This window comes from Polypterus senegalus, chromosome 11 (assembly GCF_016835505.1).
Source record: "Polypterus senegalus isolate Bchr_013 chromosome 11, ASM1683550v1, whole genome shotgun sequence".
NCBI lineage: Eukaryota > Metazoa > Chordata > Cladistia > Polypteriformes > Polypteridae > Polypterus > Polypterus senegalus.
The window spans coordinates 129,858,629-130,146,986 of NC_053164.1; the positions used below are offsets into that span (position 1 = coordinate 129,858,629).

A 288,358-nucleotide genomic window follows, 5' to 3' on the forward strand; every position below is an offset into this window, starting at 1 on the left:
TTTGTTGATTAGAAAAGTAATGCTTTACTTACATTGGAAATGTTAACAAATCCAAGTAAAACATCAATGGGGAGGATACATAGAAAATAATGTCTAATTTGACCTTAATACTGTAAAAATGTATTATATTGTGTTGTCATTACAGCCAATATCAAACCAATAAATACAAATTTCAAGAAAATTATGCACAATGCCTTAAAAATCAATTTCTATTGAGAACACAGCAGTGTCATTTCCCATGGAATAAATGAGCAAATGAATAAGATCTCAAAGACACTAAGCATTTCATTTATATCTTCATCTTGAAGTACTCACCAGCATCATGGCCTCTACAGTGGCTGTGCTCAGTTTGACTTATAATGGTCTTTTCCTACTGACTATTGTACCCAGAAGTTGATTTTTTTTTTTTAAATCTTTGTTTATTGTCATTTTGTTTCCCATACTCATTTGCAATATGTTGAAACTTACATTCTTTTGTTTGTTACAAAGGTTAGGACTGCTACTTCAGAGTTTCGATTTTAAATCCCAACCTAGTCTCTGTGTGCATCTAGCTTACACATTCTTCACCATATATGTGTCTTTATTTCTGCTGCTAAGATGGTCTTATTCCAACATCTCCAAGATGAGTGTTTTAAACTAATTGGTGGCCCTAAATTGTCCCTATACGAGTGTGCCCTGTCCAGAGTTGGTTTTTGGGTTTTACCCAATATTTCTGAAGTAAGCTCTTTCTCCTGACAAGTATCAGGTGGATTAAGAGGGTTAAGAAAATAGGACCAATTTTAGTTATTTTTTTTTAATTATCAGGCTTACACACTAAAATTAGACTTGCTGGATCCTGATTCTAGTGCCCTGAGCCGTGATCCACATCCTGCTTACACAGGAATCAAAACATTATGCACATCTGAATTTGTTCCTTGGAGAGCTGTATTCAGGGCAGGTCATGGAACGGTCCATACAGATGATGCTGCAGTTTTGAACCACTGAGCTGGCTACTTTGTGCAGCTGTTTAAAGCTGATCCTCTGGCTAGGCCATTGGACATCTCAGGGTCTAGGGTCCTTGAGGCTGATGCTCCAATCACTTGTGAACCACCCAATCTCACTGAGATTGCCCATGTGGTGAATCAGCTGAGGATAGGGAAGGTTGCAGGGATTTGTGGTATCCGGGGCGAACTTCTCCAGGCTGGTGGTAAGGCACCCCTCCTGGCATTGAATGCAATCTGTTCTTCCATTTGGGAGAAAGGCGTCATCCCAATTGACCAGAAAATGGGACTTGCAATCCCTATATGGAAAGTCATGGGTGATCGCCTGGATTGTAACAACTACAGCGGGATGGCACTGCTCTCAGTGCCTGGTAAGGTCCTTGCTAGGATTATCCTTAATAGGATCCATGATCACATGCTCACCTACCAACGACTGGAGCAGTCTGGTTTTACACCTAAGAAGTCTACCATCGACTACATCCTGGCATTGATGGTTCTGATCAAGCACAAACATGAGGGTTTCATTGCAGCCTTTGTTGATTTTAATAAAGCGTTCAACTTAGTTGATTGAGACTTTGCAGTATCCCCAGTAAGCTCCTGGATATCATGGCCGGCCTGTACACTGGTACTGTGTGTGCTGTGTAGTGCTGTGAGTGGAGGCAGAACCTCTGCATTCTTCCCAGTTAATTCAGGGATTCGTCAAGAGTATATTCTTGCTCCTACTCTGTTTAATGCTTGCATGGATTGGATGTTGGGCAGGGTAATTGGGTCCAGCGGCTGTGAGACATCTGTTGGGGAAAAAAGATTCACTGATTTTGACTTTGCCGACAATACTGTGATATTTACAGTGTCAATGTAGGCTCTGATCAGGGGACTGAGCAAGGAGTCTGAGTGGCTGGGCTTGCGAGTGTCCTGGATAAAAACCAAGATCCAGATCTTCAATGACCACTTGGGCACAGCCATTAGCAGTGAATCTGTATGTGGAGAGAATGTCGACCACTTTGAGAGGTTTACTTACCTCAGCAGCAACATCCACGTCTCTGACTCTTCCTATAAAGTGAGTAGATATATTGGGAGAGCATGGGGGGTCATGAGGTTGCTGGAAAGGGTGTCTCTCCCAATATCTTTGCAAGAGAACGAAAATCCAAGTCTTTAGAGTCACGGTGCTTCCTGTCTTGTTATACAGTTGCAAGACATTGAAGCTATACAGTGACCTGAGACGAAGACTGGACTCCTTTGGTACTGTGTCTCTTTGGAGAATCCTTGGGTACCGCTGGTTTGACTTTGTGTCGAATGATCATTTGCTCACAGAATCCCAAATGAGGCACATTACCTGCATTGTGAGGGAGCATCAGTTATGGAACTATGGCCATGTGGTGCGATTCCCCAAGGGTGATCCAGCTCACAGGATCCTCATTCCTGAGGACCAAAGCAGCTGGACCAGGTCAAGGGGATGTCCACATAACACCTGGCTGTGGCAGATAGACAGTTATTTCCTGTGTCTGCCTAAGGGGTTTGCCAACTGGATTCCCCAGGTGTTTTATCATGTGCTGTACCAGTGCATGCTCCCCAACCTGACCTGACCTGACCTATGTGGCAATGCATGAAATGTGTTTCACATTATTTTGGGTTTGGCAGTGTAATGTCTTACTGCGTGGTGTTGTATTTTTTATTTAATTTTATTCTACGATTTACTCCTGATATACTGTATTTACAAATGTGCACAGTAATCTGAAATGGAAAATAGGACTTACAAGATATAGAAATAAAGGAATCTGAACTGTATGTCTTTTTTAACATGCACACGTACCGGTCCCGGTACATAACTACAATTGGACGACGTCACAGCCATGTCACAGCCATGTGTGCATGCCCTCTGTCATGCACCTCGACATACTAAACATCAAATGAAACCTCAGAGTCTCGTCTTTCCGATGATATAAACCATTTTGACACACAACAACCACAGCACTGACACTAAATCCTTTTTTACAGAGAAGTAAATACTTTTAAGAGTTGACTTTTCCTACCTTTGAAGGCTCTCTGCAAGTCAAACATCAATATTTCCGAGTAATATTGATCTCATTCTGTCCGTAAGGCTCCAGGGAATATAATTCAGTAAAACAATTAGGTCCAAAACACACGATAGATCCTCAAAGGGACAAAAACTCCAGAAAACGGTTCTTAACTTGAGACTAGCTCCGACATTTTTTTTCAATTCTATTGGTCATATCAGACGTAATTTGTTTCTGTCAGCAATAACCATGCTAAAGCATGTTACACGGAAGTGTTAGCTTCTGATTGACACCTAAGTTGGCCAATTACGAGGGGTCTGGGGGGTGACTGGAGCCTCGTATAGCCAACGAGTGTCACAGACAGCTGAACGATGACGCACAACTCCAAACCCTGGTAGAATCTACCAGTTTGATTGGACGCTGTGAATGACACTCCAAACTTACAGCCAATGAGCAGCTGAGCACGCCGATATGTAACTTGCCATGCTAACTTGTAAACAAAACCGATCGGAGCTGCGTGAAGCTGGCATTTGTGCCAGTCTGCAGACTTGGTGCGTGGTTGTTTATTGTGATTTCACCAAGTTTTTTCGCATTTTAAATATGGATAAACGTACAGATAAACGTAAATACACTCTCGATGAAGTAGTAGAGGCATGTATGCAGTGTGACAGTGATGAATCGGACCAGGAGAAGTCTGAGGCAGAGAGCGACATGTGACACGCCCTTGTGCTTTCTGCCTGCTAGGGATTGCTACAATCAGTGGCACATGGAAAAACGCTGAGCTGTGTTGTAACAGTTTGTAAAAAATGTATATAGTTTGTGTGCATTTTATTAAAAAAAAAAATAAAAATAAAATATATATATTTTTTGGCCCATAAGACTTGTTTTGACTATTTTTATATTGAAATGTGTATTTTTTATTGTTTTTATTATGGAATATGAATTTCCATAACTAATAGAGTGACACTGTGTGTAGATATAGATTCCTTTAGGTGTAAGCTTTCAGTAGAGCCCTTATTGATATATGTGGGTTGAAGCATTCAAAAGTTATTACACTTTTTCCATACGTTCCAAAATGTGGATAATGGTCCCTCTAAAAAGCACCTGGACATGACCACATAAAAACTGGTGTAAAAATGTCATTTTTATAGTTATTCTTTTCAAATTTGAAATGTGAGTAGTCAACAAGTTATTCTGTTGGTACATAGTGTGTTTCTGTCCCCACCTACCTACTGCAGCTATAGAGGCCTTTATTTTCACAAAAAAACTTAGGCAAGAACAAAAAAATTCATTTTTTCTGTGAGTTCTAATGTGCAGAACTTTTGATCAGTCACACCTACAGTGATTCTGACTACTAAGGGTGAAACTAGAGAATGTTACCTTTACAAAGAGACCAAACATGTGTTTATACTCCAAAAAGTTCAATAACAGCAATGATTCTAATTTGGAGAGGTCAAATTACAAGCGATTTAGCAAAAATGACCCTGCTTGATAAGGGGTTAATGTATTAAGTAAATTTGGACCAGAGATTTTAAAAAAAACACAACACAGTGGTATTGGAGAAGCTGGTTAAGTAAGTTTCACATAACTGAATAGGTCATTTGTGAATGATTTCTGAATTAAAACATATTGTTAGGCTGCGTTCTGTGAAGATTGTCAACATAACAGCTAATGAACAGCAGAATCATGAAAATACTGAAAGAGAGAAAAAATTCCTTCTTAAATACTTTGCAGCTACTAGTTGAAGGAGATTCAGCATAATTTGCTTGCTTGTATCAGATACAAAGAAAATGTTATTGAAAATGGAAATACATATAAATTGATCATGTTTATTCATACTGGCAAATGTAAGTAAAGAAATAGACCTAGGTCTGCTTAAAACACACAAGAAGACATTTATCTTAGAGGAGTTATGACAATTTCACCTTCAAGCAGTAATAAATCAGTTCTTGTCTTTTCGGGATAAATGGTACTGTTAGTGAATGAAATGTACTTACAAACAGCAGAAGTGCAGTACACTGTGCAAGAATTATTCCAATAATTATATGAAGAACAACCCTTAGAAGAAATAGATGAGGTAATGGGCTTGGTAAAAACACTGTAAAGCCATATGCTTATGCGTGCAATACACCTCAAGAGTATCTGACTAAGTAACAATGTTTAGATTGTTCCTTACACCTTGGAACCACACTATGTCATACTACTCTCTTTGTGAAAAGAAAGTCCATGTAGTAAAATACAAAAAGCAGGATAATTAGTGGAATGGACACACAACCAAAGAATAGCACTTGTTTCTTATGACAATAAACAGGCATTAGGACAGAGCTTTGGTCTGTGTAGTATCAGTACTTCCTATGGTAACCTCTAATGCAGAATTAACTTTAAGAGTAAGACTTTGAATTGTTACACCACACAATAGTTAAAGAGATGGAGCAAAAAAGAAAGAGATGAAAGTGAAATTAGGGGGGAAAACAGATAAGATGACTGATATAGCTTTATAGAGTACTAATCTCCCATGGTACACTCTTAAAAATAAAGATGCCAGAGTGGTTTTACAGAGCGATGCCACAGGGGAAACATTTTTGGTTCCCAAAAGCCCCATCCACATAAAGGTTCCATAAAGAACCTTTATTTATTTAGATCTGTAGCATACTTTGTACAGTAAATAACCATGAATTGATGGAAACAGATTTATAAAATACCAATGGCTCTTGATTTTAAAAGGACTCTTGCTATATTCGTAACACAGGCTACATCCAGGTTTTCCTGATCCATTAGTGTCCTGCCAGGTATCCTACCAAACATTAAAGAGTTTTTTGTTACACAAAGAACCATCATATCCAAAGAACCCTTTCTAGAATGAAATGGCGTTTAGTCAATCAATAGTCTACGATGGATCACACAACCAAGTATGGAACCATAAAATGCCTTTAAACAACCATTAATTGTGTAAAAAGTGTATTAGTAATTGTATAAAAGTGTACTCTTGCCTGTAGTAATACAGTTAGTGTGCTTTTTTGTTTTGGGTATTCTGACTTCATTTATCAATTCTGTTTTATTTGGGTGAATACAAAACCTGTCATTCTTGTAGCCCAGCATCTGTTTATCCTGATTTCAAGACAGTGCTGTAAGATATTACAATGTTTATTAAATAGATAGATAGATAGATAGATAGATAGATAGATAGATAGATAGATAGATAGATAGATAGATAGATAGATAGATAGATAGATAGATAGATAGATAGATAGATAGATAGATACTTTATTAATCCCAAGGGGAAATTCACATAATCCAGCAGCAGTATACTGATACAAAGAAACAAAATTAAATTAAATAGTAATAAAAATGAAAAAAAAAAATACTGTAATCTGTATATACATACAGTCCTATAAAATGTAATCTAATATGTTGTAACCATTTAAAAGTTTATAACTATCCTTCCTTCTTTAACTGTCCTTCACAAAACTAAAGTGTTGATTGTTCAGGTTCACAAATGCCTATCATATTTGTTCAAGACTGAAACTCATTTGGAATTTACAATAACAGCCTGGGAGGCCCAGTGTTACTTAAGTAGACAAACAGGTCCTTGTTAAACAGGTTAGACTACACGTGATGCCAGGGATGATAGAGCTCACTTACAAGACATCATTCAACATAAAATCTACTGGCTTGGTGTTTTTAAATAAATAATTAAACACAACATATGTTTAATTATTTTATTAAATAATACCAGCTTATTTGAAGTTTATTTTAAAGTCATTTATATAGTAAGAATAAAATGTTTCTTTTTGCTAGAAACTAAAATGTTAATGTAAAATATGATGAAAACTATATTACATTAATGTACAGTACTAAATTACATTAAACTCTCTAAAGTTGTACACCAGTAATTAATTTAGTGTTTGCCTTATATATCAAATTTAAATATCCATTTCTGAATTTATTCATAAATAAATCAATTTTCTCAATCTGGTTATTCCAAATAGGTTAATAGCCAAAATGAACACAAGAAGCATCAGGTACAGCAAGATACCAAACCCTTAAGTTGTGGAGTCATTATATCACAAGCCACACTGACTCACAAAAGGCAAATTCAGAGCCACCAACTGACCTAAAACACATTTATTTGTGACTTGGAAAACAGGAGTACCTGAAGAAAAAATGTAAGCAAAATCCGAGCAAACTTGGAAAATCCATTGTGAGAGATGGCCGGCAGCTTATCCCGGTCAATACATCCAGGCCGCTAGATGGAGTCCTCCCTGCAACATGGAGGTGCCCCAGATTCCCGCAGGGCATCATGGGAGATGGAGTGCGATTTCACAGCCCTGCTGGGTGCCGTGGGTGCCATCGGAGGACGCTGCAGGGAGACACAGGGATTTTTATTTTCCCTATACTCCCAAGTCACGGGGACAGAGGAACAAAAGTAGTTCCGGGCTGAAGAAAAATATGAATCTTCAACCAACCCGGAAATGATAGTGAATCACGTTGACTGAAGGACAGGAGCACTTCCAGGTCAAAGACTATATAAAGGATTGTAGGAAACCCAGCAAGCTGAGCTGGAGTTGGAAGGAAGTGTAACGGAGCTGCTGGGTGGAGAGGAGGATTATTGTATTGATTATTGTTGATTATTATTGTGTATTGTGGAGGTGGAGGTGCTTTGTGCACAGTATAGAAGAAATTAAAATTATTTCTGATACCTTTACCTGGTGTCTGGACATGTTGACTGTGGGTTTGGAGGAGCGACAGCGCCCCCTACCGTTACACCATATATACAGTAATTTGGGCAAGACTAAACACAGTTCTTGGATATGAAAAGTAGAAGAACTAAACATTATACCACAGTTCCAAGCACTGACCATATTTACAAATATATAGGGTAATCACAAGGGGCACAAGAGAGCCCTAAACCCAAGACACAGCAATACAGTACACATTGTATGAATAAAACAAATAATATTTATTCTTCCAAAGCACCTTCCAATGATCACTTCATCAACAATCAGCCACAGTACACAATGATTACTCCAAATTACACAATTCTTCCTTCTTTTGTCCTCCACTGAGTGTTGCCCGCTGCCTCATGACTCTGACGCAAATGAAGTGAGGCAGCAAAATCCTTTTAAGTTGGATGCGGGAATGCTTCTGGTGTCAGGTTATGCCTACTAGGAAGCACTTCTGAGCCATAGAAAAAGTAAGGAGGTCCTCACCCGACAGCACCATCTATCGAACCCCAGGTAACCTGTCAGGACTACATTTCCAGACTCCATATCTCAAGCACCCCTGTGGGCATCCCAACATTTTTCCCATGTGAGGACCACTGCCGACTGGCATAGGAGGGATGGAACTGCTCATGATTCCCGGCTATTGCTGGTCTATCCATTATTTGATACCAGTCGGATGTAAACTTATTTTCTTGTCCCACCATCCAATCCATTTCTCCTTCTGCTCTGGCCTTCTATCTGGGTATGAAACCATCCTCCTTCCCATCATGCCCATCCTCCGTTTACTTTACTTATAATAAAACACAAAAAGCTCATAAAAAATCACAAAACCATAATATAATTTGTGAAGCTAGGCCCAGTTAGGACAAGGCTTATAGAGTATCTCTGGTTAAAAAAGGCAGGAGATAGACAGAATATTTCCTGGGCGGTGCACTGGTAATGGCAACTTATATGAATGTCCTAGTATTATTGAGGCAATGTTGCTTAGGGGCACCAGGTCCCTTAATAATACAGCAGAAGGAGGCCCAGATGTGATTATTACATGGTCATAATATAATGGAAGGACATTTGGGACCTGAATTATGACAGAAGTTCTCCAGGGTGGTAGATGGCAGCAGGAAGTCTAATTTGGTCATGAATTGCTTGTTGATACATGCTGCAGGAACACTTAGGGCAAAGGATGGTAGACCCAAGAGTTCTAGAGGCTATTCCTGACTCCAGATATGGTCCATCAGGTAAACCTGAAACTGGTTCCCAGAAAGGGCTTAAAAGCATCTTGTGGTCAGTACTATGGTGAGTTTGAGTTGGAAGTGTAGTGAATGGCAAGGGCTTGACTGACAGGAGGATGAATGATCAGTGTGATTTGAGAAAGATGTGTGGGAAGTAACAAAGAACTCGTGGTTCTTTAAGGTAAGTGAATGAGCCCTCACATGGAACTGAAATGGTCCTATTCTTACATTTAGGTAGGTACAAAGTGGTTACTAGGATTTCATAATTTCTAATATTGGGCACTGGTTTGACACATGTACTGTAATTACCTACCCTTGCATGTTTAATTTGTTAACAAAATACCCTTCCTTATTTCCCACTGTTTCCATGGTATTCCTTATGTGTTCATGGACATGGTTCACAAGTCCCCTACGGGTAAAAAATATTATATTATATTATATTATATTATTTATAAATGTCTACGTGTGGAAGTGTGTGTGTCTGTCCAGTCTGGAAGTGAGAGATGGAGTCGGGGTAAGGGCTCTGCCTTCGAGGAAACAGAAAACTCACTTAACCACTAATAACACAAGTGGGGCCAGCACGTCAGCAAAATTAAATCTCAGAAGAAAGACAAAGTCGCTTAGCTGCTAACATCGGTAAAATGGCCTCCCTTTAACTTTTTCCTAATGCACAAGTGATGTGAGTACGTCAGCAAAACGAAACCTACTAGGAGAGAGATGCCCAGAGTAGTTCCTTTCAAATACCTGATATCTCTACATTTAAACTTACACAGCTATTATTATATAATATTATATTATCCATCCATCCATTATCCAACCCGCTATATCCCAACTACAGGGTCATGGGGGTCTGCTGGAGCCAATCCCAGCCAACACAGGGCACAAGGCAGGAACCAATCCCAGGCAGGGTGCCAGCCCACCGCAGGGCACGCACATACACACCCACACACCAAGCACACACTAGGGACAATTTAGAATTGCCAAGGCACCTAACCTGCATGTCTTTGGTTCATGGGATGAAACCGAATTGCCCAGAGGAAACCCATGCAGACACAGGTAGAACATGCAAACTCCACACAGGGAGGACCTGGGACGCGAACCTGGGTCTACTAACTGCGAGACAGCAGTGCTACCCACTGCACCACCGTGCTTTCCATATTATATTATATTATATTATATTATATTATATTATATTATATTATATTATATTATATTATATTATAATCAGGGCAGCAAAGAAGCACAGTGACCATTATAGCATGGGGAGAATAGACATCACAGTATAAGAATTAAAAGACACTATAGGTCCAAATCAGAAGCTATAAACAGATCATTTGTACAGGTTTTTTTCAATGTACCCCAAAGTACAGTAAACCAGTTCTCTTTGCCCAAGGTATGCCTTTTATCTCCTTATTGTAACTTTAACCAGCTCTTGCCTATGGCTAATTTATATAGACCTTTGGGGATCGTGTATTTAGTCTTTAATACAATTCCACATTGGAATTACTTGTTTAAACAACTTGAAACCTGCACTATGATAAAAATAACCTTATTACTGACACAGACATAGCAATACCTAACCTTCTGTAGTACAACAGCTGTTGCTGCTCTGAAAAAGTTTGCACAGAACAGAGCACTTAAATGTGCCTTTACAGTAGTTTTGCATTCCACGCATGGCGCATTACCTCAATGTATTGTATATTCTCAGAGGTATGAGCTCTTATCTGATCATCTGAATTGTGGGGGTACTGCTATTAACAATGTAAGGTGTGGCACATTTTCAGGTAGGCTAGCGCAGTTCTAATTCCACAGGCCCACACGCATTATATCTTTATAAGTACAGTATGGTTCCCAGGGTCCCAAAACAATTGGAGGGAACAGAAACTAATAAATACTTAAAATATGGACTTTGTGAACGCTGGCCCCGGCACAGACAGACGGACAACATATTTTGCACCCACACACTGTTTATTTACACTATTTACAGTTTTTATGCTCACGTGCACCCCCAGTGCCTTCTCGCACCGATTTCCCCAATGTCCAGGCCCACAGTCTCTTGTGCCTTCCTGGTCGCCTCCTGTCCTCTCTTAAGCTTCGCCAACACTGCCTCCCGACGTCCACCACCAACTGGAGGGAGGCGGCCCCTTTTATGGGAACCCGGAAGGGTTTCAGCTGCTTCCCGGCACTTAGCGGTGGCCACACCCCTATGTGGCGGAAGTGCCGGCTGCGCACTCGGAAGCCGTCCGTGTCTCCCGGTCGTCTTCCCCGGCACTTCCTGGTGTGGCGGAAGTGCGGGCTCCCGGGATAAACAGGCACTGGGGCGCCGCCTGGCGGTGGCCACGGGTCCCTACAGGGCTGGGCTTCAAAGCACCCTACCCGAGGCCCCCTGCATAACCAGGACGGACGCCCCCACTCGGTCTGGAGGAGGCACTCGCCCTCCTCTGGTCCTCCAAAGCATCCCGGCCGGGCTCCAGCCCCAACCGAGGACCGTACGGGATAACCCGGCATCGGGGCGCCGCCTGGCGGTGACCACGGGCCCCTACAGGGCTGGGCTTCCAAGCCCTCCACCCGTGGTCCCCAACAAATCCAGGACGGACGCCCCCTCGCGGTCTGGAGGAGGCACAAGCTAGCGAGGACACGTGGGTCTGAACGGCACAACCCGATAGGGCAGCACGTCCCCGGTGAGGGTCCTACTATGTCCCCAGGGTCCAACACGGCACCCTGGGACATCCGTCTTCGCACCCTCCGCGCAAACGCGTGCCCCATGGTCTCGCGCCGCTCTCGCCCCCGCTGTTCCCCGCAGTTGGGACACTATTGGCCTCCCGGCATGGAGCTCTCCCGCGGAGCGGCTTTTCAGGAGGGCAGGTCCCTGACGACGTCGTCCACAGCGCTCGTCGGGGCTTCGGGCCTGTGGAAAAAGGGAAAAGAGGGCCAGAAGCACTGCCAGGACACTCAACCCGAGCGCCCTGCCGGTCTCCGTACCCGCAGTGCTCCTGCCCCCTTCCGACAGCCTCTGACTTGCCTGCTGAAGACCTCTGTCGCAGGTTCCATGCCCGTCCGCTCGTTGTCCACGGCACCGTTCTCGCAGGCAGCTCGCCCAGGGGATCTCATCTGCCCGCACAGAGGACGGCCCTTCTCCGGACGTGCGCACCCAGCGCCGCGTCCTCTCCTATTGGAGGAACCGGCACTCACCCTTCGGTTCCTCCTTCTTCTCTTGGGCGCCCGACGGTCTGGGTCTGAGCACAGCAAAAGCTCAAATCCAGCCCCGTCTGCGTCCAGGCAGAGCGACAGGAGACAGCTGCGGGCTTGAAGCGCAGGGCGCTAGATCCCAGGGCACTCAGCAGCCCCGATCCTACCAGCTCCTGCGTGTTCGATCTCCCAGCCTCGCTAGCCTTCTGCACCACCACGTCCGCTGTTGCGAAGTTGCCTACTTGGAGCCGGTCGTCCCGTAAACGGTCACGGCCATGTTCGGCGAACCCCCCCACTTGCTTTACGGGAACGGCAACACTCACCACTCCCGCTGTGTTCTGCCGGCCTCCGGTTCCAGCGCCACGCCGATCCTCCGTCTCACGCGGCGTCTCTCCCGACGCGACCGCCTTCCCCATCAGCTGCTCACACTGAGCGGCGAGAACACACAGCAAATCTGCAAGCGGCGACCCGGCGGGCCGAGGGGATTCCCCCGACTCACGCCGAGCCGCTGGTGGAAACAGAGAGACAGACTTCAGTGGGCTTACCTGTCTATCAGCTCCACTCGACGCCTGCCTCCTGTGAGCCATCCCCTCTGGCCCAATCCCGGCCGGGGACCACAGTGCCCCACCGCTAGCGAGGACATAGTAGGACCCTCACCGGGGACGTGCTGCCCTTTCGGGTTGTGCTGTTCGGACCCACGTGTCCTCGCTAGCGGTGGGGCACTGTGGTCCCCGGCCAGGCTCCACGCCCAGGAGGACGTGAGGAGGGCTTGTGCCTCCTCCAGACCGCGAGGGGGCGTCCGTCCTGGTTTGTTGGGGACCACGGGTGGAGGGCTTGGAAGCCCAGCCCTGTAGGGGCCCGTGGTCACCGCCAGGCGGCGCCCCGATGCCGGTTTATCCCGTACGGTCCTCGGCTGGGGCTGGAGCCCGGCCGGGACGCTTTGGAGGACCAGAGGAGGGCGAGTGCCTCCTCCAGACCGAGTGGGGGCGTCCGTCCTGGTTATGCAGGGGGCCTCGGGTAGGGGGCTTTGAAGCCCAGCCCTGTAGGGACCCGTGGCCACCGCCAGGCGGCGCCCCAGTGCCTGTTTATCCCTGGTTTGGCGGAAGTGCCGGGGGGAAGACGACCGGGGAGACACGGACGGCTTCCGAGTGCACAGCCGGCACTTCCGCCACATAGGGGTGTGGCCACCGCTAAGTGCCGGGAAGCAGCTGGAACCCGTCCGGGTTCCCATAAAAGGGGCCGCCTCCCTCCAGTCGGTGGTGGACGTCGGGAGGCAGTGTTGGCGAAGCTTGAGAGAGGACAGGAGGCACAAGAGATTGTGGGCCTGGACATTGGGGAAATCGGTGCAAGAAGGCACTGGGGGTGCACGTGAGCATAAAAACTGTAAATAGTGTAAATAAACAGTGTATGGGTGCAAAATATGTTGTCCGTCTGTCTGTGCCGGGGCCAGCGTTTACAACTTGTACATTGTTCACATTGTGTAAACTTTCAATGGAAGAATTCTTCAAATTTCCATTTTGTATGTAAATACTTTTTCATGAAGGAAGTTGTTTAGCTGCTTTTTTATGGTAACTGTCATGTATTAAAATTACTCTACGTAACCAGAAACCCATAGAGACGGAAAGTACATACATATGTGTTTGTTCATTTACTTATTTTTTATATTCAGTGCTCCATTTGTTTGCAATGAACAGTTGTTTTGAAGATCAGATGCAGTATCTTTTCTGTTTACCTATTATATGTTACCTTTTTCATCTGACCTCTCCTTCATTGTGCAAATAAAGAAGATGGGCTGTCTCCATCAGATAAGAGCTTACTTTTAGTCTGGCTGCCCTAGATAGGTGAAATTGCAGGGTATGTTAGCCCTACACTAAAGTCATTGCTGCACTGTAGGTGATGGTGGAATTATAGTGTATAAGGATTACAGTTAAAGGATAAGCATTGTAACGGATGGCCAGGGCCCATGCCTGGCCAGGACGCCCCTACACCACATCTGTCAGGGGGACAAGGGTGGGAAGCCCAGTATCTCCCCCTGGATGCTAGATGGCAGCCTCCCTGGGTTGCAGCGGTGCCTCGGACTCCCCCAGGGCTTCATGGGGGTTGGAGTTCTGTGCAGCTCTGTGGGTTTCTGCAGGCGCCTCCAGAGGGTGCTGCAACAGTAGCGACTGGCCCCTTTTTGGTACTGGTTTCGCCTTACCTGGAAGTGCAGCCAGATGTCGGGAATCAAGCACCTGGAGCACTTCTGGGTACCCAATAAAAGAGAGCCAGCAACCACCACTTGGCGGCCAGAGTCGAGAGGTGGAGGACAAATCTTGCTTGGTGTACTTGTGGACTGTGTTTGGGACTGTGTTATGCCTGTTGGGTTCACGGGGAAGACGTGCCCCACAGGTGAAGAAAAATAAACAGTTTATTTGTTTTACCCATGCCTCCCATGTGAGTCCGTGGCAGGTCAGGTGCTATATAGCGCCTTTCTTACACTAGCGTAGTTGGCAGGATTCCGGTCCGTCCATTTGGGCCGGGACTTGCATAAAAATTTGTGTAAGGACCCGGCCCAGCAGCGCGAGACACGTGTACAACACAGCCGCTCAGGAAGCGTGACCCGAGACAGCACACCAAAGGGCGCACATGTGGCAGGGAGGCTGCGGGATGACCACCAAGGAGCTCCTAAGGATGCCGCGCTAGAGGGGGAAGAAAAAAGCCAGGCGGACGCAGAAATCAGCTGCCACACACCGCCTCACTAACCAGCACCACGGGTTGCAGCAGGAGGTAGGTGACAGGCCCTGAAGTGAAGGTTTTTGTGAGTTCACGTCTGTCTACCTCCTAGACGATGAGGGGTGAAGCACCTATTGTTGGCCTGAGGACGTGTGTCCGAGGCCTGACGGCGTAGTGAGTTCGGGAGAGAGCAAGGCTGACCTGTGTCTTCCCTTCGACTCGGTCCATCGGCTGAAGGAGGAGAGCCCGGACAAGCTTCCATAACGCGGTGTTCCCGCTAGAGGAGCAGGAGTTCCTCCCTGAAGCAGGTAAGGGGGTGGAGGGGGTGTGTCGTTCATCCATCAATGAGGGCATCGAGACGAGAACGACGAACCTCGACCCCGATCCAGAGGGATCCCCGAAGAGGCCTGTGAGTGTCGTGCAGGGCCTCGATGGCTGCACGGGAGGTGGAGGCTCTACTTCTACCCTTGCAGTCACTTGTTCAAATTATTCAGGTCCTGTAGGAGACAAAGGAAGCACTGGAAAAGAAGCTTGGTGCGCTGTTAGGAGCCATCACGGAGTGGCTAAAGCACGAGTTCATCCAGCCTGCAGGACGCAATGGTACAGGTGAGTGACGCCTGTGTCATTGATGAAAGGGGAGGACGGACTGCAGCAGCTTCAGTGATCAGTTCTGCTTGCCAAGCAGCCCCGCCTCCTACAAGAGACACAGTCGCGATGATTGACAGCGCTACAGAGGAGCGTGCAGGGGGGCAGCTGATCAACTGCAACTGCCAGAGTCAGACTCGCAGATGTCTAAAGGGGTGCAGATGGCAAGGGGTCTTTCTTCTTCCCATAAGGGGACCCAGACTGTCGGTGCACCCCAGAGCAAGAGGAGATCCCGGAGAAAGAAACGGGATTCACTTAACAGTGTGCAGCGCGAGCCCATCTGTGTAAAGGCGGTGGAGGGCTGTGCTGCGAAGGGGCGGAAAGTCAGGTGCTCTTAGGGGAGTGGATGAGGGAGTAGGACTTCCCATCCTGCTTCTGATCCCGCAGGGGTCGTTTCGAAGGGGAACAGTGTTGCTATAACTGCGGCCACGTCTGGCAGTGTTGTCCAGAGAGGATGTCCGATTGGCATGAGCATTGGGGAAACACCCCCACACCTGTCGCTTGTTTCTCCACAGGGCAGAGCCGCAGACAGGAAGACATCAACTCCCCAACATGGAGAAGACCAGCCCTTGCGGGACGTGCAATTAGGCATTTGCCTAGGGCACAGATCATAACTGGGAGGAAACTGAGCAGTCAGTTGGCACACTAATAAGCTTGGTCTAGGGTGCAAAATAATCTAGCACCAGCACTGCCTTCTGTGAGCTTCAATCAAACTCATAAAAACTGAAAATAGATGGATGAATGATGTATAGTTAGGCAATTTGTTTTTCTTTTACAGTTCTCAAAAAAATGCAAAAATAAATAAGCAAAACATTTGCTTTACCTTTTGGAACTTTTGACATCATCTTTATGTCTGTTATATCCAACAATTCACTTCACTTTCTTTCATTACAGGGCCTATTCTGGTATCAGTAGCCACAAGACAGAAATCACACACACCCATAATCGCTAACAACACTCCAATTTATTTATTATTGCTTTTATTGATTTTATTTCAAGAAAAAAAAATTCCATAAGATCAAGTCTAACTTATACAACAAACAAAATAACATCACATACAATCAAGTCAAATTTAACAGCACCCCAATTTAGAGTCACATATCTACCCAATAAATGTATCTATGGAATGTACAAGAGAATTGCTTACAATATTCATCAATCAACCCGTATAGTGAACCCAAAAGAATCCACTTCTATATGTAGAACAAGTCCGGCATTTAAAACAAATGTTCCTGCCCTTATAGAGTTATAACTTTTATTATAAACAAATAACTAGATACAATACAACTTGTCAAGGCTTGTATGAATATAAATGAACGTCATAACATGCATGAAAACCTCACAAACCAAAAAACACTAGTGAAATAATGAATACAAAAAAATCTATAAACAAGCAGTGCGACAATAACACAAAGCAAGCCAATCTAACAATATTTTGTGAAAAGAGTAAAGAAAAAACATGACAAGCCCCCTTGTATTATAAAACCAAACAGTTACGGCATGGATTTCACTTCCTTACTGCAAACACCCAATTCAATGTTACTCTCCTCGCACAACTGCCTTGAGACTGCTTCTGGGCCAATTTATACAGCTGGGTGACTTAATCTCTTAAAGAGACACTCACCCTGTTTAGGCCATCCTTCTTTACTAATCCTACATTCTTGCCCCCTTTAATTGATCATTGTCCCAATGATTCTATCACTTCTATAAAACGCCCCGTCTAAACAATGTGTAGAGGTACTTGACAAAGGCGAATTGCAATTCTCCTATCCTTCCTAACCAGGAATGACACTATTCTTCCCATCTCATCCCCCAATTACATATAGATTTTTGCAGATGATGGGGATTGGAATGCTTTCCTGCTGTTTCCTGGACTGACCTCCTCAAATTGGGCAGCAACTGCTCCACTCTGTCGGGTGCCACAGTAACATCTACCTGCCTTTCCAAAGGAGCTTCCACTTCTTCCTTAGATATTGTACTATTCTCCTGTGGTTGAGATGGTGTTCCACATACTTCAAATTCTCTATACTTTTCACTGGAAGTAGACGTTGCCAATGATACTTCCAGTGCTTTTGGGCCCAGATTCTTTTCTGAACACGACTGCGGCAGAGTTGCAATTCAGAACGGTGCACATTACGAGGTGGCTTGGAACCATCCACTGGCACAATCGTATACACTGACTTATTCTCAAAACATCCCAACACTCTATATGACATCTCTTCCCAGATATCTTGTATCTTCTGCCTGCCTCTGAGATTCTGTCTCCGTATATATACCAACTGTCCATCTACAAGACAACTGTCCTTTGAAGGGGAATCATAATACCATCTCCTCCAAACTACTTGGATCTCTAGGTTCAGATTCGCGGTCTCATATGCTAGCTTTACAGTTTCCTGATGTTGCCAAATCCATTCTCCCATGACCACTTCTGTACCCGAGTCTAACTTGCTCCCCAGTAATCAATCTACTGGCAGCCTAGGTGACCTCCCAAACATGAGAAAAAATGGAGAATATCCTGTGGAATGATTTTTAGTCATGTTATAAGCAAAAACCACCTCAGATAAATATGCGGACCAAATTTTTTTTTTTCACAACTGGTAAAGTTCGCGACAAATTGTGTAAAGTTCTATTAAACCTTTCACATTGTCCATTCCCCTGTGGGTGATATGAGGTGGTCCTGCTCTTCTTCATACCATACAAGGCACACAATGAAGAAACTACTTGTGCTTCAAAACAGCGTCCCTGATTAGAATGAATTCTTTCTGGGATAGCATACCTAAAGATCCATTCCTTTATTAAAGCACTGGCCACACTTATTGCACTCTTATCTCTTGTTGGCACTGAAATAGTGAACTTTGAAAACACATCTGTAATAATCAAGACATTTTCAGTTCCATCTTGTGATAGTTCAAGCACAGTAAAATCCATGGTGACAACTTCCAAGGGCTTACATGCTCTCAAACTACCCACTGCAGTTTTAACCTTGGGTTGCACATCATTTGCTATTAAACATCGCTTACATGTTTTACACCATGCTTTAACATCTTGACACATATTTGGCCAAAAACATTGTTCTTGTACCAACTGAAAGGTTCTCTCAATTCCTAAATGACCATGGTTGGTATGCAAGTACGTCTTCCTGCAAACTCCTGGGCAACAATATCTGCTTTTTTAATCTTCCCCCCTCATTGACCACTCTGTACAGGACGCCATCTTATTCTTCTATAGTTTCCCATTGCCTTATCAAATTAAGTGTCCATCTTGACTCCTTACCCCGTTCACAGAGACTGGGTGGCTTACCTCTTTTCCAAAAATACAGAAATCTTTCAATAATTTCATCCGACTCTAGTAACGCACTTAAGTGCTCCTGTGAAAATTCTGGAAAGGACGACACACTCTGCACCAAAGCATAGTCCACATCTTTAAATTCCTCTTGTGTAATGCATCCTTTAACACTTGAAAATGTTTGAACAGAAGTGGCTTGTACCTCAGGACATGTTATGAACCCTCCTACCTCTTGAACAGTAGTATACTGTTGAGACAATGCATCTGCACTACCGTTCTTCTTTCCTGCTCTGTAAATAATATCAAAATCAACAGGGCCAACTGAAAAGCCCATCTTTGCTCCACTGCTCCCAACTTAGCTGTCTGCAAATAACTCAGAGGATTGTTATCTGTAAAGATTGTACAGGGTGGTCTAATTATGCAGATCCAGATCGACTGGTTGACTTTGATTTATGCGGGGACAATTCCAGTTCGGCGCGAAGACAATTTTTCACGTCGTCAGTTCGCACACTTTGACGGTCCGGGATTTTTCGGGTGTTTTCTATGTAATAAACTTAATAAGTTATAGTAATGAAAATTGCATAATTAGATCTGGACCACCGTATAAATTTCCTTCCCAACAAATAATCTCGAAACTTCTCAGTTACTGCCCATTTCAGGGCAAGAAATTCCAGCTTCATAGCACTATAATTTAGAATGTTCTTCTCTGTTGGCCGCAATCCTCTACTTGCATATCCAATTGGTCTTTTCTGACCTTCGTGGCCCTGTGACAAAACTGCTCCCAACCCATGTTGACTGGCATCTATCTCTAAAACAAATGTTTCATTGAAATTTGCATATGCCAACAATGGGGAAGAGATTAACTTTGCTTTTAATTCCTCAAAGGCAGCTTTGCGGTCCTCATCCCACAAATGCAGCAAAGGGACATGTGGAGATGACCTAACCTTTTCCTTTTCTTACCAGCCCCTTGTGCAGCAAGGCAATGAAGAGGGGCTGCAATCTATGCAAACCTATTTAGAAATCTCCTATAATAACTTGCAAACCATAAAAACGATCTAAATTCTGCAGCATTAGTTGGGCATCTCCAGCTAGCGACAGCTTGTATTTTCTCAGGGTCAGTTTTTACCCCATCTTTAGATAATAACATGCCCCAAATACTTTACTTCATTCTTAAAAAGAGAGCATTTACTAGGGTTTACTTTTAAGCCAGATTCTTTAAGGCACCCAAATACATGGTCCAGTCTCTGTATATGTTTCTCAGCTGTGGCAGAAAAGACAACCACATCATCCAAGTACAGCAATAATGTTTGAAATCGCTCAAACCCCAAGATTCTCTCCATCAATGGTTGGAACGTACCCGGGGCATTGCAAAAAGCATTCGATTAAACTCAAACAAGCCAAAAGGTGTACACAATGCAGTTTTAGGTCTGTCCTTTTCGGTAACTGCTACCTGGTTATATCCACTTGCATGGTCTATGGTAGAAAACCAATGAGCACCATTTAAGGCATCCAAAGATTCTTCAATCTGGGGGAGTGGAAAGGCATCCTTTCTTGTCTTTACTTTCAGCTGTCTGTAATCCACACACATTCTGAGGGAACCATCCTTCTTTCGAACTGCCACAGTTGGGGATGAATGGGGCTGCAGCTTTCTCTAACCACCTTCCATTCTAATAACTATCGAATATGGGTCTTAACCTCTTCATATTGGCTAGGTGAAAGTCTACAATATCGTTGACGAACAGGAACTTCATCAATAATGGGAATCTCATGCTGAATTACCTCAGTATATCCCAAATCATGGTCACCAGTGGAAAACACAGATGCATGCTTTTCCAACATCCCTTTAACCTTTTCCACCTGACCCTTATCAAGCCCTGGAAAAGAGGCATTTATCACCATATCTTTAGTGCTTATCTCATCTTCCACCCATACTTGACTCACACTAACCACAGTTTTTCCCTCTTCTTCCTCCCTCCAAAAGGCTACCTCTGTTTCACAAGGGACCACTTCAGCTCAGCCTTGCTAACCGCATTTAAGGTGACAATCACACATCCACTTTGCCCAAATTTAAAATTGTAACATACAACATACCATCTTTAACACTGGTATATGTGCAACAAATCATAATATCTGGAGGGAAGCACCCTTCTACACTTAACGGTTCCACAAGGACTGAATATTCCAGCTCCTTTGCACTTTGTAGGTCAGATACCTGCACCATGTGCACCATACCAGCTTGGATTCATTGTGGCTCAGAACCCCTCACGTTTACAAACAGACCATCAGGATGCCAGTAAAGCCACCTGTATACTTCCATTGCCTTTACCCACCTAGTGCCATATTGCTGTATACATGCTGATTGAACCCCTTGTTGACGAAAACAATCATGACAACCACAGATAATATTCATTCCAACTAAACCAGGAACTACCCTCTGTCTTTCCACAGAAGATGGATCACCAGCATCTTTCCCCACCAAAATTCCTCTTTTTTGTAACTTCTGACCCATGGCCACTATATCCAGTTCTAAATAGCCCACATACGGAATATCCAGCCCATTGGCTGCCTTAAGTCAAAGCCACCCACAATCAGTGAACAATTCCACACCCCTGGATTCAAAATTCTCTTTAAAGAAACTTTCCGTAATTGTTGTTACCATAGATCCCATATCCAGGAGACATCGTACAGGTACCCCTCCCATTACTATAGTCACTATAGGACTCTGTCCAACAAACTGGCTCTAAAATTTAGTTCGACCCTTATTCACTTGGGCTGAGCCTGGCTGACCACCTCCTATTGATTGGCTCTAAACAACAGGAGGGTTTAGTTTTCTGATACCTCAGCACCTGTCACCATATCCTGATTGTTCACCTCTTGTACTATAGCTGGCATGTTCTTCCTGCAGTTATGGGCATAATGCCCACTTTGCTCACATTTAAAACAAATAGGTAACCCATTTACATCATACGCAGGCTGAAGCCACCTCCTAGCTTTTTAAGGCTGTCCTATTCTCTGTTGCAATTTTGTCATCTGCGTTATAGCTATTTTCAACTGCTCTTGCTGAGCTTTCACCATTTCAACTACTTCACTTAAAACTGTTTTTTTTTTACTCCTACAGAATGGCAATCTAAATACTCCATTCAAGTACAAGACAAATTATCCCCATGAGAGCCCTTCTCTCTTCTTCTGCCCAATGAATAGCCTCTGGTTTCAAGAAAATTTCTGGTTTCTGACATACCAATCATTTAAGCTCCCGGCATAGGGCATTATCATATACATATTTGGTAAATTGATCCCTTAGCACAGCATCTTTATCAACCACACCCCCCAGTTTACATTAGATTATGGCCTCTAACAATGACATTAATACATAAGAATATTCTTTTAATCCCCCTCCATTTGTCTACAATCAAAAAAACATTTCTGTAACTTTGCAAAGGAATGTGATCCCCCAAAAACATTTTGTAATAGTTAAAAAATTTTCCGTGGGTTGTTACGCTCAGCAATAGTGCGATATTTTATCTCCTCCCGTACCAGTCCTTATAAATATTCGTAAACAAAATCTGCTTGTTCTAACAGGGTCATCCAACAAACGTTCATAATATTTTCAATTTCATCCCTCCATTCGTACAGTAATAAAGCACTGGGACCAGATTGTCCAGAAAATGTCCCACATTTCTTCTCTTTACGAACATAAACCACTTTCTCTTTACCAGGTTCCCTGAAACCACCCTGAGTCAAACCCGACAGTCTCTCATTTTCTTGCAGCAAAGCATCCTTTGTAATTTTTTCTTTTGCCAGTCTTTCCATTTACACCTATAGTTGTTGCTTTAGGTCTTCCATTACAAAAACACCGTGTCTGCTGAAATCTTCAAGCGCTCCCCAGACGACTCTTTAGTACTCGTCACGTTTTTACTTTCTCTCTAACTACCAATCCTGACTTGCACAAAAATTAAAAAGTCACCTGTATTCTTCAACAAGGCTACCGGCTACGCCAAATTTCTGTAGCACAAGTCCGGCATTTAAAACAAATGCTCCTGCCCTTATAGAGTCATAATTATTATTACAAACAAGTACTGTAACTAGATACAAAACAACTTGTCAAGGCTTGTATGAATACAAATGAACTTCATAGCATGCATGAAAACCCCACAAACCAAAAAACACTAGTGAAATAATGAATAAAAAAAAATCTATAAACAAACAGTGTGACATTAACACAAAACAAGTCAATCTAACAATATATTGTGAAAAGAGTAAAGAAAAAAATGTGACAAGCCCCCTTGTATCATAAAACCAAACAGTTAAGGCACAGATTTCACTTCCTCACTGCGAACACCCAGTTCAACATTACTCTCCTTGCACACCTGCCTTGAGACTGTTTCTGGGCCAATTTATACAGGTGGGTGACTTAATCTCTTAAAGAGACACTCACAATATTTAGGCCATCCATCTATACTAATCCTACATATAGTTGCAGAAAGCCTGAGTCTACTCCAGCACTACAGAGCACAAAACAGATACGAACCCTAAATATGGAACCACATAGCGGACACTAACTCATATACACATACTTATTAATACTGGGCCAGATTACATTCAATTACAGACAATGAGAAACAGAACCAACTATAGCAGAAAAACTTGTTTGTGTACTAAGCTTTTAGTTATATTGTATTTTAAATAACTGTTGTAAGCAGGATCTGTTCATTTTAGTATGCAGGGCTTCAAGGTCACTGCAGACTTGTAGTGAAGTATCAAATATCTCTACATAACCTAATACAGGATGAACTAATGTCCCATATAAGGACCTATTTGCAGTAGGTTAACATGTTATTAGCTATTGTATATGCTAAATATTCTCTTGTATATTATACTCTATAATGCCTGTGTCTAACAAAGGATTTTTAACATAACCTGATTCATAATACAGGAGTAACCTGCTTGTATTGAAGTGCTCCAAAGGTATATTTGTTAAACAAATGTCTTGTACTTATATAGTGGATCCTCGGGTCACGAACGTCTCGGACCACGTACAAATCGGGTTACGACAAAAAAGTTCGGCAAACTTTTGCAACTGTTTTCACGACCACACACTCGGGTAACAAACAAGCCAGTTTAGCTTCCGGTTCGTACGCACTGATGATTTCTGCACGTGTTCAGTCTCTCCCTGTGCATTCCCTGTGCAGTGAGCGAGAGAGCGAGAGAGCGAGCGAGAGAGAGAGTGTGAGAGAAAGAGAGAGCGCAAGCAAGCGAGAGAGTGAGAAAGAGAGTGAGAGCGAGCAAGCGAGAGAGAGAGGCTGCGTAAGTCCGATACGGCAGTTAAAGAATGCACCAGGCTTGTTTTTAAAGAGACTGATTTAAGCGTTGTATTTAATGAAGACTTTTTTCTATTGGATTTTAACCTCCACTTCACTTCTGTTTACAGGTTCGTAGTGTGCATTGTTGCAATGTAACTTTTCTTGGTTGTTTATTAAATTACAGATTTTTCAGATGTTTATGTTTTTCTCTGTGCTTAAAACTCATTAAAAAAAAGTGTTTACAGCGAGTGGTTCGTAAGGCTATAGCATGAATTCTTGCAAGTTACTTTTCTCTGTTCAAGGTTTTCTCAGTGTTATTCAATGTTTTTACATTTAGTTTACTATTACTCTGTGCATTCTATGGTATAATTAACTATTTTTGTGCTTAAAAATCTTTAAAAAAATACATTTACATATATTTACATACAGTTATATATATATATATATATATATATATAAAAATCTTGCAACACGATGTGACCTTTGGAAGAGAGATCTTTGGAACAGAGATGGTCAAGTCACATCATATTTACAACCTTCGGAAGCAAGTCCCGAGATACACATGCGGAGCAGGTTACAGATAATGGAAGTAGGAAAATTCTTAAGTCTCAAAAAAATGACAATAAAGATCGCATTAGCGTAAACAAATGGAAAACATTACTCGATGAAATACGAAGCGAGATTGCATAGTGTTTGAGGATATCTGGGGGACAAGAAGGTGCTGTACAGGCATTTAAACAATCGCAGTGCAGCACGAAATGCAGATCACACGGGACGGCAGGAGCAGAAAGCCATGCATCTGATCGAGCAAAAAGGACATTAAATTAACAACTGTTATTTGTTTCCCATTTTATCACCATTTGAGAGTTGTTTCGGAGGAGCGACCACGTCTCCTTGGAGTGTGTTCCACCCTCACTCCCTCCCCACCGACCCCACCTCACAATGGCGCGGGGAGGCAGGGAAGGATAGTTGAGCGAAGTGCAGATCACGCAGCACGGCAGAGGAAGCAAGCCACGCTTTCATGTCCCGCGAGATGGACAAGTCACGTCATACTTACAACCTTTAGAAGCAAGTCCCATGATATACTTGCAGAGCAGGTTACAGTTAATGGAAGTAAGACAATTTGAAAGTCTCAAACAAATGAGTGCAAAGATCACATTAGCGCAAACATATGGATAACATTACTCAATGAAATAATGGAACAGTGACACGAGATCGCATAGTGTTTGAGGATGTCTGAGGGATGAGACGGTGCTGTACAGGCTTTTAAATGATTGTACTGCCACATGAAATGTAGATCACGTGGCACAGCAGGAGCAGCAAGCCATACAGCTGAGTAAGCAAATTGTTATTTCTTTCCCATTGTATCACCATTAAACAGGTGTATCAGAGGAGCGACCATGTCTCCTTGGAGTGTGTTTAGACCCCCCCCCCACTTCACATTAGCATGTTGCGCTGGGGGGGGTAGGATGGGGAAAGGTTAGGTGAGCAGAGTGCAGATCATACGGCACGGCAGAGGCAGCAATCAGCAGCAGATTGAGCAAACTGGAGGTTTAAACAACACTGTATTTGATTCCCATTGTATCACCATTTAAGAGGAGTTTCGGAGGGGCGGCCGCATCTCCTCTTTGTGGTGTGTTCGGCCTTTCTTTTCACAATGGCCCGTAGGGCTGGCTTTTGTCAAGCAAAGCGAGCAGGGGGCTATTATAAAAAAAAAACTTGTAACGAGACATGATCTTTTGAAGGGAGATAGATTAGAAGAGAGACAGAGAGTCACAGAGACACTTCAGAGAGACACTTTTACGTCCCACAACACTGTCAAGGCATGTCATATTGGCATCCTTTGGAAGCAATTCACTCCGTACTTACAAACATTTTCAAACAAGAACACAGTCATCTAACTGCTCAGTTACATTATTAATGCGTATCTAAAAGTTAAAGGTAATCATTTCTTCTTTATTAAATCTAATCAAGCAAACCTTAGAACAGAACATATGTAAGGTCTTATTGATCATGTTCAAAATTCAAATATCAATAGTTCAGACAAATTCAAAATAGGTAAAGCAGTAATATTACCATCAGCATATGAAGGTAGTCCAAGAGCATTGCAACAGCTATATCATGATGCAATGGCAATATCACAAACTATTGGTTGGCCAGACGTATTCATTAAAATGACGTACAATCCATAAGTGCCAGAAATCCGCAGATTCTTGAGAAAAATGCCACCGGTTACATCGGCTCTAGATATTCCCACTTTCGTAAGTAGATTATTTTATCAGAAGGTCATATTTTTATTGAATGAACTCGAAACGGTGTTCGGTCAAATCAGAACATACATTTACTTGATCAGATTTCAAAAACGGGGTTTGCCTCACATGCATTTATCGGTTACTTTGCAAAATAGATTATTAACTGCTGATGATGTAGATCGCTTTGTCTGTGCTGAAATTCCAAAAAGAGAAACCTATCCTGAATTATTAAGTGATTAAACACATGTCTCACGGACCTCATTTAAAAGATTCAGTATGTTGGGACTCAAAAGAAAAAAAGTGTTTAAAGAAATTTCCAAAAGCGTTAGTTCAAACAACAGATATGACTAAGGCTGGCTTTCCTGATTATCGCCGAAGAGATAATCGTCACAAACAACACACTTATCACGGAAAGAAAGATGGTAAAATTGGGATGCTCAATAATTCAATGATTGTACCATATAACCATACTGTATATATATATTTGCTCAAACGATTCGATTGTCATATTAATGTCAAGAATTGTGCATACGTTATGAGTATTACGTACATCAACAATTACATTCCAAAAGGGCATGATAGAGCACGCGTAACTTTATCGAAAGAACAGTCTCAGGACAAAGTTCAAGCATATTTAGATACTTGGTACGTCAGTACAATGGAAAGCGGGTAGCATTTAATAGAATCGCCAATGCACAGTCAAAGTCATTCTGTTGAATTATAACCGATTCATTTACCAGGTCAGAATATGATTCAATTTAAAGAGGGCAAAGAAGCAGAAGCTTTAAAGGTAGCGAAAAACAGAAATACAAAATTATTAGCTTATTTTGAACTTAATAAAAGAGACATAAACGCAAAAGCATATACTTATGTGCAAATTCCTCAACATTACACATAGCAGAAACAAAAAAGAGTATGGCATCCATCCATCCATTATCCAACCCACTATATCCTAACTACAGGGTCACGGGGATCTGCTGGAGCCAATCCCAGCCAACACAGGGCGCAAGTCAGAAAATAAACCCTGGATGTGCTATAGATGCACTCTGACGATCTTCCGACGGCACTTCCTGGTGTGGTGGAAGTGCCACGTGAGCACCCAGAAGCATTCCCAGGTGTGGCAGAAGTGCTGACGTCCAGGACTCTACGATTCTCTGGGCACCCCCTTGGGGTGATCATGGGCCCCAATAGGGTTGAGCTTCCATGCTCAGTTCCCGTGGCCCCCATACCAACCAGGGCGGCCCGGGGGAGGCATAGTCCCTCTCCCGGTCCTTCCAGGTGTCCCGGTTGGGCACTACCCCCAGCCATCCGCCACAACTTCCAGAAAAAATTACTGAATCAGAGGTAAAGAAAGAGATAAAAGCAGATAATTCCAAATATTGTTTTGACTGAAGTTTTAAAGTAAAAGTGAACATAATGCATATGTACAGTAACAATTCCCATGAAAAAAACAATCTCTTTAAATTGTATTTCTGGAAAAACAAAGTTGGGTGTTGGCGAGCAAAGTGAGTATATACTGTATACTAACCATGGTACCAGGTAATAGAAAAAATAGCAAAAAATATTTGATATCTCTTGTTCTATGCATACCTCCAAAGCCTTTCCTCTGCAATTGCATGTGTGTGAAAGTCTCTTCACTGGTGGTCACTCTCAAGCATGTTCCTGTAACACCTTTTTTTCATACTTGGTCTGAGGTGTCTATTTCACCAGCTGTCTGGTTTTATACTTGCTGTCTTCAAAGGTGATGCTCTCGGCATGCCACGAAAGGCCTTTACTCCTCCATTGTGCATCTCATTCTCGCACTTCCTGTTTCGCATCACTAAATTCAAACAGAGCAATAACACCAGGGACTGGACACACAGAGCATAAATGTTTTATTATATAGTAGATAGATGTGAGAAACAAGCAGATTTGTCACAAATAATACCCAGTCTGTTAGTCAAATTTAAGACATCATGAGGTGGAAGGCAGCAGTATTAACTTTTCTCCCACTATTCCACCCTCCCTTTCATTTCTTCAGGAAAATAACTATAAATAATTAATACTGGCCAGCAAACACTTTGTCATAGAGCAACTTGTGGGTGTTTTTAAGACACTATTTCATGCTTAACTCAGAATTTTTGTTTCATCAATAGTTTTTGAGCTGTGTCCTTTTTCAGGCTGTACATTTAGCATCTGACCCCTTATTAGGATGTACAGAATTTTTAAAGTTAAATTCAGGATGAAAATATTTTATTGATATTTGTAAACATTCTGTAATGTTCCAGAAGGGTCTAAGATAAGTCTGTTGTGCCAGAGTTGCAGGCTGAAACACATTTGGACATGTTGTGGCAGAAGCCTGCGCTTCAGATTAGATGACAAAATGTAAACATTTCTGTGTTTACAAATTTAAAACTGAAATAGAAAAGCAAGTATGCTTGCTGACTACTACTTAGAAGAGATTTGTGAGGCCATGTACAGCAGAAAATTGTACACTTCTGCCTTTTGACTGTGGGTGGATCTACCACTTGGATGTTTTGCGAGTGTCTTACAAAGGTGACCCCCTTCCTGCTTGATGAAGCATTTGGGTGTCCATGTAACTTAATCACCAAGGGTGTCCTCTCACCACTCTTGATAAAATTCAGATGTCAATGTACCAAAATCACCATGGGAGAACCGCTTGCTGAAACGATTGGGTGACTGTGTGCCAAAATCAAGGGACAATGCTCCTCAGCCACTCTTCAATGCTCAAGTCTCCACTGTAACACAGTCTCCATGCACATTAAAAAGAAGGGTTTCCATTTGGTGCATTGCTAAAAGTATGATTGATTCTCTGCTAAGGAATTCTATTCATTAAGTCCTTTGGGGTCTGAATCCAGCCTTGATAAGACACTTACAACATTTACATATAATGTAGATATACAGTATATATTTATTGCAAATTTTAATCATGTGTCACTTGAAATCCTTGTGTACAGAGAAAGTCTGATTAGCCATTTGTATTCAGAATGAAAAATATTGTACAATTCACCTGTATTGATTCATTTAACAATAAAATAAAAAGAATATTTCTGCAGTGGGCTCGTGCCCTGCCCGGGGTTTGTTTCCTGCCTTGTGCCCTGTGTTGGCTGAGATTGGCTCCAGCAGACCCCCATGACCCTGTAGTTAGGATATAGCGGGTTGGATAAAAAATATTTTGTTACTCAGTGTAATTTCTGCTTATATATTCTGTTTCAGGATTTTATGTTTTCTGTAACTTACCAATGCAATTTAAAAATTATTCAGGCCCAATAATTACCACCCTTAAATGTCACCCTAAATAGTAGCTCAATTTCAATATCTTACTGAAAAATTTAAATACAAAGTATTAAAAACTAAATGGATTGAGCCAGTTAGAATCTCTTAAAGTAAGTATAAACTAGGTAATTTTTTTAACATATTATACATCTGGAGTTTGGGTACCCTGCCACATTTAACAAGTCATTGGTACTTACAGCTGATGAGAATCAGGCATCCGCTATGCAATTTTATCTGTTCAAAAGGAGTTGGAAGCCTTTTAACCAATCAAGCACAACTACTGTTTGTAACAAGACCATTGGGTTAGACGTTATGGTACCTGTGCAATTTGACAATGCTGTAATATTTTTCTATACGTCTATATTTTAACTTTAGGAAACATAGCTACATTTTGTCTATCTGAATTTGCTTGATTGCCCTATGACTAGTGAATTAGGTTTCATAAAGCAGTCTGTTGAGAGCACAAACATGCAGTGTTATCAGAAATTTGTAGCTGCTGAGTAAAGTCCTGCAGTATTTCTTCTTGGAAAACTAGATCATGATATTTCTCCAACGAAATATATAGTGAAAGTGTTATTACCATAACTGAAGTAGCCTGCCCTCCTTCCTGTGCATCCACATTTTTTTAGCCATGTTTGGAAAAGCATAAACATGGAGTTCCTTTCTGATTGGCCAATGGGAACTGATAAACAGAGTCAGCTCATAAAACCACTCACTGCTGACTAACTCAAGCAGACATGTCAGAAAAATACCATAAGCTTGAAAGCTACTCAAACTATGTTGGAACATATCTCATACCTTGTAACTAGTGACTTACAGAGCTTGCACGTTTTTTCAAATTCTCCTTTCTTCATTGTTTTTCTTTCTGTATTTTCACATCTTACCAAAGCTCTTTCTAAATACCATTTTTCAATTTCCACTCTCTTTCTCTTCTAGTTACCTACTGTCACTTCACCAACACCCAAGTCACTAGCCACTTTTTTATTGTTTCGCCCTTATCCAAACACTTAATCACATTCCATTTCACCTCAAAGGGCACAACAACACGCTTCCGCTTCTCACTCATGTTAACTTTTACTTTGTGGCTTAATAACATTAAAAGCTGAATCGTATAAAAAAGAAATCGCATGAAAAAATACAACGTACTTTGCATAGAACTGTAGCTTAATTAACACACTACAGCTGACGACTGAGGCTAAAGTCACACTGAAGGTGATTTCCGGCGATTAACGGCATTGAGCGTGTGAGCGAGGAAAATACACACTTTGTATGAAATGACCTGACCGCACAAAGAATTATAGGCAGTTATGGATTAATCCGATTGTTAAAAAAGTAATCAGCTTGTGACAATGTATGGATAAAATAGTGCTGTGATTCCCCGTGAATATGAAGATCAAATCCAGTGCCGAATTCTGATATTCATTTGCTTGAGTTGAACTGGTTTGGTACAGTCACAACATAAGTATCTGTATCTCGGATAATACGGAACCTCGGTAAATCGGACTCAGATAATCAAGACTGTACTGTATTTGAAAAATCACATAGTAATAAAATTAGGGTTGCATCATGGTTAACCAGTGTCACCAATGACACTGATGTGGCAAGACTGTTGGGGGCTAATTCATAGAAAATCACTTCTCACGAATGGGACTTTTCCAGGTTGGTGGCACTCACAGAGGAAAAAAATAGCAAGTGGGCTGGAAAGCCAGCAAAAGTGGTTGAAGGAAGAAAAAAAAGAAGGACAAGAGAAATACTTAGCGGGTTAAAAAACCCCTGGATGCCAAATACTTTTTTGTTGCACTTTTTAAGGAAATGTCACAATTCACCAAGAAAAAGTAAAATTTTAATGGAACGCACATTTTTTTTCATGCAAAGAACATCACAATTACTGCAACATTGATCGTTGTACACACTGCCAATGAACTGTAAAACCTATAAAAAAACTACTGCAACAATCTATTATTACATGTATAAGGTGCAACTGACGCCATTAATAAAATTTAGTAAATCACCAAGCCAACGAAGCACGCAGAGTTCATCACTGATGCTTGCAGGCTAGTCTAGTGCAGTGGCTGAATCCCATGGACAGTGATATTGACTCGCTAGGAAGAGGTAGTGGTTATGAGCTGGCTTCTCAATGAATGTATGGCACTGACTGATCAGCTTCGGTGTGCTGCTAGCAAATTGCACTTGGAACCGACTATAGCTGGTTGCGGTGTTCAACGAATGTACGTCACCGAATATACTCGGCTCTGGCGTGCAGGTAAATTGCATTGGGAACTAACTATAGCCAGTTGCAGCGGTTTGAGGGTTAATTATACACTAAAGGCAACACCTCATTTGCATAAGCTAATCAAAGAAATCCATGATAGGCTGGTTCTTTTTTAAAAGAGTTATATGATTGGTCGACTGTAAGAGTCATTTAAAGTGATCTGTAAGTGGCCAGCACTGGCATTGATTTCACTATTTGACTGCCTAGATAGCTACCGTTTCCTTACTTAATGGAGAGTGGGGATGTCTTTATTTAGAATCACTCATGGAAGTTCTGCAATGCCAGGATTAGGCCTTGGCCCAGTGGAGTGAACTTCAACGTAGTAGTACCAGCATTCCCAAACATCTGCTTAATCCTCGCTGTGATATACATACAAAAAAGAAAAGAAAAACAGAAAGAGAATGATTAAGCACAGTCAGGGCACAACAATGAAGAATCCTGTCTTACAGTTCTCACAGTATGATTTGAAAAAAAAACAGACAGCAGAAGGATATGGTTGCTTTCTCACTATCCTGAGGAATTTAAGAACGAGTCTGACTCACTAACGGGAGCATCCAGAGAACCACTGGATCATATAATGAAACCCTTGCATCATCTCAGATATTCACCTTGCTGTCTCATTTGTTCTGGGTGGCCACCCCACAAATAGCACACGTCCCTTGGTGAAGTTCAATCTCGACGATTTCCTAGGCTTAGATTGCTGAGCTCCTAGCCGTCGACTATAACACCTGAAGGGATACTACTTTATCATTATCCAGTTCCTGTATTATAGTGGTTGTAGGAGAGAAAGCAAACCCGATGTTAATGCTATGTATGCCTGCTACATAGTTCCCCACCCCCAGGTTTCCCCAAAGGGGGACCGAAATATGGTTTAATGCTAGTTACATTAACCGTATCTGTTTTGGAGTCCGGGATGTCCCCTTCTGTACTAGGTAATTATTTGGTCCAAGCTGCTTTAAAATAATCGCTGGCCCTAACCATTTCGGCGCAAGCTTAGATGTAAATTTACGAGCCGCATCTAATAGATGATAAATTCTAACCCAGACCAAGTCACCTGCAACGTAGTGCACCTTCCAAAGACAGGCATTATAATACCTGGCCTGTCTTAAGGTTGAACTCATCAGCCTAGCCTGTACTTTCTTCCGTAATTGCTCTAGGGTTACAAGCGTATGATATTGGGGCATATCTGGCAAAGGAGAGGATTCTGGCAATCTGACGTCCTAGGGCAACAGGGGCAAGGATTTCACCCAAAGCCTCGTGCACTGCTGTGTTGATGGCACACCGTAGTTCTGGAAGTCATTTTTCCCGATCTTGATGCTAATCACGGACATAGGATGCCAATATTGTTTTTAGGGTCCGGTTCACCCTTTCTTTTAAATTGCTTTGGGGATGGTATGCTATATCTGGGAGTTTTCTCGCTCTGGTGAGTTAGGAGATGCCAGGTCAAAAAAAAAAAAATTATGTGAATTCAATAGCATTCATAAGCAATACTTATGAACACACACATACACAAAACCAGAATATGTGGATGTTCAGCAAGCAGAAAATCAGCTGCAAGCTTGTTGAGGACTTCTAATTGAAGGGTTAGGACTAAGTGGTAGGTTTGACCATCTTCATAATAAATTTTGTGTATCAATTTTAAGTAAAAGGTTATTTCTGCCAGTTATGTCATACCCTTTTTATGTATTGGTGAATATGGATTATAATAATACTTCCGTTTTAATCAGCACTTCTAAAGGTGATGAAATCAAATTCTTCCAAAGCCAAGCATTCTAACCTTGAAGTATTGTAAAATTTCACTTTGTGTTAAAACTTAATCAGTGATTCATGTCTTAATACTAATATGAACATTAGAAATACCAATGGGTATTAATTTACACTTCATTGAGAAGGCATCAGGTTTATCTGTTACACTGCACTCTCTGAAAAGAAACTTAATTTCCTAATAAATCTTATAAAGTTCTACCCGAAGTTTGAAAACTTCATAATCTAGAGTACAGATATAATATTTTCAAATACAGTAACACCTGTATTTCACAATTTGAGAGTTGCATGGTAGAGATATTAATTACTTACTTACAGGCGGACACGTTTATAATACCCAACACACGTTTATCATACATGGTACAGTGCAACACAAACCCCTAAAAATCCAGGCCAACTCAAATCAATGCCTTCTTTTACTTCAGGCTGCCTCCTTGCCTCTACTTCCGAGCCCCGTCTTTCTCCACTCCCGACTCAAGCCAACGAACGAGGGAGGCGGCCCCTTTTATAATCACCAGGATGTGCTCCAGGTGCCCCACAGCAATCTTCCACCGGCACTCCCCAGTGTGGCGGAAGTGCTGGCTGCGCACCCAGAAGCACTCCAGGTGTTCCTGCTCCTCTTCCCCCCAGCACTTCCGGGTGTGGCGGAAGTGCTGAGGTCCAGGGCTCCCAAGGCATTGGGGCATCCCCGGCGGTGACCATGGGCCCCTACAGAATTGAGCTTCAAAGCCCTGCACCCATGGCCCCCAAAGCGACCGGTCACCCCCTTGTGGTCTGGAGGAGGCGCAAGCCCTCCTTCCGGTTCTCCTGGGCATCCCGGCTGGGTAGCAGCCCCAGCCACTCGCCACATTGGTTTGCTGTTTGCTTACATTGTCAAATAATTGCAGATTAGAACATACGAAGCTGGATAGCTGTTAAGCCTTGCTGGAATTCTACTTGTTTGAAAAAGCATCTAATCATAATCAGACATCAGATCTTTATATTTTCACAGCTGTAATCTGTACCTGTCCTTGGGGAAATAATTTTAATCTACCCTTCCCTTTCCATATCATAATTAAATGATATAATGCTGTGTACTGCTGAAGCAAAATAATAATAATAATAATAATAATAATAATAATAATAATAATAATAATAAAGAGAAAAAGTTAAATAAATAAAAATGTTTTTTTTTCTTGACCTCAACCATTCCTGTTCTTAAATTCACAATTGCATGTAAGGAATGTTGCTGTGCAAGTCTTCACTGCCGTAACTTGAGGTTTATGAGCACGGAAGGTTCTTCTTCATGAAAAGCTTTTCAAATAGTTGCTTTACAATTATATTTTACATTAACCCATTTTATTTTTTATTTCAGTATTTATTTTCCAATACTTTACATGAAACAATAATTTTGCACAGTGTAAAATTGTGCAGTGAGGACCTTAAGTCTCTTTGCATGTTTGATGGAACTTCAAAACAGAAAGTAACAACTTCTTTACTCATAGCTATAACTCTCACTTTTATATCCCTTTTTAAATAACAAATGCTTCTTTATATTTCAATTATCAACCTATTGAGAAGTCAAGCAAATTGACACTTTGTATTGGCAAACTAAAAAGATTACAATAATGGGTAACACCGTACAACACCTTAGTACTACAATTATCAACCAGCAATTCTTTTTGACAGTGCAGTGGTTGACAGATCGGCTTTTCCTCAATGGCACATGCACACCCCCTAATGGCACATTCTAGGAAGTGAAAAAAAATTTTTTTTTTTTATCAAATATGTTAGATGGCTTTTGAAAGTGGTCAATACACCCCTTTCTGTGATGAAACTGTTTGACTTATGTTTTCATAATACAAAATATTTACAAATTCATTATAAATATTTCAACATTCTGGAATCTTTAATTATTGGAAGAGGTTTTACTGTGAATATCCCTTCCAGCACATGTCTTTATATGGAATATATGTCCTAATAAAATGAAAGAAACCTATTTATTTTTTGGTGCCATTCTTGTCTGGCCCTGATGAAAGGGTTAGAGTCCGCCTGATCGACAATGACATCGGGTGAATATTCATTGACAGAAGTTACAACCAAGGCTACTATGACTACAATGACCCTCTGGGCATTTTTTTATTGAACATCATGAAATCAGGGACTCTTTACCTGGCCAGCTTATATTTGGAAAAATGTTTAGAATTTTGGAAGCCCCTGTGCTCAAGTTATATTATTGTTAGAATCCTTTGTGTTCAAGTGAAATAATGTTGGAAGTCTTTGTACTCAAGTACAGTATATAAAAAAATGGAGGTTTGGCAATTGTGACCTTGTAGTGCTCAATGTAAACATTCATTCTTTGATTAATGACATGGCTGTTTTTTTAATTTGAAGGGTATAACCAATGTTCTCTACTCTGAAACTTTTAAATAATAAAATGTATATGCTTTTTAAAATAGCTTGGATAATTGTAACTAAAATTAGAATAAATTTAGAAATGTAAATTTAAAGATATTATTCAAATATGTAAGTATACTTTTGCTTTATTTTGTTATAATGTTAAGATAATTATTATGCACATACTACATTTTTTCCCCAAGGTTGGCACAGTGGTAGTGCTGCTGCCTCAAAGTGAGTATTCCAGGGTACATGTCCTGGGTCCTCAATGTGTGGAGTTTACATGTTCTCCTCATGTTTGTGTGGGTTTCCTCCCACTGCCCAAAGACATGCAGGTTAGGTGGATTGGCAATACAAATTTGGCCCGAGTGTGTATTTGATGTATTTGGCTTATAAATGGTATGGTATGGTATTTATTACACTTCAAATGATGTAAATCCATTAATACAAAGTCAGTCAGTCATTTTCTAACCTGCTTTGTCCTGAACAGGATCGTAGGGGTTTGCCGGAGCCTATCCTAGCTAGCAAGGGGTGCAAGACAGGGAACAAACCCTGGACATGGCGCCAGTTCATCACAGGGCACGCACACTCACACACCAAGCACACACTAGAGCCATTTTAGAATCACCAATTCACATAAACTGACTGTCTTTGGACTAGGGGAGGAAACCCCAGAACCTGGAGGAAACCCACACAGACATGGGGAGAAAATGCAAACTCCACACAGGTATAAAGTCAGGCATAAACAGGAAATGCAAACTGCATGGGATTGAGCTTTTGAATTGAAGATCCACTTCTCTCCCTTTTTCATTTTTTCAAGAGTCCTATTAAAAACTCAACACTTTAAAACAAATTATGAGAGTTATAATGGGATCTGTAGCCGTGTTTACCAAAAATTACCAAAGTTCAGCAGCTCTAGTTTGCAAAATGTGATTCAGCAATAGCTTAACATGTTGAAATGATCCCACAGACAAAATATCTTTGTTTACAAACTTCAAAATTCAAAGCAAAGATATAGCAAAGAAAAGAAAAGTTGTTTAAGAAAAGTTCTGTTTAAAAGGTTAAAATTCTTGTATCATTTCGTTAAGTTTGCTTATACAGTTGAACTATTTCTAAATGGTCAGAAAACTGCATGCGTATCCTATTTCTTGCTGTAAATGAGTCTTATAGTAACTGCAAGTGCCGGGATCTATTCTAAAAAACAACTCAATTCACAAATAAAATCAATTAACACACTGTATCTTAGTTAGAGCAAGAAAGTTCTATCTCATATTAACTTACAGGGGGTAAAAAGTTATACCATTGTCTAGGATTATGAAAGAAAATTATATTCTATTCAAATTAAGCAAACACTAGTACAGTAAGACGGGGGTCTAAGAATCCAAAATTTAGTCCCCCAGCACCCAGGTCACCAATTCGGACCCAGAACAGGTTCTCAGCTCTCCGCAGCGCGCCTGTGGAAACTGAGAATAATAAAGTGCTCATAATTGGCAATTCCATAGTGCGGAATGTTAGAATTCCAAACTATGTTAAACCAGCAGTTAATGTTAAGTGCCTTGCAGGGGCCAAGATTTCTGGCATAAAGGCCGCATTGGACCGTGTTGCCGACGATGAAGTATCTACCTTATTGCTGCATGTCGGCACTAATGATATTTATTTACAGCAATCTGAGGTATTAAAGCGGAACTTCATCTCTCTATGCACCAAAGCTAAAACAAAATGTCGGAATTTAATTGTATCTGGTCCCTTACCAAGATTGTATAGAGGGGATGTGATTTATAGCAGATTGCATTCCTTTCACTGCTGGCTAGAAACCTGGTGTGCAAATAAAAGCATAGCATTTGTGAACAATTGGGATGATTTTTGGGAAAGGCCTGGATTTTTCAGAAGAGATGGTCTTCATCCTAACTGGAGGGGATCTTATGTATTATCCCAAAATATGGCAGCAAAACTGCCTGGTTGACTGATTAGAGCACCATCCAGGCCGCAGTCATGTGATCTTAAATCACAGGCTGTTCTTTATCCCACCTGTTATTTTCCTGAAGCTGTTACCCATAATCCCTGTTGTGGGGCATCCAGTAAATTTAGTCTTGAAACAAACCATAAATTAATTGATAACCAAAAAATAAGGTGTATAATTAGACCAAGGGATAAAACCAGACACTCCACCAGGGGCATCTGTAATAGAAATTTAATTCAAATTAAAACAAAAATATATCAGCAGTTCAGAAAGAACCATGCAGTTTTAAATGCTGTTTATTGAACATTCGCTCTCTTGGCACTAAAGCTGTTTTGGTAAATGATATAATATTAAGTACAAAATCTGATCTGTGTCTTCTTACTGAAACCTGGCTTAGTAAATGTGACACTGTTCCCTAGCTGAGGCGTCACCAGATGGATACTCGTTCCTTCATAAGTCTAGAGATTCTGGTCGAGGAGGAGGCCTTGGAATAATTCATTGTAACAAAATGCAAATCACTCCTAAAAATTTAGGCAACTTTACATCCTTTGAGGCATTCATTTTAAATATTAAAACAGATTCCAACACAATTATAGTGCTAGTCTACAGACCACCAGGGCCATATTCATTGTTCATGACTGAATTTAGCAACCTTCTGTCTGATTTGGCAATAAATTATGATCACGTAGTTCTGATGGGGGATTTTAATGTACACATTGATGTGGAAACTGACACTTTTAGCAAATGTTTTACTTATTTGTTAAATTCAGTAGGATTTTGTCAGATTGTCAAAGGTCCAACTCATAATCATAACCATACATTAGATTTAATTATAACTTACAAAGTTGAAATTCAAAATTTAAATATTACTCCATTAAATGTAGTTATTTCCGATCACTTCTTAATTACGTTTGATTTAGTTCTGCCCATGCCAGCGCTCGAGATTAAAACAAAGACAGTGCGACATCTAGATTGTAATTCTGCTTCAAAATTTATAGATACCTTGAGTAAGTCGAGTGTAATTGTGGAAAACCATTTAGATCAGTTAACATCAAATGTAAACGTGGAAAACAATTTAGATCAGCTAACATCACATTATAATGTGACCTTGAGAGATGCTCTGGACACAGTGGCTCCCCTAAAACAAAAGTGATCAAAGCACATAGAAACTCTCCCTGGTTTAATGAAAACACTCGAGCTCTTAAATTAGAGTGTCGAAAACTGGAGCGCAGATGGAGAACAACAAAGCTACATGTCTTTCAAATTGCATGGACAGAGAGTGTTAATAAATATAAAAAGGCCCTCTTTAAAGCTCGCTCAGAATACTATTCTACATTAATAGATAGCAATAATAAAAATCCTAGGGTACTTTTTAGAGCAGTGGCTAAATTAACAAATGGGAATTCAGATCAACAGTGCAAAATACCAACAGATATTAGCAGTACAGACTTTATGAACTTCTTCAATGAGAAAATTAAAAATATAAGATCCCAGATCTCAGCATCACAGTACAAACCAAATACTATCTTAGCAGACCCTGCTCACATTGCATTCAGCACTTTAATAATTTTAATCCTGTAACTGAGCAGGAAGTCTTAACTTTAATTTAAAATGAAGCCCACTACTTGTTCCCTAGATCCAGTGCCAACAAAACTAGTAAAAGTGCAATGGATGTTCTTGTAGCACCATTCTAAACATTATCAATAGTTCATTATTGCATGGCACAGTACCTGATGCACTAAAAGTGTCAGTCATTAAACCTTTACTTAAAAAGTCAGACCTAGACCCACACATACTAAATAACTATAGGCCTATTTCAAATTTACCGTTTCTCTCTAAAATACTAGAAAAGTAGTCGCCAGTCAGCTTCAGTCACACCTTATGCATTACAATTTATTTGAGAAATTCCAGTCTGGCTTTCGCACTGGTCATAGTACAGAAACGGCACTAACACGGGTTGTAAATGACATTCTGATATCCTCTGATGAAGGAAATTCCACTGTAATTATGTTGTTGGACTTAAGTGCAGCGTTTGACACCATTGACCATTCTATTTTACTGCACAGGCTAGAAAGCGATGTTGGGCTTACAGGCCCGTGCTCGCTTGGTTCAGTTCTTATTTATCAAATCGATTCCAGTATGTACAGAAATGTGCTGACAGTACTCCATCATTATACACAGAAGTTGAATATGGTGTCCGCAGGGCTCAGTACTGGGACCTTTACTGTTTTCACTTTACATGCTTCCACTGGGATCTCTCATTAGGAAACATAATGTTAATTTTCACTCGTATGCAGATGACACCCAGTTATACCTTTCATTTAAATCAAATGAAGTTTCTCCGATGTTGTCTTTAATTAGTTGTGTTAGTGAATTAAAGGAATGGATGAATGAGAACTACTTGTCTTTAAATACAGATAAAACAGAGATGTTAATTGTTGGAGGGAATGACGCTGATCACAGCAATATTTTGTCGTCATTTAACTCAGTTGGAATCCCAATTAATTTTACTGAATCAGCCCGCAATCTAGGAGTTATCTTTGACTCTAGCATGTCATTTAAAGCATATTACAAAGTCGTCCAAAACATGTTTTTCCATCTTAAAAATATTAGGAAATTAAGGCGCTTTCTAAATAAACAGGATTGTGAGAAATTAATTCATGCATTTATCTCTAGTAGGATTGACTACTGCAATGCGGTGTTCACTGGCTGTTCAAACTGTTCTCTATACAGCCTCCAGTTAATCCAAAATGCGCTGCAAGAATTATTACAAGAACAAGAAAATATGAACACATAACCCCAGTTCTTAAATCTTTACACTGGCTCCCAGTTAAATTTAGGGCAGATTTCAAAATCCTCCTTTTAACATATAAAGCATTAAATGGCCAAGGTCCGCTTACTTGTCTGAACTTATCATGACTTACAAACCTGAGCACATTAAGATCTCAAGATGCCGGTCTGCTTAGGATTCCAAGGATTAATAAAATAACAGTGGGAGGTCGAGCTTTTAGTTACAGGGCCCCTAAACTGTGGAATGGTCTTCCTGCTTCCATAAGAGATGCCCCCTCGGTCTCAGCCTTTAAATCCCGGCTGAAGACTCACTACTTCAGTTTAGCATATCCTGACTAGAGCTGCTGATTAACTGTACATACTGCATCTCTGTTGTTAGTCATTAGCACTATAACATAAGTAACATGATAATTATATTTGAATACTAACCCTCACCTATTCTGTTTCTTTTCTCGGTACCCAAATGTGGCCATTGGTGCCACGGCCCACCTGCCAAGTTGTTTGCCTGCCTATGGTAAAGTCATCCCTGATGGAGGATCACAGGAATCATGGGAAAGAGAGGTCCTTTCATCGGAGCAATGTTTCAGCCGTGGCATGGCCAAATGGAGATGCAGCTAGATGGATGAGGTCTCCAGGACTCTAAAAATATCGAAACCTAATTATGTCATATCATCTACTGTTAAACCGTAATTCTAAAATTTTTATTATGCTGTCTTAAGGAATTGTTCTGTTGTGTATATTGTATTGTATTGACCCCCTACTTTTGACACCTACTGCACGCCCAACCTACCTGGAAAGGGGTCTCTCTTTGAACTGCCTTTCCCGAGGTTTCTTCCATTTTCCTACAAGGTTTTATTGGGAGTTTTTCCTTGTCTTCTCAGAGAGTCAAGGCTGGGGGGCTGTCAAAAGGCAGGGCCTGTTAAAGCCCATTGCGGCACTTCCTGTGTGATTTTGGGCTATACAAAAATAAACTGTATTTTAAACTGTAGTATGAGCTTAAATTAGAGCATTAACTTTCTAAGATTGGCTCTTACAGGATCATTTAAAAGTAATATCATTTACAATCTTCAAAAGAAACTTAAAACACAACACTATACATTCTGTGTTCTGTGAAACCAATTTACGTAATAATACAAAGTAAAATGACAACTGGTACACGCTTCAATAACAAGCATGTTGCATGTAGAAGTGTAGGACTCATGGAACTCTTTATTTAGAAAGGAGTTTATCTACTTGTTGAACACATTTATACATAATATCCATTACAATGTTCATAATATGCATTTAAATTCTCATTAATGTAGCAGTTTTGAACATTTAAAACTACTTCTTCACAATTGCACAATTGTGTCATTAAATATTTATCCCAAACACCATTGCAGCTCCATGACAGATGTGTAGCCAGATCTTCAGTAGTAGAAATATTACGTAACTAGCAAAATACCCTTGCTTCGCAGCGGAGAAGTAGTGTGTTAAAGAAGTTATGAAAAAGAAAAGGAAACATTTTAAAAATAACATAACCTGGATGTCAATATAATTGTTTTGTCACTGTTATGAGTGTTGCTGTCATCAAGGATTTGATTATCATTATTTCTTTCAATCAGGTTCGTATTTGGAGGACATGTTGTTTTGAAGTTACATTCCGTGTTTGTCAACTGTTGTAAAGATAACAGTTTTCATTCATCGAAGTGTTCACTACGCAAATCGCTACTCGTGAATGTAAGATGTTTAACAGGCATTCCCGGTATTAACTTGTGCTAAACGTACCATGGTGTGACGTAAGGGGAGCTGATTCTAAAAAGGCAAGGAGGTGCGTATTTTGAACGAAAAGGGTGAAGACAGCGAAGGAGTGGAAAAGTGAGAAGGAAAACTGTTTAAATAAAGAGCTAGGAAGGTGAATGGAAAGAAGCAGCCAGCGGTAAAGCAAGGAAGACTTTGTAATAACGATGGTTGGGTGCACGTAAAAGGTGTAACAATAAGATTGTTAAGCCTTATGATAATGTTCCCGCACAGAGGATTTAGAGAGATGCACTGGGAGAAGTATAATCTGAACCTCTCTACAGTTTCGTTTATTTTCGGGTTGTAATGTTCATCAAATTTACGTATCATCTGGTGACAGTGACTATGGCGGACCATGCATTTCACACCTAGGCCTTCAGTAGTGCTCCGTCTGAATGAACCCGCCCCTCAAAAACTAATTTATGGTTATAAAAACCATCTTAATATGCAGAAATACAGTATAAAGAGCTGCTGCATTGCAGATAGATATAACTCCTGTAGCCACAATAAATGCCTTTATTGAATAGACAAACCAGGGGTGAACAAGTTCCTTTCTACTGCAGCTACGGCCGCAGCACAGACTAGAGAATCTTATTTCTCACCACCTCAGAGTCCTTCAGGTGTCTTTTAGCAAACTCCAAGATAGAACTTTTTGGCCTTAATTCTAAGTGGTATGTGTGGAGACAACCAGGCACTGCTCATCACTTGTCCAATACAGTCCCCACAGTGAAGCATGGCGGTGGCAGCATCATGCTGTGGGGGTGTTTTCAGCTGCAGGGACAGGACAACTGGGGACAGAGGGGACTGGGCGGTCTCGTGGTCTGGAATCCCTACAGATTTTATTTTTTTTTCTCCAGCTTTTGGAGTTTTTCTTTCGTTTTTTCTGTCCACCCTGGCCATCGGACCTTACTTATTCTATGATAATTAATGTTGACTTATGTTTATTTTTTATTGTGTCTTCTATTTATCGATTCATTTTGTAAAGCACTTTAAGCTACATTTTTTTGTATGAAAATGTGCTATATAAATAAATGTTGATTGATTGACTGAACTGGTTGCAATCGAGGGAAAGATGAATGCGGCCAAGTACAGGGATATCCTGAACAAAAGCCTCCAGAGTGCTAAGGACCTCAGACTGGGCCAAAGGTTTACCTTCCAACAAGACAATGACCCTAAGCACACAGCTAAAATAACGAAGGAGTGGCTTCACAACAACTCTGTGACTGTTCTTGAATGGCCCAGCCAGAGCCCTGACTTAAACCCAATTGAGCATCTCTGGAGAGACCTAAAAATGGCTGTCCACCAACGTTTACCATCCAACCTGACAGAACTGGAGAGGATCTGCAAGGAGGAATGGCAGAGGATCCCCAAATCCAGGTATGAAAAACTTGTTGCATCTTTCCCAAGAAGACTCATGGCTGTATTAGCTCAAAAGGGTGCTTCTACTAAATACTGAGCAAAGGGTCTGAATACTTAGGACCATGTGATATTTCAGTTTTTCTTTTTTAATAAATCTGCCACAATTTCAAAAATTCTTTTTTTTGTCTGTCAATATGGGGTGCGGTGTGTACATTAATGAGGGAAAAAATTAATTTAAATGATTTTAGCAAATGGCTGCAATATAACAAAGAGTGAAAAATTGAAGGGGGTCTGAATACTTTCCATACCCACTGTATGTTAAGCACAGTCCTTCACCCGCAAATATTTACCTTATATGGGTAGGCACTCAATTACGTGGGAGGTGTGATGATGCGAGACACAACTCCGCATCACACGGCGACTGAACTGCAGGCTATGGCCGTATATAGTATATGGACGAAAGTAGGTTTAAGTTATGACCGTTACATGTAGAATTTCGAAAGGAAACCTGCCTAACTTTTTTATGTAACCTGTAAGGAATGAGCCTGCCACATTTCAGCCTTCCACCTACACGGGAAGTTGGAGAGTTAGTGATGAGTGAGTGAGTGAGTGAATCAGTCAGTCAGTCAGTCAGTGAGGGCTTTGCCTTTTATTAGTATAGATTGTGCTTTCTTTTCATAATTGCCTCAAAAGACTATAAGAAACTTTTAGTGCATGATTACCGTATATACTCATGGATAAGTTCCCCTGCAGATAAGTCGAGACTTGATTTTACAGTATCATTTCTGGTATTTTATAATGTTGGTGGCATAAGTCGAATGTGGGAAAACTCACACTATTGGCCCAAGAGATTATGATATGTTAATGGCCACCTGAGAGAGTAATCACAGAGCACACTGACATTTTTTCTATGTGGGTGCGGCAATGCGCTGTATCAGCGTGTGCTCCTAACCTCTCTCTCTCTCTCTCTATTGTGCCTATGTGACTACATGGTAATACCTGAACTATTCCAAAGCAATATTTGCACTGATTTGTGTTTTTTGTATCTCACACCCTCATACACCTTCGTAAAAGCATTCCTTATCTACAATGGAGCATTTGATCAGAAGAAAATATGGAGCTGGTTTTAAATTAAACATCATTGAAGTAATGAAAGCATTGGTAACTGTGCTGCTGCAACAAAATTTGATGCGTCTGAGAAACTAATGCGAGATTTGAGGAGGCAAGAAGATGTAAAAAAAATGAAATTAATAATTGTCTAATTTTTGAACGGGTGTATAAGTCGGGGTCTAAATTTATGATCGATTTTTTGGGTTTCAAGACCCGACTTATACGTAAGTATGTATAGTAATTTTTTAACAATTGACTTAAAAAATCAAATTGAAACATTTTCAAGGAGTTTCTGCTTCAACTACTTGACTTAAAAGTATCTTCCAGATTTTCCCTCCAAAGTGTGAAAAGAACACATCTCACATTCCATTCTGTCTTGAACATACTTCTTTAATTTTGCACTAGTATATGATTCACTATAACGAAAGGCCCTTTTTATGTATACCATGCCAAAATTTTACTTTGAAATTCATTGGGAAATTTACTGCAATAAATGAAATATTAACTTACAGTGAGGGTCTAGTGATTGTCTTCATTTGCTGCTCCCATTATCATTTTATAATGACTGAGACAAACTCTTGGGAAAGGGTGAGGGTGAAACAAGAAACTTCTAAAGATTCTAATCAAGAGCTTCCCTTTTTAGCCATGATAGTTTATTGCTTCATATTTGTGCCATAACATCTGAATCTATCAGATATATCTTTTCAGATGACACAAAAGTTTTAACTATACAGCTGATTAGTAGGAATCAATTACCTGAAATACTTTATCCAACATTATATATAACTCAATGCTGTGAATCTATATCTGCTGATGCTTCAGTCTGGACATTTCATCAGTAATGTTCCTGAGATCATCCAGTGTTTCGGGTCTTTCAACATCATACATTCTCCTCCAGGTGACCCCACTGGAGTTGGTCAGACCCCAGCATGTGTCCAGGAGGCTAGCTACTCTGACACCATGTCTCTCCTCTTCTGAGCCACAGCCATTATGAGACTTTCTCTGCCGCTTCGATGGTGCTCTGGATGGCTTTCTTCTTCCCCTCTCTTTGATGCCCAAACTGCTAAAGGCTCTAACCAAAGAATGGGACGCAAATCCCCTGCACCCGACCTCCACTGGGAGAAACCTAGCTCTCCATCCCGACTACTGACAGATTCTGACCAGACCCACGCACTTAGAGAACTTTCTTTCGAAGGCATCATCCAAACAATCTTCCCATGGAACTGTTAATTCCGGAAGCACAACTTTCTTGTTGGATTATTGTATATCACGTCTTTATTCATAAAAGCACATTTTTTCCAGTATTGCAGATTTATGCTAGTTTTTATTTAGTTATTTCTCCAGCTACAACTAAAAACTACAGTACCCTACCTCACTTTCAAGCTCATTTCTAGGTCTATAAGTCTTCATACAGTACATAATATGCATAACGCTCACCTGCAAAATACTTCAACCAACACAGTTGCAAGTTAGACTTAAAAAGGAGACCACATTTTACAATTTTAAAACTTAGATTCTTCAACAGCAGGAGTAAAATTAGCTACTTGGCTACTTTTCAATTCTGCAAATGACGTCAACTTGACTCATTTAAATCAAACGGTGAGTTTAACTCTGTACTCCACGTTCTCCACAGCAGGAGCCTCCTGTAACATAAAGAGAATGCCACATCAGTAGTCAACATAGTGGAGAATCTGTTAATCTATTGCTGGCACAGATTTTACTGAACTTGCCACAGACAATACTGCTTTCACATTTAAAGGGTTGTTTATTAATAAAGTAGTCTCAGGCCTACACTGTGCAGAATGATCTCTGATTTTTGTTTTGTCCTGGACTGCATTTATATAGGCTCAGGTTTCCACTGGTTGCTCATTCTTTTCAAGAATATGTTAATTTGCTTGTGTAAAAAAGCTATATATATTCTATATTGATATTTTATAGAATATTTACACTTTATGCTTGAAGGTTTACATGCTTTCCAAAAATACACTGGATGCGGTCCACATAATCCCTCCTTTATATTGCAGTTTTTCTTGTTCTGATGAAAAATCCAGTCACCCATTTAAAAGGGTGGGGAACATATTTGGTTTTCTTTAGAATGATTTCTCTCCTGTGCATTTCTAGTTGGCTTCCCCCCCCCCCATCCATGATAGATGCTACTGTGTCATGTAAAGAATTTTTTTTAATAATTCTGTCTTTTAATGCTTATAAGTAAATAAAAAAATTGTATACCTTACAATTTGTAATAAATATCTAAACAACCATATTTCGTTTAAAAGTTCAAAATTATTCTCTGCTCTTTGCAGCAAAAAATAAAGCAATTCCCTAAGAAGACATGGTATTTTAAAAAGCTTTCCCTTAAAAAATAAGCATGCACATATTTCTGTACAAAGGAAAAGTATTTTACAGAGAACTTAAACACCAAAAATTGTAGAGGTCTATTCATTTTTCACATCTAAAATGTCTCACTTAAATGTTTTCTAATGCTGTATCTGTTCTAGTGTCTATATAAACAGAGGGAACTCCAGGTTCTGCATTACATCTTGCCTGAAGAAGGGGCCCGAGTTGCCTTGAAAGCTTGCATATTGTAATCTTTTTAGTTAGTCAATAAAAGGGGTAATTTTGCTTGACTTCGCACTAACATCAAACACTGCAAATAATTGCATTATTTAAAGCCAAATAGCTGTAATGTGTTTTTTTTTCATTGTGTTTGTTTTGTTTAAATTTCTGAGCAAATCCTGAAATTCTATAACCAGACCCACTGTGGTGTCATCTAAAAGAAGAACAGATTTAAAAAAAAAAAATCTGTGTGGGTCTCTTAAAGCATTCACTTTTTCCATGCTCTATGAATAAACTTGAAAATACCAACCAAGACCTAAAAGAAGGTTTCAAATAAGCACAAGTCCTAAAATAACTTTTAATATAAAGAAATGTCTTTCTCACATTAAGGGGGATTGCCAGGGTCCTAAGGACATCCTACTTGCTGAAGAACTGATGATGAAATGATTTAAATTCCTCAGATATGGGCACACGGCTCCACACTGGAGGTAGAAATAAAGGCCATTATTATACTATGATTTTCACATTGCAAATCTGCAAACAGAAGGATCTGGTTTCTGGAATGTGGTGGAATCATCAATTCAGATCATTTTAGGGTATGTGTTCTAATTGTTCTTTGAGACAGATAGAATTAAAAAGAAACACTCTATGTCATCTCAAAATAGTTACTTCCAAGAAAGAGCCTTACCTTCCTGAATATAAATAAAAGTGTCCAAGAAAACTGTGCTGGAAGACAAACAAAATGTAATGGAGTTCGGAGTGGCAGAAATTAACTTTTACAGAAAATCCTGGACTTTCATTAAATCTCTTATTACCAAAATCATTGAGGCTATTAATAAAGGAAAACTGTCTGTCTGAATGAAAAGAATTAAAGGAAAACTGAGACCTCGGTTTTCTGGGGAGGAAATTAACATATTAAGCAATTTGAGCTTGGAGGAGAAAACTGGGAAATACAAACATAATGAACAAGTTGGCATAAATTACATATGACATTTTCCGAGCCAATATTCACCCAAAACAATCTCCCAGGATGTCTTCACCAAACTACAGCAGAGAATCTGAGCTCCAAGAAATTTATAATAGTTGGATCAAATTCCTGCCAATCCTCTTGGACTTTAAGATGTCGACTGTTCTCAATACCATGATGCAGTCAGTAGAACCATTTTTACAAGGCTGATGGATAGACACTGGCCACTGTCAACATACCAGCTTCTGACTGCAAACCATGGTTGGGAAAATCTCCAACCCATTTTTGGCTGTGCTATTACCAATCTAATGCCTGCTTTACACTACATAGCACCCTGCTATTCTGCTGCATGCCAGTTGTCATGGCAGAATTATCTGCTGCCAACTCCCAGACAGATGTATTAGCCAGATCCACTTCTGCATGCTCCTCTACACTCTACACCCGTCTACTCTGCTCCCAGAGATGGCTATTTATGCCATGCATGAACCAGTGGAAGCTCTGTGTGCTTTGAAAATCTCAGAGTATGGTGATCAGGCAGGGATGAACCTTAATCTAACTCATAGGGTTATGGGTAAAACATTTTGAAAGGCTCTGAATCTGAGTAAAAGTTTAATGGCAGCTCTTCTGGATGTAACTGGTGATCAGAACCTAAAAATAACTCCCAAGGCTGCTCAATAGATCACTCCAGCAGAGAAAGTATAGCTACTGTACCTGTTTGAGCCCAACTGTTTATCTATCTGGATGGTTTCAAAAAGTAATGGACATTTTTCAAAGCTGTGAGCCTGGTTATAAAAATTCTGCACTGCTTCAGTATTTTTCTGCCTTGCTTGTAGAAAATGCTATTAATGAACTAAAAAATAAACGCACTTGATGAAGTCATTGTGCGAGCATTTTATGAAATTGTTGATAAAAATTATAACATAACACAAAAAATTTGGAGAGGCCTTTTCAAAATATAATTTTTTCAACCTGATCTGTTCGATGTACATTTGGGATTTTATGGAGAATATAATATGGAAAAATCAGATGTGTCTGAACCTAATGATTCTAAAATAAATGTCTTTACTATTTAACCTTTTTATTTTTTTTAAATGTTCAATAAAACACCTGTGTTATTTTTAATTATGATTTTTTGAATTATGAAAGTTGTTTAGAAATTATTGATAAATTACTTTTGTTGTTTTTTGTTTGTAGTTTTTCTTTTGCCTTTGAAGATGGTGAGTTATGTGCAAAAAATTTATTATAATCCTGCGACTCCTGGGCGTTTTGGGGAAAATACTCTTTGAATAAGAGCTTGAGGATTAGGTCAAAAAGTTAAAGCTTATCAGGTGACAGATGTGTTATCTGGTCAGTATTCTTAAATTCATAAGCCAGGTAGAATACCTTTAAAGAGAAACAAGGTTTGTGGATTTTCAAAGCAAATGATTTAGTAGACATGAAAATGTGTATGTTTATAACAAAGGCTATAAATATTTTCAGGCATGTATGGATGTTCTTTTGAGGTATGCATGGGTACAGGGTCTAAAAAAACTGGCAAGAGAATACTAAGACAGTGTTAGGTGGTGCCAGAATTCCTAAAAAAAAAACTTCACATTGATAAAGGGTAAAACATCCTTTGTCCTGCGGTGGGTTGGCACCCTGCCCAGGATTGGTTTCTGCCTTGTGCCCTGTGTTGGCTGGGATTGGCTCCAGCAGACCCCCGTGACCCTATTCGGATTCAGCGGGTTAGACAATGGATGGATGGATGGACATCCTTTGTTGCTGTTGTTAAATCCCATTATTTTGGGAATTTGTTTTCCAAAAATCTATGAAAGTGGGTAAAAGGTCTGGTAAAATGTGTAGAAACTCAGTTTTTAGCCTTTAGATCATCAGCATTAGAGCACCCAGCAATGTTTTCATAATTCTGTTCTGTTTGTGTCAGTAGTCTAGATGATGGTGGTCCTAAATCCTAGCAAATAAGACTAAATTCCCTTTGAAAAACCAACAACAACAAAACTAACAATTTTACACTTGTGTGCACAACTCTACTTACAGTGCAGCGCAAAAGAGAAGTTCAAAAAGGCATTGGTCAATTGTCAGATTCCAAAGGTGGACTGAAGTCTTAAGAGTAATGAATGCTCTAGATCGGAGGAGGCTCCTGAAAAAAACAAAGATATTTTAAATGGTTAAAAGTAGTACTTACTAGATTCCTCAGAATGATACTCCTGATGGGAGTCACTAAATTTGTTTTTAGGTTAAAAATGCCAAATTGGTGCTAACAATCAGTTCCTCTGACTGTGTACTAGTCAGCTACAAAGAAGAAAGCAGTTCATCTTACAATTACTCTACTTGTAAAAATAATACAATAAAGGCAAATTATACATGCATGTAAGGAAATAACATGCATGTATAATAGCAATAACTCACTTTTTGTGGAGTCAATGGGCGAGAACCTGCAACCCTTAGGCAAATGGCTTCATGGAAGCATGCCATAGACTACCGCTGACTTGCAAAGATTATGCAAATGAAGTCTATGAGGGAAAATTGCTGGAAATATCACGTATTGTGTCAAGGCCTTAATGGAAGCTGAGCTTTGTAGCAATCCGACTTTGGTTAGTTAAAGATTATATTGCATACTTGTATTGGTTATAAGTGGCCTTCAATAGAAGTGTCTGCCAAATTAATGTCAATGTAACTTGCATTTCAAGATGTGAACCAAATATGTGGTTAAAACTCTAACCTCAAAGTAGAAAAACAACAAAGGAATCACTTCACTTTAAATTCACCTTGATTTTTTTTAGCATTTTCTTAATATAGAAGACATAAACATGTGTCTACTTACTTATAGGCATAACTATGTAACAACCATAAAGTCATGGATTGCAAAAACATCTCTTTGCTAACAAATCTTGTTTAACTTCAGAATTTCAAGCTTTCTCTGCTCCATCTAGTGGTTTCACAAACTAGTACAGTAGCATTTCAGACAGTAGAAATAGTATCACAGCATAAAGTCACAATGGATGAAGCCAACTTGCTGATAAGCTTTGCTGATGTGGCTCAGTTATCTTCTATAGTGCTGACATCTAGTGGACAGCCATAGCCATTTTGCTGATAATGACAGTGCTCAAGATAGTGACAATAAATTGGATAACGTGGACCTTGTAGACTCTAGCATTGATCCAGATAGGGATCCTGAAGGCATTTCACAAGACTTTCAACTTTTCATGAAAGTCAGGACAGCACTATATGGACATTCTGCCTAGCTCTAGAGTAGAGTGGCTTAACCCCTTTATCTGAACGTAATTATGTAAGGATTTCATCTTTATGGAGATGTGGGACACCCTCATAAGGGATGGCTGATTACTCTTATTCCAAAGTCAACAGCTTATACTTGGATTCTTTACAACAGGTGAAATCTAAGTTCAGCAAATGTTGCTGTATTTATTTTGCATGTACAGTATAATTACATTTACTTATTCGGCTGATGGCTTCATCCAAGGTGACTTATGATACAATCAGTTACATTTCTTCTGATTTTTCAATTGGAGCACAGGCAGATGAAGTGACTTGCTCATGTTCACAGTGTCAGTAGCAGGATCTGAACCCACAACCTCAGGGTTTGAAGTCCAAAGCTTTAACCTCTACATCACACTACCTGTGTATGTATTGTGACATCATACCACATACATAATAGTTGCTTCAAAATTAATTTAGATATCTAAGTAAATTGGTAAGGTTTTGGGGGCTAGAAAGAATTAAATATTACATGATTAGAGTACATAGGACTACAAGAAATATAATTAAAAGTGGGATTGGACCACAGAAAAACACATCCTTCAAGAAGTGTGTCACAATCCACAGAAAGTATGCACTATCATTACAGAATGTTTAGTATTGCACAACATATGTAAATCATGTAGCATTCCCTTTTCACCCAACAATACTAAGAAAAAAACTGACATTAATAATGATGATGCTGACGATGATGAGAACAACATGTAAAATGAGGGCTGGAAGTCTGCAGGTTTTGCAAGCACTTTGCCAACCTTTACTTTACATTAGCATGAAAATCAACACCATTATCCCCACTTAAGCATTTCATAATCAGATTACATTTTGCATTTTTGAACATTGGCCTTCTTTATTAACAGCAACAAATAAAAAAATATGTGACATTTTATTTCTTAAATTTCTTTATTTTCAATGTGTATTATTTCTCTAGCAGTTTCAGTACTTTCAGCTCCATTTTGATTTTCTCCCTCTTTTCTTATTCCAAAGTCACTGTATCAAGATGGGCATCGGAATTAGTGAAGGGCAGACTAGGCCTCTCTCCTGGGCCTGAACTCGCAACTGTATTGTCTTCAAACAATACAGGATTCCTGTTGGGGAAAATATGATTATTGCTGTAGATTTGAACATTACTACTTATAAAGAGCCAGTTGTAGAAGGTTAATGTTAAATTAACATAAGTGACATCTTAAATTAAATAGAATATCAGTTTCACTCAGATACATAGAAAATGGTATAATCTTTTACCACCTGTGAGGTATCTGGTGTAAGAATATTCTTAGCTGTACCTGTAAAAATAGAGTGTTAAGTAAGTTAGGAAATAGTCACTGCTAAAAGTATGGATTGTTAGATCATCTTACAAGTAGAACATTGGCATAGAGTTTTCTGAGTTTTTACAAATGTTTTATAAACTGTAACATGTACTATATGCACATGGGGAACACCTTAAAAGCTTAGGCAGTGGTAAATTCCACCGAGACAAGAGATGGGAATGTATGATAACAATTTCTATTCTCCTCCCTATGCAGAAAGAACACTGACACTGTTTCCTCACCGACGTTGCATCCTGGTTCTGTCCACCTGGACCCAGCTCTTTTTTCCCCCAGAATGCCAGAAACTGGTAGGAGCATAACTTGAAATTCATTATTTGTTTGGCCTACATATTATGTGATTCAGGTGCCTAAAACTGCATTATCAGGATGCCAGACGTGGACAAAATGCCTCCGGAAAGATCTGTGACAGCTGGATAAAAGAGGCAGAATCAATAACTATGGGTGATTTGTAAGAGAACAGCCCTGAAGATTGACTGCAATGACTAACGAGTCTGACTAAAAGCTACAAGACTAGACAGAGCTACCAGTCCAAGAAGTTGGATGTGACTATAAAAAAATTTGCATCCTGGCCATCACCTGGCCTCCACATTAAAGTTTTAATAAACAGTCTTGAAAGGTCCACTAACAATTGCTTGTGATTTCCCTACCATATGGTCACTATGATACAATTACATTAGTATTTTAAGACACTCAAGGGCAGGTTACAAGGTAAAACTATAAAATACATTAATGGATACGGTAATGATATTGTCAATCCTATCATGAATTCTTTTTAAACTGTCCACACTCCCCTTGGCCTTAATTGTAGGTTCAATGAAATAGGTCATTTAGTAAATCTTTTAGGTATATCTTTAGTAAAAAGAAGTGACTTAAACCAACATTTAATACTGAATGGACCTTCACACTCCAAGGCATTGAAATATCACACCATGTCTCTCCAATGAAACACACTCCGAGTTGACTTCTAATCCAATTAATGGTCCAGGGTGCTGAGTCTATCCTAGCAGTACTGGCAACAAGACAGCAAACTGGACAGGGTAAAACTCATGTACACACCAACACAAGACAATTTATTTTTGACAAATAAACAATTTCAAGACTGTCCTCTACACCTTCATAAATATGCATGGACGTTTATTGCTGTTTTGAAAAGTTACGATGACAGGTTATGGAGAGGGACATAAAATGATTGCCAAAATAAGCATAGAACATACCAAATCACTGTTTCAAAAGGAAATGGGATGATGCACAAATCCTGGGCATCTTTATTACACTCCAAACCTTTAAACCAAAGTTGTATGTATATTTATATATGGGTAATGTTTATTTTACTTTAATTTTATATTTGCCATTTTCAGTAAGAAGATGGGAGCACTATTATTTCAAAATTTTACTACTTTAAAATGTGTTACATACAAACAATTAATGATTTTAAACTGAATAGGAGACAAAAAGAAGGTAGTGGAAAGAATGTTTTGCATTTATGGTGCCACCTTGGGTGAAAGCCCAAAGTAGGGCTCTGCAGCTTCCCCTGGAGGCATCCCCGGAACCCAACAGGGCTGAGCTGATGAATACCAATTCCCATACAGTCCTGTGGGAATCCATGGTGCCACTGCAACCCATGGTGGCTGTCAAATGGCAGTTCAGGGGAGATAGCGCCCTTAAAAATTCACCTCCACTGTAATTCTTTTAAGGATGGGTCCTGGTCAGGTAAAGATGTTGGCTGCCCCTCAAAACAGCTAAATATCAGTTGCATGCAAGCAAATATTTTCCATTGCCATGATAACAGTTTTACTGATGTAGTTGTCAAAATCAGAATGCATAGTACACATAATACATGTACTTGTACTGCTACAATAATGACCATAACTGGCTGCTGCACACAGCCACATTTTGCTGATGAAATGTGCACCCTGAAAACAGTTCAAAAAGAGAACATGACTGATCAAGGCTGTCATCTATTTTTTGAAGCAGAAGCATCACAATTTAAATCTAAACCCTGGCCTCACTTTGGACTGGACAAAGTAAATGGAGAACCTGAGATTAAAAATGTATTCTGTAAAGCAAAAAGAGTTGCCTAGACATGTGATACAAGGACTTTACAAGGCACAAAGTTGTTTTTTTTTTATTATTGATTTTATTTGAAGCAAATAACATTCCATACAATCAACTCAAACTCAACAAATCAAAATTCAACCCCCACCCAAGAGAAAGAGAGGAAAACCAACAACCAGAGCTAATCTTTAAAAGCAGCAAGGAAGGAAGAGTATCCCTCTCCCTGATATAGATGCCTATTCTAAAAGGTTATTGATTAGATCCTGAAATATTTTTGTTTTGAACACATCCTGTAAGTGAGAATTAGATTTTTTCCAATTTCAAATAGTATTGGATAGCAGTTACCCACTAAGTTAAAAGAGGTGGGCAGGAATTTTTCCAGTTGACCAAGATAGTTTAATATGTGAATAGTGAGGTAAAGGCAATTATAGTTTGTTTGTCCTTCTCCTCTTTAAGCACAACTCGGAGTACACCAAACACGACTATTAATGGGTTAGGAGGGATTGTGACACCAAGGCCGTCTGACAGGTATTCAAAGATTTTTGACGAAAATTATGTTCATTTGGTACACACACAAAACATGTGGCTCAGTGAGGTTGGAGTTAAATTGCAACGTTCACAGCTTGAATCTTGCCCTGGATACATTTTGGAAAATTTTAAATGAGATAAAAATGCTTCATAAAAAGTTTTAAGTTGCATATTTGAATGCTTTGTGCATATGGTCTAAAAGTATATTCTATTCATGGCTGCCTTCCATTCCTTTTTTGGAATATTAAGTGAAAGGTCTTTTCTCTACCGTACCCTGGGATCTTTCAAAGGAAGGGACTTTAAAATGTTTTTATATATTATAGAGATGCTATCTGAGTCTTCAAGATTTATCAGTATTTTTTCTGGATTAGACATAGGTGAGAGTTTAGGAACATTAGTCAGGTTCCATGTAACAAAGATTCTAATTTTAAAGTAGTGGAAAAGTTGTGTTTAATGAGAAGTTAAATTTGAAGTGTAATTGTTCATAGGATGCAAAGACATTACTGTATCTATATACAATTCTCCAAGTGTTTTAATCCTGGGCATTTTCCAAACATTAAATAAATACTGTGCAGGTTTGAGAAAAAGGTGTCTATCATGTAGAGGTCCATCCATCCATTATCCAACCCGCTATATCCTAACTACTGGATCACGGGGGTCTGCCGGAGCCAATCCCAGCCAACACAGGGTGCAAGGCAGGAAACACACCCTGGGCAGGGCGCGCACACACACACCAAGCACTCACTAGGGACAATTTAGTAACACCAATACACCTAACTTGCAGGTCTTTGGACTGTGAGAGGAAATCGGAGCACCCGGAGGAAACCCACACAGACACGGGGAGAACATGCAAACTCCAAACAGGGAGGAGTCATGTAGAGGTGCAACAGATAAAAGCTCCTCTCTCAAAGTTCTTCCTACATTGGTTCCATATTTTGAGTGACTGAAGGTCAATTGGATTATTAGTGTATTGACGAAAATTTGTATTTACTGATGCACAAAGCATGGAATATAAGGAAGTACTGGAAGATTTTAATTCTGTTGCAGGCCATGCTTGTGTATATTCATCGATTTGTGTCGCTGTCCATTTCTTTTGGTTTGTATATTTGCTACCCAGGAATAAAACTGAAAGTTAGGTAGTGCCATGCCACCTTCTGCTTTAGGTCATTGTAGAGTTGTCCTTTGGATGCGTGGATGTTTTTCAAATTCCAAATAAATTATGTTGTGATTGAATCTAATTTCTTAAAAAGAATGGGGGATGTTTTAAAATTGAAAAAGAAGCCTGGGAAGGTTATTCATCTTAACACTGTTAATTCTCTGTGGATCCAAACAATATTCAGTTTTACAATCTATAGTTCAGATGTGTCAGTTCATATAATTACGATTTGGATTCTTACTAGGACTAGTTGTTAAAAATCCCTAATTTTTCAGCACAACAGTTGAAAGGAGAGGTCGTCTTGAGTGGAGTGAAATTTGCCACAGATTGCGTGGTGAAACCAATGCGACAAATCTTCAGTTGTGTGCCGCGACTTCATTGGGTGTTTCGGCCGCTTATCACAAGACACCCTCCGCCGGGGTTGGCACACCCCTGGTTGGTCAGACCCCGGTGTGTGTAGCATGGTGACACCACTCGATCAATTGGCAGCCCATGTTAAGTCCCTACGTTTCAGCCACAGCCAGTGACTGCTCCGTTCCGCTACACTGGCAAGCTCTTTGCCTTCCGTTGAGCCTGCCCTATGATCCCTACTTCCTTCAATAGCCTCGTGGTGGAACTGGCTACAAACCCTCTGCATCCCACCTCCACTGGCCACACTTTGACGTTCCAGCCCCGCCCCTCTGCTTCAGCTGCTAAACTGGCATATCGCAGCCTCTTCCGTTCGAATGCCTCATCAATAGCATCCTCCCATGGGACTGTCATCTCAACGATGAAGACACGCCAACAGGACTTGGACCAGAGCACAAGATCTGGACGCAGGTTAGTTGTCACAATTTCGGGTGGGAAGGTGAGCCTCTGGTTGAGGTCCACTCGCAACTTCCAGTCCCGGGCTGGGTTCAATGGACCATTATCTGGGAGTAAAGGCTTGGTCCGCTGTTTCTCCCCTTCCCGCATGAAGATTGTTCTCTGTGGGATGATACTTTGTGCTTCTAGAGGCATGGCGTTAATTGTTACTCTCTTGTTCTCAATTTCGGCAGACAAGCATCTCAGCACTTGGTTGTGGCGCCAGGTGTATCTTCCTTGAGTTAAGCTGGTCTTGCAACCCACCAGTATGTGTTTGAGGGTTGCTGGGATAGCGCACAGGGGACATGCTGGATCTTTTCCATGCCAAAGATGTAGGTTGGTTGGGGAGGGCAAGACGTCGTATGAGGCTCTGATGAGGAAACTTAGTCTATTAGCCTCCATGCTCCACATCTCGCTCCAAGTAATTTTCCTCTTCTCCACACCATCCCACTTCATCCAGCGACCTTGTTGGGCTTGGAAAGTCGCCTTGGCACACCTGGCTGCTTCCTCCTGGTGGCGGACCTCCTCCACCACCATTTGCCGCCGCTCCATTGGAGTAGCCTTTTGCCATGTGGGTGTTACTGCTTCGAATCCAAAGCCCCCTCTACCAAGTTGGACATGCCCCACTACATCCCGGTGTCTGAGGGCAGCCTTTGCCTCCGCAACTACTGCCGATGGCTTCCATTTCCTCCCTGTTGCTAGGCTTGGAGCAGCACCTCTGACAACTGAGTCCCGGGATTCTGTGAGAGTCATTTCCAGCCTTGATTTCGCGCATTTGTACTCCTCCACCAGGCTTGAGACTGGCAGAGAGAGGGCTCCGTTACCATACAGGCCAATGCTGGTGAGGCACCTCGGCAGTCCAAGCCACTTCCTCACTTGTGCGTTCACTAGTCTCTCCAGCCAGTTGGCCTCGGATAATGTGACCTCATAGATAGAAATTGGCCACATGAGACGGGGCAGTAGCCCAAACTGAAAGCACCGCAGCTTCAGCTTCCCTGGAAGGGCAGTGTTATTGATCTTATTTAGGCCGTTGATTGTATCCTGCCTGAGTTGTTCCACCTGCTTCGAGTCTTTGAGCTCTGCACTATACCACCAGCCAAGGGTTTTGATAGGCTTCTCCAGAACTGTTGGTATTGGTTCGTTGTTAACCTGGAACCTTTCATTGGTAAGAAGGCCTTTGACTATGGAGATACTGCGGGATTTGCTGGGTTTAAATTCCATTCGTGCCCACTTGATGTTTTCCTAAAGTTTATTCAACAGATATTTGGTGCATGCATTTGTTATTGTTATTCTCAAACATTTTTATTTTAGTTATGCCCAAATACGATTTTGTTACAAGTTTTGCAAAACGTTGGAAACATTTTATTTCAGTAAATTAAACTTATTTCATAAAGTGCATTACCACCTAACCTACATGTAGAGAAATGTCTACATGGAAAAATACAACCAAATCATGAAACATATTTAATATATAATGCTGCTAATCTAATAAATATATCTAAGAAACAGCAGTTTTATATCTTGTAAAAGTAATCATTGTATTATGTATTTAACCTTATAAAAATGGATTAAGGCAGTTCAAAAAAACACATTTTAGTTGCACTCAGGTAATGCAAAAAAAAAAGTGGAGAGCAATTCCATATCATTCCAAAGGAAAGAACAATGGTTTGATGTTAATTGTTAATCATCTTTCTTAGAGATTTGTTCCCGAAAGCTCCGTAACACCGATTACTTTGTTTTCTCGTATCTAAGATTGTTCGGAAGAAAAAAAAATAAAAAAACTAAGATGAGCCCCCATCGCAGTTACAAGAATTCAGTGTTTGTGATGAATGTTACTTACAGCATTTAGTTAAAACACTAAATGTAATCAAAGGCAATTTCATAAATGATGATGAGCATTTACAAGTCTGGGTGCAAAAATTGGATGACTCAGTTTGTTTAGACAATTAGGCTTTTTTTAAACAGGGTTCAGTTTCTCCGAATCCCACTGCAATCAGTGCACTACCAAAATCAGCAGCTCCAAATCTGCCGCAGAGCTAGTGAGTAAAAGAGAGACGATGGTCTAAGAAGTCCTGACTGTTCCCGTGTTGCCTCTAATGAGAGAAGTTTTTTTCTTTAAAGCTATTACTTGAGATCAACCATGTGCATAATTTCAGCTGCGCACAGTGTTTGAAGGTATTTGAACCTGGAGGACATTAGCGGCTGCATTTGCTGTAGTCAATGCTTGCAGACAATTTTGAAAGTTACAGTAATACTTTCAAGAGCCTTTATCATTTCTATTATGTGCAGCTTTTTTGTTTTTAATGTGTCAGTGTGCAATTTGTATTTGTTATGATCTCATAAACCATATACGTATTAGCTTTTCATTTAATTTATTTAGATGTTTACAATGTACTTTATTCTATTGTTGTATTTCTATTTCCTATAGAAATTTGTTTATTGCCGTTTTTATTTCATGTTTTAAGGACTTGTGTTTTATTAAATCCTCCCTGTTGACTGTATTTATTTATACGATGAACTAACATAATAGTTTTAACCATGTTCACACTCGGGGGAGGGTGAGTTGGAGGACAGCTTTTGCCTGGGACCCCCAAAGCCCCATCCAGATTATCTGTGCTGACCCTCTCCGTTTATGCACTGCCGGTAGTGAACATGACTGGCAAGGCTGCTGTGTCTGCGCTCGTAGATTACTATTGCTCCATGCACTCTGCAAACCTAACGTCCATCCATCCATCCATCCTCTTCCGCTTATCCGAGGTCAGTTCGCGGGGCCAGCAGCTTGAGCAGAGATGTCCAGACTTCCCTCTCCCCCGCCACTTCATCTAGCTATCCCAGGGGAATCCCGAGTCATTCCCAGGTCAGCCAGGAGACATAGTCCCTCCAGCGTGTCCTGGGTCTTCCCCGGGACCTCCTCCCGGTTGAACGTGCCCGGAACACCTCGCCAGGGAGGCGTCCAGGAGGCATCCTAATCAGATGTCCAAGCCACCTCATCTGACTCCTCTCGATCCGGAGGAGCAGCAACTCTACTCTGAGCCCCTCCCAGATGACTGAGCATCACACTATCTATAGGGGAAAGACCAGACACCCTACAGTGAAAACTCATTTCAGCCGCTTGTATTCGCGTTATTTCGGTCACTAACAATAGCTCATGACCATAGGTGAGGGTAGGAACGTAGATCGACTGGTAAATTGAGAGTTTTGCCTTACGGCTCAGCTCCTGTTTCACCATGACAAACAGATGCAGAGCCCGCATCACTGAGGACGCTGCACCGATCCGCCTGCCGATCTCACGCTCTATTCTTCCCTCACTCGTGAAGACCCTGAGATACTTGAACTCCTCCACTTGGGGCAGGATCTCTTTCCCAACCCTGAGAGGGCATGCCACCCTTTTCCGGCTGAGGGCCATGGTCTCGGATTTGGAGGTGCCGATTCCCATCCCAGCCGCGAACCGCTTCAGAGAGATCTGAAGATCACGGCCTGAAGAAGCAAACAGGACAACATCATCTGCAAAAAGCAGTGACCCAATCCTGACTCCACCAAACCGGACCCCCTCAACACCCTGGCTGCGCCTAGAAATTCTGTCCATAAAAGTTATAAACAGAATCGGTGACAAAGGGCAGCCCTAGCGGAGTCCAACTCTCACTGAAAACAGGTTTGACTTACTGCCGGCAATGCGGACCAAGCTCCGACACCGGTTCTACAGGGACCGAACAGCCCTTATCAGGGGTTCCAGTATCCCATACTACCGGAGCACCCCCCACAGGAGTCCCTGAGGGACACGGTCGAACGCCCTTTACAAGTCCACAAAACATGTAGACTGGTTGGGCAAACTCCCATGCACCCTCCAGGACCCTGCTAAGGGTGTAGAGCTGGTCCACTGTTCCGCGACCAGGACGAAAACCACACTGTTCCTCCTGAATCTGAGGTTCGACTATGTGACCATATAGCCCATGGGAAGGGGATCCCATGTTGTCTCTTCGGGCTGTGCCCGGCTGAGTCCCATGGGTGCAGGCCCAGCCACCAGGCGCTCACCATCGAGCCCCACCTCCAGGCCTGTCTCCAGAAGGGGACCCCAGTGACCTGCGTCCGGGCGAGGGAAAAAGGTCGTCCAAGGTTTTTGTTCTTCATAGGAGGTTTGGTTGAACTGCTCTTTGTCTCATCCCTCACTTAGGACCAGTTTGCCTTGGCTGACCCTAGCGGGGGCATAAAGCCCCGGACAACAGCTCCTAGGATCATTGGGACACGCAAACCCCTCCACCACGATAAGGTTGCGGTTCGAGGAGACGTTGTGTAGTCAAATCCCGCTACTGACATTATGTGACCATGAACAAGACACATCACCTGCCTGTACTCCAATTGGAAAAAAAAAACACAAAATATAACCAATTGTGTGTCAAATACAAGTCGCCTTGGAATTAACATAATACAATGCCATGTATGACACCAAAATTAAAGGTGCAGAAGATATAATAACGCTCATCCCCATTCACTGTCCCAACCATACATGTCAGCATTAAATGTCCAGGTGATATGCAATCGCCTATCAGGGACGTTTTAAAGACCCTGGGGCCAAGCAGCCAAAAAATACACAGGATGATTATCGGATCTAATCGTGAAGTGTGTCAGATATGGTGTGTTTGTTGGTGGTTGGTTACAGGAAGACAGAGCGAATCCTTTTCGCGAATACCTGGTAACGTCAGTGCTGAATCACCAGACTGTGGCTGACTTATAACGCCACACCCCAAAGCACACGCAGTGTTGCAGAAAAGCGCACTGGGAAGATAACAATTGTGGTGTCTGTGCAAGTCCTCGGGGGAGCTTCCCTGTGTTTTGGAAAAGAATAGTTTCATTTTTTTGCCACCTCTTTTATAAATTGTTTAAATTCTTCTGTTGTGAAGTGTTGCTTTTTCACTGCTCGTTATTGTTCTTTTTTGCAAGAAAATCACCCCCATGTTTTGAGCCCTTTTGATTTTCCACAAGGGGCGGCACGGTGGTGCAGTTGTAGCACTGCTGCCTCACAGTAAGGAGACCTGGGTTTGCTTCCCGACTCCTCCTTGCAAGAAGATTGCATGTCTGGGATTTGTTCCTGCATTGCACCCTGTGTTGCCTGGGATTGGCTCCAGCGGACCCCCGTGACCCTGTGTTAAGATATAGCGGGTTAGAAAATGACTGACTGACTAATTTTCCACTAAGGTTAAATTAATTATACTTGTTAGTTGAAATTTTAATTTCTTTATTTTCAGCTTTGCTGTTTGTTAATTGAATATTCAATTACTTTTTTCTAATTTTCACATTATGTGACAACATAATACACATTTAACCAATGAACTAGGTAGAATCAACAGTCCTGTTATATTACAGTCTGCTTTTCTTACATAGACAATGGTGAGAAGCACAGTAAAGAAATACTTAAATACTTTAAATGCCGAATAACGACAGGTTTCGGGGAAACACTCGTAAAACTCATTCGTTATCATTTCCAGGACAAACGCACCCAAAGATTTGTACAGGGTGTCACTACCCTATCTGCAGTGCCTGCCTTGCCAGTCACAAGACAACCCGAGCCGCACGCGCATGCATGCACAGAGCTATTACGATCCTGCCCGATCTGCGTTTATTTTACTTTGCAACACGAGTCCCCATCCAATTTGTCTCAAACACGCGCCCTCTGCTTAATAAAAATTGATTTCACGATGCTGCCCGATTTGTACTGCACATGTCTAATGTTTTATGACACACATCACTCGTCAGTTGAATTATTATTTTTTTTATTACTAAATGAAACACAATACAATACAAAACTCTCGTAGAGAATATAAATTCAACATTCAAAAAAGTATAAATATTCACTGTGCAGGGGGGCTATATAAATTTTACAGTATACAAAATAGTGCAAGATAACAAATAGGGAGCACAGGCCAATAGACACAGGAGGCATAAATCAAAACAGTAATAAATGAGATATGTTATCGTAAATCCTTAGAAATTTGCTGGATTTCAGTTTAAGTGATAGGAAGTATTGTTTAAAATCATTAATGAACCATGTAAAAGTCGGTTTGCTATTTCTCCACTTACTACAGTGTATATGGTATTTACCTAAGAGAACGACAATGTTAATCATATCAGAGACAGATGGGTATAAGTTATCCATGTAGAACATAATATGAGAGAAGTCAAAGTGTGGGATATCATTAACCTTGGATGATAACCAGCTGTGTATTTCTAACCAAAACTTGTCCGAAACAGGACATGAAAAGAACAAGTGTTGTAATGTTTCACAAGTTGAATTACAAAAAGAACACAGGTCCACCTCAAATTTAAATATTCTTTTTAAAAATTCTGCCACCGGGTATATATTACTAATTATTTTGAAATTTGTTTCTTTAATTTTTGAGGAAACAGGCCACTTAAATTTAGAAAAAGCCTTTTCAAGAATTGACTGATCCCCGTTAAAAACTTGCAAATGCTTTCCCGAGTTAAAATCATGAAAAATAATGGATTTAAAATTTGCTCTAATAACCTTAACTATCATTTAGATTACAATTGCCAATTCTTAAGTTTCGCAATGCTGGTTTGACTTCTGAATATAACATGATGTTGTACATTAACTGCCTTAATGCCAATGGGATTGCTTGACAAACCTGCCTGTATTCTTTTTGAGTACAACCTAATTTAAATTTCTTCAAAAAGGACATATAATCTAAAAGATTGCCTTCTGAGTCCAACAAATCAGTTACAAACAAGATATCACTCTCAAACCAGTTTCTATTAAATAATGACTTTCTATTAACTGTTATCACTCTGTAGTTCCATAGGGTAGACATGTGGGGAGAAAAGTAGTGTGTGAATATCATTTTTCAGAAAGAAAGGATCCGTTTGTGGAAACTAGATAATTTAACAGGAATTTTACTAATCTCAAAGTCGCATTTTAATAGAATCTCAATTCCTGCTATTTTTTTAAAAAACAGATCTGGGTATATGAAACCACATGGAATCAGATTGTGATAAACAAGCTTTGAGCCAATCTTAAAATGTTCCAACCATTGATTCAAAGTCTAAGGCTTTAACACCACACTTATCCTAATCTTTTACTAACTGTGATTTTTAATATAGTGGGTTTTATTTTTCCATAGAAATTGAAAAATTACTGAGTTCACTTTCTTTATGTTTTGGGGAGAGACATACAGAGAATAAGATGGGTAAATTAATTTGGATAGACCTTCAGCTTTGGAAAGGATGACTCTACCAAATATAGCAATATCTCTGGTCAGCCAATGACTAAGAGATCTCTTCATATCGACAATACGATTACAGATGTTGGTGTCTTCCCTTCTGATCATGTTTTTAGATACCACTATTCCTAAATATTTCACTTGTGGTTCTACTCTTATTGAAGCAATATTAGAATCAGAACATGTGTGGATAGGTAATAATTCGCATTTTTAATATTCAGACATAGTCCTGAAGCCTGGGAGAATAAAGAAATAATATCGAGAGTTTTAATTACCATGGATTTGTTTTTTAAAAACAGCTGTATCGTTCACAAATTGACTGATTCTATATTCTTTGTCAAAAATGGTTATGCTTCATAGATCGGGGTCATTTTGGATGATTAGCACTAGTAATTGAGTGGTCAGTATGAACAGCTTAGGGGAAATTGGGCATACCTGTTGAATACCTCATTTCACCTCAAACCTAGGGGTCATTCCGGGACTAAAGGAAAGCGAGCTAAAGATATTAGTGTAAAACAAAACATTTCAAGCAAAAAAGAATGTTCAACAGTTTTAAAAGCTTTATAAAAGTCTAGAAATAACACCAGGCTTTCTGTTTTAATTAGCTCTCGATAATCAATCATATCAAGAATCAGTCTAATATGATTATGTTTATTTCTTCCTTTTATAAAAGCCGACTAACATTCATCCACTATATGTGTTAATCACTACAAACGGTTTGTATAAACATGAGCCAATAATTTGAAATCATTGCACAGAAGGGTTATGGGTCTCCAATTATCCCATAGAAGTTTGTCTTTGTTCAGTTTTGGGATTAGAGTGATGAGACCTTGTTTCATTGTGGGGGAGGGATTAGTTGTTGAGATACATTCTAAATAGCCATTGTAAAGCATTACTCTAATATCATTCCAGAAAAAGGAGTAAAATTCTACCATTAACCCATCAATTCCTGGTGATTTGCCCATGGGCATTTGTCTAATTGCTTTGTCCAGCTCATCAATTCTGAGGTCACCCTCTGTAAAACCCTTCAAATCTTCCTCCAGTGTTTTAATAAAACCTTTAATTTTCCCAAGAAATGCAGTACCATTATCCGCAGAATAATTTAACATAAAGGTTGCTGTAAAACTGTAAGATTTCCTCATTTATTTGGTCTTGATCATCAGTTGTAACCCGCTTGATAATCAGTTTTTGAATTTTTTTTAGCTTGTCACTGGTTTTCCAAATTAAAAGAAGAAAGAGTTTTTTTTCCCCCTCTTCAATCCATTGGGCTCTTAAGCGAATAAAATCACTGTTTGCTTTCTCAAAAAACAGTTTGTCTAATTGAGATTGAAAATTGTTTAGTTGTATTTGTTCATCCAATGATAAATCTTGTTTGCATCATAACTTATTAATGCCCTCAATAATGTTTTGTTGCTCATATTTTTTCTGTTTAGTAGAGGATTTGCTTATTTGAATTGCCACCTATTTAACTTTGATTTTGAACCATTCCCATTTGCTTAAACTTGACATTTCCAGATGGCAAATTTCCTCAATTAATTAATTGTTTCACTTCAGTACAAAAGTTTTCATTATTTAGAAGATTGGTATTAAACTTCCAAATAAGATTACGAGGTCCCTCTTTAGTTAATGAAATGGACAAAGAAATCACATAGTGATCAGTTAGAGGAGATGCTGAGATTTCACACTTTGAAATATCATTGCTCAAATTGTTTGAAATTAACCAGCAATCTATCCTTGAACATTGACCATTGTTTGAGGAATTAAACCAAGTGTATTGAGTTGTAGTGGGATTTTTCAGTCTCCAATAGTTGCACAGGCTGACTCTGGTGACCACGTTAAGAATATGATCATTAAAAATGTGACATGATGCGCTATATGGAAAACGTAAAGTCTCCTGCCATTATAATCTTGTCGACTGAATAACGCAACTTCCATTGCTCCAATCTTTCACATAGGAAAGTAAGAAGTTTTTTGTTCTGTGCTCTATTATTGTATCCATACACACATAACACATTATAGTTTGAACCATGAATTTCTGACACCACCATTAGCCAATGTCCATCAGAATCACTTTTATAGTCTATGTCATTACCCGGAAACCTATTAAATAAAATTATCACTCCAGCTAAATGAGATGTCCCATGACTAAAGAAAACAGAGTCTCCCCACAGTATTTTCCAGAACTTAGTGTCTGCCTCCACTGAATGGGTCTCTTGCAAGAAAACACAGTTAGCCTTTTGCTCCTTGCAGAAAAGAAAAATTACCTTGCGTTTCAGTGTTTTTTAGCCCCCTAGCATTCAACAAGATAAAAAGATAACATAAAAACCTCTGTAAACTTTTTGAATAAACAGTAAAATTTAGACACCCAGGAACGAGCAGCTGTGTCCTTCGTATAAACAAGTAGTGCAATAACCCTTAACAATCAGAGAACATGAAATATTAAAGCCGATTTAACATCAGCCTACCTGTGAAGTGAAACTGTGAAACATAATATTCAGTTCAGGGTTCACTCTTTGGTTGTCAATCAGAGTGTAGCCTTCCTTCAAAAACACTCTCTTCACCTTACTGCTGGCTTCCTGGACCATCGGCCACAGTTTGGCTTGATCCTCCTGGTCTTCTTTGGAGAAGTCTTCCTTAAAGCAGATGTTCGAGAGATGCGAGAGTCTGCAAAGAGATGATTTCTTTCAGACGTCATCCCGGATCGTTCTCATGCTGAACTGGATGATTATGGCTCTCGGGGTCATGGAGGATGCAGCGTTTCCCTTTCTTCCTAATCGATGCAGTGTCGACAGTTTCTTGAAGTCTATCCACAGACATAGGCACAACTCTGGCGAGTATCCCAATGACTGTCTCTCTCGTGTTTTCGTCATCTTTCTCGGGAAGACCAGTTAGCCTCAGATTCCACCTCCTTTTGTAACGAGCTTGTTCCTCACTAGAGCTGAGCAGAAATCCGTTTTCTTTCTTAAGCTCAACAATTTTCTCCTGGAGCATGGCTATCCCTTCTTTGTTTTTTCTTATTTCTGCTCTGTTCACATCAATACTCTTTTCAAACTTTCACAGCAGCGACGTCTGTTCGTCCACCTTCTGCATTAAGATGTTGACTGCATGCAGGATAGCTGAGACGGTATTCTCATCCTCCATTTTCTGGGCTCATGTCCCTTTTATTTTCTTCGGGTTTCGGACCTTTTGTTGGTGTATGAGCCCAGTTAATTTTGTGTTCTTTGGATGTAGTTTCATCGATTTTCAGGTCTTCAGTATCATCGTCATCACACGCCTCTCTGAGCACCGACAAGTTGAAATCATGATCCATCTTATTCGCAGTGTAGTTATCAAAAAAGACAAAGTAATTATGGTGAATTTGCTAAATACAATAGTTGGTTATTTGGATAGCGGTTAACTTTGGTCCACAAATACTGGGTTATTGTGAAAAAAAGTTCATAAATCCAGGACTAAAACTGAAAAAGTTCCGGAGCCTACAAAAAGGTTGCTACTCCGCCATCTTTGACCCTCCCTGGGGTTTTAATTGTACTTGCAAGTAATTTTTGTGTTGCCGTTTATCTCCGTCTGTAAGTGAACTTCTTACTGGAAAAGATGGCAACTTTTGAATTTTATAATGTCTTGGAAGAAAATTTGTCACCTGAAAAATTTAACTTCAATTGAATGAAGAGGGAGTGAAATGAAATGCAACTCGTGTCTGTGAACTTTATAATGGATAAGTATAGCTTTTTGTAAGTACATAATATTGATGAAAAATGCAAAAAGGGTTTTCATTTTAAGTTGCAACGCGACCTTCGTAATCTCGTGGTTTAAATATGACAGTTACAACATTTTCTGTATTTGGGTTAATGGATGTATTTTATTTATTTCTTAACACCCTATTAGCATTTGGTGGTGTGTTTCTTTTAACATTTGTTCACATTTTTAAATAGTGAACGGCATGCTAACAATTAATCAAAACAACGTAATCGAGGTGTCGAATTAGAAATAGAATTAAAGTAAAGTGTGCCCTCCAAAGCCATCGATATTTTTTTATTATGTTGATATCAGATTACATCAATGCAATAAATTTTTCCATAATAAAGTTAAATATAATGATGAAGGCTAAATTACATACAGGAGTAGCAACAACTAAGTTATTACAAGATAGCGGGATGCAGATAATAGCATTACAAATTGTTAATGAAGCAGATCAGAATTTTACACGTTTTAATTGCTTTAGTGCGTTTTCCATTTTTAAAGCTATTTCTAGCATATTAATGTCCATACAGAAAGATGTAATAGAGGGTCTAACATTATGAACTTTATACACTTATGAATAGGAAATTTACGATGCAAAGAAACTGCATTTACTGCATCTTCTGACATTTAGTCTTCAACAGAAAAAGCACAATAATTAAACAGTGAGATAATAATAATATTATTACAATAAGATGCTGCAGATGTTCTACCAGATGGTTGTGGCAAGTGCCCTTTTCTACGCGGTGGTGTGCTGGGGAAGCAGCATAAAGAAGAAGGATGTCTCACACCTGTTTTTATATATGTATTTCTATATGCCTGGACAAACTTGTTAAGAAGGCAGGCTCTATTGTAGGAATGAAACTGGACAGTTTGACATCTGTGGCAGAGCGACGCGCACTAAGCAAACTCCTGTCAATCATGAAGAATCCACTGCATCCACTAAACAGTGTCATCTCCAGGCAGAGGAGTAGCTTTAGTGACAGACTTTTGTCACTGTCTTGCTCCACTGACAGACTGAGGAGATACTTTCTCCCCCAAACTTGGAGTAAATGCTAACATTATTCAAAGTTATTGTCTGTTTTTACATGCATTTTTATTACTCTTTAATTAAATATTGTTTTTTGTATCAGTATACTGCTGCTGGATTATGTGAATTTCCCCTTAGGATTAATAAAGTATCTATCTATCTATCTATCTAGATATTGGTTTGTCATTCAAGATAGTACCAGAAGTAAATCTTTATAAAAATTTTAGAATGGGAGCAGAAATAAAAGGATTTGTCTTCATTTGTACAAAAAATACATTTTGGGGATATATTAATGTCAAAATTATGAATTAATTTGTTAATTGGGCACTATTTATTCGTAATTTTTAAATGGATTTCTTTAACTTTATTTAGTAGAAAAAATTCTATGGCACAAAACAGGCAATTTTGAAAATTTATATCCAAAGCCATCAGAGAGAAGTGTGGTATGCGTCTGATGTGGCATAATGGCAGGCTGGGCACTTGCTGTTGTCATGTGTCATAAGCTAATAGAAATACAAACACATACCTTTAACTGAATATAATGGAGAAGGCTTGCTCCTTAAAAATAACATTTCTTATTGCTACAGTTAGAAAAGCAATGCCCTTTTATTGTATTTTTTTTTTTCTTGACCCTACAGGATGCCCGGTGGTAACCAGCCTTCCATGCGGCTGAACAGATGTCAGTGTACCCGAATACTCAGACATAATTGGATGTGGTTTTCTCCTGCTTTTAAGATTCCCAATTCGGGATGATGTGCAGTTCATGTTAGATTTGCTATTTCTACAGGTAAGACTACTGAGGCTTTCAGTTTCAGAAGTGATTTGTGCACAATTCCTGCAAAGCCTGCAAAGTGAAGTAGAAGTGCCCGGTCATGTTATGGGGTAGCAGTTAAAGAAGAAGGATGGAGAGATGTGTGTCATGTTGAAGTAGTGGCTGGCCCTCCTGCCCGGCACTTCTAGAATACTCCAAACCTCTGCTCTAATCTGCTGTGCCTTTGCCAAGTGATCACGAAGTATTGGCCTATTTTTTTTTTTTCTTCTGAAAACCATCTCAGTCTCGTTACACTAGCTGCCTGTCTCACATAGAATTGATTTCAAGGTTCTATTAAATATATAGAAGGCTCTGAATATTTTAGACCCTGCCTGTATTTTGGAGTGTCTGCTCCCAACATTTGTTTTCTCAAACGTTGCTTTGCTTTTAATTCCAAGATCAACCATAAAAACCGGCAGCTTTCTGTACTCATGCAACAAAATCTGGAATACTTTGCCAATAGAGAAGTGCCAGGCTACAAATGCCAAGCATTTCAAAAAACTTCAACAAGCCCACTTTTCTAATTTTGCTTTTTCTTAATTACTTGCATTGATTGTAACCGATTAGAAATGGTACTGTGTACAGTTTGTAAGCTCTGCACTGGGCACTAACTTCTGCTGTTTTTCTCGTTTTCTTTTTCCAGTTAATTGCAGTGGTGCCCCCTGCATCTCCACTGTCTGTTACATCAACTCAAACTGCCTATGATGCCAGAGAGCAACAAAATTCACAAGATGTCCTGAAATGGAATTGGACTGAGACAGCCACAATTATGTATGCTGGGATGTGCAGAGGGGGCTGTGCTGGCTTTGGCTTGGGAACCCCAGAGGTTTATTATCTCCAACATCCTTGAAAGCTGCAAGTTTGTCTTTGTCCCTAGCCATTTGACCATGCAGTGCATTTATTACAAAGGAGAAGGACCCCTCCATTTGCTTCTTATTTACTTTTATAATGCCTTCAATTTTTTTGTAGAGAGCAATTTGAGCTACACTAGTAAGCAAAGGTGATATAGAAATGTTATTACTGAACAAATGTTAAGGGACAGATCAGGAAAAATATCAGTTTAAATAGAACACATTTTTCATGGAATATTGCTGGACTCTTGAGCAGTATCTTGTTCATAAAGCTAAAATAGCATTTTTCCTTTTTTTGACAAATGCAATGATTCACTTTTACTGTGTTCAAAACCTTGGCTAACATTTTTTTTAAATGCTAAGGAAAGAATCTGTAAATATATTTGTGTTTCCTTTCGGTAATAGGTTTTAACACCTCCCCATTGTTGGCCATTTTCATTGTACAGTAATCCCTCGCTATATCACGCTTCGACTTTCGTGGCTTCACTCTATCGTGGATTTTATATGTAAGCATAACTAAATATATAACACGGATTTTTCGCTGCTTCGCGGGTTCTGCGGACAATGTGTCTTTTTACTTCCTGTACATGCTTCCTCAGTTGGTTTGCCCAGTTGATTTCATACAAGGGACGCTATTGGCGGATGGCTGAGAAGCTAACCAATCAGAGCACGCAGTTAAGTTCCTGTGTGCTGAATGCAGTGTTAACCAGGAAGTCTCGTCTCGCTCATTCAGCATCAATGTGTCTCGCTGTGTAAAGAGTTAACTTTTGTGCTCTTTTGTGTTTATCTTTGTGCATAGTCAAGCCCTTCATTATGGCTCCAAAACAATCTGCTCCTGCTTCAGGGGCTGTGCCCAAGCGCCAACAGAAGATGTTAACGATTGCCGAAAAGGAAAACGTTTTGGATTTATTGAAGGAAGGGAAAGCTACACCTCTGTAGGACGCCATTACAGCATCAATGAGGCTACGATTCTTTTTATTTAAAAAGTAGGAAAGGAATATAAAGATCTACAGCCGCAAAGTCCTTTTAACCAGGGTGCAAAATGAGTTGTAAGTGGATGTAATAAGGCAGTAGTCTGGATGGAATTTGCTTTAGGGATTTGGATTGAAGACTGCCAGAAGAAGAACAACGGCAGTGCTACACAATCACCTGAAGAGGCTCCTTTAGAAGGGCTGTAACACTCTCCTTTGTTGTGCAGTAAAATTAAACTCATTGTTATCAGACAAGTCATTGTGTCATTGTTGGTGAATAACCATAATTAAATTTTCTACTTACAATACTTAGTACATGTACGCACATTTACTGTCACCGTACACACATTTACTGTATACTATTTTTCTTGCATTGTACATATTGTGGAGGATGGCCGGCCGTTTATCCCAGCCAATACCCCCAAGCCGCCAGGTAGAGCCCTCCTTGCAGCATGGAGGTCCCCAGAAGACCAGCAGGGCATCATGGACAATGGAGTTTTTATGCACAGCCCTGCTGGATGCCATTGGGGCCACTAGGGGATGCTGCAGGGTGGAGCAATGGATATTTTCCCTACGCCCCGGAAGCACATGTGGACAAGAGGAATGACATGCTTCTAGGGTGAAGAAAAGAACTTGTACCTGACCCGGAAGTGATTGAGAGTCACATGGACTGGGGATTGGGAACACTTCCGGGTCAGGAGATATAAAAGGACTGTGGGAGCTCCCAGACGGCGAGCTGAGCTGGGTGGAAGGGTGGCAACGCGTCTGGGAGCTGGAGGATTGGTTTATTGTTTATTATTAGTGATTTGTATTGTGTATTGTGGAGGAGAGGGTGTTTTTGTACACTGTGGCTGAAGAATAAAGTCAATTTGAGGACTTTTACCTGGTGTTTGGAGTCGTGGACAGGGGTTCAAGGGAGCGAGAGCGCCCCCTATCTACCACAGTATTTATTGCTGGTGGCCTGTTTATCGTAATGGCTGTAACATATGTGATATCGGAGACACTCGATATCTTTAAAATAATATTTAGGTTTTACTGTATATAAACATTGTGTTTACATACATAATTTCAATGAATCTTACCTAAAATCTAAGAGAATACAAAGGGATTATGCTGTATAACTGTGCAGGGAATATTTATAAACAGTGTGGGAGAGTTTATAAAGGGCTTAAAATATATAAAAATAACCATACAAACATATGGTTTCTACTTCGCGGTGTTTCACCTATCGCGGGGGGGTCTGGAACGCAACCCCCGCGATCGAGGAGGGATTACTGTATTTGTGTTCTAGTTAAATGCATTTACCTTTTATACATCTTTATGATTACTGATTTTTCTACTCATATACTGTATACAGTATGTGTGTGTGTATATTTTTTTTCTTTTGAGAAACATTGTTTACAGATCTTTTACTTTTGTTATTTTTAAACATACCATTTACAGTATTTATTCAATAAAAATGTATGAAAAAGTGTATTGTATTTTCTTTTCTTAAAGTTATAAAAATGAACTGTCTCTGTATCAATATGGGTTAATAAAACCATTCACATGAGATGAGTCTGCACACAAACAATGGTTTGTTATGTTGACTAAACTTGTAAGAAAGAATATCACGGCACTCTGTCCACATGGTGTTCATCATAAACTGAACTATTTCATGTTGTTAAATTCTGTTCAGTTACTGGAGAATATTTTATTTTACAGCTGTTAAATTCAGTTCAACTTTATTGTCTTAATAGGTAAGTTTGGTTTCGGGTTACAGAGACACCTTGAAACAACATTAAAAACACATCACTAAGAACAAACATATTACAAATATGAATTATAGCAGTAAGCAACTTACTGTAAAAAGGGAAATTGCAACAATATATCAAAACGGAAAGTGGACTTTAATTTATTACGTGAGTGGAAAAATAAAAACACTACATACTTATTATATAATATGTACACACACAGTACCTGCCAAATAATACAAAGAATACACGTGTTTCGCCCTAATTGGGGCTCATCAGGTGTGCACACCTATGCTTCCCCTTAATGCGATCAAACCTTGGATATCAACATTACGCCAAGAAAGCTGCTTCATTTATTTTGCAGGATGAATAATCTCATTATGGTCAACCAAAGCGAAACTAAAATGAATATACCGTAATGTCAAGTTGTGAATCGGCATGCACAGTTCAGATCGGCCGTGTCGTAAAGTGGATTTTTTTGTTTTTTTCATTAAGCGCATGCGGTGTGTGTCAGCATAGACATATTACAGGTAGACGCCCCATTCACTATGTTGCCCAATCGACACAATACGTCAGCGCGTCCGCCCTACTGCAAGTGGCAAAAGTGCCATTTAAACTAATACAGGTTGACGTGGAAACCGGGTTTTCTGATGAAAAGACAATAACGTTTAAAACAGTATTGTTTACATACAACAGATTTTGTCGAGTTATTTACATGCAAGTATTTATATCCATTTATACACTAATAATGGCAATTATTAAATAATGATAATAATTATTATTGTTTTTATTATTATTATTAAATAATTCCTCCCATGTAAGTAACATTTCTCGGACTGCTTTCTTCCATCTCCAAAACATTTCTAAACTTCGTCCTGCTCTTACGCAACACAGTACTGAAGTATTGGTTAATGCCTGAGTCACCTGACGTATAGGATTACTGTAATGCTATTCTATCTGGCAACCCCCAAAAATGTATCAATCGCTTAAAACATATTCAAAATTCTGCTGCCAGGATAATAACCTGCTGTTCTAAATCCACTGAACATATTACACCTATTCTCTCTCAACATCACTGGCTCCCCGTTAACTACATAATACAATACCATCCATCCATTTTCTAACCCGCTGAATCCAAATACAGGGTCACGGGGGTCTGCTGGAGCCAATCCCACTGAACATTTAAAGCTCTCCACAACCTCACTGATCTCCTCCAGACTTGTACTCCTCTCGCTCACTCAGATCCTCATCTGCAGCTGCAGCTCTACTTTCTGTACCACACAGACTCAGTGCTATGGGAGCTCGAGCGTCTCTCATAGTGCTCCTCAACTCGGGAACTCTCTCCCCTCTCATATACGTTAGCTCGATTCAATAACACATTTTAAAACTGCCCTCAAAACTTCTCTTTTCAAACTAGCATACCAATTGTGAATTTTGCACTGTTACTGCCAGTTATCTTTGCTTGTTTGCTAATTGTTTTTTGATTTATCATCCTCTTGTTTTAATTTTACTAATGTTGTTTAATTTTATTGTAAGGTGACCTTGAGTGCTAAGATTATAAAACGAGACTGTCTAATGGCCATAACCGAAACAATTATTCAGCCCTACCTTTAAAATTGAATCCCCCGGGATCAAATTTAGAGCATACAGCGGTTTGTACAATCCAAAGCAGCACATGCGTGAGAAGGCATCTTTATCCATTACTTCACGCCACAGTAGTGCCACTCGCAATGTGGCGGCGACGTGGACGTACGATGCTGCCGGTCATGCGGCGTCTAGTAATTCTATGTCTATGCTGTGGCTGGCCCGATCAGCGCGCGCGTGCGTATTGAAAGCCTTCATGTCGTAAAGTGTTCAAGCATGCGTCAAACAGATTGGGCAGCACCAATTGTCAGTACTTTCGTTTTGTTTCAGTCAGTTCCCCTTGTCAGCAAGAGATACACCAAAGCTAGGCGTTGCATTAACTGATCAAAATGGGAAGAAAGAGTCAGCGGGCTGCAGCCCTGCAGCTCTCGGTCCCTGCCAATGGCGCTGCGATGTGGGACGTGGTGATCGTTGGAGCGGGTCTGTCGGGTCTCACTGCTGCTTGGGAGCTGCTGAAATCAAGCCCACAACTGCAAGTGCTGGTGCTGGAAGGCAAAGGTTAGCGATAAACCAAATGTTGAGGGTGGATCGGTCTATAAGTAGCTATGTTCTGCATAATAAATGACGTAAAGTAACAATTTAGAAGTAAATGTATGTGGTTTGAAATCTTAACAATTTCTTATATACTGTGCACGTGAAAAAATGCCTCTAAGCATATTATTCACAGTATTACATTTTTTTTTACTGTTAATTAAATGTAACATATACTATTCACAAACCTACTTCTGGATTTCTGGCGTAGAGCCCCTGTCAAGTCAGAAAACAGTGCTGAGCAGTCAATTGGAGGGCCTTAAATGTGTTTTCAATAAATCATTGCATTTTGGAGTTAATACTATATATTCAGGTTAAAACCAGGTATGTTTAAAACAAAATGATTATTTCTAAGCATTCATAGAAATAGCCATTCCTAAACAGTTAACAAAATATCTCAGTTTCTCAAACATATACACTACTGGTAAAAAGTTTAGAACATCTTCGCCTTTCCTGTTTTTCTTCAAATGTAATGAGTTGAAATGCAATGAAAGACCTAAATGTGGAAAAGGTAAGCATTATACTGCCAGAAGTTTAAATTTAAAAGTTTAGCGTTAGAAAAAAATTGAATAAAGGGAAGTTTCGGAATATTACATATAGGTTACAACCCTACAGATGTTCTGCAGCAATTAAAGTAAATTAAGCCTTGCAAGCTGAAGCAAACAAACAATTTGTACAAGTTTCCCAACTTCTGCCAATTACATAAAAGCAAGCAGAGCTGGAACAGCCTCTATTGCTACACTCAGGAAAGTTGCAAATTCCAGTGATAATGACATTAAAACATCATCTAACAAATTAAATGCAACAGAACATTATTACCCTTAGACATGTAGGCCTTTCATTTAGAGAAATTGCAAAAAAATATCAAAGTGTCAGTGAGTACAGTATCCTACACAATTAAAAGGCGATTGGAAACTGGAAGAAACTCTGATAAGAAAAGATCTGGCAGACCCAAATCAGAAGACAAGCTGTTGTGCTGTGAAGCTCCTGTCATGCAGGCTGATGACCCTCTGTCTTCTGATTGGATTGTGAGTCAATAAGCATGAGGGTTACATGATCTTATGCTGTAGGAGGGACATTCCAGGAAGGGAGCAGAAAAGGGACTGGAATGGAATTAATTCATAAGTGGCATTAGTCTGACTTTCATATAATAATAGTAATAAATGTATTTAAAATAAGCGTTTTCATATGTACATTTTGTTTTGTAGTCTCAGAAAACCAATATTTACACCTGCCATTAATAGACAATACATTAAACCTCTATCAACACAAACTAAAAAAATGGAGAAATACAATGTTTAAAAACTCTAATAACCTTACTAGGATAAACCTGTGTGTAAAATACAAGAAAACAGACATACTTGAGTCCTTTTTATCTTCTGTTTGCATTTCATATGCTCTAAAGCAGTGTTTCCCAACCTCGGTCCTGGGGGAACACTGTGGCTGCAGGTTTTTGTTCCAGCTTCTGTTTTTAATTGAACTCCTAAGCTAATTAAGTGAGGTGTTAATTCCCAAGTCTTGTGTTTTGGGAATAATATGGAAATTACAAAACTAAGTTTGGTACAAAAAAAAGTATATATATATATATATATTTGTTAAAATGTACCAAGCAGTTATATGTGAATAATGTATTTTTTACTTTTTAACAGTATTTTCATATTGATTTTAATTCTACTTTTTTAGGTGTTCTAATTGTTTAATTAATCCATTATTTACTAATTAGTGGGTCTGACGCTAAAGTAGTTGCAGCCTTTGATTCTTCAGTGTTGTTTTTCCTGGGCGTTAGCTCTGCTCATTTTTAATTGTCATTAATAAGATACAATGAAAGGGAAAAACTAAACAGAGAAAGGGAAAAATATAATGAAATCAACAAAAGAGAGTGAAGCATTTTAAATCTATAGCCAAAGCAGAAATATATCAAAATGTCTTATAAATGTAAAAATCATGATGCTGTGCTTTTCTGAATGTAGAATAAAAGAAAAATAATGCCACCTAATTAAATGAGATCAGTGTTATCAGGTGTTGTGACTGATTATGAATCTGGTTGGAACAAAAACCTGCAGCCACAGTGTGCCTCCAGGACCGAGGTTGGGAAACACTGCTCTAAAGAATATTAACAAGCTCAAGATGTCTGTGTTGACATCAAACAGAATTAACAAAATGTGCTGCTGAGACTGGTTCATTTATTGCTGAAAGTATGAACATCTGAATGTAAAAATTCAAACCATCTCTCCAGGTAGAACATTTGAATTGTTACTGAGGTGAAATATTGCCATGAGCCATTTTCCAACCAAAAACGATTCCAGACACGCAGTAAATATTTTCAAAATATTTGATAAAAGGAGAGCAAAAAAGTGAGGTGGCTTGTGAAGTTGTCCACCTAAAAAATGCTACCGCTGAGCCCTTCTTAGTTCCAATATCTCTTGTTTTCCATTCCTTTAGCCGTTATACTTCCATCCTACCTCTCCTGCAGATTCAATTTCTTTCTGGTTTGAGATGAATGTAAACATAAATAATGTGGTAACTTCATCCATTTTCTGCTTTTAGACAATTAAGCTCTGCCTCTCCTCCTAGCAATCTACATTTTACTGCAGCCCTAAAAAGGCAATGTCAACATTATCTCTCCTTTGACCTGTTCCTCAAAATGAGCAACACTGTACCATCTTTTCCAATCCTGGACGACATGCTGCTGTTTAGTGGACAGCATGTCTTCCGGTTTTCTTTTTCTAAAGAATTCAAATTTGTATTTAGTTACTTGGCTAGGAGCACTACATTGGAATACTTTTCTAAATTTTTGTTGCCTTTTACCAGGTCACTGAGGTGTCATTTCTTGGGCATCAATCCTTTGTACATGTTCTGCTAATGGTCCATGTTTTCCCACATTAGGATGCTAAAATGTTCTGTCACTTTAAATGCAGGCATCTTTCTCTTGAGAAGGTCCTCTGCTAGCTTTATGCCTACCTTGCCCTATCCTAAGTAGCAGTGTAATTCTGTTTAATGTGCAATTGTAGTAAATTTACAGTAAATACTTTTTATGTCCTTCCAAACCTTGCTAGGGGTTAAGCAGGAATAACATTTTCATTGATAGCATCAAAGATAATCAAGGCAGTATGAAAGCTCAGGATGAAATGATTCTAATTTGTTGATAAAATAACACTGCATTACTACATACTATGATTTGAATGAATTATTTTTAAAACTTGGCATTAACTCTGTTTCATTAAAGTAGTCTGCTGTGGATATGCTCATGTCTGCTAAAATGGCAGAGCACAACGGTGCTTTTGAGAAGCTTCCAAGCTTTTATTTGAAGGAACAGGGAAAGGCAACATTAGAATGTATTCATTTCACTTTAACAATAGTAAAGTGTTCTATTAACAGTACAAATGATAACAAGAACAACAGTTTTAAATGATCATAATCATTATTTTTATAATTTATGGTAATTTTGGCTACTTTATTTTGTAGTTCGTGCTAATATTTCATAGACTAGCTGAACAAACAGTGCATAACCCAGGCATTTACTCCTGTAATTGGGAATTAGTGTTAAAAATACAGCTCTACCTCTTTCCTAGTATACATAAAATTAATTGTACCTTAAAAACTTTTTTGGAAACTTTTCAGGCATTCATTCATCCTTGTATTTTGTAGCATAGTTATTCATTTCAGGGTAGCAAGTAACTGGTATTGCTAAGCACAAAGGGGGACCTAACCCTGGTCGGGGCAAAAGTCCATCTCAGAAGACGCATGCAGAGACTTACACTTGTTTCTATCATAGCTAACAATTCTCTATAATCACTTTATATTGCATTTTGTTGCTACCCTTTAATTTGCTAATAACTCTCAATATAATTATTGTGGAAGTCAGCTTGTGAGAACTGAAGTGTACTTCCAAAAAAAAAAATATAATAAAGTAATGCCAGAAATAACCTAATTAAATTTTAGTGCCAGTAGAGCCTTTTAATGCCATTTCTCTCAAACATGATCAGTTTTAAATATTTAATACCAACTCTCACATGCCCCCACAAAGACAACGAGAATAATTTTCATTTTAGAACAGTAAGACAGTAGACAGAGGGAGTCCACGGCTATGATGAAATTTCCATACTTGGTGGATCATCTGTTTAGTCTAATGTATTTTGTTTAAGTCAGAGTATAAGACTGTTCGAAATTTTAGATCTTGAAGTTGGCTGCATGTAAACACATCATCTGAATTTCCATTTGAAGTTTGCTTTGTATGATGAAATGTGTGCAAGAATTGCCACATCATAAATATGGATTAGGCAATATCTTATATTGTACCAAAGATCAAAGTTTATTTTTTTTTACTGCAAAATGTGGTAGTAGAGTCTGTAAAAAAGGCAATTTACTGTGCAATATATAATATGCATGTCTGTCTAAAAAGGTTTGTTTTTATTCACTGATTAAATATGAGAAGAATCCTTTTCTTTGTTGTCAGTTAAAACCTTTGTGTATTAGGTATTTCACGCTAGATGTAATATTCATTTTGGTATAAGAAGTCCTGCACAGACTATTCTCTGTGTATTTTGCTTTATATACCATACTTACCACTGATTAATGCCAACTAAGCAGAAATCCCTTGGCTGAGCGCTCACAATATGGTATGTGACCACAAGGGGGAGATGCAGCTCCCCAAACCCCAGACACACCCTCACCAACACAAGTCCCAGTTTGAATAAAAGGTTTATTAACACAGGTACCTTGGAAAAAGGCAAATATGACATAGCTTTGTCCTCTTTCACCCAACTCCAACTTTGCCACTTGAAATTGAACGGCTTCTTTTAACTATATTAAGGAGTACTTCCAGTTCTAGGGCATAGCCTGTTGGAAGCGATTCCGGATTGAACAGCAGTCCCTAAAGGTAGGGATTGTGAATTCCAGTAGTTCCTCCTGTTGTCCTCCACTGAACCCAACAGGGCTTCCCTATGGTATTACAGGTCCCAGAATGCCCTGCAGTTGTCCGTGGGGGAATCCAACATAGGAATGGTGCCATTTAGCATACTGGGTGAGAAAATATTCAGGAGTATATTCAGACCTTCCACTGTACTGTCCTCCTAGCTGAATAAGGATTCTTGTTCAATCCTGGCCGGGATGCCAGTCCATGTATGCCGTCCACTACAGTTAGCAAAGCAGTAGACACATTAGGACCGAGAGGTTATTCTCAATTGCATACCTGCTAAACAATCCTATATTCACCTATCCTTAAACTACAAAGGCTTTAACATACGATTGGCGCTTAGTATTAAGACTTGTAAAGATTGTTATATTAACCATATGTTTACATTCTTTGAATAACTCTGTCTCAAATAATATTGTTCATCCACGCACCACTTTTACTAAATGCAAGTTAGATACATCACTGACAGAAACCTAGTTGATTATCTAAACCTTCCGTAAAATGCAATATTTGCCATGGATAATATGTTATTAAGCAGCAATTAAGATCCAGGGTAATATCCCCAAACATTACCAGTTTTATCAATGTAGTGCACCACCATCCTGTCCCGGGATTGTTCTTGTCTCTTCCCAGTGCTTGGTGGGATAGGCTTCAGCTTCCCTACACCCCTACTATGGAAGAGCCAGTTTAGAAAGGAATGGACGAATACTGTTTCTTCTCATGGAGGTGATGTCAAATTTGATTTGAATAAGATATAGAATTGTATGTCTGACAGGCTTGTAATTCACTTATGATAATATTATTTATAAAGCCAGTAATCAAAAGAAATAATGAAAAGCAGCACACATGATTTAGATTATTTTGCCGTATCATTTGCTGTTTTCTCATACAAGTACCCTTTCTTGAAATTTCACACTACTAAATAATGATAATTAAACGCTTTGTAATTATAAAATTAATTGTACATTATCCATGAATATTTATAACATACCAGAAAGCAACCATGCTCGTAGTAATTTAATCTGGAAAGGTTAGTTATAATAGGTTCAAAGGCACCACTAATTATACATTCATTTTCCCTGCTCCACTTGTTTCTTGGTAAGCCTAACACAGACCAGACTTACTGAATCTATCATGTACAACATTCTCATCTTCAGGAATTCTATCAAGTTTTTGTGACAGATTGTTTCCTATGCAAAATGTAGTATATTTTAGCACATTTTTCTGTTTCCTCACCATAATAGTCCCCAATCAAGAACAATGGTGAAGTGGTTATATCATCTATAGCCAATGCTTTCAGTTTTCCAACCATTACAGTTCTGTACACTCATCCTGAAATGGTCAGGATGGCATGATTATATGGTAGTTAGTGCTTCTGCCTCAGGGATCCAGCCTCCTAGGTTCATATGCCATGCCTAATCACAGTCTACATATGTTGAATTTATGTACTGTCATTTCATTTGTGTGGGTTATTTTTCAAGTATTCAATTGTCTCCTACTCACATCTGAAAGACACTGGTGATTCTAAATTGACCCCATATTAGAGTGGGAAAGAGAGGGCCCTGTAATCCACTGGCATCTTCTAGAGGGCTGGTTTCTGTCTTGTGCCCTTGGAGATTGAAGTATATTAAGCTGATCTGAGTATGTTATAATCCCAACAAATGTGGCACAGAATTGCAGTAGTAGTATTGTTGCCTTGTAAATAGGGGACACGCCGATTAGGTGAACTGGTGTTGCTAAATTGTCCCTAGTTTATGTGTGTTTGACCTTTTGATGGACTGGCACCCTGTCTAGTTGTTCCTGCCTTATACCAAATGAGCAATGAGCTCCATTTGTCCAGCGACCCAACCTTGGATAACTGGTTTAAGAAAATGGATGGGTAAATGATCCTAGCACTGCTGATCTTATGAACATACAAAATGTCATGTAATGTAATATCAATTTTAAAACAATACACACCTAAATGCTTTAGGTATATTGTAGATATCAGTGTCCACTTAAATCGAGTGAGGCTGATCTTGAATGTTGGCAGTATCTACATTTGTTTCTCAGCCTGGCCATTGTCTGAGTAGAGTTTATGTGTTCTCTTCATGCTTATGTGGAAATTCTTCAGGTCCCTCAAAGATCTTTATAATAGGTTAATTAGAGACACTGTACTGGCCTGATATAAATGAATGTGGACATTGGAGGGATATTCCTAGATTGTCTGACAACGTAGCATTTGTTCCAGCTTTCTGCCCAGTTCTGTCAGAAAATATGCTGGCACGCAGCGACTTTATAATGAAAGGCAGGTTTAGAAAATTAATGGAGGGATGGATGATTTTGAATTCTCATCTTCTTGGTAGGATATAGTACAGAAATTCACAATTGTATGTTCAGAAATGATCTAATGAAACTTAAGTCAAATGATCATGAGACATATGAATTAAATGTTCCTGTTTGGAATAGAAAATCTTGTACTGAACAATTTACTTAATAGAAAGTAAATATTAGAGAGCAGGAAATTTTGGGTGTCTGTCAACCTGCAATAGCTTCCTCTATGCAGGACTAATGAAAATTTATGGCATATGAAGTGATTTGTTAGTGTAGTGTGGAGAAAATGTAAAAGATAAAGCAAAAAGCAATTAATTAATTTTCTGAACATTCAGGTTATTAAAGGAAAAAAAAATTAAAAAGACGTGAAATAAAGTTGGAACTAGAAAAATATTAATCTCAGAATTGTGAGATCATTAAGTGAAAATAATGTGTTTCATCTCTGATAATTGTACTTTTTTTTTCTTAAATTAAGTTTACATATTACATATTAACTTTTTGGAGTTATTCATTATGTAGTGCACCCCATATCACTTGGCTTCATTAAAAGCATTATTTATTGTGTTTTACTCCATAATAGCATTTTGTATGAAAAGAAACTTTCCCACTTCCTCATTTTCCATGGTTTTTATTGTAAAATTGCTTTTTTTTATTTCAGGTCGAGTGGGTGGACGAACACAAACCGTAATGTTACCCTGTACCAATGGGATGGATATGTGGGATCTTGGTGGACAGTGGGTGGGAAGGTAAAACAAACACCATTTTTGCTTTCATTGTATAGACATGGTAAATAAACATTTTGCTAATACTTAAATTCTCGTGGGCAGCATGGCGGTGCAATGGTTAGACTTCTGCCTCACAACAAGGGAACTAGGAATTAAGTCCCATGCACTCCCGGTGAGGAGTTTGCAGATTCTTGCTGTGTCTGTATGAGTTCCTTTCCTTTCAAAATGTGCAATTTAGGTGGATTGGTGATCATAAATTAGCCACTGATATATACAGTATGTGTGTGTGTGTGTTAACCCGACAATGTGCTGGTGCCCTGTCCTGCCTTGCTCACAGTGCTTGCTGGGATCACTTCCAGCTTCCCCATAACCCTGCTATGGATAAGCAGGTTTGGAAGATGGGTGAATGAATTTTCTTTTACAAAAGAGTATGATAATGTTTATCTTATCACAAAGCATGATTACAATTAACTTTAAGCACATGGTATATAGCAAGTTTTTAAGATATGAAATCTTAGTAATGTAGATCCTTGGGCCTCATTTACACATGTGCATTTGCAGAGACACTTTTTAATGCAAGTGCACTTCCATGTGCATTTTTCTGCATTTACAATATGAATTTTCATGAGCTTCTTGCTTATGCATCTGCCTGTCATTTTGTTTTTAAATAAAGTTCTCTAGTGAAAAACAGTACACTACTAGAATATTTTCCTTTTAATTGCAAAGAGCCTGTACATTAAAACTGAAAACACATGCCAAACATACATTTCTTTTGCATTGAATATTTATGCCAAAATCATAAATACCTTTTGATGGTTCAATGGGTGAGAACTTTCTGTAGATAGCACTTTGTTTTTCTCCATGGTGACAGGAGTGTGCAATTGGTCAGCCCCAACTGTACAAAACTGGAACAGTTTATTTACATCCCCTTCAACCTTTCTGGGCTGAGCGGGTCACTTGGCATATATTTGGCTATGCTTAAGGGGTATGTCTTGAGTGACACAACCCTAATCAGTTCCTGGAAAGAAACCAGGACAGGCTCTAAGGCATCCAGTATTTCCAGTCGCCCTTTTGGTCGCTTTCCTTGTGCTTGAAGCACATGTGTGTACAGTCATATGGAGTATTCCTGTGTGCCATCTGTGCCCAAAGAAAATCGTAAAAACAGGTTTGTTAAACAAAATAAACCCATGTCAGGAATAAACAGTGAGATTACACAAAGCAACAACATATTAATAGAAAAGAAACTTCCTTAAGCTTCCTTAAGTCCTTTGGATATACTCTTCCAGGTTGGGTGGCTTATCTACTAGTCCACTACCTAAATACCCAAGAAGTCTCTCTCTGAATTAATCTCAGAAATATTATATTAAAATTTTCTCTCTGAAGCCCTGGCTGTGACATTGCCTTGTTAGGCTAGGCATTTGCTAACCTCAACTCCTGGCTATAAGCTCAAAGTCACTCTAGCCAAGACATACCTTTTCAACTACTCTACAGTATAGACAAACTTTTATGACAATACTTAAAAGTGCTTTGAGGGTCATAAAACTCACCCAGAACCTCCTGTGGCATTACTGTGTCTACATGTCAAACAACTGCAGCTAGAACCTTGTCCTTGGTTTTAAGCAAAAGCTTATGACATAATATACGCTGACAAAGGAAAAAATTAGGGTTGTGGCAACCTTCACAAAGTTATATGGGTTTGAATATTGCTTATTTCAAACTGCTGAGAGTTAAGTATGGCATACAGAATGCACGTGCGACAAAGAAATGGCCATTTCTCACAGAGGACGTACTCCACGATACAGAATGTAAAACCGACAATGACAGAGAAATGTATACTGACAAACAAGGTGCTCTTTAAATACTCACAATTTCCACCCATATTCAAATATTGCCTTTACATCCTTACATTAATGCTTGGTTAAAGAGCTACTATGTACCAAGATTAAATTGAGAGTATGCTCAGTGTGGAGTGAGATTTTTTCATACTGAAAGAAAAACTATGTGTGGCCAAAATGGAAATGTTCATTTTGCTCTATTTGAACCACCTTTATTTGAGGTCTGGAGTATATATATATATATATATATATATATATATATATATATATATATATATATATATATATATATATATATATATATATATATATATATATATATATAGTAATCCCTCGCTATATCGCACTTCGACCTTCGCTGCTTCACTCTATCGCGGATTTTATTTTTAAGCATATCTAAATATATAACGCAGATTTTTCGATGCTTCGCGGGTTCTGAGGACAGTGGGTCTTTTTACTTCCTGTACATGCTTCCTCAGTTGGTTTGCCCAGTTGATTTCATACAAGGGACGCTATTGGCGGATGGCTGAGAAGCTAACCAATCAGAGCACGCAGTTAAGTTCCTGTGTGCTGAATGGCTCAGCGACGCAGCGCTGAATTCGATTCCATGGCGTTAACCAGGAAGTCTCGTCTCGCTCATTCAGCATCAACGTGTTTCGCTGTGCAAAGAGTTTACTTTTGTGCTCTTTTGTGTTTATCTTTGTGCATAGTCAAGCCCTTCATTATGACTCCAAAACAATCTGCTCCTGCTACTGCTTCAGGGGCCATGCCCAAGCGCCAACGGAAGATGTTAATGATTGCGAAAAGGTAAACATTTTGAATATGTTGAAGGAAGGGATAAGCTACACCGCTGTAGGACGCCATTACGGCATCAATGACGCTACGATTCTTTTTATTTAAAAAGAAGGAAAGGAATATAAGATCTACGGCAGCAGTGTCCTTTTAACCAGGGTGCAAAATGAGTTGTAAGTGGAAGTAATAAGGCAGTAGTCTGGCTGGAATTTAGGGATTTGGATTGAAGACTGCTGGAAGAAGAACAATGGCGGTGCTACACAGTCGCCTGAAGAGGCTCCTTTAGGAGAACTGTAACGCTCTCCTTTGTTGTGAAGTAAAACTAAACTCATCGTTATCGGACAAGTCATCGTGTCATTGTTGGTGAGTAACCATAATTAATTTTCTACTTAGAGTACTTAGTACATGTACGTATGTTTAGTGTCACTGTACAAACATTTACTGTATAAAATTTTTCTTGCATTGTACGTATTTATTGCTGGTGGCCTGTCTATCGTAATGGCTGTAACATATGTGACATCGGAGACACTCGATATCTTTAAAATAATATTTAGGTTTTACTGCATATAAACAGTGTGTTTACATGCATAATTTCAATGAATCTTACCTAATATCTAATAGAATACAAAGGGTTTATGCTGTATAACTGTGCAATAAATGTTTATAAGAGTGTGGGAGAGTTTATAAGGGCCTAAAATATATAAAATAAAACCATACAAACATATAGTTTTTACTTCGTGGATTTTCACCTATCGCAGAGGGGTCTGAAAAGCAACCCACGCGATCAAGGAGGGATTACTAATATACTAATAAAAGGCAAAGCCCTCACTCACTCTCTCACTCTCTCACTGACTCACTCATCACTTATTCTCCAACTTTCCATGTAGGTAGACGGCTGAAATTCGGCAGGCTCATTCCTTACAGCTTACTTACAAAAGTTGGGTATGTTTAATTTCGAAATTCCACGCGTAATGGTCAAAATTGGAACGTATTTTCGTCCATATACACTGTAATAGTAATGCAGCTCGATAGCCGTGGGAAGCGGATTTTCGTATTAAAATATATAACCAATCACATTTCAGCCATCATTTGTTGCCAGGCAGAGAGGCTTTCACAATCTGTTGTGGAGGCACTCTAACTCAGAATAAATATCGATTAACCTGTTGCTTCAACCAATCAGATTTTGAGTTGGTGTCAGTAGGGCCATTTAGCAGGCGTACGGCAACGTCACCATATTCAGACACATTGATTGAATAGAAGCCGATATGAGGAACTCTACGACGGCATTGAACGCACCACAACCGCTCCGAGCGAAAGATCATCGCATGCACTACGGCCAACTCCATGGCAGGATTCTGGACAATAGTATTTGCCAGACACAGACTACATTTCAAGACTATGAAAACCTGATGTTTGTCACGCTCCTCGAGCCCCAAAAGTTTTGGGAATACAAGAAAAATTTTATGCATGCAGCTTTCTCCACTGTAACACAAGAGCCACGGAGCGTTTTTGATCTGTCTCGGCTAATAACTCACCTTTATATGTATTACAAATTTAATGCGTGTCCCCTTCAATATACTCCCCATTTGCACTAATACATTGCTGCAGTCTTTTTTTCCACTGGTCAAAGGCATGGAGCAAATCAATTTATGTCAGCTGTTTTAACACTTCCGCTGTTTTCTTCTTTACAGCATCAACTGACTCAAAACGTGTCCCTTTAAGCACTGATTTAACTTTTTGTAAAAGATTAAAGTCACCACATTGCCCTGGTGAAAAATGAAACCATTTTCCCACAGTTGTGGCTATTGTTTTCTGACTTTTTTTCTCAGCTTTATCAAAACTTCCTTATAATAATACTGGTTAACTGTTGTACCTTCTGGAGCCCATTCTTCCAAAATTACACTCTTGATATCGAAAAACACAATGAGCATGGCTTTGAATTTTGACTTGCTTTGACAAGCCTTTTTTATTCTTGGTCCAGGGCGTTCATCATCTTTGACATTCTCACGTCCTTCGCTGAATCATTTGTGACACTCAAACACACGCACATGAGATATATACATACATATATATATATATATATATATATACTAGCAAAATACCCGTGCTTCGCAGAGGAGAAGTATTGTGTTAAAGAAGTAATGAAAAAGAAAAGGAAACATTTAAATAATAACGTAACATGATTGACAATGTAATTGTCATGAGTGTTGCTGGCATATATATATATATTGTGAACGGCACCCGGGCACAGACAGGCAGACATGTTGTTTCTCAAACCACCACACGTTTATTTACAATATTTACAATTAATTATGGTCACAAAGACCCAGTCCAATGGTCACACAGACCCTAATCACGTGCACAAACCCCAAATCCAAAGTCCTGGCCACAATGCCTTTCTTCGGGCCGCCTCCACAGCTCCTCTTGCCTCGTCCTGCTTCCACCCGACTCCAGCCTCGAATGAAGGGAGACGGCCCCTTTTATAGAGGACCCGGATGAGCCCCAGGTGTTCCCGGCAATCCTCTTCTGGCCACGCCCAAGTGTGGCGGAAGTGCCGGCTGTCCTCCCGGCTGCTCTCCGGGCGCCGTCATAAATCTTTCCCCCAGCACTTCCTGGTGTGGCAGGAGTGCTGGGGAAACAAGTCCCAAGGCATTGGGCGCTCCTGGCGGTGACCACGGGCCCCTACAGGGAAGGGCTTCCATGCCCTTGACCCGTGGCCCCAAAGCAACCCGAAGGCGAACCCCACGTGATCAGGCAGGGCTCTGACCCTTTTCCGTCCCTCCTGGCGTCCCGGCCGGGTCATGGCCCCTGGCATCCCTGACAGTGCCCCACAGCCAGCGAAGACCTCTCGTGGGTAAGAGCGACCCGTCCCGAGGGCAGCAGAGCCCAAACGGGTCCCACTCGAGGATAGCCGGGTCCGGCCCGCACTCCTAGCAGGGACAGGGGCGGAGACACAATCTGAGCACCAACCCATGGTGCATCCCTGTGCCTCGCACAGGTTGTGCTCCCCCCTTTTACCGGCACCCCGGGGCCTCCTCGATCGGGACCCCCTCCGAGACCTCCACGCCCCTTTGTTCCGAGCCACTCGTTCCCCCGTAGGCTCCTCCAGCTGTGAGCGCACCTGCGCACCAGCAGAGAGATCATTCCGCAGACGGCCCGACATCAGAGGGCTGTTCCACCACAAGAAGGTGCCTTCAGCTCGCCGGGGTCCGTCCCTACAAAGAGAATACAGGGGCAGAACCGCTGCCAAAGCACCCAGCTCGTGCCATGCACGGGCAGCGTTCTCCCTCCAAACACCCGGCACTTGCCTGATCGGCATCCTCTCCGCGGCCTCCATGTCTCTCGATGATGGAGCCGCCGGCACCGCCTCTCTCTCCGCCCGGCCTCAGGGATTCCCTCTGCCGCTCCAGAGGGTGGCCAGCCGTACGCGTGCACCCAGCAACGCGTCTCACCGTGTTGGAGGCGGCACCCAGCCGCTTAATCCTCCCTTTACTCTTGGGCGCCTTGGACGGTGTGCGACCCCGTATTAACCAACGCGAGCCCCTGTCCCGTCTCGTCCCTTCATATCGGAGGAATCGGCACCCAGCCCTTTATTCCTCCGTTCACTCTGGGACGCCATGACGGTTTGAGACTCCTTATGGAATAAAAGGCGCCTCTGTCCCGTCTGCGTCCCTATAGTGCGGCGCAAGACCGCAGCCACTCGGGCGGGGCTAGGACCCGGGCACTTAGCAGCCCGTGTCCATTCAGCGTCCTCTCGGACTCCCCTCGCCAGCGCATACAGCCAGCGGCGCCTCCTCCTGTCGGAGGGCTGCTTACTCGAACTGATCGTTAACATCACAGCCTTTTCAACAGACCCTCCTGCATGCTGTACGGAGTCGGCTGTACTCACCGTCTCCGCTGTACCTCTCCGGCTGGAGATTCCAGCGTCAGCGCCCGTCCGTTGTTGATTGAACGTTCTCAGCGCCCGCGGCGCTTTCCTCTCCAGTTCCAGCACCTCAGCCCGGAGGGCACATAGCATCTGTAACACACGCTGCTCGGTGGGCCGAAGAGACACCCCCAGCTCCGCCAGAGCAGCCGGCAAAGACAGGAAGTTAACCGGCGCGAGCCTACCTGTCTGTCAGCCTCCGGCGCCGGCCACTTCCTGTGGGCCTTTTCCTCCGGCCCAATCGGGTCTCCCTCCTGCCCGTGATGGACATTCCTTGGTCCCGCCTCTCTGCAGTCATCGGCGGGCACACAAGACACACCGTCCAATCGCGTGCCTGTCAGGGGGAGGGACTTCTGGTCCGCGGCCATCTTGGCTCTCCTTCTGCGGCGGCGACGTGCTTGCCGGCAGCCTTGTTGTTGCCGGCACCTTTTGAGCTGCAGCGTCTCCTCCTCCGCAGCCCTCGCGGCTGCCGCTGTGCTGCCGGAGCCCGCAGACCAGCATCGCCTGCCACTGGCGTGGATCCGGAAGTCCCTGTCTGCAATAAAGAAAACACGCCCGGCCCCCATGGGCCGGCTGCCGCTAGGCAGGGAACTCACCTCCCCGGACTCGTCAAACCGAGGACACCTCCTCGGCGTGGCCTTTCTTGACGCCATGCCGTCCCAGGCGCCTCCAGCAACGGCGCGCTCGTTGGAGACCGCTGCACTCGTCCCGTGCACGCCGCCTGCCCGCATCAGGGAATAACGGCCTTCCTGCGGACCCCTGGCGGTCCGTGGGGTTCCTTTACCCCGCGGGGCTGTGTGCACGCAGCACCCGCGGCACGTGGGTGGGGTCTCCTGCTGCGCCGGGTCGTCCACAACAAATTTTTTTATTACAGGTCTCCGCCTTGAAACAGGCGGAGCATCCTGCCGGCTACGCCAGATGTGAACGGCACCCGGGCACAGACAGGCGGACATGTTGTTTCTCAAACCACCACACGTTTATTTACAATATTTACAATTAATTATGGTCACAAAGACCCAGTCCAATGGTCACACAGACCCTAATCACGTGCACAAACCCCAAATCCAAAGTCCTGGCCACAATGCCTTTCTTCGGGCCGCCTCCACAGCTCCTCTTGCCTCGTCCTGCTTCCACCCGACTCCAGCCTCGAATGAAGGGAGACGGCCCCTTTTATAGAGGACCCGGATGAGCCCCAGGTGTTCCCGGCAATCCTCTTCTGGCCACGCCCAAGTGTGGCGGAAGTGCCGGCTGTCCTCCCGGCTGCTCTCCGGGCGCCGTCATAAATCTTCCCCCCAGCACTTCCTGGTGTGGCAGGAGTGCTGGGGAAACAAGTCCCAAGGCATTGGGCCTCCTGGCGGTGACCACGGGCCCCTACAGGGAAGGGCTTCCATGCCCTTGACCCGTGTCCCCCAAAGCAACCCGGAAGGCGAACCCCACGTGATCCAGGCAGGGCTCTGACCCTTTTCCGGTCCCTCCTGGCGTCCCGGCCGGGTCATGGCCCCTGGCATCCCTGACAATATATATATATACAGTGGTGTGAAAAACTATTTGTCCCCTTCCTGATTTCTTATTCTTTTGCATGTTTGTCACACAAAATGTTTCTGATCATCAAACACATTTAACCATTAGTCAAATATAACACAAGTAAACAGAAAATGCAGTTTTTAAATGATGGTTTTTATTATTTAGGGAGAAAAAAAATCCAAACCTACATGGCCCTGTGTGAAAAAGTAATTGCCCCCTGAACCTAATAACTGGTTGGGCCACCCTTAGCAGCAATAACTGCAATCAAGCGTTTGCGATAACTTGCAATGAGTCTTTTACAGCAATCTGGAGGAATTTTGGCCCACACATCTTTGCAGAATTGTTGTAATTCAGCTTTATTTGAAGGTTATCTAGCATGAACCGCCTTTTTAATGTCTTGCCATAGCATCTCAATTGGATTCAGGTCAGAACTTTGACTAGGCCACTCCAAAGTCTTCATTTTGTTTTTCTTCAGCCATTCAGAGGTGGATTTGCTGGTGTGTTTTGGGTCATTGTCCTGTTGCAGCACCCAAGATCGCTTCAGCTTGAGTTGACGAATAGATGGCCGGACATTCTTCTTCAGGATTTTTTGGTAGACAGTAGAATTCATGGTTCCATCTATCACAGCAAGCCTTCCAGGTCCTGAAGCAGCAAAACAACCCCAGACCATCACACTACCACCACCACCATATTTTACTGTTGGTATGATGTTCTTTTTCTGAAATGCTGTGTTCCTTTTACGCTAGATGTAACGGGACATTTGCCTTCCAAAAAATTCAACTTTTGTCTCATCAGTCCACAAGGTATTTTCCAAAAAGTCTTGGCAATCATTGAGATGTTTCTTAGCAAAATTGAGACGAGCCCTAATGTTCTTTTTGCTTAACAGTGGTTTGCGTCTTGGAAATCTGCCATGCAGGCCGTTTTTGCCCAGTCTGTTTCTTATGGTGGAGTCGTGAACACTGACCTTAATTCAGGCAAGTGAGGCCTGCAGTTCTTTAGACGTCCTGGGGTCTTTTGTGCCCTCTCGGATGAGTCGTCTCTGCGCTTTTGGGGTAATTTTGGTCGGCCGGCCACTCCTGGGAAGGTTCACCACTGTTCCATGTTTTTGCCATTTGTGGATAATGGCTCTCACTGTGGTTCGCTGGAGTCCCAAAGCTTTAGAAATGGCTTTATAACCTTTACCAGACTGATAGATCTCAATTACTTCTGTTCTCATTTGTTCCTGAATTTCTTTGGATCTTGGCATGATGTCTAGCTTTTGAGGTGCTTTTGGTCTACTTCTCTGTGTCAGGCAGCTCCTATTTAAGTGATTTCTTGTTTGAAACAGGTGTGGCAGTAATCAGGCCTGGGGGTGGCTACGGAAATTGAACTCAGGTGTGATACCCACAGTTAGGTTATTTTTAACAAGGGGCAATTACTTTTTCACACAGGGCCATGTAGGTTTGGATTTTTTCCTCCCTAAATAATAAAACCATCATTTAAAACTGCATTTTGTGTTTACTTGTGTTATATTTGACTAATGGTTAAATGTGTTTGATGATCAGAAACATTTTGTGTGACAAACATGCAAAAGAATAAGTAATCAGGAAGGGACAAATAGTTTTTCACACCACTGTGTATATATATATATATATATATATATATATATATATATACACACATATAAACATATACTGTATATAGATACATATATACACACATATATATATATATATATATATATATATATATATATATATATATATATATATATATATATATGCTCCAGCCCCGGCCGGGACGCCCAGGAGGACCAGAGGAGGGCTTCTGCCTCCTCCAGACCGCGAGGGGGTGTCCGTCCTGGTTGTGTTGGGGGCCTCGGGTACAGGGCTTAGAAGCCCAACCCTGTAGGGACCGAGGTCACCGCCAGGCGGCGCCCCGATGCCGGTTTATCCCGTGTGGTTCCGGGCGGGGATGGAGCCCGCCGGGCGCCAGGAAGACCAGAGGAGGGCTTGTGCCTCCTCCAGATCGCAAGGGCGACGCCCTGGTTGTATAGGGGCCACGGGTAGAGGGCTTGGAAGCCCAATCCTGTAGGGGCCCGTGGCCACCGCCAGGCGCCGCCCTGGAGCCTGAGGAACCCTGGAGCCCAGCACTTCCGCCACACCAGGAAGTGCTGGGGGGAAGACTTATTGTGGCGCCCGGAGAGTTGCCGGGAGGACAGCCGGCACTTCCGCCACTCAGGGGCGGGGCCAAGGAAGGAATGCCGGAAACACCTGGTGCTCATCCGGGAGCAGGATATAAGGGGCCGCCTCCCTTCAGTCGAGAGCGGAAGTCAGGTGGAAGAGGACGGAGCTAGCGGGAGGACTGGAGGTGGCCAGAAAAGAGAGAGAGAGGCATTGTAAGGCCTGAAGAGAGGTGGAGGCATTGTAAGGCCTGGAGTTGGAGAATCGGTGCAAGAGGCACTGGGGAGTTGAGCGCGGGACCTGTAAATATTGTAAAATAAACGAGTGTGTGGTGAAGCCAACGATGTCTGTCTGCCTGTGTCCGGGTTCAAGTTTACAATATATATATATCTATACTAATAAAAGGCAAAGCCCTCACTCACTCACTCACTCACTGACTGACTGACTGACTGACTCACTCACTCACTGACTCATCACTAATTCTCCAACTTCCCGTGTAGGTAGAAGGCTGAAATTTGGCAGGCTTATTCCTTACAGCTTACTTACAAAAGTTGGGCAGGTTTCATTTCGAAATTCTATGCATAAGGGTCATAACTGGAAGCTATTTTTCCCCATATAATGTAATGGAGTCTTGAGTTGGAGATGGCCGTGGGGGAGTTTCGTGTGACATCATCACGCCTCCTACGTAAGTACGTAGAGAACAAGGAAGAACTCCAAACAGCGATGAGCACAAAACGCCATTTCACAATTGAGAAGGCAGAAAAACATTATGAAGCAAATGATGCATACAAGCATATTCATAAGTACAGCTACTGCGGAAACAAAGCATGGCGTGAACCGTAAGTTTATATTAAATTAAGTTCATAGACAGGCTGCCACTAGCGTTTGTAATTTAGTGCCTGCCCATATAAGGCCGTCCATCAGCGGCAATCCAATACAAACACTGCCGGTAAATGTTCACGGGTGAAGGACTGTGCTTATGCAGAGGAAGATGAGATGGTCAGGGTGGTGTTTGGCACAAACTCATTGAAACTGCGAGAGAAACTTTTAAGTGCCGGGTCTTAGCTGACATTACGAGATGGCACCAGTACAGCTGGGAACCTTCGATGCAAGAACACCAAGCGGCTCCGTGAACTGGCGCAATGCGCAGACAAAAGCAACAGTTCCAAAGAGTGCTGAACAAAACCGAATTACACAATTGAGAAGGCAGCAAAAAATATGAAGCGTCTTATACATACAATCATATTCATAAGTGCAGCTACTGCGAAACAAAGCACACGGTGGAAAAAGTGAATGTCCTGCTAAAGGAAGACAGTGTAAAAAAAACCCTGCATGCAGTTTGTCACATCACAGATAAAAAGGAAGGCGAGCTGTTTATTGATGCAGTAAGGAACTAATCGATGAATGAAACCTCTTATCTTTACAGCGATTGACAAACACGGAATGTAACTTGAACACATCCTACAAATACGAGCCTGATTGAAAGAAATAATGATAATCAAATCCTTGATGACAGCAACATTCAATAACACTCACAAAACAATTACTGTATATTGACAATCATGTTACGTTATTTTTAAAATGTTCCCTTTTCTTTTCATAACTTCTACTTCTCCACTGCGTACACGGGTATATATATAAATGTATATATATACCCGATCTACAATACATACTTTAGCATAGACAAGCCACACGCTGTGGCTAATTGTAGAGTCTTAAGCCTCTAACGCCAACATTGAGGTTGATTCCCGAGAGGGTGTACTGACTATGTCGCTACCGATTCATTTTACCTTAGCATCTCCTTGGTTTGGGGCGTATGAAAAATATTAGGTTAGCAGAATCATGTTACGTTATTTTTAAAATTTTCCCTTTCTTAGCACAAGCACAGCTGAGAAGCTTCGATGCATGTACTCCATAACGTTAAAAATAGCGCATTTAATCACACTTTCAATTCCAAGCAAGCGGGAACTTTTGTCAATGCATGATTTCCTGGTACATCCATTACACTGATGCACACATCACAGCTACAAAAATGTTAGAGTCGGAATAAAGCGCGTTCCTACGACTGATCATTTCGACTACCCGCGAAGCCTTGATAAAAGCATGGTTTTGTGCACACTGAAAAGCAAGCAAAATTAGATGCATTACAGAAAGCGGACTTTGTGGCTCTTACTGGGGATCATTGGACTTCCGTGACCGTTAGTAATTCTAAATACATCTAATTACAAAATGTTCAATGATCACACTGTTTTAGCCTAATGTACAAAATAATTTTGGCTAATGTTACTCAGAGTTTAAAGAGTAAGCTGGTCAAATTACCTTTTATGTTTCTGACTTATTTTTTAAGAAGAAAAACTGCACTTTATGTTGAAATTTTGGTTATTATTATTTAAAGACAATACTATTCTGAAAATGTACTTAAAGTACTTAAACTACCACTTTATTTTTAAGTCTGCCCAATTTTAACCAGGGATGATATTTTTGTTTCTGTTTTGAATTCAAATGCAGTTTAAAAGCTTTTTTTCAGAAATTAAAACAGCTTCAGTTTACAATATTCATGTCCATGTCTATTATTTGATTCTGTAAGCCCACTAAAACCGTTTTAAATTAAAAAAAAACATTTGCGATTTGGGGCAAATTTACGTGTCGATTACATACGATTAATCAAGATTAATTCTTACACAGCCTCTAATTAATTGGATTAATTTTTTAATCGAGTCCCACCTAATATATATATATGTAGATATATATATGTAGATTTGTATATATATGTGTATATATAGTATATATGTAGATATGTATATGTTGTATATACAGTATGTATATATGTGTGTGTATATATACAGTATATATATATATGCATATATATGTTTATATGTATATATATGTTTATATATGTGTCTGTGTGTGTATATATATATATATGCCAGCAACACTCATGACAATGACAAAACAATTACATTGTCAATCATGTTACGTTATTATTAAAATGTTTCCTTTTCTTTTTACTTCTCGCTGCCAATCTTGGGTATTTTGCTATATATATATATATATATATATATATATATATATATATATATATATATATATATATATATATATAAATAGATAGATATGACAACAACACTCATATCAATGACAAAACAATTACATTAACAATCATCTTACGTTATTTTTAAAATGTTTGCTTTTCTTTTTCATAACTTCTTTAACACACTACTTCTCCGCTGCAAAGCGCAGGTATTCTGCTAGTATATATATATATATATGAGGGGTGGGACTCGATTAAAAAAATTAATCTAATTAATTAGAGGCTGTGTAATAAATTAATCTTCATTAATGGAATGTAAGCACACATGAAAATTTGCCCCAAATTGCGAATGTTGCTTTTTAATTTAAAAGGGTTTTAGTGGGCGACAGAATCAAATAATAGACATGGACAGCAATATTGTAAACTCAAGCTGTTTTAATTTCTGAAAAAAAAATGCATTTAAACTGCATTTCATTTCAAAACAGAAACAAAAATATGATCTCTGGCTAAAATTGGGCAGACTTAAAAAAAGGGGTATTTTAAGTACTTTAAAGTACATTTTCAGAATGGTATTGTCTTTAAATAATAATAACAAAAATTTCAACATTAAAGTGCAGTTTTTCTTCTTAAAAAAATAAGGCAGAAACATAAAAGGTAATTTGACCAGCCTCACCTTTAAACTGTGAGTAACCTTAGCCAAAATTATTTTGTACATTAGGCTAAAACAGTGTGATCATTGAACATTTTATAATTAGATGTAATTAGAATTACTAACGGTCACGTAAGTCCAATGATCCCCAGTAAGAGCCACAGTCCACTTTCTGTAATGCATCTAATTTTGCTTGCTTTTCAATGTCATAAAGCTGTTGAATTTTACTTGAAATACGCTAACTGTAGCACATTTTCTAACCCCTTATCTTCCACCATTGTTAGTGGTCTATAGTCCAAAGCAATGTATTTTGCAAGAGAATTTGTAAGTTTGACCTATGTTGACTTACTAATTTTGGTCCTGAAGCCAGTTATTTCATGAGGTTTGGGCTGCTGACACCTTTTGTTGGTACTCGAACCCGTACTGTTAGTGCTAACAGCATACACAGATTCTGTGCTCGCTGTAACATGTTTTGCATTTAGATGGAACCATAAGGTTGAAGTGCCTCGGTGGTATGCAAACTCATTTTTGCACAGTTTGCACCAAACCACGTTTTTATCAAGGCTTTCGTCGGGTAGTCTTTTGAAATGAAATTTGCCTCTGATCGGTGCTAGCAACGCGCTTTCTTCCGACTCTTACATTGTTGTAGCTCTGATGTGTGCATTAATGTAATTGATGTACTAGGAAATCATGCATTGACCAAAGTTACCCTTTGCTTGGAATTCAAAGTGTGATTAAATGCGTTTTTTTTTTTAACACATTATGAAGTACATGCATCGAAACCTCTCAGCTGTGCTTGTGCTAAGAAAAGGAAACATTTTAAAAATAACATAACATGATTATCAATGTAATAGTCTTGTGACCGTTATGAGTGTTGCTGTCATCAAGGATTTGATTGTGTTCAAGTTTATTCCGTGTTTGTCAACCGTTGTAATGATAACAGGTTTCATTCATCGAAGTGTTCACCACCCAAATCGGAACTCGTGAATGTAAGATGTTCAGCAGGTATTTAGCGGTAGCGTGTGTATGAACTTAATTTAATCTTTTCCAGTCCTGCAAAGTCAGTTGACGCGAGCCGCTTAGAGTACATGCATCGAAGCTTCTCAGCTGTGCTCATGCGATCTCGTGATGTCCACGACTTTATTTAATGTTAGCTAAGACCCGGCTGTAGTTTCTTGCTACAGCAATTTTACCTCCGCAACAAAGTGATTCAAAGTCTCGTTTATACTGCGTGTCTTCTCATTAAACCTGTATCTCGCGAATACCATACTCATCGTAGGCATGACAAATGGCAGCGGGAGTGTGTCTATAAACTTAATTTAAACTTACGGTTCACACTGTGCTTTGTTTCCGCAGTTGTGTAATTCCGTTTTTGTTCAGCACTCTTTGGAACTGTTGCTTTTTGTCTGTGCACTGTGTCAGTTCACGTGAGCCGCTCGGTGTACATGCATCGAAGGTTCCCAGCTGTGCTAGTGCCATCTCGTCACGATGTCCACGGCTGTATTTAATGTTAGCTAAGACCCGGCACTTAAAAGTTTCTCTCGCAGTTTCACTGAGTTTGTGCCAAACACCACCCTGACCATCTCATCTTCATCTACATAAGCACAGTCCTTCACCCCTGAATATTTAGCGGCAGTGTTTCTATTGGATTGCCACTGATGGACGGCCTTATATGGGCAGGCACTAAATTACATGGGAGGCGTAACTCCGCCTCCCACGGCCATCGAGCAGACATCTATTATAATATATGGATGAAAAAATAGGTTCCAGTTATGACCATTACGCATAGAATTTCGAAATGAAACCTGCCCAACTTTTGTAAGTAAGCTGTAAGGAATGAGCCTGCCAAATTTCAGCCTTCTATCTACACGGGAGGTTGGAGAATTAGTGATGAGTGAGTGAGTGAGTCAGTGAGTATGGCGGAAGTGCTGGGCTCCAGGGATATTCAGGCACCGGGGCGCCGCCTGGCGGTGGCCATGGGTCCCTACAGGGCTGGGCCTCCAAGCCCTTTACCTGTGGCCACCAACATAACCAGGGCGGACGCCCCCTCGCAGTCTGGAGGAGGTACAAGTCCTCCTCTGGTCCTCCTGGGCATCCCGATTCCACAATATATATATATATTGTCACCAGAACGAGACATGGACAGATAAAGAGTTGGGGCAGCCACCCGTATAATATAGTATCCTGGCTGCAAAAGGTCGTTTTCTCAAAATAATCAGCACTGAAGTGCAGCGAAGCGAAGACATGTTGGTCCGAGCGGCACTTCCCGAAACGGCAGCACGTCCCCGGAGAGGGTCCTACTATGTCCCCAGGGTCCAACACGGCACCCTGGGACATCTTATTTCGGCACCCCCTCCGACGCCAATGTGCCCCTCTGGTCTGCGCCGCTCTCGCCTCCACCTTCCCCACCAGCTGGGGCACCATCGGCTTCCCGGCGGGGAGTCCTCCCGCGGAGCTGGCCGTTCCAGGAGGGCGGGTTCCAAACGGCGTCGGTCCCAGCTCGTCGGGCTTCGGTCCTGTGGACAGACAAAAGGGAGTTTCAGAAGCACTGCCGGGACACTCGCACTGAGCGTCCTACCGGTTTCTGTACCGGCAGCGCTCTCCCCCACTACCAACAGCCCGCGACTTGCCTCTTTGGCTCCTCCGCTGCAGGTTCCATGCCCGTCCTCTCGATGTTCGCGGAACCGATCTCGCAGGCGGCTCGTCCAGCCGTCCAGGGGTTTCCCTCTGCCTCCGTAGAGGACAGCCCTTCACCGGACGCGTGTACCCAGCGCCGCGTCCCCTTCTATCGGAGGAACTGGCATTCATCCCTCGGTTCCTCCCTTTTCTCTTGGACGCCCTGACGGTCTGGGTCTGAGCATGGTGACAGCTCAAATCCAGCCCCGTCTGCATCACTGCAGAGTGACGGGAGACTACCGCGGGCTTGGAGCGCAGGGCGCTAGGACCCAGGGCACTGAACAGCCCCTGTCCTGCCAGCCCCTGCGTACTCGTTCTCCTCGCTCCGCCGGCTGTCTGCACCGCCACGTCCGCTGTTGGGGAATCGCCTACTTGATGCTGGTCCTCCTTAGCAAAGTCACGGCCGTTTTCGTCGAATCCCCCCTCATGCTTTACGGGGACGGCAAGACCTACCTTCCCCGCGGTACTCTGACGGCCAAAGGCTCCAGCGTCGCGCTGATCCTCCGTGTCACACGGCGTCTTCCCTGACGCGACCGCCTTCCCCTTCAGCTGCTCCAGCTGGACGACGAGAGCACTCAGCATCTGTAACAGAGGCAACTCTGCGGATCGAAGGGACTCCTCTGACTCGCGCAGAGCCGCCGGCGAAAACAGGGAGACAGGCGTCGGTGGGCTTACCTGTCGATCAGCCACATCCGTCGTCTGCCTCCTGTGGGCCACTCCCTCTGGCATAATCGGGTCTCTTCTCGGCACGAGACTGGCATTCCTTGGTCCCGCCTCTGTACCGTCATTGGCGGGCACACAAGACACACCGGCCAATCCCGTGCCTGTCAGTGGGCGAGACATCCGGCCCGCGGCCATTTTCTCTCCCCCTCTCTGCATGCAGTGGCGTGCCTCCTGGCAGCCTCGCAGCTGCTGCGCAGTTTCGAGCTACAGCAGCTCAGATTTCGCAGCCTCCACTGCTGCCGCCGTCGCGCTGCCGACAGCCCGTGGACCGGCGTGCTCTTGCCACCGACGCGGATCCAGGTCGTCCCTCCCTGTAAAAAGCAAGGTATGTCTGCCCCCGAAGGGCCGATTACTGCAGGGCAGGGCACTCACCTCCCGGTTCCTGTCACTCCGAGGCCTCTGCCTCGGTGTGGCCTTCTTTGTCGCCACGCTGGCCTGCACTCGGGCAACGCCCGTTCTTCTTCCTCCGCACCCGGGGATGGCCATTCTGCGGTCCGGCGGCGGTCTTTGGGGTAAACCGCTCCCGTGGGGTTGTGCATGGGCTGCTCCCGTGGCGAGTGTGTGGGGTCCGCTGCTGCGCCGGGCCGTCCACAGAAATATTTGTTTTTGATGCAGGTCCCCACCTCGACCCAGGTGGAGCATCCTGCCGGCTACGCCACTGTGGACTCGGACCCGGACACACACAGACGGACATCGTCAGTTCCACCAACACACGTTTATTATACAATATTTACAGGTTACTGTCCGTGCACACAAACCCCAGTGCCTCTTGCACCGTTCCCCCAATGTCCAGGCCTCACAATCTTTGTGCCTCTCTCTTGGCCACCTCCCATCCTCTCTCTAGCTCCGTCCTCTTCCACCCGACTTCTGCTATCGACTGAAGGGAGGCGGCCCCTTAAATAGGAACCCGGATGGGCTCCAGCTGCTTCCCCGGTGTGGCCAAAGTGCCGGCTGCGCACCCGGAAGATGTCCGGGTGTCCCCTGTCGTCTTCCCCAGCACTTCCTGGTGTGGCGGAAGTGCTGGGCTCCAGGGATATTCAGACACCGGGGCACCGCCTGCTGTGGCCCCCAACATAACCAGGGCGTACGCCCCCTCGCTGTCTGGAGGAGGTACAAGCCCTCCTCTGGTCCTCCTGGGCGTCCCGATGCCACAATATATATATATATATTGTCACAAGAATGAGACATGGACAGATAAAGAGTTGGGGCAGCCACCCGTATAATATAGTATCCTGGCTGCAAAAGGTCGTTTTCTCAAAATAATCAGCACTGAAGTGCATTCAACCGAGTCCAGTACAAGACTGAGGAAACAAAGGAAAAGGGGCAGGTTTTAAAGGGGGAGACAGGAAGTGAGGTCATATGGATCTGGCACGTGGTCTTCCACCATTGGTTCAGTAGTCGGAGGTGACATCAGAGGGACTGGAGCTGGTGTGGCCGACTTCCATTGGCTCAGTCCCGGAAGTGATGTCAGGAGATCCAGGTGAAATCCCCCGGGGATGGTCTACAGGCAAGGGAGAAAAGAGTCAGTGCACTCTGCCACACCCGGCATGCCTCGAACTGCCTTCACTCAAGCCCTTTAGCTGCCTCCCATGCGCGTGTGTGACAAGGCCCCCCCCTTAGCCCAGACCCGGCGGGTCGGGCGACCTAACCGAGAGGTCGTGAACCCGAGAAAGAGCATCAGCGTTGGCGTGGAGAGCACCCCGACGATGAACGGCGAAAACTTGTACGGCTGCAGGTCAAGAAACCACCGGGTGACCCGCGGATTCGACTCCTTGTGGAGGGCCATCCACTGTAGAGGTGCATGGTCCGTGACAAGGGTGAATTCCCGGCCCAACAGGTAGTACCTCAGCTGAGTAATCGCCCATTTAATCGCCAGAGCCTCCCTCTCCACCGCAGCATACCTGGTCTCCGGTCCAACAGTTTCCGGCTCAGGAACATGATGGGGTGCTCCACACCATCGACGCTTTGGCTCAGCACGCCCCAGGCCTGTGTCCGGCGTCCGTCTGGAGGATGAAAGGCAAAGAAAAGTTAGGTGCCATCAAAATAGGTGTGGACGTAAGGGCCTGCTTTAAGTCACCAAATGCAGCGCCTGTTTTTTCAGTCCATGCCACAATGTTCGGGGCCCTCTTCTTTGTTAAATCAGTCAAGGGCGCCGCTCTCTCCGAAAACCGGGGTACAAACCGGCGGTAGTACCCGCTAACCGAAAGGCTTGGACCTGCCGCTTGGTTCATGGACGGGCCATTTCAGAATGGCATCAATTTTGGAGCACTGTGGCCTTACGGTACCCGACCCACCAGGTAGCCTAAATATTTGGCCTCGCTTAATCCAAGAAGCATTTCTTGGGATTAATCCGAGCCCGCCTCACCAAGTGTCCGTAATACCGCTTGGACATGCTGTAGGTGTTCCTTCCATGTGCTGGAATAGATGACCACGTCATCCAGGTAGGCAGCACTGTATGAGTTATGAGGCCGAAGCACTTTGTCCACCAGACGCTGAAAGGTTGCTGGAGCCCCGTGTAACCCTGATACTGCCAGTGTCCGCTAGGGGTACTAAACGCGGTTTTTACCTTCGCGGAGTCCGTTAAAGGAACCTGCCAGTACCCTTTCGTCATGTCAAGTGTGGTCAGGTATTGAGCCTGTCCAAGCCTCTCGAGGAGGTCGCCCACGCGTGGCATTGGATAGGCATCAAATTGGGAGACTTGATTAAGCCGACGGAAGTCATTGCAGAACCTCCAACTTCCGTCAGGCTTACCGACGAGCACAATGGGGCTGGACCAGGGACTATAACTTTCCTCAATCACACCTAGCTCCAGCATGCGCTTGATCTCAAGCTCCACTTCAGCCTTTTTTGCCTCGGGAAGACGATACGGCGTTCTCGGACAACAACCCGGGCTCTGTCACGATGTTGTGCTCAATCAGAGAGGTCCTTCCGGGTTCTCACTGACTACCTCCCGAGCGGTCCGGATAACTGTTTCCAGCTCCTGCCGCTGTCTGGGACTTAAGTCCGTGCGGGTTAAGGTCGTGTGTGTGGCGAAGAGTGGCGGGCTGGCGGAGGAGGGATCGGGGTCCCTGTCCTTCCACGGTTTCAGCAGGTTCACATGATAAACCCGCTCCTTTGGCCGACGATTGTGTTGACTCACCAAATAGTCGACCAGTCCCTTCCTCTCCTTAACTTCGTAGGGGCCCTGCCAGTGGGCAAGCAATTTAGAGTGGGAGGTAGGCACTAGGACCATGACCCGATCTCCGGCGGAACTCCCAAGAGACGTGCGGTTGTAGTACCGGGCCTGTGCTGCTTGAGCCTCCTCCATGTGACTTTTAAGGACAGGCCGAATCTTTCCAAATCTATCTTGTAACTGCGCGATATACTCCAGTATGTTTGTGGAGGGAAGAGCCTCTTCTTCCCAGCCTTCTTTCAAAATATCTAATATGCCCCGAGGTTGTCGCCCGTACAGTACTTCAAAAGGGGAGAACCTCGTGGTGGCTTGTGGGACTTCCGATAGGCAAAAGGGGCGAGGGGAGGAGCTGATCCCAGTTCCTTCCATCCTCGCTGACCACCTTACGCAGCATTTGCTTGAGAGTTTGATTAAACCTCTCTACTAATCCGTCGGTTTGAGGATGATACACTGAGGTCTTTAAATGCTTTATTTTCAGTAATCTGGCAGTCTCCTTGAACGTCTCCGAGGTGAAGGGGGTCCCCTGGTCTGTCAAGACTTCTTTGGGGATCCCCACGCGCGAATACCCTAGTAATTCCCGTACGATGGCTTTAGAGGTAGCTGAGCGCAACGGAACAGCTTTGGGGTATCGTGTAGTGTAATCCACGAGGACTAAAATGTACTTGTGTCCTCGGGCTGAGGGCTCTAGGGGTCGGTGGTGTTATGGGTCCACAGCTCGTTGAGAGAAGGCCATTCATTTTAAATAGATAATCACCGCACCCGAGGCGGCTTCGTGAGGGGGGTGTTGTTGTAGCGAGCCGCGGGGCAGTCGTCGATGTGGGCGTTTCTCACCGTGTGCACAGGTGAGGAACTGCCCACATTTGTGATTGCTCCTGTGGCTAATGCTACAGCTGTGATGGCCCCTCACGTTTTAAAAAGAAGCGCGAGTCGGTGTGGAGGGGGAAAAAAAGAAACATTCGGTGAGAAAAGAAAGGAAAAGAGAGGACGGAGGTTACAGGGAGCGAGTGTGGAAGCAGGCGGTGCCGGAGAGAGACAGACACGCGGTGCGTGCATGTGGTGAGCTGCGCGATCGGCTCGTGGGCAGCTGCTGAGGAAGCTGGGTGTTAGGCCGACACCCAGGCGTTTGAGTTGAGGTTGCTCCCGCTGAGTGACCAGGTAGCGGGAGTGCCTAGAGGAAAGCGACGAGCCGCAGAAGGCCGTGGAAAGGCAGCGGAAGTCGGGAGGCTTGGTGGTGGAGTCCCCAATGTGTGCGTCCTGGCTATTGGGGTAATCAAGTCTCGGGGACTGGGATGAGTGCCAGACCGAAGCCAGGGATCGGGAGGTCTCCAGTCTCGAATGTGTGATGTAGGATTGCAGCTGCAGAGAGTGTCTTGCCTGCTGCTAAGCCCAAACGGGATAAGCAGGTGAGACGCTAACAGAAAAGAAGCACCAAGCTTATTTGTTGTTGTTTTTAAAGACAGCTTCCTGATCGTTTTAAACCTCGTTTTTAAGAAGACTTTTTCCAATGGTTTTAACCTCCACGTTTTTTTCATTTTATGGATTATTTATGGAAACTGCACTATTTATGGAACACTGTTTTTGTTGACTGTTTTTAAATAAAAGCACTGTTTTCACTTTTAACCATCCCCTTGTTCAGATGCTTAATTATTGCCTCCACTGACTAGCTCACTCGGTAACATTATCGACGGTGTTGGGTTCAAGGGTTCCCAAACATCAATGGTAGCGTGGAGCCAGAACCCACATCGTCACAGGGTCCCACCAGGTCGACCCCGATTCTGTGGAAGGGAACGTCAATCAGTGGAATAGGAACAAGAGGAGCACGGTCCCTCCTAGGAATTTGTCGCAGTTGACACTCCGGGCAGGAAGCGCAAAAGCGACGAACCTCCTCATTAATTCCTGGCCAGTAGAAACGGAGCTTGATCCGCTCCAGAGTTTTTTCGGTGCCCAGGTGGCCACCTAGGAGGTGGGCGTGTGCTAGCTCGCAGACCTGCCGCCGGAAGGTACGCGGCACTAGCAGCAATCTCGTCTCCTGCCCGTCATGCATTGCTACACGGTAAAGGAGGTCATTATCTAGCACAAAATAGGGGCCCTGTGGCATCGACTGACTAGTGCGCTGGCCATTGACAAGGACCACTGCATTTTTTACAAACTTCAGGGAGTCGTCATTCCATTGCTCCCTTCTAAAAGAAGCCGGCGTTTCTTTAAATTGGAACCGCAACACGGAGAGAGGGTCAGCGCCGACCTCAATGGGCGTGGTTTCCTCCTGCTCCGCGCATTGGTGGATGGCGTGTTAGCCCGCGGCGGCCCGGGATTTGCCACGTCAGTCAGGGCGACCGCTTCGTCTCTCTCTGCCGGCTGATTACACGGCGTGGAGGCAGCTTGAGACGGGTTATCTCCGTCCATAACGAGGCCCAAATTAACCCGGGAGTGGTATGTGTCTCACCGCTTTTGATTTTAGACCAGTCCCGCCCTAGTATCACCGGGTGTGGAGGATCAGGTAGGACCGCTACGGTGAGTTTACGAACTGACCCTCCGTAACTGATGACACAAGCGGCGGACCTGTACCAGTGGATGTCTCCGTGGACACAGGTTATACCGGTCTTAAATTTTAGCCACTGTTGCGGTTGCACAAAGCGGCGGGCAACAATGGAAATGTTGCTGCCGGAGTCGAACAAACCTGTGGTCTTGTGTCCGCTGGACGATCACCACGCCAGTATGTGGGACCGCCAACGGATTAGCCAGAGCACACCAACCCCTCCTCGCCCTCCACCTGCATTCCTCCTTGCCCCCAAGCGGTTTGCGCGCCCGCGGCACCGCGGACGCCAATACGAGCTCCGGATTGTACAGGGAGGGGCTAGGTCTTGGAACGTACCCCGGCTGAGTTTGACATGAGGACGGTTCTGCTCCCCCAGAGTGTGAGGCCGCCCTCTGCGTCTCCATAAGCTCTATGAGCTCAGACATGTTCTTAAACTGCTTGCCCCAAACCGCTGGGTGAAGCCACGGGAAGCGCTTCCAGGAGCAGATAGCAAGCTACCTGCTCTATTATTTGGTAGGGCGTGTTTTCAAATGGCCGTAGCCAATGCCCTACCATTGCCCATAAGGACCAGGCTTGTTTGTTGGTCGGCCGCTCAGGGTCCAACCTCCATTTTTTTATTTTATTCACCTGCCAGTCTGGGGCACCCCTTGGTGGTAAATGGGGCTTTGGTTTCGCAAGGAGGCAGGCACTCTCCCCAAGAGAGCATACTGAGTCCCTTTTGCCTCCCCCCTCCAGGGCAGCCCAACTCTGTGAGCCCCACCCGCACACTCCCTGGCCTCTCCAGATGGCCTAGTTATGAGTGCCGGGAGCGGAGCCCGCACCGGGTCACGCCGAACCACGGGGCACCCTCCCTGCCTGAAGACTCGGCCCCGCACGCCTCCCACCTGGGTATATTGCAGGTCCTGTCCCCTTCTCTTCTGGGACTTCTCCATCCTGCCGACTACGCCACTGTCACAAGAACGAGACATGGACAGATAAAGAGTTGGGGCAGCCACCCATATAATATAGTATCCTGGCTGCAAAAGGTCGTTTTCTCAAAATAATCAGCACTGAAGTGCATTCAACCGAGTCCAGTACAAGACTGAGGAAACAAAGGAAAAGGGGCAGGTTTTAAAGGGGGAGACAGGAAGTGAGGTCATATGGATCTGGCACGTGGTCTTCCACCATTGGTTCAGAGTCGAGGTGACATCAGAGGGACTGGAGCTGGTGTGGCCGACTTCCATTGGCTCAGTCCCGAAGTGATGTCAGGAGAGCCAGGTGAAATCCCCAGGGATGGTCTACAGGCAAGGGAGAAAAGAGTCAGTGCACTCTGCCACACCCCGCATGCCTCCTGAACTGCCTTCACTCAAGCCGTTTAGCTGCCTCCCATGCGCACGTGTGTGACAATATATATATATATATATATGTGTGTATATATGTATATATATGTATATATATCTGTGTTTATATGTATATATGTATAAGTATGTATATATGTAAGTATATACATCTATATATGTATATATAAATGTGTATATATATATATATATATGTACTGTATATGTATATGTGTGTATATTAGAACATTAGAACACTCTAGACGAGAACAGGCCATTCAGCCCAACAAAGCTTGCCAGTCCTATCCACTTGTTTCCTCCAAGAAAACATCAAGTCGAGTTTTGAAAGTCCCTAACGTCTTACTGTCTACCACCCTACTTGGTAGCTTATTCCAAGTGTTTATCGTTCTTTGTGTAAAGAAAAACTTCCTAATGTTTGTGTGAAATTTACCCTTAACAAGTTTCCAAGTGTGTCGTCGTGTTCTTGATAAACTCATTTTAAAATACAAGTCTCGATCCACTGTACTAATTCCCTTCATAATTTTAAACACTTCAATCATGTCACCTCTTAATCTTCTTTTGCTTAAACTGTAAAGGCTAAGCTCTTTTAATCTTTCCTCATAATTCAACCCCTGTAGCCCTGGAATCAGCCTAGTCGCTCTTCTCTGGACCTTTTCTAGTGCTGCTATGTCCTTTTTGTAGCCAGGAGACCAAAACTGCACACAGTACTCAAGATGAGGCCTCACCAGTGCATTATAAAGGTTGAGCATAACCTCCTTGGACTTTTACTCCACAGATCGTGCTATATAACTTAACATTCTGTTAGTCTTCTTAATGGCTTCTGAACATTGTCGGGAATTTGATAGCTTAGAGTCCACTTTGACCCCTAAATCCTTCTCATAAGGTGTACTCTTGATTTTCCGACCTCCCATTGCGTATTCAAACCTAATATTTTTACTTCCTATGTGTAATACTTTACATTTACTGACATTAAATTTCATCTGCCACAAATCTGCCCTAGCCTGTATGCTATCCAAGTCCTTCTGTAATGATATAACGGATTCCAAATTATCTTCTAATCCACCTATCTTGGTATCATCTGCAAACTTAACCAGCTTGTTACTTATATTCCTATCTAAATCATTTATATATATATTAAAAATAGCAGTGGCCCTAGCACTGTTTTACCGTTCATTTAATCATGGCTAGTCGCGAAAAAATTAGAAAATGGAAGGAGGATTACACTGAGTATGGCTTTACCAAAACAATTATTGATGGCTTAATAAAGTATCCATTATTCATAAACCTTCAATTGGTGATCTGTTTTTCTGCGTTAACCTCATATTCTTTCATACTTCTTCTCAAACCAAGGGGGTGCGAAATCGGGATCGTCTGTCACAGGGGGTGCGAGTGTAAAATGAATCGGGAAGCGCTAATATATATGTATGTGTGTGTGTATATATAATATATGTGTGTAAATATATATATAAATAGTTTTACTGTCAAATAATGCAAAGGGTACGCGGCACGTGTTTCGCCCTAATTTTCTGGGCTCATTAGGCGTACACACTCACTACACCCACTCTCGGGAATCGAACCTCGGATGTCAGCACTAGAGGCGAAGCCTCTTGTGTTGCACCACGGCGTGTGCTTCGTTTATTTGACAGTATGTAGATGTGATATATATATATATAAAGGTAACTCCTGTAGCCACAATAAATGCCTTTATTGAACAGACGAACCAGGGGTGAGCAAGTTCCTTTCTACTGCAGCCACAGCCGCGACACTCATAAAAAACATCAATAATAACTCATAAACTTGCAATATTATTTAGGAAAATCGCAACATTTTACTTACCAAAAATTTGGATTATTTGTAAACAAAATCCATCCTCCTCTCTTTCCTCAAAAACAGTTCAATTACTCCGTGGTACAGATTATCCGTGCGCTTCAGTTCCATCAAAAAGTCCCTTTCTATCGCCATCAAAGCTAATGCTGAAATTCAAACGTGCCCTGTTGTATTTCTGGCATAAGTTTTAATTCGTTTTAGGGCTGAAAATGTCCACTTGACAGAAGCAGTGAACACGGGAACGGTCACCGCCAAATATACCAATGTGAACAGCTGCCCCATGCTCTCATTCAGATTTTTCTGATGAAGGAAGTCAAGGAGATCAGTGGGAGATTTTTCCGCAAAATCATCGATGGCATACATTACAGTCAATTCTGTTTTTAGCCGAGACAGATCAAAAACTGCTCCGTGGCTCTTGTGTTAAACTGGAGAAGGCTGCATGCGTGAAATTTTTCTTGTATTCCCGAAACTTCTGGGGCTCAAGGAGCGTGATAAACATCACGTTTTCGTGGTCTTGAAATCTGTTCTGTGTCTGGCAAATAATATTGTCCAGAATCCTCCCATGGAGTTGGCCATAGTGCGCGCGAGGATCTTGCGCTTGGAGCGCTTGCGGTGCGTTCAGTGGCCTCGTAGAGTTCCTCATATCGGCTTCTATCCAATCAATGGGTCTGAATACGGTGACGTTGCCGTATGCCTGCTAGAGGGCCCTACTGACACCAATTCAAAATCTGATTGGTTGAAGCAACAGGTTAATCGACATTTATTCTGTGTTAGAGTGCCTGCACAACGGATTGTGAAGGCCTCTCTGCCTGGCAAGAAATGATGGCTGAAATGTTATTGGTTAAATGCTTTAATACGAAAATACATGCCTGGAAGCAGCACAACCATCGGAAAAAGCTATGAAAGGAAGCGGACAGACTATTTGGAATTATTTAATAAGTATTCATGAACAAAATATAATTAACATCAGTTTGTGATTAAGATATTTTTACTTATGAATGTGCTAAGCACAATCCTTGACCCACGAATATTTACCTTATATGAGCAGGCACTCAATTACATGGAAGGCGTGATGATGGAAGACGCAACTCTGCCTCCCACGGCCATTGAGCTGCAGTCTTTTACAGTATGTGGACGAAAATAAGTTCCAGTTATGACCATTACACGTAGAATTTCGAAATGAAACCTGCCCAACTTTTGTAAGTAAGCTGTAAGGAATGAGCCTGCCAAATTTCAGCCTTCTACCTACACGGGAAGCTGGAGAATTAGTGAAGAGTGAGTGAGTGAGTGAGTCAGTCAGTCAGTCAGTCAGTCAGGGCCTTGCCTTTTATTAGTATAAATGTGTGTACAGTGATCCCTCCTCGATCGCGGGGGTTGCGTTCCAGAACAGGTGAAAATCCGCGAAGTAAAAACCATACGTTCATATGGTCATTTTTATATATTTTAAGCCCTTATAAACTCCCCCACACTCTTATAAACATTTCCCACACAGTTATACAGCATAAATCCTTTGTGTTCTCTTAGATATTAGGTAAGATTCATTGAAATTATGTATATAAACACACTGTTTATATACAGTAAAACCTAAATATTATTTTAAAAATATAGAGCGTCTCCGATTTCACATATGTTACACCCAATACGATAGACAGGCCACCAGAAATAAATACGTACAATGCAAGAAAAATTGTATACAGTGACACTAAACGTACGTACATTAAAATTAATTATGGTTACTCACCAACAATGACACGACAACTTGTCCGATAACGATGAGTTTAATTTTACTGCACAACAAAGGAGAGCGTTACAGCTCCTTTAAAGGAGCATCTTAAGGCGACTGTGTAACACCACCATTGTTCTTCTTCCAGCAGTCTTCAATCCAAATACCTAAGGCAGATTTCATCCGGACTACTGCCTTATTACGTCCACTTACAACTCGTTTTGCACCCTGGTTAAAGGACATTGTGGCCATAGATCTTATATTCTTTTCCTCCTTTTTAAATAAAAAGAATTGTGGACTCATTGATGCCGTAATGGTGTCCTACAGCGGGGTAGCTGTTTCCTTCCTTCAGTATATCCAAAACGTTTACCTTTTCGGCAATCATTAGCATCTTCTGTTGGCGCTTGGGCATGGCCCCTAAAGCAGTAGCAGGAGCAGATAGTTTTCGAGCCATAACAAAGGACTTGACTACAGTAATCCCTCCTCGATCGCGGGGGCTGCGTTCCAGAACCCCCCGCGATAGACGAAAATCCGCGAAGTAGAAACCATATGTTTGTGTAGTTATTTTTATATATATTCTAAGCCCTTATAAACTCTCCCACACTGTTAACATTATTAGAGCCCTCTAGACATGAAATAACACCCTTTAGTCAAAAGTTTAAACTGTTCCCTATGACAAGACAGAGACGACAGTTCTTTCTCACAATTAAAAGAATGCAAATAGATCTTCTCTTCAGGAGCAGAGAATTTCAGAGGGAGAGAGAGAGCTCGCAAAGAAAAGCAAACAATCAAAAAATCAATACTTGTGCTTTTAAGTTTGCCGCGGCATTTTTATAGGAGCGTTAGTATCTTCTAAGCAAACAGCCTCTGTGCAAACAGCCCTCTGCTCACATCTCCTCCGCCAGGCAGAGAACGTCAGAGAGAGAGAGCGAGATTAAAGCAACAATCAAAAAATCAATACATGTGCTTTTGTGCTTTTAAATATGCCGAGCACCACAATAAAGCAGCATTTTTTTAGAGAAGCGTCAGTATCTTTTAAGCAAACAGCACCTCTGCTCACAGCCCCTCCGTCAGAGAGAGAATGTCAGAGAGGGTGAGATAGAGGCAGAGACAAGCAAACAAGCTCCGCGCGGGATGCATATCTTATAGCATTGAGGAGTTTTAGTTAATATGTAATACATGCTCTGATTGGGTAGCTTCTAAGCCATCCGCCAATAGCCCCTTTGTATGAAATCAACAGGGCAAACAAACTGAGGAAGCGTGTAGCATAAATTAAAAGACCCACTGTCTGCAGAAATCCGCGAACCAGCGAAAAATCTGTGATATATATTTAGATGTGCTTACATTTAAAATCCGCGATAGAGTGAAACCGCGAAAGTCAAAGCGCGATATAGCGAGGGATTACTGTATACACAAAGATAAACACAAACGAGCACAAAAGTTAACTCTTTACACAGCAAAACACATTGATGCTGAATGAGCGAGATGAGACGTCCTGGTTAACGCAGCGGAATCGAATTCGGTGATCCGTCTATGAGCCAATCAGCACACAGGAACTTAAGTGCGTGCTCTGATTGGGTAGCTTCGCAGCCATCCGCCAATAGCGTCCCTTGCATGAAATCAACAGGGCAAACCAACTGAGGAAACATGTACCAGAAGTAAAAAGACCAATTGTCCACAGAAGCCCGCGAAGCAGCGAAAAATCTGCGTTATATATTTAGATATGCTTACATATAAAATCCGCGATAGAGTAAAGCCGTGAAAGTCAAAGCGCGATATACTGAGGGATTACTGTATCTATATGTGTATATGTATTCAACCAATACTACAATTTCATGACAATTTAAAAAAAAAAATTGTGAAATACCAAACAAAATAATAACTTGATATATTTTATATTGTTATATGTTACAGTCATATCAAGGTCATTTTATACTGTTGTTCTATACAGTACATACTTTTTGAAATTTAAATAATGTTTTCTAATTGGTATTTGCAAGTATTTCTGGAATTTCTAAAACATTTTTAGGAAACCTCAGATTTAACAATTCAGATAACAAAGCCGGCTCTTATCATTATGTCATGTATCAAATGCAGAGCTAAGAGTATATTATTTATTATAATAGGAGAATCGGTGCTTACTGCTTCCCTCAGCTTCCAGAGTAACTCTAATGAAGTCAAATATAAAAGGTGCCTGTAATCACAAAATTAATAAAGGTGAAAAAACAGAATGAAAACAACAAGTACAGAAAAAATTATATGGTCACACTTTGTCTATTTACATAGTTCTTGAACTTCTGCCTGTTTTGAGCAACATGCACGAAAAAAGGTGTCTAGAAGACAACTAAGGGAAAGAAAATAATGAGGGAATGAAAGCAGCAAGGGAGAAGGCAGTAATGAAAATGAACAACCAGGCGGGGATTGAATTCATGATAGAATCCAACTGAAATGACTGTCAAAGCCAGAAATGCCAAAATAGAATCAGAAAGCCGTAAGTATGCTGCCAAGGTCTTAATACTGGCTTGTTTTAATTATCACTAACTATTTGTTAGCAAAGCTGTCTATGTTTATTGTGCATTTGAAAGATTGGATTCCAGAAATATGCTATAGGCAGGGAGTGATAACACAGTTCATCGCATAACCTTTGCATCACATGAATGGTAATAGAAATATTAATATTTTTATTAATAACATGATAAACAATATAGTCATTGCCATGCAAAAACCGTCACAAAATTATGGCAACAAACAGAACAATGTTAAAAAAATAGAAACAACCACAAAAGCAAATATATATGGTCCTCCTGCAAAACAGACTGAATGCCAGGAAGCCAATGGCCAGAATCATGACACTGCCTCTCCATCACCATTCAGTTCAGGACAAGGAACTACTATGTCAACTGTTTATGCATTGTCCAACTCTAAAGCCATTTTGCCCTCTCTATATCTGTATTTTGTTAATTTTAAACCTATTCTGTTCAACTGCTGAATATGTGTGTTTTGCTTATAGTATTGTGAGTGGAATTATGAAAACATAACATTTTGCTTTCTATTGTTTATTCAGCCAGTGCCAGTTTTTACATTTATACATACAGCTTTTCTTTTTTCTTCTAGGACACAACATTTTGTTCTTGATCTAATTAAAGATCTGGGTCTTGAAATATACCCTCAGTACACAAGTGGATGGAAGTTAAGTCACTTGGGAGGTCCAGACAACAACATCCGATCATATTATTTCAATATTCCATCGATATCTGTGCTAGCCCTTATTGATTTACAGCTGTTTATTTGGAAGGTACCTCAATTAATCTTTCATTTAATACTTTATATAGCTTTTTACAAATAAAATGTATTGGAATGTGAAGTGATGCTGCAACAAAGTGTGTTTGGGGCTATTGTTTGTTTTTTGCTTCTAATTTTATTTTTGCTTTAGCTTTGGTTGCATTACACTGATGACATTATGACTCTATACTGCTGATATATATTGCCAGAAGAACAGGAATCAGTGGCATAAACATGCACCGTCAAGTATGTGTTTCCTGTGTCGTCACAGATTCTACCTAGCACTTGCAAGAAGGAAAAAACTTTTGTTTAGTTTTCGTAAAATAGAGATTGGCACCGTAGGTGCCAGGTTTCACCAAAAAAGTGTATGGCTTTTGATTTGGTTCCTGACTAGCTATAGCTTTATACTTCTTGAGATGGGTGTTGGCAGGTAGTTTGTTTTTGTATCCCCTCAGTGTTGCAGTAACTGTCTGAAGTGACACCTATCCAGCCTCACATAGAGCCATCCTTATTTTTTTTTCAATACACATGGTTGAGTAGATTCCTAGTAGGCTTTATACAAACCCCTCCCAGTTGCTGATTGAGTGTATTTGTTTCATTTTTGTGGAACTGCTAAACACAACCAGTCAGAAAGCTTTCCTGATCTTGTTCTATCTTGATCTACTGAAACATGAAGGTAAGAAGGGAAGCATTTTTTTTTTACCCTGAACTGGACAATTGCATTAGACCCCATTGTTTGCTGAGCATTGTTTATAATATATTCTTATTTTCAATCATTCAGGAAAATGTGGTTTATTTCCAGATTAGTAATGGCAAGGAGATATTGGGTGATATGAACGGCAGTGCTAAACATTGAGATGGTTTTTATCTTTCTCCATTGTGGCTGGGTGTAGGAATGACAGGAGTCAAAAATAAAGTTGGGACGACTACTGGGGCGTCTCATTTAATTTAACTAAAAGCTTCAACAAAAAGCAACTCCTCTTGGCATCTAGACTGCATGCCCTCAGGCTTTTAACTGAACAAAAGGTTCTGCTTTAGTCACAGGTTCAGGGTCAGTTTGTCAGGATCTCCATTCAGCAGGTCGTTCTAATCACAAAAGACACCTCCTTTCGGACAGTTAGTATTCTAATAACTGGGGAACCAGAAGGAACAGAGCTAAGTCGTTTTACAATTTCATGGTGTTGTGGGGAGGGAAGGAGAAGGGAATGTTAGCGACAGTTCCCTCTCTTATCCTGGCAGGTTATCACTCGTTCAAGCAATTAAGAAATTAATATTTAATATTAATATTTCTAAAACATTTACATTTGTAACTCCAACAATAATTCCATAGGTATTATTTTCCAGGTCTTCACTGAGATTTTTTGAGAGGCTCATAATGATCTACACAGGGGGATCTCACTTTTAATACATAAGGTGCTATCTGCCACTCAGGCAATACAATTTTAAATTCACTTACACTAATTACCTTGTTTAATTTCAGCTCATCATATAGTATTGTATCATCTGCTTTGGCCCTTGTGTTATAAATGTACCCCCCAAACTAAATCACTTTTCATTGGATTGTTTTTCCAGATTGAGAGACTAAGAAAAAAAGTGGCTGTCAGAAAAGTTAAATATTGTCCTCAAGCTGCAGAATTTGACAGCATAACTGTGAAAGATTTTATGGGAAGACATCTTTGGACTCAGGGTAAGATGATTATCTATCTATCTATCTATCTATCTATCTATCTATCTATCTATCTATCTATCTATCTATCTATCTATCTATCTATCTATCTATCTATCTATCTATCTTCATTTTAATGACAAATTTTCCCCAAATTGTTTATATTTTATAATTTGCCATTTTGTAGTGATAAAATATAACATAAAACACAAAAAGAAATTAAATATTGCAGTTATCTGGGGGAAGATGTGTGATTATTAATTGACACATAATTATCTAAGAAGTCAACAACCTTTGAAATTGTCAGTCGCGTTCCTCCAAAAAATGTCCTGTAAGGTCTTAGACTTTTGATCGACCTGTCACCGAAAGTGCCCTTGCTTGGAGGTGCTTGTACAGCATGGTAATTTATTGTGATCTGCGTGACTGATTGCTCTGATTTTTTCACAGTTTTTGCATAATATTTTTATTTTGCAATCCTCCAAACAGTATTGAATTTCATTTTATATTTTTTAAGTTATTAACATTTTTATTTTCTAATGAGGTTACAATTGTCCCCAACATGAATGTTTTGAAAACTGTTTTATAATGTTTTTATCCATTTAATAACAAACAGGAGTGCATAAGTCTGTTGTGATTTGTCACATACTGTATATTCCCTAAAAACATTTTTATTCACAGGTTTTGTGTTTTATGAGAAATAAATTCGGGATCTTTGTAACTTGAAAATATGTTATTAACTAGCACTTTCAGTAAGTTTCTGCAGAGGATAGTGCTTCAGAAGACAGCTTTCTGGCTGCCATTGACTGTTGGAGCACCCCCTAGATGGAAGTCACTCAGTACATTAGAAATTACTGTTAATATACACTTTTATCCTAAAATTTTTATGCTTTTTCATATTGAAAACATAATATATTTTGATTTATATTTATGTACAGTTTGTATGTGTTTAATTTTAAAAGCATATGTATGTTTAGTAGTGATTGGAATCTTATGGCTCTTATGGCTCGACTCACTTAAAAGAGCCAGCTCTTTCGGCACCCAAGTGGCTCTTCAGATTTTTTTGGTGCTTAAATTAATGTATTACTAAAAATAACAGAAAAATATAAGTGAGATGAATTAATAACGTACAAAACATACATTGTATCAAATGTTTATTATTTATATGGCTTATAACATGGTACAGAATAATAAATTTTAAGGTACAAAATCAGAACCATCTCAAATTGAGAAAAATATCCAATATTTTGAATTATTTACAGTGAAACAACATAAGCTTAGAGAATCACAAAACAAAATATAAATAATGTTTAAAACAAAAAAGTAGCATCCAGGAAACAGTTTTAGCTAGTCTTTAAAGAAGGTACACTGTACCTCTCTGCACTGATCTCCACAGTGATCTGCTCAAATGGTTCCAGAACCGTGCATGCCTCCTGCAGCACCTCCCATTCCTCTTGGCTCAGAGGATCAACAGGTGCACTCATATACTTTTGGGATAATTTTGTGGGAGAGAGTTTTCCTGCTTGGAATTACATAAAGTGGATTGAGAGCATGAGTAAATGCTCTGAATCCTTTGTCGTCCACGATTGAAAATGGTTGGAAATCACTTGCAATCATTTTAGCCAATTCCTCATCAAGTGTGTTCTGTTTAACTGGAGTCATAGCTTTTTGAAAAAACTGTCTCATAGAGCTGTGGGTTGTAGGTCTAGGTGGTTGTTGTGCTGTACTGGATGACAGTGTAGACATTGACAAACTGGCACTTTCAACAGTTGCAGTAGACAAACTGTCAATTTCATTAGTAGCAGGTTCACTTGCTTGTCATTTTTCTTCCCACTGCACTGATGGATGTACAGTTCTCATGTGACGGTACAGGTTTTTTGTAGAGCCTGTTTGATATGAGATTTTAACCTTGCACGCTCTACACTCTGCCTTTGTATTATTAATGTAATTGAAATGTATCCAAATTTTACTCCGTTTCCTGCGGTCACTCATTTTGTCGCGCGTGTCTCCTTCCCTCGTGTTTCTGTCTCTGAGCGTGTGTGTACTGTGTTTGTCTGTAGCACCACCCCTCCCCCTCCTGCTCAGTGCAGACAAGCATCCTGTAGTTGGCCCATCCCGTGCAGCTTGAAAAAAAGCGGCTCCGACTCCGGCTTACAGGCAGGAGCCGTCTTCGATCGTTCACTTCAAAGAGCCGACTCCGATCATCACTTTAAAGAGGTGAAAGAAGTGAAATGAAGTTTATTGGATTTACAGAAATTGTGCAATAATTGTTCAAACAAAATCAGGCAGGTGCATAAATTTGGGCACCACAAAAAAGAAATGAAATCAATATTTAGTAGATCCGCCTTTTGCAGAAATTACAGCATCTAAACGCTTCCTGTAGGTTCCAATGAGTATTTTGGACCATTCCTCTTTACAAAACATCTCTAGTTCATTCAGGTTTGATGGCTTCCGAGCATGGACAGCTCTCTCTAACTCACACCACAGATTTTAAATTATATTCAGGTCTGGGGACTGAGATGGCCATTCCAGAGCGTTGTACTTGTTCCTCTGCATGAATGCCTTAGTGGATTTTGAGCAGTGTTTCGGGTCGTTGTCTTGTTAAAAGATCCAGCCCCGGCGCAGCTTCCGCTTTGTCACTGATTCCTGGACATTGGTCTCCAGAATCTGCTGATACTGAGTGGAATCCATACGTCCCTCAACTTTGACAAGATTCCCAGTCCCTGCACTGGCCACACAGCCCCACAGCATGATGGAACCACCACCGTATTTTACTGTAGGTAGCAGGTGTTTTTCTTGGAATGCTGTGTTCTTTATCCTCCATGCATAACGCCCCTTGTTATGCCCAAATAACTCAAATTTTAGTTTCATCAGTCCACAGCACCTTATTCCAAAATGAAGCTGGCTTGTCCAAATGTGCTTGAGCATACCTCAAGCGGCTCTGTTTGTGCTGTGGGCGGAGAAAAGGCTTCCTCTGCATCACTCTCGCATACAGCACCTCCTTGTGTAAAGTGCGCCAAATGGTTGAACGATGCACAGTGACTCCATCTGCTGCAAGATGATGTTGTAGGTCTTTGGTGCTGGTCTGTGGGTTGACTCTGACTGTTCTCACCATTCGTCGCTTCTGTCTATCCGAAATCTTTCTTGGTCTGCCACTTCGCGCCTTAACTTGAACTGAGCCTGTGGTCTTCCATTTCCTCAATATGTTCCTAACTGTGGAAACAGACAGCTTAAATCTCTAGGACAGCTGTCTGTATCCTTCCCCTAAACCATGATGGTGAACAATCTTTGTCTTCAGGTCATTTGAGAGTTGTTTTGTGACCCCCATGTTACTACTCTTCAGAGAAAATTAAAGGAGGAGGGAAACTTACAATTGACCCCCTTAAATACTCTTTCTCATTATAGGATTCACCTGTGTATGTAGGTCAGGGGTCACTGAGCTTACCAAGCCAATTTGAGTTCCAATAATTAGTTCTAAAAGTTTTGGAATCAATAAAATGACAACGGTGCCCAAATTTATGCACCTGCCTGATTTTGTTTAAACAATTATTGCACACTTTCTGTAAATCCAATAAACTTCATTTCACTTCTCAAATATCACTGTGTGTGTCTCCTATATGATATATTTAACTGACATTTTTTATCGTAACAACCAATGATTTATACAGGAAAATAGTGACTATTAACAAGGTTGCCCAAACTTTTGCATTCCACTGTATATGATATAATACATATACTGTATATTATATAAAGTTACATTTCTCTATAGAGACAAAACACATTAATTTAAAATGAGTAATAATATTACAAAGAGCAGTTACCCACAGGGCATAACATTCATATTTTTATACTTATTAGTGACACTTGGCAATATCTTTGATAGTGTCTTATTAAACAAGGTGCCTTAAAATGTTTGTTCCGGAAATGAACCCCGAGACCATCAGAACGTTTAGAAAATCAAGGAAACAACTTTTGAGAACATGACGAGATTCATCCAAAACTTTTATAAGGTAGGTTTATTCAAATCATGTTGTGTAAATAATATTAAAACTTTTTAAAACATTTAGTTTCTGTCCAGTACTAATGTAACTAATGACAGTAATTTGTTTGAATTTTTTAATATATTAATGTAAAATACAGTAACTGGTAAAATGCCTTTAGAGTAAACTGAAAATAGATTTGTAGGAAGATTTTTAGTTGTATATTTTTCCACTTTCAGAAGTTAAATAATGCTATATTTGTGTGTTGTATAAATAGTGATTTTTTTTAAGAAAAGCATGGTTCCTAACAAGTACTGTAGTCATATTAGGAATCTTATAGTGGCAGTAAATATAACTAAATACAGTAGATCATTCTAATTTAAAGGCCTTGTTAGACTAGAAAACAGCTGCAGCATGGTCTTCCATTAAGTGTGTCTGACACCCTGTTGCAGAGCTTTAACACTAGAATTACCAGAGCCTACGAAAAACCTTGTTGACCTGTCCCACCTTAAATCGCTTCTCGCCTGTCCGTCAGTGTCTTTTGTCCTTTAAATGTGTTGATAAGCAGCAAGCAGTCTGCTATCACATCCCCCACCGGCGCACAGTTTTCTCAGTTCAAGTCTGTTTACCTGTGTGTCAGTTGCTTGGAGTTGTATAGAGTGAGAAGTCAAGCAAAATGACACCTTTTATAAATACTATATCGTTATTTGGAAAACATACATTTCATGTGTGTTCCGTGTCTACAACGATCTATGTCAGGGGTGCCCACACTTTTTCGGCTTGCGAGCTATTTTTAAAATGACCAGGTCAAAATGATCTACCTACATTAAAAATCATATACTGTATATACTAGCAAAATACCCACGCTTCGCAGCGGCGAAGTACTGCATTAAAATTTTTATTAAGAAGAAAATTAAACCTTTTTAAACTGAGAAAAATATGCCAATAATTATTTGTTAAGGATCTCTTTGTATACCACATTGTCAGTTCGGCCCTCCGGTTGTAATATGACCAAGCTGTGCGCTGAACTTACTCTTGAGCATGCAACTTACAGTTGGCCATGTGAACAGTAATCTTGTCTCAAATCTGACAGCTTGGATTGCTGCTGTCATAATCGGTTTGAGTTTCATGGTTTGTTTCAATTACGACAGTATTTGCAGGATTTGTTGTGTTGAAGTGATATTCGGCATCTGTCAAGCGTTGTAAGCACAAAACCGTTTCATCGATAAAATCACATCCAGCTTTTGAGAGTTTAAACATTCATAAACATCAAAGTGTCCACTACTGAAATCGTCACCTGTGAATCTAAGACGTTTAAGAGGCATTGGCGGTTGTCGAAAGGTGTAAAATATTTGGCCATTTTGGTACACTTGAAAGCGACAACCAAACAATTCAGTGGCAGCCATCAACTCACATGCAGAACCATAGGTGAAGGGCTTAAGCATTTCACTCTTATAGTGCTCCTGTGTAGAATAATTATCTCCTGTACCGTCATCAGTCCACACCTTGAACCTGACCCAGTCATCCAATACATAAGACACAATGTTCCTCCAGATATCAAGAGTGAGCGTGATATGGCCGTGCAATATGTAACAAAGAGAATGGAAAAGGTAGGTGCCATCTCCGGGCATGGAAACCACTCGGTAAGTGACAGTTCTTTGATCGATAGTGATCACCTCGATAGACATGGTAAGGGGGGTTGGAATGATAAAGGAAATGGGTACCTGAGAAATGTAAAGTAAGTAAAATACCTATACAATAACTATAATTGTAATAAACAAATAATAAAACAGCGGAGAAGCCGTGGATTAAACAAAAAGGCTGTAGTTATCAGTAGGGAGACGTGAATCCTGCGGTGAAGCAAGGAAGGGAATGTAGAGATCGAAGCGACGGACAGTCTTATATAGGCAGTCAGCCAACAACGTGGGAGGCGTTGGGATGGGGGACCCAACGCCACCTCACACGGTGACCGAGCTGCAGGCTATGGACGTATATATGTACGTAAGTAGGATTCAGTTAGCATTGGGAACCCGTGTACCAAATTTCTTGAAGATGGGCCCATAAGTAACAAAGACTGTTGAAAAGTTCAATATGGCAGCTGACAGTGGCATCATACCACCGAAATAAGTATGTACATTGGTTTCAGTTAGTGCAGGGAAGCCGCCTACCAAATTTCAAGAAGATGAGGCCATAAATAAGAAAGTTCAACATGGCGGACATTGTTGACCGTTATGACCATTACGCTTAGAATTTCGAAATGAAACCTGCTTAACTTTTGTAAGTAAGCTGTAAAGAATGAGCCTGCCAAATTTCAGCCTTCTACCAACACGGAAAGTTGGAGAATTAGTGATGTTGGAAAGTTCAATATGGCGGCTGACAGTGGTGTCATATCACCGAAATAAGTACGTACATTGGTTTCGGTAAGCTCAGGGAAGCCATCTACCAAATTTCGTGAAGATGGGGTCAGCCTTCTACCTACACGGGAAGTTGGAAAATTGGTTGGAAAGTTCAATATGGTGGCCGACAGTGGTGTCATACCATCGAAATAAGTAAGTACATCGGTTTCGTTACGCAGGGAAGCCGCCTACCAAATTTCGTGAAGATGGGGCCATAAATAAGAAAGTTCAACATGGTGGACGTTGTCGACCGTTATCGACCGTTATGATCGTTACGTGTAGAATTTTGAAATGAAACCTGCTTAACTTAAGCTGTAAGGAATAAGCCTGCCAAATTTCAGCTTTCTACCTACATGGGAAGTTGGAGAATTAGTGATGAGTGAGTGAGTGAGTGAGTCAGTCAGTCAGTGAGGGCTTTGCCTTTTATTAGTATAGATATATACTGAGTATCAGAGGTGGGTAGTAATGAGTTACATTTACTCTGTTACATTTACTTGAGTAACTTTTTAAAAACATTGTACTTCTAAGAGTAGTTTTACTGCACCATACTTTTTACTTTTACTTGAGTACATTTGTGAGGAAGAAATTCTACTCTTATTCTGCTACATTGGGCAACACTCGAATCGTTACTTTTTTTACATTAGATAAAGTCTGACAGACAATTTCCAATCTGCTTTGTAGCGTATGCTGTCAAGTTGCGCACATGCCTTCCATTGCGTCTCAACTGCGATTTTAGTTCCCTCTCTTTTCTCTTTCTCAGATCACTTTTCAGAAAGAAGTCAGTTTCGTAGTTTTTATGAACAGTTTGAAAGTGCCTTTCCACATTTTCCTTCTTTGGAATAGCAATGATAGATTGACAGATCAGACAAACGCACTTTGATTGGGACATTGTGAGAGAAAAAAAATCCTCTTCCAATTCCACATCCAGTCCATAAACAACATTTTTTTTTTAAAAATCCCTTCTTTAGTCAATATAAATTGGAAGGCTAACTAGATCACTTAGATAGCCGGAGTTTTGCAGTAGCTCGCAGGTTTGATCGTGCGTGTGGGATGACCAGTGTGTTAGAAGAAAAGAGATCTCAGACTGGCCACCCTGTATGTCAATCAAGTGGCAAATGCAATTGGGAGGATATATGATAGAGTAACGTTTGAAAAAAAAATTTTTTGAATGCAACGCGATCTACGTGCACTCCCTTTCCGATCTACTGGTCAATCGACATTGGTCACCCCTGATCTATGTAAACACATTGTTAGAAAAGAAACGTTTTTCATGTTTTAGTAATAATTGACAAAATGTAGACATGAAGCTTATAACGTATGAAGCCTGAAGAGCACACTTGTTCTGTTATATTTGTACCTTTTGTGAAAGTGTTTCTTTGATATTTGGACTTCAGGCTTCACACATTATAAACTTCATGAAATGCATGTGTTCCAAATAACGATATACAGTAGTATTTATAAAAGGTGTCATTTTGCTTGACTTCTCACTCTATACAACTCCAAGCATCTGACATGCAAGTAAACAGACTTGAGCTGAGAAAACTGTGCACCGGTGGGGGATGTGATAGCAGACTGCTTGCTGCTTATCAACACATTTAAAGGACAAAAGACGCTGATGGAGAGGTGAGAAGCGATTTAAGGTGGGACGGGTCAACAAGTTTTTTCATAGGCTTTGGTAATTCTAGTGTTAAAGCTCTGCAACAGGGTGTCAGACACACTGTAGAGCAGAAGTGCAGGTCACAGAGATAGAACGTTATCATTCCAATTACCCTTATAGTCAGGGACAGTTGTAAGTCCACTGATGAATTATTAAACTCTATTTATTTCATTTATTGTTTAAAGACTGTAGTTTAGTGCCTAGTATATCTACTATATCTACTAGACATTTACTGCTTTTGATTCAGCACTTTAACTTTAAAAAAGTATTCCATCCTTTCATGTATAGGGTGGTCCAGATCTAATTATGCAATTTTCATTACACTATAACTTATTACGTTTATTACATAGAAAATAACCTGAACAGTCCCGGACCATAGAGAAGTGTGCGAACTGACGACATGAAGAATCATCTTTGCGCTGAACTGGAATCGTCCCCGCATAAATCAAAGTCATCCAGATGACCTGGATCTGCATAATTAGATCTGGACCACCCTGTACTTCCCAAAATATTTGTTTTTTTTTAATGTACAGTGCATCCGGAAAGTATTCACAGCGCATCACTTTTTCCACATTTTATGTTACAGTCTTATTCCAAAATGGTTTAAATTCATTTTTCTCAGAATTCTACAAACAACACCCCATAATGACAACGTGAAAAAAGTTTACTTGAGGTTTTTGCAAATTTATTAAAAATAAAAAAACTGAGAAATCACAGACTTTGCTCAATACTTTGTCGATGCACCCTTGGCAGCAATTACAGCCTCAAGTATTTTTGAATATGATGCCACAAGCTTGGCACACCTATCCTTGGCCAATTTCACCCATTCCTCTTTGCAGCACATATCAAGCTCCATCAGGTTGGATTAGAAGCGTTGGTGCACAGCCATTTTAAGATCTCTCCAGAGATGTTCAATCTGATTCAAGTCTGGGCTCTGGCTGGGCCACTCAAGGACATTCACAGAGTTGTCCTGAAGCCACTCCTTTGATATCTTGGCTGTGTGCTTAGGCTAGTTGTCCTGCTGAAAGATGAACCGTCGTCCCAGTCTGAGGTCAAGAGCACTCTGGAGCAGGTTTTCATCCAGGATGTCTCTGTACATTGCTGCAGTCATCTTTCCCTTTATCCTGACTAGTCTCCCAGTTCCTGCCGCTGAAAAACATCACCTCCATGCTTCACTGTAGGGATGGTATTGGCCTGGTGATGAGCGGTGCCTGGTTTCCTCCAAACGTGACGACTGGCATTCACACCAAAGAGTTCAATCTTTGTCTCATCAGTTTAGACAATTTTGTTTCTCATCGCCTGAGAGTCCTTCAGGTGCCTTTTGGCAAACTCCAGGTGGGCTGCCATGTGCCTTTTACTAAGGAGTGACTTCCGTCTGGCCACTCTACCATACAGGCCTGATTGGTGGATGGCTGCAGAGATGGTTGTCCTTCTGGAAGGTTCTCCTCTCTCCACAGAGGACCTCTGGAGCTCTGACAAAGTGACCATTGGGTTCTTGGTCACCTCCCTTATTAAAGCCCTTCTCCCCTGATTGCTCAGTTTAGATGGCCAGCCAGCTCTAGGAAGAGTCCTGGTGGTTTCGAACTTCTTCCACTTACGGATGATAGAGGCCACTGTGCTCATTGGGACCTTCAAAACAGGATACATTTTTATGTAACTTTCTCCAGATTTGTGCCTCGAGACAATCCTGTCTTGGAGGTCTACAGACAATTCCATTGACTTCATGCTTGGTTTGTGCTCTGACATGAACTGTCAACTGTGGGACCTTATTTAGACAGGTGTGTGCCTTTCCAAATCATGTCCAATCAACTGAATTTACCACAGGTGGACTCCAATTAAGCTGCAGAAACATCTCAAGGATGATCAGGGGAAACAGGATGCACCTGAGCTCAATTTGGAGCTTCATGGCAAAGGCTGTGAATACTTATGTACATGTGCTTTCTCAATTTTTTTATTTTTAATACATTTGCAAAAATCTCAAGTAAACTTTTTTCACGTTGCCATTATGGGGTGTTGTGTGTAGAATTCTGAGGAAAAAAATGAATTGAATCCATTTTGGAATAAGGCTGTAACATAACAAAATGTGGAAAAAGTGATGAGCTGTGAATACTTTCCGGGTGCACTGTATACTGTAGATTCACGTGTAACTGTATATGTGAGAAATATTTTACATTTTTTAAAAAACATGTATTAAAATACTGTTTGTATATTTAAAAAGCTTTATTTTGTTCTATGAAAAAGGTTGTAAGTGAAAAAGGAAAATTGTGTTTTTTTTATTACAGGCAAAATCATGTCATCTAATACTTCTCAGGTTGGTGAAAATATTATTATTCGTTTCAAGGATTGAATATTATAATACATTTATTTAATCAAGCTGTGTTGCAAAGTGTTTAGTTTCATTAACTTTGAATAACATTAACCATTTTTAATGTAGTACTATTTTGCATTTTTTTTAAGAAATACATGAAATGTTCTAAAAACTGTTTTCTTCCATAAAGGTAAACCATAGAAGATGAATCTATAGATTTTGATGACAGTGATGAACTATTTCAACCTGAAGAATATGAAGAATTAGATTCAAGCACAGAACCTGAGATTCCATGTGAGCTGAATGGAGAAAGAAGGAAAATAATCAATGAGAAAGATGTTTGAGATTTTTTTTTTTTATGAGAAAGAAAGTACTGTGGTTACCACTAAAAACTTTGCTGAGGGGAGCAATGTCATAATAGAAAGTGCTCGGGAGTGCTCAAGTAAGAAGAAATGTGAGAGACTGATGAAGAAATGTCCAGAGTTGTATTGTAAGACAAAGGTAGTTCATTTGCCTCGCCACCTCAGAGTAGTCGATATTGGACAATGAAATAGCACAATCAGCAGTACAGGCTTTTAAGTTAAGAATGCCCTATGCTTCATCTAAATCCCCTAACATGAAAGCAAAAGATTATCGGTATTTCCGACCATGTCTCGTTGCAGGGTGCTTTTCTGTTGTTAAACGTTTACCTCTTCATTTAATAAATGTTGATAAATATGCCAAAGATTCAGAGCAGTACAAAATCCTGCTTCATACTGCTAGCAGGAAAAGCAAGCAAAATAAAAAGAACATAATGGTTAAGCCAGATTTAAGCAGCAATACCACATTAGACATGAATGATGAAAATGCTGAACATAATATAGTGGACTCTGTAGAACTTATCAATCAGGATGAAACTGAAGAGCGTTTAATGGAGGAAAATGAAGAAAGTGGTGGCATGAAAAATGTAAAATCAGCAAAACAAAATATTTTTTGGGTTAAGAGTATTTTAGTAAAAAAAATTCTTACCAGGAACAATTAAGTCTTACCTATCAAGATTAAAACATTGGTACCATTATTTGCTTTCTGAAGAATGTACCAGCCTCTCAGAAGATGAAAAGCAAAAAATTAATTATTTGAAAGATTGTGTAGCAGGCTGGATCTGTTCTTATAGAAAGGAAAGTGCAAAACATGGCCTAGACAAAATGGATCAGGATCTTCTATACATTATTATACCAGAAAAAATGGAAGATTTTGAAAAAACGTGAGCCAGCCACAACAGCTATTAAACGTCTCGCTTGTATAGCAAGTAACAATAAAACACCTATTGCACAGACAGATTATATTTTAATACGACACTTTCTTTTAACAGAAATAGTAATTGGCAATGCTACTCGATCTGGGGTGCTTGCCAATATGACAGTGGATCAGCTCTCAAGTGCTCGCTGTATAGATAATTATTATGTCATTTCAGCAGCCAAACATAAAACAGCATCTACCCAGGGGCCAAAAAAAATATTCTTAGTCCTTCTTTGTTTAGTTGGCTATCAATTTTTTCTAAAAATGTTTGTCCACATGTTATTAGGGAAAATAATAATGACAGCAGTTATTTATTAGCAAATTATTTATTTCTAAGTTGGACAGGTGAATGTTTACAGAGTGGACAAATATCACAAGCTGTTCGCTCAGTTTGGAAGAAAGTTGTGCTTGATGAGCAGATAACTTGCAAATTGTTCAGGAAAACTGCAGTGTCACACTCCATCAGACACACCCTGATTTGAATGTAAACTTGGCAGACTTAATGTGTCAGAAGGTAGAAACAGCAAATAGGCGCTACAGGCTGGTGCAGAGAGAACAAACAGCTATCTAATGTAATGATAGGGCAAAAGGCCGCAAAGGATCTTGGAGAACCCGAATCTGCTGCTCTTTCTGTTTCACAAGAGAGTTAAAAACTACAGAATCAGCAACAAAATTTACTTGGAATGAAGAGCTTCTAAAATACATTGACAGTCTATTTGAACGTGATCTTACCGGTAATTTAAAGAATATAACTTGAGATGTGGTAAAGGAATAAAATTGAAAGTATTCCCAAATTAAAAAGTATATAACAGGTTAAGGACAGAGTTGTGCTTTTCAGGTGACTGTGACAAGGAAAGTTGAAATGCACAGGAGAATTCAAGTCTTCCCTTTGAAACAGAAAGTGTAAATGATAAAGTTAACAGACTCTTAGAGAGCCAAATGACTGCTTCTGATGTGACACCATTATTGGTAAAAGCAATACAGTGAAGTAGATTTTTAGCTCCTCTGAAACTAACTTTATAAAAGACAGATGCAAAAGCATAATTACTTCGGGGCCTATTTCTCAACAGCGGGTCCAAAAAGCATTGCAGTACTGCCATAAAGGTTTAGAAATCTTAAGAAAATTTTAATGTAAATTAAAATTTTAACTAGGATAAAGTATGAGTGCCGTAAACATGGAACTAAATAGTGATTTTAAAAAATAAATGTAGTTTTTTTTTTAAAACAATTTTAACTTAAATACTTTTCAAAAATGCTAATTAGTTTTATTATAAATGTCAAAGTATAAAAAATTAAAGCCCACATTTTCCAGTGAAAATAAAGTTGTTTTCAGTTAGTCACTGAATGTTATTAATATGGGATTAAGAGATAGATTTTCGTTTGTTGTAATTTGTACTTGTACTATGGTACTGTGAAGTTGTAATTGGCATAAAATAAAGGTGTTGTGTATGTGTTCCATTTTTCAAGGTACAGTATGTAATAATAAGTAAACCTTTATTACTGTTAAGGTGATCCAGAGCACTACAGTTACACTAAATTTTAATTAATGTTATAGTATATTTAAATTTAACTTAATTTATATATTATGGTCTGTCAAGATGTTGTAAATGGTAAAATCTCATTCATTAAAAAGCCACAGCTGTATTTTTCTGAAGGTATTGAAATTTGAAATTGTTCATTTAATAAATATTTTTCTTCTATAAATGTGTTCATTGTTCATTTCTCTTGTATTGAAATATTGCCTGCCGTTTGGTTCTGTTACTGTTTTCTTTTTATGTATATTGTCTTTGTAACATCTTAGAACAAATTTAAAAACAATTATTTAGGGCTCTATGATATCAGTTTATAATATTTAAAAAAGTGAAAGAATTTAAAACATATACTTCTTAGTAACCTGTTGTGCATTGGTATTATGAAAAGTGTTTTAAGTAGATGGATGGCAGACATATCCTTATGTGTGTATAGTACTGTAGCACCAGTGGAAAATGTTTTGTTTACATATTTTTAGTTATTTTCAACAGTTTTACTCCATTATGTATACACTTGAAAACTTACCACATGTAAAAAGTAATTGTTCAAAAAAGTAATATTATTTATCAAACTTTAATAACAAAATTGTTGTAACCTTACTTAACAGTCTTGACTGTGCTGCTCTGCCTCTCTTTATAAAGGGTTGGGTGATGATGGGTGTTTAACAGAACAAATATTTTAACACATTTCCTAATGGCACCAACAACATCCACTCATGGATTTTTTTTTTATTTTGCATAAAAAGTGTTTTTTGAGAATTTTACCTTAATGTTTGACTTCTTTAGGACTATTAGAATAAATGTTTTCATACCTTGTTCAGTCCCACTATTGAATGTTATTTACAGTAATCTCTAGATTATTTAGTACTAGCTGTGTAAGCTCGTGCTGTAAAAAGCCTGGGGTCCTAGAAACTATTGAAATCATCAGAAAAAAAGTTCAAATGTAGAGATGTCGGGTAATTGAAAGGAACATCTCTGGACATCTCTCTCCTAGGAGGATTTGTTTTGCCAACGTGCTCGCATCGCTTGTGCATTAGCGACGGGGAAAAAAAGTTAAAGGGATACCGTTTTGCCAATGTTACTGGCTAAGTGACTTTGTCTTTCTTCTGAGGTTTCGTTTTGCTGACGTGCTGACCCCACTTGTGTTTTTAGCTGCTAATTAAGTTTTCTGTTTCCTCGGAGGTGGAGACCTTACCCCAACTCCACCTTTAACTTCTAGGCCTGACAGGCACACACACACTTCCACACATAGATGTTTATATATAAGATTAATGTCTTCTTTGTTACTAACACATCTACAACATTCTTACTAAAAAAGAATGCTTATGTTCTTGATTTTTAAGTTCTCAAGTTGGCTGTTTTTATCTTCTTACAGTTCACATAAGAAACTATCCATTGTGTAACCACCTGAAAATAAAATACTTTAAAAATAATTTTGAGGTACTATTTGCATCAGCAGTCAGGCTTGTAGTTCTACTTTTTATTGACTCTTCTAACTTAAAATTGTAATTTCTTCAGTTTTTCTTCCTCAACACTGTGTCTAAAGCCTTTACCACTACACCACAGTGCAGTAATAGAAACCTGGTTAATTAATAAAGATGGGGATGAGCATAACCCAGTTGAGTACACATCTTTTAGGAACAATAGACATAATATAAAAAAAGAGTTGCTGTTTATTTCTCACAGAATTTAAATGCATGTCTTCTTCAGTTCGATGATGAGCCACATCATAATGCAGACATATGGATTCTTCTGGAAAGCATTCAAGAAAGAGGTTTTATTTTAGGAGTGTGCTATAGACTTTCAATGCATGTATGTCCTGTTCTCATCAAAAATATTTTTAATGATCTTTTGACTTATCTGTTTTTTTGATGTAGTTAAATACTGTATAGTTAATATTGTAATTCATATTTATTCTGAAGGTTCTTCACATTTTTAATATTATTGTCTAATGCATTAATTAATATTACTAACCAGATTAATCTTGAACATATTACAGCCCCAATGAAGCTAGATATGTACCATTTAATATTCCATTGCTGCCCATGATGCAGACCAAAACTTTGTTAGTCATGTATGTTTAAGTGCAATAATTATAATATTCAACACATTTCTTACACTACCTTCAAATTAGAAACTTTATTAAACAAAACCTACCTAATTTCCCTCAACTCCCACCTACCACTATACAAGAATAAATTTTGATTTTGAGGACAGCATTTCTCTAACATATAAAAACATTTTAAAGCCCCTCCCTTCCAAAGATCCCAGAGTACATTGGGAAAAAGATCTCTCACACAACATCTCGGAAAAGGAGTGGAAGGTAGCAATGCACAGAATTCATTCGAACTCCATATGCACAAAGCATACAATTATTCAACTTAAAATTATATGTCAAGCACATCTGTCTCATTTAAAATTGTCCACAATGTTTCCAGGGCAAGAGTCAATCTGTGAATGTTGCAATCAAGCTCTACACTCATGGAGCTATACGTTTTGGGCCTGCACCAAATTAACATCATTTTGGAGTGACCCAACGCCGCCTCACACGGTGACCGAGCTGCAGGCTATGGACGTATATATGTATGTAAGAAGGATTCAGTTAGTGTTGGGAACCCGCGTACCAAATTTCTTGAAGATGGGCTCATAAGTAACAAAGACCATTGAAAAGTTCAATATGGCGGCCGACAGTGGCATCATACCACCGAAATAAGTATATACATTGGTTTCGGTTAGCACAGGGAAGCCGCCTACCAAATTTCGTTAGGATGGGGTCAGCCTTCTACCTACACGGGAAGCTGGAGAATTAGTGACGTTGGAAAGTTCAATATGGCGACCAAAAGTGCCGTCATACCATCGAAATAAGTATGTACATCGGTTTCAGTTAGCGCAGGGAAGCCGCCTACCAAATTTTGTGAAGATGGGGCCGGAGTGATGAAATGGAGTGTTATTTGATTTAAAAACAAAAATCAGTAAAATTAAAATATAAAATAAATATTACCTTTTTATGTTAAAAAATGCCCTTTTTTGGCATGTTACAAAAGTTCCCTACAAGTTACACATGTGCCCTGTGGCGAGTTACAAAAATTCCCTAAGGTTACAAAAGTTCCCTCCTATGGTTACAAATGCCCTTTTTTAAGTTACAAAAAGGCCCTAACATCTTTCTATCTATCATGCTTGCACTCAAGACTACTGGGATATACATCAGATCCCTGTAAGTCTAAACTTGATAATCTGGTAAGCAAAATGCATGGATACCTGAGTTGAAACAGGTACTCATGCTACATTACTGAGTTTCAGATGTAGAATTGTATGTGCTAATATTATTTACAGAAAATAGACTGATGGAAAAGGATAGAATGTCTGTGTGTGGGTGTGTGTGCATGCGCATATCGATGGACATTTTAGCTGGCATTGAAAAGGCAAACAATGTCCTATACATTTGACTCCTCATTGAGTCCGTCTCCTGAAAATTTATGGCCGTTTTCAGTCCAGCTAATGGACCAGCTTTGCTACTAGGTACTGTAGCTCACAGTGCTTACTGAAATAATGTGACAAGAAACATGACCTTTAAAAATGATATTCAAAACAATGAAGAATTTGTCTGTTATTGTGTAAATGTTTGCATGAGAGTCATAAAATGGGAGAACAACAATTGTCATTCAGCATTAAATGGGCAATGGGCTCATTAAATGGTAGGAATATGTCTGATTTTATAAACATCTTGTAGATCTTATGGCTATTTAGAGTCAAGATGGACAAATCCAGATTTGTAAGGCATTAGAAAGTGAATGTTTACAGTTTAAGACATTGTGAAACTGGTGTTACACCTGACCCTTCAGCAACCATATTTGTTTACAATGTAGCTTCATTAAAATGTACACTACCAAAGAAGAATCCTTGGATTGTTCTAGACAAAAAAGGTAAATGTGCCATTGTTGGAATGGACATAATCACATTTACAGTTTAGCATTTGCTTTAGTGCTTCTCGGTTCTCGTGACAGACCAGTATGTATGCTGGCTTTCGCAGAAAAATAGTTTCTGTTCACTGAGTAATGTATGAACTGAAATTTTACATTTATTGTAATTTAGTTAATATGTGTGCATTGTACAGTCATCTGTGATGTTGTTGTCTGTCCTGCCTTCTACAGAATAAGTAAGGGGTAGTTTAAGTAAAAGTGTTCACTTAATTTGTGCAGAATTGTAGGAGAATATAGAGGACAAACAAATTCATTTATTAAAATTGGTCTATTAAATATTCATCTGAAAAGACTGCAGCATTGTGTAACCTGATTACGCACCAGATTTGAGATAATACTTCATTTTTCAATTTCTACAGCAAACTTTTGTTAGCAGGCTAAGCAATATTCAGATGATAAAATCACCACTTTTCCTTCAATGCTTTTGGATCGTAGGTGTCTAACAGTATATAGGAATATAATTAAAGACATATTTTAAAGCTCTGTTCAATGTAGATTTTTCTTATATAAATTCAAATAGTTTTTCAATAAAACAAGTTCAGCTACAATGAAAGCCAACTGGTACAGTGGGTCTCCAGTACTAAAATTAAGAAGCTTTGATTTTTTTACTCTGTAAAACTAATTTAACTCACTGGCACTTCTATGTGCTTTGCCCTATTGCATGGTTGGCAGAGTGGGTCTTCTCACAAAGCACGGAAAGGTTATGATCCTGATTCTCCCTGCCTACAGTCTGATATTGTCTTTGTTTTACAGTTAAGTAATTTGAAGTACTATTCACTCTTTTTCCTTCCTTGGTGCAGAATATCATTTTAAAAGTTAAGATTATGATTTTTCCCTATTGCTTGATTGATAATGGTCTTTTTTTTCACAGAGGCAAAAGAGTGTGTAGACTTGGCTTGCAGGGCTGTCTTTGGGATGGAGAGCAATGTCATGTCTTTTCTTTACTTTTTAATGTATTCTTCTGCCTCTGGTGGTTTCATGCCTCTTGTGGAAGCAACCTATGGATCTGCACAAGAATTCAGAATAAAGGTATGGGTCATATACATACATACGGGTCAATGTAATAGAATCAGAGAATGAGTTAAGATGATTTAAAGATTAGGAAATGTTAGATATTGGTGAGTATTCTATTTGCAGTGAATTTAATACAGTTCAGAATTCAGTACTGTTATTTTATTGCACGCACTACATTCCACTTTTCCAAAGTGAAACATAATTATTTCTATTCTTCTTCTTCTTTCGGCTGCTCCCGTTAGGCGTTGCCACAGCGGATCCTCCAAAATTGTTGTCCGCATATTGATTTGGCAAAATTTTACACTGGATGCCCTTCCTGACGTAACCCTCCCCATTTATCCGGGCTTGGGATCGGCATGAAGAAACACACTGGTTTGAGCATCCCCTGTGGCTAATTATCTCTATTAAAATATTACATGTTAAAAATGTTATCTCTGTAAAGATAAAGCATTGATATTTTCTGAGACAACTAACATTTTCAGGATCAAACAATAAATCTAGTTTACTGTATAGCCATCTTAACTAATCTGTGTTTACAAAACCATATAGATAACATTTTATATTTACACTCCATATGCTTGGCTCATGTCCAAATGTCTTTTAATGGCAGTTTCATTTCAGAGCCACAATTCAGCTAGCTCTCTAACACTTTATATATTAGCCCTGGATTTTACTTGCACCGTGTCCCAGTTAAATTTGTGGCTGGTTGAGCTTGTATGTTTGTATATCAGAAATCATGACGCCTTCCTTCTGACAGCTTTGTGATGTTCTTGTATGTGTGTTGAGAGTGTTTTAGATGTTTGTCCCACATATGCAGCTGGGCGTGCACTGCATGGAATACTGTATACTGGGTTTCGTGTCTCTAATGCTGATTTCTTGCTCTTTTGGCATTAAAAAGAACAGTCCGCTGGGTGTATGCAGGTTTATGTACTATTTTTATGCCTGATCTGGACAGGATATGTTTCTGATACACTACTGTGATATGGAAGAGTGTGCCAAGCAGAATGTTAGATCAGACAGTGAGTCGATTGTTTGCTGAGATCTGTGGCATTGTTTGATAAACGTCTTGGGGGCCATTTGATGCGAACAGATGGAAAAGATAACGTCCGTCATTCTTTTTTGTATTCTTTGTATTACAGTGGGTGTAAATCCTTCTGAGCAGAGTCTAAACACAACTCCATTTATGCGATGAGGGATGATTTCTAGAAAGGTGTAATATTTTGTCCGCATAACATTCTTTGCGATAAACACTCAGAATTAAGGGCTGTGTCATTCCCTCTTTCAATGGAGATGTCTAGGAAATTAATGCATTGGTTCATTTCTTTTTTCCACTGTAAACTGAATTGCAAAGATTACTGAGTTGATGTGGCTATGGAATTCATTCATCTGGTTCCTTTTTAATATGGCGAATGTGTCGTCAATGTAGCAAATCCAAGGTTTAGGTGTGAACTGGGTTGGAGACGCACGCTGTATAACTAGTTCATCTAAGAGACCTGATAATGGACCTTCCTTTGGCACACCTTCTTTCTGTCGGTAGCATTGTCCATTAAAATAGCTGTGGGTTTTCTGGCAAGGTGATATTAAATGCATTATGTCATTTATGGTCAGCTTCGTTCATGTTGTTATTGTGGGGTTGTTGTTTAGTTTTGTCAGTAAAGTCTCTGTGGCTAGATAAATTGGAATCATAGTATTCAGCGACATGACATCTAGCAAGACCATGATTTCATCATAGATACATTCATCAGGCACTGCAATGTCATTCAGCGCTATTAACAGAACAATACGAATCCTATGTTAAATGTTTGAGCATATGAAAAAGATACGCCATTAACAGACATTTGGATGTGAATCCAGCATATTCAGGCTTATAAAGAAGAACATCTAAATAATAAAAAAGACCTCATGACCAACACCCTCCAAAAGCCCACCTTATTGATCCAGCCCCATACCCTTCAGCAGCTATATTTTGCCTTTGATTCCTGTATGTCTAATCATTTTCCTCTGTTGGAATAAAGGAATAAAAAAATGGTTTTTGATATGTGTAACTCCTCAGTGTTAGTGTGTGCAGCATCGTTCTTAATAACACTCAGTTTTGTCTTCATTCTCTCCTTCATTATTACCTCAAAGGGGGTCCAGAGTGTGTCCCATAACTGAGCCTGCCATTTTAATTCATTTGTTAGCACAGTGATGTTGGTAATTGAAGTGATGTTACTGGCCCAGCACACCGCAGCAAAAAATTGCACTGGTCATCACAGAATTGTAGAAGATGTGAAGAATGTCACTACCCACTTTAAAGAAACACAATCTTCTCAGAAAAAACAGCCTGCTCTGCCCTTTCTTATGTAGTTCCTCTGTGTTCCAAGACCAGTCCAACCTGTCATTAATTTGGACCTTCATGTAACTGTTGGAGCACACCATCTGTACATCCACTCCTTGAATAGTGATCAGACATTGAAGCTCTTCATTGCAGTGAACGTTAATAACCAGTTCCTTGGATTTGGTGTTGTTAAGCTTCAGACAATTCTCTTTGTACCAAGAAACAAATTTATCCACCTGACTTCTATACTCTGTCTCATCTCCTTTATCAATACACCTCATAAGTGCAGAATCGTCTGAGAATTCCTCTTGTTATATGTATAGTCTGAGGTGTACATAGTGAAAAGAAAACAAGACAAGACTGTTCCTTGTGTAGCTCCAGTGTTGTTCACATCCCTATCAGAAACACACTCTTTGAGTCTCACAAACTGCAGTCTGCCATACAGATAGTCCATTATCGAGGACATCATAGGCTCATTCACCTGCATATTTTTGAGTATACCCCTTAACTGGGATGGTTGGATGGTATTGAAGGTGCTGGAGAAATGGAAACATATAACATTAAGTAAATACTGTTTATATCACTTCTTTGCATTACATCATAATCATTGCAAACTGTCAAACATTCTACTTTTAAGTGAATACTGCATATATGATTACCTTTATTCTACATATTGTTACTTATACTTTATAAATATAATATATGCTGCTCTTGTCAGTATCCATCTTATTGTAATCTTGTGTAATTGTAATGCTTATGTCTATTTCTTTGTCTATGTGTATATCTATTTTTACCTACAGTATACTTGCCTGTAAGGCAAAGATGTAAACTAAATTTCACTATACAGAAGTATAATGACAATAATGCACTCTCCCTCTCTCTACTATATTGATGTTGGCATTCACTCACTGTAAAAGTGCATAACAAGTTGTGATGACAATCTTAAAACTAACATAACTTACAATAGACTGTAATGTCAAAATGTCAGGCTTTCATAATATTTGTTAATATCAAGATGGTGTACTCTCTTTTTGTGAATTTCAGCCACATTATAAACCTTCTGCTTAACTTATTTTTGACAAAATAGTTTCCCAAAATCCCAAATGGGGCAATGCATGTCAAATATTGTACATCCTGAATAATAACTAAAAAAGTGCAGATTCCCCAAGGAAAACACCAGTGTTATTAAGATTCTTTTTAATATACTCACACAATATTTTAAGCAGTACAGAAGACTGTTTAATTTCATTTACTTTTTCGTTTATATAGCAATAAATTAGGAAGAATAGTGAGCTGTATACATCAGTTAAAGCAACATTTACATGAAGAAGAATGTCTCACTGTTTTGCAGGGTGGTGCACAGCAACTATCTGAACGACTTGCTGATTCAATTGGAAGAGAGAATATCCTGTTAAATTCAGCAGTAACTGCAATTCATCAGGTTGGTGACCATTTTTTGAAAATTGAAGATCATTCATCATCAAGACTGACAAATGTGGGCAATTATAAGATATAACAACTTTAGTTTAGGTATCTTCTAATGCAATTATACTCAGCCTTATGGTGCAGCTGGAAAACAAAATTTCAAAAAATGAAAATGAAAGTAGCTATTTTGAAAAATTAGGGTTTAGGGTGACACAAATAAATGGGTTGCATAAGGAATCCATATAAATGAATTTATACTGTAAATTAATTCCAAATGTTCAGATGATTAACATTACTTTATAGCAATTTTTTGCTTTTTAAATGACAGTGGACATTTATTATAAAAAGTATAGTGTATATGTTCTGTAAAATCGACAGACTATATTGTATGAGTGATTCTTGACAAACAAAATTTTAGAGTCATTTTCTAAGAGGGGCAAAGCAGAGCAAAAAGAAACAGAAAGCATCTCAGTCTGTATGTACAGAGAAACATATAATCATTGCATATACATTTATAATACTGTATATTCTTTTATCTTGTTTAACTTTTTATTAGGATTTAAACAAAGTTGAAGTGAGGACCAAAAGTAAATATTTTTTGTGCAAGAAAGTTATTGTATCCTGCCCACCTCATCTGGCAGGTGAGACCATGTTTTATTTAATTAAAATTCTAGTGCTTAAACCATGTCTTATTATTTAAATCCTTTTTTTAAAGTTGTCTTAGTATCATAATGTTTACCTAAAGAAAAAATAACATAAGTCAGTCTGAACTGAATACTTACCTTATACAGTATACTAGTTTAAATGTAATATTATTTACAGAAATAACAAAATGTATGTTTGTGTTTGTTTAGTTATACTTACCACTATTGCTCTAAACCCAAAATATAGTCCTTTTTATGGGAATATTTAGATAATAGTGTGAGTAGCCCTTCATATTACTCATTCATTTAACAGACAGAGTTGGCTCCCACTAAGATTAATGGAGTAGTCTCTCAGGCCAGACTCCGATATCCTTCAATGAAGTATGAAACTGCAATTACAATGTTCTACCAGAAGGAAAGATTGCCACCTTCTTCCTAACCTTCAACTGAGTGTGAATCCCTGCTTATACTATCTATCTATCTATCTATCTAGAGGAGACAAAACAGCGTCAAAGGGTTGGGGCACCACTATAACTGTGCAAATTCCAGTCATAAGGGTTCTAGGAAGGAAGGGCCAGAGAAGGAGAAAGAGAGAAGACATTAGAACACAATACCAACCCCTGGTTTGGCAGGTAATTGCTATCACCAGAACCCTTAAGCTGTCACTCCTACACATGCGTATGACTCTGTCTATCTATCCACTAATTATCCATTCATCTGTTTTTACAATCATACCTCCATTAAAAACCTTTCTTACTCAGTTGCGTGAATTTGACTATGTTGACATCTATTTCACCTGGAAAGCAATTGCTAAACCTTCTTCTTTGAACGTCACTGAACTTTGCTCATTTCACTGCATTAGAATGTCCCACTCGTTAGAATATTCTTAATGACAAAAATCAACAAATAAAAACACACCTGTTATCTAATTTCATTTTTTCTATAATGTGACCAAATTTTATTCAAACCTATGAAGTGCATTTCTGAGATTTTTGGGGTATTTATATATTAAATATCCATCCATCCAACCATCCATTATCCAACCCGCTATATCAGAACTACAGGGTCACGGGGGGATCACAGCCAACACAGGGCACAAGGCAGGAAACAAACCCCAGGCCTGGCGCCGGCCCACTGCAGTATATTAAATATATATATATATATATATATATATATATTTATTTTACCCTCTAAATATTGATATATCAAACTGTCCTGTCTTAGAGAATGCCTACTGCCCTAGATGTACCTTCCTGTCAAATTTCAGCCTTTTGGCTAAACATGAAGTAGTGTTTCTGCTGATGAGTAAGTGAGTCAGTCAGTCAGTCAGCTTTGCATTATATATGTATAGATATGAGGTTTTAGTAATGTATAAGACACACATGGAAGGATTAGCTAGTGGTAGCTTTTAGCCTGTTGTATGGCAGATAAAGAGCATGTGATTGTGAATCAGGTAATCTACCTTATCAGTGTTGCTTCAAAAGAAACTCCAGGGGTCTCATGTGTGATGTCTTGCATAGAAATCATACTAAAACATGGTGTACAAACAAAACTAAAAATGTGCATACACACAAAAAAATTCAGATGTATAAAACTGTGCATAAAAAAAGTTCTAAGCATTTTCCCTTTATAAATCCCAATCAACATGAATTTTAACATACATGCATGAGCCTAAACCCCACAGTGACTCATCCCAGAATGTCACCTATTTGAATATGCAAATCAATATAAATAGCCCCTTCTGTTCAGTGTTTTTTAAATGACAATGGCAAAAACACATTAAAAAAATAGAATTTCAGTGACTGTGAAATGGAAGTTCATCCTTGGTTTTGTGTAGGCGAGGAAAAACTTAATATTTGGTGGCTTAAGCAATGGTAAAAGCTTGTTTCCTGAAGAGGCATTAGCTCTCTTGGAAATGTGTTCTTTTGAAATTGCGGCATATTAAGTAACTAAATAATATAGTAATATACCAGAAAAGGCGATATCCCTCCCATCGTGATTACGGCGGTACAAGAATTACATGAGAAAAAATATACTTTAACTTACATTTACTGACGGTTAACTCGGTTACAGACAGGAGGCATATGGACAGACTTTATCCAGGTGGGAATCTGGATCAACACAGGCTGCCATTTCTCGTCCCCACTCTGGGAAGTTTTTCCGAACTTTTGCCGACACGTGCCCCAAAGGGTCTGGCTGTTGTCCAAGCCTTTTATACTGTTCTTCTTCAACTTGCTGGTCCCTCTGTATCCAAACAAGGGCAGGAAAGGGCTGAACTCCTCGTCAGAGAAATATCATAGTGCTTACATGCCAGTTCTCATTCTCCCAACAAGGAAATAAGACTTTGTACTGACAGAGGACAGAAATACTCTTCTGTGTTTAAGCTGACTATACAATCCTCCAGTTGTCTTTGGCTATCTAATCCAATGCTTGGTTAGCAATTCTATTTGCTGAGCCCCTGTGTGCCAAATTTAACATGCACATGTGAATAAATCCATACCAGTGAGCATAGAGACAGTGACATTAATATTAAAGAAAAATGTAGTATAACAAAGCTAAAAAGAGAAATTGATGGAGTGGCACACCATGGCAAAGGCACTCAAAAATTCAAATTCAGAAAGTCACACAGTGCCAGAAATAAAAAAGAATTGGTCAGCTATCAAAGTGTGGAGGCGGTGGCAGAATTCCGAAACCCACACCGTTTGAGCAGTGAGCTGCAGCAATTTTTGGTAAGACCAATTATATATTTTCCACAGCATTAATGAGATGCATTTTAGCATCACAGATCATTTTCACATTAACAGATTGGAAATGCTTTCTATATACATAAGTAAATTCATTCTCGGAAGACACCTTTATAGCAATATGCATGTAGTCAATCGCTCCCATTACATTTGAAAAACTGAATGTTGATGCGAACTGCACTTTAATGTTAGTCTGTTCAACCACAGTGCAAGGGAATCTTGTATATCTGGATGATAAGTGGATAATATCATCCCATACAGCCAGTACATGTTGAAAAGCTCCTGTGTCTAAAAACTCGAGGGCAGACAGAACTTGCAAAAGAACAGGTACAGCGCAATTCCTCAAAGTCTGCCTTTGTAAAGTCAGCCCCAGTTCAGCACACAGCTCCAAGAGGATAGCTCTTGGAAATTGGAATCTAAATTGACTTAGAAGCCAGTTATCATGGGACAAGAAATCAGCATGATCTCTAAATACATGCTCTCTTCTAATTCTTCAGTTTACAATGTCTTCTAACAACGGTAAAGCAGCAATGACAGTTGGAATAGTTTGACCATTCCATGCACCATTATATTGTTACAGATTTATTACAATTAAGTGCATTAAATTTGTAAACGATAATCAATTCAATTTGGTATATTTGATAAAGCCTGCTTTTACAAAACTGAGCAGAAATGTACATGCGCATGGTCTAAGATTTCCATGAAAATCTGTGTAGCATTACTCTAAGTTTAGTTTTATATATCTCGATGTGAGTGTTGATGTACACAGCAATCTTGTGCGTACAAGTCCAGGTGTTAAAAAAAAAAACAGCTCTTAGGAATAAAGACAAAAGTGCTTTTAATTATCAAATTTATGTAGTGTTACAATCTTTGAAGTGTCTTTTATTTTTATGCCTTTGTTTTTATGTATAGTTTTCATCTTCAGTTAGTGTTACTGGTATTCAGCGATGCACATCACAAGAAGATCTCCCCAACTCTTACAGATTTTAATAAAGAAATATATGTGTTAAAGGAAATACATGACTTAGAGTAAATTTAAACCCTGAAATTAGGACTCCAAAATACTATTCACAATAAGTTGTTAGCATACACAAGAATCTTACCTGCTTGTACTTTTTTTAATATTGTTTGCTTTGTAAAAAATGTAAGCTTTCATTTCATTTTCTATCTTATTCTGAATGAAGGCCTCAATAGCAATAGGTGGAGCTAGACTTACCAAGCCCCTTTACCCCCATCACTGGACTCCAACTTTTCCCCAGGCAATCTCAGACATGTTATCCATCTAGCATGTTTTCAGTGTGGCCCACGTCAGAGGGCTTTGCCATAATCCTTAACTTTAAGCACAAACCTCCAAAATACACTGCTCTGGGCCCAGATATGCAGATTTTGTTACCTAGTGTACTTGTACTGTACATTATTGATATCCTAAGCCTGTGATGTTGAGTTAGACCTGCAACCTTGCGCAGGATCTCCTTCTTCTTGCAGTCTCATTTGTGTGTTCACTACCAGTAGCTTATAACTATAGATGAGAAGAGGATGCAGACTGATCAATTAATTGGTATCCTTTCCAAAGAGCTAACTTTGACTTCACTACCAGCTTGTAAAACTTACACCACTGCACTTATGTGATCTATCCCACATCATTTACTCTCACGCAAGACTTAGAGGCACTTGTTGCTATTGAGAAAAGACCCATGTTTATTTTTTTCTTCTTGAGACAAATGTAATTGCATGTCCAGCCATAGTTTTTCTAAGCTGTTTGGCCAGATCACAGTTGTGGGAATCCAGTACCTCTTCAGATAGTCCTGGACATAAGGTATTAAGAAACCTTGGAAGGAGTTCCACTCATGAAGACTGCCACACGTACTGACTCCAGGATTTTTTAGAGCCTTCCAATAATGTGTCTTTCTTTACGATAAAGAATGTGTAATATGTAATTTCTTCACTGGGGTAAATGAAGACCTCTGCTCTACCAGAGTTCAATAACGATAGTGTACAATGCAGTAAATATGTTAAAGGAAATAAGTGGTTTAGAGTAAATAAAAAAGAAAAGAAAACATGTACTTAAGAGTCACTGTTCATGTAACAAAGAGGTTTTGAACAGTTTACATTTTTTACGTTTTAGTTGTGTTCCAAATATAATGGCCTATGAGATTCCTTAATATATGGTTTACTACACCATACTGCACAGTTTTAACAACAGTAGTAATATTGCTCTAAACAATAATTCTTAGTTGCATGTCCTACCAACATGCAACACATTACCACTCTCCAGCACTATGATAAACATAAATATGTTGGTGGTAATGGCAATATATAAGGCAAGTATCATTTATCATTATTGTGGTGTCAAATTTGTATTTGTTTGGTCTGCTTTTCAGCAAAGATCCAGTATGAACCTAGTCTGGGAACTGAAAGACATTACCTGATGAGTAAGACACTAGTGGGTCACATGATCAAGTTTATTGTCACATACGAAACCGTAAGCACTATACTTTTTTGGGTAAGGGGCTTGTTGTGTACTTGTGAACAGAGTGTCTTTAGAGGTCATTATAAAGCATGTTTTTATATCATAGCAGAGGTTGCTGTTACAAAGTATACACTTAATAATAATTTTCACCCAGATGTGTAACATTGATCATGTCTTGGTAGTATAGCCAATCAATAAATAGGGAGAGGAAATTCATAAACTGGTGAAAAGATTGTTTTCTATGCAAATATGTTTTTTTACATATACCTAATTAATGAAATTAAAGTTGTGGTTAATTAATTAATTAATAAAAAAATTTTAGATTGGTTTCAGGATCCATGTTGGCATAGTTTTTACTTCTACTGCCTCAACAGATCCAGTATCTTTTAAAAGTTACTGCCTTCATTATATAAGATTACTAGCCGTCCCCAGCAGCTTTGCCTGTGTAGCAGTGAAACAGGACAGGACGCGATGAGAGAAGTCCCAAAATCAAATGTTCAAGGAGTATTCAAACAGATTCTAGAAAAAAGCCCAATCTAATTCCTTTAAGTAGTTCTCTCGTTCACTAGCTAAGTGGATGTAAGACATGCCCCGTGGCTGGCGCATGAGTGAGGAGGGCCCCTCAATCCCCTCCCCTCAGCTCACTTGTGTCTCTCTCAGATTCGTGCAAATAAATCAGTACTGCAAGCAAACTATGATACTTAGCGTGATGAGAGAGGATGCAAAATCAACCAGAATGTTCAAGCAAATTATAATAAAAAAACCCAATCTAAATCCGTCAAGTAGTTCTCTCGTGACATACATACAGAAAGACACGTTGGATTTTGTATATATTGAGATTTAAGCTCCAAGTCAAACCACAAGCATAACTCGCAAGGTGATGTTTTGTCCCCATGATGGTACTTGGTGTCTGTGACCACAGCAATACACACACTTGAGAGCTGTGTTGCTCTCAGGTTAGCTCCAGTCCTTCCTATATCTTAAGATTTAAACATTTAGAGCCCAGAATCAATATGCATATCTGCTGATACTATAGTGTCAGTTTCCTCCCACCATCACTGATAATTAAGGTTTTCCTGCTTACAGGATAAAGCTAATTTTAGCTATTTTGTAATTCTGTGCACTAGGATTATTTTTATATGAAGAAAGCAACCAGAACAAGTTAAAATTAAAGACTGCTTATTATATCAAGCCTGATGTGCTTTTTCTTTAAAACAATTTCACACTTGATGCATCAAACTGAAAGTTATGTTTTTATAGTTCACTTTAACCAGGCATTTTGGAGCGATTCTGCAAGAACCTTCTTACATCTTACATCTGGGGGGCACAGACACGCATAGTAATTTCAATAAATGATGGGTCCTTGTTTATAAATACTAATTTTGTATTCAATGCTTTTCTGTCCAGGCATTCTGGCGAGATATGGGTCTCTCTGGAGAAATTGTGAATCGATCTACTATAGAGTATCCTATTTGTGTCACATATGATGCAACCAGTTCAGAAGGTAACCCAGCTATTGTGGGATTTATTTCTGGAGAGCAAGCAGTCATCTGGAGTCAAGCAACGGTTAGTGTAATATGTAATGCAAGATGCATTTCTATTAGGTTTAAAGAAAAGCTTTTGTTAGCACAGTACTAAAAACCTAAGGAGTGCCACTGAAAATTCACTTGAAACTATGACACTTTTCCTAGAAAACAACTCTACTTTAAGCACTAAAAATTCATGCTATGCTAAAATGAGGCATGATTTACTGCACACACCCACAACAAAACATATTGGCATTGTTGCCATTTTGTGATATCTACCAGCTTTATAAAAGTAGTGTACTGAAAGCATTCCTGTGAAATTCAGTCTCTGAAAATTCTGTTTTTATGCATCTTTAGAAAATGAAGTAGAGCTCTTCTTTTTGCAGTTGGCAGTCTGCCATTGTCGACTACTGTTAATACGTAGATGCATACCTTAATGTTTTAATTATAAGAGGTAACATGTTGACAGCAGAAATGCTGTAAATTCTGTCTTTAAGTTTTTTTTGTTCTCCATGTTTTTTAATTTTGGTTAAATTTGATTTTGCTTCTGAAATAGAATAATGCATGCTGATGAAAATAGGTTTTAATATACTCTGCTGAAAGCAGAGCCAAACATATGGCCAGGTTCACATTTTATTCTACATTTTAAGATTTTTTTTTTTTTAACTAGGACTAAAACCTCTGTAGTGTATCATATTTGTGGCATTCATATATTTTACCCATCTTACTAAACTGACAGAAGAACAGGTTATCTGTCAGTACTATCCTTGATGATCTTTTTACACAGGAAGTAAACAAGTTTCAAGATTTTTCTTTAGCTGTTTCCTTTGAAATGAAGCCAACAATCTGTGTGCCATTTTACAGGGTAATTTTTGTCACATGTATAGAGTACACTTACACATAGTTTTGGAATTACACAACTGTAGATTAAGTACATCATAAACTGTGGTTGCTTTAGTATCTGCATAACATACTGTAAATATTGGTTATCTCTATTTTTGGTTCAACATGTTAACATGTGTTTACTCTGATTTATATGTTTTTTAAGCCCACTAAACTGTCCTGACCAATTTAAAAAAACTATATGTGTATATAACATTTACATATATAAAAGTATGGACTGTATAGGATAACAGTATAACTGACCTTTGTGTGACTGTCCCATATAACAATATAATGTATATGAAGTAAATATTTTGTTTTGTATTTTTCAATTCGTTTTCTTGAATTGAATTGTTGAATTGACATGAAATTATAGTATTGGTTAAAAACATATACATATAAAATGCAAAATTGACTCACCCATTAACAAAAACACTATTTCCCATTTAGTTGAAAAGCGAAATTTGACAGGAACAACAACAACATTTATTTATATAGCACATTTTCCTACAAATAATGTAGCTCAAAGTGCTTTACAAGATGAAGAAATAAAAATTTATAAAAATTAAATTAATAAAAACAAAAATAAGATTAGGCAACACTAAATAACAAAGAATAAAGTAAGTTCCGATGACTGAGAGGACAGAAAAAACAAAAAATAAAACTCCAGAGGGATGAAGGAAAAAAAAAAACAAAACCTGCAGGGGTTCCAAGGCAATGAGACCATCCAACCCCCACTGGATGATACATGTAAGCCAGTAGGTATCTGCTAGGAAAGGACATTTCAATATATCCATTTTATGGGTAAAAATCCTCTCTATAATAGGGTAAAAATGTTCAAAAATGCTTTCACTGATTTGATTGAAATTTAGTGATGTTATAGAAAAAACAAAATTAGTCAAAATGTTTTTTTTTATTTGCCGATATTAATTAATATTACATTATTTGCTGTGTGTGTTGCTGACGGGGGCTTTATGCAAATGAAGAACACAGCACAAGTGATTGACAGCAGCACTAGTCAATAGAGTGGATGACTGAAGAAGAACCAGTGTACTTGACAGGAAAAAATTAGACTTAATTGTATTTATTATGTACAGTGAGTTATGAAATTGAAAAGAAAAGGTTTGGTGATGCTTAATGTTTAGCAAACGCTATAAAGCTTGAGTGCCAGAGCCAGACAGCTTTGCTAGAAACAAAAAGGCAGGGAGAGATAAGTAGAATCAGAGGTGGCATCCTCCAAGGCAAGGGGGACAGATGACATTAGTTTAAACTTAACAGGTTCCCAATGAGCTACTCCATAGTAATACACATTCACATCTACGAACTTTGAAAGGGGACTGCCCCCACTCCATACTCCAAAGCCATTTACATTTGCATGCACGTCTGTTTACTTTGAATGGGAATACCCCAAAACCCCCATTACCCTGCATCCGCCTGCACCAAAAATTACATATATATATATGCATCTACGAACCTTCAATTTGTGAAAAGCCTCGTAAACATATTACCAACAGTTATTTTCTTTCACTTCAAATACTAGAGAAAACAGCTCCAAAAGTAAAACAATTTAATTTATTAAACTGAATATCTAAATGTACAGCTTGTATACATCATTTGTGTTTGTAAGAAGTAAACTGGTGACCTTGTTTGCTGAGTATTTTCCTGAAAATTCACTGTGTTGCTATATTAGAAGTTTGATATTACAGCACTGCAGCAGCCATGCACAGAACTTTGACACATAGCTGCTATAAGACCTTTTCCAATCTGATTCAAGCATGTGTGACATCATAAACCCGATCAGTACTCTAGCCAGATTTCTATCCTGGTATTCATTCCATCTACATCTTTTCTGTTTTAAAGCATGGTTAGCATTGCTGCCTCAAAGTTCAGATCACATTTTCGGACATAATTATCAGTCCAGCATAGTTGCCAAGAACACTCAAAAGACCATTGTACCATTATAATCCACTCAAAACATGTTCAGTGCCTCCTTCCCCATTTACTTTAGTGCATTTGGGGAAATTTGTTCCCAAACATTTTCACGATTTTGCTGAAATTAACTCTGTTCATTCAACACTACAGTGTATATACACAGTGGTGTGAAAAACTATTTGCCCCCTTCCTGATTTCTTATTCTTTTGCATGTTTGTCACACAAAATGTTTCTGATCATCAAACACATTTAACCATTAGTCAAATATAACACAAATAAACACAAAATACAGTTTTTAAATGATGGTTTTAATTATTTAGGGAGAAAAAAAATCCAAACCTACATGGCCCTGTGTGAAAAAGTAATTGCCCCCTGAACCTAATAACTGGTTGGGCCACCCTTAGCAGCAATAACTGCAATCAAGCGTTTGCGATAACTTGCAATGAGTCTTTTACAGTGCTCTGGAGGAATTTTGGCCCACTCATCTTTGCAGAATTGTTGTAATTCAGCTTTATTTAAGGGTTTTCTAGCATGAACCGCTTTTTTAAGGTCATGCCATAGCATCTCAATTGGATTCAGGTCAGGACTTTGACTAGGCCACTCCAAAGTCTTCATTTTGTTTTTCTTCAGCCATTCAGATGTGGATTTGCTGGTGTGTTTTGGGTCATTGTCCTGTTGCAGCACCCAAGATCGCTTCAGCTTGAGTTGACGAACAGATGGCCGGATATTCTCCTTCAGGATTTTTGGTAGACAGTAGAATTCATGGTTCCATCTATCACAGCAAGCCTTCCAGGTCCTGAAGCAGCAAAACAACCCCAGACCATCACACTACCACCACCATGTTTTACTGTTGGTATGATGTTCTTTTCTGAAATGCTGTGTTCTTTTCGCCAGATGTAACAGGACATTTGCCTTCCAAAAAGTTCAACTTTTGTCTCATCTGTCCACAAGGTATTTTCCCAAAAGTCTTGGCAATCATTGAGATGTTTCTTAGCAAAATTGAGACGAGCCCTAATGTTCTTTTGCTTAACAGTGGTTTGCGTCTTGGAAATCTGCCATGCAGGCCGTTTTGCCCAGTCTCTTTCTTATGGTGGAGTCGTGAACACTGACCTTAATTGAGGCAAGTGAGGCCTGCAGTTCTTTAGACGTTGTCCTGGGGTCTTTGTGACCTCTCGGATGAGTTGTCTCTGCGCTCTTGGGGTAATTTTGGTCGGCCGGCCACTCCTGGGAAGGTTCACCACTGTTCCATTTTTGCCATTTGTGGATAATGGCTTTTCACTGTGGTTCGCTGGAGTCCCAAAGCTTTAGAAATGGCTTTATAACCTTTACCAGACTGATAGATCTCAATTACTTTTGTTCTCATTTGTTCCTGAATTTATTTGGATCTTGGCATGATGTCTAGCTTTTGAGGTGCTTTTGGTCTACTTCTCTGTGTCAGGCAGCTCCTATTTAAGTGATTTCTTGATTGAAACAGGTGTGGCAGTAATCAGGCCTGGGGTGGCTATGGAAATTGAACTCAAGTGTGATACACCACAGTTAGGTTATTTTTAACAAGGGGCAATTACTTTTTCACACAGGGCCATGTAGGTTTGGATTTTTGTTCTCCTAAATAATAAAACCATCATTTAAAACTGCATGTTGTGTTTACTTGTGTTATATTTGACTAATGGTTAAATGTGTTTGATGATCAGAAACATTTTGTGTGACAAACATGCAAAAGAATAAGAAATCAGGAAGGGGCAAATAGTTTTCACACCACTGTATATATATATATATATATATATATATATATATATATATATATCCATCCATTTCTAACCCGCTGAATCGAATACAGGGTCACGGGGTCTGCTGGAGCCAATCCCAGCCAACACAGGGCACAAGGCAGGAACCAATCCTGGGCAGGGTGCCAACCCACCGCAGGACACACACAAACACACCCACACAGCAAGCACACACTAGGGCCAATTTGGAATCGCCAATCCACCTAACCTGCATGTCTTTGGATTGTGGGAGGAAACCCACGCAGACACGGGAAGAACATGCAAACTCCACGCAGGGAGGACCCAGGAAGCGAACCCGGGTCTCCTAACTGCGAGGCAGCAGCGCTACCACTGCGCCACGTGCGCCTATATATATATATATATATATATATATATATATATATATATATATATATATATATATATATATATATATATATATATATATATATATATATATATATATATACTAATAAAAGGCAAAGCCCTCACTGACTCACTCACTGACTGACTGACTGACTGACTCATCACTAATTCTCCAACTTCCCGTGTGGGTGGAAGGCTGAAATTTGCCAGGCTCATTCCTTACAGCTTCCTTACAAAAGTTGGGCAGGTTTCATTTCGAAATTCTACGCGTAATGGTCATAACTGGAAGGTATTTTCCTCCATTTACTGTAATGGAGTTCAGCTAGAAAGCCGTGGGGGGCGGAGTTTCGTGTGACATCATCATGCCTCCCACGTAATCACGTGAACTGACTGTCAACGCACTACATAGAAAACCAGGAAGAGCTCCAAAACGCGCTGAAGAAAACATGCATTATATTATATATTTAGAGTTTCTCCACACTCAATGTATTCCTCGCGTCCCCTTTATACCCTCTGATCTCCCATTTCAATTCAGATACCTCCAATTTCCAGTAAGGCTCAGCTGCGTGATGACAAGTAATAAGTCTCAAGGACAGACCCTACAAAACGAAGCCATTGATTTCAGGCAAGATTGCTTTTCTTCTGGACAACTATACTTGCATTCTCAAAAGTGAGCTCGCGCAGCTTCGTCATATTACAACTGGAGTGCAGCCAGAAACTTTTAAGTACCAGGTCTTAGATAACATTAAATTAAGCCGTAGACATCGCAACATCACACAAGATAGCAGCTCACGAGAACTTACTGAACGCAGTACGAGTGATCACTTCCATGCATCAAACCTGTTCAAAAAACGCATTACACAATTTACAAGGTGATGGCTTTCTATGGCGTTCGTTTATAAAGCAGCGGAGAGGCTGTGTGAAGGCAGCTACACAGAAAAAGCAGAGCGCCACACTCTGAATGTATTGCTGGCATCACCGTTATACCCTCTGATCTCCCATTTGAATTGAAATGCCTCAAATTTCCTGTAAGGCTCTGCTTCGCGATGACAATTAATAAGTCTCAGGGACACACCCTACAAAAGGTTGCCATTGATTTGAGGCAACATTGCTTTCCTCCTGGACAAAACTATACGTTGCATTCTCAAAAGTTATATATATATATACACCCCAATCTACATACTGTCAAATAAACGACCCACACACCATAGCGCAACATGAGAGGCTTCACCTTTAGCGCTGACGTCTTAGGTTCGATTCGCGAGAGTGGGTGCAGTGCGTGTGTACTGCCTGATGAGCCCAGAATTAGGGCGAAGCACGTGCCGCGTACTGTTTGCATTATTTGATAGTAAAACTATTTCAATATATTCAATATATATATATCAGCGCTTAATGATTCATTTTACTCTCGCAACCCCTGTTTGGGAAGAAGTATGAAAAGATATGAGGTTAACGCAGAAAACCAGATCACCAATTTAAGCTTTAGGAATCATAGATACTTTATTCGACATCAATGATTGTTTTGGTAAAGCCATACTCGGGGTAATCCTCCTTCCATGTTATAATATTTCGCGACTAGCCAAGATTAAATGAACGGAAAAAAAGTAAGAGCGAAGCGAGGGTGACGCAGGCAGGCAGGCGACAGCTCAATAGCTCGAATTTGGATATACTACAGTAGGTTCTATTTAGTCGCCAGAAATATCTTTGGTAGGAATGGAAGTTGGATTTAGTCTTTAAATTTCTATGGTGAAGAAAAATGTATTCAATGATGATTAAATTTAACTTTCATTCCTACTAAACATATTTCTATCGACCAAATAAAAATTACTTATATTTCAAATTTAAATAGAAATACGATAGTTCATAATACCCACGCAGCACTAAGTGCACGTAAGATTACGAGTCATCCGTTTTAACAAGCAGCATATTGCACTGATACGAAATTGCCTGCCCATTTAATTATTTAGGAATGGATAGATAAATTAAGATTTTGTACAAATAATGTTTTAAATTTTTCCCTTCCTCAATGGATTCTGGCACCCCCAGCAACAGCTCCTCGCACCCCAAAGGAGATGTGTGTGTGTATATATATATATATATATATATATATATATATATAGATATATATATATATATAGATATATATATAGATATGTATATATATATAGATATATATATATATATATAGATATAGATATAGATATAGATTATATAGATAGGTGGATATATACATATAGATAGATATATAAGATAGATATAGATATACATATATAGATAGATAGATATAGGTGTATGTAAATGTGTGTCTGTATATATGTAGATATGTGTGTGTATATATGTAGATATGTGTGTGTATATATATATTTCCTTTTCTTTTTCATTACTTCTTTAACACACTACTTCTCTGCTGCAAAGCGTGGGTATTTTGCTATATATGCATATGTATATATGTGTATATGTATATATATATGTATATATATATGTATATATACTGTATATATGTATGTGTGTGTGTCTGTGTATGTGTGTGTGTCTGTGTCTATATATATGACAGCAACATTCATATCAGTGACAAAACAATTACATTAACAATCATCTTACGTTATTTTTAAAATGTTTCCTTTTCTTTTTTCATAACTTTAACACGCTACTTCTCTGCTGCGAAGCGCGGGTATTCTGCTAGTATAATATAAAGCAGAGTCGATGTTTGTATGTGTGTGTGTATGTATGTATGTTTTTATGAATGTATGTTTGTTTGTCCACCATACAAATCTGCACCGGGTGTCCGATCGCCACCATACTGGGGATTGGGCTCTTTTGTGACCAGGAGGAGGTCAAGGGGTAAGTTTTGGTTGGGAAAAATGTTCATGGTGAAGTGCAGGGTACATTTTCACTGACACAACATTCAGCACATGTCCCCGTACTTATTGTTGCAACAGATGTTCACTGCGGCGCCATCTAGCGGCAGCTTTGGTCTCTGTGCGTCGCTCTTTACCCATGTTTCTTTAAATTGCCAAGAGATGGCGGAAGTGTCCAAGTATGAGAAGGCCGACTGCTTTGATCGGTTGAAGGGGAACTGCCAGATGGAAGTAAAACGTAAACGACCCAGAAAGCGTGACAGGCTGACACAACCGTGTTTCTGCAGGTCACACTCCCACACGCACTGATAGTGCTGTATTTCACCACAAAGTTCGTTATATGGCAGCACAGTTCAACACAGATGCTCCTTACAAACAGACCATTCCTCCCCGCCATTTTTCCCAGTACAGTTTCAGTGCTACTCTTTCTCACTGGCCTTCTGTATTTGTGGTGCTATTTGCTCACTTTCCAACTCACAGTACGATTTCAGTGTTGCTCTTTCTGACTGACTGGTGCTATTTGTTCGCTTTCCGACATATTGTAAATAAGATAGATTCATCTCACTGTGGTGCTTATTCCGTACGTAATACCGTGTAACACATTATAATTGTCCTGCTTTTCACTAATATACCCATGCCACTGAGAAAAAGACATACAATTGGAAGGTCCACCTCAGATACCAGAAGAAAGTCTATTTCAAAGACGTCTGAAACACTACAGCAGACAGAATCCAGAGTGCAGGAACTTACAATAAAATGTGAATCAGAAAACTGTTTGTTCTGTTTCTATATTCTGTTTCTTTCATTTGGGAAATTCACCGGTTATACATTCCCAGGCAATGCCGGGTACTCCTGCCAGTATATATATGTACATACACTATTTGTTATGTTCCATCACTTGTCTTATTTTTGAATTGACTGTTTACATTATAACATGTGGACAAAAATGGTCCCTGAATCTTATGTACTGTATATCTGTTACTGAGACAGAGCTGAATTATACATTTTTTTGTGTGAAACTCATTCCATTGGTTTGTCACTTGTGCTTTTATTTTTTTCAAAAGTGTCATCCAGAGGCCAGAGAATTGCCAAAGACCAAAAATTAGTTAAAATAGTGAGGTGCAGTACATTCACAGTGACAATAAATAAATAAACATGAATCCTTCAGTATATGCACTAGAAAATTATTATTTGATGTAAGTGCTACATAATGGCATTTATGATGATTGTATGGTAGTTTTTTTTAAATGAAAATCAAAGCAAAAATCAGTATTGAAAGTATTTCTTTTTTTTCTGTGAACAGGCAGAAGAGAGAGAATCAAAAGTCATTGCAAGTCTAACGAAATTTCTTGGGCTTAATGCTTTGTTTTACATCCACTATGAAGACAAGGTAATTTTTGAGACATGTCACAAACTTTGCACAAAGTACAAAGTAGTTGGGAATGCATTATTCATTCATCAGTTTTCAAACTCTTAACTTCCTCACTTCTGTCATCATCATGTTGTCCTTATAAAGGTTGTAATTGTCACATTCTTAGTTGGACACATAAAGTCAACCTGTTCCCAAAAGCAGTCTCCAGTGTCTTTTTGGAAATTTCCAAGCCAGCGGAAAAATAAATCCCATTCAGCCTGTCCTAGGTCTGCCCCTGTTTTTTCTGCTTTATAAATCTCCTATTAGTGCCATTAAAGAGGCAGGCATCCAAACTACCTATCCAGATCATCTCAACTAAACTGACTATTTGGTGACACATAAAAACACTTATAATTGAATGTGACAGGTTAATTGATGACTCTAAATTGGCCCAATTTTAGTTAATGTAGATATGTTCACAAATATACCCTGTAGTTAACTGATGCCCTGTCTAGCGCTGGTTCTTAACTTGTGCCTCATTCTGCAGGTATACGCTATGGCCCCAGCAACCCTGCATTGGGCAAAGTAGTTACAAAAAATGCCTGAATGGATGGATGAATACTGTACTTATTAGCTTTGAATATTAATATACTGCAGGTATATGGACTTAACTTTTGTGATTTATATTTACCTTGATAGATAGATAGATAGATAGATGGATAGATGGATAGATAGATAGATAGATAGATAGATAGATAGATAGATAGATAGATAGATAGATAGATAGATAGATAGATTCTCCATGATTGACAGGAACCTGCTCAGCGTCCGTCGCTCTGCCACGGATGTCAAACTGTCCAGCTCCGTGCCTGCAATAGAGCCTGCCTTTCTTACCAGTTTGTCCAGGCGTGAGATGTCCCTCTCCTTTATGCTGCCTCCCCAGCACACCACCTCGTAGAAGAGGGCGCTTGCCACAACCATCTGATAGAACATCTGTAGCATCTTATTGCAGATGTTGAAAGACGCCAGCCTTCTAAGGAAGTATAGTCGGCTCTGTCCTCTCTTACATAGAGCATCAGTATTTGGCAGTCCAGTCCAATTTATCATCCAGCTGCACTTCCAGATATTTATAGGTCTGTACCCTACACAGACACCTCTGATCATCACGGGGTCCAAGAGGGACCTGGTCCTCCTAAAATCCACCACCAGCTTCTTGGTTTTGTTGGAGTTCATTTGTAGGTGGTTTGAGTCGCACCATTTAACAAAGTCCTTTATTACATTCCTATACTCCTTCTCCTGCCCATTCCTGATGCAGCCTACGATAGCAGTGTCATCAGCGAACCCTTGCATGTGGCAGGACTCCGAGTTGTATTGGAAGTCTGATGTATATAGGGTGAACAGGACAGGAGAAAGTACAGTCCCCTGTGGCGCTTCTGTGTTGCTGACCACAATGTCAGACCTGCAGTTCCCGAAACGCACATACTGAGGTCTGTCTGTAAGATAGTCCATGATCCATTACACCAGGTATGAATCTTCTACCATTTCTGTCAGCTTGACCCTAAGGAGCAGAGGTTGGATGATGTTGAAGGCGCTAGAGAAGTCCAGAAACATAATTCTTACTTTAATTAATTCTTAATGTGTGTTAGTATGTTTTTGTGTGTGTGTATACTGTACATGTGTGTATGTGTGTGTGTGTATATATATATCCTGTATATACTAGCTGTCCCCTGTGGCTCTGCCCGCTTAGTAGTGAAACAGGACAAACTTTAAAAATCAATAAATAAACAGGTATGGCTAGCTAAGTGGAGGCAAGGTACACTCCAAAACATGGCAAGAGGTAGCTTGATTCGAATAGAGGCTGTCGTGTGAGTGACGAAGGCCCTGCCCAGCTCCTCACTCCTGATGTCATGCTTCCCCCTTTCCTCGGCCCGCAACCTTTGTCTCAGATAAGCACGAATATATCGCTCCTGCAAGCGAACTATGATATTTAGCATGATGAGAGAGGTCACAAAATAAACCGGAATGTTCAAGCTAATTATAGTAAAATCCGATAACTAGTTCTCTCATTTGCTAGCTAAGCAAAGGCAAGGTACGCTCCAACACGGGAAGAGAAACAGACTAACTCGAACATAGGCTGGTGCGTGAGTAAGGAGGGCTCCCCACTCCTGTTGTCACGCTTCCTCCTCCCCTCAGTCTGCAGCCTCGGTCTCAGATTTGCGTGAATAAATTGCTGCTGCAAGTGAACTATGATACGTAGCAAGATGAGAGAAGTCGCAAATCAGCCGGAATGTTCAAGCAAATTATACAAAAAAACCCAATCTAAATCTGTTAGGTAGTTCTCTTGTGAAAAGCAGACAGACAGATGTTGGATTTTATATATATATATACACATATACAGTCATGCTTAAAAGTTTATAAACCCTTTTGAATTTTCTATATTTCTGCATAAATATGACCTAAAACATAATCGTTTCCAGTAACATTCCTGCACACCGGTTTGGAGGAATTTTAGCCCATTCCTCTGTACAGAACAGCTTCAACTCTGGGATGTTGGTGGGTTTCCTCACATTAACTGCTCACTTCAGGTCCTTCCACAACATTTCTATTGGATTAAGGTCAGGACCTTGACTTGGCCATTCCAAAAATTAACTTTATTCATCATTAACCATTCTTTGGAGAACGACTTGTGTGCTTAGTGTCGTTGTCTTCCTGCTTGACCCACCTTCTCTTGAGTTTCAGTTCATGGATAGATGTCCTGACATTTTCCTTTAGAATTCTCTGATATTATTCAGAATTCATTGTTCCATCAATAAAGATAAGCCGTCCTGCCCCAGATGCAGCAAAACAGGCCCAAACCATAATACTACCACCACCATGTGTCACAGATAAGAACCTTATCCCGGAATGCAGTGTTTTCCTTTCTCCAAACATAACACTTTTCATTTAAACCAAAAAGTTCTATTTTGGTCTCGTCCGTCCACAAAGCATTCTTCCAATAGCCTTCTGGTTTGTCCACATGATCTTTAGCAAAGTGCAGACGAGCAGCAATGTTTTTTTTGGACAGCAGTGGCTTTCTCCTTGCAACCCTGCCATGCACACCATTGCTGTTCAGTGTTCTCCTGATGGTGGACTCATGAACATGAACATTAGCCAATGTGAGAGAGGCCTTCAGTTGTTTAGAAGTTACCCTGTGGTCCTTTGTGACCTCACTGACTATTACACACCTTGCTCTTGGAGTGATCTTTGTTGGTTGACCATTCCTGAGGAGGGTAACAATGGTCTTGAATTTCCTCCATTTGTACACACTCTGCCTGACTATGGATTGGTGGAGTCCAATCTCTTTAGAGATGATTGTGTAACCTTTTCCAGCCTGATGAGCATCAACAACTCTTTTTCTGGAGAAAAAATCTCCTTTGTTCGTGCCATGATACACTTCCACAAACATGTGTTGTGAAGAGCAGACTTTGATAGATCCCTATTCTTTAAATAACACAGGGTGTCCACTCACACCTGATTGTCATCCCATTGTTTGAAAACACCTGACTTTAATTTCACCTTCAAACTAATTGCTAATCTTAGAGGTTCACATACTTTTGCCACTCACAAATATGTAATATTCAATCATTTTCCTCAATAAATAAATTACCAAGTATAATATTTTTGTCTAATTTGTTTAACTAGTTTCTCTTTATCTACTTTTAGGACTTGAGTGAAAATCTGATGATGTTTTAGGTCATATTTATGCAGAAATATAGAAAATTCTAAAGGGTTCACAAACTTTCAAGCATAACTGTATATTGTGGGAAGCAGCCTAGACACAGACAGGCAGACACTGTAGGTTGAACACCCAACACACGTTTATTGTACATATTCTATTTACAATGCAGCACACAACCCAATACTCCCCCAAAGTCTAGGCCTCTCAACAATGCCTTTACCTCTCAGGTCCGCCTCCACTCTCTTCCTGAGCTCTGCCCTTCTTCCACCCGACTCCAGCCATCGAATGGAGGAAGGGGGCCCCTTTTATATCCACCCGGACGTGCTCCAGGTGCCTCCCGATAACCTTCTGCCGGCCTTGCACCCGGAAGCTCTCCGGGTGTCCCTGGTCTTCTTCCCCCCAGCACACACTACTTCTCCGCTGCAAAGTGCGGGTATTTTGCTAGTATATATATATATATATATATATAGTGGAAGCTGGCTAGGACACAGACAGGCAGACACGTTAATGTCACCCACAACACGTTTATTACCAAAGTCCATATTTACAAATGTGCAACACAACCCCAAAGTCCTGGCCACAACACAGTGCCTCTCTCTCTTCAGGCCGCCTCCTTGCCTCCTCCTAAGACCTTGTCTTTCTCCTCCCAACCCCAGCCATCATATGAAGGGTGTGGCAGAAATGCTGAGGTCCAGGGCTCCAAAGGCACAGGGGCGCCACCTGTGTCGGTGACCACAGGCCGCAAAAGGGTAGAGCTTCAAGGCTCTGTACCCATGGTCCCCAAAGGAACCAGGGCGGTCGCACCCACATGGTCTGGGGAAGGCATAAGCCCTCCTCCGGTCCTCCTGGTGTGTAACATACACATACACTGTATATAGTAGCTGTGTAAGCCCATGCTGTAAAAAGCCCGGGGTCTGGGCATCTCTTTCCTAGGAGATTTTGTTTTCCTGATGTGCTCGCCTCGCTTGCGTATCAGTGGCTACGCGAGTTTCTCTCCTTTCTCGCTTTCTTTGAGCTTCATGCTGTAGCCTCGCACTTCTAGGCCGCCTCTCACTTCTGGGCCAGACAGACAGACACACACACTTTCACGCATAGAAATTTATATATATATATATATATATATATATATATATATATATATATATATATATATATATATATATTTATATAAGTACATATGATATACTGCGGTGGGCTGGCGCCCTGCCCAGGATGTGTTCCTGCCTTGCGCCCTGTGTTGGCTGGGATTGGCTCCAGCAGACCCCCGAGACCCTGTGGTAGGATTTAGCGGGTTGGAAAATGACTGACTGACATATGATATATGTATGTATTCAGTATTTATAAAAAATATTTATAAAAAGTAAACAACAGATTGCATGACATAGGTTTCATTTAAGAACTGTTAAAGATTTACTAGACCTAAATAGACGTATGCCATTTACCTACACAAGGAGAAAAGTGGCTGACATGCTGCAGGTCATTATGTGGATTGGCTTTCTATTATACATTAAACCAGTGACAAGCACTTATGTGAATTTCCATAAACTTTATCAAATATTGACTTTCCTTCAGGAAGAGGTCTGACTCACATGCATGGTTATATATCTATACATTTGTCACGGTATCTGCCAAGTGCCATCTCTACATCTATATGTCTGCCACAAAAAATTAACAAATCTACCAAAGTGAAGACACAAAAAAATTACACTGAATGCAAATAATAAACAAAATAAAATAAAATAAACAAAAAACAAAATAAAAGACTAAATAAATTCAATAGGCTTTGAAAAAAAAGTAACAAAAAGAGTTTATTTAAAAAGTGTAGTGAACAAATAATTGAAAACATCTGCCTCAGTGTGTTCTACTGTGGACTACAGTCCCATTCAGAGTTTCTCCTTGCCTTGAGCCATTTCTGTTCTGGCTTCCCTTGAACCAGTAAAATGTAAAGCAGTTTAAGAAAAGGGATGGCCAAATAAAGTGTAATGAACATTTTCATTGCAGTTTGCAAAAGACATTGTTAAACATTAAAAACAAAACACATTAATATAAATATATAAAAACACAGTATTTACACAGAAGTGTGCTAAAATAAACATTGCATATTTATATTGTCCAGTGTTAGATCTTCTCTTTTTTCCAGAACTCTTCTGTGCAACAATAGAGGGACCTGTTTCAGAAAATAGTTTTATTGTATAAAAGGATAATAGGAATGTTAAATCCAAAATAAATTTTGAACATACTGTAGGTTTGTTATATTTTCCATTGCTATCTCTGTGATAGGAATATTATGCTCTGAAGTTCTGTAATCTCTTCTGTACTCTTTAATTTAATATTGTTTTTTGTATCAGTATGCCGCTGCTGGATTATGTGAATTTCCCCTTGGGAATTAATAAAGTATCTATCTATCTATCTATCTATATATCTATCTATCTATCTATCTATAATATTTTCATATGACCAAGATAATTACTGCGCATGAGTTCAGGTTATTACTTATTTGTGTGCTCTCTTTAATTTATTAACCAACAAAACTTCACAAAATAACAAAACACACACATAAAAATATTACTTTATCCTGAAATCCATCAATAAGTTAATAACAACACAGAGTCACAACTTCAGGTCCTACTACTATAAGATTATGAATCCTCTCATCCCATTGCTATGGTAAAAATACTTTTTCACCCACCCTTTCAAATGATCACAGCCTCTCCTATATCTATTCAAATATATTCATTTAAATTTCACATGTACCAACAAACCATTTACTAAGCTAAACCCAATAAATCAACAACAGATTGTCCTTGAAACAGCATTTCAAATTAGTGTAGTTTCTTGTAGTAAATGTAAATCAGATTACTTAGATAAAGAAAGAAACAGAACCCATAACGTTTTGATTAGGAATGCAAAGCCCTTATTCATGTATGCGCCCAAAGCTATACAATGAAATAAAATAAGTATTATCAAATTATATATATGTATATAAATGTCATTATAGATGCATTAAATGTGACTCATTAGAAGCTTTACTTCTCACAAATGTCTGTGTGTCAAAATTCCATGTATTTATTTTTTTTATTAAATGTGCTGCATATATAGGGGAGGGAGACCCCAAAATATCCATGAATTGTTAAAAAAAATAAAAAATAAAAACTTTAGTATACAACTAACAGCAGTTCTTTTTTAGTCATTGCCAAAATGCTACCCTTGAGAAGCAATACACTTGTCCCAGCACTTCTTCTATTCCAAGAAAAAATTCTTATACTCATCTTTTGTTAACATGTTTAGAGCCTTCTACAATTTTTCCTTTATTTCCATCATGGAAGCACATTGTCCTCCCTTCAATGTCAAATTTTATGGAGGACACAGGAAGGGAGATCTGGCAATTTTTTTTTTTTTTTGTGACATAAAGAAAATAATTACCAAAGTCATGTGCACAATTGTAGAATAAATATCAGAAATATTCATCTTTGCAGACAGACTAACAAGACTATAGGTATACGAGACATAGTGGCATGGTTGATGCATTTATCCTACACCTGTGCTATTGACCTAGTCAGGCAATTTTGCTTCCCCCTGTAGCAGTCCAGTGCTGCTCAGATATACAGCATCATAGGGATGGTGATTTGTTTATTTTTTTAGTGGGGATCTCAGGAACACACCCAGCCTTGGCCTGATTCTCAGCACTTATACACAGAGACACTAAATACAGCAAATCAAGTAAATACTGTGCAGCAAGGTTATTATAGTTTTTCCTTTTTATATTAGTTTTCTATTTCTATATTTTTTCTGACCTTACTTGGAAATTCAGCTTAGTTTTAGTTTTACTTCATCGTATATTTTTAGTTTTAGTTTAGTTTTTATTTCACAAAGACATTTCTATTTTATTTTTATATCTATTAGTTTCAGTTTTAGTTTTAGTAATTATGGCATGGAGCAACTACGGAGTTTAGTTTTGTGTCACAATCAGACAAAACTGTGCACTGTTTAATGTTAGTGGAAGCCTACTACACTACATGGTTTAATATCTGGTTTTGTTTTTATCTGATAAAAACAAGCATAATCAAAACTAGATACAGAATATGAACAATTTTACACAATTTTATAATTTTTAAAATATTTTCTCATGAAAATCATGGTGCTTAGGAAGAACAGGGCTCTTAGACATGAATCAGTGTGCAGACCCCACCTAGCTGTATTGAGGAAAACACAGAAAACCAAGCAAGTAGTGTCAATGGTAGGGGCAGTGAGACTTGAATAGCCCAACATAAAGGACAGTAAACCCATGATAAGCGGAGCAAGAACAGGTAATAGGAGTATGGGCAGGCAAAAAACGACAGAGACAGCATCTGAGATTAAGCACATTGTTCTCCCTTGCTGGATTTTAGGAGGACCAGGGCCCTCATGGACCCCGTGATCATCAGAGTTGACTGTGTGCAGAGGGTGCAGACCTTTAAATATCTGGGAGTGCAGGATGGATGATAAATTGGACTGGACTCCAGATTAGGATCACAGGAAACCTGGAGCCTACCATAGCAGGTTTGGATGTAAAGCAGGAAAAATCTCTGGTATGTAATATGTATGATAAGGCTGATGTTATGAACAAAAAGAATAAGATATTTCAAGTATCTGTTTTGAGAGAGAGAGAGAAAAACATTGAAAAAAGGGAGACAAATATATTAAAATATAATTCTGCTAATGGATTGCTTTCACAATATTTTGAGTTGTGAATAAATATAGAATAAATACAAAAACCCATTAGTATGTTTAGTTTTTCATCACTTGGCAGACTCTCTTCGCCTACCTACCTTTGTTTGTGTCGCTTCATTGTTAAACAATGTTTTTAAAGCAGAAGTGATTGGTCAGCAACAATATGCTGATCTTGTATGATGACCTAGTCAGTCTCTCGATCAGTGCCGTTTTATTTTCAAAAACTGGGAGTGGTCTCCCTCGACTTTCTTGTATACTCTGATATGGGGATGGATATTTGAGGAGTAAACCGCAAGAAAATGATTATGTTTTTATATTATGTACATTAAGGAACCATCAATAACAAATCAAATCAAATTAATAATATATTGAACAAATATTTTAAAAGTAAAGTTGAATAAATCTGCAGCTGCATGAATAAAAAAAAAAATGAGTATGTGTTCAGGTAAAGTACCACTTCCAGGTGATGGATTTGGCCCAAAAGTTAATACAGATCTACAATTGTGGTGTAACAACCACATGTCGAATTTCATCCATCTGTCCAGTTGTGTTTTTGAGTTACCGTGTTTGCATACACACAGAGACACACACACACAATATTTTTGGAATCTGGGAGGTCTATAACATCAAGATTCATCAGAATATCGAGGTTGAATTTTTTCATGATTACTATACTTTCTCTATACTTCATATATGAGAAAGTAAAAATGATTTCTCCTGTGCGAAGTGGCAAGTGAATTATTGTCAACAAAAAGCAGTCATCTGAGAAATAAACTGAAACATTAATCACTCGTGATTTTTCTGTCCATATGGTAAAAGTTTTGTTGACCAGCACTTTCTGATTTCAGCAGTTTGAATTACATCTTGATGTACAACAAGTGCAAAGAAAGGCGGCACGTAAATCGCTATTTCACATACTTTACACACCCACATTCAGCTTGCTCTGTCACCGCAAATGCTGTGTGAACACCCGCCCTCCATCACTAGCCGCCGTTCACTGGATGAATATATGTGGGCGGCTCGTGTAGGATGACTTTCTGTTTTAGAGTTAAAACTTACAAGGGTTAAAGACTAACGGCAAGAATATTCATTCAAAAACAAAAATTAAAAATATCTTAGTAAATTATTATTTTATTTCAGTAAGTCTTTCCAGCTACTTTAATAGTTCTGTTTAGTTTTAGTTTTTCATTTTGGTTTTGTTATTTTATTTCAGTTTATAAAAATGTTTTTTTAATAATAGTTTCAGTTTTGATTTTAGTTTTCGTTAACTATAATAACCTTGCTGTACAGTATCTGTACTAATAAAAGGCAAAGCCCTCACTCACTCACTCACTCACTCACTCACTGACTCATCACTAATTCTCCAACTTCCCGTGTAGGTAGAAGGCTGAAATTTGGCAGGCTCATTCCTTACAGCTAACTTACAAAAGTTGGGCAGGTTCCATTTCGAAATTCTACGCGTAATGGTCATAACTGGAACCTATTTTTTCTTCCATATATTATAATAGACTTCTGCTCGATGCCAGTGGGAGGCGGAGTTACGAAGATGGTCGGGGTGGTGTTTGGCACAAACTCAGCGAAACTGCAAGAGAAACTTTTAAGTGCCGGGTCTTAGCTAGCATTAAATACAGCCGTGGACATCGCACGAGATGGCACCAGCACAGCTGGGAACCTTCAATGCATGTACACCGAGCGGCTCACATGAAATGACGCAGTGCACAGACAAAAAGCAACAGTTCCAAAGAGTGCTGAACAAAAACCGAATTACACAATTGAGAAGGCAGCAAAAAAATATGAAGCGTGTGATACATACAAGCATATTCATAAGTGCAGCTACTGTTCAAACAAAGCACACGGTGGAAAAAGTCAATGTCCCGCTAAAAGAAGACAGTGTAAAAAAAACCCGTGCATGCAGTGTGTCACATCTCGGATAAAGAGGAAGACGAGCTGTTTATTGATTCAGTAAGAAACGAATCGATGAATGAAACCTGTTATCTTTACAACGATTGACAAACACGGAATGAAACTTGAACACAACACATCGAACCTGATGGAAAGAAATAATGATAATCAAATCCTTGATGACAGCAACACTCATAACACTCACAAAACAATTACTGTATATTGACAATCATGTTACGTTATTTTTAAAATGTTCCCTTTTCTTTTTCATAACTTCTTTAACACACTACTTCTCCGCTGCGAAGCGCGGGTATATATATATATATATATGTATATATATACCCCGATCTACATACTCTCAAATAGACAAACCACACGCTGTGGCGCAATAGCGCCGACGTCTGAGGTTCGATTCCCGAGAGGGGGTGCACTGAGTATGTACACGCCCTTCCCAATTCATTTTACCCTCGCATCCCCTTGGTTTGAGACGTATGAAAAAATATGCGGTTAACACAGAAAGACAGATCACCAATTGAAGCTTAATGAATAATGGATACAAAGCGCGTTCCTAAGACTGATCGGAGGCAAATTTCATTTCAAAAGATTACCCAACGGAAACCTTGATAAAAGCGTGGTTTTCTGCAAACTGTCCAAATACGAACCTGATTGAAAGAAATTATAATCAAATCCTTGATGACAGCAACACTCATAACGGTCACAAAACTATTACATTCACAATCATGTTACGTTATTTTTAAAATGCTTCCTTTTCTTAGCACAAGCACAGCTGAGAAGCTTCGATGCATGTACTCCATAACGTGTTAAAAAAATAACGCATTTAATCACACTCAATTCCAAGCAAAGGGGAACTTTTGTCAATGCATGATTTCCTGGTAAATCGATTACATTGATGCACACATCAGAGCTACAAAAATGTTAGAGTCGGAATAAAACGTGTTCCTTCGACTGATCGGAGGAAAATTTCATTTCAAAAGACTACCCGACGGAAGCCTTGATAAAAGCATGGTTTTGTGAACACTGAAAAGCAAGCAAAATTAGATGCATTACGGAAAGTGGACTTTGTGGCTCTTACTGGGGATCATTGGACTTCCGTGACCGTTAGTAATTCTAATTACATCTAATTGCAAAATGTTCAATGATCACACTGTTTTAGCCTAATGTACAAAATAATATTGGCTAAAGTTACTCAGGTGAAAGTTTAAAGGTGAAGCTGGTCAAATTACCTTTTATGTTTCTGCCTTATTTTTTTAAGAAGAAAAACTGCACTTTATATTGAAATTTTTGTTATTATTATTTAAAGACAATACCATTCTGAAAATGTATTTAACATACCACTTTATTTTTAAGTGCCCAATTTTAGCCAGGGATTATATTTTTGTTTCTGTTTTGAATTGAAATGCAGTTTAAAAGCATTTCTTTTTTCAGAAATTAACAGAGCTTGAGTTTACAATATTCATGTCCATGTCTATTATTTGATTCTGTCGCCCACTAAAACCCTTTTAAATTAAAAAAAAACATTTGCGATTTGGGGCAAATTTTCATGTGTGATTACATGCGATTAATCAAGATTAATTTACACAGCCTCTAATTAATTAGATTAATTTTTTTAATCGAGTCCCTCCCCTAATATATATATGTATATATATATATATGTAGATTTGTATATATATATATATATATATGTGTATATACAGTATATATGTAGATATGTATATGTATATATGTGTGTATATATGTATATATATATATATATATATATATATATATATATATATATATATTGTCACGACGCCTGAGTAGGAGACCGCGGACGGATTCAAAACGCCTGGGAAAACATTCGCCGCAGGGAATGGCGGGTATTAACTTTCTCCCTCTGCTTCCTTCTAGGAAAAAAGACCTCCCTCCTCCGTAGTCGGGTTTGACCGCAGTGCGGCACTTCCGCCCTTCCTCCGCCATCTTGCCCTGACGTCATCCTTCCCATCCTCCCTCACGGACCTTCCCAGCATCCCTCCACTTCCGCTCCTCCCCAATAAAATGGCCGCGACGCCAGGACTCGTGTCGCGCTATGAACTGTTATAAACTGTTTATGATTTTGACCTGCAATTTTTCCTTTGTTATAGAATATACGGGCCGGAAACCCCAACACTTTATACTGTCTCGAGTCATCGCTTACATCTGGCGAGTCGGCAGGATTTGGAGATCCCGGAAAAATGACGGAGGGACAGGACCTAAACACCGTGCTGCAAAACATTGACGCCCGACTCCAGGCTCTGCAGCAGGCGCAAGCCGCCACTACCATGGAGCTGGAAGCCACGAAGGCCAGGCTGACAGAGGCCCAGCGTGTAAGGCCAGACCCACCCAAGCAGGCGCCTCCTTTGGTCCCGATGGGTGCTTCTGAGGACGTCGAGGCCTACCTGGGTGTTTTTGAACGGACGGCCACCCGGAACGAGTGGCCGCGGGCCGAGTGGGCGGCCATATTGGCGCCCTATCTGAAGGGACCCGCGCTACGGGCCTATTATGACCTCCCTGAGGAGGAGGCCGCCAATTACGACCTCCTCAAACCGGAAATATTGGCACGCTACGGCATCACCCCGGGCCAGCAGGCGGCTGAATGGCGGAACTGGGTCTTTGACCCCAAAGCCTGCCCGCGCCCAGGCGCTCGAGTTCTGGGGTAAGATGGGGCGCTGGCTACGCCAGAAGGACCCCAAGCTCGGAGAGTGGTGGAGCAGGTGGCCTGTGAAGGCCTGGTCAACTCGTTACCCAGTTCCCTCGCCCAGCAGGTCCGGGGACACGCTTACAAGGATATGCCAGGCCTCCTGGAGGTCCTGGAGCGTCAACTGGCGGTCCTCCGACTCGGCGGGTCAGAAAGGCCTGCTCGCGGGAACCGACAGGGACGGGCGGCCACCCCCGAGCCCTCTCGGCGTGCTGCGGAAGCCCCACCGAAAACCAGAGAGAAGCCGGGTCCGCCGCGCTGTTACAAGTGTGGCGAGACCGGCCACCTGCTGCCAACCTGCCCCCACAACATCTCTCCAGAGCCCATGGATTGCACCTGGACGTCGTCGGAGAGGTACTGTACCCGCCGCATCCCTTGGCGAGTCCGAACACGGGAGTGGTGTTGTTAAATGGGCACGCCGTGGTAGCTTTGTTTGATTCCGCAGCAACATTACCATTGTAGCTCGCCGCTTTGTCTTGCCGCGACAGTGGATAAGCCAACGCTTGTTGGTCACTTGTGTGCATGGGGGACTAGGTCATATCGCTCCGCTGTTATCTCACCTGGAGGGGGAACCCACTCAAATGACGGTCGCAGTGCTACCGGAACCCCCCTTCCCAGTGATTTTGGGACAAGACTGGTCAAAAAGAATCAGCGGTAAGACCCCCACCGCTCCCGGGCCTTGTTGGATCTTGTTATGAGGGGCAGTGGCACCCTCCCGCGTCTCCACGCCGTGCACAAGGGCAGGCCCTAATGGCGCTGGTGCCTCGGGGGACCTTTCCGTGGCTACGGACCCCGACCCGGAAGATTCCGCCGGGGAAGGGACTAGCCAGGGAACTCTTCCCGGGCCCCAGGCCACAAGACCTCTCGGAGGGCTGGACCATCAATTCCGTCCACGCCTGCCTCCTTTAAGAGGGAGCAGTGGAATGATGACTCCCTGCGCTTCGCCCGGAATGCTGTCGTTCTGCCTAACAGCACACAAGCGGATGGTTCCACACCGCGTGAGCCCTTCTTTGTCCTTGAGAACGATCTGTTGTACCGAGTGGCAACCCATGAGGGCGAGGTGCGGAAGTTGCTGCTAATTCCGCGTACCTTCCGGCGGGAGGTATGCGAAGTTGGCGACGCCACCTCTTAGGCGCCACCTCGGGGCGAAAAACACTAGAGAGGATTAAGCTCGATTTTACTGGCCGGGATCAATGAGGAGGTCCGGCGCTTCTGTCAGTCATGTCCGGACTGCCAGATCGCCAGATTCCTAGAAAGGACCGTGCTCCCTCGTCCCTATACCCCTCATCGATGTTCCCTTTGAAAGAATAGGGGTCGACTTGGTAGGCCCCTTAGAGCCCTCTAACCGTGGCCACAAGTATATCCTAGTCATGGTGGATTATGCTACCCGGTACCCAGAGGCGGTTCCCCTGTGCTCCGCTAATTCTAAAAGCATCGCACGGGAATTAGTTAACGTGTTTTCCCGAGTAGGCATACCCAAAGAAGTCCTCACGACCAGGGTACGCCTTCACTTCGGATACGCTCAGGAGGTAGCCAAATTACTGCAGATAAAGCACCTGAAAGCGCCTGTCTATCACCCGCAAACGGACGGGTTGGTGGAACGATTTAATCAGACGCTTAAACAGATGCTCCGCAAGGTGGTCAGCGCGGACGGCAGGAACTGGGATCAGCTCCTCCCGCTCGTGCTTTTTGCCTATCGGGAGGTACCTCAGGCCTCTACGGGCTTCTCCCCGTTTGAATTGTTGTATGGACGGCAACCCAGAGGAATCCTCGACATCCTAAAAGAGGGCTGGGAGGCTGAGGCCCTTCCCTCCTCCAATATTTTAGAGTACGTAGCGCAACTGCGCGATCGACTCACAAAAATCAGGCCCCTCCTAAAAGAACACGTGACTCGTGCGCAAGCAGCGCAGGCCCGTGTTACAACCGCAACTCCGCCCTCAGGGAGTTCCGCCCAGGGACCGGGTTATGGTTCTCATCCCTACCTCCCACTCTAAGCTGCTCGCCACTGGCAAGGGCCTTACGAGGTTAAGGAGAGAAAGGACTCGCCGACTATTTGGTGAAACAGCCCAATCGTCGACCGAAAGTGAGAGGATCTATCATATTAACCTGTTGAAACCTTGGAAGGATAGGGAGGAGCTGCCCGCTCCCATAGGTCACTCTCCCTTTCTCAAGCTCGACTGCCCTCAACCTCGGCTAAGAGCTGACACCCAAGCAGCGCAGGAGTTAATCCAAACACTCCGAGCCATCCCCGGTGGTGTTTAATCACCCGGCCGGACCTCGCTGATTGCCCACGATATAGTTACGGACCCCGGGGTAATCGTCCGGGAGAGGCCCTATAGGCTCCCGGAGGCAAAACGCAGAGGTTGAACTGGAGGGGCAACGATGTTGGACATGGACATAATTGAGGAGAGCCATAGTCCCTGGTCCAGCCCTGTTGTCCTCGTGATCCAAGCCGGACGGCTCCTGGAGGTTCTGTAACGACTTTAGACGCCTGAATCAGGTCTCCAAGTTCGATGCCTACCCGATGCCCCGCATTGACGACCTTCTGGAACGGCTGGGCACGGCTCGGTATTTGACCACCCTTGACATGACAAAGGGGTATTGGCAAATTCCCTTAACGGCATCCGCAAAAGAAAAAACAGCCTTTAGCACCCCTAGCGGGCACTGGCAATACAAGGTCCTCCCATTTGGGCTGCACGGGCACCGCCACCTTCCAACGCCTGGTGGACAGAGTGTTGAAGCCCCACCAGTCCTATAGTGCCGCCTACCTGGATGACGCCGTCATCTATTCCGCACCTGGGAGGAGCATCTATTGCAGGTTGCAGCTGTCCTCAGAACACTGGCTAAAGCCGCCTCCGCATAAACCCCCGAAAATGTTTCTTTGGCTTAAAGGAGGCCAAGTATTTAGGCTACCTGGTGGGACAAGGACGGTGCGGCCACAGGGCTCCAAAGTGAAAGACATCTTAGAATGGCCCCGTCCGAATACCAAGAAGCAGGTGCAGGCTTTCTTGGGGCTTGCTGGGTACTACCGCCGGTTTGTTCCCCGCTTCTCCGAAAGAGCAGCACCCTTGACCAACCTGACAAAGAGAGGCGCTCCCCTAAACGTAGTGTGGACCGACAAGGCAGAACACGCGTTCAGTGACTTGAAAAGGGCCCTAACGCCGGCACCGGTATTGCGGACGCCTGATTTTGGGCTCCCGCTTATCCTCCAGACCGACGCTTCGGACACAGGCCTGGGTGCCGTGCTGAGCCAAAGCGTTGATGGTGTTGAACACCCTGTGATGTACCTTAGCCGGAAACTGATGGACCGGGAGACTCGGTATGCGGCGGTGGAGAGGGAGGCCTTGGCCATTAAGTGGGCAGTGACCCACCTCCGGTATTACCTACTGGGTCGCGAATTCACTCTGGTGACAGATCACGCTGCGCTTCAGTGGATGTCCCTACACAAAGAGTCGAACCCGCGAGTCACTAGGTGGTTTCTGGACCTACAGCCGTATAAGTTCACTGTCACTTATCGGCGGGGTACCCTTCAGGCCAACGCCGATGCCCTCTCCGTATTCACGACCTCTCGGTTAGGTCCGCCCGACCTGACGGTCCTGGGCTAAGGGGGGGATCGTGTCACGCACGCGCGAGTAGGAGACCGCGGACGGATTCAAAACGTCTGGGAAAACATTCGCCGGCAGGGAATGGCGGGTATTAACTTTCTCCCTCTGCTTCCTTCTAGGAAAAAAGACCTCCCTCCTCCGTAGTCGGGTTTGACCGCAGTGCGCACTTCCGCCTTCCTCCGCCATCTTGCCCTGACGCCATCCTTCCCATCCTCCCTCACGGACCTTCCCAGCATCCCTCCACTTCCGCTCCTCCCCAATAAAATGGCGCGACGCCAGGACTCGGCGTCGCGCTATGAACTGTTATAAACTGTTTATGATTTTGACCTGCAATTTTTTCCTTTGTTATAGAATATACGGGGCCGGAAACCCCAACACTTTATACTGTCTCGAGTCATCGTTTACAATATATATATATATATATATATATATATATATATATATATATATATATATATATATATATATATATATGCCAGTAACACTCATGACAATGACAACACAATTACATTATCAATCATGTTACATTATTATTAAAATGTTTCCTTTTCTTTTTCAATACTTCTTTAACACACTACTTCTCCACTGCGAAGCGCGGGTATTTTGCTAGTAATAAATGAAAAGGAAATATGAATAACAAATAAGCAGATAACCCTCCCTTTCCTTTACATTGATAACAAATACAACACACAACACAAACATAAAATGTATGTTTTTGTTATATGATAATAGTAATAATAGCAACTCACTATTAATGCAGAGACGATGTGGGATTTGAACCTATTACCTTGAGGTTGCTAACCGGAACCTTATCTGCTGTGCCATCTGCGCAGATTTTTGATTGAGCAGCATTATCATTGTGACAAGTGATTAAAAATGAAACATGCAAATACACATATATGCAAATACAATTTACTTTGTACTGACTGATTGTTGGGTTGCAGCAACGTGTCAATTGAGCAATTTATGTTTCTTTATTTTTTTTCTTGAATAAAAGCATACTTGTTTTGTTACACCTTTTGTGAAAGTGTTTATTGGATATTTTGGAATCAGTCTTTACACATCCTACACTTCACGTCAAAATTTTGTCGTTATTACTGTAACATATGAAAATATTTTCTGTTTTAGCACTGTGTGCAGCATTTCTTTCCTCGCATTTCCTCTGTCATTCAATATTTACACAGAACATTGTAGACATAGAGCACACAGGAAATGCATGTATTTCAAATCACGTTTTTTCATTACTTCTATAAAACCCTTTCAAACACATCGTCAGATGAACACTTCAACACAGACTTGAACTGTGAGGATTGCAGCAGTGCGATGTCTTCACCTGACTGAATATGGGGTGGGGGATGTAGCAGGCTGCATTCTGCTAATTCACACATTTACAAAACAAAAGCAGGCTATTAGCGCAGTGAAAAGGAGCTATGAGATTCTTGGCATATGTAAGGAATATTTAAGGAGGTCAAGGACAAAGAAAAAAATCGTAAGCTTCATGGATTTTAGTGTTAAAACTTTTTCAATCTTTTTTCTTGCACCATTCTTACTTGAGAGTTGACTACATTTTTATTTCTAAATTACTTACTGCCTTTGTTGCTAATCATCTTTTGTAATGGCTAGCCTGTCTGATAACTAGAGGCTACAGACGAGATTTGTCTTTTTCCTTTCTTTCTTCTTATGAGACTCTCAGAGTTTTAATTCTTTGTTGTTTCAGAATAATGATTTTCTGAAAGAGTTTACTGATTTTAACACCAGTTCCTGCATAGGTGTGGTTAGCTGTATGCAGTTTTAGTAGGGATTTCAGGGATTTCAGGTTTCTAGTATCCTAGCCTAGGTCTACTGCTGGAGAATTCATGAACTGGAGACTCATCTCCATTCTTAGGAAGAAATCTACAGGAATTCATTCTGAGTTAAATACTTTACTTTTATGTAAAACAGACTTTGAGATTGCATATGGCTCAAGTTATGTCTTATCACCTCTATTGAAAATATATCAGGAAACTTCATTAAGGTACCTAGGCACTAATGATTTTTTTATTGTAAATAATTTTGTAAGACCCCCCCATCTCTTACCCTGAAAGAAATTCTTTTTTTAGATATCAACTACCTCCCCTGGGTATCTGCAGAGGTTTCTATTGCCATGGACTTTGTAGTTAGATGGTCAGAACTTGAGAAAGTAATGGTCTTGTTGAATTCAAGAAAATTTCCAGACCCCATTGGCTTGTTTCATGATGCTCCTTTCAGGATTTTGGAAACATTTATCACCCCCTATATATGCAGCTGCTGGATTTTTTCCCTTCTCCTCCATGTTGAACCCTTTATTTAATTCAACCACGATTACTCTCCTTTTTAATCAAGGCAAAGGACCATTTGATTTTTCTAATTATTGGTTAGTTTTCCTTTAATACTGAGGCAGTATTCCTGTCAAACCTTCTTAACGACTGTCTGGAGATAGTTATTCATAAATGAATGTATCCTGTTCAGTCTGGCATTATCCATTCCCACCAGACAGCATACAGTGGGTACGGATAGTATTCAGACCCCCTTCAATTTTTCACTCTTTGTTATATTGCAGCCATTTGCTAAAATCATTTAAATTATTTTTTTTCCTCATTAATGTACACACAGCACCCCATATTGACAGACAAAAAAAAATTTTGAAATCGTTGCAGATTTATTAAAAAAGAAAAACTGAAATATCACATGGTCCTAAGTATTCAGACCCTTTGCTCAGTATTTAGTAGAAGCACCCTTTTGAGCTAATACAGCCATGAGTCTTCTTGGGAAAGATGCAACAAGTTTTTCACACCTGGATTTGGGGATCCTCTGCCATTCCTCCTTGCAGATCCTCTCCAGATCTGTCAGGTTGGATTGTAAACGTTGGTGCACAGCCATTTTTAGGTTTCTCCAGAGACGCTCAATTGGGTTTAAGTCAGGACTCTGGCTGGGCCATTCAAGAACAGTCACAGAGTTGTTGTGAAGCCACTCCTTCGTTATTTTAGCGGTGTGCTTAGGGTCATTGTCTTGTTGGAAGGTAAACCTTCGGCCCAGTCTGAGGTCCTTAGCACTCTGGAGAAGGTTTTTGTACAGGATATCCTGTCCCTGCAGCTAAAAAAACACCTCCACAGCATGATACTGCCACCACCATACTTCACTGTGGAGACTGTATTGGACAAGTGATGAGCAGTGCCTGGTTGTCTCCACACACTGAGGAGAGGAAAGACACATGACGGCCCGCATGGAGTTTGCTAAAAGACACCTGAAGGACTCTGAGTTGGTGAGAAATAAGATTCTCTGGTCTGGTGAGACCAAGACAGAACTTTTTGGCCTTAATTCTAAGTGGTATGTGTGGAGACAACCAGGCACTGCTCATCACTTGTCCAATACAGTCCCCACTGTGAAGCATGGCGTTTTCAAATAATATTGCATTTCTCTCTATGCTGTGGTTTCTATTACACACCTGAAAGAAAGAGACTATATATGTGAAAACATCATCGCACAAATGCAATATTATTTGAAAACGAACAGCGTCTGATCAGCTGTAAAAGTATGTCATTTCTAAATGTTTGCTTTTTTCAGTCTGATTCTCTCAGTCAGACGGTATATTTGTCTCTTATTCAGTGCGCTTATTCAGCTTACACAGGTGGCCAGATGCTGTGTGCTACAACATGCTGGCGGTGATCAACGCACATTTTAAAAAAAGAAAGAGACAAATATATGTGACATTTTGAAGAAATCATTTTATGACACGATTTACCTTTATTTATTTACTTACTTCCTAAAGTCTAAAGTCACAAGTAGTGCGCAGAAGGCATGCTCAAAAATGTGTGCAATGCCACGAAAAGTGCCTGCTGACACTTTAGCATGCAAGCAATGGTATGTACATTCTTGCTCCGATGTACAGTAGAAGGGAGCTGAGTTTACCTCTGTTATAGCGCGTCTATGTGAAAACAGCAGTGTCAGATGCGGGTGTTGGGTGTGTTTGGACGCGTGAACATGGCTGAGATAATAAAACTGACTAAAAAAAAAAAAAACAAAGCTAACCTTTACAAGTATCATAAATTACATCAGCTGTTACAGACTGAAAGCAAATGTATGTTTTTATTTTTTAGTAAGACTAAGAGCAGTTTACTTCTCAAAATGGAACAGTACAGGATCGAACTCGTGACCTTTTGATTCCCAGTCAGTAGCTCATTCTATTGCACCACAGAAGTAGTTATTATAAAGGGGTGTCAATGTCGCATGTTAAGGTGGCTTTTTATTTCTGCGTTATATTTTTGAATAAAAGCGCAATTGTTGTGTTAGATTTGGACCTTTTGTGAAAGTATTTATTTGATATTTGGACTTCAGGCTTCATACATTATATAGTTTATGCCTACATTTTGTCATCTACTACTAGAATATAAAAAACGTTTCTGTTGTAATAATGTTTTTACACAGATTACTGTAGAAACGGAACAGACGTGTGTTCCAAACAACGATCTATTATTTCCACTCTAAAACTCCACTTCACTCCCAGAAAATCAATCAAGGCATGAGCTGGGAGAGGTTTGTGCACGTTCTAAGTAGGTGGGGGGGGAATGGAATAGCCAGCTGCGTGCAGCCTGATTTTATCAGCACATTTAGATGACAAAACACGCTGGTGGAGAGCTGTGAACGATTTTAAGAAGCGATTTAAGGTGGGACAGATTTATGAGTTTTTTCGTAGGCTCTGGTAATTCTAGTGTTAAATGTCATTGGCATATTTATTCTTATCTTGTTGGACTACCCCCAGCTTCTTACTTTTTGTCTGCCATCTCAATCAGCCTGTTTTCTATTCTCTCATTTAACATTCCCTTTCTACATAACATATAGTCAGTCTTTATCACACACTAGTGAGAACACATCTGGAATATCGTATGCAGTTCTGGTCACCACACTACCAGAAAAATATAGCAGCACCTGAAGTGGTGCAGAAGAGAGCAATAAGGTGTATCCCATGAATTAAGGACATGTCCTACTCTGCTGTTCAGAGAATTATACCTGATTAGTCTCAAGAAGAGGAGATTGTGTGGAGACTAAATGGTTGAATCACATACTGGAGGACAGCTGTGGAAATTAAGTGGAAGTGCATGTAGAACTGAAGCCTGGAAGTACTTCTTTACACAAAGAGTTGTGAGAACCTGGAACAAACTACCGAGACATATAGTTGAAGCAGAAAATTTGACAACTTTTAAGAAGCAGATTAGATATTGGGACAGCTTCACAATTGCATAAACAAATAAGCTTGGTGGACTGAAAGGTCTCCCCTTGTCTGTTAAATTTCTTATGTTTTAGGCTATTTGTCTTAGAAAAAGTTGCTGAAAAATAAGTCTCAGTCTAATGCTGGAAAATTCTCTGATTCTCTTTCTTGACCAGAAATGGTTCCTTTTTAACCCAATCTCACTTGAACTTTCAGCAGCGTGGGGATCAGTCTTAATTCAGTCATGTTCCAACCCACTAGATCCTCACACAGGGTCACGGGGGCCAATCCCAGGGTGCAAGGTAGGAACAAATCCCGGCCAGGGCGCCAGCCCACTGCAGGACACACACACCCACACACCAAGCACACACTTGGGACAATTTAGGATCGCCAATGCACCTAACCTGCATGTCTTTGGACTGTGGGAGGAAACCAGAGCACCCGGAGGAAACCCACGCAGACACAGGGAGAACAAACAAACTCCACGGAGGGAGGACCCGGGAAGCGAACCCAGGTCTCCTTACTGCGAGGTAGCAGCGCTAATTATTTAAGTAGGTAGGCCTTGTTTTCCATTCATGAAAATGTGTATGTACAGTATTTATGTGCAAGAGAAATTCAGAAATTAGATTTGTTTGCCTTTAATAAAAACTTTACTTTCTTTTACCATATTCTTTTGAATTCATCTTTTTTTGTAGACTATGTTGTCTTAATTGTATTCAAATACTGACGCAACTAATTAGTATAACTATGCAAACAATGGTGCAAATGGTACAGAATGCTCAAGGGGAGCAGCTAATTCATATTTACTTGTATGAAAAGTCTTTTGAAGCTATGGAATAAAAATTCTTGTAAATATCGTACTAGCACACTTTTCTGAATGTAAAATAAGAGAAGAAGAAAAAAAGACTAGCTAATTAAACAGTAAGACGGATGCATTGATTTGTGAAATTGGCTGGAGTTAAAATACCCCAGAATTGAACTTGATAACCAGTGGTGACCTCTTCTACTGGGTGGCTTGGGAGGATAGACAGGATGAGTATAGGAAGGCTAGTGTGGGGAAGGGATTGTTTTTATTTTCACACTGTTTTTCCATGTTTACAGTATTGGAATTATGTTGTGTGAAGCCAACCGCGACACAGACAGACACAGGAGGCACACACAAGTGTAAGCACACACAAATTTTATATTTTTTTTTCTTTTTTGAAAAAACGCATTAACCATTCCCCACAAGCATAACACAGTCCCCAGCACACAGCACAACACAATCTTTCTTTCTTTCTTTCTTCCTTTCTCCTCCACTCCTCCCATCAAGCTTCGTCTCCCTCCTCCTAACTCTGGCTCCCCTAGTAGTGTCTGCTGGCCCCTTATATAAGGCACCCGGAAGTGCTCCAGGTGTTTGTTGATGGATTTCTGGCAGCACTTCCCATGTGTGGCGGAAGTGCTGCACCCCAGGGCTCAGTGTCTGCTGCTGCACCCCCTGGCAGCACCCATGGACCCCCCAACAGGGCTGTATCAAACTCCAACTCCCATGGAGCCCTGTGGGAGTCCAAGGCACCACTGTTTGCCAGGGCAGTTGCCACCTAGTGCTCTGGGGGAGGTAATGTTTTAGCCATCTTTCCTCCCCTGAGGCCTCATGCATAACTCCGTGCGTTGAATTCACATTAAAAGATGGCCTAAGGACAAAAGAGGAAAAGTGCACATGCACAAAAAAGTCCAGATGCATAAATCTGTGCATTCAACAACTTCCACATTCTTCTGCTCCATAAATCCCGGTCAGCATGAAAAGTAATGCACGTGCACGTGCCTGCAGCCACACCCCAACTCATCCCAGAATTACACCTCTTTGAATATGCAAATCAATATAAATAGCCCTTAAGCTCAGTGTTCTGTAAAAAAGCAATGGCAAAAGCATGGGGCGAAATAGAAGAAGTTCAGTGAATACCAAGTGGAGGCAAGGAAAAACGTACTGTTAGTCTAAACAGTGGTATAAACAACAAAAGTAAGTTGATCGAGTGACATAGAGTGTCAGAGAAACTCAAAAGCTCAAGTTCACAAAGTTGCACAGTGCCCGAAATAAAAAAGAAGTTATCAGCTATCAAAGTCACCATGAAAAGGTGAGTCACAGCCCACCACGTGAGTGTCATATGAAAGCTTATTAGGGTACAGAGAAAAAAAATAGGCACACAGTGGGGAAAAAAGCACGAAATGATAACTTTAATCTTGAAATTTCCACTTTAATCACGTAGCTTTTGTCATTAAAGTAGAACATCATAAACTTCATCTTAAAATCGTTTAATTGACTAGTTTCTTAAATCCCAGCGTAACTAAAGTAGCACATTAAATGCTTTGTTTTGTATTTGATCTTCAATGTGCTCTATGTTTGTGAATCACTATGTGCTTCCGTAACGGCCTTTCTCTTCCTCCGATAGGACACAGAATCCATTACATTCGTAATATTAATGCTTTCTGAATAATTCAAATAATGAGATGTAACCTTGATATAATTTTCATGATAATAGGAGTTATTAAACATGGGAACACGGTGGCGCATTGATTGTTTATGCCTCACGCAAGATGCTTGCTGCGCTGTGCCCGACCTTCGATGAAATAATTTATTGCAGCAGTACTTTCTCTTTCCAATTCCTGTCCTTCCTTTTCTTTCTTCAAGTACCCAATCACCACACAATCAGCTCAATAACAGACATTAAGCCATCTGTAAGCTTAGAACACCGATTCCTCAAAACTTTTAAGGAACATTGAAATACCTTCATAGTACATGTTTAATTTTTCTATCCTTCCAGTGACAAGCCAGCCCCAGCAAGAATACAGCTCGAGGCAAGAACAATCCGTGATCAGAGTGCCAGCTCCTTGGTAGTGCTGCGACACTGTGTCCTCACATGTTTAATTATTAACAATATAGATTATTTAAATGAAGTTAAAGTTTTATCTGTATAATAAACATATTTTGCTTGATTTCATCTTAAAAATGATATCATCATCATATGTAAATACGTGCTTTATAAAGTGACTCAGATTGTGCAATATTATAACTGTATTGCGAGTTTACAGTGAGGTAATTGTACTTATAAGTACAAACAGTTCTACAAGGAGCACTTGATGGACTGATTGAGTGCGCTTATAGTTCTTGGGATGAAACTGTTTCTGAACCGCGAGGTCCATACAGGAAAGGCTCTGAAGCGTTTGTCGTATGAGAGCAGTTCAATAGATGGCATGGCTGAGACAGCGTGTGCTTGATGCTGTCTACCGATAATTCTCTTTCCAATCAGCCGCTGTAGAGCTGTGATTCATAACTCAGATACAGTGATATAAATACTTTGAGTGGTGCTGTGAGAGTAATATGGAAAAAAAGATGATCCGCTGTGGCAACCCCTAATGGGAACAGCTGAAAAAAGAAGAAGAAGGTGCAGTGAGAGTAACTATGCTAAAGTAGCTATGGTATTTAGAATAGTTTGACCATTCTGTGAACCATTATATTGTTATAGGTTAATTACAATCAGATGCATTAAACTAATAAACAATATAAGATTAATTTCAGTGTATTTATAAAGCCCTGTGAGGAATGTGAATCTAAAAAAGAAAGGAAAGCCACACTGGAACAGTACCACTGCTTTGACGCTGGGTGCCGCCAGTTTGCAAAACTGAGCAGAGAACTTGTGTACGCCAGGGTTTTAGCTAGCGTGAAAATGTGAGTGGTTTTACGCCAAGTTTAGGTTTTATACATCAAAATTTGAGTGTGGAAATGGGCTTACGCAACAGTTTTGTGCATATGCACCGTTTATACATGAGGCCCCTGGTCCTTCCGCCATGGAGACCTCCTGGCAGGGCAAGGGCCCCAGCCACCCACGACAGTTGATACTCTTGTTTAAATTTAAGAAAGATTTTTTATCAGAAATAGTTACATTTATATTATATTGTATTATATTAGCTGCATAAAAATAAATTCATTCATAAAGAAGTATTTGCCTTATTTTAAAACTAAATTTCAAACAAGTTCCTGATGCAAGGAAGTACACTTTTTTGTTTATCACTACTTATGTAAAGCTAATTTGCTTTTCCTTCACCTGCTTGAAGAATCCAATTATTCCACCTTTTGCTGCCAGCTAAACTCAAACAGTTTTAAATGTGTTTGTGTATATGTTGTTTTTTTAACACTTCTTTATCTAATTAAAACAGTAACACTTGCGTTTATATTTGAAATTATAGAAAAATGATTTTCCTTTCTCTTGAAGCAAGATAACTCCCCTCTGAAGTGACCCCCCCTAACTGTAATAACTCAAAGAACATGTAATCTTTCCAAAATTGTTTTTCCAATAGAGCATAGACGAATAGGTATACAGGGACAAAAAGAGACAGTGACTCTTCACTTCTCTTGGTCTGCCTGTGCAAGTAGTTACCTGTTAAATGAAGAGTACAGTGCATTACCCACTTCTCCAATTTTTCAAATGCATTATTTCTTCTTACCCTCTCCCTCCTTGACTCTTGTTCTTTACTTCAATCATTAAGAATTTTCCACATATTCTTCCCCCAGACATATTTAGTCCGAGAACACTTTAAATGCCCTCCTAGGATCAATTTTGGACAACTTATGTTATCCAGCCTTCCTTAGCTATAGAGACAACTGCCTACAGCTTCCTTTTGCCACATTCTCGAATCCTCCACATCCCTTAAAGGGCTAAGTCTGTAAGACTGTATATTTCAAAGAGGCCTTTTGATTCTATTCATTCTGGTCAGGGAACATGTGTTGCCCATCTTTTAGTTTATCTCTGGGTCTCTAGCCTCTTCTCTTAAAAGATAGTAATGCATCACTGATTCCTCTGGATTTCTGCACTCTACTTTACTGGGAGAATGGCATATGGGGGAGGAATGATCTCCTCAGTCTGTCAGTGGAGCAGAACAGAGACAGCAGTCTGTCGCTGAAGCTGCTACTCTACCTGGAGATGACACTGTTCAGTGGATACAGTGGATTCTCCATTATTGACAGGAGCCTGCTCAGTGACTGTCGCTCTGCCACGGATGTCAACCTGTCCAGCTCCATGCCTACAACAGAGGCCTGCCTTCCTCGCCAGTTTGTCCAGGCCTGAGACGTCCTTCTTTTTTATGCTGCCTCCCCAGCACACCACCGAGTAGAAGAGGGCACTCGCCACAACCGTCTGGTAGAACATCTGCAGCATCTTATTGCAGATGTTGAAGGACGGCAACCTTCTAAGGAAGTATAGTCGGCTCAGAGCATCAGTATTGGCAGTCCAGTCCAATTTATCATCCAGCTGCACTCCCAGTTATTTATAGATCTGTGCCCTCTGCACACAGTCTCCTCTGATGATCACAGGGTTCCATGAGGGGCCTCCTAAAATCCACCACCAGTTCCTTGGTCTTGCTGGTGTTCGGGTGTAAGTGGTTTGAGTCGCACCATTTAACAAAGTCCTTGATTAGCTTCCTATACTCCTCCTCCTGCCCACTCCTGATGCAGCCCACAATAGCAATAAATAAGTAAAAAATGTCCCAAGAGCCAGTTTCTGTAGCCGAGGATCAGACCGCCAAGGTCCCCGCCTTCGGCCACCACCCAACTCACATTGCACCCAACCTCCTTGGCCCCTCCCATAGGTGGTGAGCCCATGGGGAGGAGGACCTACGTTACCTCTTCGGGCTGTGCCCGGCCGAGCCCCATGGGTGCAGGCCCGGCCACCAGGCGCTCGCCATCGAGCCCCACCTCCAGGCCTGGCTCCAGAGGGGGGCCCCGGTGACCCGCGTCCGGGCAAGGGAAAACGTTGTCCGCAGTTTTTATTTTTCATTGGAGGTTTATTGAACTTGGAATTGGAAAAGGCATTCGACCGTGTCCCTCGGGGAATCCCGTGGGGGTGCTCCGGGAGTATGGGGTACCGGACCCCCTGATAAGAGCTGTTCGGTCTCTGTACAACCGGTGTCAGAGCTTGGTCCGCATTGCCGGCAGTAAGTCGAGCCCGTTTCCAGTGAGAGTTGGACTCCGCCAGGGCTGCCCTTTGTCACCGATTCTGTTCATAACTTTTATGGACAGAATTTCTAGGCGCAGCCAGGGTGTTGAAGGGGTCCGGTTTGGTGGACTCAGGATTGGGTCACTGTTTTTGCAGATGATGTTGTCCTGTTTGCTTCATCAGGCCGTGATCTTCAGCTCTCTCTGGATCGGTTCGCAGCTGAGTGTGAAGCGGCTGGGATGAGAATCAGCACCTCCAAATCCGAGAGCATGGTCCTCAGCCGGAAAAGGGTGGAGTGCCCTCTCAGGGTTGGGGGAGAGATCCTGCCCCAAGTGGAGGAGTTCAAGTATCTCGGGGTCTTGTTCACGAGTGAGGGAAGAATGGAGCGTGAGATCGACAGGCGGATCGGTGCGGCATCCGCAGTGATGCGGGCTCTGCATCGGTCTGTCGTGGTGAAAAAGGAGCTGAGCCGTAAGGCAAAGCTCTCAATTTACCAGTTGATCTACCTTCCTACCCTCACCTATGGTCATGAGCTATGGGTAGTGACCGAAAGAACGAGATCGCGAATACAAGCGGCTGAAATGAGTTTCCTCCGCAGGGTGTCTGGGCTTTCCCTTAAAGATAGGGTGAGAAGCTCAGTCATCCGGGAGGGGCTCAGAGTAGAGCCGCTGCTCCTCCGCATCGAGAGGAGTCAGATGAGGTGGCTCGGGCATCTGATCAGGATGCCTCCTGGACGCCTCCCTGGTGAGGTGTTCGGCACGCCCAACCGGGAGGAGGCCCCGGGAAGACCCAGGACACGCTGGAGGGACTATGTCTCCCGGCTGGCCTGGGAACGCCTTGGGATTCTCCCGGAAGAGCTGGAAGAAGTGGCCGGGAGAGGGAAGTCTGGGCCTCTCTGCTTAAGCTGCTGCCCCCGCGACCCGACCTCGGATAAGCGGAAGAGAATGGATGGATGGATGGATGGAAGTAAAAAATGTTGATTTTTTTCCAGAAAAAAATGTTATTACACATAACAAAAACATTAAAATACTAACATTTCAACATAAACACAGCAAGAACGGTATGTCTAGTGTTCACTGCTGTATTGATGCAAATTTAGTATACGTTCTTTGTGGGATATGTTTGCATGCATTTCCTTTTTCTGTTGCTTGCACATGAGACAGTAGATATATCATTGCCTGATCTGCATAATCAACATGCCCATTGTGTTATTCTAGGCTATCAAAGTGCATTGTGAACAATGCTTAGGGAACTAACATCTTTCTTGTTCTTCTACATGATCCCAATCATTTTGCCCTTTTTCAATGCACATACTTGCAGCACAGTGAACCTTAAGGCGACCAAATTAACCTAGCATATCATTGCAGTTTAGTCATATGTTGCCGTATGCATTAGTTTCACTATCAGTGGCAATGTCTGATGACCAATTCACATTGTCGTCACTGTCACTTCATTCAACTAAAAGTTCAGTTTCAGTTTGTTGTAAAACTGGCTTTACGGCTTGTCATTTACACACCATTGTGTTTTGGTTGGTCTTGATGAGTTAACTTAGAATGGTAAACACAAGAAAATATCCATCTATTTTGCAGCATTATGTTATTTTATGCATTGGGTCACAGCAGAATACTGTCCTGGGTGCTATTTGGGCTTAATGCTCTACACTGGATTATAACAGCTAAATCCAGAGAAAGATTTGGGAGTTAACAGTATTTAGATAAAGTTCCGAGTCCAAGAAACACTTTTGGCTAAGCCAAGGAGATTAAAAGAAGCAATTGGCAGAAACTGATGTTGTCAGCTTTTTCTTGATTGAATCTTATAGATTTATACCACCTTCGTGGCATTCTTTGCTGAATGATTCTGAAGATTATTTTTGTTTTTTAATTGTGCCTGCTGTTTCTGAGTGTTTATTCCATTTTATTTATTTATTTTTTATTTTTTTGCTTAGTTTAGTATGTGGTATTTGTCTAGTGTGGTCCCTAGGGGGTGCAGCAACTCCCCAAACACTTGACGCAAAGGCTCAAACACAAGTTTGGCACAAAAAAGAGGATTTTATTGTGATAAAATCTTGTAAAGAAAGAGTTACCCACATCACAATCACAGTCACAGTAATAAGCCCAACTATACTCTGTTTTCTTCTTTTTCTTGTCTTCTCTGCTTCCTCCACTCCTCCAGCAGTCTTCATCCACCTCCTCCTGACTCTGGCTCATTAATGTAAGGTAACATTAATGCCAGCCATGTCTTCTGGGAAGCACTTCTAAGCCACAAAAAGTAGGGAGGTCCACCCCAGACAGCGCCCTTTGTCGATACATAGGGACCCCGACCAGACTGCATTTCCAGACTTCATATTCCAAGCACCCCATCAGGCATCCCGACTGGGTTCCCATGTAAAGACCACTGCCACCTGGTGTTTGGAGGATGGAACTGCTCCCAAATCCCGCAGGTCCATCCATTTTTTGATCCTGGTCGGACACAACATCCTTCTGCACTGGACTCCTGTCTGGGTGTGAAACCATTCTCCTTCCCATCAGGGATGCCTGTTCTAGTCTTACACTCGGTAGCTTAAACGAATACTCCACCCAAAAATGATATATATTTTAAATATTACTTACCCTGTGTGCTTTGTTGTGATGGCCAAGGGAACGGAAATAACACATTTTCTGGTACAAAGAGTGTCTACAGATAGTAATACTGGGCAACAGCAAACAACATAAAAAGTCCATAAAAAAAACTCACATTATTCATGTTGTGCATTTCACTTGCCATTCATTTGCTCAAAACATTAAAAATACATGCATTTTTTTCTAAAATATTGTAAAATAAATATTTCTGGAAAATCAGAGAATACATGCACCAGAAAACACATTCACATGGGAACAAGCTTGTGAATGTAAGATCTGCCTCAGCCCCTCTTTCAATGGTCTAGAGTACTGTCTTCAATTTAAAAGCTCGTAAAAGTGTACAGGGATATTTTGTACTGGAAAGGAGACATAGTTTTATGATATACTGAATACTGTATTTTTTATTTAAATTTATAATATGAAGGGATTTACTGCAGTAAAGGGCAAAAAATGTTATAATTTATTTTTCATTCTTTCCCTTTTGCACACAGTATCTGTCAGACTTGAAAAGGAAACATATCTTTTAAGAGAAAACAGAGTAACCCTTTATTCAATACCACTTTTGCATCGAATTGAATGTTTTACCATTGCAAAAACACTTACTTATTTGTTATGTATATGCAACCCACCTACAGAAAAGGAGGACTTATCCAACATGACTATTCTTTTTGCATCTTTTATTTAGGACTGGAGCCAGGAAGCATTCAATGGAGGATGTCCTGTTAGTGTGATGGCACCTAAAATGCTTACATCTTACTACCCAGGACTCCGCTATCGTCATGACAGGTTTTATTAATATTCAAATTAAGCAGTTCATAATATCCACACTATAGTGTTTTAGAGGGTGGGATGTTGTGCTGTATAGCTTTTCAGTACATTACAGTTTTCAACGCTGATGACTGGTAGAAGTATGTCCTCTTTGCACTTTTCTTATGGTAATACTGTATTTATTTTAAAATGTTCAAAGTTTGAAGCCAGATTTGAGGAGTAATCAATAATAAATCTCTCCCTTTACACTGCTAGAAGATTCCAAGTGTTTACACAAATCTTTCTCTTTTTGTTCTGTGAAAGGTTAAATACTCCAGTGTGTGAGGTAATGTACTGAATTCTATAAATGAAAGAATATTATGGACTTGAAATAGGTGATCAGATGAACTGCAGACAAGATGGTATCATACAAGCCAGGTACAGTGTTATGCAAAGTCATAGGAAATGGAGAGAAACCCTCACTAGAAGAAATGTGATATGTCAAACTAGTGCTGAAGGGAGGACATCACCAAGGAGCACCATGACCTCACTATTAAGAGAGTACATTAGAAGGGGGACAAAGAAAAACTTGGGATGAAGATTCTGCGGCTGATAGGTAACAGCAGGGTGGGTCAGTAAAATATATTTGAAGCTCAGCTTATGTTACGAAGAAAAGCCCGCCAGTTGGCTAGCAGGATTGATGAAGAGAGACAGCTAAGGCTAAGAGAGTAAATTGTAGAGAGAAGACAGAGTGCAACTCCTTTGGCTGTCTTCTTTTCCTGGTGCCCCAATGAGTGTGGAGTTAAGAGGGGAGAAGGAATACATGATCAAGTGGTGGGAGAAAATGAGAGAGAGAAGAGGTTGAAGAGAGTGTTGGAGGGAGAGAGACAGAGACAGCAAGAAAACCACCACTCTATCTAATGAATAGGTCTGTGATCCTTTTTTTTTATCCCTTCCATCTGGTTAGTTTAATATAATGAATAATTATTTTTGCATTATTTTGGCCTTCCATATATATACAGGCAGGCTTCAGCATATGAATAAGTTCCGTTCCTGTGGATATTCATGACCCGATTTGGTATGTACTGTAAGTCGGGACTTGTACTGAAAATGTTTGTTAATGGTGAAATCGACAAAAAATGTATATTTCTTTAATCACTAATTTTACAGATCATTTTGACATAACAGTGATGAAAAAGTATTGTACTATAAGTCAAAAAGCACAAATAATAAACAAATTTAAAGTAAAGTGAATAGCATGTCAGACATATGCTTATACAATCTCCAGTTTTTGACAATTATATACTATCTCACAAAAAGACATAATAATGTTGAATGATGAAAACCCACTACTAACAGAGAGAGACACACACAGTCTGTCCTGAGTGATAACTCAGATTGTCGCTTTATCCTCCTAACAGCAGTTCCCCATGAAATGGCACAGCTGTGAGGTGTACTTAGAACACTGGGAGTTACAAGCAGTATGTTCTTCCACTGAGCTAAACAGCCAGCTTCTGATCTAGCTGTTTAACTGTGACAGAGCTTTTTGTGATTTCAATCAATGACACAAGTGCAAAGTTTTGAAAAATGTATATATTGTAATCATTCAATTTTTACAAAAAATAGGATTGAGATTGAAAAACAAGTCAACCCCCACCCCTGAGAGAGAGAGAGCATGGCCAACAGGGTAAAACTTAAGACTTGTAAATATACCTAAATTGATGAGTTTAATAGACCAATAGAAATGAATGGAAAAGAAAAAGAAATGAGGAGATAATTTCTTCCTCTGTGCTTTAAGAGCTTATTTTAAAATATTATTGATTAGATCTTGCCAGGTTTTGAAAAAATTCTATACAGATCGTCTAACTGAGTATTTGATTGGTTTCCCACTGACTTAAAAGAGGAGAGTTAGGATTCTTTCAGTTTAGAAAAATAAGTGCATGCCAAAAGTGTAGTGAATGCAATCACAGTTTGTTTGTCCTTCTCAACTTTAAACCCATCTGGAAGAACACCAAACACAGCTGTTAATGGGTTAGGAGGGATTGTGACCCCAAGGCTGTCTGAAAGGCACTTAAAAATTTTGGTCCAAAATGATGTTAATATGGTGCAGGCCCAAAACATGTGACCCAGTGAGGCTGGGGCTTGATTGCAGCGTTCACAGGTTGGATCCTGCCCTGAAAACATTTTGGACAGTTTTAGGTGAGACAGATATGCAATATCAAAATATATAATTTTGAGTTGAATAATTGTATACTTTGCGCATATGGAGCTCGAGTGAAATCTCTGCATTGCTACTTTACACTCCTTTTCTAATGTATCGATTAGAACTAGAATTACCAGAGCCTACGAAAGCCCACCTTAAATCGCTTCTTAAATCCGTCCTCACCTCTCCGCCAGCGTCTTTTGTCCTGTTAATGTGCAGATTAAGAGCTGCAAGCATTTGGCTATTCCATCCCCCACCGTCGCAGAACATGCACAAACTTCTCCCAGCTCATGCCTTGATTGATTATCTGGGAGTGAAGTGGACTTTTAGAGTGGAAAAAATAGATCGTTATTTGGAACACACGCATTTCATGTGTGTTCCGTTTCTACAGTACAGTAATCCCTCGCTATATCGCACTTCGACTTTCGCGGCTTCACTCTATCGCGGATTTTAAATGTAAGCATATCTAAATATATATCACGGATTTTTTTGCTTGTTCTCAGATTTCTGCGGACACTGTGTCTTTTAATTTATGGAACATGCTTCCTCAGTTTGTTTGCCCAGTTGATTTCATACAAGGGACGCTATTGGCAGATGGCTTAGAAGCTACCCAATCAGAGCATGTATTACATATTAACTAAAACTCCTCAATGCTTATAAGATATGCTTGATTATTCTTTTGACCGCTTGATTGTTTGCTTGTCTCTGCCTCTCTCTCACCCTCTCTGACATTCTCTGCCTGGGGAGGGGTGTGAGCAGAGGTGCTGTTTGCACAGAGGCTGTTTGCTTAAAAGATACTGACACTCCTCTAAAAAATGCCGCTTTATTGCGGTGCTCTGCATATTTAAAAGCACAAAAGCACACGTATTGATTTTTTGATTGTTGCTTTAATCTCGCTCTCTCTCTCTGACGTTCTCTGCGCCTGACGGAGGAGATGTGAGTAAAGGGGCTGTTTGCACAGAGGCTGTTTGCTTAGAAGATACTGACGCTCCACTGAAAAATGCCGCTTTATTGCGGTGCTTCAGCAAACTTAAAAGGACACGTATTGATTTTTTGATTGTTTGCTTTTCTTTGCGAGCGCTCGCACTCTCTCTTAAATTCTCTTTTCCTGATGCAGACACTCCTTTGAAGAAAAGATATATTTGCATTCTTTTAATTGTAAAAAAGAACTGTCATCTCTGTCTTGTCATGGAGCACAGTTTAAACTTTTGACTAAAGGGTGTTATTTCATGTCTAGAGGGCTCTAATAATGTTAACAGTGTGGGAGAGTTTATAAGGGCTTAAAATATATAAAAATAACTATACAAACATATGGTTTCTACTTCGCGGATTTTCATCAATCGCGGGGGGTTCTGGAACGCAACCCCCGCGATCGAGGAGGGATTACTGTAATCTGTGTAAACACATTGTTAAAATAGAAACTTTTTCATATTTTAGTAATAAATGTTACAAAATGTAGGCATAAACTATAGAATATGTAAGGGTTGATTTCCAAACCCTCTTTCACAAAAGATTCAAACGTGATATAGCAACTCCCGTGGCATAGCGGTAAGATTAGCTGTCGTAGCACGTCTACCGTTGCTCAGAGACCTGAGTTCGATTCCCCGTTGGGTAGGACCTGTTATTTTTTTCTTTTTAACCTCAAACGGACATAAAATTTATAAATTGGTATGCACTGTCAGTTAATGATATCGTTATATTTCCATGTGGGATGCTCCTTTTAAAATATTTTTAACAACTGAGACTGCAATTACCATGAACAGGTGTCCTTATAACTGTTATTTTTAAGATCCATAACACACAGACAGACAGAGCACTGCATAATAGAGAGACAGACAGACAAACAGGCAGAGAAGTCACTAAATAAACAGGGAAAGTACTGTATAATAGATATATCAAAAACAGCTAAGGGAATAGTTATATAGATAGATATGAAGGAAAGGCAGTATATGATAGGCATACAGGGAAGCTGCTATATAATAATAAAATTACTGTTATTAATATATAGATAGACAGAGTTCATAGTATAATAGACAGACAGAGAAAGCACTACTAAATGAAAAATAGGCGGTTAGAGCGTGATCGTCATTGAGAAAATAAAACTCAAAAAAGGAGGATGCAACATCGTCATCGTCATCGTCTGTTCCAAGACAGCCGGTTCCCCAGGAATGTACACTGTGTCAGTGTAGGGTGCCCTTTCAATGTAATAGAAACTACAGCGTATAGAAAAGTGTGAGCATTGCAACAGGTACACACGTCATAATGTAGGAAAGACGGTTCTTGTACGCTCTAACCCCGCCCCCCGCCTGCCTTCCTGTGTGCCTCTTCTGAGCTGACAGCGCGTGTGTTACTTAGAGTCAGATCGGGGGAGAGGGGGAGGGGTTAGAGCGCGTGAGCTTATTCAGTGCGGCGGGAACAACACACATGTTGATCTTTTTTTTCTTTCAGTATATGTGCCTTCCCTGTTTATTTAGTGACATCTCTGCCTGTTTGTCTGTCTCTCTATTACGCAGTGCTCTGTGTGTTATGGATCTTAAAAATAACAGTTATAAGGACACTTGTTCATGTTAATTACAGTCTCAGTTGTTCAAAAATATTTTAAAAGGAGCATCCCACATGAAAATATAACGATCTCATTAGTTGACAGTGCATACCAATTTATAAATTTTATGTCCGTTTGAGGTTAAAAAAAAAACCTCTTTCTCCTCACCTGGGAATCGAACTCAGGTGTCTGAGGCACGGCAGTATTGGGGGCTACACACAGGAGATGTTGTATCATGCTTGAACCTTCTGAGAAAGTGCTTATTTGATCTTTAGAAATTAGGCTTCATATATTCTATAGTTTATGCCTACATTTTGTAACACTTATTACTAAAATATGAAAAAGTTTCTGTTTTAACAGTGTGTTTATATGGATTACTGTAGAAACGGAACCCACATGGAATGCGTGTGTTCCAAAAACGATCTATTATTTCCACTTTAAAACTCCACTTCACTCCCAGATAATCAATCAAAGCATGAGCTGGGAGAAGTTTGTGCATGTTCTGCGATGGTGGGGGGTGGAATAGCCGGCTGCTTGCTGCTCTTAATCTCAACATTAACAAGACAAAAGATGCTGGGAGAGGTGCGGATGGATTTAAATAGCGATTTAAGGTGGGACAGATCTACAAGTTTTTTCGTAGGCTCTGGTAATTGTAATGTTAAGAGATCTTTTTCCCATTGTCCTCTTGGATCTTTGAAAGGGAGGGACTGTAAAATAATTTTATATATTGCAGAGATGGTGTCTAAGTCCTTGTAATTGAGCAATATTTTTTCCAGCATGGACAAGGGTGCAAGATGAGGAAAATCAGGCAGGTTCTGTTTAACAAAGTTCCTAATTTGAAGATAGTGAAAGAAATGTGTAGCTGGAAAGTTAAATTTGGAATGTAATTGTTCATAGGATGCAAAGATGTTGTATATATAAAGATCTCTAAGCAATTTAATCCCAAATTTTTTCCAAATATTAAAAACTGTATATGTTTGCGAGGGTTGAGAAAGGTGGTTCTCTTGCAGAGGTGCAACAGATAAAAGCTTCTCCATCTTAAAATGCTTTCTACATTGGTTCCATATTCTGAGTGAGTGGAGCACATTTGGGTTATTAGTATATTGCTGATAACTTGCATTTATTGGAGCACAAAGCAGGGGATATAAAGAAGTACTGCAGGATTTTACTTCTATTGCGGACCAGGCCTGTGTATGTTCATCTATTTATGTCCAGGTTTTTATAGCTTGTATGTTTGCTGTCCAGTTACAAAACTGAAAGTTGGGTAGAGCCATGCCACCTTCTGCCTTAGGTCTTTGTAGGGTCGCTCTTTGGATAAGTGGATGTTTTGAGTTCCAAATAAATGAGGTTATTGTTGAATCTAATTGCTTAAAAATGATTTACTGGTGTATATTGGAATGTTTTAAAATAAAAAAGAAGCTTAGGAAGAATATGTAGTACTGTCTGTAGTACCCCTCCATATTAAGAATACCTGCTATGCATTCATCCATGTTAAAAGTAATTTGCTTTGTTTGTAAGTAAAAAATGGAAGTTGCAAGATGAAAATAATTGACATTTAGTTTAAAACTGGTATTTTTGAGTTTTATGTGCATGTTCATATCGGCAGAATTGCCTAGAGTCAAGTCTTTTGTATAAATTCCCATGCCGACTTTTTGCTTTTACATGGCGCTTACACTGACTCAGTTTGTTACAAGGTAGTGACAGCCTCTTGATGAGGCACCCAAGTATTGATGGATGCACTCCCAAAAATACAACTACAATCATACTTGGCCAGTTTGCAGCCACCTGCCATACATATCTTTGAGATATTGGAAGAAAACTGGAATTCCTGGGAAAAATCAGATGCAGAAAGTGGCTGGGCTGGGGTTCAAACTCAGGCCTCTGGGGTTGTGTGGCACTGTGCCACCATTCAGCCTACACAAACAGAATGTCTGTATGAAAAGGAACAAATTTGGAGGCTGACAAAAGGTTGGGAAGTGCCGTCATGCCTCTATTTAAATAGGTAATTGGAAAGATTTGTAGTATCTTACGTGCATAGCAGTTCACAAACTATGCTATTCTTGTTGGGACCCCTCCTTAAAAATTTAACAAAGACAGACAAATGTAATAATAATAATAATAATAATTCATTACATTTATATAGCGCTTTTCTCAGTACTCAAAGCGCTATCCACACAGGGAGGAACCAGGAAGCGAACCCACAATCTTCCACAGTCTCCTTACTGCAAAGCAGCAGCACTACCACTGCGCCACCTGTGAGGACAAATGTATTTGTCTAGTAGAGACCCAACAGTATACTGTCTGGTTCCCATTTTAAATGTTACATTAGAGAAACTCTTTAAAAGTTATTACTTCACTTGGAAAAATAAACATACCAGTGGGACTTCCAGTTCTAGACTCCACTTTCCTTTATGCCCTGTTTCAGTGACACACTGAGCACTCCTGTGATTATGAATGCATTCATACATTTATAAATAATCTACTACTTAGTTTAAAATGAAAATAAAAATATGCTATTTTAACAGCCTAGGTATTAAATTTTATAGAAAAAGGAGAGAAGAGATTATTAGCAGATATAGAAATTTTCCTCATACTCATAGATGAACTATACAAACAGCATAGACCCAACTATGACACTGTCCTAAATCATGGTGTCCTTATGTCTTGTGTCCTTATTCAGAAGCATAAGATAACATTTAAAATCGAAGTGCACTGTTTCTTCAATGCTGTTTTAGTTTTATATTTCTTCCATTGGCATGGAGTGCCTGTGGTGAAAGCAACTGAACCAGTTCAGTAGGCTGCAATTTTTAAAGAGTACCCTTGCAAATACAAAGAGGTTTATTTAAAATTTTTACAAGTAGAGAGAAATTGATATGCATTACAATATGCCTTTGTATTACAATAGCAAAAGAACTGGTAACCATGTACGAAAGGTAGAATATAAAAGAAGTGTTCAACTAATAAAGGCTAGATGATCAGATATCCCATATATTAGACTCAATTTCAGTGTCCCAACTTATTCTTTAGATATTTTCATTTATTGAGCATTTTATGGATGACTAATTTCTCATTTCAGTAACTTATTCTTTTCACTGTGCACACTTCCTCACACCGTGCCTTACTAGAAATACATTTCTAGTGCACTGCATTTAATCTTGTGACACATCATTTCTAAAATCTTTCCAACTAGATGCCCTGTGATTGGAAAGCTTAAATATTCAGAAACACATTAACTAGAAACCTTGAAAGCTTATGAAAGGTTTTTTGAAATAAAAAAAAATCTAGCCCTTAGACAATGAAAGCGACCAGCACAACACCTCTAGAGAATCTCTAAGAGACATTTATTAATTTGTTTTTTGTAAAATATAGTCCAGATTTCAGTAATATTACTGACTGGATGTGATATAAAATTCCAAATTTAATGGCTTGTCCTTTGGTTGCCATTGTTGTTTTAACAATCATGACACAGTGCCTTCTATGCACTAGTTAGTCAGTCAGTCAATCAGTCATTGCCCAACTAATTATGTAAGCCATATTATTTGAGTGGTTGTGTAGGGCTTTTTTCTAGTTCTGTGATGTTACTGCATGTGTGAGTAGTGATAGTGTGGCTGAAAGATTAAAACATTAAAAAAGAAATTCCTAAGAGGATATAGCTGGTTATAAAATGAATTGGTTCTAGTCAGCTTTTATTGTTAGAAGCTCTCTCATCAACCATGCATACCATTAACAAGTTAATTTACAGTAGATACTTTGACTTAGACTGCTCTAACTTAATTTGTTCCCTAATAATCTGTCTCCTCTCCCTCAATCTTTCACTTCTCATTCCCTGCATCTTTTTTGTCAATGCCACGTTTCCCCTTTCTTCTCCTATTAAACATCGGTCTGAGGTCAGATTTCTTTTTTCCCTTTTTCTGTCTAATGCCAAATAACCTTCCATATGAGAGGTTGGAAGATGTGTATTTAGTATATTAGATTTATTATTGCTTTCACATCTTCTGTCTTCTGTCCAGTCTGGATTCGGCCCACTGTCTTAAAAACCTTACCTTTAACCTTTGCCTTAATTCTTCGATCACACAGTACTCTTTACACCTTTATTCCAATTGTTCCATCCACACTGTAATCAATGTGTTATCTCTGCATCTAGTTTTCCATCTTGGGCTACCATTGATCCTAGGTATTTAAATGTATCCACTCTTTTCCATAGCTCTCCTTGCAGACTAGCCTCTGAATCCTGATCATCATTAAACGTCATATTCTGTCTTCTTCCTATTTATCTTCAGCCCTCTATCTTTCATAGTCCTACTTCACTCTTCCACCTTCATCTCCACTTCATCTTTTCTGGTACTACACAACACATCATAGCAAAAGCATGCACCAAGGGGATTGGTCTTTTATCCCATGACTCATCACATTCATAACCAGATAACAGATGTTAGAACATAAAGAAGTTCCCTGGTGCAGACCTACTCTAACTGGGACCTTTTCCTGTTACGCCAGTACACCCTCATACATGGACAATCCTCACATACTTATCTGGTACTCCTTTCCCTGTCATGCACCTCCAGGCCTCTTAATGTGGTACTCTATCTCCTCCTCACTGCCCATCTCCATTTCTCACCCTTAGTCTCTCTTTCTGTATTTATGTCACTAGACCTCTGGTTTTTCCTCCTGTCAAAAGTCAGTTGTTTGTTTTTTTCCTACATGGATGCTTTCAAGGTTAGACTATTTTGAGCACCCTCCCTGTTTTAATTATGGTCTGATACCGGAATTGTTTCTGATATGGACATGTCTATATTTACAAAAGGGAAACCAGGCTAAAGCTTCATCTTGTGGCTTCCTGTGTCCTTGTACAACTAAGCCTTCCATAGACCTTAAAGGTGTTCCAGACAGCTTACCATCTCACTACATTACCTGAGGAACTACGTGATCCCACCTGTTCCTTTTTGGGATCAACTGCACTTTAGGAGTCAGGAGATCCTGTGTGGAGCACCCAGCACAGGCTTAGCCCATACTACTCCCAGTAGTGCCCTTCATTCTACCTTGATGCATAATAGTATATGTGTTCATGTCCATGCCTGCATCTTTTTCTCTGTCAGGGTCTTTCTGTCCCATGCTGTTGTCCTCTGCCACCATTTTTTGTCTGCAGCAACCATCTACTATGCCATAAAACATTTCATACAGTTCCGCCTTAAATATTAATCTTAAATTTTGAAGCCATTGGCATCAGTAATAACCTAAGAAACTTGATTACAAGCTGGCTAATGAGCAGAAAACCACAATTTCACATAAGAGGAGATCACTTCATGATCACTTCATCAGTACAGTACCTTGGCTATCAATGCTTGGACAATTACTCTTTCTTGTGTACATTCTGGACAAAGATTCAGGTAAAGTGAATTTGCAAATTCCATGCGAGAAATTGCAGATTGTAAAGATTAAAAGAAAAATTATCCAAAAAGATCAGGACATTTATCAAAACTGAGCAAACACTTACAAATTCAAATGGAAATTGCTACATGCAGCAAAAGTAGCATCATTTTAGAATGACGCTCTAGCCCCTTTCATAATTACTGGCCAGTTTTTGCTGCCAATTAATTCTTTTACTTTTATTTTAATTGACTTGCTTTTAAGACTTAGACACCTTAATTGTTTTATTTTTTCCTTAATTAGTAGCCAAACAATAGAGAGAGACACAACAAGCCAACACATGGCCAGCAACATGTGCCCATCATACAATATCTGGAAATAATGAAAGGTGAAGGTCCCAGTATAGTTGATCTGTTCATGTCCAGAAAACATTTTGACAATGTTCTTAGAAAAAAGAAAATCAACAGCTTCAAAATGTATGTTGTTGCAGAATGAGAGCACCAACAAGCCATGAAATTTAATAATAGGTTTAATCAGGAATAATCAGCTTCTATTTAAGTAACTGTTTGGAGTGAAATTGGTTGGAGTTTGAGCCTTTGACTTAGCTGGTTATCTGTTGGCTCACTATCTTCACATTTTATTTCTATCTGGGTGACATCTAAGGGAACAATTAAGCAATTTGGAAGACTAAATCTTAAAAACTACTACGTCAAAACAAAAGTAAAAGAATTTAATTAGCAGGGAAAACCGGTCACTAATTAAGAAAAGGTTTAGTATGAAAACCTGCAGACACTGTAGCACTCCAGGACCAAAGTTGGAGACCCCTGTTCTAATGAGACTGGATGTGTACTACAGGCTGTAGTTCAGGCTGTTTTGCAAAAATGGACAAAGAAGCTATGCAAATAAATGCATCCCTTGTCTAAAAAACTCCTTGTCTTTTCTGGCTACAGCAAAATTATTTAAATTGTATTCTATGCCAGTCATTTATGATGTAAGAGATCAATGATTAGGTAACTCTGATTTAGCTGATTCAATGCCTTTGTTCATCTGTAGATGGAATTCAGTGTTCTGTGTTGATTTTGCATGTTCTTCTGACCATCATATGGGTTTTATCAGACTTGCTCCATTTTTCCTACCATTCTGGGTGTTTGTCTGCTTCCCTGTCTAGGAATAGTTCCTGTCTTATGTGTATTGCTGCTAGAATATCGATTAGCTCCCAGTGACTCTAAAAAGGAAAAAGTAATTACATAAAATCTATGGATGAATCAAAAAGGCTGCTTTTTAAAATGCAAAGTAATTTATATACAGCTGTACGTTGTTAATTTGTATTTTAAAAAATTCTCTTTTCCTTCTCTTTTCTTAGCATTCACTTTGCTGGGACAGAGACCGCTGATGTTTGGTGTGGATATATGGATGGAGCTGTGCAGTCCGGTCGTCGGAGTGCATTAGAAGTACTGATCATGCTTTCTTTCAAAGACAAAAGCCTGCTTCCAAACAACAGTACAGTTACCAGTAACTCACAAGATGAACAAGGCAGAAGAGGCTGTTGGCGCTTCTCAAAATGGCATCTTCTTGGAGCAACTGCTCTCACAATTGTTTTTCTGTGGCACTTGGGGAAAAAAAATATGAATTTAAAAACTGATCCCATCCCAAATTTCATGCTTCTGTCTACATAGCGAGAATGGAGTTTTTTGCCAGATTTTGTACATCAGAGAGCCACAAATGTGTAGTTATTTTAAATGGCAGACACTTTAGAATGGTGGTGGCTATACTCAGTATGTGACATCATTTTGAAAGCACAGCAAAGATAGACTATGCAAAACTTTTCTGGCTCATTCATGGCGTGCAAGTACAAATGGAATTTAAGGATGTCAGCTTTATTTTGTTAATGAAGGTTTAACATTTCAAAAGTAAGTTACAGATTTTCTTGAATACTAAACATTGAGTTTTTCTTGATTTTGTTAAAAGCATAATTTTTAACTCATCTGTTAATTTGACAAATTAAAGCTTTTTTAGGATTTATTTATTAAAAAGAGTCTAGTCTTGTAATACTGCAATTCTGTACATGTGACTCAAGGTCATGTTCAGTCTTTAAGTACCCTTTAAATGTATTTTCATTTATTTGACATAATTTTCTACTAGAGCAGGGACTGTGATCACTGTCACTGATCCAATAATAAGCAGTACAAAAACATGCCTTAATATCACTTTCTCTCAATGAAATTATGTGTAAAGTTGACAGTTAATTTTTAATTAATTTTTTGTTATTATTTGTATTATTGCTGTCTGCAAATGTTTTCAGTTTCTTTGTACCGACACTAGATGGTAGACTTTCCCTTCTTGTACTGCCAAGCACATTGTAGGTGCCAACTGTGTGCTGTCATGTGGACTTGTGAATTTTCTTGCTAAGCTGTAATATTTTGTTCGTAGTAAAGATTTTATTTTTAGGTTTTTACATCTCAAAATATTTTTTTAACTGGTGGAAGTAACTGATTTGTTATATTAGCAGTGCCCTTTATACTGGTATTCTGAGTGCTAGATAACTTTAAAGGTTAACAGAAATAATACATTAAGAGCTAAAAAATGTCATTCATATCTTGCAAGCTATGCACATATTTCTTGCAGTTTGAACTAAGAAACAAGGGAGTGAAAATGGTTGGATTAGTGAATGTATTAACTGAGTCTTTACATAATGAAATATTGTTTTACAAACCATGCTAATACAGGAAATGAGCAAATAAAAGTTTAAAAAAAATAAACATAAATTTGCTTCAATGGTGGGCTATATATAGATATATATACAGTATAATATAATATAACTTGGTTTCTTTCACCATTTCTATCTATCTAATATTAAGGCCAATTCTTAAAATTCCCTAATAGTGCTTATTTCTGGTGGCCTCAGAATTGTGAGCTTGATTTCTTGTGGCTTCATGTAAAAGGGTATTGTAATGGAAAATCTTCTAACTATGGCTGCCTGTTTAACTAAGACATTCTTTATCATCTCTACCAGAACATCAATATTGAGATGAGATCATATGACACTTTAAATTTGTATTCTGTTCTCTATCAGAATTTGCATATAAGAAGTCCTACTCGATGATGAAATATTTGCCAAAGACTTTTAATCTGTTTAACTATTTTGGGAACTTTAGATAATATTAAGGTATAGGTTGTTAAAAGAATATACAATTTATCGGTATGTTGATTGGTGTAAACTTTTTTTTTTCTTGAAATTCTCCTTGACTGCGTTATGCAGATGGACCTAACTTATTTAAGACCACTACTTTGTTAGAGTATTAACACTAGAATTACCAGAGCCTACGAAAAAACTCGTAGATCCGTCCCACCTTAAATCCGTTCGCACCTCTCCGTCAGAGTCTTTTGTCCTGTAAATGTGCCAATAAAGACAGGTAAATGTGCCAATAAAGACAGGCAGCAAGCAGCCTACTATTCCATTCCCCAACAGCTGCAGAACGTGCACAAAGTTCTCCCAGCTCATGCCTTGATCGATTATCTGGGAGTGAAGTGCTGGAGTTTTAGAGTGGAAATAATAGATCGTTATTTGGAATACATGCATTTCATGTGTGTTCCGTTTCTACAATAATCTGTGTAAACACATTGTTAAAACAGAAACGTTTTTCATATTTTATGATATTTGTATTTATTCATTTTATGACCTGTATAGTACATTTCGGAAAAAATTGTGGCACGGATGCAACATCTCTCTATTATAAAAAAAAGTCCTGAGGGAGGGAATGACTAGGAGACAATACGTGATCTTCACGTTAAGATCATAGGAGACAAATAAAAGACCCGCGAGATGGTCAGCAAAAAAAATCAGTAGTGTAAAGGCACGTAGCACACACAGATACAGGGGTCTCAGTGCATATAAAGCGTATAAAGGACAATACATTATAAATGAAATGTCAACAACTAAAAGATTGCATTAGCACAAACAAAAGGAAATTAATCAGCAGGAACAGGTGTAATTGAAAAAAATAGCAGGACAAAGCGAGGTCCTTAATATTAACTACACATGCCAGAAAAATGTTCAAACAGATTAAATATATTGAGCAACAAATATTTATATGAAATATTTACTATAATAAATATTTACAAAACACAAAAAAGAAAGACAATCACAAAAATACAAACAAACTCCACAAACAAAAACTCCAACCATATTTACAGTCCTGGAAATGCCTTTTTGTAAGTGATAAGTGTGGATCCTGAAGTGCAAACAACAGTTAACAAAAGGAAAGATGGATAATGAACACAGTCCTACCTCGAGAGTCCAGAAACCAAATGGTTTTTTGAGGCACACCTGTTCACAAAGAGTAACTGAAGACACGATTGAGAGAAACAGTACCCACCACCATCTCTGTACCTGATGGTCTTGCAATCCTCCTGCACCGTCAACATCCAGTTCATAAAGGAATTTTAAGTGATGCTGGTAATGAAGTTGGTGGAAAATGGAAAAGTCAAAAAGTCCCACAACATCCTTTGTTGAAGCAGATTAGCTGCACAGGAGTCCTCAGCCCCAATGAAGACAACTTGGAGACTTCAGAACAGACAACAGAATTAAGCTTTATTGTATGACGCGTATACAGACTCATTTTGAATGGAACAATGAGCATCCAGCAATAGGCAATTCTTATCACACAAGTCATTATTCATCCTCATCTGACTCCTAGCATTTCTTTGCTCTAGTCCTGCTTCTAATTGATTCCACAAATAATTCTTATTTAGGGGGTGTCAAACCCCGCTCTGTCTACTGTATCTGTTTGATAAAGACTATTCTTGTTTGCTACAATAATTTAGAGCCAAAGAGTTCACATTCTCTCGCTAAGCGAGGGGCCCATCTTTCTCCAGCTCTCCTGCACGTCTAATTTTTGGCTTAATAAACTATTAGTGGTTTCTGGCTCATGCAGAATAATAAAAAATATGTAGGCATAAGTCTTTTTAATTCTAACTCTTACATCTTAATGCTTAATAAAATATAGTGTCCACTTTTTTCATGTGCTTATAATACTTTTCTAATACATAGAGATTTTAAGAATACAATTTTATATACTGTATACCTTCTCTTTTGGTTTTATATGTACAGTGCCTACTACTACAAACTATAAATCCCACAAGCCCTTCCACTTTCGTGCAAACCTGTTTAAAGATACAGACCCCATATTTACAAACCAGCTATTTGAGGTAACAGAGTTGTTACTAACATTTAACAATGACCAAACTGGACACACTATATAAAAATGGAAACTCCCATATGTGACAGTGCTACAAAGTTGATTGGCATCTTTAAAATTGTATGAGTAAATTTGAGTCTTGTTGTGTGAAAGATGTGCCCCGCAGTAGGCTGGAGGACCTTCCAAGGGTTGTTCCTGCTTTGTTTACTGTGCTGCCTGAAGAAACTTTGGCCGTATTTGACCCTGTATTAGAATAAGGTGTTTTGAAAAATGAGTAAACAAAATGAATTATGTATTAACCTCCTTAGACCCAAGCATTACGCAGGATGTAAAAACAGTGGCAAAAGCATTAGTCCTGAGCATCACTCAGATAACTGCATAGATGTGTCTCACATATTCGTTAGACCGGAGGATTACTCGGGCTGTAAAAGTGCCAACAGTATTAGTGCCAAGCGTTGCCTGGGAAATGATATAGGTGTGTCTTGCATAGGTATCAGGCCTGAGTGTTACACAGGCAACGATACAGACATGTCTTGTCCTAGCCTCATAATGGGGTCTTATAAGAAACGTTTTCAGAATCCCAGGTGTTGCACACTCTTGACATGAGCAGTGATGATGAAGTGAATGTATCTTCAGGCAGTGAGACTGAAACAACAGTGAAATTGAAAGTAATGAATCCAATAGTGACACTTGTTTCAGTCGCACATGTACTGTTCAAAAGCTGATCAGTTTGGAAAGATTATCCGCAGGGAATCACACTAGTATTGTCCCGACTGTGACATTGGATTGTGTATTTTACCGTGCTTCAAGATATACCATACATAGGACACATTTTGACAGTATAGCATTATTATTATTATTTGTATATTATTATACTTTCTACATTTCTGACTTTGTATTTTTAGTGTTTTGCACATTTTACAATAGAAAGATGAGATTTAATAAATATGTTATTTTTCAAGTCAAAAAATGCAATACTTTTTATATGTTTTTTAGAGAATAAATGTAAAACTAAGGAGGCCACAAAGAGACTGCTATAGCACAATGAAGGCTCCCACTTTCAGCTTAAAATGCAACACCACATTCTTAACTGTAAATGTTAGTAGTCAAGTGGAAATGTAGCAGGCTGCTTTCTTACTTATATACTGACTGGACAAGATGATAAATTTTCATAAGCAATAATATATAGAAGCATGGGTATAAGTTGCCAAATGTTTGGGCTGTAAGTTTGGAAGGTGATGATTAGCAACACATAGGAATAAATATAGTTAAAATTAAAACATTAAAAGTATAATATAAATCAAGAAACAATATTGCAACTAAAATGAAATAACTCTCTAATGAACCTCACCCAGTAACGGTAGTATCCTGGTTTCAAGGTAAGTCAAATTAACAGACAGATACATTTTATGAGAAAATGAACACCTACCACAGAAAGCATACCAGTGTGTGAAACAGGAGTAAATAAGCAGTACAGAGGTTATTGGTAATGTAAACAACACGTTTGGGTCTGCTTTTTTAAATTGTAATCATTTACATCTTTCATAAAAATCCAAGGACATTTTTTCCCCCTTGCTAAATCTCATATAAAATGTTTGAATGTTCCAAGGTGATAAAAATCATGGCATACACTCATCTGAGGCAAGAGAAAGCTGCTGTTCTGTGACCCTTCCCAGGAGCCACTCAGCCAAAGCTTCTTCATCATTCAGTCATTTAAGATATATTTTACAATTAATCACATAAACCTGTCATGAGCTATTTTGCAAATTACTTTGTATATTAAAAGATGGCATTAAAATGAACTACCGATTTCAATTGTGCACAGTTTCAGTCAAAAACTAAAGAGATGGTTTCCTTGCTTTAAATCTACTTCAGAAGAAGTCCTCAGGGAATGACTACTTTCTCTTTAGCGCAAGCATTGCACTCTTGTTTTTAGATACAGTGGGGTCACTATGTGATAAACCACATTTCATTATTTTATTAATAAGATCCATTCTTTCAACTTAAGTGAATTTAAAATTATTAGAACAAAAAATATATTATTTTACAAGTATATATACAAGCTGTAAAATGTATGATAAAGAGAAATTGAAAACTGTGCACACTTAACTAGGTACTTCCAGCAGATGGTAGAATGGATAAGTACATTTATAAACTTTTAATCTGATTATTTTTTTCTTTATTGATGATGCAGAATTAAACTTCCAGATAGGTTAAGCAGGTCACTCAGAGACACATGGAAGGAAGAAACCCATCATACAAAATTATGTGCCATTTTTATATAGCCAGGTGGCCTTCGTTTCATTTTTATTTTCAAAAAGAGCTTATTTTTCCTGTGTTTTTTTTTTTTCTTTTCTTTTTCTGGTCATGATCTGAAAGTTATCTGGTCTTCATATGTTTAGTCCTGCATTATGTGACATCTGGTGAAAAACTAGCTTCTGAAAAATCTAAGCACAATAAATACTATAGTCCAAATTTGGTTTTAAAATTGTCATTTTTTCTCTGAACTCTGCAGATGTCTATATCCAAATTCAAGAGAATAGTTATTTTTTAATCAGTATCCTGTAGGAGATTGGAGTATGTACTGTAACAAAAGAAAAATTACATCTTTATCATCAATAAACTACTGTTTCTTTTGTTTCATGAAAACTGTTCACTCCTTAAAAATATGGCCTCTTTTTCCTAAGGAACCTTCCACCAAGCCAACAAATGGACAATCAACCAGTTTTATGTCTTCTTAGATCGCTGGAATTAATTTCAGATTTTCCAAGGCATGTTTCTTCATTGAAATGTTTGGTCTTAAATAAATGCTAATGTTATGGTAACTCTTTAAAGGTTATTTTCAGAAAGAAATGTTTCTGTCATAGCAAAATCTCTCACTATATGCATATTATTGAAGTTAACCCTATGTATGTTTTCTCATGAGTAAAACTGGGGGCTTTATGAAATGCAAAATGTCCACCTGTTTCATCTCCTCTGTATTTCTTGGCAGCAAAGGCATGTGTCAGCTCTTTTAAATTTTTTTACCCACACCTTATATATGATTAACTATAGGTTCCCAATGTATAAAAAGAATACTCTATGTTTGGAAGTACAAAGAAAAGATAAGCAATTCTGCCTTACAGAATGCAGATCTTTGAATTTCTGTGCTGTTTTTATAACTTTATTCTTTTTTGTTACAGCATACAATTTTGAGGTTGCAATTAATACATTCTTAATTGCAGTACTGATTATTTGCCTGTTAGCATTGTAAGTAAAGATGAAAAGGCATAGCCCCTTTTATTGTGGACACACGCTGGGACTCAGCATCTGAGGATCAGAGTCTGAATATTCATATTTTTAAGTATTCTTTAATCATGAGCCTTTAAACCAAATGTAATCTACATTAAGTTAAGCTGCTTAGCCTCTGAGGTTTTATTCTGAAACCTATGCTAAGAAATGGAGCTTAGCCTCTGAAGATGCATATGAAATATTCTTTATTTAACACACGCTAGGAGATCTACTTAGTCCCCTGAGGTTTTATCACAACAACAACAACATTTATTTATATAGCACATTTTCATATAAACAGTAGCTCAAAGTGCTTTACATAATAAAGAATAGAAAAATAAAAGACACAGTAAGAAAATAAAATGAGTCAACATTAATTAACATAGAATAAGAGTAAGGTCCAATGGCCAGGGTGGACAGAAAAAACAAAAAAAAAACTCCAGATGGCTGGAGAAAAAAATAAAATCTGTAGGGATTCCAGACCATTAGACTGCCCAGTCCCCTCTGGACATTCTAACTAACATAAATGAAACAGTCCTCTTTGGATTTAGAGTTCTCATGGAAGGACTTGATGATGATGGTCACGTAGACATGGCTTTCAGTCCATCAATGTTGGAGCATCAGGCCGCCTCCACAAAGAAACCGGAAAAAGAAACAGAAGAGAGAGTAGGGGTCAGTACGGATTTTAGAGCCACCATGAATAGTTATTATGATGAATTGAACATACAGAGTATCAGGATTAAGTTAAAGTGAAGTTATAAAAAGGCCATGTTAAAGTAATATGTTTTCAGCAGTGTTTTAAAGTGCGCTACTGTATTAGCCTGGCGAATTTCTATTGGCAGGCTATTCCAGATTTTAGGTGCATAACAACACGCATGCCTGTCAAACTGAGCTTAACCTCAGAGGCATGTTTATAAAGTGACTATTAGCCATAGTCGTATAGCTTTCTATGGGCATATAACCTAAAGCTTTACAACTGATAGTAAGTCAAACTACCTCTGATGGTACACTAACGTATACCTAATTAGTCAAATAAAGACAAAATTGGTCTTTTTCAGTAAAATCAGTAATTTGGAGTTAGATTAGTGGTCCACACTCCTATCCATTGTTGGTTAGGAGATGTGAAGCAGTAGTGAAACTGAATGAGATCAAACTTAATATTTGTCTAAACTCTCAACCAGGTCAAAACACCTACAACATCATGGTTAATCATAGTTACCCCATTGATTATTTTTATTGACAATAACTAAAGTTACTACTTTGTATTAAATCTTGCAAATACAAACTTTTTATTATTTTCAATCATGTTTCTATTAATTTAGCACTCAGAACATTTTGCTCTATAAAAATAAATTACAATGAATGACTTCATTCTTTAAAGCAACCATGTTTCCCCAAAAATAAGACAGGGTTTTATATTAATTTTTGCTCCAAAAGATGCAATAGGGCTTATTTTCAGGGCTTATCTTATATTTATTCATGTACAACATTATACATTTATCCAAATACAGTCATGTCACTTTCTTCTGGAACATCGTCATAACTCTCCACATTCCACCCTGAATTTCTTGCTACTCCAGCCGCTTTTAAAATCCTCCAGGATTGATGTACATGCTTCGATGTTTGATGAATGGTTCGATGTGGTGAAGCAAAATGCCGACATACAAATGTATTAATGTTGCTTTTATATTCAAGCATTGCATATTCCCGACAGTAATGGCACAATATATTTTAAAAGTCTCACATACCATCTTCTGTGCCGTCTTTTTTCTTTTTTGCACCTTCACAATACCATCAAACTGTACAGCGGCGTATTTGAGCCACACAGAAAAATAAATAAGGACATAATGTAAATGTCTATTTTGTGAATAAAGTGGAAATTTTGGCTTTAACCTCATAGTTTATCATTAAAGCAGACCGTCGTAAACATCATCTTAAAACCGACCCAGTTGTTTAATCGCTACATGCTTCTGGGGCTTCCTCCTGACCTGACAGCAGTGGCAAGCAGCAATAGATCGCCACACAGAACACAATACATTTATAATATTCCAGCTCTCTGCACATTTAGAATTCTTAGATTTATACTTGATATCACTTTCATGATGAAATATAGTAAAATATGTATGTTAAATTTTACAGATAAATAATGTGGTGGGCAGCTAGGGGCTGTGCCCAGCCAGCACACCGAGAAGGACCAGGAGAGATACCATGCCTCCCCCTGCCCTCGTTTGTGTGCCACTGCCAGGGGGTGCCCTGAAGACTTTGCAGCCCTGGACGTCGGCACTTCCATCACACCAGGAGGTCCTGGCAGAAGGATTACCAGGAACACCCGGAGTGCTTCTGGGTGCTCATGCAGCACTTCTGCCACAACAGGAAGTGCCACAGGAAGCTCGTCAGAGGACACCTGGAGCACATCCAGGTAGACATACAGTGCATCCAGAAAGTATTCACAGTGCATTGCTTTTCCACATTTTTTTATGTCACAGCCTTATTCCAAAATAGATTAAATTTATTTTTTCCTCAGAATTCTACACACAACACCCCATAATGACAACGTGAAAAAATTTTACTTCAGGTTTTTGCAAATTTATTAAAAATAAAAAAACTGAGAAATCACATGTACATAAGTATTCACAGCCTGTGCTCAATACTTTGTCGATGCACCTTTGGCAGCAATTACAGCCTCAAGTCTTTTTGAATATGATGCCACAAGCTTGGCACACCTATCCTTGGTCAGTTTCGCCCATTCCTCTTTGCAGCACCTCTCAAGCTCCATCAGGTTGAATGGGAAATATCGGTGCACAGCCATTTTAAGATCTCTCCAGAGATGTTCAATCGGATTCAAGTATGGGCAACTCAAGGTCATTCACAGAGTTGTCCTGAAGCCGCTCGTTCGATATTTTGGCTGTGTGCTTAGGGTCGTTGCCCTGCTGAAAGATGACCCCAGTCTGAGGTCAAGAGCGGTCTGGAGCAGGTTTTCATCCAGGATGTCTCTGTATATTGCTGCAGTCATCTTTCCCTTTATCCTGACTAGTCTCCCAGTTCCTGCCGCTGAAAAACATCCCCACATCATGATGCTTCCACCACCACTGTAGGGATGGTATTGGCCTGGTGATGAGTGGTGCCTGGTTTCCTCCAAACGTGACGCCTGGCATTCACACCAAAGAGTTCAATCTTTGTCTCATCAGACCAGAGAATTTTGTTTCTCATGGTCTGAGAGTCCTTCAGGTGCCTTTTGGCAAACTCCAGGCAGGCTGTCATGTGCCTTTTACTAAGGAGTGGCTTCCGTCTGGCCACTCTATCATACCGGCCTGACTGGTAGATTGCTGCAGAGATGGTTGTCCTTTGACTTCATGCTTGGTTTGTGCTCTGACATGAACTGTCAACTGTGGGACCTTATACAGACAGGTGTGTGCCTTTCCAAATCATGTCCAATCAACTGAATTTACCACAGGTGGACTCCAATTAAGCTGCAGAAACATCTCAAAGATGATCAGGGAAACAGGATGCACCTGAGCTCAATTTTGAGCTTCATGGCAAAGGCTGAGAATACTTATGTACATGTGATTTTTCAGTTTTTTTAATTTTAATAAATTTGCAGAAATCTCTTTCTTTTTTCATGTTGTCATTATGGGGTGTTGTGTGTAGAATTCTGAGGAAAAAATTAATTTAATCCATTTTGGAATAAGGCTGTAATGTAACAAAATGTGGAAAAAGTGATGCGCTGTGAATACTTTCCGGATGCACTGTAAAAGGGGCCGTCTCCCTCCAGTCATCAGCTGGAGTCAGGTGGAAGAGGACAGAGCTCAGAGGAGAGCAGTGGAGATGGCAGAGGAAGGACTGTTGAGAGCCTGGACTTGAGGGTGTGTGGTTCTGGGGCACTGGGTTGTGTGTGGGACTTTACTTGTAAAAATAGAAAATAAACATGTGTGGTGTTTTAAGCCATCGGTATCTGCCTGTCTGTGTCGAGGCTGGTCTCCACAATCGTTAACTTTGTTTAAATAATGTCACACACGTGCGCATGGGAGGTAGCTAAAGGGTTTGAGTAAGGGCAGTTCTGAGTCATACTGGGATGTGGCAGAGTGCACTGTCTCTTTTTCTCCCTTTCCTGCAGACCATTCACGGGAGATTCCACCTGGACCTCTTGACATCACTTCCGGGACTGAGCCTATAGAAGGAGTCCTTGCCAGCTCTGGCCCCTGTGATGTCACATCTGGGCTTGAACCTATGGCTGAAGACCTTCATTAACCCAACCCCTTTGATCTCACTTCCTGTCTTCCCCTTTAAAAGCCTCCACCTTTTCCCTGTTCCCTCAGCTCTGTTTTGGACTTGGCTTTGTGCACATCAGTGCTGTACACAATTTTGCGACTTTGCAGCCAGGGAACCAATTACACGGGTGGCTGCCCCAAACCTTTCTATGATTCTGAGTTGAGTTTGTAACAATAATGAACACTGGTAATAATTACACATATGGGGGAGGCACAGTGGCAGAGTGGTAGCACTGCTGTCTCGCAGGGAGTCACATCCCTTGTGATCCCTGCCTAGAGTTTGCATGTTTTCCTGGTGGGTTTCCACAGTGTGCTCAGTTTTCCATTCAAAGACATGAAGGTTTGGCGATTTGGTGAAGCTACAATGACGCCAGTGTATAAGTTTGCTTGTGTTCACCTTGCGATGAGCTGATGCCCCGTCCAGGGATTTTGTTTCTGTCTTGCGCCAATGCTGCTGGAATGGGCGCATCCCCAAACTGATGGATGTAATCATTAAACATCCTTTTCAGAGATATTGTATCAAGTTGCCCTCGGAATTTAATGGATGTTTCGGGCACATGCGTCGCATCGCATGAAGTACAGTATAATTCTGGTCTTAGGTGCCTTACTTTTCAGTTGACGATCTTGACTATTGCTTATTTTTGCAGTAGGGCTTATATTACAGTGCTGCCTGAAAATCATGCTAGGGCTTATTTTCGGAGTAGGTGTTACTTTCGGGGAAATATGGAAGTTTAGTAATGCATATCCGCATACCTTTGCAGAGCTTGATAAATGTCTCAGGTTCTCTGAAATTGAAAGCTGCTGGTCAAGGTGGCTATGCAGTAGATTAAAAAATGTTTATAACATAGCATCATTATCACCCACATTGTTTTTGGAAGTTAGATTAAATAAAATTCTATAAAAAATTCAGTTTATGCAGTGTTGCTGCTAAATTTGTCCTTGATGGAAATACCATGGAAATATCACAAATGACAATGTCTTAGATATAGAGTTCTCTGCATCTAAAGAAATAAAGATACCATGAAAATCATTGGGTGCTGGTCTGCCACTGGTCAGTCTTTTAAATCCTGAAATCTATTGTTTGTTAATGCTTCTGTTAGTTTGGTGCTTCCCAACTCAGGATGAGGAGGAATGTGTTGGTAGGGGAAGTTGTTTGTTGGGTACTTCCTGCCAAATCGCATGCTGTCTCCATTTTGTGTATATAAATCCTCATTTCAACACTGTTTTCTGTCTAATGTTTTGGTTTTTTCATTCATTTTGTCATCACGCCCAATGAACATTATGCAGGGCAATTTCCCAAACTCTTTTTTTTTTATTTATTTTTTATTTTATTGATTTTATTGTAATCATTCCATACAAATAAATAAAATTTTACAAAAAAAAAAGGATGAAAACAACTTAACGCTTATAAACATACCTAAATTGATTGGTTTAAAAGGGCAATAGAGATGAATGAAGAAGAAAAAGAAATGCGGAAAGAATTGCTTCCTCGGTGCTTTAAGAGCTTATTCTAAAATATTATTGATTAGATCCTGCCAGGTTCTGAAAAAATTCTGTACCGATCCTCTAACTGAGAATTTGATTTTTTCCAATTTTAAATAGTATAAAAAAATTTGGTTTCCCATTGACTTAAAAGAGGAGAGTTAGGATTCTTCCAGTTTAGCAAAATAAGTCTGCGTGCCAGAAGAGTAGTGAATGCAATCACAGTTTGTTTGTCCTTCTCCACTTTAAACCCATCTGGAAGTGCACCAAACACAGCTGTTAATGGGTTAGGAAGGATTGTAACGCTAAGGATGTCTGAAAGGCACTTAAAAATTTTGGTCCAAAATGATGTTAATTTGCTGCAGGTCCAAAACATGTGACCCAGTGAAGCTGGGACTTGATTGCAGTTTGGATCTTGACCTGGGAACATTTTGGACAGTTTTAAGCGAGACAGATGTGCTTGATATATAATTTTGAGTTGAATGATTGTATGCTTTGTGCATATGGAGCTCGAGTGAATTATCTGCATTGCTACCTTCCACTCCTTTTATGATATACTGATTATAAAGATCTCTAATCAATCTAATCCCAAATCTTTTCCAGATATTAAAAACTGCATGTTTGCAAAGGTTGAAAGAGGTGGTTCTCTTGCAGAGGTGCCACAGATAAAAGATTCTTCATCCTAAAATGCTTTCTACATTGGTTCCATTTTCTGAGTGAGTGAAGCAGTAATGGATTATTAGTAAAATGGCGATAATTTACATTTGTTGGGGCACAGAGCAGGAAATATAAAGAAGTACTGCAGGATTTTACTTCTATTGCGGAACAAGCCTTTGTATGTTCATCAATTTGTGTCCAGGTTTTTATAGCTTGTATGCTTTCTGCCCAGTAATAAAACTAAAAGTTAGGTAGAGCCATGCCACCTTCTGCCTTAGGTCTTTGTAGGGTCGCTATTTGGATACGTGGATGTTTTGATTTCCAAATAAATGAGGTTATTGTTGAATCCAATTGCTTAAAAAATTATTTATTAATGTATACTGGAATGTTTTGAAATAAAAAAGAAGCTTAGGGAGAATACTCATCTTAAAAATGTTAATTATTCCAGCTAGAGTGAGATGAAGGGTTGACCCATCTATGCAAGTCTTAATTTTTTCCATACAGATGGCAAAATTTTGTTGATAAAGAGCTTTATGTTTACTTGTGATGTTAACCCGTAGGTATTTAAACTGATCTGCAATGATAAAAGGTAGGGTGTCTAATCTAATATTATATTCTTGAGAATTCACTGGAAAAAGTACACTTTTATTCAAATTAATTCTGAGATCAAAGATCTTTTGAAATTCTGTAAGTGCTGTTAAGACTGCAGGCACAGAATTTAGTGGGTCTGATTTATACAGTACCATAGCATCTGAATATAGAGAAATTTTCTGTTCCAGTCCCTCTTTAATGATCCCCTTTATCTGATAAGCATTTCAACAGTGAACCGCCAGTGGTTCAATGGTGATTGCAAATAGCAGTGGTGACAAGAAGGATCCTTGTCTGGTAGCACGTTCTAGTTTAAAGTAGTCTGAGCAAATGTTGTTAATACAGACTGAAGCTTCTGGATTGGTATACAGTAGTTTGATCCATGCACAAATGTTCGGGCCAAACCCAAATTTCTCTAATGTAGTGAAAAGGTATTTCCATTCAATCATGTCAAATGCTTTTTCTGCATCCAATGATAATAATATTTCTGGGGTGTTTGACTTTACTGGTGAGTATATTACATTAAACAAGCGTCGAAGATTTGAAGATAAGTGTCGACCCTTGATAAATCCAGTTTGATCTTGTGATATTATCGAAGGCAGCACTTTCTCCATCCTTCTAGCTATGATTTTTGAGAGTATTTTAACATCATTATTCAAAAGTGAAATTGGTCTGTATGATGCACATTGTAATATTATGTTTAGGACAGATGGTGATTAATGATTGGCGAAAAGTTTGAGGTAAAATTTGATTGTCTCTATCTTCTGTAAATGTTGCTAATAAAAGGGGAGCTAGCTGAGTGGAGAATTTCTTATAAAATTCTACAGGGTAGCCATCAGGGCCTGCTGCTTTCCCACCTTGAAGTGACTTTATAGTGTCTAGTATCTGATAGCAACAAAAGTTTATCGAGTTCCTCCGTACTAAAAGTGTCTATTTGTGGTATCTGTAATGTATCCAGAAATGCATTAGACTGTGTGTTGTCTTCTTTAAACTCAGTAGAATATAAGGATTTATAGTAGTCTCTAAATGTGTACATTATGTTTTTATGGTCAATGATTTCCTCTCCGTTCGTGTTGGTGATTGCTGGGATTGCATTGCAAACTTCTTGCTTATGGATTTGTTCAGCTAAATGCTTATTAGCTTTCCCTCCGTGTTCATAGTAGTAATGTCTTGATTTATAAATTAGTTGTTCAGTTTCTTTAGTTGTCAGGAGGCTGAGTTCTGAATGCAGAGCCTGCCTTTTCCTATGTAGAGCCTCATTTGGACGCCTGGCATGTTCTTCATCTATTTTAGTAATTTCGCCTCTTAGCTCTGATACTTTCTTGGTTTCTAACTTATTCCTGTGGGAAAGATATGAAATAATCTGTCCTCTTAAGAAGGCTTGAGAGTTTCCCAGAGTATTCCTGACAGACACCTCAGAGGATCTGTTTGTCTCTAGGAAGAAACTGATTTGTTTGGATATGAATTCTGTACAGTTCTCGTCTGCTAATAGAAGCGGGTTAAAACTCCATCTGCGAGGTGAGAGCGTTGGGCATAATGACTTTAGCTCCAAGATCAGAGGTGCATGGTCGGAGATAACAATAGCGTCGTACTTGAAAGATTTATTCGTAGGCAAGATTCAATTCTTGAGTAGCAATGATGTACTGGTGAGTAGAATGAATATGTTCTTGAGTTTGGATTTAGAAACCTCCAGGGGTCTGATAAGTTGCGGTCAGTTACAAAATGTGTAATTGTCTTAGCTGTGTTAGATGTCATCCCCCCTGTGACAGGAGTCCTATCTAAAAATGGGTTTAGAACACAATTAAAGTCCCCAGGCATTATAATTTTATGAGTGTTCACATTGGGAATGGATGCAAATACATTTTGCATGAATTCCTTATCATCAATATTAAGTGCATAAACATTTATCAAAATCACTTTACAATTAAATAAGTTGCCCATGACAATCACATATCTCCCTTCAGGATCAGATACTACATCTGATGCTACAAACGAGACTGTTCTATGTATGAAAATTCCCACTCCTCTAGTTTTCTTTGTAAAGCTAGAATGGAACATTTGACCAGTCCAGTCTTTTTGCAGCCGGAACTGATCCTTGCTTAGTAAGTGGGTCTCCTGTAAAAATACTGTTTTAGCTTTTAAACCTGTTAGGTGAGAGAATACTTTCTTTCTCTTTAATTTGTGATTCAGGCCTTTAACATTCCAGCTCACAAACTTAATTGTCCCATCATGGAGACATTGATTCAGAATTTTTGATGTAATTTTATAGTCTTAACTGGAAGTGAGACAGCTTTAACCTTAATTTCCAATTTCCCCACAAGCTATTGCCATTCAGCCTATTGTTACGTTGAAAGTTGTAATTATAAGGGTTAAAAGGATAGATAAGATATAGCCTGCTCTCTTTCTCTTCCTCCCTTATCCCCCCATCCCCCCATCCCCCCATTTTGCCTCCACATGTGAGGCTGGACCCCACTTCACCAAGTCTCGGTCCTCTGACATACCTAGAGACAGAGCACACCCAAAGCAAAACAAGCCCTCACGCAGTGGCGTTTTAGGATTAAAAAGTTGAGATATCTATTGCCAATATAGTCTAAATACTATACAGTCATCCCTTTCTATATCGCGCTTCGACTTTCGCGACTTCACTCTATCGCGGATTTTACATGTAAGCATATCTAAATATATATCACGGATTTTTCACTGGTTCGTGGATTTCTGCGGACAACGGGTCTTTTAATTTATGGTACATGCTTCCTCAGTTTGTTTGCCCAGTTGATTTCATACAAGGGACGCTATTGGCGGATGGCTTAGAAGCTACCCAATCAGAGCATGTATTACATATTAACTAAAACTCCTCAATGATATAAGATATGCTTCCTGCACGGTGCTTGATTGTTTGCTTTTCTCTCTCTCTCACCCTCTCTGACTTTCTCTGCACCTGACGGAAGGGGTGTGAGCAGAGGGGCTGTTTGCACAGAGGCTGTTTGCTTAGAAGATACGGACGCTCCTCTAAAAAATGCTGCTTTATCGTGGTGCTTCGGCATACTTAAAAGCTTTAAAGCACGTATTGATTTTTTGATTGTTTGCTTTTCTCTCGCGCTCTCTCTCTGACATTCTCTGCTTCTGACACGCATTCTTTGAAGAGGAGGATATGTTTGCATTCTTTTAATTGTGAGAAAGAACTGTCATCTCTGTCTTGTCATGGAGCACAGTTTAAACTTTTGACTAAAGGGTGTTATTTCAAGTCTAGAGGGCTCTAATAATGTTAACAGTGTGGGAGAGTTTATAAGGGCTTAAAATATATAAAAATAACCATACAAACATACGGTTTCTACTTTGCGGATTTTCATCTATCGTGGGGGTTCTGGAACACAACCCCCGCGATCGAGGAGGGATTACTGTATGCCTAAATATAATCATTAACAAACTATAAGCATAAAATATAATCTTCAGCAAACAAAGTATTCAGATTATAAAAACCCAGGGAATGGTGTTATAAAGTGATCCAGAATAAACATAGTAAATCCAAATGCAATAATAACAGTAACATTAAACCAAGAGTATGATGCTAAACAGTCTCCTTTAGTAACATTGTAGCTTGTAACATCACAGAAGCAGTGACCTGCTGAGGTTTCTGTGGCACAAGCCAGTTTTTTTAAAGGTTGACCATGCATGCTGGTGTCTCAGCCCCTGGCTCAACATACCTGACAGGGGAGCTGGGGCTGAGTAATTTTAGAGAGGTACCAAGGCTTCTAAGAGAGAGAAGTCCTAATTTTACCTTGGTTTTAAGACTTGTTTTTACTTTATGGATTTCTTTAGTCATGGAATTTTTAACCTCCACTAGAAACTGTTTTTATTATGGAATATCTACTGAACTATTGAAAGCATTAAGCACTTTGAACCATCCCTTGATGTGTGTGTGTGTGTGTGTGTGTGTGTGTGTGTGTGTGTGTGTGTGTCCTCATTGCCCAGTTCATCCCCAGTTTACATCTATCAATGTCCCGGTTTCAATAGGAATACGCCAGCTGCAGGCAACCCAGTCATCACAAATAGATGGATATTCATTTTATTTTAGGCAAGGAATTCACTATTGTCAAAATTAATATCCTTTTTAAAACTCCTATACCACTTTCAGAGTATCCCTATATACATCATCAATCATTCAATAACAAGTTAGATTCAATTGTAACATCATGTAACATAACAGAAGGCCTTATAGCACTACATAGCTTTCAGTTCTATTACTAGATTGCAAATATTTGAACAATAAAATACTGGGAATTAGTAGAAATCCATAAATCTACACTTGCTTGGTTACAAATGGAAATGAAATCCTATTCTAAGTCTTCTTTGAACATTCTGCTCTGTGTGTAGAATAGTTATTGTCAATTTACCGGAAACCCAGTGGTTCACATTTTATTAAGGATATGGGACCAACATTGGACACATTTAAAGGCAGAAAAGCTACTATTATTTTCCCCTTTACATTTCAGTCTTCTGTAATCTCTGCAGCATTCAATCTATGGAAGATAATAAGGATTGTGACAATGTGACATTTAAGGATCTTTAAAAAAACACCCTGTCAATCTTTCCTTATTTTTCACTTTTATCTGTCCCTGCATTGATACTCATTAGTGTGAATGAAGATTTAGACATCATCTCCAGAGAGAATTATAACTTAAAGGAATGTACTCCTTAATTATCTTATTGAACAATCAAAAAAGGTGGATTGGTGCTATATGACTTTTATCATTTGATTGGTTTGTTTACTTGTTTCCTTTAGTCGTTGTCATTTACATGATTGTGACTTGTTGCTGGTATAATAGCATTAGAATGGTGGAAGACACATGATTGACTACTGACCCTTTGAGGTGGAACTTTCTGTTCCTGAAAAATTTCCAGCTTATTTCTATATATAGAACAGAATAGAATAGAAAGTCTTTTATTGTCATTGCACAGATGTACAGTGAAATTTTGGAGTATCCCCTGAAGCAATGGATGTAGTCCAGACTAATTTGTTACAGTATGTGTGCTCAAGGGGTTATATATCTATTGATATGGTAATATTCACATTAGGAACTATGAATATATTTAAAACAAATGTTCTTAAATTTTAATTAATAATAATTTAATTAATAAGCTATATCTCTCTGAATGTGATTTCTTTTAAGGAAAGTTTTTGCAGACTTTGCCACCTAAAATGAAATAAATAAATGCTTTGGAGAGAAGTTTTAGTTAAAGATTTCAGGTTTTCACTTCTGCTGTTTCTAAAATGTATATCAAATTATTATTATTTATAGAATACATGTTCGTGTTAATTTTAACATACCTTTAATGAGTAAAAATCATTACTTATATTTTTTTTCTAATAAGTTGCAAAATCCCAATGGGAAAGTAGGCAAATAACTTCCATTTGAACCTGTGTATGTTCATCATATGATATTTGTAATATTTGTTAGAAAAAAAAAGAACTCATAACCAAGGATCTGATCTGGTCTAGTCCACTGTTAGAAAATATTCTTAGAAAATCAGCAATATTAGAAATATTGTATCTGATACAATAGAGCAAGAGGACTATCAACCTCCAAAATTAACTGTACAAATTGGCTTCTTTTTTTTTTAATGCAGCTGCTGAGGCCCTCCTAGAAAGTGATTTTCACACCCAGATCTTAACAGGTACCTATATTTTGTAGAAAGTAGAAGACATGTGTTCTTTAACCTGAGCAGCAATTAGTTTTACTCTCAGCCTAGTGTTATAAACATTTCTACTTTTACTATTGATACAAAAAATATGGTATCTTAACATAACATTCTTATACTTGCTTAATTCAATTCAGGTTCCATATGGTTTCAGACTCTGAAGGGCTGTACATACATGTACTTTACTCATTACTCACAATTTGGGCCTTAGAAAAGCATGATCTCCTGTAATATCAATGTGCAATGATACGCATTGAAATGGCCTGCTGCTGGACTGGTGATGTTTGGTTTATGTCCTATCCCTAATGCTGATGGAATAAACTGTGACTCCTCATAATACTACACAGAACGTTCCAAATGTTTCCACACTTTTTTTTAATTCTATTTATTAAGAATTTCAAAAACAAATAACACCATTTCCCTAGATAGTTACCTTCATTTTCAATGCAATTTTTCCAGCATTGTACCAAATTTTTAATGCAAAATTAGTACTCCTCCGGCCTTCACAGTTTCCAATGAAAATATAAAAGTATTGAAACTTTTTGAACGTCCCTGTATATTGTATGAAAGAGTCTTTTTTAAATAAACTTTTTTTGTTTATTTATTTAGGAAAAACAGTGGTTACTAAGTTAAAAAAATCAAACCAACAAAGTAATTAGCACTATTAAAACAATTTATTTAATTTAAACTCCTTTATTTTTTCAAATTAGGAAAATACAGCAGGATCTTTTTAAAATTGTGGTCGTTCATTTACTTACCTCTTTATATACAATGTACTGTATAAAGCTACCCATCATTTTGTCTCTCCTTGAACCATTCACACTTGTAGGCTGTTTCTGAGATGTATGTATACATCTCTGATTCAACTGTATGTGTGAACAATGCAGCATGAGGAAACTCCAGGGTCTCTGACCCAACAATTTCTCAATCAAGACCTTGTGTAACTGATAGGAATTTCCTAGTTTGGCATATGCATAAACAAAAAAAGAAAATCTTAGTAAAGGAAACAAAGCATCAGAGCATCCCCATTTGTGTCACAGACATTTCTGCAAATGAACCAATCATAAAAAAAATAAGATAATGTGAAATCAAAGCTTTTCTTAATGTTTCAGCAGAATTACACTGTTTAAGTAATTTTTTAAAAAGCCTTTTTTTTGAAGACCTCCTATTCTTTCAAGACAAAGACAAAAATATTAAGTCCACTTATCATGAGAAGCGGCTGTGTGCTGCCTACACAGACATTATTAAGCGGCAGTGAAGCAGGGGAGCCGGACTTATTGTGCTTAGCTTAGTGCCAATTTTGTAACACTAAAAAGATGACAGAACGTACACTATTTTTCTTTCATATTTGACTATGCAGTCTTTTGAGTTCTGATCAAAAGAGTTATGTCTCAACTGTGTCTATGTGATTCAAGTACATCACAATAAATAAATACTGTACATAAAATAAACATACCATTCAACAACTGTTGCTCACCAATTATATTTTTTATCCAAAAAACAAAAGTGGTCTAAGACATTTTGCACATAATTTCAGGGCCCCTGACTCCAAGCAAGAGAGACTGGTCCATGTGTCAAAGTGGTCAACTCAAAAATTGAATATCTATCTATCTATCTATCTATCTATCTATCTATCTATCTATCTATCTAATCTTCCGTCAGTGAAGCAAGTGTGGCTGAATAGAATCAAGTACAACAAATTAATAACTAATTTTTTTAAAAAGTCTTGCTTCCTGAATAGCTGATTGTGACAGGTACCTACTGGGTATGCACAAATATAGTTTTGGTTTTACTGCATCACATAAGAATTCTGAGACATGTATATGTTTACTGACAGTAACGTATTTAGTCACGTTTATGTTTCGCATAAGCTATTAAATTCAACAGAATTAAAAGTGTTTTGCTCCTGATTTTCAATGTCTGGTGCATCACGTTGCAGTTTCCAACAGTTGTCAGCAAGCACTGATGGATTCCAGTTGCCCTGGTATTGTTTCTCCATTGTAGCAATGTCCTGGTGAAACCTTTCACCATGTTCGTCACTGACAGCACTGAGATTTGCGGGGAAGAAGTCCAAGTGTGAGTAGAGGAAATAAATCTTAAGTGACATGTTGCACTTTATTGTCTTGTATGCTTTGAGAAGTTTGTCTACAAGCTGAATGTAGTTTGGGGCTCTGTAATTGCCCAGAATATTATCAACAATGTCTTTGAAGGCTTTATAGGCAGTTTTTTCCGGCCCAACTAACAGATCTTCAAACCGCTTGTCACTCATAACATGTCTGATCTGGGGGCCAACAAAAATGCCCTCTTTGATCTTGCCGCCAGTTATTCTTGGGAACGTCTGTCTTAAATAACGAAAACCTTCGTCTTCCTTGTTCAGTGCTTTCACGAAATTCTTCATGAGTCCCGGTTTTATGTGAAGAGGAGTCAAAAATATCTTTCCCAGGTCGACAAGCGATTCATGTTCCACATTTTTCTGTCCTGGAACTAACTTTTTATAGAGTGGCCAGTTCTGTCGAGAATAGTGCGACTCTTTGGCACGGCTGTCCCACTCACAGATGAAACAACAGTACTTTGTATAGCCGAGCTGCAGTCCTAGTAACAGAGCTAAGACTTTAAGATCTCCATAGATATTCCAGTTGTACCTGCTATACTGGATGTGCTTAGGCAAAAGCTCCATATTTTCATACGTTTCTCTAATGTGTGCTGCGTAGCCAACAGGTACTAAAGGATAAACATTGACATTGTGTAGCAGAACAGCTTTCAGGCTTAATATTGATGAATCAATGAAGAGACGCCACTCTTCCGGGTTGTGATCACAACCCAAGGCCGAGAACAATCCTTCAATGTCACAACAGAAACAGAGAATGTCGACTTGTGCAAAAAATTTGGTTATATCATGATGTCAGCCTCGAAACACAAAAATTTTCGTACCTGGTGACAGCAAAAAACATTCCTGCAGTCTTGAACCCAGCAGCTCGGCTTTTGCTTTTGCCAGACCCAAATCTCTGACCAAATCGTTCAGTTCAGACTGTGTTATCAGATGTGGATCGCCTGATGAGCACGGTTCAAAATCTGGGTCAATGTCACTGTCAGAGGGCCAATCCTCTGGTGGTTTCGGAATTGGAAGACTGTCGTCATGTGGCATGGGTCTCATTGCTGAAGCAGATTAGGATATTCAGTTGACTTCTTGTTTTGGGCAGAGAAACCAGACACATTAGTCAAACAGAAGTACAGTAATAGTCCATATATTATCATCGGAACAGCAAACGGCATCGTCTTTCGAGTGCCCCTGAGCCAGGCTCTCAGACTGACAGCACATGTCGCACAGCAAATGTGAGGAACCCATTCTTTGTCTTGATCACCAATTTTGCAGCCAAAATACAGAAGATAAGCTTTCTTCACAAGAGCAATCATTCAACATCTCTGAGGCGCAAGTGTACAGTATATTCGCCACAGATATAGCAGAATGTATCTCGCCTGTTATGACATGGACAAGACATGTCGCCTGACACCAAAACGTCTATAGCATCAAGCTAACTTAATGTTATATTGCTGCAGATACTATACTTTACTATACTGATACTATACATCTGTGGTGGGCTGGCGCCCTGCCTAGGGTTTGTTTCCTGCCTTGCTCCCTGTGTTGGCTGGGATTGGCTCCAGCAGACCCCCGTGACACTGTAGTTAGGATATAGCGGGTTGGATAATGGATGGATGGATGGAGGGGTACTATACATACACACTGACTACCTATATTAACCAAATGAGCAGGATCGGTGTATGCAAGCCACCTTTATAGCATGCTGAGACAGAGTCAAGCTCGTTCAGACCTGCCTAGGCATGCCCAGGATATCAACTTCCACAGAACAGCTTTCAACCTGGCCTGATTCCATAACTGGACATGCCCAGGCTGCACAAACCATTGTTGATAAGTCACTTACGGGAGCAAAAATGTTTGGATACAAATACAAGAAAAAATCATGACAAAACTGAAGATTTCTGTGAAACGGTATGTGATGGGTAAATTTTGATGTGATATTCGTGATCAGCATCCAAAAACCTATATGAAACACCCAACAGTGTTCAAGAAGAAAAAACTTTGTTGTGCAGTGTAATGAAATATTTTAACACTAATGATGGCATTTGATGCCTCTTAATGCTGCTGCTGTTGTTCTTATTATTTAAATTATTATCTCATAAATGTGAAATATAGGAAAGTCAAGTTCACTACACTGGCAAACTAGTGTATTACATTTTTACTCTGAATTTCTCAAGTGGGATTAGAACTCCTTAAAATGAAATAGTTTTGAGGGTTGAGAATATTTTCAGTTTTCAAAACACCATTATTTTCTCAGCGTCAGTTGAGTAAAGAAAACTACTTACATAGAACTTTTAACTGTTTACAAAATGTTCCAATTTAATGTCCAAAAATGTATAATAGGTAGTATACAAGTTTTCTGGTTACTGAATTATAAAGAGTAGACAAATGACAGTTATAATAAGACTAATGAAAAAAAAGTACACATAAACTGAATACAGCATTACATCGAGCACAAGTTAACCCAAATACTAAATATTTTAACATCCTTTCTGCATCCTAGAGTAGGATGTGCTTTGACAAATGAATAAAATTAATGGTGACAAAATATGTACCGATTAACATCTTAATAAAGCAATTTTAGCAGCTTAAACTTTGGAAAGTGCTGCTGTCTTATCCGAGTAAAGTAGGATCTGGTATTTAGGCTTCTTCAGACCAAATCTATTTTTGAAGATAAGCTTTTCTTATTACACCACATAGGCCAGGAAGCCAGGCACACTATCTCTGTAGGCTAATACTACATAAAAAAATGAACTTTTTTTATAGATAGAGATCACTGCCGGTGGTAGGTTATTTTGTGTCCTAGGCCAAACTTAATATTGTGCCAATCAACTGTTCGGTAGCTAATTTGTGCGGCCTGCGTATGGTCTGTGCCCAAAGTGAATGCTAATTTGCCTTAATGATGACACCAGCCCTGAGAGTTGGTAGGCTATGTGTAAGTGCCGCTCATTTAGCAAATGACAAAGCCTTTTATATTTACAGTAATCCCTCCTCGATCGCGGGGGTTGCGTTCCAGAACCCCCCGCAATAGGTGAAAATCCGCGAAGTAGAAACCATATGTTTGTATGGTTATTTTTATATATTTTAAGCCCTTATAAACTCTCTCACATTGTTAATATTATTAGAGCCCTCTAGACATGAAATAACACCCTTTAGTCAAATGTTTAAAATGTGCTCCATGACAAGACACAGATGACAGTTCTTTCTCACAATTAAAAGAATGCAAACGTATCTTCTCTTCAAACGAGCGCCATCAGGAGCAGAGAATGTCAGAGAGATAAAGAGAGCGTGACAGAAAAACCAACAATCAAAAAATCAATACGTGCTGTTGGGCTTTTAAGTATGAGCACCGCGATAAAGCAGCCGCAAAGAAGGGAGCCATGTGAAGGTAGTCTTTCAGCATTTTTTAGAGTAGCCTCCGTATCTTCTAAACAAACAGCCCCTCTGCTCACACCCCCTCCGTCAGGAGCAGAGAACATCAGAGAGAAAGCGCACAAGATTAAAGCAAACAATCAAAAAATCAATACGTGCTTTTGGGCCACCGAGATAAAGCAGCATTTCTTAGAGGAGCGTCCATATCTTCTAGGCAAACAGCCCCTCTTCTCACACCCCCTCCGTCAGGCGCAGAGAATGTCAGAGAAAGACCGAGAAAAGCAAACAATCCGCTCGGGGAAGCACATCGTATATCATTGAGGAGTTTTAGTTAATATGTAATACATGCTCTGATTGGGTAGCTTCTAAGCCATCCGCCAATAGCCTCCCTTGTATGAAATCAACTGGGCAAACAAACTGAGGAAGCATGTACTTTAAATTAAAAGACCCATTTTCCGCAGAAATCCGCGAACCAGCGAAAAGTCTGTGATATATATTTAGATATGCTTACATTTAAAATCAGCGATGGAGTGAAGCCGCGAAAGTCGAAGCGCGATATAGTGAGGGATCACTGTATATACATTTGTGTAAATTTATTTTATTCTGGGAGTAATCAGACTTGTAGTGAACACCAGCATGATTTACAGTATAGTCCACAAACATTCAGGATCCGATGGCCTACAATTTATGAAATGAAGCAAAACCTCTCAGGAGGAGGTGAAATGCAACCAGTATATACCCAGATTGAAGCAAGTTCATAATTGTATATATTATATACTGTAAAAACATCTACATATGCAACAAATACAAACCCAAATTGTTTCTCCTTATTATTCCTTATTATAGACAAGAAATATTTTAATTAGCATGCTTTGGTGCCCGTGTAACATATTAATCATACCACCAAAAGTAGGGTTTCATTTTGTTATGTTATCTGCACTACACATGAAGTTTTTTTTCATTGCTGATGACAAGAAGCATACAAACAAATAAATGTATCACATTCTATTCTCTTTTATTTCTTGATAATTCAACATGAATACAATGAATGCATGGAGAAATTGCAAACTGCCTATGGGGAAACTACATTGGGATGCCAGCCAGGAAAAGCTTAATGTTCAGAGATATAAAGTAACTAGAAGAGCTAGAGAAAAAAAAATTATAAAAAGATTAGAGATAAGAATTATTATACGTGCAGAATGGGACCTAGTTAACTTGACTTAGAATGCATAGTTATAAATTAGTTCACTACAAGATATGCCCTAAATAACACATACGGTACATTACATGTGCTCCTGATTCTGTAAACACAAATGAATAGGAAGAATTAAGATGACTTTGAGCATAGCAGCGATACGCTAAGGTTTTTCATAAGAAAGAAAACAAGAGTTTTTTTCCAGTGATTACCAAAACCAAAATGCTAACCAAAATGTCCTTAGTTAAAACCAAACAAGAACTTTAAGCAAAAAGATCTTAAAAACCACACTGCATCAATGCAAGCAGACACACAAAAAGGTAACTAAACTGCTCAAAAAAATTAAAGGAACACTTTTAAAACACATCAGATCTAAATGGGAAAAAAGTCATGCTGGATATCAATACTGGTGTGGACTGTGTAATGTGTTAGGAATGAAAGGATGCCACATCACTTGTCAGAAATGAAAAATATCAACCTATAGAGGAATAATTCAAAGACACCCCAAAAATCAAAGTGAAAAAATGATGCGGCAGGCTAGTCCATTTTGCCGAAATTTCATTGCAGCAACTCAAAATCATACTCAGTAGTTTGTATGGGCCCCCACGTGCTTGTATGCATGCCTGACAATGTCGGGGCATGTTACTAATGAGATGACGGATGATGTCCTGAGAGATCTCCTCCCAGATCTGAACCAGTTCATCGCTGAGCTCCTGGACAGTCTGAGGTACATCCTGGTGGTTTTGGATAGACCGAAACATAATGTCCCAGAGGTGTCCTATTGTATTTAGGTCAGGCGAGCCTGGGTGCCAGTCAATGGTATCAATTCCTTCATCCTCCAGGAGCTTCCTGCATACTCTTGCTGCATGAGGCCGGGCATTATCATGCACCAGGAGGAACTCAGGACCCACCACACCGGCACAGGTCTGACAGTGGGTCCAAGGATGTCATTCCAATACCTAATGGCAGTCAAGGTGCTGTTATCTAGCCTGTAGAGGTCTGTGCGTCCCTCCATGGATATGCCTCCCCAGACCATCACTGACCCACCACCAAACCAGTCATGATGAACAATGTTACAGGCAGCATAACATTCTCCACGGCTTCTCCAGACCCTTGGGCTCACATGGGCTCAGGATGAATCTGCTCTCATCTGTGAAAAGCACAGGACATCAGTGGTGGACCTGCCAATTCTGGTATTTTATAGCAAATGCCAGTCGAGCTCCACGGAGCTGGGCAGTGAGTACAGGGCCCACTAGAGGCCACCCTCATGAAGTCTGTCTCTGATTGTTTGATCAGAGACATTCACACCAGTGGCCTGCTGGGGGTTATTTTGTTGGGCTCTGGCAGTGCTCATCCTGTTCCTCCTTGCCCAAAGGAGCAGATACCGGTCCTGGTGATGGGTTAAGGGCCTTCTACAGCCCTGTCCAACTCTCCTAGAGTAACTGCCTATCGCCTTGAATCACCTCCATGCCCTTGAGACTGTGCTGGGAGACATAGCAAACCTTCTGGCAATGGCACATATTGATGTGCCATCCTGGAGAAGTTGGACTACCTGTGCAACTTCTGTGGTGTTCTGGTATCGCCTCATGCTACCAGTAGTGACACTGATCGTAGCCAAAGGCAAAACTAGTGAAAAAACAGTCAGAAAAGATGAGGAGGGAAAGATGCCAGTGGCCTCCACCTGTTTAATCATTCCTGTTTTGGGGGTTGTCTCATTGTTGCCCCTCTAGTGCACCTGTTGTTAATTTCATTAACACCAAAGGAGCTGCAACTGATTAACAACCCCTTTGCTACTTAACTGACCAGATCAATAGCCCAGATGTTTCATTGACTGGATGATATACTCTGATTAAAAAGTGTTCCTTTAATTATTTTGAGCAGTATATATGATGTCATTGAAATAACAGGAGAGAATGCAGTAAACAGAAATAATAATGTTCAAAAAATATAACAAACAATAAAGGTCTTAAATAATTTCTAAAACAGTATTAGATACATATTACTTAATCAATACAACTTAAATAATACTATTTAAAGATAGCACATATACTGTATGCTCATGTTCTAAATATATCTAAAAAGGCAGAATGTCCATTTCTTTTTATAAGACCTAATAGTCCAGTGTGTTTCATTCATTATATTTTCTATGTTTTTTTTCCACTTTGCCATGAAATTTTTTCAGTCTTTTAATTAAATAGTTTTTTTCTATTAGCATTTTTCTATCACTATTTTGTTTATTTATGGTCATGACCGTCTTATTTACCATGCACGTTTCCATCACATGTTGACCATCAGCATTGCACAGTGATTATAAAGGACTTTGACACACTAAGAGACATATACTAATAATTGGACAATTCTAAAAACTAAACCCTTTGTGAAGGTCAAAGCCTTCATAAAGAATATTTTGTTAGTTTTGCTACAACCTTCCTTTTTGTTTCCTGGCTAAAAACCTCACATTCCCCTTTAGTTTTGACAAGTAATCTTTTGAAAAATCTCTGTCTTGACCATTGCTTGTTATCTGATCATATCTTTTGTCTCACCCTTATGCTCTTCATTTTCTGTCTGGTTCTCTTTTTATGAGCCTGCTCATGTTCACAAAACAGTGTGCCATTCAAAAATTACAAACGGAGTATGAATAAAATACATGCAACATAAGCAGAAAACAATGTTAAACATAAACAGAGAAAAATCATTTAATATATATATAAATGTATATACAAGGTAGGTTTAAGCCCAGAGTTCAGCTGTCTAAAGACATGTCCTGAAATATGCCATTCTGTACATAGAAATTTCATTTGGATAAAAGAGGGTTGTGAATAGATCTGTCATCTGTTGGCATACCACATTCCACCAAGAATACCAAGAAAAGAACGAGAATGGAAAAGTAATAGTCGAGGGCAGAGGTGGGTAGAGTAGCCAAAAATTGTACTCAAGTAAGAGTAGCGTTACTTCAAAATAATATTACTCAAATAGAAGTAAAAAGTAGTCATCCAAAAAATTACTCAAGTAAGAGTAAAAAAGTATTTGGTGAAAAGACTACTCAAGTCTTCTATAAATGGAAATGTATAAATTTAATGTATAAATGGAAAAAAGTAATGAGTTGAGTGTTGCCCAATGTTGCGGAGTAAGAGTAGTGTTTCTTCTTCACAAATGTACTCAAGTAAAAGTAAAAAAGTATGGTGCAGTAAAACTACTCTTAGAAGTTAATTTTTTTTTTAAAAGTAACTCAAGTAAATGTAATGGAGTAAATGTAACTTGTTACTACCCACCTTGATTTAAATGCTGAGAACAATGGGGTTGCTCTAAAATTGAAATGTAGTAGCTATATCGTTTGAAAGTATAGCAAACATAAAGGCTGTATTGCATTATGAACTTCAACCCTTCTTGAATGTTCACACATGACAGCATCACAGTCATTTCAAGAAGTTGTCCTCTCTACTACATTTAGTAAATGACATCTCTGTGGTCAGAATCAGACTTAGTGACAAAGGAGGCTGACATGACCTATACATATTTACTGGCAGTCTGCAATAAGAAATGCAATAGTGCCAAAAGATGCATATCAGAATTCAGAGCTCATCATATATTAACGCAGATGAATAATGGAAAGAAAAAGGTAAGAGCTTTTCCTGGCTGTGGAAACACAAAATCTGATCAGTCTAAATTAGAAAACATCATCTCATCTGAAAACATTAATGCCGGCTTGTTTAAGCTAACAGAGGACCAGGTCACGGTCAATCACCCACAATTACAAGTCTTTGTCTTGATTGGTATTACCCTTATATAAGACATATGTTGTGTTGTCCTAGCACATGTTAAGAGTACAGAAATGTTTGACTGTCATAGGATATTAGGTACGTTCTTTCATGACCACAGTGTTCCCTGGCACTTTTTCAGCAGGGTAGTATCCTCATCAAAAAGAAAGTGAAGTCCAAGAAACTTGAGAGCGAATGTATCTCAATGAAGAGACCTTCACAGTTACCATATATCAACCAAATTAGGCATCTTTAAGATAAAATGTACCAAAAACTATGGTAAGCACTGGAATCAACATGGCCAGAAGTCCTGTGCCACATTTCTCCTACGTTGATGACAATTTGGCAGTGGTCAGGGATAACTTGCTGTTAAGAAGATGTACCTAACACAGTGCACACTCAGAGTATGACAACTGATGGATATATGATCTGTGAAATATAAACATGAACTGTAAATAATATCTGTAGCTTGGAAAACCCCCCAGCCAGAGCTGCAGATTCGCTTTCAAGGCAAGTGAATGTATTAACTAGGATAACAGGTGTGTTTATGAACAGAATACCATACAATGGATGACAAATCAAAGAATGCTGTCATAGTCAACATGCACAGGGGAATATATAAAAATAATTGTTTAATGTATAACGTTCATTCAGCCTTCAGATTATTTAAATATGTTTGTGTTTTTTAGTAATAGGACTACTATTCCCATGATGCTTTGCGGTATGCCCAGGTTGTTGGAGAGTGGGGAACTTCCTGCTTCTTGTTGAATAAACGTTTTTCTAAGGTTACAACTCCGAGTCCCACGTCCTCATTATACATGCTTGTCAGAAGCTACGTTACTGTAAGTCTCCAGTCTGTTTTAAAAGTTCGGAAGATATTGTTATTACCTTTGCAGAACAGATGAGAGACGGCTGTGCTGTGTCAGGAAGAGTCAGCTGGTGTGAGTGAGTGTCACTGCGAGGCACATGCAGGCGGAGCGAGACATGCAGCAGGAAGACGCATCTAAAAGTTTGGATCCTGAACACGAGAGGAACAGGGATTTACCAACCAGGATGGCGACAGCTGTGCAAATAACTCCCCCAGAGCCGTTCGACTTTTCCTGTCCCACAGACTGGCCGAAGTGGATCAGACGATTCGAAAGGTTCAGAATTGCAACAGCTCTCAATGAAAAAAAGGAGGAATATCAGGTGAATTCGCTCTTATATGCCATGGGATGTTTTGGCGGTTTTACCTCTGTCTGATGCAGATAAAAAGAAATATGACTTTGTTAAATCAGCATTTGAACAGCATTATGTGGGAAAACAGAATGTTATTTTTGAAAGAGCACAGTTTAACTCAAGACGGCAACAAGAAGGGGAGAGTGCAGAGTCCTTCATCACAGCTGTACATAAGTTGTCAGAGAACTGTGGTTTTGGAGTGCTTAAGGAGGAACTTATAAGAGATAGAATTGTGGTTGGCATTAAAGACAAAAAGTTGTCAGAACAGCTACAACTGGACTCAGATTTAACACTTTCTAAAGCCATACTTAAGGTCAGACAGAGCGAAACTGTGAGGAAACAACAAACAATATTGCTCAGCAGAATACAAGAGGAAAAAACTTCCAACTTGGACGCCATACGGACAAACATGAAGAAAGCAAAGCCAAAAACGTGGGAACAGACAAAGAAAAGGCAGGGACCAGACAAGCTGAGTGTTAAAGAGTGTGGCCGCTGTGGACGTAAAAATACACACTCATGGAAAGACTGTCCCGCTAGAGACGTTGAATGTCGTAAGTGTCATAGAAAGGGACATTTTGCTGTAGTTTGTCACAATAGTGAAGCTGCAGGCTTACGTGAGGTTGTAGAATGTCAAGATAACAGCGAAGAGTTTGTGTTTTTGGGAGAAGTAGGGACTGAGAGATCCAAACCATGGGTAGAAAAAGTCCTAATGAATGGCGAAAATGTTGAGTTTAAATTACACACTGGGGCAGACGTTACGTCCATTCCTGAGAAGTGGTACATACCAGAATGAGATGGAGCACTGCAGAAATCCCAAAAGACTCTTTTAGGGCCTGGTGGATACCCACTTAACATGAAGGGCTGCTATAAAGCACAAATAATAGCAAAAGGCCGCAGTACATCAGAGGATATTTACCTGGTTTCAGGGCTAGTTCAGCCACTATTAAGCAGACCAGCATGTGAAGCTTTGGGTTTGGTGTACAGAGTACACACAGTTATGAAGTCTGATGTAGATTTCAGAGCTGCTTATCCAGATGTTTTTCAGGGTTTAGGCAAGCTACAAGAGTCTTACCACATTCAGCTAGAACAGGGAGCTACACCGGTGGCTCTGTCTGCCCCCAGAAGGGTCCCCCTCCCCCTCAGAGATGCAGTGCGTGCAGAGCTACACAGAATGGAAGGAATGGGAGTTATTTCTAAGGTTACTGAGCCAACAGCATGGTGTTCAGGCATGGTAGTCATCCCCAAACTAGGCAGGAAGCCACCTAGGATATGTGTAGATCTCACACCTTTAAACGCAGTAGTAAAAAGAGAACGTCATATTCTAGCACTAGACCAAACACTAGCAATGTTGAAAGATGCTAGGGTGTTTACAAAACTGGACGCTCGATCTGGATTTTAGCAAATCCCTCTTACTCCACAGTCAAGGCCCCTCACAACTTTCATCACTCCTTTTGGGAGATATCATTTCAACCGCCTCCCATTTTGAATATCATCAGCGCCAGAGCATTTTCAGAGGAGGATGTCTCAAATGCTCGAAGGCTTTGAGGGAGTCTTCTGCGATGCCGATAATGTGCTTGTCTATGGCAGGGACAAACAAGAACATGACCAAAGACTTCACCGTGTGCTCCAAAAGTTTCAAAAAGAAGGACTCACTTTAAATGAAAAATGTGAGTTTGCCAAGACAAATCATGTTTGTGGGTCACAAAGTTTCCGCAAATGGCATTGAGCCCGACCCAAACAAAGTCAAGGCGATACAACAGCTGCCGCAACCCACATGTGTGGCAGATGTGCGACGTCTCATTTGCATGGCCAACTACCTTGCAAAGTTTGTGCCACACCTCACCACAATAACAATGCCATTAAAGGATCTGCAAAAGGAGAGAAATGAATGGAGTTGGGCAGAGCCCCAAGAAACAGCTTTTCAAGGACTGAAAGGGATACTAAGCTCTATAGAAGTACTTGTTCAGTACTCTAACATGGCAGACACAAGAGTGGCAGCGGATGCATCGTCATATGGGATTGGAGCTGTTCTTACACAAAAGCAGCAAGATGGTTCATGGCGACCCATTACATACATTTCAAGAGGACTAACAGACACCGAGAGGCTCTATGCCCAAATTGAAAAGGAAGCATTAGCTGTCACATGGGCATGTGAAAGACTGTCATCATACTTAATGGGTCTACATTTCACTTTAATGACAGACCATAAACCCCTAGTCCCTCTGCTCAGCACTAGGGGCTTGGACGATCTTCCTCCGAGGTTTCGTTTAAGACTGCTACGCTTTACCTTTAATATCATTCATGTGCCAGGAAAGAACCTCGTCACAGCTGATGCCCTGTCTAGAGCACCGCTACCTGGTCCGCCCTCTGCAGGTGAGCTGCAGTTTGAAAAAGAGGTGGAAGTTTTTGTTGACAGTCTGGTGATCGGTCTCCCAGCCTCAGACAGGAAGCTGGAGACTGTAAAGAAGACACAAAAAGAAGATTATGTGTGTAGAAAAGTGATTGAGCACTGTTCCACTGGATGGCCAGAGAAATGCCAGCTAGACCCAGACATTAAGCCCTTTTGGCAGCATAGAATGGACTTTCATCTTGCAAACGATCTTCTGATGAAAGGACAGAGATTGGTAATACCACATATCCTCAGAGCAAACATTCTAGAGCGTCTGCATGAAGGCCATCAGGGGATTTCCAAGTGCAGAACCAGAGCTCGAGAGTCTGTGTGGTGGCCAGGCATCTCCACAGAGATTGGTCACATGGTGGATAGCTGCGAGATATGTCAAAAACACACGGTACAGTCTCACGAACCACTGATACCAACTCAGGTCCCAGACCGCCCATGGCAAAAGGTCGGTATGGATCTTTTTGAATGGTCCAAGAGACAATACCTTCTCTTAATAGACTTTTTCTCAAGATATATTGAGGTAGTTGAGCTTAAGTGCACTTCGGCTGAAGTCACCGTTAAAGCAATCAAGGAGATCTTTGCAAGACATGGAACCGCAGAGACTGTTGTTTCTGATAACGGGCCACAGTTTTCTTCAGAGCTATTCAAAATGTTTGCAGAGGAGTATCAGTTCACACGTGTCACCAGCAGCCTACGTTATCCCCAAGCCAACGGGGAGGCCGAACGTGCAGTGCGGACTATAAAGGACTTGTGGAAGAAGGATCCTGATCATAGCAGAGCACTACTGGCATACAGAGCCACTCCACTGGAACATGGGTTCTCGCTAGCCCAACTGCTAATGGGGAGAAACCTGCGTACGTCCCTACCCCAACCAACAGCTAAAATGGATCCTCAGTGGCCGGACCTGCTTGCTTTTCGAATGAAGGATGAAGAGGGACGGCGTCAGCAGGCAAAATATTACAACAGGAGACAAAGGTCCAGACCTCTGTCACAACTCACACCTGGACAGAAGGTTTGGATCACTACAGAAGGAACTAGTGGTGCAGTTGTCAGGTCTGCCAGTACTCCCAGATCATATGTGGTAGAAACAGATAGGGGTACTTTGAGGCGAAATAGAAGCCATCTTCGACCCACAGGAACTATTACTAGGTCTGGTCGAATGGTGAAAGCGCCTGACAGAATGGATTTGTGAACTATCAGAGAAAATAACATTGCACAAGTGTTCTAAATCTAAGTGGTTGCATATGTTTTGCTGTGTGAAAGAAAGAAAAAAAAGGTGTCAACGGACTTGCAGCAACATGTCTTGGACACTCGGGTGAAGAGAGGGGCGGAGCTGTCAACTGATCACCACCTGGTGGTGAGTTGGCTTTGATGGTGGGGAAGATGCCGGTCAGGCCTGGTAGGCCCAAATATGTTGTGAGGGTCTGCTGGGAACGGCTGGCAGAGTCCCCTGTCAGAAGTAGCTTCAACTCCCACCTTCGGCAGAACTTCGACCACATCCCGAGGGAGGTGGGGGACATTGAGTCCGAATGGGCCATGTTCCGTGCCTCTATTGTTGAGGCGGCTGACCGGAGCTGTGGCCGTAAGGTGGTCGGTGCCTGTCGTGGCGGCAATCCCTGAACCCGTTAGTGGGTCTCTGGAGGCAGCTAATAGGTACCGGCAGGCCAAGCGGAATGCGGCTTTGGTGGTTGCTGAGGCAAACACTCGGGTATGGGAGGAGTTTGGAGAGGCCATGGAGAACGACTTTCGGACGGCTTCGAGGAGATTCTGGTCCACCGTTCGGCGTCTCAGGAGGGAGTAGCAGTGCAGTGTCAACACCGTATATGGTGGGGACTTTGTGGGTCGGTGGGGGGAGTACTTCGAAGACCTCTTCAATCCCACTAACATGCCTTCCAATGAGGAAACAGAGCCTGGGGACTCTGCGGTGGGCTCTCCAATCTCTGGGACTGGGGGTGGATGAGATACGCCCGGAGTTCCTCAAGGCTCAGGATGTTGTAGGACTGTCTTGGTTGACACGTCTCTGCAACATCGCATAGACATCAGGGACAGTGCCTCTGGATTGGCAGACCGGGGTGGTGGTCCCCCTCTTTAAAAAGGGGGACCGGAGGGTGTGTTCCAACTACAGAGGGATCACACTCCTCAGCCTCCCTGGAAAAGTCTATTTGGGGGTTCTGGAGAGGAGGGTCCGTCCGATAGTCGAACCTCGGATTCAGGAGGAACAGTGTGGTTTTTGTCCTGGTTGCGGAACAGTGGACCAGCTCTACACCCTTAGCAGAGTCCTGGAGGGTGCATGGGAGTTTTCCCAAACAGTCTACATGTGTTTTGTGGACTTTGAAAAGGCGTTCGACCGTGTCCCTCGGGGAATCCTGTGGGGAGTGCTCCGGGAGTATGGGGTACTGATAAGATAAGAGCTGTTCGGTCCCTGTACAACTGGTGTCAGAGCTTGGTCCACATTGCCGGCAGTAAGTCGAGCCCATTTCCAGTGAGAGTTGGACTCCACCAGGGCTGTCCTTTGTCACCGATTCTGTTAATAACTTTTATGGACAGAATTTCTAGGCGCAGCCAGGGTGTTGAGGGGGTCCAGTTTGGTGGACTCAGGATTGGGTCACTGCTTTTTGCATATGATGTTGTCCTGTTTGCTTCATCAGGCCGTGATCTTCAGCTCTCTGGATTGGTTCGCAACTGTGAAGCGGCTGGGATGAGAATCAGCACCTCCAAATCCGAGACCATGGTCCTCAGCCAGAAAAGGGTAAAGTGCCCTCTCAGGGTTGGGGGAGAGATCCTGCCCCAAGTGGAGGAGTTCAAGTATCTCAGGGTCTTGTTCACGAGTGAGGGAAGACTGGAGCGTGAGATCGACAGGCGGATCTGCATCGGTCTGTCGTGGTGAAAAAAGAGCTGAGCCGTAAGGCAAAGCTCTCAATTTATTAGTCGATCTACGTTCCTACCCTCAACTATGGTAATGAGCTATGGGTAGTGACCGAAAGTACGAGATTGCGAATACAAGCGGCTGAGTTTCCTCCGCAGGGTGTCTGGGCTTTCCCTTAAAGATAGGGTGAGGAGCTCAGTCATCCGGGAGGGGCTCAGAGTAGAGCCGCTGTTCCTCCGCATCGAGAGGAGTCAGATGATGTGCCTCCTGGATGCCTCCATGGTGAGGTGTTCTGGGCATGTCCAACAGGGAGGATGCCCCGGGGAAGACCCAGGACACGCTGGAGGGACTATGTCTCCCGGCTGGCCTGGGAACGCCTTGGGATTCTACCGGAAGAGCTGGAAGAAGTGGCCGGGGAGAGGGAATTTCTGGGCTTCTCTGCTCAAGATGCTGCCCCCACAACCCGACCCCGGATAAGCGGAAGAGGATGGATGGATGGGTTGGGTTAAAGTTAACAAATAAGCGACATATATAAGTCTTGACTGGCAAATAAAGAACACTTGTTTGTTTCAGGATGAACAGACTTGTAGTCTGAGAAGAGCTTTTACTATGAAAGATCACCATAATGTAAAAAATCTAAGGGTGCCTGTACTCTTCATTCCTTTACCCTATAGGTCAGCAAATAAGCTCAGATTTTGTTGTCCTACTGGCAGCCAAGTGCAAGTGTCATCACATCATCACATGCCAAAGTTAACTTACACTTTGAGTTGGTGGTAAATCTACAGTAGTTTCTTGCATCATCTCACCTGTGGTGTCTCTTCAGGTTTGTTCTTGTGCCAATTCTCTTCATTCTTCTATTATGTCACAAGACTTCTTTTTGTGCTAGTGTTCCAGTGGCTCCCTGGCTGCCTAAATTTCATTGCTGGAAGCATAGTTTCTATAAAACAGCTTACAGCATTCACACTCATTATAAGGATTCCTGCAGAATTCTAAAAATGACAATTTTCTAGCAAAATAAAATGATTGTTTTTGGATCTTACATTCAACCTCAAAAACATGCCTGTGTCTACGTTTATTTCAGACACTATTAATATATTCCATCATCCATTGTGACCACCTTTGGAATCATACTTGTCACCTATATTTTGAATTGTGTGTTTCAATTTTACACTAAACCGACTTGTAACTTCTACATTAACGACTCTAGACCTCAGATGGACTGTGTGCCTGTATTTCCAGGTGAGTAGATGGCAGTTTTCTCTCCACTGGTTTTCATTTATAGCTTTTAACAGCTGTGGCAGATTGCTGGGGTCCTTACCTGGCCGGGATGCCTGGAAGGACCGGAATGGGGCATGTATAGCTTCCGGGCCACGAGAGGGCAACTGATCCTGGATTAAGAGAGGACCACAGGAGAAGAGGGAAAAGCAATTTACCCGTTGGGACCCGTGGCGACCGCCAGGGGGCACCTTAAGCCTCGTGGAACCCGGAAATAGTTACTTCCGCCACACTCGGCAAGATGGCGGAGGAACCTACCAGGGACGCCTGGAGTGCTTCCGGTGCAAAGGGCAGCACTTCCGCCACACCAGGAAGTGCTGCCAGAAGGACGTCATCAGTCAACTGGAGCACATCTGGGTGGGAATAAAAGGGGCCGCCTTCTTACAGTTGGGGAGCTTGAGTCAGGAGTGGGAGCAGGACAAACTTCCAAGAGGAGACAGACGGCCAAGGACTGGATAAGAGAAGCCTTATTGTGGTGATTATTTTCTGTGTGCATTGTGTGTGGTTTTCGGGACTGTAAACCTGTGTTTATTTATGAGAAATAAACGTGTGCTTTTTATAAAGATGTGGTTTCCAGGCAAGTCTCACACAGCTTACTAAATAAAAGACTCAAAATGCTGCCACCAAAGTCTTTGCCAAGCCCAGACATAATAAGTACATTACCCTAGACTGTCTGAAACCGATTAATTATTATAATTATACTTTGTTACTTGTTTCTATCACTCCAGAATATTTGTCTGTTTTCTTTCCCTATGTAAACTTTTGAGGCAACTTATTCCCATTGACGTTGACCTTCATGCTATCTGAAAGCAGTGTTGTACAGTTCTTGGCAAACACTGCACAGCTTCTACAGTACTTTTGTAAGCCATGCCAAGCGTCTTCCTTTAGGCTTCCTCAATCAAATTAAGGTTCAAAAAGTTCATACACAAACTGTCCTATACTGCCAATCGGCATTGATTAATGAACACTCGGGCACATTTAGGCCATAGTTTAACCTCTTGACTGGACTCTGGGAGATGTGCAGGCTCTTAACAGAATCATCAATATTTCTTGGTGGTTTTTATTACTTTAAAGTTTTAATCTATCTTTTTAGCTTTTGTCTCTTTGTATTATATTCTTGTTTGAGCTATGTGATGCTCACAGTATAGTCCTTATATAAACTAATCGATTTTTTAATTGACACATTCTTTGTTAATATATTGTTCCTGTTATCTTTTTAAGATAATTGTCTAATTGTCTCTTTAGAGCAGGGGTCTTCAACACGTCGCTCGCAAGCTACCGGTAGCTCGCCAAAGGGTTAATGAATCCTACATAAATTTGAAAACTTGATTAGTCAAATTAGGGGTGGGGTGGGCGATCTTTCCAAAAAATCATATCACGATCCGCAATCTAAATTGCAATCTCTTTTCATTGTGGCATACACTTAAGAGAATATCCAGACTTTATTTTAAATATCAAACAAAGTTGAATTCAATTGTTCTCTTGTTCGCTAGCTAAGCGAAGTTAAGGAACACACCCCGAAGTGAGTGAGGAGTGCCCCCTCAACCCCCTCAGTCCACTGTTTGTTTCTTGGATTCATGCAAATAAATCGGTACCGCCGCTTGTATTCGCGATCTCGTTCTTTCGGTCACTACCCATAGCTCATGACCATAGGTGAGGGTAGGAAGGTAGATCGACTGGTAAATTGAGAGCTTTGCCTTACGGCTCAGCTCCTTTTTCACCACGACAGACCGATGCAGAGCCCGCATCACTGCGGATGCCGCACCGATCCGCCTGTCGATCTCACGCTCCATTCTTCCCTCACTCGTGAACAAGACCCCGAGATACTTGAACTCCTCCACTTGGGGCAGGATCTCTCCCCCAACCCTGAGAGGGCACTCCACCCTTTTCCGGCTGAGGACCATGCTCTCGGATTTGGAGGTGCTGATTCTCATCCCAGCCGCTTCACACTCAGCTGCGAACCGATCCAGAGAGAGCTGAAGATCACGGCCTGATGAAGCAAACAGGACAACATCATCTGCAAAAGCAGTGACCCAATCCTGAGTCCACCAAACCGACCCCTTCAACACCCTGGCTGCGCTAGAAATTCTGTCCATAAAAGTTATGAACAGAATCGGTGACAAAGGGCAGCCCTGGCGGAGTCCAACTCTCACTGGAAACGGGCTCGACTTACTGCCGGCAATGCGGACCAAGCTCTGACACCGGTTGTACAGAGACCGAACAGCTCTTATCAGGGGTCCGTACCCCATACTCCCGAGCACCCCCACAGGATTCCCGAGGGACACGGTCGAATGCCTTTCCAAGTCCACAAAACACATGTAGACCGGTCGGGCAAACTCCCATGCACCCTCCAGGACTCTGCTAAGGGTGAAGAGCTGGTCCACTGTTCCGCGACCAGGACTAAAACCACACTGTTCCTCCTGAATCCGAGGTTCACTATCCGACGGACCCTCCTCTCCAGAACCCCGAATAGACTTTTCCAGGGAGGCTGAGGAGTGTGATCCCTCTATAGTTGGAACACACCCTCCGTCCCCTTTTAAAGAGGGGACCACCACCCCGGTCTGCCAATCCAGAGGCACTGTCCCGATGTCCATGCGATGTTGCAGAGACGTGTCAACCAAGACAGTCCTACAACATCCAGAGCCTTAAGGAACTCCGGCGATCTCATCCACCCCGGGCCCTGCCACCAAGGAGTTTTTGACCACCTCGGTGACTTCAGTCCCAGAGATGGGAGAGCCCACCTCAGAGTCCCCAGGCTCTGCTTCCTCATTGGAAGGCATGTTAGTGGGATTGAGGAGGTCTTCAAGTACTCCTCCCACCGACCCATAACGTCGAAGTCGAGGTCAGCAGCGCACCATCCCCACTATATACGGTGTTGACACTGCACTGCTTCCCTCCTGAGACGCCGGACGGTGGACCAGAATCTCCTCGAAGCCGTCCAAAGTCGCTCTCCATGGCCTCTCAAACTCCTCCCATGCCCGAAGTTTTGCCTCAGCAACAACCGAAGCGCTTCCGCTTGGCCTGCCGGTACCTATCAGCTGCCTCCAGAGACCCACAGGACAAAAAGTCCTATAGGACTCCTTCTTCAGCTTGACGGCATCCCTCACCGCCGGTGTCCACCAACGGGTTCGGGATTGCCGCCACGACAGGCACCACCACCTTGCGCCACAGCTCCGTCAGCCGCCTCAACAATAGAGGCACGGAACATGGCCCATTCGACTCAATGTCCCCACCTCCCTCGGGGCGGGTTGAAGTTCTGCCGGAGGTGGGAGTTGAAGCTACTTCTGACAGGGGACTCTGCCAGCCGTTCCCAGCAGACCCTCACAACACGCTTGGGCCTACCAGGTCTGACCGCATCTTCCCCACCATCGAAGCCAACTCACCACCAGGTGGTGATCAGTTGACAGCTCCGCCCCTCTCTTCACCCGAAAGTGTCCAAGACATATGGCCGCAAGTCCGGCGACACACCACAAAGTCGATCATCGACCTGAGGCCTAGGGTGTCCTGGCGCCAAGTGCACATATGAACACCCTTATGCTTGAACATGGTGTTCGTTATGGACAATCCGTGGCGAGCACAGAAGTCCAATAACAAAACACCGCCGGGTTCAGATCGGGGCCATTCCTCCCAATCACGCCCTTCCAGGTCTCACTGTCATTGCCCACGGAGCATTGAAGTCTCCCAGCAAAACGAGGGAATCCCCAGAAGGTATGCCCTCTAGCAACCCTCCAGAGACTCCAAAAGGGTGGATACTCCAAACTGCTGTTCGCGATATACGCACAAACAACAGTCAGGACCCTTCCCCACCCGGCGGAGGGAGGCCACCCTCTCGCCCACCGGGTAAACCCCAATGCACAGGCTCCAGTCGGGGCAATAAGTATGCCCACACCTGCTCGGCGCTCTCACGGGGCAACTCCAGAGTGGTAGAGAGTCCAGCCCCTCTCAAGGAGATTGGTTCCAGAGTCCAAGCTGTGCGTCGAGGTGAGTCCGCCTATATCTAGCCGGAACCTCTCGACCTCGCGCACTAGCTCAGGCTCCTTCCCTTCAGAGAGGTGACATTCCACGTCCCAAGAGCCAGTTTCTGTAGCCGAGGATCAGACCGCCAAGGTCCCCGCCTTCGGCCACCACCCAACTCACATTGCACCCAACCTCCTTGGCCCCTCCCATAGGTGGTGAGCCCATGGGTGTCTGGGCTTTCCCTTAAAGATAGGGTGAGAAGCTCAGTCATCCGGGAGGGGCTCAGAGTAGAGCCGCTGCTCCTCCGCATCGAGAGGAGTCAGATGAGGTGGCTCGGGCATCTGATCAGGATGCCTCCTGGACGCCTCCCTGGTGAGGTGTTCCGGGCACGTCCAACCGGGAGGAGGCCCCGGGAAGACCCAGGACACGCTGGAGGGACTATGGCTCCCGGCTGGCCTGGGAACGCCTTGGGATTCTCCCGGAAGAGCTGGAAGAAGTGGCCGGGGAGAGGGAAGTCTGGGCCTCTCTGCTTAAGCTGCTGCCCCCGCGACCCGACCTCGGATAAGCGGAAGAGAATGGATGGATGGATGGAAATCGGTACCGCAAGCGAACTATGATACATAGCGAAATGAGAGAAATCACAAAATCAACCAGAATGTTCAAGCAAATTATAGAATAAAACCCAATCTAAATCTGTTAAGACATACAAACAGAGAGACATTGGGTTTTATATATTATATATTAGTAAACCTTCAAAATAATGTGCAGTTAATGCCTCAACAGCATTCTCAGCATTTCTGTAGCTTAGTAGAGCCAGATAACTATAAGAATCTTCACCAAGCAGTTCTGGAAATGTCTGCTTTTTTGGGGTCTACATACCTCTGTGAGTCTGCCTTTTCTGACATGAATGTCATGAAATCAAAGTTCAGAACAAGACTGACAGATTAACATTGAAATGATTCCATAAGAGTGAACCTAAGTGGCTACACTCCATCATACACCTCTCTTGTTGACTCCATGCAGTGCCAGTCATCTCACTAACTAAAAAACACATCACACATGCAACTGGACATGTGAATAATGTTGTGAAGTGAAACAGTGACATGTAACAAAATGACAAAGGAATAAGTAATATCTGTGTATTTGTAATTGCATTGTTTTGTTTTGACAGCATTCATATTTTAATCCAATAGTGTGAGGTTCACTAGAAAATGCATCCAGCCATCCAACCCGCTATATCCTAACTACAAGGTCACGGGGGTCTGCTGGAGCTAATCCCAGCCAACACAGGGTGTAAGACAGGAAACAAACCCTGGGCAGGGTGCCAGCCCACCGCAGTGCGCGCACACACACACCCACACACCAATTGTAAATGTTCAGGCAAAACAGGTTTGTTTGGGTTGAAATCAGCTATGAGAATAAACGTTAGAAAACATGAGTAGTTCCCATTCATTTTCATTCTGTAAAATTAGCTCTCAGGGGAAAAAAGGTTGGAGACCCCTGCTTTAGAGTCTATCATGTGGTAAAAAGTGAAAGGGTTTGCTCTGTGACTGCACTGTCACACTATCAGCCTGTATTGGAAATTTTAAAATGAAAGGATCTGCAAAGCAAGGACATAGAAAAAAGGGCAGGACAGACTTCTGTTATGCATGCCAGTAGGGTACAGGGACTGCAACGATTAGGTTTATATGAAAAGATTAGGAAATTAAAAAGAGTAGAAGCCCTCAGAATCAAAGGGTGAGACCCCATACCATAACTTAGCACCCAAACTCTGACAAGCAGCTTTCAAATACTGCTGCAGTTTTTTAGACTGTTTTGTTCACAGAAGAACATAAGAAATTTGACAAATGAGAGGAGACCATTCAGTCCATGTAGCCCATTTGTTTGACTAATAGCTAAGCTATCGTAACATTCTTTAGAACTTTCATTGTGCTGTGATCCTCTTTTGTGTTGAATTATTTATTTGAAAATGCATTTTTTCTGTAAGTTTTCTCTGCCTATGGGGGGTTTGAATTTTGCAGAAATCTAATTTTGCTAGTTTTTTTGTTTTTGTAATATATTTATGTCATTTTTATGACCTATTTGTTTCACCATTTCTGAGCTTTTGCTATAGCATTACCAGGGAAATAAACCAGAGATGCATGGCAATGGTGTCCCATTTCTGTCTGAGGCTAAAGACGAGTCCTAAAAAAACTATGCATTTCTTGTTTTCATTCTTTCTTGCAGTAGACTTTGTGACAACATATTTTTTACTTACAGTTTGGGTTTTGTTTTTTATGCCTGACAAAAGATCGGTTGGTCATTCTGATTACAAATTTGCAATCTATTTTTGACTATGGTCTGTCTCATTATATATACTGTCTTCTCTATGAATTAGTACACAGACAATATAGGGCAGTGTAGGTCAATGCCTTGCCTAGACAATTTGAAATGTGTATTCCATTTCTAAGACAGATAATTGACAAAGGCATTTGTTTAAATAGACTAGTGCTTACCTTTAAAAGAATTACCATCTGTAAAGCAAAGACATATATTTGTTAACATCACTGCAGGAATTTAAGAGTCTAGAGCCAAAAAAAGAAAAATGTATTGTAAACCAAAGAACAAAGATGCTACAAAATTTGTGGTAACAGGAATTAATAAGAAAATATTTTCAAACCAAAAATCTCAAAACCAAATTTATCATTCACCAAAAAAATCCATACCAAAGAATCCTAATGCTTTTTTGGGATTCTTATCCCAAGCTATCTTTAAAATAAACTTGTTTCATTTTATTTTTTGGTTTGTGCTTAAGGTGACAAAACATATGTGCCATCATTTTTTATAGATGGGACAAGATGACTTGATGTTGATGATTGCAAAAAGGTTTCTAACTCAAAATGACATTAAGAATAGCTTAACATTTAACACTAGAATCCCTGAAGCCTACGAAAAAAGTTGTAATCCCGGGCCACCTTAAATTCCTTTGCACATCCTCATCAACATATTTGCTTTGCGAATGTGTCAATCAGCACAAGCAGCAAGAAGCCTGCTATCCCATCTCCCACCGACGCAGCTCAAGTAGGACAAAAAAATTCTCCCAGCTCAAGTCTGTTTGTTTATCTGGCTGTGAGGTGTCTAGAATTGTATAGGGTAAATAATATATCATTATTTTGGAACACATGCACTTCATGTGTGTTCCATGTCTACAACAATCAGGGTAAATGTAGGATGACAGGAAATGTGAGTCAAGAAATGTTGAACACATAGCTAAAACAGAAACTTTTTTCATTTTATAATACTATTGGCAAAAGTTTGACATGAAGTGTATAATGTTAGAAGACTGAAGTCCAAATATCAAATAAACACTTTCACAAAAGGTGCAAGTATAACAAAACATGTTTGCTTTTATTCAAGAATGTAACCGAAGAAAAAGAAAGTTGTTTAAGGTACAATGCTGACGCAACTGCCTGGCTGGTGTAGAGGTAAGAACTGCTGTCTCATAATCAATAGATTGCAGGTTTGATTCTGGGTCCTTCCTGCATTTTGAGTAAAAACATACTTTACGTTTGATTTGAGTCTGCAACAGCCAGTGTAAATTTATGGTACATGTAAAGATTAACATTTTTATTCAGCTTTATTCTCTCAAGTCAAGTTCATGCTCCTCCCAATCTGACATTGTTAGTTTTCAAATAAAGAAGTGGTATATTACAGTGGTGAATTCAGGTGAGGATGAGGGTTCTACATCTTAGAAAGAGAACAAAAGCGCTACAGACGAGAAAATCCAGTCACACATAACAACGCCACTGGCATAAAGGCGAAAGATAGAACCATTTAGCAAGAGGTTGGATGTAATCCTGCCAGTGAATCTGCCACACATGTCCTTCAGTAAAATAGCAGGGCCTACATAGCTCGCCAAGGTATCATGCAAAGTTCTGTTTGCCATTATTTTTTATTGGTCTAATAGAGTGCGGCACCACAACAAATATCTGTTTGGCACCATAAATAAAGTGCGACGTTAGCTTCCTGCTGCTATAGTCATTTGAGTACATGAGCAAAGGTATCGAGAATGCAGTCAAACTTTTACTTTTTGGGCACATACGCTATCAGCATGGCACTGCCAGATCTAAACACTAGCACGGATAACTGCTCACGTACTGAAGTGACTTTAGCTGTAGGTGGAAACTGCCATTGCAGTTTATGTAACTGATATTTTCCTAAATAAGGAGTGGCATTGCACATTTACTTTGTCAGCATGCCTATGTCCATCAAATACAGGAAGCTCTGTAATCTACTTGTGACTCTACGCTTTAGGAATATAAGTAATTAAATATAGGTAAACAACATTCAATGTGGCTTTTATGTAAGTAACATATAAATGTTTTTATATAAAGACCATCAAAAAGCATAATCACAAACAGGACTTTGCATGATACCTTGGGGAGCTACGTATGTAGGCCCTGCTGTTTCGTTGAAGGACATATGAATGGCAGATTCACAGACAGGATGATGCCCAAACTCTTGCTGCATCCAAACAGTGACATCTTTCGCCTTTATGTCTGGTGCAGCTGCATTGTTCTTAGGTGTTTCTCGTGGGGAGGGCTTCTGTTCTCTTTCTCCGATGTAGAACCATCATCCTTATCTGAGTTCACCTCTGTTATACCAAGTCTTTATTTGAAAACTAACAGTGTCAGATTGAGGGGAGCGTGAACATGACTGAGAGAATAAAACTGAATAATAAAAAAAATTCCATACATTTACACTGGCTGTTGCAGACTCAAATCAAATGCACAGTATGTTTTTATTCTATAATAGTAACAATAAGAGCAGCTCACTACTCAAAACAGTAAATGCAGGAAAGACCCAGAATTGAACCCACAGCCTCGTGATTATGAAACAAAAAGTCTTACCACTACGCCAGTCAAGCTGTTGTACAAGCATTGTACCCTAAGCTGATTTCTTTATCTTCAGTTATATTCATGAATAAAAGCACACTTGTTTTGTTATACTTGTACCTTTTGTGAAAGTGTTTATTTGATGTTTGGACTTTAGACACATTATACACTTCATGTCAAAATTTGGTCATTAGTACTACAACATGAAAAAAAGTTTCTGTTTTAGGTATGCGTTCAACATTTCTTGCCTCGCATTTCCTGTCATCTTACATTTACCCTCATCATTGTAGACACGGAACACACATGAAATGCATGTGTTCCAAATAACAATATATATTATTTACCCTATACTACTTCAGGCACCTCAGACCCAGATAGACAGACTTGAGCTGGGAGAACTTTTTTTCTGACTTGAGCTGCGGAGGTAGTGGGGATGGGATAGTAGGCTGCTTGCTGCTTGTGCTGATCGACACATTTGCAAAACTTTAGACACTAATGAGGAGGCGCGAAGGAATTTAAGATGGTCCGGGATTACAACTTTTTTGGAGGCTTCAGGGATTCTAGTGTTAATAACTACACAAATAATAAATTCAAAAATTTTCACAAAGCAGGAAGCCTGAAATCACAAAGGAAAGCTAAAAACAATATTTTATAAACTAAATCCTACACTCTTTTTTCATACTCAATCTTCAAAGAGTCAATTTCCTATGGTTGTCAGACAGGAGGCATATGGTCAACAGCTGCTTTCATTGGTATACCCATGGGGTGAAGCTAGGGGGACATTTAGTGATCCAACTCATACTTCATCACTTGGTTGAGAACAGGCTGATATAACAAACTTTCTGTCTGAAGCTCCACTGCTTTTTGTATCCCCTTGAATTTAATCCTCATAATGGTAGCATAATGATCACATTTCTGACAGAAAAAGGCTGAATAAAAAAGTTTTATTTTATTTCAGCATTTTATCAATTTTATTATCTCTGCTCTGAGCATCACAACCTCTTACTTTGCAAAAAATTTCTGTTGTAACTTCCAATATCTTGAAAACATAATCAGCCCCAACAATTTTATCACACTTAAGAATCCCAAACCTAGCAAGTTTTTACAGAATCACTACCTTTTGGTCTGATATTGAATGAAAAGCTCACCATGGGAAAAAAAGTCCTTTTTATTTTTCAATTTAAAAATCGGAGAGACAAAAATATGAAAAACTGTTGAATACTTTTTCAAGTCATGGCATTTGCTTTGCTGCAATCTCCTGCAGACCTGAAGTGGATTAAGTGGATTTGAAAATGTATGTGTGCATTTGCTTTTTGATGGACCCCATGAGGGTGCTTTCTGTAAAGGCTACTATATTAAGTAAAAATGAATGGATGGAAACATTATTGATTTGTTCAACTTCTTAAAACACTCCTTGCTTTAAAGAGTTGCCTATGTAGTGCTAACAGCACTCTACACACTATGTAGTTTTTTAACTTCTCTATTTTATTTTTCTTGACATCTATCCATTTTCAGAACCTGTTCCATCCAAGGAGTCAGAGGAAGCTGTAGCAGGAGGATCAGAACTTTTCTTGAAATGTTTAAATGAGTCATTTACATTTTACCTTAGAATAACAACTTTCACAAAGACACTTTATTCCTTTTCTATGTTAATAAAGCTTGTTATTAGCACAATATACCTTGTCTGCTAATGCTTTTTGTATACGCATTAAAACTATATGAATCTTTTAGTAATTAGTGTGTTAAGACTATGTGCCACTATCAACCGGTCAACATGTCACGCCTCCCTTCAGGTTGCTACATTGGCTCCCTGTAGCAGCACAATTTAAGTTCACATCCCTGATGCTTGCCTGCAGAGTAGTCAGCAGCTGTGTATATGGAAACACTGGTGAGGTGCAATTCTCCTTTCTCACCCACTCAGGTCTGCCAGTGAAGAGTGTCTGGCGATGCCACCTCTGTGTGGTATCAAGTCTCAATCCAGACTCTTTTCCTGTGTAGTTCCCAGTTGGCGGAATGATCTGCCTACCTCCATCCATACCGTTGACTCCCTCAATGTATTTAAGAAGCAATTGAAGACCCTTTTATTCTATGAATAAATGTCTAATTAATTGAAGGAAAACAACTGTCATCTGTGATCTTTTATATTGTTGGTTATTTGTTGTTTAAGTTTAATTACCTTATCAATTATAATGTATGATTGTAAATTATTAGTTATTACCTCTTTTCACATGTGGCAATCAACTTTTGTAACCTGTCCTATTACACTTGCTGAACAAACAGGCCCTAGCTTAATGCTACTCGATTATGTTTACCTCTTTTGTAAGTCACATTGGATAAAAGCGTCTGTCAAGCAAATAAATGTAAATGTAAAAATAAATGGTAGGAAAGGTGCATCTAGTAAATACTTAGTTGAACAAGGTGAACATTAATGTAATCAGATATTTTATGTTTGTATTTTGGACCAGTTTGCACAAATCTATTTTCACATTTTTCTGATCAATTTTTTATTTTATTTAACAAAGTTAAAAAAAAAAATCAATTTATGAAAATGAGAAACAGTCAACAAGTGAAATAAACCGAAACAGCGCTCCCTCAGTGTCCCATGTTCTGCGCCATTCCTCTACAATGTGTGGTAGCATCAGGCAATCACAACATCACACTCAACCAAGGAAATCACAGGTCTTTGCACTTAACACTAAAATTACCAGAGCCTACAAGAAAGCTCGTAAATCTGGCCCACCTTAAAATCCATTCTCACCTCTCCGTCAGCGTCTTTTGTCCTATAAATGTGTCGATTAACTGCAAGCAGCCTGGTATCCCATCCCCCCTCCCACCGCTGCAGTTCATTGCGCAAAGAACTTTCTCAGTGCTCAGTGTTTATCTTTGAGTGAAGTGTTGGAGCTTTATAGGGTAAAATAGTACATCATCATTTGGAATACATACATTTCATGTGTGTTCCGTGTCAACAACAATCTATGTAAAACTTAGTTAACACAGAAGCATTTTTCATGTTTCAGTAATAATTGAAAAAAGTAGACATGAAATGTATAATGTGTGATGCCTGAATATGAAATAAACACTTTCACAAAAGGTACAAGTATAACAAAACAAGTGCACTTTTATTCAAGAATTTAACCGAAGAAAAAAGAAAGCAGGTTACGGTAGGCGGTTGATACGAGAGCTTGCATGGTGCAATGTTGAGAATTACTGCCTTCCAATCAAGAGGTTGTGGTTTCGAAATCAGCTGCTTCCCAAATTTGCCATTTTCAGTAGTAAGCTGCTCTTGTTGTTAATATCATACAATAAAAGCATACATTTGATTTGTGTCTGTAAACTTAGTAAAGTTAATGGGTTTTTTTTCAGTTTTATTCTCTCACTCATGTTCACGCTCCCACACACCCCCCGGATCTGATGCCGTTTTCAGATAAAGACGTGGTATATCAAGCAAACTTATTTTGTTATACCCCCTCTTTATTTGAAAACCGTGTCAGATCTTGTGCGCGAATGAGACTGGGACTGGGAAAACTGTAGACGTGGATGTGAGTGGTGTGCGTGACTGAGAATGACTGCGGATGTCAATTTGTATTTATTCAGTTTTATTCTTGAGTGCTCCCGCTCACGCTGAATTAGTATGCATCTTCTGATCCATGATGTCAAAGCTGCGCTGACAAAAAAGAGAGATTTAGATATATATCACATTTGGAACAATTTATTTTATGACCTGTATTGTACATTTTGGAAAACATTGCTGCACTAATGCAACATTATATTCATTTGCATACCTTTATGCGGTTGTAGTTAGTGACCACGTTTGGTTTTTTATTTATTTTTTATTCCGATCTTGGCCAGTGTCGCTACATGTTGGTATTTCTTTTGAACTCCAGGAGATTAAGAGGACAGAATCGTACAGTTAGTTCAGTTCTGCGCTATATACAATCATCAGATTCAAATGTTAACAGTTCCCACACACACCCAAGGACTGTCTTTACGATATGTGTATAAGGTGTGAAGCCTGAAGTCCAAATATCAAATAAACACTTTCACAAAAAGCACAAGTATAACAAAACAAGTGCACTTTTATTCAAGAATATAACTGAAGAAAAAAGAAAGCAGGTTACGGTAGGCAGTTAATACGACAGCTTGCGTGATACAATGCTAAGAACTGCTGACTCCCAATCAAGAGCTTCTGGGTTTAATGCTGGCAGCTTCTCAAGTAGTACTTAGTACTAAGTATTACAATAGCACAATGATTATACCTAAAAATATAGCATTTTTTCTTAAGTGTTATATAAAAAAAACAATTAAATGCATTTGTCATAGTGTATAATAAAATAACAGAATCAGCTTTTAAGCATAAGCTCAGAAGGATATGAGACTCAGACACATATAGATAGATATAAATATATATAGATATATATAGATATACACACACATACATATATACATACACACACACTGTATATACAGTATATATATCTATATACAGTGGTGTGAAAAACTATTTGCCCCCTTCCTGATTTCTTATTCTTTTGCATGTTTGTCACACAAAATGTTTCTGATCATCAAACACATTTAACCATTAGTCAAATATAACACAAGTAAACACAAAATGTAGTTTTTAAATGATGGTTTTTATTATTTAGGGAGAAAAAATCCAAACCTACATGGCCCTGTGTGAAAAAGTAATTGCCCCCTGAACCTAATAACTGGTTGGGCCACCCTTAGCAGCAATAACTGCAATCAAGCGTTTGCAATGAGTCTTTTACAGCGCTCTGGAGGAATTTTGGCCCACTCATCTTTGCAGAATTGTTGTAATTCAGCTTTATTTGAGGGTTTTCTAGCATGAACCGTCATGAAAGGTCATGCCATAGCATCTCAATTGGATTCAGGTCAGGACTTTGACTTGGCCACTCCAAAGTCTTCATTTTGTTTTTCTTCAGCCATTCAGAGGTGGATTTGCTGGTTTGTTTTGGGTCATTGTCCTGTTGCAGCACCCAAGATCGCTTCAGCTTGAGTTGACGAACAGATGGCCGGACATTCTCCTTCAGGATTTTTTGGTGGACAGTAGAATTCATGGTTCCATCTATCACAGCAAGCCTTCCAGGTCCTGAAGCAGCAAAACAACCCCAGACCATCACACTACCACCACCATATTTTACTGTTGGTATGATGTTCTTTTCTGAAATGCTGTGTTCCTTTTACGCCAGATGTAACAGGACATTTGCCTTCCAAAAAGTTCAACTTTTGTCTCATCAGTCCACAAGGTATTTTCCCAAAAGTCTTGGCAATCATTGAGATGTTTCTTAGCAAAATTGAGATGAGCCCTAATGTTCTTTTTGCTTAACAGTGGTTTGCATCTTGGAAATCTGCCATGCAGGCCGTTTTTGCCTAGTCTCTTTTTTATGGTGAAGTCGTGAACACTGACCTTAATTGAGGCAAGTGAGGCCTGCAGTTCTTTAGACGTTGTCCTGGGGTCTTTTGTAACCTCTCGGATGAGTCGTCTCTGCGCTCTTGGGGTAATTTTGGTCAGCCGGCCACTCCTGGGAAGGTTCACCACTGTTCCATGTTTTTGCCATTTGTGGATAATGGCTCTCACTGTGGTTCGCTGGAGTCCCAAAGCTTTAGAAATGGATTTATAACCTAAACCAGACTGATAGATCTCAATTACTCCTGTTCTCATTTGTTCCTGAATTTCTTTGGATCTTGGCACGATGTCTAGCTTTTGAGGTGCTTTTGGTCTACTTCTCTGTGTCAGGCAGCTCCTATTTAAGTGATCTCTTGATTGAAACAGGTGTGGCAGTAATCAGGCCTGGGGGTGGCTATGGAAATTGAACGTTAGGTGTGATACACCACAGTTAGGTTATTTTTTAACAAGGGGCAATTATTTTTCACACAGGGCCATGTAGGTTTGGATTTTTTTCTCCCTAAATAATAAAACCAACATTTAAAACTGCATTTTGTGTTTACTTGTGTTATATTTGACTAATGGTTAAGTGTGTTTGATGATCGGAAACATTTTGTGTGACAAACATGCAAAAGAATAAGAAATCAGGAAGGGGGCAAATAGTTTTTCACACCACTGTATATATATATATATATCTATATCTCTCTCTCTATATATAAATATATATACAAACCGGATTCCAAAAAAGTTGGGACACTAAACAAATTGTGAATAAAAACTGAATTCAATGATGTGGAGATGGCAAATGTCAATATTTTATTTGTAATAGAACGTAGATGACAGATCAAACGTTTAATCCGAGTAAATGTATCATTTTAAAGGAAAAATATGTTGATTCAAAATTTCACGGTGTCAACAAATCCCAAAAAGTTGGGACAAGTAGCAATAAGAGGCTGGAAAAAGTAAATTTGAGCATAACGAAGAGCTGGAAGACCAATTAACACTAATTAGGTCAATTGGCAACATGATTGGGTATAAAAGAGCTTCTCAGAGTGGCAGTGTCTCTCAGAAGCCAAGATGGGTAGAGGATCACCAATTCCCACAATGTTGCGCAGAAAGATAGTGGAGCAATATCAGAAAGGTGTTACCCAGTGAAAAATTGCAAAGACTTTGCATCTATCATCATCAACTGTGCATAACATCATCCAAGATTCAGAGAATCTGGAACAATCTTTGTGCGTAAGGGTCAAGGCCGTAAAACCATACTGGATGCCCGTGATCTCCGGGCCCTTAAACGACACTGCACCACAAACAGGAATGCTACTGTAAAGGAAATCACAGAATGGGCTCAGGAATACTTCCAGAAACCATTGTCAGTGAACACAATCCACCGTGCCATCCGCCGTTGCCAGCTGAAACTCTACAGTGCAAAGAAGAAGCCATTTCTAAGCAAGATCCACAAGCTCAGGCGTTGTCACTGGGCCAGGGATCATTTAAAATGGAGTGTGGCAAAATGGAAGACTGTTCTGTGGTCAGACGAGTCACGATTCAAGTTCTTTTTGGAAATCTGGGACGCCATGTCATCCGGACCAAAGAGGACAAGGACAACCCAAGTTGTTATCAACGCTCAGTTCAGAAGCCTGCATCTCTGATGGTATGGGGTTGCATGAGTGCGTGTGGCATGGGCAGCTTGCATGTCTGGAAAGGCACCATCAATGCAGAAAAATATATTCAGGTTCTAGAACAACATATGCTCCCATCCAGACGTCATCTCTTTCAGGGAAGACCCTGCATTTTTCAACAAGATAATGCCAGACCACATTCTGCATCAATCACAACATCATGGCTGCGTAGGAGAAGGATCCGGTACTGAAATGGCCAGTCTGCAGTCCAGATCTTTCACCTATAGAGAACATTTGGCGCATCATAAAGAGGAAGGTGCGACAAAGAAGGCCCAAGACGATTGAACAGTTAGAGGCCTGTATTAGACAAGAATGGGAGAGCATTCCTATTTCTAAACTTGAGAAACTGGTCTCCTCGGTCCCCAGACGTCTGTTGAGTGTTGTAAGAAGAAGGGGAGATGCCACACAGTGGTGAAAATGGCCTTGTCCCAACTTGTTTGGGATTTGTTGACACCATGAAATTCTGAATCAACATATTTTTCCCTTAAAATGATACATTTTCTCAGTTTAAACTTTTGTTCCGTGATTTATGTTCTATTCTGAATAAAATATTAGAAGTTTGCACCTCCACATCATTGCATTCAGTTTTTATTCACGATTTGTATAGTGTCCCAACTTTTTTGGAAGCCGGTTTGTATATATACACATACATACTGTACATACATACACACACACTATATCTATCTATCTATCTATCTGTATATCTATATCTATATATATATATATATATATATATATATATATATATATATATATATATATATATATATTGTGGAGCTGACCCGGACACAGACAGGCGGACATGTTGTAAATCACCACCACATGTTTTATTTACAATTATTTACAATAAATATGGTCACTCAGACCCAGTCCAAATCCCATCACACAGTCCTGGCCTCACAATGCCTTTCTTCGGGCTGCCTCCACACACCTCTCATGCCTTGTCCTTCTTCCACCCGAGCCTCGAATGAAGAGAGGCGGCCCCTTTTATAACAGCCCCGGATGAGCTCCAGGTGTTCCGAACACTCCCCCGTTGGCCACGCCCCAGCGTGGCGGAAGTGCCAGCTGTGCTCCCCGGGTGTCCTCCCAAATCTTCCCCCCAGCACTTCCGGGTGTGGCGGAAGTGCTGAGGCAACAGGTCCCCAAGGCATTGGGGCGCCTCCTGGTGGTGACCACGGGCCCCTACAGGGTGGGGCTTCCATGCCCTCAACCCGTGGCCCCTGGCATCCCTGACAATATATATATATATATATATATATATATATAGCAAAATACCCGCGCTTCGCAGCAGCGAAGTACTGCCTTAAAAGTTTTATTAAGAAGAAAATTAAACCTTTTTAAACTGAGGAAAAATATACCAATAATTATTTAAGGATCTCTTTGTATACCACATTGTGAGTTCGGCCCTCCGGTTGTAATATGACCAAGCTGTGTGCTGAGCTTACTCTTAAGCATGCAACGTACAGTTGCCCATGTGAACAGTATTCTCGCCTCAAATCTCACAGCTTGGATTGCTGCTGTCATAATCGGTTTGAGTTTCATGGTTTGTTTCAATTACATTAGTATTTGTAGGACTTGTGTTGAAGTGACATTCGGCATCTGTCAAGCGTTGTAAGTATACAACCGGTTTCATCGATAATTTCACATCCAGCTTTTGAGAGTTTAAACATTCATAAACATCAAAGTGTCCACTACTGAAATCGTCACCTGTGAATCTAAGATGTTTAAGAGGCATTGGCATTTGTCCAAAGGTGTAAAATATTTGGCCATTTCGGTACACTTGAAAGCGACAACCGAACAATTCAGCGGCAGCCATCAACTCACATGCAGATGCATAGGTGAAGGGCTTAAGCATTTCATTCTTCTAGTGCTCATGTGTAGTATAATTATCTCCTGTACCGTCATCAGTCCACACCTTGAACCTGTCCCAGTCATTCAGTACATAAGACACAATGTTTCTCCAGATATCAAGAGTGAGCCTGATATGGCCGTGCAATATGTAACAAAGAGAATGGAAAAGATAGGTGCCATCTCCGGGCATGGAAACCACTCGGTAAGTGACAGTTCTTTGATCGATGGTGATCACCTCGATAGACATGTTAATAAGGGTACGGCTGGAATGATAAAGGAAATGGGTACCTGAACAATGTAAAGTAAGTCTAAAATACCTACACAATAACTATAATAGTAATAAATGAACAATAAAACAGCGGAGAAGCCGTGGATTAAATAAAAAGGCTGTAGTTATCAGCAGGGAGACGTGAATCCCGTGGCGAAGCAAAGAAGGGAATGTAGAGACTGGAGCGACGGACGGCCTTATATAGGCAGGCAGCCAACAACATGGGAGGCGTTGGGATGGGGGACCCAACGGCGCCTCACACGGTGACTGAGCTGCAGGCTATGGACGTATATATGTACGTAAGTAGGATTCAGTTAGCGTTGAGAACCCGTGTACCAAATTTCTTGAAGATGGGCCCATAAGTAACAAAGACTGTTGAAAAGTTCAATATGGCGGCCAACAGTGGCATCATACCACCGAAATAAGTACCAAATTTCAGCCTTCTACCTACTCAGGAATTTGGAGAATTAGTGACATTGGAAAGTTCAATGTGGCGGCTGACAGTGGCGTCATACCACCGAAATAAGTATGTACATTGGTTTCGGTTAGCGCAAGGAAGCCGCCTACCAAATTCATACCAAGTTCAATATGGCGGACATTGTTGACCGTTATGACCGTTACGCATAGAATTTCGAAATGAAACCTGCTTAACTTTTGTAAGTAAGCTGTAAGGAATGAGCCTGCCAAATTTCAGCCTTCTACCTACACAGGAATTTGGAGAATTAGTGATATTTGGAAAATTCAATAAGCCGGCCGACAGTGGCGTCATACCATCGAAATAAGTACGTACATCGGTTTCGGTTAGTGCAGGGAAGCTTCCTACCCAATTTCGTGAAGATGGGGCCATAAATAAGAAAGTTCAACATGGCGGACGTTGTCGCCCATTATCGACCGTTATGACCGTTACGTGTTGAATTTCAAAATGAAACCTGTTTAACTTTTGTAAGTAAGCTGTAAGGAATAAGCCTGCCAAATTTCAGCCTTCTACCTACACGGGAAGTTGGAGAATTAGTGATGAGTCAGTCAGTCAGTCAGTCAGTCAGTAGTGAGGGCTTTGCCTTTTATTAGTATAGACTAGCAGAATACCCGCCATCCGAGAACGGAGAAGTAGTGTGTTAAAGAAGGTATGAAAAAGAAAAGGAAAAATTAAAAAAATAAAGTAACAAGATTGTTAATGTAATTGTTTTGTCATTGATATGAGTGTTGTTCTCATATCTATATATATATATATATGTATATATATAGTGTGGTAGTAGGGGGTGCTAGTGCTCCCTTGAACCCTCAGGTACAACTCCAGACACCAGGTAAAAGTCCAAGAATCTTTATTTTGGTTCACAGTGCACCAAGCACCTTCCACACTACTCATATATCAATAAACTAACACAATAACCACTCCTCCTCGCCCAGACACTTTGCTCCTCTCCCACCCAGCACAGCTCAGTGTCTGGACTGAGGCGCTGTCCTTTTATAGCCCCTGACCCGGAGGTGTTCCTGTCCCAACAGTCCACAGTTCCTTATTCCTTCCGGGTCAGGGCAAACAGTCCTTTTCTTCAACCCGGAGCACGTCGTTCCTTCCTGTCAAATGACCGTGACGTACTTCCGGGTTATAGGGCACACAAGAGCCCATGAGCTCCCCTACAGCGACTCGGTGGTCCCCAAGGTATCCAGCAGGGCTGTGTAAAAACACTACTTAGTCCCTAAGGCCCTGCTGGAACTCGGGGCACGATCCTGCTGTCGGGAGAGCTCCTCCTGGCGGCCTGGGGGTGCGGACCGGCATGGGAAGCCGGCAGTCCTCCACAATATCTATATATATATCTCTATCTATCTATCTATCTATATCTATATATATATATGTATATATATACAGGTATATATATATATACATAGCAAAATACCCGCGCTTGGCAGCGGAGAAGTAGTGTGTTAAAGAAGGAAAGAGAAACAAAAGGAAACATTTTGAAAATAACGTAACATGATTGTTAATGTAATTGTTTTGTCACTGTTATGAGTGTCGCTGTGATATATATATATAGCAAAATACCCGCGCTTCACAGCGATGTCGTGTGTTAAAGAAGTTATGAAAAAGAAAAGGAAACATTTTAAAAATAATGTAATATGATTGTCAAAGTAATTGTTTTGTGTATTTGGTGGCAGCGTCACAACGTTGTTTTCGTCTAGCTGCATCAGAAAATGTACCACGACGTCTGACATGCCTCCTTTTTACTGTTTTCTCACAGCTTGAATTGCTGCTGTCATAATGGGTTTGAGTCTACATATATGTATATATACATACCTATCTACATCATATATACACACACATGCATACATACACACACACAAATTATATATATGTGTGTGTGTGTATGTATGTATGTATGTGTGTGTGTGTGTGTGTGTGTGTGTATATATATATAATGTAGATAGGTGTGTGTGTGTATATATATATATATATATATATATATATATATATACACATACATACAAACATACACACAGGTATATATATGTGTATATATATGTATGTGTCTATATGTGTGTGTATAGCTTTGGTCACTGAGTGCAAGGGAAAAATAATAAAATATAGTCTATAAGTTATTAAACAGTAAAACATTAACATTTTAAGAAGTACAGGTACATTGAGCACTACTGGAGTGGTTGCGGGTAAACTACATTTTAAAGACTGTGTAACACAACAGGTAAGTAGTACTAACAGCAGCTAAAATGTACAATATATGGATCATCTCTCGGTAGTAGATCCCTTTTGAAAGGGGCTACACGACGGCTGTGGTATAGAAATTACATTTTCTATGTGAACGTTCAAATTTCTGCCTCTGGTAATGTGCCTTACCAGCATTACCAGCAATTAAAGAAAATTAGTTTTGTGTCCTCTGCAGTGTTAAGAGAGAAAGGCTTTGGTTTGGGATAAAAGGAAAAAAGGTGTAAAGAAAGGAAAGTTGCCTTTTTCTTTTATATAGTATAGAGAGATGTTCGCTGACGATATGAACGTCTTTTGGGGACAGTCGCGGTTGGTCTTGTGTAGACTGGTGAGACGTCCCTGCCATTAATCGGCTGTGATGGCACTGTCAGTCCTCCACTCGTGTGCGTGTCTTCATAATCCGAGCTGACGACCTCATAATCGTATACGTGCAAAAGAAAGTGCGAATCGCCTTAATATTAGTTTGCCGCGGTGTAGAAAAGGGGTCCCATGTTTGCACTTGTCTGGGCTATAGCTCAGGGGGAGGATGAAAAAAATTAAAAGTGCTCACTTTGACTTAAGGCAGAAGCGCAGTCAGCATCTCAAAGGCCGGCACAGCAATGCGTTCGCGCCGGCTGCTTGACTTTTGCTGGGCAGGAGACCCCAGTTTTTGCAGACACGTTCACTTGATCAAAAGTCTCAGCGCTCTTTGGAGGTCATTCATATATATATATATATATTGTGGACGCGGCCCGGACACAGACAGGCGGACATGTTGTTCATCAAACCACCACACGTTTATTTACAATATTTACAAGAATAGTAATGGTCACACAGACCCAGTTCAGTCCAAATAGTGCACAAACCCCAAACACACACAGTCCTGGCCACAATATGCCTTCTCTTCGGGCCGCCTCCACACTCTCCTCGTGCCTTGTCCTCCTTCCACCCGACTCTAGCGCTGCATGAATGGAGACGGCCCCTTTTAACAGTCTCCGGATGAGCCCCAGGTGTTCCCGGCATTCCTCCTCTGGCCGCGCCCCAGCGTGGCGGAAGTGCCGGCTGTCCTCCCGGCAGCTCTCCGGGTGCCGTCCTAAATCTTCCCCTCAGTACTTCCTGGTGTGGCGGAAGTGCTGGGGTAACAGGAGCTTCCATGCCCTGTACCCATGGCCCCTAGAGCAACCAGGAAGGCGGCCCCAACGTGATCCAGGGTGGGCTCTGACCCTCTTCTGGTCCCTCACGGCGTCCCGGCCGGGTCATTGCCCCTGGAATCCCTGACAATATATATAGCAAAATACCCGCGCCTCGCACCGGGGAAGGAAAGATTTTAATAATAACGTAACATGATTGACATTGTCATGAGTGTTGCTGTCATATATATGCCTGCCTAAATAAGTCACCCTCGCTTCGCTCTTACTTTTTACCGTTCATTTAATCATGGCTAGTGGCGGAAAAATTATAAAATGGAAGGAGGATTACACTGAGTATGGCTTTACCCAAACAATTATTGATGGCGAATCGATTATTCATAAAGCTTGAATTGGTGATCTGTTTTTCTGTGTTAACCTCATATTTTTTCATACTTCTTCTCAAACCAAGGTGGTGCAAGGGTAAAATGAATCGGGATGCGCTGATCAATGTAATCGGTGTACCAGGAAATCATGCATTGACAAAAGTTCCCCTTTGCTTGTAATGCAAAGTGTGATTAAATGCATTATTTTTAACGCGTTATGGAGCACATGCATCGAAGCTTCTCAGCTGTGCTTGTGCTAAGAAAAGGAAAGATTTTAAAAATAACGTAACACGATTGTCAATGTAACCTTTTGTAAGTAGTGCCTGGAGGATTCAGTGTGGAGAAACTCTAGAGACAGCGTGTGTATTAACTTGTGGATTTTTCTGTGAGTATTTGGTGGCAGTGTGACGAAGTTGCTTCAGAAGACGGCGTTAGCCGCGGAGCTCAGCTCAGAGCGAAATGAGGTAAAGTAAATGGAGAAAAATACCTTCCATTTATGACCATCACGCGTAGAATTTCGAAATGAAACCTGCCCAACTTTTGTAAGTAAGCTGTAAGGAATGAGCCTGCCAAATTTCAGCCTTCTACCCACACGGGAACTTGGAGATTTAGTGATGAGTCAGTGAGTCAGTCAGTGAGTCAGTCAGTCAGTGAGGGCTTTGCCTTTTATTAGTATAGACTAGCAAAATACCCGGGCTTCGCAGTGGCGAAGTATTGCATTAAAATTTTTATTAAGAAGAAAATTAAACCTTTTTAAACTGAGGGAAAATATGCCAATAATTATTTCTTAAGGATCTCTTTGTATACCATGTTGTCAGTTCGGCCCTCCGGTTTTAACATGACCAAGCTGTGCACTGAGCTTACTCTTGAGCATGTAACTTACAGTTGGCCATGTGAACAGTAATCTTGTCTCAAATCTCACAGCTTGGATTGCTGCTGTCATAATCGGTTTGAGTTTCATGGTTTGTTTCAATTATGACAGTATTTGTAGGACTTGTGTTGAAGAGACATTCTGCATCTGTCAAGCGTTGCACACAACCAGTTTCATCGATAAAATCACATCCAGCTTTTGAGAGTTTAAACATTCATAAACATCAAAGTGTCCACTACTGAAATTGTCACCTGTCAATCTAAGATGTTTAAGAGGCATTGGCGGTTTCGAAAGGTGTAAAATATTTGGCCATTTCGGTACACTTGAAACCGACAACTGAACAATTCAGCAGCAGCCATCAACTCACATGCAGAACCATAGGTTAAGGGCTTAAGCATTTCACTCTTCTAGTGCTCCTGTGTAGTATAATTATCTCCTGTACCGTCATCAGACCACAACTTGAACCTGTCCCAGTCATTCAATACATAAGACACAATGTTCCTCCGGATATCAAGAGTGAGCCTGATATGGCCGTACAATATGTAACAAAGAGAATGGAAAAGGTAGGTGCCATCTCCAGGCATGGAAACCACTCGGTAAGTGACAGTTCTTTGGTCGATAGTGATCATCTCGATAGACATGGTAATGGGGGTTGGGACGATAAAGGAAATGGGTACCTGAGCAATGTAAAGTAAGTCTAAAATACCTACACAATAACTATAATTGTAATAAACAAACGATAAAACAGCGGAGAAGCCGTGGATTAAACAAAAAGGCTGTAGTTATCAGTAGGGAGACGTGAATCCCGTGGCGAAGCAAGGAAGGGAATGTAGAGACCGGAGTGACGGATGGCCTTATATAGGCAGGCAGCCAACAACGTGGGAGGCGTTGGGATGGGGGACCCAACGCCACCTCACACGGTGACCAAGGTGCAGGCTATGGACGTATATATGTACGTAAGTAGGATTCAGTTAGCTTTGGGAACCCGTGTACCAAATTTCTTGAAGATGGGCCCATAAGTAACAAAGACTGTTGAAAAGTTCAATATGGCGGCCGACAGTGGCATCATACCACTGAAACAAGTACATACATTGGTGTTGGTTAGTTCAGAGAAGCCGCCTACCAAATTTTGAGAAGATGGGGCCATAAATAAGAAAGATCAACATGGCGGACGTTGTTGACTGTTATGACCATTACGCGTAGAATCTCTAAATGAAACCTGCTTAACTTTTGTAAGTAAGCTGTAAGGAATGAGCTTGCCAAATTTCAGCCTTCTACCTACACGGGAAGTTGGAGAATTAGTGATGTTGGAAAGTTCAATATGGCGGCCGACAGTGGTGTCATACCAACAAAATAAGTACGGATATCGGTTTCCGTTAAAAGTTCAATATGGCGGCCGACAGTGGTGTCATACCACCGAAATAAGTATGTACATCGGTTTTGGTTAGCGCAGGGAAGCCACCTACCAAATTTAGTGAAGATGGGGTCAGCCTTCTACCTACACGGGAAGTTTGAAAATTGGTGACGTTGGAAAGTTCAATATGGCGGCCGACAGTGGCGTCATACCATCGAAATAAGTAAGTTCATCGGTTTCGGTTAGCGCAGGGAAGCCTCCTACCAAATTTCGTGAAGATGGGGCCATAAATAAGAAAGTTCAACATGGCGGACGTTGTCGACCGTTATCGACCGTTATCAGGGCCGGATTTTCCTATAGGCTAACTAGGCTTCAGCCTAGGGCCTCAAGATCAAGATGGGCCTACATTCAAATTGTTAGCAATTTGAACAAACTTAAAATGGGAGGTGAAAGGGCCTCATAAGTGGAATAGCCTAGGGCCTCTTTTCATCTAAATCCGGCCCTGACCGTTATGACCGTCACGTGTAGAATTTTGAAATTAAACCTGCTTAACTTTTGTAAGTAAGCTGTAAGGAATGAGCTTGCCAAATTTCAGCCTTTTAACTACATGGGAAGCTGGAGAATTAGTGATGAGTCAGTCAGTCAGTCAGTCAGTGAGGACTTTGCCTTTTATTATTATAGATAATTATCAGTATGCATTTTTTAAAAGAAAGTTAATAACTGTTATACTTCAATAGTTACCTAGCCAATACACAAAATAATTATGTATTTTACATTCTGAATTTTGAAACTTTTTGTGAATGTATCCTAGTCATTTTTTTAAATATCTAATACATCTACAATATATAGACAACTGTGGAGTTTTTTTTTTGATTTAGACATATGTTCTATATGTTCAAGATTAGACTGGGATTAAATCCTGGCCATAATAAATTTAGTCATGCAATAGAACAGAAAGTTCGAGAAAGCTTTTGACCCCTTGGGTGGTGACATCACTACATCATTAGAGGCTTGCAGCATGAACACTGCTGCAACTGAAATTTACTATCATTGACTAAAGGCATTTCTGCATCTGACAACAGTTCAAGCTGGGTTAAATTTGCTCCTAGCACACAAGGCAATTTCTGTCCATCCTAGGGTCAAATCCTGCCATTGGCATACTTACTTTGGAAAGGATATACAAGTGACTAGAATGGGTGTGGTAACATATAGCTTCTGTAGCTTGGGAAGAGGATTGTGCTGTAATTGCAACTATCACACATTCATATGTTGAACACTGTTAGGAGTATATGCATTATTTATTTATGGATATACAGTACATGTAGATGTACAGTACGTTGCAGGACATTATGTGTCTTGCTAGGAGTGCAGTATATTGTTAATCCTTATATATTAGTATGTATCTTCTTATTACAGGAGTCACATTCAGCCCCTTCTCCTTTTGAAATTAAAAATGGCAGTTGTGAAAAATCACTGGATCTGGAAACAGATAAGTAACTCTAACCATGTTCCATTATGTTTTCAGAAGAAGGCCAGAAGTCAGCAAAGAACATCGAGTAAGGGTGCCAACAGTACCTAGGAGCAAAGGTCATTTTGAAAGGTCAAATCCAGATGTTGAAACCCCTTTTTTAATCACATTTTGGAACAATCTACACTGTGTGCACAATTATTAGGCAATTTGTATTTTTGAGGATTAATTTTAATATGGAACAAACACAGTGCTATCAGTCAATCCAAAATGTTAATAAACCTGAAACCTGAATGTTTCACAATGGAAATGTGAGTGTGAACATCATCAGGGGAATACATATGTGCGCACAATTATTAGGCAACTATTAGTGTGCAGATTTATTATGCAACTAAAGGAAAAATGAAAATTTTCCCATCTCACTTGTTTATTTTCATCTGTTATAGTGAGAATAATAAACAAAAACCTCAAAATTTACAAATAAACATCTCTGACATTTAAAAAAAAATCAATCAATCAATCAATCAATCAATGACCAATATAGCCACCCTTCTTTCCAATAACAGTCATAAGCCTTTCCATTCATGGAGTCTGTCAGTTTCTTGATCTGTTGACGATCAGCTTTTTGTGGAGCAGTGACTACAGCCTCCCAGACACTCTTCAGAGAGGTGTATTGTTTTTCTCCCCCGTAAATCTAGCTTTAAAGAAGAGCCCACAAGTTCTCGATAGGGTTTAGGTCAGATGAGGAAGGGGGGCCATGTCATTATTCCTTCATCTTTAAGGCCTTTACTGGCTGGCCACGCAGTGGAGAACTTCGATGCAAGTGATGGAGCATTGGTCTGCATAAAAATCATGGTCTTTTTCCTGTATCACTGTTTGAAGAAAGTGTCTTCGAAAAACTGGCAGTAGGTTTGGGAGTTGATTTTGAGTTCATCTTCAATGCAAAAAGGTCCAACTAGTTCATCTTTAAAAATACCAGCTCATACCAGTACCCCACCTCCACGTTGGAGTGGAGCTCTGTGCCCATTACTGATCCACAGGTCCATCCATCTGGTCCATCAAGAGTCACTCTCATCTCATCGGTCCATAAAACCTTTGAAAAAAATCTGTCTTCAGATATTTCTTGGCCCAGGTTTGACACTTCAACTTTCTTGTTCAGTGGTGGTTGGGTTTCAGCCCTCCTTACCTTGGCCATGTCTTTGAGCACTGAACACCTTGTACTTCTGGGCACTCCAGGTAGGTTGCAGCTCTGGAATATGAAAGTACTGGAGGATAATGGGTTCCTGGTAGCTTCACGTTTGATTCTTCTCAAATCTTTGGCAGCTAATTTGCATTTTTTGTTCTCAACACGTTTCTTGCGACCCTGTTGACTATTTGCAACAAAATGTTTGATGGTTCTGTGATCACACACCAATATCTTAGCAATTCCAAAAGTGCTGCATCCCTCTGAAAGACTTTTTACAATTTTTGACTTTTCAGAGTCAGTTAAATCTCTTTTTTGGCCCATTTTGCCTGAGGAAAACTAGCTGCCTAATAATTCTGCACACCTTGATATAGAGTGTTGATCTCCTTAGGCCACACCCTCCCTCATTACACAAATACACATCACCTGACGTGCTTAAATCCAATAAGCATTCAAGTTAATACAGCTTGGAGTTGGAATATACGCATTAAAAATGATGATATGGTCAAATACTCACTTGCCTAATAATTGTGCACACAGTGTACTTTAAAAAACAGGGGCTAGATGGAGATCTGTAATTTTACTTCCAGATAAGAAGAAACTCCACTTTCTAAAAGACGTAAGATCAGCAAGAGGAACCCTAGTCCTGAAAATTGGGGAAGCTAAGAAAATAATTCAACTAGACTGGGACCTTAACACTAGAATTACCAGAGCCTATGAGAATCTTATAAATCCTGCCCACCTTAAATCCTTTCTCACCTCTCCATCAGCGTCTTTTGTCCTGTAAATGTGTCGATAAGCAGCAAGCAGCCTGCTATCCCATCCCCCCGCCAATCGCCGCAGTTCAATTTGCAAAAAAGTTTCTCAGTGCTCAGTGTTTATCTTTGAGTGAAGTGCTGGAGCTTTATATGGTAAAAAAGTACATTGTCATTTGGAATTCATAAATTTACATTACAATCTATGTAAAAACATTAACACAGAAACCTTTTCATATTTTAGTAATAATTGACAAAATGTAGACATGAATGTATAATGTGTGAAGCCTAAAATACAAATATGAAATAAACACTTTCACAAAAGGTACAAGTATAATAAAATAAGTGCACTTTTATTCAAGAATTTAACCAAAGAAAAAAGAAAGCAGGTTACGGTAGGTGGTTGATATGACAGCTTGCGTGGCGTAATGCTAAGAACTGCTGCCTTATAATCAAGAGGTCGTGAATGTGAGTGAGAGAATAAAACTAAAAAAAAAGATGCTAACTTTCACAAGTACTATAAATTTACAGCAGACTGTTACAGATGCAAATAAAATGTATGTTTTTATTGTATAATATTAACAATAAGAGCAGCTCTCTACTCAAAACGGTAAACTTGAGAAGCTGCCAGCATTCATCCCAGAAGCTCTTGATTGGGAATCAGCAGTTCTTAGTATTGCACCATGCAAGCTGTCGTATCAATCATCTACCGTAACCTGCTTTCTGTTTTCTTTGGTTGTATACTTGAATAAAAGTACACTTGTTTTGTTATACTTGTACCTTCTGTGAAAGTCTTTATTTGATATTTGGACTTCAGGCTTCACACCTTATACACATGTTGTAAATGTAGGAAGGACGGTCCTTATTTGTGTGTGGGAACTGTTAACATTTGAATCTGATGATTGTATATAGCGTGGAACTGACCTCTCTGTACAATTCTGTCTTCTGCATCTACTGGAGTTACAAGAAATACTAGCATGCAGCAACATGAGAACACTGGCCGAGATCAGAAAAAAAAACAAACAACAAATGCAGTCATGTCATGACAACAACCACAGGAAGGTATGCAAATGAATATAATGTTGCATTTGTACAGGTCATAGAATGAATTATTCCAAATGTCATATATACCTAAGTCTCTCTTTTTTTGTCAGTGCAGCTTTGACATCATGGATCAGAAGGCGCATACTAATTTATAGTGAGCAGGAACTCAAGAGTAAAACTGAATAAAAAAAAATTCCCATCCACAATCATTCTGTCACACACAACACTCACATCCACGTCCACAGTTTTCCCAGTCCCAGTCTCGTTCGCACACAAGATCTGACATGGTTTTCAAATAAAGATGGGGTATAACAAAACAAGTTTGTACCACGTTTTTATCTGAACACAGTATCAGATCGGGGGTAGCTTGAACGTGAGTGAGAGAATAAAATTGAAAAATGTACTATAAATTTACAGTTGCAAATCATATGTATGTTTTTATTGTATGATATAAACAATAAGAGCAGCTCACTAGTCAAAATGGTAAATTTGAGAAAGCTGCTGATATCGAAACTGCAACCTCTTGATTGGAAGGCAGCAGTTTTTAGCAAGTTGTCATATCAACCACTTACCGTAACCTGTTTTCTTTTTTCTTCAGTTAAATTCTTGAATAAAAGTGCACTTGTTTTGTTATACTTGTACCTTTCATGAAATTGTTTATTTGATATTTGGACTTCAGGCTTCACACATTATACATTCATGTCTACATTTTGTCAATTATTACTAAAACTTGAAACACATTTCTGTGTTAACGACGTTTTTACATAGATTTTTGATGACACTGATCACACATGAAATGTATGTATTCCAAATGACGATGTACTTTTTTACCCTATAAAGCTCCAGCACTTCATTCGAAGATAAACACTGAGAAACTTCTTTGCGTATTGAACTGCGGCGGTGAACGGGGTGATTGGATACCAGACTGCTTGCTGCTAATCGACACGTTTACAGGACAAAAGACGCTGACAGAGAGGTGAGAAAGGATTTAAGGTGGGACGGATTTACGAGTTTTCTCGTAGGCTCTGGTAATTCTAATGTTAAAGTGATTCAGGCTCTACAGTCCATAGCTGAAAGGTTATCTGTTGAAGATTCTTTCTGTTGTGAACTTAATAAATACTTTTTCAAGACAAAACATCAAAGATAAGAATCTGTTTATGTGTTCTGCATGACAAGAGGAACACCAGCTGTCATTCAGAAAACACACACATAATGTTTTCTACTCCAATTAATTCAAATCAGTCTTGTGTGTGGCAGAACATATCTCGGAAGCACTGGAAGAAAGCCAGGATGGGGGTCAGTTCATTATATTTATTACAGATAGTTTTTGTAGTTTGCATAATCAGTATAAATTTTCTGTTCAGTATTCTGAGCTTAGGGTACTGCATAAGAACACATTGAACTTATTTTCAAATGGTAATTTTCCAGAAAATGCAAAAAATATAAGTTACTGCCACTCTCTTGAATTGTAATGCAGGTATTTTTTTATAATATTCAGATGTTTTAGTTTCACCCATTCAATCAGTTTTCAAGCTTACTTTTCCAGTTAATGGTCACAGGATTTTTTTTATTATTTTTCATTTTTTTAATAATGTGCATAGTACATAGTTTGAACTGACCATGCTGAATCAAGTGTTAGTAGGTATTACTGCAAGCTGAAATAAAGCATTTCTTGTTATATCGTAAATAATGGAAAGTATTATCCAGCCCCTGCACATGTTCAATATACATTTTAGTTTCTCATGCCTATGTTTAATAACTATGAATATATCTTGAATCTACAGTGTAGCATCAATCATTTATGTTGGCCTTTTAAGTAAAGCATTTGAAAATGTGTGGGATTTGCAAGCTACATTAAATATTTAAAAAACAATGATGCAGACATATTCTAAAAATTGCAGGCTGTCCGTTTGTACTGTAAGCAATAGCCATTGCATTGCAATAATTACTATTTACAATATGAATCACTAGTCTTTCACAATGCCAACTTCAAACAAAAATAAAGGAACAAGAAAATAGAGGTGAAATTCTTGTTTCTGATGATAAAAATTATTTAAACAGTCTAAACATATAGACTTAATATACTATTGTTTTACTGTAATAGCAGCAGAAAAGAGTTAAATAAAGATTAATTCTGAAAATTATTTAAAGTGTTTGTTTTTTGAAAGGAAGAGGAGCAACAGAATGCATGATCAACTGAATCTGTACTTCCTTGTTCTACAGAAAGAGCAAAGTAACAAAAAAATGTATGAATTATCAAGCTTTTGGCTACTTGTGCATAATAGCTATGGAATTTGCACACGCTGGTTGCAGTAAAATTGTATGTTGCACTTTTCACTGATAGCTCAAATGTCCTAGGCTAGACTAGAATATTTTATCTATTGACTTACGGAGCGAGAGTTGCTCGACATCCGAGTTTCTCCGCATTCACAACATTCCAGACGATATTGCATGAACACTGAGCTCTCCGTGGTTTACAATTCCAGCTTCAAGGAGCCGGTGGCAGCGCAAAGAATATAAACAAAAGAGGGGAAGCCGAGGCGGTGTGCTAGTGAGGCTAAGGAAGCAGCCACACAAACCTCTACTTCCAAGCATTTTCTCCTCAAATGTGAGGTCGCTGGCAATCAAACTGAATGAGTGGAAACAGAGCCGGCCTTAGGGCGAAGCGAATGAAGCGACCGCTTCAGGCCCACAGCTGGAGGGGGCCCACTGTGCCCAAGGTTTTTTTTTTTCCTGTGATGCGATGCTGCTGTGGATGGCCCAATGGAGCAACAGACTCCTTCACTCCAACCTCTATTACTAATTTTTTTATATATATAATTCACGGGCAACATATTCCATCACCTAATTACTCCTTGTGGACATCTCCACTCGGCACTCCAATCTTCATTACGCTTCATTCAGGCCCGCCTGCCTGTTGACACCTCATCTGTGCCTCTGTCCTCAGTAGCACTGCATTCTCGACAGAGCATAAAAGGGGCCCTTCTCTTCGTAAAGCCACCACTTTCCTTCATATCAATATATTTCCATTTTGTTAGAAAGAACGTCTTGTAGATAGTAGTTAGGCCTTGCCGAATTTCCACAGTTTGAAATTATTGTCATCTCATCTACATAAATTAAAAAAAATATATCAAAAATATAAAAAAAAAAAAAATTACTTGGCCTAGATATTTACCTCCACATGCTGCCTGGGTGAAACAGCAATAGCTGGCTAAAATGTAGCTTTATCTGTTAATGTATTGTCACTAAAGACATTTATGTGGGCCCACTCCAACCTCCATCGCTCATACCCTTCACTCAGGGCCTTGTACGACAGTCTGCCCTGACAGCCTGCAAATTTGGCTCCTGTCAGTGTGTTACGGTTACGGTTGTCAGTGTCAAACGGAAATCGTCAAAAAGTGAAGGTTGTAGATGCCGGGAAAACGCATTTCTGCAGCTCAGAATGCAGGAAATCGGTTGGCGGCCGGAGCTCTGGCCCGGACCGCCTTAGCTGCAGTGGGTATCAGTTTGCTTCGGGCCCAAAATTGTCTATGGTCGGCTCTGGTGGAAACTGCGGATTGCAATGGAAAAGTTCATCAGGGACTGCTGCATCCTGCTGATCACGGAGACGTTGTTTAATCCACTCATACCGGACATGGCGATCGAGATATCAGGCTACACAGCACACCAGCAAGACAGGACAGAGTGCTCCGGTAAGAAAAGAGGACGGGGGCTGTGCATTTATGTGAACAATAGCTGGTGCACAAATTCCACCATAGTCACCAGACACTGCTCTCCAGACGTGGAGGTTATGACAATTAAATGCAGACCCATATACCTCCCCCGTGAATTCAACACCATATTGCTAACTGCTGTGTATATAGCAACAGATGCTTATGCTAACTCGGCTTTGGGGCTTTTGCATGACACCATCAGCAGTAAACAGAGCAACCCTAACCCTAACCCTAATTCTGAGGCTGTTCACATCATTTCTGGGGACTTTAATCATGCAGATCTGAAAGAATTTCTCCCCAAATTCCATCAACACATAAAGTGTGCAACCAGGGGAGTAAAAACACTGGACAAGCTGTACACAAACATCAGACAGGCCTATAGGGCTAAAACCCCTAGCACAATTTGGCCACTGATCACATGTCCTTGCTTCTGATCCCTGCATATACCCCCCTCAGGAAACAAGCTCCCACTATGACCAGGACTGTTACCATATGGCCCGAGGAGGCCTCCCAACAGTTGCAGGACTGCTTCCAGAGAACCGATTGGGAGGTTTTCGATCACCAAGACTTGGAGAACCACACTGCGGCAGTCCTGGATTACATCAGATTCTGACAATGTCACCAGGGACAGACACATAAGGATTTATCCTAACAGGAAGCCCTGGATGACGAGGGATGTCCAGAGTCTGCTGAAAGCTAGGAATACTGCTTTCAGGTCTGGGGATGGGGCTCTTTACAGTGCAGCCAGAGTGAACCTGAAAAGAGGGATCCGAGAGGCCAAGACAGCGTACAGAAGGAGGATAGAGGACCATCTGAGGAGCAACAATACCAGGCAGGGTGTCCAGCACATCACCAGCTACAAATCCAGCAACTCCTCGGCCGCTGAGGGAGACGCTTCTCTGGCAGAGGAGCTGAACATCTTCTTTGCCCGCTTTGAGATGACACCAACAGCAGCTCCATCACAGCCGCCTGTTCACAACAGCATTATACTCATGGTGGAAGAGTGTGAGGTGAGGCAGGTGATGAGGAAGGTGAACCCGAGGAAGGCTGCAGTACCCGACGGTGTGGCTGGACGGGTGCTGAAAGACTGTGCAGATCAACTGGCCGGAATCTTCACTAGGATATTCAACCAGTCCCTGTCCCAGGCCATTGTCCCATCCTGCCTCAAGTCCTCAATCATTGTTCTGCTGCCAAAAAAATCCATCACCAACAGTCTAAATGATTTAGTGGCGCTCACATCTGTCATCATGAAGTGCTTTGAGAAACTGGTGCGGAATTACTGTATATCATCGCCTGCCTTCCAGCAGAGCTGGACCCATTTCAATTTTCTTACAAAGCAAAGAGATCCACGGAGGATGCTGAGGCCACGGCCTTTCATGCTACCCTGACCCACCTGGAGCAGCAGGGGAGTTACACCATACTGCTCTTTGTAGACTTTAGCTTGGCATTTAACACCATCCTCCCACAACGACTGGTGTCCAAACTGGCAGATTTGGGACTTCCATCACTCACCTGCAGTTGGATACTGGACTTCCTGTCTGTTCGCTCCCAGTGGGTCAGGCTGGGTCTCCACACATCCACTGCTCTCAGCCTCAACACTGGGATGCCGCAGGGTTGTGTGCTCAGCCCGCTACTCTACACATATGACTGTGTCCCCACTCACCATAGCAATAAGATCATAAAGTTTGTGGATGACACGGCGGTGGTCGGACTCATCTCGGGCAAGGAGGGTGAGCTGGCATACAGGGACGAGGTGGAGTGGCTGTCAGAGTGGTGCACAGTCAATAACCTGCTCCTCAACACCACAAAAACAAAGGAACTTGTTATTGACTTTAGAAAAAACAAAACTGACATCCAGCCACTCATCATTGGCAGGGCCTGTGTGGAGAGGGTCCCGTGTGTTCAGGTTTCTGGGCATTGAGCTGGAGGATGACCTGACCTGGAGCACCAACACCAAGGAGATGCTGAAGAAGGTGCAGCAGAGACTGTATTTTCTGAGAATCCTCAGAAAGAACCATCTCCCCAAAAATCTGCTCCTTGCCTTTTATCACTGTTCCATCGAGAGTGTGCTCACGTACGGACTATGTGTGTGGTACGGCAGCTGCACTTCCTCAGAAAGGAAAGTGCTCCACAGGGTCGTCAGGACAGCAGAGAGAACAATTGGTTGTACCCTTCGCACTCAGGAACAAATCTACACCTCCCGATGCCGCAAAAAAGCAATAGACATTTCACAGGATTCATCACATCCTGGACATTGCCTCTTCCAGCTTTTGTCATCGGGCAAGAGATGCAGTGAAATAAAAACCAGGACAAACCGCCTTAAAAACAGCTTTTATCCAAAAGCAGTCATGGCCCTGAAATCAGAATAAAACTGCTCTTTATCATTCTCTCCCAATATGCAATATAGACCTTAAGTCAACAAGTGCAATTTGATATTTTGTAAAGTACTTTTATTACTATTTGGTTTGCCATTATTTTCTCTCTTCTTGTCTTTTTAACTCTTATGCCTCACACTGAGTTGACTGCACCTTCATTTTCTTTGTTCTTTTGTAAAAGTGACAATGAAAATAAAGATCTATCTATCTATCTATCTATCTATCTATCTATCTATCTATCTATCTATCTATCTAAAAATACTGACCTATCCACCATCTGTGTGAAGTGTACATGGAATGATTATTTAGATATTCCATTTTTCCTGCCACATCCAGAAGATTTGCATTAAAAGATGCTTTTATATTTTCATCCTGTGATTAAGCGTATGTGTGTATTATAGTGGGCTCTACGATGGACTGGTACCCTCTACAATGTTGATCTCTGTCTTCCATCTTTATTGACCCTAAACTGAATTTTTCTTGTTGGATAATGAATAAATAAATAATATTTTTTTTAGATAGGTGACACTCTGTATGACTTTCAGTTGGAGAGCAGGTCAAACTTAACACCTGTAGTCACATTTTCAGCAAATTGTCAGCTGCACACTTGCAAAACACTACACACAGTTGTATACACTTGACACAGAAATAGATTGTGATGTCACTTCCTTGCAATATCAAAGCAAAGGCTTTCAAATGAACACACCCATAAACCAATTGGTTAAACACAGCCACCAGATGTGCATACATACACAAGTGCATAATTTTGAACACACCAATCAGTTTTACAAGCACTATAAAGATGCAACAGGTCACCTATCTTCAACAAAAATGGACGGTGTCAGAGGAAGAGGAAGAGTGAGAGTGCAGATGACAGGAGGAATCCAGAGAGAACAAGGTGTAGGAAGAGACCGAGGTAGAGGAAGAGGCAGAGGGAGAGGAAGACCTGGAGCGGGGGTAGTAGGATGTGCACAAAGAAGAAGACAACCAAATCTGTCTAATGAAATTCATGCTACACTTGTGGACCATGCACTAAACCACGGACTAACACTGAGGGAGGCTGGACTGAGAGTACAGCCTAACCTAAGCAGGTATAAGGTGGCATTAGTAGTTCTAACATTTCACCAAGTGCACATGTGCACATGTCAACAGAAATCCCATAGCTTACAGCAGATACTATGTATATCAACAGTTTGGTATCTATTCCTGTATCATTTTACAGTTAGCTACATGTATTTTATTTGGCCAACATAGGATTGAATGTCAAGAACACCAAGGAGGAAGGGGCCCCATATTCACATAGGAGCAAGAGCGAGAGATCATAAACTTAATTTTGACGAATAATGCAATCAGACTTCGAGTAATGCAAACCTCTTTTTTAAATGATCACACAATTTTCAATAACATCCAACTAGTCTCTCTGTCAACAGAGAGTATCCTTAAAAAACATCAAGTTCTGATGAAATAACTGTATAGAGTGTCATTTGAGAGAAATTCAGACAGCGTGAAAGTACTGCGGTGTGAATATGTGGAGGTAAGTTTTGTTCACTGACTGTACTATTGTGCACTGCACACATAACCTTTTGCAACTGTACATGCAATTTAGTGTATAACAGACCTACAGCATACTGATCTACACAATGTGATCTTTTGCTGCATTTCAGAGAGTTTTGCAAATGGATGCAGAGGAAGGTGGGCATGAGCTTATATACTGTACATTGATGAGGCTGGATTTAACCTGAGAACAGTGAGAAGAAGGGGAAGGAACATCACTGATCACAGGGCTATTGTCAATGTACCAGGGCAACATGGGGGTAACATTTCCCTTGGTGCTGCCATTTCACTACCATGCCAACTTGGGTTCTTACAACACTGACCTCATTCTTACATTTTTGAACAGATTACACAATATTATCACAGCAGCAAACCAAAGGGACCGGATGCAATACATTGTCATCTGGGACAATGTATCTTTTTATCGTTCTGCAGAGGTCAAAAACTGGTTTCATCAACAGCCACAATTTACAGTCCAATACCTTCCACCATATTTCCCATTCCTAAACCCTATTAAAGAGTTCTTCTAAGCATGGGTGTGGAAGGTGTATGATGTCCAGCTGTATGTTGTGATGCCCCTCATTCAAGCTATGGAGGAAGCCTGTGACCAAATGGATGCAGCACCAATACAAGGGTGGATTTGTCACTCCAGAAGATTCTTCCCACATTGCCTTGCAAATGAAAACATAGCCTGTGATGTTGATGAGGCCCTGTGGCAAGATCCAGCTAGGCGGAGAGATGATGTTTAGTGTTCTCTTTTTTTCAGTTCTGAACTGGATGCTTTATGTTTACTACTGTTAGTTTACAGTATAATGGTCAGTCAGTCAGTCAGTATCCAACCTGCTATATCCTAGCACAGGGACACGGGGGTCTGCTGCAGCTAATCCCAGCCAACACAGGCCGCAAGGCAGGAACAATTCCCGGGGAGCGTGCCTGCCCACTGCAGGGCGCACACACACACACACACCAAGCACACACTAGGGACAATTTAGGATCGCCAATGCACCTAACCTACAAGATTTTGGAGTATTGGAGGAAAACAGAGTGGCCGGAGGAAGTCTACGCAGATATGAGGAGAACATGCAAACTCCATGCAGGGAAGCGAACCCAGGTCTCCTTGCTGCAAGGCAGCAGCGCTACTACGCCACCCCAGTACAATGGTACGTTCAGTAATACTGTATAACTGGAAAATGTTTTCTCATGAATGTTCTGTTGAAATGTTCAGTATTGACTGAACTGAACACATGAAAAGAAATAAATATTTGCATTGGTCTGCCCAATTGGTGTCACGTAGTGTTGGTGAATTTATTCTTACACTTTCTCTGTGTTAATGCCAATAGTGTTTTAGGCTGAGGACAGGAGTGTTTAACTGATTCAAACAGAATCAGACTAGATGATGGATGTGTTTATGTTATGAAAAATTATGAAAATAAGGTTTCTGGAAGAAATTGTATCGTTTTGAATAAAGTGTTCCATTTTGCAAATAATCTGAGGTGTTGTGCTACTTGGGTGTAGGGTTGTGCTAATTGCATGAAGTGTTTTGGAAAACCGGGCCCTGTTTTCACAATTGTGCTTAAGCAATAGCAAACAACTGTAATGTTGTGCCTATGTGAATGCTTTCTGGGTACTGTATGGAGAGTTTTGTCCCTCCCTGCCCTTTCTTTTTCTATTTTCCACTCTGTCATAACATGACAAACACAATGATCAGACAGATTAACAATTATTCTCTTTGCATACTGTTTGTGTTGCAGTTGCATTGTGTGGATTGTATCTTCAGGTGAGCACAAACCAAGTTCACTTACTACTTTAAACAAAATCAAGCTTGTTTGATTTTGTTGTGTTGAGTCACAGATTCCTATGAATGTCAAATTACATGAATGCAAAGCACAAGAGTGCACCACAGGTGTTGGAGACTAACTAAGAATATTCACATAGTCTACAACTGAAAAATGCTGAAAAAAGTCATGTTGTGTGACATAGGCTTAAAGCTGTACGCGAAAAAAGTACTTTTGTGAACTCAGTGGTTTGCTAAGAATGACTTCACTTAGAAAATAGATGTGTGGCATGAAGAAACAATAAACAAACAGCTTAATCTGCAAGATATGACAGACAAATCGCAAGTGTTGAAAGTTTAAAACATACTTTTAAACATGTGACCTTAACTTATGATGGCATTAAATGGTAAACACATAATACACAAAGGGAAGTAACCCAATTTTTGTTAAGTGATATTTATTTATTTGTTTTGATTGTGGTCTGGTTGTTAAATACCCCGTGGATTTGTCACTAGGCTTGCCTGCTCTTATTCAAATAAAAATCCATAGCCTTTCATTCATGCTCACATATATGTAAATTAAACTGGCAGGTAAAAACAAAATGTTGTTTTACCTTTGAATTGAAAGAAACATTCCATTTCTGTCAAGAAGAGCAACAGTGTGTAAGCAATACTAGATAAAGAGAAAGGAAGCTAATATGTGTTATATATAAACAGTTTTCCACACCTGTATTTACTCTATCTTCATCTTGTCAGTACTTTTCATATCTATGTCCAGAATGACAGGATTCCACTTAATGGAATAATACGCTAACAAGAAAACTACATTTAAATGTAAATTTGACAGCTCTGGATAGATTTTAATGGTGTATAAATGTGGCCAGCTTAGAAAAGAAGTCCGAGAATAAAATCAGGAATATTTAAAATGCTTTATCATTCCTGTAGAATGAAACTGAAAATAGAATCAGAAATAATTTTAACATTTTATCATTCTCTAGAACAAGTTAAAATATTTATAATGTCTGGGACAACAGTGACAGGAGAATATCCAAGTCAGACAGGACACATCTTTGATCTAGTCGAAGAACAGGTTTGAAAGTTGGTTTCAATGATGCTCACGAAACTGATGAATCGGTTCTTGTCTTGTGTGTTTGTGTATCAAGTATGCACTGTTAGGTATGCAAGTATTACTGCTTAAAAATTTCAGATTTATTTGAGTAATTAGCTAAATTATATAAAGTAGCACAGTGAAAAAGTGTTTGAGTGCTATCTCGTAAATTCAGTAACTTTACTTTTCTTTCCACATTCCAAAGATGTGTGTGTTTTTAGGTTAACTGGCAAGTCCATTCAGGCCTATTTGAGTGAGACTGTGTGTGTAAGAAAGCCTTACGATGGCCTGGCACCCTGTCATGAGTTTGATTCTGCCATGTGCGGAATGCTTCAGCTGTCTATGATCCTGAATTGGATTAAGCAGGTTTGGGTGTAGTATGGCATGTTATGTTACACTACACAGTCTGAAACTGATGTTTTCAAGTTTATTGTTTATTTTTACTCATTTTTAAAGATGTTCTCATCTGACATCCTATACGCATATAATATAATGTTTGCCCTTTATTATGTTTCTAAATTACTTACATTTTTTCTCAATTGCTTATACATGATTTCCAAACTTATTAACTAAAATCCCAAACCATATCGCCATCTACCAAAATGCAAACTCATTTGTTCAAACTATGAACACTATTCCCCTATTTTGACACATGAGTCAGATTTGTTTAACTTTTTGCTTCATTGTGTCCTCATTTAGAAAGCACTGGCTTTGGTATCATTAACTCATGTCAGCAGAGCTGGAATACATTTAACACATAATTCCCCAGGTGCAAACACTACAAGTCAAAATTGTTCACACACCAGTCATAGCATTAGGATAGATAGATAAAATGGACAGTTCACTTATTTTCAAACAATGGATAAACCGCCACGAGAAGAAAGAGGAAGAGAAAGAGGACACAGGAGGGGAGGTGGTGAGGGTAAGGAAGAATAAGAGCAAGACCACGTTCATGCTGACCATGTCCTTGTGCATGGGATGTTGATGGCAAAAACTGGTCTAAGAGTGTAACCAAACCTGAGGTGCTTCACAGCAGCTTATATCATACAAACCTTTAGAGAGGAAAATAGGTAGTCATTTACATACTGCTCTCTACTGTAACTTTGGAGAACTATGCATTGTTGGATACAACACCTACATATACTGTAGCTGTTTACTCTGTTGGACTGTATGCTGTCTGAAATGCATTGAATTACAACAACATGTTTCCCTATTGTAAAATGTATGGTTTTACAGTTGGTACTTGCAGTATTTTGTTTTCCAGAACTAAGAGATAACCACCTGGTGGAGGCAGAAAAACCCTATTTTCAGAAGACCAAGAGACAACGACGATCAAAATGGTTATGACCAACAACAATATTCACTAGCGGGAAATACAACAGAGGGTTATTGAGGACCAAGAAATCTTCTGATGGAACGATAAAGTAAAAAAAAAATTAAATAAATTCTGGATTCCTGACATTGCATGCCATTAGGTGTGGCTTGTTAAGTTCCACTTTTGGGTGGCCATTTTAGTTTGTAACAGATGAGCAATGATCTTTATATATAATACACTACTGTGGCTGTCCGTTTGTCTGTCCACGATTTAAAATTACCTGTAGCTCGCAAACCGCTTGACCTATTGACCTGAAATTTGGTACACATATGCTACGTGATACCTACTATCTGCTTTCATAGGTCAACCCAGGAAGGTCAAAGTCAAAAGTCAAATAACCTGTAGCCTGAAATTTGGTACACATATACTACGCTGGAACTTTGCACTACAGCTATATATTAAAGCGCAGAGTTTTGGAATTACAGTATTACTCTTTTTATTTTTATTTTATTGTAGAATTAACTCTCGGCAGTGCCCCATGGCCGCCAGTTCTCTTCCATACCACCTTCACTGTCTCTTCCCTTACCTCTTCATATCTTAAATTATTGCACACATATATGATCAATGATGCTCAAAGTCATGGGTCAACTGAGTACGGTCAAGTCAAGTGTATTCACTGCACGTTATTGTGCAGTGCGCCATTACTATCGAGTGTTAAGATCTAAGATATTCAGTAGTTGCTTAATTTAAATCAAAATACATAGCTTGTGTCTTGAAAACAAACTCCACACTGTTTTACTACCACCACTAGCCTGCACTGATGACCTCAGTGCCCATTAGGTTTTTTCCTAATATGAGCTTGAATATCTTCAGCCTTTAGTGTTTGTAGTTATTAGCCTACCACAACTGCATCCTTTTAATTTATGGTAATGAAACTTGAATTCAATTGAATTCATACTGTATTCCTGACAAGAAAAAATAAATTTCATTAGTGATCTACTTCCAAAAATGAAACCAACATTGGCTGGATATTTTTTGGGTGAGGACCCATTTTTGATAAACCTATTACTGTTTCCACAGTTGCTGTTACACAATATCTGAGAACAACTAACACATTACAAAACTATTTTAATCTTAAGTCTTGCCCATTGCACACACACACTAGATCCATTGTTGTCCCCTTTAAACAACACTATCAGTGTATTTGATGCTATTATGAAGGAAAGGCGGTGCTAATAAAGTGCCAACTCAACATACCAATTTAATTTTATTATATTGCCTGTGGAAAACAAGTTTATATGTAATGTTTCAATTGAGAAAATGTCAAAGTAAGGTAAGATAAAAATATTTAAACATCATTAATCTTTTCTAATTTACTTTGGACAAAATAAATACAAGCACACATTTGTTGAGCTGTGACTATACACATCTCGGGTGACACCAAAATCCTGCAAATTGATGCGTCTCCAACAGCGAATGAGAGATTACCCTTTTCTCTGTTTTACAGCCATGTCATAATGAAGCATGGCATTTCTGTCAAAGCCGAGCATGGACACATAGATGAATTGCTGCTGATTTGATGAGAAGGGCTTGATTCTCTCACAGTTAGATTAACAAACTAGAGCTTTACTTAAAGCAAGTCAACCCCCAGGCATTTCGCATCATGGCTTTACAATGACCCTATGATTCAGACGAGCACCTGACTTGAACCCAATTGATTTTTTTGCGGTCGATGTTCCAGGGATTCCTTCAGAAATTAACTGCTAGACTCAGCAGCCATAAATCATTCCAGGAGCCACAAAGACCCTTACAAGGCTCATCCATAATATGACAAATCATGATGGAAGCAACAGCAAAATTCCTTTATAGAGGGACATTTATATTACACAATGCAGAACTGATTTCTCAACACATTATTTAGCATGCTACTGACTTTAATGTGCATTACTTGAATGTGGGAATACTTTTCAAATGTTTCTAGCATTTTTAATGGTCATTGAGTTTATATTTTTCACATCAAAACCAGTGTGACAAATGATTCCTCACATGGAAATTTCTCATAACCAAACAACGCAAAGAGTACTAAAAGGAGTAAATCTGTTAGGCAAAATGGGTACATGGTATCATGCTGGAGAGTGGCCAGATACAGTGCAACCAGTTGCCTGAAAGAATAATCTGAAGCTAAATGTGAAAATGTAGGTTCAGTAAAAGAGGGATGTTGGACTAATGGGAAGATGTATTTGTCCGTTTGGACTTCCTTTATTAGATGTTATGCAACAATAGCGGGAAATGAGAGAATAAGCCTGTCATTTTAGCAACCTTGTTTCAATAATGTGTAGCAGCCAGCTGACACTAACGCATACGGCTTGGTTATTCCTCTCGAGATCAATTACAAGCATGTCTGTTTCAGATTGAAATTTCATCCACTTTGTGGAGCTATTGAAACAATGAGGCAACAATTAAATTGTGTGAAAGTCGATTTACTTCAGAGAATACATAAATGCAAAAGACATCCAATATTTACTCATTTGGGTGAGCTAAGAGACGTTCCACTTTATATTCATAGGAAGCTTGCAGAGAGACACTTGAGCAGACTAATTCCTTTTAGTCTTCTTTTGTGCATTAAAGGGGAAAATATATGCCTTGCATCTTAATGATGAGAATATTGCTAAAGGCGTTGCACACATACATGCGCACATGCCACAATTACAGTGCAGAACTTAGCTTTCACTTAAAGTCTCAGGGATGCAATGGAACAAATGCACTTGTGTGCACCCCTAAGGAAAGCAACACTTTACTTACTTGTGTAGTGTCATGATCAGGATGAAAAGATTTTAATACACACGATAATGAGTAGGGTGCCCCACCCAACCCGGAACCCCAGTGACCAACACACCCAACACAATCTTGGATTTGAATAAAGGATTTTGTTTATTAAACACAGTACCTTTGGAAATGAATAAATTCCACATTCGTAACCACAGATAATGTACTACTCTTTTCCTTCCTTACACTCCCCCAGGTAAGTGAAGCCTTCTGCCTCCAGACTCTGACTCATCTGGATGAGGTCAAGTGGCATCTTTTATGTTCGACCCGGGAATACTTCCATTGTCATAGCACTGAATGGTGGAAGGGCATAAGGGTCATGTGGAAGCCCCACAAAACAAGGAGTTCTTCTCACATTAAGTGCCCTCTGGTGGCACCTAAGGACACCTTACATGCTTGTCCCTCGGGACTACAAATCCCATGGATCCCTTGCAGGTGTCCATACTGGGTCCATGCTAGACAAGCACTGCCATCTGTTGCACTGGGGGAGGAATTAATCTGGACTGACAATATCCTCCAATCCATCCACTGTGGCCTCCCAGCCAGAAAAAACCACCATCAACCAACCTGTGCAGGATGCCTGTCCATCCACTTTGGCACCTAAACTACAAAAATCAAACTCTTGAAATAAGCATGTAACATATGGAATGCAAAGTGCCTTGAATCAAACTAGGGTACTAGCTTCGCCTTATGAAAAATGAAAAAAATATCTCCTCTAGTATTTTTTTATTGCTTCTGAAATAGTGTTGATTCTATTTTTGCACATATGTGTTATCTCTTCAAAATTTGTAAATCAGGTAAAAAGGTACCCAAATTGCAAAATGCTTTAGTTTTATTCCATGCAGGCATTCCAATTTTGTTCCCAGTGCTTTTCTTAATTATTTATTTTCCACTATTGTTTCTGTTTCATTTGGCATCCCTCATTAAAAAATCACCAGACTGCCATAAGCTTTTCCTCAGTTCTTTCAAGTGCAGATTATTATCCGTTCTAATGCTCTCATTTAAATCAATCAGCGAAGAGCTGATGTATTTTCTAAGATGTGCAAGAGTCTTATGATAAATCAATCAAGCCTTATTATATAAAGTGCCTTTCATAAGGGGCACTCACTCAAAGTGCTTTCCAAAGAGTAGCGTCTTCAACTTCAAAGGAAACAAACATTATAAGAATGCAGTAAATAGAAAGGGGCAATTACATACAAACTACATCAGATCATTATATTAAAATTGTACTGGAAGAAAGAAGGCAAAATAAAACAAGCAGAGATTGAATGTTGTAGATTAAGGGTAAAAATATCAGTGCTAAAAAAGAAAGAAAATGTATTTCCTATTTCTCCTGTCTATAGAGAGCATCACTTCTGTTTGCATGGTTACCTATAACAGCAAACTAATGCTATAAATACCTGCAGTTCAGTCAGTCAGTTAGTCAATCAGTCATTGTCCAACCCACTATATCCTAACACAGTGTCACGGGGGTCTGCTGGAGCCAATCCCAGCCAACACAGGGTGCAAGGCAGGAACAAATCCCAGGCACACCACTGCAGGGTACACACACATACATACACCAAGGACACACTAGGGACAATTTAGAATCGCCAATGCACCTAACCTGCATGTGTTTGGACTGTGGGAGGAAACCGGAGTACCTGGAGGAAACCCACGCAGACTCGGGGAGAACATGCAAACTCCACTCAGGGAGGACCCGGGAAGCGAACCCGGGTCTTTTTACTGTGAGGCATACAAATAGATCAATTTTTACAAAAAATAGGATTGAAAACAAATCAACCCCCACCCCTAAGAAAGAGAGCATGGCCAACGGAGTAAAACTTGAAGCTTGTAAAGATACATAAATTGATGAGTTTAATAGGCGGATAAAGATAAAAGGAGAAGAAAAAGAAATGGGAAAAGAATTACTTCAAACAATGGAAAACTTAAAAGATATTTAAACAAACAGCACATAAATATTGGTAAACATAACAGAAACAAAAAAAATGAAACATGTCAACTAAATAATAAATGAACATATGACAAGAAATAAACTGAATAATTCAAATTGAAAAATTAACAAAGTAGAAATGGAACAGAAACATAAGCCAGGGAAGAAACCCTGGCCAGAATAAAAAATGGCATCTGACAAATCCTGAGAAACAACTTCCAGGCTTGCTAAATTCTGTTTAGCACTACACAGTCTCACTCAACCCAGGTGTGATCCTTCTACTGCCACCAACTCACCTAAATGATGTGTAGAAAAGACTTTTACAGTGCAGCTTTCTTGCTTTCTTATTTTCTTGGTTAAACATTTCATACCTTAGAAAGGATAGCATGTTGTGCGATCACTTGCATTTTTTAATTGTTCACTGTCTATGGATATAGTAGATAATTGCAACCGAATAGTAAATGTGTTTTGATGTAAACATTATGATACATATGATCTCAATATTTGGATTGTGGCTTTTCTTTTAGCAGTGCCACCTTTTATCTGCATACCATACAGAATAGAGAGAGCTTCATTTTAATTTCCCTATCGCTTTCTTAGATTAAACATTTGCCAGTCATGAAAGGTATATTCAATTCACTATGATGAGAATTGTCAGTTTAATTGCTGATGGCTTTCTTTTTAAGAGACTCGAGTAATTCCATTTCACCCTTACTAAAATACCTTTTTCACATTTCAAGACAAAATCTCTCTGTACTCTGACAAAGATGACATATACACTACAGAGGCATATTCTACAGTAAAGAGACAGCAAATAGTAAAAGATTAATACATCCCCTTAATTCACTGGGTTACCACTTTAAAGTTAATACAGGAACACTACTAAAATGTGAAATATTTTTTAAAATGCTACTAACCCCATGTTGTTTGTACTGATGGCCAAGAAAACTTTTTAATGTAATGCTTTCATGGAGAATAGAGATAACAAAGTTCCTGATCCAATAAACTTCAATGGGGGCTAACACTGAACAGGAGCAAACAATATAGAAATGTCCATTAAACAAGCCTTGTCCCACATATTCCAAATGTCAGGTATTCAGTTATATGTACACAAGACGCCACACACATTTATTTTTTGATGGTGCATGCAGCTAAAACAAGGTGTTGCTGGATTCACTCACACTGAAGGCTGCCATAATATGTACTGTACTTCATTTAAAATGGGATTATTCAATAGGTGAATCCTCTTTAAATGCCCTGCAAACTGGGAAATTTTTCTACAAGGGCATCATGTATGTTAACAAAGTATCTCTTTATGTTGTCCAAGAAAATCACATTTCTCGAAGCATTCAGGTCTTGTACAAAGATGGAAGCCTTCTCAATGTTCTGACAGCAGATGTGAAGTGCAACATTTGACAGGCTCAGCTTAACCCATGTTGCCTTATCAATCAAATGCCTAGACTGATGTCAAGTGTGCTTTTTTTAGATCTGACTTCAATACACACAGAGGCTGGATTCAAAGAAAATTGCTAAAATATTTATAACACTTTTCTTTTGTTGTCGAAACTTTCATGAAAAATGAAATGATAACTACTATGATTTATTAAATATTTCAGTGCTAGGATAGCTAACAGAATTATCGTTCTCATGTATCGGTAAAATTTTTTTGCTATTTTAATAATTTTCGCCGAATGATGGAATTTTAAAAATGATAATTTATGAAAATGCATTAGGATGTATATACATGATGTGTGCCCAAAACAGATAAATAATTTTTCCAGAAATCTATTACAGGGCTGCAGGGAAGTAGAGCCTATCCCAGCTGTATTTGGCATAAATTCGATTTGGATAAGCTGCCTGTGGATTTCAGACCAAACTCACTAAAACAGCCACACTCACTTATACAGAAACATTTTGGCATTATCAATGAGCTTAACATGAATGGCTATATGAAGTTTAGAGGCAGCAATGGCATACCAGTTTGCCACTTTAACGACCAAAATGTAATCAAATAAATACTTTTCTTGTCTTTATCTATCTATCCATCAAGCCATGTTATTTTTATAGGCCTTGACTTACATAGGTCACCAAGATAAATACAGGAGAAAGAGCAGAGACATCGAAGGTGTATCCTCGTCACCTCAGTGTGCTTCTCTCAGTTCAGAGGAGTAACGGCTTTACTTTAATGTCTCTCCAGATGGCCAAACTCTTCAGGGTGACATTTCCTGCAGCTCTTAGAGTGAAACCTAATTACTCTTGCTTCTCACTGAGAAGTTATTATTTTACTTAATACCCACAGTTCATGTTTATGGTTGAGGGAGGACACCTAAATTTTAAAAAGTTAATAATGTTAAAAGCCATAATAACATCAAAAGTATAGAAATTAACTTGAAGAACATACAAAAAACACTTCTATATTAACATGCAACATTGGGATAACATTAATCATCATTCCCAATCAGCACACAGACATCAAATTTAACAGAAACACACTTAGGACATATTCATCAAACTACTGTAGAAAATTTAAATCAAGTTGTTAAGTTTATGAATATCATATTTGTTTATAAATGCTTGAAATCTGGGAGTCCTAAACTTACAAGAGCCATTTACCATTCCAAGTAAGACTGAACAGAGTGCTAGCAAAGCGTGATGTATTCAATAAGATTTTATTAGCTTTACGTTTCAATTGTGAATTCATATTGTGACAGTGGCAAACAATGGTTTTGGATGTAATTCACCCACAAAGTCAATCCAATCCACCCCACTTCACCCCTTCTTTGTGTTTGCCATCCTAGAAAGTCAAAAAGCTTTCTAAAATGGGCATTTCCTCCTTTAAAACTACAGACATCTTCAAATTTTTAAGAACAACCAGTAGTGAGCTTTCTTAATAATAGCAGATATGTTTAACTCTCATGTTAAGATGCTGAAAATGATGTTGACTAGGATCTTGAAATTCTACACTAATTTTACAATTAGAACATTGATGCAAAAAAGGTGTTTTTGTTTGTGTACAAAGATTAAAAAAAATATTAATAAAACACACCACTACATCTTTGGGTGAGGGTTTTAAAGATTAAAAGTTTACAGTTTAGTCCTAAAAATGAATCTCCCACTTCATTACAATGGTACAGTATAGAGACCATGGTACTGAAGTAATTGTTCCATCTTGTTAATAAGTCATATTATTTCCTTCCCCACTGAGGTGTAATTAAGACCAAATCATGTATACACCCATCAGCTAGGAACAGTTATTACACCTGAGTGAGTCAGGTAATCTTTTCTAAAAAGAACTAGACCACATCATCTAGAATATCTAGCGGTGCTACATGATTAATGTCGTCATAAATGTATTTTGTGCTGAGTCCTTTCTTTCATAGCGTTGTTCTGTTTACATGTTGTGTGTGTATGTAAATATGCTCCCCTGGAGAATCACCTGCATCCAATCATTCACTATTTAAACGGAAGGAGAGAAAGGAAAAAAAAAATCCCATTCTACTTGACCGCCATTTCGCTACAGAGACAGGAGAAGGCACAGATTCAAATCATTTACACCTTTGTTTACCTGCCACTATCAAAGCCCGACAACAACATCTTTGCAACTCAAAACCCTGGTGTTCTGGATTATGTCACATACCGAGGATAAGCATGGTGAGACTGTTTCTTGTTGTCTGGGGAGAGGAGCAAGCCATCATTTTCATCCTTGTCATTTCCGTTGGACAATTTTTCCAGCTGAACCAAGTTCACAAACATTATCTATTTTCCGTTAAATCTTCTGGACTTTTATCTGCATTTCTTACTTTCTGTGTGTCTTATTGAGTTTGTGTTCAGTGTTGGCTCGAAAGAGGGTTTGTATTGTATATTAACTTTGTGATGCACTTTTTCTTTTTATTATTACTTTCCGCCGGACACTTTTGGGGTTGAATGTTATGTCAGGGTTGGTTGGGGTGTTATGTATATATTGTTTGGTGTTCATTTTTTCTTTATCACTATATTCTCACTTTATTATTTTAATATACAAGACCAGTTTCAATTCACACAGATAGGCAGAATGAATTAACAAGGGAGATGTTTTGTAAAGACTATCATATTATGCTGCTCATTACACGGTGGTAAATACCACAAATAGGGATATTAGATTATGTAGATTATGATTAATTCAATTTCACTTACTATTGTTGTTCAGAGTTCTTAAATCTGAGGTCTACGGCATGTAACGTGACAAAAGGGAAACCAGCACACTCTAAAAAATGGTCAGGATATCAACTGGATTACCCTGTTTAATACTGACAAAAGAAAAAACGTCTCTGTAGCCCAGAAATAAGAACAAAAAAGTGGCATATTTTGCCTTAACAATAATGGCTGACTGGGAGCTCTATTCCCAGAAAGTGTCAGGTCGATATGAAATTCTTCCATCTGGGAAAAGTTCCTTTTTATACTTGAAGGAACCGGAAGTTGGTACCTAGACACACACAATCAGTACATGTGAACAAAGGACACAGGACAGTCTTACCTGGCAGAGTTATATGATAGCAATAATTCTGAGCTTAATTATTTCGTGTCTGGTACAGATGTATTAAGAATGTATTCATTTGATGGCTGAAACACAGTGTCTGTCTTGCATCAATTACAAGTCCAGAGTTTGCTTACATAAAACTATGATGTACACTGTAACAAAAGAATACAAATAAATTAAGGCTCTTTGGGGCATCTTGAAGGCTAACCTAGTATATTCAAGGAAAACAGGGGTAAAATGCCTTGAAAAGAAAAGAAATGTCCTAATGACATGAGTCATTACGCAACCAGACTAGCTAAGATGGGGTTGTTTCCAGTAAAAAAGGATCTTAGCAGGAAGAAGCGGGTCCAGGTGGGCTGAAACCAGAAGTGAAGTTTGAGGAAGCATGGTTGTCAATCTTCCAGTTTGCAGAGAGAGGAAGAGAAGAGGCATTAGTCAACAGCACCCTCTGGCTTTCCAGGTGAAGATTACAATTATTTGAGCCCTAATGTCCCCTATGCACATGGGTGCGACAGGAATCCCCCACAGCCCAGACCCATCGGGTCAGGTTTTCTGGGGCTGCAAGGTCATGAACTCAGTGTAAGGCATTGGGGTTGGCATGGAGAAAGCCTTGACAATGGAATGAGTTTGAACTGAAATGGTTACAGATCCAAGAACCACCTGGTGACATTAGGATTCAACTCCTTATGAAGTGCCATCCATTGTAGGGGTGCACGGTCCATCACCAGCAAAAATTCGTACCCTAGGAGGTAGTAACGTAACTGGTTAATAGCTCACTTAATCTCCAAAGTTCCCCTTTCCACTACTGCATACCTGCTTTTTTCCGATCCAGTAGTTTCCAGCTCAGGAACATGATGGTGTGTTCAACACTGTCGACACATTGGCTCAGCATGGAACCAAGACCTGTGTCCGAAGCATTAGTTTGTAAAATAAAAGGAGAAGAAAAGTAAAGAGTAATTAACACTGGTGCTGACATAGGGGCCTGTTTTAAGTCACAGAATTCAGCCTTTGTTTTAGCATCCCACACCATCATCTTAGGAGCCCTCTTTTTTTTCTGAAGTCTGTCAAGAGAGCTGCTCATTTAAAAAAAAACAGTTAAACCTGCACCTGTTTCTTCTTCTACAGAGGGGGCCAATTCAGGATGGTATTTATTTTCATCGCATTGTGGATTAACGGTACCCCTGCCCATCAAGTAGCCCTAATATTTAGCTTACGTCAATCTGAAGTAACACTTCTTCTGGTTGATATGTAGGCCGGCTTTGCTAAGTGTCAGGAGCACCACACAAACCTGCTGCATGTGCTCCTCGTATATGCTGCAATAGTAGGTGGCACAATCGTTATTGTGGGGCTGCAATAGTCTATCCACCAGATGCAGGAAAGTTGTAGGAGCCCCATGTAACTAAAATGGGAGAAGATGATACTGCCAATGGCTGCTAGGGGTGCTGAACGCGGTCATTACCTTGGTGGATTCCATTTAGGGAATCTGCCAGTACACTTTTGTTATGTCAAATAACGGAGACAAAAGGTGAAGTTGTAACCTTCCTCCTGTACTTGTGGTAGTGGGGGGGAGGGGCACACACACACACACACACACACACTATGCCTCTCTTGTAGTCCGATCATCCAACCCATGGTGTTGTGGGTAGGCTAAGGTATGGAGGCATGTCTCTTCAGGGTTGGCCAGCAATCAGCAGGCTGTTTGAATTCTTGATTCATGAAGCTGTGCACTGTCACTCTAGGTCTTCCATAGATTTTATCTCAAACCTACGGATCAGCTGGGCAACAAAAATGGGGAGAGCATTCATTAGATAGTCCCACGAGACCTTCTCTGCAAGCTCCCTCTGAGAGCAATTTTCTGGTTTCAAACAGTGCCCCACTTTGCCCCATAAATCAAAAGCTTGGCAGAGTGCTGGCCACTCAGGGTCAAACCCGACATGTCCTTGCTTGCTGGTCCAGGCTGATGCCATATCGTAGCAACAGCTCGGCTTTGAGTTGGTTGTACTCACCTGCAGCTTGCTCATTGCTGAGTTGGTCCCTTCAGAAACACTGTCAATATCAATATGTGTGCCCACTCCACATTCACCGGGTGATGATGGGTAGCAGTACATTCTAAAACTAGAAAGAAAGTCTCAGTATCGTCATCATGTTG

At 40.2% G+C, this 288,358-nt stretch overlaps 1 protein-coding gene and 2 long non-coding RNA genes across 5 annotated transcripts; 2 read left to right on the plus strand and 1 right to left on the minus strand.

Moving 5' to 3' along the window:
• Positions 1-45,286: 45,286 nt before the first annotated feature.
• LOC120539524 lies at positions 45,287-77,693 on the minus strand. The gene is made up of 5 exons (XR_005635620.1): positions 77,623-77,693; positions 52,754-52,898; positions 50,573-50,677; positions 47,958-48,055; positions 45,287-46,660 (listed from the first exon to the last, which is right to left on the minus strand). It is a non-coding gene; the product is annotated as an uncharacterized LOC120539524 (long non-coding RNA).
• si:ch211-127i16.2 (probable flavin-containing monoamine oxidase A) lies at positions 75,927-199,595 on the plus strand. Of its 3 annotated transcripts, XM_039769666.1 has the most exons (12): positions 75,928-76,228; positions 84,148-84,235; positions 115,241-115,421; positions 116,981-117,095; positions 135,071-135,228; positions 138,882-138,971; positions 139,512-139,596; positions 144,725-144,825; positions 146,221-146,379; positions 155,444-155,530; positions 186,657-186,757; positions 198,194-199,595. In XM_039769666.1, exons 1-12 carry the CDS (start codon positions 76,060-76,062, stop codon positions 198,504-198,506), a joined length of 1,647 nt encoding a protein of 548 aa, XP_039625600.1. In that variant the 5' UTR covers positions 75,928-76,059; the 3' UTR covers positions 198,507-199,595. The 3 variants fall into 3 exon arrangements, with proteins under 3 accessions (XP_039625602.1, XP_039625600.1, XP_039625601.1); XM_039769668.1 differs by lacking the exon at positions 186,657-186,757 and having other exon boundaries at positions 75,927-76,228; positions 198,194-198,315; XM_039769667.1 differs by lacking the exon at positions 155,444-155,530.
• On the plus strand, positions 127,245-130,396 carry LOC120539525. The gene is made up of 2 exons (XR_005635621.1): positions 127,245-127,415; positions 127,603-130,396. It is a non-coding gene; the product is annotated as an uncharacterized LOC120539525 (long non-coding RNA).
• Positions 199,596-288,358: the final 88,763 nt, after the last annotated feature.

Bases quoted from the DNA above. Each gene is read 5' to 3' on its own strand.
- si:ch211-127i16.2 (XM_039769666.1), top strand. From the start codon at position 76,060: ATGGGAAGAAAGAGTCAGCGGGCTGCAGCCCTGCAGCTCTCGGTCCCT. The intron at 139,597-144,724 runs GTGAGACCATGT...TCTGCTTTTCAG, and splicing joins CTGCCCACCTCATCTGGCAG to CAAAGATCCAGTATGAACCT. The intron at 146,380-155,443 runs GTTAGTGTAATA...TTCTGTGAACAG, and splicing joins TCATCTGGAGTCAAGCAACG to GCAGAAGAGAGAGAATCAAA.